Source organism: Ciconia boyciana, chromosome 15, assembly GCF_034638445.1.
Source record: "Ciconia boyciana chromosome 15, ASM3463844v1, whole genome shotgun sequence".
NCBI classification, from domain to species: domain Eukaryota; kingdom Metazoa; phylum Chordata; class Aves; order Ciconiiformes; family Ciconiidae; genus Ciconia; species Ciconia boyciana.
Window position 1 is genome coordinate 13,283,855 of NC_132948.1, and position 225,427 is coordinate 13,509,281.

General features: G+C 48.8%; 2 protein-coding genes across 7 annotated transcripts; both read left to right on the forward strand.

Moving 5' to 3' along the window:
* Positions 1-43,038: 43,038 nt before the first annotated feature.
* MMP17 (matrix metallopeptidase 17) lies at positions 43,039-112,885 on the forward strand. 2 transcript variants are annotated; one of them, XM_072879926.1, is made up of 10 exons: positions 43,039-43,647; positions 87,472-87,604; positions 89,827-89,953; positions 97,301-97,584; positions 100,530-100,706; positions 100,868-100,940; positions 103,211-103,293; positions 107,263-107,415; positions 110,210-110,467; positions 111,741-112,885. In XM_072879926.1, the coding sequence occupies exons 1-10, from the start codon at positions 43,519-43,521 to the stop codon at positions 112,067-112,069; spliced, it is 1,746 nt and encodes a 581-aa protein (XP_072736027.1). In that variant the 5' UTR covers positions 43,039-43,518; the 3' UTR covers positions 112,070-112,885. The 2 variants fall into 2 exon arrangements, with proteins under 2 accessions (XP_072736027.1, XP_072736026.1); XM_072879925.1 differs by having other exon boundaries at positions 100,841-100,940; positions 111,741-112,884.
* Positions 112,886-135,632: 22,747 nt separating this feature from the next.
* Positions 135,633-218,490, forward strand: ULK1 (unc-51 like autophagy activating kinase 1). Of its 5 annotated transcripts, none has more exons than XM_072879943.1 (29): positions 135,633-136,064; positions 136,268-136,417; positions 137,264-137,356; positions 137,446-137,487; positions 152,662-152,694; positions 153,541-153,577; positions 160,557-160,730; positions 162,480-162,553; positions 165,299-165,400; positions 173,385-173,443; positions 177,379-177,461; positions 182,112-182,162; positions 189,331-189,419; positions 190,957-191,122; positions 192,396-192,456; positions 192,796-192,885; positions 197,004-197,129; positions 200,711-200,862; positions 201,678-201,761; positions 202,348-202,610; positions 203,252-203,436; positions 204,273-204,388; positions 204,978-205,121; positions 207,701-207,888; positions 210,655-210,833; positions 210,978-211,096; positions 213,344-213,501; positions 213,719-213,854; positions 215,775-218,490. In XM_072879943.1, exons 2-29 carry the CDS (start codon positions 136,328-136,330, stop codon positions 215,828-215,830), a joined length of 3,150 nt encoding a protein of 1,049 aa, XP_072736044.1. In that variant the 5' UTR covers positions 135,633-136,064; positions 136,268-136,327; the 3' UTR covers positions 215,831-218,490. The 5 variants fall into 5 exon arrangements, with proteins under 5 accessions (XP_072736044.1, XP_072736045.1, XP_072736047.1 ...); XM_072879944.1 differs by having other exon boundaries at positions 190,960-191,122; XM_072879946.1 differs by lacking the exon at positions 204,978-205,121.
* Positions 218,491-225,427: the final 6,937 nt, after the last annotated feature.

Consider the following 225,427-nt stretch of genomic DNA (forward strand, 5'->3'; position numbering starts at 1 on the left):
GCTTCTATGAAGAAAATTAACTCTATCCCAGCCAAAACCAGCACAGCTTGTTATAACAGCTTTTTTCCTTCAGAAATGCCAAAGCTTGAAAAAAACCTAACCTTAACTCTGATCAAGAAACAGGTCAGAGGGTTTGGCATCACAAGGAAGGAAACAAAAGTAATCTGTAATCTCTGTTCCTCCTTTCTGAAGCTCTAATAATCTAATTCATTTTCTAAGGAAAAATGGAAAGGAAAAACTCATTTTGTAAAGATCGAGAAAAGATTTTCCACCTTGAGTCAAGTAAGTGTGAGAAGGTATTTCCTCCTTAAGCTATTGAAACAATCAAAAGTAAACTGTCCACAGGTCTTTGAGTTGCCCTAGCTTATGCACAGTGAAGATTATAAATCGCCAAGTACAACGATTAAAAAAAAGGTGGGATGGGTGAAGCCAGTGTTACAATGGCATTATTACCGTCCATTTTCGGTAAGCTGTCTATGCTGCAAGAGAGGTTAGAAAGTTCTATGACCTTGACCTCACCTAGAAACCTTCTCCCAGTGAACACTCAACACAGAGTGAAAATGCTACTACTCCAGAGGTGTATTTCTAGCGGGAAACTTCTTATTCCCTTAGATTCTTATGGTAAAATATGTGGGATTTAAGTGCGATGGTATAATAATGACAGACAGAGGAATAAAGGTTCTTTAGATGCCCCAATCTATTGTTTTATATTCTCAGAACAAAACATTTCATGTATTTGCATAATAAGAAGCCACCAGTTTACTCAGTTGAATCATGAATTGTGAAAGCCTTTGAGTTTGTAAGTTAATAGTTTTCTCAGAATTGCCATTGGAAAGAGAGAATAGATGATCATTATTCTTTTGTGTGGGTCCCTTATCTGTTTGGGTTCACGCTGTCCCTGTGAGTTGTGCTGCAATTTATCAGTGGGAAGATATTTCCAGCTCGTTTGTGTTCTCTCTGTTCAGGGCCCTGAATGCAGTAATAGACCTTAATGGTCCTGACCAGCCTCACATGGGACCTTCACCCACAGCCTCTGACCTGGACTACCTTTCAGCTCAGCACCTTCGCTCTCTGCTAAGCTGGTTCTAGGTTTGTCCATCGCCAGGTCCATTGCAGCTATGCCTGCACCCGACTATGGACCCTGTTGACCTGGACCTTGACCCGCAGGCTGACTTCCCAGCTTGACCTCAGAGCTGCCTTGTCACCACACGCCTGTCTGGCAATCTGGACTCTTGGCTGATCCCAGCTGCTGTGCCTGGGCCTGCCCTGCTCATTTGGGTACCGTGGGGCTGTGCCCAGGCTGGTGAGGTCCCTGCCCTGCCACCTGCGTTATCGCGCTGAGCTCCGAGCTCCCATCCTTCAGGCGGCAGTTGGCCCTCGCTGCTCCCTGGCTCTCATTGCTCAGGTCTAACTCGCTGGCTGTTGTCGTTGTCCAGAGGCGTTGTGGAGTCTCCATCCCTGGAGATGGTCAAAACCTGACTGCACGTGGTCCTAGGCACCCTGCTCATCTTGCTTTGAGCTGAGGGCTCGGATAAAACCATCTCCAGAGGTCTCTGCCGACCTCAGCTATTCTGTGGTTCATGTTTGCTAACACTCCAAGACTGGCTATCTTAATCAGGATGGAAACGACCAGTTTTGCCTCCACTCTGCGTATTCTAGGTGAAGCTGTCCCCTGTGTCTCTGGAATAGCTTTGCAGAGGTATATTAAGTCCAAAGGTGGATGTCCTCTGTCTTACCACAATAGGCAATAGAAATTGTCTCAAAGGCTGAAAAAAGCCAGTATACTAAAGTAGCTTTTATTGAACTCCTTGCCCTTCGTAAAAGATACATTTTAAAATATGTTAATGTGCTATGTGATCTGGGAAACCTCATAGCTGAACATTGGCAGCTTCATGATCCGATTAAAACGCCCCCTGAACCCACACATCCCGTTGCCAAAAACTTCCTATGCTTTAAACCTTTGTACATCACGTAAGGATTTGTCTTCAGTTGCATCTTCTGTTTGTGCTTCTTGAATGGGTGTAAGCTTGTCTGATGTTTTTTAATCAGGAAATGGTAGAAATTGACAGCCTCAAGCTGTCATTGCACACAAAAGCACTATGAGACATATATCTATTCATCCTGCAGAAGGAGCACGTTAAATTCCTGCTGTTCGTAATCTCCCGTTGGAACCAATACTGGCTAATGACTTTAATGGTATCACACTTGGCAAAAATTAAACACATCTTTCATCCTTTCCTAAAGCTATTACTATTTTAAGGCATTGTAGATAAGGAGACAAAGTGGACAAAGAGTGATATTATATGTTGAATTTAAGAGAATACTGTAAAAATGAGTGAGCTGTGCTGGCAAATCTGATGGCATTTGTCCAGTGTTTCTTAACTGGCAAAGAGACGTTCACTCAGTTCGGACAACCTAATGATTTTGATGACACTGTGATCGTTTTTTGAGCATGGGTACAATAAGTGGTGTTGAAAAGCTGTTGTTCTCATACTGTGACAGTGAAAATTTCTGGATTTTAAGGCCAGTGCAACTTTGCCAATGAATGAAGTCTCAAACCTTTACAGGCAGCAGCAATTCTGTGTTTCCTTCCCGGGATAATGACTACTTTACATGGAGCTGAGGATAACAGGCAGTGTGCAATCAGACTGCTTGCTTTACAGAAATGATTGAGCTACTGGCCTTCAAAACCATTGAACTTGTGTCCTCTTTTTGACAATCCTCCAAGCCCAACGCAGAAGTTATCATTTAGGAAAGCTAGGAATATGTTTTCTATAACGTCTAAGTTAGGTAGGTCCTTTTTTGTAGAGGGCAGAGGAGTTGAATGCCATTTTATAAGTAGGGGTTTGGTTTAATTGTCTGTGTCTCTGTTTGAAGCAATAAGCAGTTTACTCTTTCCTATGGATAAGTGGGTGACATCTCAGAGAGAGACAGAAATAGAAACGGCTGTTGAGGATGTGCATGGGTGAGAGGCCTCTGCTCTGTGGGCTGGCTGCTCATGATGAGGCAGGGGAGTCCTTAGATTCCCCAGCTGCTCAGTTTAGAGAGGCACTGTCTTGCTGCATCCAGTGTGCTGAAGTTTGCACTGTCAGAGGCACTCTGAAATGTCACTGCAAGTTAGGTTTTGTATCTTGCTAACTTCTCAGTATTTTCTTGTGACAATGCAGAAGAGCGCAAATGTGATGGTCTTATTCAAGCCGCAAGCAAACACAAGGTATCAGCTATTCTGTAAAGAAAGAATATTCTTTGCCCTTATGCTTTAAGAATATGCAGATACAGTAAATATTATTATTTATCCTTAAATAACAGTTATGTTGTGGGAAATCTTCCATCAGTGGCCTGTCTGCATGGGAAGACAGAATGGAATATATTCTAAATATCAATTAAAATAGTGTACAGAGTTAAAAAAAATGGCAAGAATAGATTCAAATGCGTGCTACAGATTGCATATGGAGACTTCTTCAGGTTCGGGCAAATATAACTTAGATCCCACAGCTGGCATCATCCAGGAAGTCAGAGCATAGGTAAAATTGAACCAAGTAGGATGATGTCCAGCTTCAGCTGCCCTTCAAGATTGTTCCACTGCTGGGCTTTTTTTTGCCTTTTTTTCTTTTTCTTTTCTTTTTTTTTTTAAATATTGTAAAAGCAAGGTCAGTATCTAACAGTAGAAGATGTAGTTCTGTATTGCATTGTGGTTGGCTGAGACTTACTGATGTTCTTTCTCATTTGGGAGTGAAGAAGGGGAACAGTACTATGACTTAATGTGTTCACAGATTCGAGAACTGAGTTGTGAAAAACTGAGTCGTAAGAAATTAACAACTTGGCTGAGACGTCATCTAATGATGCGTGATTCACAATGGATTGAAATGTCAAACCAAGTCTTTATTTATGTACACTGTACATCTAAAACCAGTGGTAGGTGCACGGGTGAGAGCCCACCTGGGGAGCTGTACCTCCATTGCCAGTGGTCTGTAGCCATGGCTGAAGGTAATGCACTTGGCTGCTATTTTTCATGCTTTGAAGTTGTCTCTTCCCATCTCACCTTGCTGGAGATCTGGAGAACATCTTGTGAAGTCTGAAAATAATGACAAGTTTGGGCAGCCATCAATTGATTTGATCCTCTCGGGGAAATACTTTCTTAGTCCCTTAAAAGGCTGGTGGCCAAGTATCTCCATACAGTCTCTCTAATTTATTGTTCTGTTTGTGAGTGGATCTCTGCTGGATGAAAGTGGCTAGTCCCCAGATGCTTATAAGGACTTTTTCCCTTGTGGTACGTGCTTTCTGTTTGGCTAGTGACTCACTTATGAGTGGTGCAGCTTCATCCTGGGCCTCTTGAAAGTCCCTATCTTGTGCCAAAAGTCACAGCATTTTCTTAGGAAAGAAGTAAGCAGCTGTGTCTCTGAAGTAGTACCCCGTGCTTAATTTTTGCGGTTCCGATCATGAGTACCTCAAAGCTCAGTTCTAACTCTGAACTTGACAGCCCATTCAAAACCCATTTTTTCAAGATGTTTCATCATCTTAACACTGGAACTTTCAAGATCAAAGTTTTACAGCTTTTAGCCCTTTGCTAGTAATGAGTTTTACACCTTAATAAAAGCTCCAGCAAAGTAGGATCTATCTGCAATTTCTTTCAAGTCACTGAAGAGTCACTGATTTCATTCAGGCATTGTCAGCAGTACAAAAGCAGCTTCTCAACAGTCTTCTATAAATGAACTGTTACCTTAAGAAACAGCTTCCCATTACTTGTTCTTAAATAGTTACTTTTTCTAGCCATATCGCATAGTTTGAGTTCAACTGAAATCTTGTTCGCTCTGTTATAAAAAGCTTTCAATACCATTTCTATTGCCTAGACAGAAATTAGCAGTGGGAAGGTTTTGCAGAACCTCCCTGAAAATGCATGATCTTTGCAGAATGGACTGCTTGTAAAAAGCCTTCCAAATCCTCCTGTTGTTCATACCACAGAGGCCAGGACTGTGAATGATCTGCCAATAAATAAAAATGACATGTCAATCACAGTTGCTTTTCTCCACCTTCTTAGAGGGGTGTTTCAGCGTTCAGTGCGTAGCTGAACTCTCTGAAAAGCATTCCAGATGAGCACTCATTGTGTCAAATTATGTTGCATTATGTAGATAGGTGGCTATTTGCTGGTATGCAGCTGTAATTTGAGTTACATATGTGGGTTTGTTGTGCATAGCTTCAGACAATGGCAGGAAAAGAGGGAAGTATTCCATATTTAACAGCCAAAGCAGTATGAAAATAATGGTTAAGAAGTGCCAGTTGGGGACGGGGCCACTCGCCGCACTGCCGCAGGGCTGGGGAGGAGAGGATGCAGTGCGGTGCTGTCCCGCGGGCAAGATGCGTTGTACGAGATCTTGCCTTCTGCTAGCTACGCTACTTGAGCACGTCTGCTGGTTCACACTGGCACTAAGCTCTTACATGACTGATGGGACAAATGACTTCACAACCGTTTTGAGAAAGCAGCGCTGACAGCCAAAAGATTCAGGAGACTTTAATTCTTTTAAGAGGGGAAGGAGAGGTAAGAGTTAAATCTTAAAATGCTTAAGCCTGGCTCGAATGTGTGACTGTAACCACAGCTATCTGAAAACCTGTTTTTATGAAGAAAATGAAACACTGTCATTGCGATGTAAAAATGTTCCTTTCAAAAAAGTCAGCGGCCTGTAAATGGAGAGGAAGTCATCTCCATGAACAACAAATCAAATTGCATGGTTTTTATTCTGCCAGCTGTTGATGTCATGAAATAACAAGGAAAAATGCTGTAAACAGTACTGTATTGAAACACGGAATCACCAAATCTAACTTTTCGTTTAATTGGACTGTCTGGAGGATGAGCCTTTGCGGTGTCTAGAAGTACCCATGAAAACTCAAAAGGGAGAAGAGGAATATATTAAAGCAGCTAATTTGTAGCATGGTGCCAGTCTGCCCTTTCCACTCTCCCTATCAACAGAAATCATAACAGGCTAATTCCTCGCTGTAGAATGTTCTTTGTTATTTGTACATCTGAAGCTGATGGCATGCTGCACTGAGTAGGAAATGGGGAGCGGGGCTGGTGCTATCAGAGAAAATAATCATCTCATTCCCTTGGAGCAGCACTGAAAGTTGTCCTGCGAAAATGCTCACCCTCACCAAAGGGAGGGGAGAAGCTCTCTGCTGCCACATAAAAAGGAGAGGAATTTGCCTTTTCTATTTAATATTTTAAATTATATTGCTTAGAGTTTTAGTAACTAAATTTGGTGAGAAAGAGGAGCTCTGAATTTCAGAATCTCCTGTTACCTTTATCGACCTGTGTTCATAGCAAAAATGCAGGAGTTTTATTGGGGTGGGGGACCCCCGGGCAATGGAGTTGGTGCTCACGCCGGCAGGTTCAAGGCAGTTGCTGCTGCCCGAGGACTGGAGAGTCCTGCAAGGGCTTCCCTTTCCTCCCAGTCAGGCTGTAGGCTGCGTTGTTGACTGCAGTGAGAGGTGTTCAGCTATCTGGGTCCTTCAACCTGCATCTTGCAACCCCATTGATGAAGGAGGACCATTAAAGGTGCGTGAAGTCCGTGTGTCCTCGCAGGAGTGCTGCTCCTGGCTGGAGGGTGTTTGCGTTGAGAGGCCATAGGCAATGACAGGGATGCACTAATTACAAGTAAAGGCACGAAGAAGGGACATTTGGAGGTGTTCTGTTGCTCCTGTGTTGGCTGCTACAAAATTTAAAAGTATTTCAGGTTTTGAGTTAAAGCAAAAAAAAAAAAAAGTAACAAAGCAATCCTTCCATAACCAAAATATAACCTGAACCCTGGCAGCACAGAGCTCTGCTGTCCCCAAGTATTGCTGGTCAAAGAGATCTGCAGGCAGTGCCTTTAAGAATCTGCGTTATAGCTTCAGTTTTAATTTATATTCATTACAATTTTTATCTGTGCACAATTTAGCCTAGCATTGTGAATGTTGTTAACTGCTGGCTTTAATTGTCAGGATTTGTACAAAAATGTTGCTATTTGACTAATTAAAGTCTGGCCAAGTGCACAAGATCAGGCCTTGGGCTCTTCTGCTAATTGCACTGAGCTTTCTACCTGTTTATTTATTGGGATAAATATTATCAAAAGGCTTTGATAATTAACAACTATTCATGAATCGTGCCTATCACCTGTCACCATCCTCTCAAACTGCATGTTTCCAGACCAGGAGGTCGAAGCGTTATCCCCTCTAACAGCCTATTAACATGCCAAGCAGGGCATCTGAAAGAGGAAAAAATGAAGCTGAAAATTTTGACTCTCTAGAAGTAAGGCAGAACCATGGTGTGGTCAGAGCACCAGGCTGGCACTTGGTGGGAGCGTGTTCAGCTCTCAGCTCTCCAACTGTCTCCTTACATGATCTCGTATAGATCACTTCGGTTCTACGTGAGAAAAATCGAGGTAATTTCACTTCTTTCTTTGTTCAGTGGTGCATAACCCTGGGCTTAAGGGCACTGTGTTATTTCTGAGACCTTTGAGCATAGCTCAGAGGTGACAAGAAAGAAAACCTTAAACTGAGCCCAAGAGGGAGAACAAAGTATGGTGCTGCCATTGTAACGTATGGTTGAAGACTGCTGCTCTCGACTATGACCCCGTATATTTGTTGTACTGTGCAATGAGGCTAAAATCTTCTGGAGACCGCACCGTACTGCAGGTAGTAATCCTATAGCGACATGCCTGCACCCCTGTTCTGCGAGCACGATGTTCTGCGTACGCAGGTGTTTGGTAAGAAATGCACTTCCAGTAGTGTAGAGATGGACTGAGATTTCCTAGTGCCAGAGATGCTGTGTAAGACTTCTCTAACTTTTTAACTGCATTTTTCCCCTTTTCTAGAGCTTCGAGCTTACTCGATTTTCAGCTGCATCACGGCATTAAAATTGGCTTTGGAGTTAATTTTAAATAGATTAAATTCTTGACTATTAGAATCTTACAGTAAATGCACATAATCTAGCGTAGCGATTTTCTTTGGTTTTGCATCTTAAATACCTTCACATAGATAAGGCAATAGTTTGTACTTTTGTTGAAGAAAACAGGCTCGGTGATGACGTATGGAGAAACTTGTTGCCTGGTTCCTTCTGATGTGTGTGCTTTTTCTTCTTTCTAGCAGCAAGAGCACCGAAGACTTCCTTAACTGATGGGTTCATTCAGGACATCTTGGAGGTAGGTAGAGAAGATAAGTATTGACTTAACAGATGATGGTGGTTGATGTGAACCAAAAAGATGAATGCATAGCTAAAAATGAAATCTCCAGTCTTGAAACATGGAGTTTTCTGGGCTGTAAATAGTTTCTATTTAATACAAAAAAAGTGAAGCTGAACCTTAGTAATAATTCTTTCTTCAGGAGCAATCAGTCTGTGCTGGGATATTTTTATAATCCTAGCTATTGATCTTCTGAAGAGCTGTTGCGTTTGAAATAATTATTTCAAAGAAAGATTGAAGAAAAAGCAAGATCATCTTTGCACAAGAGGTTTTTTTCGTCACTTAAATATATTAATTGTAGAAATATCTCCCTCAAAAGAGGTGAAGATCATTCCCAGCATCCAGGGCTGCTTTTTTTTCTGCTCCATCTGCCAGAAGTTTTGCAGCTGGCACAATTCATTAATTCTGTTCAATCTGTGTTCTCTTAAGCCAGCAATGAATTTGATAATCAGCATGCTGGATTTTGAACATACGGTTTTCTTTTTACTCTGAGCTACTCATTGAGTATTACCATGCAACACAACAGCTTTTTCCAGTGCTTTCTCCAGAGAGGCAGGGTGGAAACAGCAGCATATGGATGGTGTGGTGGGATCTCCATCTCCTTGGTAGGAATCCGGTTAGTGCTGGCGGAGCTCATTAGAATCTGGCACCGTGTTTAGCCATTATTACTGACATCAGCATGGAATCTCTGCTTGTCCTCCAAGCTGGAAGTCCACCAGGTAAGTCGGCACGAGCAACGGTGCTCTGTTTTTGCAGACTCTTGGTCATGAGAAGCCCCTTAGCATCCAGAACACCAGTCTTGGGAGGTACTGGCCCTAAGCAGTGCTGCAAGGAGGTGGTGCTATGCTTGAGACACTTGTTGAGCAATGAGTTTGAGTGACCCAGCTCTGTTCCTGGCTGGTCGGTTTGGCTTTAGTTGATCAAATAGCAATAGCAAGGGACCAGTCCTATCACCTTCCTGAAAGGAAAATCCCGCACTTGACAAGGCGGCCTGCGGTGTCAGAGCAGACTGGGAAAGAGAGTGAGAGGAGAGAAGAATTTGTAACAGGACAGCTGGGGAGCCCAGGGAACACAGACGGGTGCAGGGATGAGGAAGGGATACAGGAGCAGTGGGAATGGGCAGGAATAGGGGAAACTGCGAAGTCCAAGGAGAGAAAAGTGCATGCTAGGGAGAAGCCTGTATATACTTGCATAGATGCAAGTGTGGATAGATACAAACAGGGAAATACAGGCATTTATGACCGTCTCCATAATACATTATACCATTGTTACAACCTTCAAAAGCATACTGCCTACCTCTCCTTATTCTGCTGAAAATTATTGTTTCACAACAAAGCTCCAGTCCTACAAAAGCTCCTGATACATAATTCATGTAGAGGATTCTGTCCTTTTTTTCCCTTGCAGATCTTCCTGGAGTACTCCGGGGAGATCCATTTATCAGGTACAAAGCAAAGCTTTGTTTTTCCCTCTCCTCCTTGACAAAAAGCTAGCACTAGGTGCCAGTGTTCAGAGCAGCATTACAGTCTGAACGTGTACAGGACCCCGTTGTACTGCCATATTCCTGTCAGCTTTCCCGTGAGTGACAAACTGCTGCCGCCTTCGTCTCTACACATGTGCAATATTAACAGCTGATTCGTTGACCCTCGCATTTTCTTTAAATGCGTCTCGGTAGAATTGAAGCAAGGCACACAATTTTTCTGGGAGAAATAACAGACAGGTGACTTAATGGAGAAATCCACCCACTCCTTTGACTACCCTGTCCAAATATTTCTATAGCTGCCGGTGAATTCACGTGCGCTAATGAACTGAGAGCAGCTTGCCAGGACAGGAGCCTGATCCTGAAACCTTCAGCAAACCAGGGTTTCCCACGGGGCAGCGTGTCTGGATGCGCCATGGGGACTGCAAAGACTGAGCTGTCGGTGCACAGCCGTGCTTGCTGGCTCCGTGTCGTCCTTCCACCCTCTTCTGCCCTGTCCTCGCTTACCTACAACACTGTGCACTCCCCGGGGAAGCAGTTCTGAGTGTGGTCAAAGTGAAGTGAAATCCTTGCTTCAAATCACTGCAGACATCTCGGTGATCCTTGCCTTACACGGAAAGCCAACAGGGTGCCTTATCCACGCCGCCTCGTGCAGGTCTGATCCGTCCTGCATGCTGTGTCCTCCACCACTCCGAAAGGAGCCTTATATGCACAGGAATTTTTATTGCATTTATTTTCCCTGTGTACTTTTCACATACTTGCATTATTTTGTACACAGCACGGAAAACAAAGAGGTTCCTTTAAATAATTATATTCTTTCCTGTGCTAAATGTAGATTAGCTTTTTCTCATGGTTATTATTAAAAATCATACTAATTTACACTGCTAATGACAGGTTTACTGGCATTCATGCAACTCTTACTGTCAATATAGTTTAAAAATGACTGTATGTGTGTTATTTCAAAAGCCAGCCCTACCGAGTTCAATTTGCAGCCAGTGGGTGCCATTCTGGTGCCTTCATCAGCATTTCAGCTACTCTTCAGCAGCCGGTTAAACCCACGTGCTGCTGGTGATGGTCTTCTTGCTACAGAACCGGGGCGGGGGGGAGTCAGGAAATCTGAATTCAGTTCTGAGGTTCAACCCCAACAAATTTCCTAAGAAACTTGGGGCAAAGCAATCTCTTTGCCCACTCCCTGTTTGCACATAGGAACATGGCAATAGGGCCTCATGTCCCATGGCTTCAGCTCAAAGGACTGTGGTGGGTTGACCCTGGCTAGCAGCTAAGCCCCCACCAGGCCCTTTTTTTCTTTTTTCTTTTTTTTTTTCATGCACAAAGGTACATTGAACAGTTCTTCATTATTTAAATCCTTTTGATCAAGAAGCATTACCAACAGGGCAGGACTCAGAGTGCATCCTTTTTGTTGCTGGCTGTTGAACAATGTGTCATGTTTGCACTTTAAAATCCCAGATAATTAGCTAAATGTACCCAAGGAAACCCTGATTTACACAAGGTTGCTGAATAATTGTTACATTCATTTAAAATTATCTAGATTGGAGCATTTTGTGTTCCGCCTTTGCTGATACACTCTGGAAATGGTGGGGATCTGGCTGTTTGCTGAAGACAAGGACCTCTGGAGACAGGTAAAACATGACGTTTATGCTGTTGGGGCATGTCGTCTTGCCTCAACACACTGGCAATATCTGCACAAGAGGGATGGGAGCTGGGGATGGAATATGGAAAGTTTTTGATCATATAATTGACTTCTTTCTCCTTCCCTCCCCCTGTGTGCTGAAACACCTGTAAAAGTGTCTTACCTTCTGCTAAAAATAAATAAGAGAAGCAGTCTCTAACACCCAATTATCTCAGACTGGGAGAAACAGTTGTGATTAAGGTTTTAAGGCAGCCTTCAAGCAGGCGTCTGAAAATATGTCCAAACTGCAAGCATTGGCAGATGTAGGGTAGAAGGGAGTGTGGATAGCAGTCATTGACTTGAGAGGTGCATGGATAATATAAGAGGTGTTAGCAGATGGGAGATAAAAACGAGGGATGTGGGAAGAGCAAAGCCTGTGAAGTAGCTGTTGATGGAAGAGGAAAAGTGGGAAACTGTGCTTGAATGGAGATGTTTGGAGGAGTGGTCCAAGGCCACCAGCTTTGGAGCAGGAGAACTGGCATGGCTGGCTGCGAGAGCGGGTTTGCCTCCTCTCGGGGAGGGAGAGCCGGAAACAGGGTGGCTGAAAAGCTGTTTTATGGAGAAGATTCAGAGTTTTCCAAATGTGATTTTGTTTTCCTCTAGAGCAAAACCGAAACCTTTCTTGCAGCCTCTGTGCCGTGCTGTCGTAGAGGCAGCCCTGCACTGTGCTGCCCTGGCTGCACCGGGGCTGGGCCGGGCTCTGTCCTGGGACAGAGTGCTGTGCCCTGCCTGCCAGAGCCGGGTCCCGGGGCGAAGCCCTGGGGCTTGAGCTGCTCAGTGTAATTAATATGCATTTGATCAGGGAGAGGTTGACGATGTCTTGGTGGTAAAGGTGTTCATCTGAAGGGCAATAAACCTACCCTGCGCAGAGCTGGGGGCCCTAAACCTCCACCTCCTCCCTTACTGCCATCCCTGCCCGCAGCAACCCCCCATGGACAGTCTGCCGAGGCAGAACGGTTTATTTTTATCAAAAATATCTCGGGCAGCCCTTGCTGTGCTGCAGCAGAAGCGTCTTTGGTGCGTCCACGCTGTGTGCTGAGATCTGAACCCAAACCTGGGTCTTTCCTTAGCTGCTCTGCATGTTCAACTCCAAAGCATCCCAGGAGCTGGAGCGGAGAGGCTGAGATGGCTGTCCCCAGCCTGGGTCCGGCAGGGCTCATCCCCGAGCAGTCCGTCACAGGGACAGTGGCTGCTGGTGCTGCTGTTTCCCTGCAGGGAAGTGCACTGATCTTGGCCAAAGCCATGGGCTCAGGCTTGGTGAGAAATACCCGCTGCAGATGCAGTCTCAAGAGGTAACAACATACCCTTCTGCATGCCCACTTTTGAACAGTCCTTTCCACAAAGTGCCCTGAAACCCTGAGTTCTGTCTGAATCCAAGAGCCGAGAACTAATTCATTATTCCCCCCTGAAATCCCACTGCTGTCTCAGTGCCAATTTGCACTGTTTTAAGCCTTCTCCAAATGACTCCCAGCTTCTCGGAGGCTGAGCAGGCGGAAAGACAAAATCAGTGCCCCTCTCAATGCTCGTTGTGACCTGACATACCTGATGCATTCCTGGCTGCTGGAGGCAACCAGAGCAGCTCAAGTGCCTTTTTATGACACTTGCTTTTCTTGCGAAGGAAATGACATCTGACTCTTTCTCAGTAACAAAACCCCCTCCAGAACTCAAGGGATGCACTGAAATTGCCAACACACTTTTGCTGAGTGCCGAAAGGCTCGGAGGGTGGAAGTCAGGTAGCGCTGCGGCCGCGGTCCCCGCCAGGCTCGGAGTTGTTGCTCCCTGCTAACATCCATCACGACATGTGCGCCAAGACCCAGAGACAGATGCTGAGCGAGGACAGGGAGGGAGCAAAGATCCCAGCTCATTTTCTGCAGATATTTTGCAGCCAGAACACCCAGGGTTTATTTTTGTATTATCAGATTTCAGATGTGTAGGAGAGACCTCGGCAAGGAACGGTGATGCTTGCAGAGGACTCTGCTGTTTGTGCCAGCAATCAGAGCTGAGTTAAGGGACTTGACACAGAGAGGGGACGAGGACACTGAGTCGATGTGGAATCTAACCCAATATGTCAAAGGCAGGGAGGGGGCTTTGGTGGTGCTTAATGGACTGTCCTTTAGAAATGCAGTGTTTGCCTCTGGGAATGACGCACTCACCCGGCCAAGCCAGGAGTGCTTGAAGTGAATTAGGCTGTATAATTTCAGGTTGCCTTTGAGTCAAAGAAAGTTTTTGGAGATTCATTCTTTATTTATTGACATGTTTTCTTTTGCTTCAGAGAAAGAAAAGGAAATTTCCTGCAAGATGAAAAAAAATAAACCACTTTCCATCTTGCCTGTAAAAAGTGCCTCAGGATTTTTATGAATTCCTTGTTACAAATTGCCAGCAAAGTTAATTGGAAGACCAGACAAAAACCCAGATTATTTTTTTTGCTTTACATGAATTCTTGCCTTTGCTTTGCCTAAGTGCACTCAGTGCCTGCAATATTGAATGTGTCCATGTGCAGAATAAAAATGGATTGCTTCTGGAAAGTTTAAAAAAAAAAAAAAACAACAAAAACCAACCCTGAATTGCTCAAAATAATTCTTGCATTGTATCTCGTTGGCTTAAAGCTGACAGTACCTCAGAGGTACAAAAAAGACGAGGCAGCCCTCCTTTCTCTAATAAAGCAAATCGGAGCAATAAGCAAAGACAAGCTTTTGTTGTGCCTTCGGCCCTGGCTGCCGGCTGGGACTGAAAGCGCCCAATGTTTCATGCTTCCCTTTTGCTAATGAGGGTGGCCATTCCCAGGTGCCGGGGATCTGTCCCACGCCAGCACCGGGAAGCCCTGGTGCCTTTCAGTCTCCCACGCCTGGTTGTATCTGCATCTCCTCACAGATGTGCGGTAGATTTATTAAACACCTCTGCTGGGAGACCACTGGTTTTGCTTTTGGTCTGGCTCTCGCGGCGGCAGAAGAGGCAATGATCCGTGCTGAGAACAAACAGGAGGTAACAGGTTTCAACATGCTTTACTGCACGGGAATTACAATGGCATGGCAGCTATTATCATTCATTTAGGGGCATGGAGGCTGACTCGATGGAAGTCAGCCACTAAGGTGAAATCTGCTCCATTATTTTCAGTAAGAGGTGTGCAGAGCATAAACAGGTCGGTATCTTCAACATGATCAGCAAAACAGCGCTGGATTAACTACTGCGTAATGCCCTGCTTTATTTACAGCAGCTCTGGATGTGCACTCGTATAACAAATGTCCCCACGTTTGACGAGTGTCCCCACCTGCAGCGAGGCTGGTGGCCCCGAGCCCCTCACGCCACGGCTCGAGGACTGCAGATAGGGCAGTAAATCGGCGTTATTCCTCGGGCTCCTTTCTTGGCTCAGCCCAAGGTTTGTGCAATTTATGTCATCCTTTGGCAAACAGCTTCCACACCGATAAACCAGAGTAAAAATAACTCCTGTCTCCTTCCTGCTGCCTGATTAAGGTTTTTAGGGTCAGGATTTTCTCTTAGTAGCTGTGTCCTGTACCTGCTACTGCATGGTCCAGTCTCAGTCAAACTCTTTCAGGGCTGTTTTCGTACCGATAAATGTGATCATATGCAGGTTGGCTTGGGGCTGGATGGTGCTGTTATATCCCAGTCGCATTCCTGAATGGCAGCCAAGGTTCTCTGCCCGGTAAAGAAAATATATAGTGGCAAGTTTTATGACTGACTGAGAGTATGGCAAAGGATGCAAGGTGGAAAGTCTTTCTTAGGGCGCGTTCATTTTCATGTGAGTGCACTGCATTTTAAAATAAAAAGGTTATCCATTTTCCTTATGTGCTGGCAAGCATATAGGGTGTGTTTTCTAGCACGAGGGACTCTCTCTCATCTGCGGTTGTGAACTTCACTGACTGGGCTGACAGCTCACCGACTTGGATCTGCAGTTCAGCAGCCAGATCCTGCTAATGCGCCCAGCTCGCCCCGAGGCACTCCTCACTCGCCTCCGCAGCAGCGATGCTGGGGGCAGGTCCCGGGTGGGAGCCTGGCACCCCTGTGGAAAAATGCATTTGGAGTGAGGGGAAAGAGCAGGACGTGCGGGGGAGGTGGAGGGCTGGATACCACCGTCCAGCGGGCGCGGGATTAACGCTCAGCTGCTTTTTGTCTTGCATGAAATACCCAAGAGATGAGGAGTTAAGGGAACCGAGCGGTGACTGTACAAGTGCGTACGTAGTACTGGTGTCGCAAAGTCAATTGTGTCAGTGGTTTTTGAGCACGACCGGACCCGTCAGCCAGGCACCAGTGAAGGGGAAGAAATGCGGGTCTGGTTCTGCCCTGAGCCCTGCCGCCGATGTGCACGGGGAGAGGGAGCCGAGCGGCGGCACCCGGTGGGACTGGGACAGCCCGCCGGCATGGGCGGCTTCAGAGAGCGTGGGGACACGACTGCCCGATGGCCGAAAGCCTCGTGGCAGGGAGCAAACCGACCTGGCTTCTGCATGGTCTCGGGGAGGGCAGATACCACCCACCCTTGCCCACCTCAGGGCTGCAGAGCTGCCGGGGGGCTGCCGGGCACTGTCACCCTCTCCCCCCGCTCCACCCACTAATTATTATTTGGTTAAACAAAACCTTGTAGTACAGTCTTCCATTTTTAAAAATTTGCTGGCTTCCTCTGCTCTTTGGCCTGGTGGGGAAGGAGAAATAGCAACACCCAACTTATCTCCCCTCTGCCATCCACTAGACTGGGCAGCTCTGTTGCAGCTCATGCTGCACGTGCTCTCTGGGAGGGAAACGGTCCAACTTCTCTGACGGCACACAGCACTGATGTCTCCTTTATTATGGATCTGCTCCTTTACCTCTGGGCTTGTGTTTCTAAGACAGCTTGGCCTGAACTGGACATACCACATTAGCTGAAGTGCCTTGTTTGACATTAGCGTGGTTGGGTTTCGGTATAACTTCTGCCAGGCCTTTATCATCTGCATGCTGACTACTAACATTGACCTCCCTTATGCCCAAACGAGGTGCAAGAACCCTGTAATCCTTTTCTCTCAGCACATTAGTGTAAAGCCTCATGAATCTCTATTAAATTTGAGAGAGAACATGAAGATAGTTTGCAGCTGCCTTGTTGATTTTACATTTCCTCTCATTGTAGTGCCTTGCCATGAAGCTGAGAATTAAATGGCTAATAAGGCATCTGTTCCAAGCAGGAGTCTCAAGATTGTGACAAAAACAGCTTACATGAGAGATTGGGTTAGTGGGTTTTTTTGCCATCATATAATCATGTTATTAAAATCTTTAGGGATACCTGATTAGAGGTAGTGACTGTCAAAGCCAGCTTAGCTGGCAGAGCACATGAGTAGGCAGCAGTTGGGATGTTGGAGGTATCTCCACGGCTTGGCTGGGTGCTGCAGCTCTGCCTGCGAGGTGGCTGGAGCCATGGGGCTGGGCAGCATCTGCAGGCAGAGGACCGCAGAAGTGCAGGTGCCCGGCTGGCTGCCGCTCTCTGCATCACTTGTGACGGATAAGCTGAAATCCTTGAAGAAATGGAGGCTGAAAGAAACGTGAGAGTGCTCCATTTTGGGGTGACAGCTGGAAAAAGGATTAAAACACCTAGCAGCCATCCAGAAGAGCAGCGCCCAAAGGGAAAGGAACCGTCTCTGGAAGTAGGAGGTAGGGAATGGCTGGCCCAAGGTCAGACTTATTCACCGTCAAGTGATGAGTTCGCTGTGGGCCTGGGAAGTGACAGCGGTCCTCTGGCACACCGCACGCTTGGGTAGGAGCATCCAGCAAGGACCCCGGAGCTCTGCACACGCATGAGCCCATCGGCTCGTGAGGAGGAGGATGGAGCTCAGTGAGCTGAGCTGCGGGCAGAGAGACTCGTTGGCAGTAAAGGAGATGATGGTGGTGTTCCGAGCCCCGAGCGCCTCGGCTGCACGTGGAGGCATCAGCGGGAGCAGGACGGGTCTGTCTCAGGAGGAAAGCTCAACAGGCGTCTTGGAGAACAGAAGATGGACCGTCTTATTTTGACTTGGGTGCAGATAATTGATAATATTTTTTCAATCTTTTGTTACAAAACATTAAAAAATATAGTGTCAGACCTGTCATTTTCATGTTAATTTGAACTCCAAGTTCATACTAATTCAATTAATTAAAGCTATAGCTTGATGGAATGGGTCTTATCCATAGTGACTCTGGCCTTCGTTGCTGTGATTAGCAATGCCTTGAAGATAAATTATTTTTTCAGATGCTCTGGGCATTGCTTCTGTTGTTTCCAGTTAGAAAGTGGTGCTTATTGCAGGGGTCACAGAGTCACTGTGGCTGCTACAGTGATGTGCCTAGGAAAAAGCAAATATATTTTTAAAATTAATGAGATTGCATCCATTTTCATTAAAATAGCTCTGTCCCACTTTGTTAGGACATTTTCATAATTTTTTTTTTTCCTTAATGGGAACTTGCTGTAGGCCGGTAACGCACGTTTTTAAAGAGGAGGTGTAGGTACTAATGCACTGAACTGCCATTACAGGCAAAATGAAGCTCGGCTCATCGCTTCCAGAAATGAGGCCACTTTGGCTTTCCAAGTTAAAAAAACGTTGGCAGCGGAGTAGTGATCATGCCATGTGTGAAACAGAGTCTGGTTCCGTTCTGCATTGTTGAGGGCTTTGTACAAAATCCTTGTCTGCGAGGGACTTCTGAACTGGGGTGTTCCTTGGGGTGTTCACCTACATCTTCCTGATGTGCTGGCTGTGGTACCCAGGGCAGAGATGCTGCTGCAGCTCCGTACTGCTGCAGAGGGCATGCAAGCCCAAGTACTCCATGGTTGTTCCAGTGATTAAACCTTCATTAAAGTTCACCTTTACCATCTTCAGCCCCCAAGTTTTTCGGTACAGTTCTAATTAACTTTTAAATAAAGACTAATCTCTAATAAGCAACTGTGTTTGCTATGTCTTTGGCTGCATTGAAATCAAATTGAAGCATATGTATATTTTTATTCTTTTCCTTCCCACCTCCTCAGGCTTAATGGGCAGACTTGCCCTAAGTGTAATGTCACCAATTTCAGGGATTAATTAGACCTGTATTTTGTAGTATAGTTAAATACCATCCAAAGAACTCTGCAAGAGATTTTCTGCTCTGCCCTAAACCTCTAGCACTGTGTGAATGAGAGAGACACACGTTTCTACCAGCAAAGATAATTTTGACAGTTCCTGATGGATTGGTGTGATTTGGCACTTACTTCCTTTTTTTTTTCCCCTGCAGATGAAATTCACTGTTAAAATTGGAATTTGTTGTGTTAGAAATCATTCCAATGCATAAGCTTAGCTCCTGCTTTTGAATTTCTCACATAAATACTGAGAGGAGGAGGCTGGTGGGGACTGATTTTGGGGAGGAGACATGCCTGCTTTCTGGGTCCTGCAGAAGGGATCAGTCCTTTCTGCTCTGTAGCTTCCTACTCCTCCCTCTCCCCTCCAGTAGCTACCACAGAAGCCTTCAGCCTGATTTAAGTGCTGACAGGCCTTGGGTGGATTATACAGGTACATTTTACTCCTATAAAACTCTCAGGATGGAAAGAACGGTACTCTTGTCCTCTCTCAGCTAGTCAAACATTCCTGTCTCTGCTTGCTGCATGCTAAAACTCTTCCTCTAGGCTTTTCTTTCCCCTCTCCTTGGAAAGGAAGAGCTACTGAAGCTTGTAGGATTGTTTCCAGCCCGCTTCAGAGAGTGGGCTCCAGGTGAGTTTGTTTTGCCGAGCACCGTCGACATCGGCACCAGGCTGAGGTCTTCTGAATGCAAGGCTGGTCCTCCCTTCAGCTTCACAGGAGACAGTCCTGCTATGTACTGACCCTTGAATGCTGTTTATGCAAATTATTTGCATAGCTAATTGCTGTTTATTGCTTATTAAAAATGCATTTTGTCCCCCAACCTTGAACTTACGCCAAGATCTGACTTAAAAGGATGTTAAAAAAAAAAGAGTCTGAGTATCTGTTGTCTTGGCTCGCAGTTTTCAAAGGGGCTACAAAATGCTTTCCCAGTGACCTGACAGCAGTGTGCCCTGCAAACCCTGTGCAACCTGCTTTTGCTGGTTTGTTATTCTGGATCTCCCACAGTTTTATACATGTGAGCACGTATCCACGTTTCTCATGCCGCTGTTAACTCCACAAGACCATTGGTTCTTTGTCTCTTCTCAGTGAAGAGTCTGTGCCACGGCCACATCCCCTGAGATAAGGTAGGTACCGCGAGTCCAAGGCGGATAGTCAATTCACTTCCATTTTAAACATCTAATTCTGCCTTCAACAAGGTTGGTCTTCACCCCTTCACCCCTTTGCTCCCATCACGTTAGCGTTAACCACCTTCCACGTCTTGTCCCTTTTGGTTTTAACATGCTCAGATTAACAATGACTATGTTCAGTGAGTAGGAAAGAATATATATATTCCACTTGACTTTGCTAGTGCTGTTCAGGTCAATGGGAAGAAATTTTTCCGGTGATAAAGGGAAAGACTATTTAAAAATAAAGCTGTGACAGCCCGTGCTGCTAGCACATGAACTGAAAGGATCAGTTCATTTTGGGAGCGTTAACTCCCCTCCTAAAATACTTCGTTATCTATTTCTAGTCACAGCAGGCGCATGTCTGGCCCCAGCAGCTCTCAAAGAGCAGGGTGATGTTGGTGACCAAGACGAAGAGCGATGGAGAGGCTGAGGGCTAGTTGCGCTGTAAAGCTCAGGAGAACCCAGTTTCCAGCTCTGCCACTGAACCCTGGGCTGATACCTCAGTCTGGGGGAGTCTTTCCCCATGATCTAGCCAAACCGAGGTCTGATCTTAGTGATGCCCTGTTTCAGCACCAAGAAGAAAATATCACTAAATTAAATATTTTAAATGGATCGTAAATATAAAATAATAAATGGATGAGCAAACAGTCTCACTTGTGCTAAGTGCAATGTGGACAGTCCCACCCACCTCGGTGGGAGAGTCACGGCTAATCAGCGGGGCACAGACTGTGAGACTAGAGCCCTGACTTGGGTGGGATCTTGGAGGAAGATTAGACTCTGCAGTGAGTCACAGAATTAAAAATTCAGCCTCCTTACAATATAAATGAGACCTATAGAGAAGAAACATCTGTAGGGTCCTCAGGAGGTGCACAAAATCTGGCCAAGGGTTGGTGAGATCCTAGCAGGCAGGAGTGCGGGAGAAGAGTAATACGGCTGTGTGAGAGGTCTCAGTGGAGAAGGGCAGTTCTAGAAAGAAATACGAATTTCTGGATGAGAATACAAGCAGGAACAGAGAAATCTTGCTTCGAGGAAGGCAGCCATCCTGTGTTGGGTGCAGAGCTAGAAGTCTTCCCCACCTTTCCTTGAAGCCAGAAAATAGGTGATGTGGGTGTGGGTTGTGGCCAGGCAGGGAGACTAGAGCATTTGGCGTCTGAAAGAGATGTCTCCAACTTGGGCTGGTTGCAGTTGCTCCCTTTGACCGTGGATTAGACCACCTGGATCACATCACTCCTTTGCTCTTCCACCTTCACCTGACTTCAAGTCCATTAACCCTGTCCGATCAAGACTCCAGCACTGACTTTGAAGTCATTTACGGAGCAGAAGCAGCTACCTCGTCTCCTAGAAGCCACGGGAGCTGCCCAGAAAGCACAAGCCAGAGGTACGGCAGTGTTATTCAAGGAACCCAGCTGTGGAGTTAATCTGGGAGGCTGCTGACCTTCATTCAGCTCACGCTGAGGAGATCCATCAAACCTCACCTCCCTCGGGGAGGATCTATCAGCCCTGCTTCATGGGTGGGAAGCCGAGAGGGCAGACCCCCTCGCCTCTTTGCTTTGGTGATGGCCTCTGTCTTTGTGGGGGGCTCCCTAAAGCCGAGCTTGTTTTAAAGCTCTGCCTACTTATCGCTCTTGTTCAATTTTTCAACACCAAACAGGTTGTGAATTTTTCAACACCTACAGCTTGTGAAGCACCTGATGGGGCAGGAACGTGCCCAGGCTAAGGTTTATGTCTCCTGCAAGGTCTGCAGGCAATGGCCCAGGCTTCCTTGCTGTTTGCCTTCCCATACACTTGCAGCCGTTTCTCCTGCCTCTTCCCCTCCCCACACTTATAATACAATTTTGTGGCCCAGGATGTTAAATTACGCAGTCGGAAATCATGAGCTGGCTGGACCAGGGGCAGCAACTCCAGGACAAAGCTCCCACGAAGGGCTGAAACTTGTGCAACGCTGCCCACCCGCCCGATGAGGACATCCTGACAGTGTCAGGTGAGGGGGGAAATGGAGTGGGGCATGAACTCCGTGTCAGGCATGGCCAAGAGGCAGCGATGGGGCTGGCTCGAGATGGGACAGAAAGCTCTGTCCACGGGGTGATCACGAGCCCTCTGCTCAGCACCGGGGAAAACCACCCACCCAGCCCGGCTGCATCTCCGCGATCTGCCTTCGGGTGTGCTGGGAAAGGGAGGGGAGAAAAAGGCACAATTCAACCCTCCTTCGTATTGCAGGAACAATTATAAAATGCATAGGTTAGGAGCCCGTCCCTGCGATGCCAGGCTCGGGAGAGCAGTTGGGTGCTGCAGTCTGCTGTCGTGCTCGGGTACTGACCGAGTCACTTCTCCTTGCTGAATCAGCAATTTGTTTGCTCAGGCTCTGCAAGGTGGTGACTGCTGGAGCTCTGGGGTGTTGCGGCAGCTAGTGGAAGTCAAGAGGAAACCTCTTAGCTCAGTGTCTGGTTTGCTTGTCACGACCTGGGCCGACGGGGCCGTCCCGTAGCGTGGGGGCTGCTTTGTCTCTGCCAGGGTCACGTCCCGGCTGCGCATGGGAACGGCGTTGCCTTCCAGCAGCACGGAGGCTGAGACACTTCTTTAAGAGCTACAGAACACAGCTCTTAAAAAACACACAAATCCCTACAAAGCCTGTAGAGCAAGGGATAAGAAGAACCTCCAACACAACTGACCTGTACAGTTAAACTCCACTTTGGCCTCACTGCCGGTGCTCAGATTTATCACAGCCGTCTCCCCGGCTCCAGACCTGCTGCTCACACTGGGAGCAGAGATGCCACGATACCCAGAGGGGGCTCAGGGTAGCTGAGGAGCTGAGAAGATACGTCAGGCTGTGGCCAGCTAAGAGTCCTCGGGGGGTCACACAATTAAATGAGACTTGTACCTTAAGTACCAGAAAGTCTCATCAAACAGAACCTGTTCACGCAGGATTTGCAATTCATGCTAAAGTCTCTGGATTTAGCCCTTAAATTTTTGGGTATCAGGCTGATGTGCCCACTCTGAGGATGGCTCAACGACACATTACACGCCAGCTTGTCTCTCGCTGCTTTACAATAGCATTCAACGGGATTTAAATTAGCTTCAGCACTCTAATCGTGTTGCTTTTATAACAGCAGCAAGATAACTCCCAGGCGTTGGTCATGTAGCCTCTGAGGGAAAGCGATTTCAGATGTGTTCAGCAGAAACGCACTGTGCGAGCCATGGTTGTAATTTCATTAACAGGATGCTACTCAGCTCCTACTGGGAGTCGGAGCGACGCCATGTCACTCTCTATAGGAGATTAGCGTTATAATGGGGATCAAGCGCCTTTCCTTGTGTTCACTCCAGCTCTCCGGCCTGCAGGAGGATGAGCGGTCCGAAGATGTGATGTTCGGACCTCTAGCCCAGGATCTGACCCATGCATGAGGCTTCTCGGAAAAGGCCGAGTTCTGCCCAGCCCCTGCGTGGGGGATGCAGTGCTGCCTTCAGCCGGGGGTTGGGACCTTCCCTGGCGTCCTCTGCAGTGAGACCCGCTGGGCTCCGGCACGCTGCACTCACTGTGGGGTTGGTCCCGTGCTGACGAGCCTCCGGCAGCGAGGCCAGACCCACAGCGATGGTCAGACTGAGCTCACTGGTCTTTTTTTTCAGTAGGGCATCGGTGGGACGCTGCACGGGAGGCGAGGAGCGGACTACTGACGTGATGTGCCTGCCACCCCTTGCTGCGCAGGACCCGTGAGTGTTCCTGAAACCAGCTGTCCCATGGCAGGGGTTCGCTCTGCAGTGCCCGAGGCACGGCCCTTGCAGGACAGCCCCTCACGAGGCACTCGGCTGTGCTCTGGCTGGGTTTGAGCTGCTTACGGAGCCAAGAAGCCAAGATTTACTGTTCTCCAGCATCCTGGGAGCCTTCGGCTCCCCTCCGGTCACCTCCTCCCCATCCACGGGGACTGGCTGCGGTGCCTGGCTCTTGGGACAGGCAGGTGGGGCGAAAGGAAAGCAGGGTGGGAATCCGTGCGGTGAAAGCCCTGGATGCTTGCCAAAGGAGACTCACAAGTGTTGACATTTAACTCCCTGCCTGCTCTGCAGACAGGAAAATGCTGCCCCAGCACAGCGGAGCTGTACAAGGCTGACATTTCCAAGAGCCCTGGACACCTCTTGCTCAAATTCTTCTGTTATCCCTCGCCATGAACCCCGTGCTGAGCACTCGTAGCGTGCATCCTGTGGGAAACCCCAATCTTTGCCTCAGCATCACTGGCTATGCCTATGGGAAAGACGCGCAGAGCCCGTGCTCAGCAGGCAGGAGAGCTGGGACAGCCCAGCCGGGGTGGCCCCTTCCCACGGCCACCGGACCAGCACCTTCCCACAGCCCTGCCACCAGCCTGGGAATGCTGAGGTCAGCGGTGGGAAGAACAGGCGTTGCTGTCTTTTCCAGCAGAACTGCACCAAAACTGGCACACACCCATCCAGGGCGGTTTCCACGGGTGTGTTTAACCTACACATCACACAAGCGATGGGCACCCACCACGCTACCGCAGTGCGGGTGGGAGGCAGGAGCTTTCCTGTGGCTTTGAGCAGTAACTGAGCAGTTGTAGAGGCGATCACAGCAGCCCGGTCCTGGCAGAGGCTGTGCACGCGTTCGCACACACGTAACCCCTGTGGGAGCAGCAGGACCCCGGGAGGGGACCAGGACACACGTGGGTGGCAGCAGGCCCAGGGCACAAAGTTTCTGTACCAATTTTCCCATTGCTTTTTTGAAGTATTCCAAGTTTAAACAAAGTCTCTCTGGGATTTCTCCTGGAAGTCCAGTGTTTCTCCATCGCCACAGCACCATTTCAAGTCCTTTCACGCACAGGAGGCCCCAAGGCAGTTGGTTTTACTGAGCAGATTTCTCACCTTATCATTTACTCCCATGATTCATTTTCTTCGGCTCGTTTTATGCATTTCGGCTCAAAACACAAGATTTAACTAAACCTGTCAGTGCCAGGGTCGGACCCAGCAGGTTCACCGCAGCCCGGGACTCTCACTGGGGGCCGTTTCCCCAGGAAGCAGCTGGCCCCAGCCCTACACGGGCTGCAAAACCAGGGCTGAGATGTCCCTGGGGGCAATTCCTATCTTCCAGCGGTGCCAGGCATGACGTGGTGGATGAAATGGCCTTTGCCTTTGGGATATACGTCTTCTTTTCACGACTGCCTCTGCCACCGGCTGCTCTGCACCTGGTGGATGGGAGCACACCGAGGCTGGACGCCCCAGCTGCCGAGCTCTCCAGCCTTCCCCTGCTTTGGAGGTGTTTCTTTCCTCTCCCGGTATGAAAATGTTTGGAAAGCCAAACCGTTAAAGGAGAGCTATAAAGCTTGACTCAACCCTCTTATTTCTTCAGAAAAAATAATATATTGAAATATGAACGTGCCCAACATCTCAGAGTTTGCTTGCTCTTGCCCTACCTGCGCTGGCGGAGCTGCTGCTGCTCGGAGCGTGCTGTAGCTCCCAGGCAGCAGCAGCCCCAGCTCCAGCGGGACCTTCCCCCGCGGGAGCCCACCACCGTGCTGGGATTTTGCTCTCCAGCCCCGGTCCCAGGAGGTCGCCCAACGCAGAGCTGTGGCTGAATTTCTCCATCCGTAAAACCCAGCGACCACCCCGATCCTCCCACCCACTGCAGAGTCCTGATCTCTATGCAGGGACGTGTCCCAGAAAGGATCAGGTTTTAGCCCCGTGTGTGCAAGGTTAGCTACTAAACACGAGGCCAGCAGGAGCCTTGCTCGTATTTTTAAACAATAAAGCCATACATTTTTGGTAGAAAACTCCCAATAGTTTACAACCTTTTTTTTTTTTTAAATGAACAGCTCAAAGCATGTTAAAAAGCAGAAGGAAAGAAATTGGTGCCCTTTTACATCTATATACAGTCTTCAGCAATTTTGTTTAAGTACAGCAACCGTCTCCTAACATTCTGCAGGTGGGGCCTGTGCCCTGCAGTACGATTTTTCTGCAGGCACATCTGCCGCTTCGCATCGCGGGGGGATGCAGATTTGTAAGGTCTGGCGTGTCCGATTGCTTACTGTGGAGGAGCTGGGGCTGGGAGGCAGCTGAGGGCGAGCGATGGGGCCCAGCAGCCCAGGGCGGAGGGAAAAGCCCCCGGGGGTTTGCAGTAAATGGCTCCCAGCAGGCTGGGGGCCTGATGCTCTTACACCATCTCCGCCTCGGCCGCCTGGATCCTGCCCAGCAGAAGAGGGGACCTATGGAGCAGGCACGGCTTGGAGGTGTGGGAGAGCGTGTCTGAGGGGAAACGGCACAGGTAAAGCTAAAGATGTGTATTGTATAATTTCTATAGGTTGTCGTGGTTTAGCCCCAGCCGGCAGCTAAGCACCACGCAGCCGCTCGCTCACTCCCCCCTGGTGGGATGGGGGAGAGAATCGGAAGAGCAAAAGTAAGAAAACTCGAGGGTTGAGATGAAGACAGTTTAATAGGGAAAGCAAAAGCTGCGCACACAAGCAAAGCAAAGCAAGGCATTCCTTCACTCCTTCCCGTGGGCAGGCAGGTGTTCAGCCATCTCCAGGAGAGCAGGGCTCCATCATGGGTAATGGTTACTTGGGAAGACAAACACCATCACTCCAAATGTCCCCCCCTTCCTTCTTCTTCCCCAGCTTTATATACTGAGCATGATGCCATATGGTGTGGGATAGCCCTTGGGTCAGTTTGGGTCAGCTGTGCCAGCTGTGCCTCCTCCCAGCTTCTTGTGCACCTGGCAGAGCATGGGAAGCTGAAAAGTCCTTGACCAGTGCAGCAACAACTAAAACATCTCTGTATTATCAACACTGTTTTCAGCACAAATCCAAAACATAGCCCCATACCAGCTACTATAAAGAAAATTAACTCTATCTCAGCTGAAACCAGGACAAGGTGTATTAAGTGTGAGGGTAGGGGTGAGAGTGAGATAGGCAAGGGGAAAAGTGATCTGGAGTGCAGTTAGTAAGGGACCAGAAAGTGGAGTGGTTCTGCTTTTTCAGGAAATTTTTTATTTTCCTAGAAGTGTGGAGTCTTCCTTTAAAGAAAACAATGATTGTTTTAAAATAAATATACATCTCTTTGCAAAAGAAGTTCCTCAAGCACCTAACTTTTTCAGGTAAGAGAAGAACTTTAATAACTGGTTTCTCAGCAGTTCAGGTGTTTTCCTCTGCAAGCTCCACGCTGGGCTGCAGAGATGCGTTCCTTGTGTTTGTTGCCGCTGGGTTCTTTCTGGGGTTTGGTCACGGGCTGCTGTGGCGGTGAGAGACCCGACTGCTGCCCCCTCCCTTGAGCACTCCAGGGTAGGGGAGCCTCTCCCCCTTCCTGGTGCTTCACGCGCGATGGATTTGGATTGTCACCAGGGCATAAATGTGCCCTGGGCTGGGGCGATGAGGCCGCGGCTCTGCCCAGGCAAAGGGGTGCCTGTGAGCTGGGTGCGAAGACGTTGTAGAAACCCGCGGGCTTCACCCCCTCCTCCTCGTTCGGTTCTGACAAACTAGAAAAATCCTGTCGGGGCAGCTTTTCTTCTGGTTCGCTCTGCCGCTGGGTGCCCGGGGTCCTGCTGCCGCAGGGTGACCCTGGGCTGCGTAACATCTTCCCTCCCTTAAACCGCTCCGGAGCAGCGAGTGCCCTGTCCCATTTACCAGCCTGGAGTAACTGCCATTTCTTAGGGTGGCAAAGGTGCATGTGTTTCTTAGGGTGCCGTTTCTTAGGGAGCCTTAGGGCAGCAAAGCTCTCGCAGGCTGCTGGGAGACGCCGGGGCTGGGCTGAGGGCTGTGGGCTCCGGGGGAGCCAGGCTGGAAGCCGCGGAGCAGAGCGGGGAAGGCTCTTTGGGCTATTCCCTGTGCGGAGCCGAACAAGGGCTGAGTGAGGCTTCTGCTGTGTTTGGGTGCAATTTATGTACGCAAATCTTCTGTAAAGTGGTGGGCCTGTTTCCCTCCTCTCTGTTACTGGTGTCAATAAAAGGGGATTTCTCTCTGCTGCTTTTGAAAGAATTTCCAGCTCTTGTAAGATGGCAAAATTTTTCTGCCCCCTTGATTGCGGCTGTAAAGATGATGGGGGCTGTGAGGAAAAGGAAGAGCCTGAGGGGGGTGAAAACAGAGGGAAAAACAACAACAGGAGCAGTGAAGCAGCACTGCAGCTAGCAGTGCAAAGCAGGACCTTGGCAGGGCTGAGCCCCCGGCAATGGGGGACGCTCCCGTGCCCCGGGCCGGGCAGCTCCGGACGTGGCGGGGACGAGGAAGCTGGTGGGGAATGGTGCTCTGATACAGCCCGAAGCGGCTTTCTGGGTGAGACGGTGGAAGGTGCTGTAAATCTGTGGGGTTGTAAATCTGCGAGCAAGGAGCTGCTGTTCGGCTCCTGGCACTCATAAAGTGCACGCGGCTGACTTGGAGCATCACTTACTAAGTTTAAACGCTGCCAGGCTCGCAACAGGCACTGCGGCAAGCTACTTTGGAGAGTCTCTCCTTTTTATGGCTTGCGTGAGCGCTGGAGGTGTCTCCTCCTCCATCCGGTCGCCGCCTGGGAAGAGGCTCCAGTTTTCCCCTGGCTCCATCTTCCCCTCATGAACAGCCACTGGGCATGAGGGCATGGGCATGCCCACAGCCACAAGCAAAAGCCTTCGGTGCTCAGCCTCGCCTGCCGCTGCTCCGGCTTCTCCAGCCGCGCCTGCCCGTGCTGTCGCTTGTCCTTCTGCGACACCACCGCCTCCAAACCCTGCCTCCATCCTTCCTTCCCACCCACGCGGATGTCTTAGGGCCCAGGTTTCCAGTGATGGAGATGACCTGGATTTGAGAGAGTTCAGGGGAGAGATCGGAGTTCCAGAAACTGCTGAGCATCCGACTAAGCCTGGCACAACCGAAATGTGCTTTTGGCTTGGGCTAAGCTTGGGGAGAACTGGTGCAGGGGCATCTGCCTGACTCCTAAACGATTTATTAATGCTGCAGATATGCTCAGCTGGTCTCTCTATTTGGATTTCTTTTTTGTGGCATAAATCTGTTACCTGAAGCCCTAGAGCTGCTCTCGCCGCCTCGTGCTTTGGTCCACGCAATGCATCTTCCTGCCTGGAAGCGGCTGGGAAGCGCAGCAGCCCCTCTCCAGCCGGGCGGTGGGCACCCGTGGGGTCGTGTTTTCTGCCTTACGCTGCCAAAGGAGCCCACCCAGCTGGGTCTGTTGTGTGTGCCTCTGTCCCCTTGGTGCGATGGTTTGAGAAGAGACGATTTATTGTGCTCGATGGGGATTTGGTGTTGGGACTTCACACCAAATAACCGGGTTGCCTCCGAGCAGACTGGAGGTGTGCAGGGAGCCGTTCCCTGTCCCCAAGGCACAGGAGCTGTGGGGTGGTCTCAGGGGCATCATCCGATGAACTTCAACCCTGTGGCATTTGGGAAGGCACAAAGCCTCTGCTCAAAGTGCCTGTAAGTGCCCGGCTACAACGCAGCCCACTCCCATTGTTGGGACAGGCTGTCCCTTCCCCTTCCTCTGTAACGCTGCCCATCCTGCCTTCTGGTCGCCCCTTTGGCCTGTGTTGGCTAATGGCACGATACTGACGTCAGGGTGCAACAAGGCCTCTGCCCGTCGTTACTCGGTGTAGGCTCTTTCCAAGTGTTTCACCCACCGTCCAGCTGGGAACAAGTCTGCCGAGACCCAGCCAAGCCCCTGGGAGCTCATGGGCTCAGGTGGGCACCGGTAACCTGCAAATCAGTGCGTCCAGACACCCCGCACTTGCTCGGAGTGCTTTCAGAGGGACAAGGGGAAAACGTCAATAGCTAATACATGGGCAAACGGTGGGGGTTTTGGTGCGAGAGATCTCAATTTACCAACACAGCACTACCGAAGGAGGCCAGCGCTCACGCTGGCGTTCAGCTCCCGGGATGGGGCTAATCACTTTGACTGTGGTGTGTGATAGCTGCATTGCTCCCTGTATAAAACAGCACTTCATGTTAGATGCTCCTCTAAAGCATCCTCAGGGCTCCAGGCAGCCCCCCTGCTTGTTATTTTGATACACAATGGAAATATTCTTGCTTTTTAGTTGGCTGCAGTCAGTCATTTGAGTTTATGGCCCATTTGGGAAGGTGAATGCCTTCTCCCAGCTCTCCTCTTTAACCTCTCTTCGATCTCTCTGCTGATGGCACATTCAGCAGCTCTCTTTCCACTGCCCACAGGCAATTGCTGCTAAAATTATATATCTTTTACTATAACCTTTTGAAATAAATGGTTCTATTTTAACTGTTAAATCTTTGTGGCTGTCCTTTAAGCATCAGAATGAAGGAAAAGTGTTTTGTTTCGGCAAGGTTATTTAAAAGGGAGCGGGACACAAGAAATTGTCCTAATTCCTCTGGTTATTGTGGACAGTGGGTTGTTTTGAGGTTTTTTGCTGGTTTCTACAAATAAAATGATTTATCTGTCAAATTCCCTGTTGATACAACGCTGTGCCTTTCTCCCTCTAAGGGACTGCTTTGCCTCTCTTGGCACCAAAGGGGTCTCTTCTACCTTTAAAGTCTTTGCAGCAGCCCCTGTGATGCTCTTCTCTTGAAGCAAATATCAGAGCAAAACAGACAGGCAGGACATGGCTAAGTTTGAAAATAGTTTTATACGTTCTGAAGTATCTGTCCTTAGGCATGTTTTTGGAGCAGGAGGTGTGATGGTGTGATGAATTTCAAATCAGACCTCTGCAGGTCTCTTATTTTCCAAATAGGTTTTTTTTTTTTTTTGAAGGCTAAGGAAATACTTTTTTTAATAGGAAAAACTTGTCAGAGGGATACAATAGCTTCCCATATCTAGTATCTGTGTGCAGAGCAAAGGATGTGAAAGATAGATGTCAGGAAACCTGCTTATTTAGTCAAGAACTCTTATCCTCCCACTGTACCTAAGATGTTCCTGATCCCACAAGAAAGATATGAAGTGCAGCATCACAAGTGCTAGCAAATACTGATTTGCATTAATCTTATTCTGATTTCTACTCCTCGGGTCTTTTCCCTCCTCCTTTCCCTAAGTTAAGCGCAGCATCGTCTAGACTTTTGGCTGGTGGTCTTGGTGAAGCATGTGCCCTCTTGGAGATACCAGAGTCCCATGGGCCAGCAAACCTCATGGGAAGGGGCCTCTTGGGGAGGCCCTGGCTGATTGCTGCAGTGTCACATATGTCAGGCTTCCTTCAGTGGCTTTTTTTTTGTTGTTCTTTCTTCCTTCTACTTTCCTCTTGTTTCTGTTGCCACCCACCTCTAGCTGTCCCTTAACTCTAGCAGCCCTTGGTGCAAGAGAGACAAGAGGGCTTCCGGCTGGTGAGCTCTGCTGCCATGCGGGGTCACGGCAGGGCTAGCTCATCCCAAATGTCCTGCCCTGCCCTGTTACCCTGAGTGGGTTCCCCGCCCCAGGACAAAGCTGGGCGCGTCCCTGCCCCAGTCCCACCAGCCCTGCGCCTGCGCCCTCTGAGCATCCTTCCAGGAGGGACAGGACAAAGCCCTACCGCAGCCGTTGTCTGAGCGACTACGCAGTGCCTCTAATTGAAGGAGCCACAAATGCATGCAAACTCCTGTGCTGAACTAGCATTCTCACACAAATTAAATTACAAGTAGGAATAAGCCTAATTGTACCAGACAGCAATTAGTATGGCTTTACTGTCAGGAGACAGCCGGCTCGTGCTGGGCAAGGGAAAGTTGCTTCTGTCCCCTGGGAGGGGACTTGTGAGCACTGAGAGCTCCTGGGGGATGGCTCTGGTGGGATGGGGGGTGTTTGGGACTGTGTGCGTGGCTCCGAGGCAGGATGTGGGTGTTTAAGATGCTCTGATGCAGCGCACCCATCACAGAGCCCCACACCTGCGTCCATGCACGCTTCTGACTGCTCCATGCACGGGGTGCAGCTGAGCGGAGGGTGATCAGCCACTGGTGTTGATCAGGACCAGGGTATTTCTTGGAGGCCAGTGGATGTAGGACTCCAGGCCTTTGTTGTAGCAGCCTAATTTCTTTCCATGGGCACATTACCACAGTAACTGAACATCACAGAATCACAGAATCACAGAATCATATAGGTTGGAAAAGACCTTTAAGATCATCGAGTCCAACGGTAAGCCTAACACTGCCAAGCCCACCACTACACCATGTCCCTAAGCACCTCATCCAAACGGCTTTTAAATACCCCCAGGGATGGCGACTCAACCCCTTCCCTGGGTAGCCTGTTCCAATGCTTGACCACCCTTTTGGTGAAGACATTTCACCTAATATCCAGTCTAAACCTCCCCTGGCGCAACTTGAGGCCATTTCCTCTCGTCCTATCACTTGTTACCTGGGAGAAGAGACCGACCCCCACCTCTCTCCAGCCTCCTTTCAGGCAGTTGTAGAGAGCGATGAGGTCTCCCCTCAGCCTCCTTTTCTCCAGGCTGAACAACCCCAGGTCCCTCAGCCGCTCCCCATCAGCCTCGTGCTCCAGACCCTTCCCCAGCTCCGTTGCCCTTCTCTGGACACGCTCCAGCCCCTCAAGGTCTCTCTTGGAGTGAGGGGCCCAACACTGAACACAGCATTCGAGGTGCGGCCTCACCAGTGCCGAGTACAGGGGCACGGTCACTGCCCTAACATCTCGTGCTCTGTCCTGTATCTTCCTCGGGAAGCCTCTGAGAAACGTGATGCTGCTGTCAGATCTGGGTGACCAGGGGCTGCTGGTTGTGCCCAGTCCTGCATGGCATTTCCACACCAAAGCATCACCTGCTTGCACACCTTCTCCGTCGTGCTCCCAAGCAATGTAGCTGCCTGCTCTCAGGACAAAATGAGGACAATAATGAGCGGAGCTGGACAGTATTGAGCCTCCTGTCCACTGACAGCTGTCTTCTGACGGCTCAGATGCAATGAGTTCGGGTCTGAATCGCTCAGCACTGAGGCTTTAGAAACCCCAAACTCAATTGACTGAGGATTTGCAAGAGCTAGACCCTAGTCTCCTCGTTCGAGCTTTAATAACGTAAGGAATTAGTGGTAAAGTATTGGACGATTTAAAAATAATAAAACATTTCTCTAGTGAAGCTTAAAAAACAAAGGCATTTGATTGTACTTTGATTAAGCACAGAGAGAGGCTGTATATAAAACATACCTCTGGACATCTCGCTGCTATAACCACCATAATAAAAGTTTGGTTTATGTAACAGGTTGCAATCTATGTAATGCACTTTAGTCTGCAGTGTGGACATAGAGCTGAGCTGTGCTGTGATTGCCAGGAGCTGTGGTAATCTGTTATTCTGAGGACACAAGGGGTAAATAAGAGCTTTTCTGTAAAGCAGGGAGACTTTTCAGTAAGACCTTTAATAGAGCAGTGAGATTTTTTGCCATATATACCTGGGCATCATTGCAAACAGGAAGATTTACTGGTAGCTTCAAGCCAGAAGGTTCATGAGCAATTTATTTCCAAAGCACTGTGCTACTGCATATGTTTGTTCTTGGTAAAGGAAAACCATTCAGGGTTTTTTCCTTTTTGTTTTTCCTTTTTTTTCTCCCCCCCTCCCCTTTTTTTTTTCCAGGTCTGATGCTGTTCTGTCTGCTGCAGCTTCAGCTTCTAATGCAACATGACATTAGGATCCAGGGAGTAGAAAGGAGTCATTAAAGTTGAACCGTGAAAAATAATTAAGTTCCCAAAGTTGCTCCACAAATTACACTACTGTTTATTTAACATGCTTCTGACATACAGAGGCATAATCCTTCCAGTCTGAATGAGGCTTTTGTCCTTCACCCTTCATCAGTCCAGGGCAGAGTAGAATAAGAAAAGGATGTTCCTCCTGGGTTGGTGCCTTGCATTTCCAATAGCGAAAGGCTTCCTCTTCCAAGAGAAGCCACTTAATTTGACCTTGGTGGAAACTTCTCCACAGGCAAGAATAGCCTAAAAATGCAAAAAATGAGTTTTGCCACCAAGAACAGGTTTTACAGTAAGCATTTGCCTTATTTAACTGACCCTCTCCCTGCAGGCTTCAAGCAGGGAGGACTGATCAAGCGGGTTAAACTTTCCTTTGGTTGTAGTTTTGCTGAGAAGGTCTAGAGGAGACTGTGGAGAAAGAAGCCTTGTAAGTATTGATTTGTCTGGATTTGATGCACTGGAATAGCTTTGCTTGAGAGATGCCGGGTTTCCCCATTAGGGCATTAAGAGGGAAGCTGAGCAGCGCTGGCAGCTGTCCTTAGGTTGTGCTTAGCTCTGCGAAGGGCCACGTTAGCTTTGTGGGCAATGTATTTCCAAGATGTATTGTTTATAGCAAGAAAAAGCCCTGCATTTGCAATACTGGCTCCAAAAGATCCTTGGGGTTTGCTGACGTTCCAAAACAGGTTCTGTGGTTGCCAGCTGGGCTTTGTAACCAACCGGGCCAGGGAAAACTTCTGGACATGCAATCTGGTAAGTGTTCAGCTCTGAATCCAAACGTGTTGCTCAAACACATCTTAAAGGTTCTTTGCTTGATGAAGAAAAAGTTGAATTTGAATATTCAGGCTCCTAAATCCTATTATAAAGGGTAAGCAGCTGGGACTGCATCTCTATGAATGCAACAGTGGCCTTAGAGGCTAATGGCTGATTTTCCTCAGCTCTTGAACCTCATGAAGTTCTTAAAGGCAAGAAGATCCAGGTCAGATGGGGAGCAGAAGAAATAAAGTATAAAACAAGATTAGGAAGACTATCAGGAGACTGTTCTCCACCCTTCTGCACCAAGGTGGCCAGCCATGCCTGAGCTGATCCTGAGGGCCTCTTGGTCTGATGGTGGGGATCCCACAGCCTTCCCAGGGAATGGGGTTAAATACTTCACTATTCTTACAGCTTTTCATAATGTCTATCTTGCATCTTCTGTTTTAATCTCCTTTCTGCTTGTCCCATCTTCATGAACAGTTTCTTTCCTGCCTCTTCTTTTCTGGTAACATTTTCCTTTGAAAAGATGGGTATGGTCAGTCTTAAGTCCTTTCCCATAAACCATCTGAATGCTTTTTGTTGCTCTCTGCTGAACACCAAGTAATGCCCATCTCTCTAGAAGTGAGGTTCCCAGCACTAGAAGGTGAAGGACACCAGGATTTATCCAGAGTTCAAACCCAGGACTCTCAGCACCTTAAATAACTGCTGCCCTCCAAGAGAAGCAGCCAGGCAGGGAAGAGTGAGCTCAATGGGGAGCAGGGAACAGCACTTGTCCCGGTTTCAGCTGAGATAGAGTTAATTTTCCTTATAGTGGCTGGTATGGGGCTATGTTTTGGATTTGTGCTGAAAACAGTGTTGATAACCCAGGGATGTTTTCGTTGTTGCTGCACTGGTCAAGGACTTTTCAGCTCCCCATGCTCTGCCAGGCACACAAGAAGCTGGGAGGGGACACAGCCAGGATAGTTGATCCAAACTGACCCAAGGGCTATCCCACACCATATGGCGTCACGCTCAGTATATAAAGCTGGGGGAGAAGAGGGAAGGGGGGGACGTTCGGAGTGATGGCGTTTGTCTTCCCAAGTCACCGTTAGGTGTGATGGAGCCCTGCTCTCCTGGAGATGGCTGAACACCTGCCTGCCCATGGGAAGGAGTGAAGGAATGCCTTGCTTTGCTTTGCTTGCGTGCGCGGCTTTTGCTTTCCCTATTAAACTGTCTTTATCTCAACCCACGAGTGTTCTCACTTTTGCCCTTCTGATTCTCTCCCCCATTCCTCCCATTGGGGGGGAGTGAGCGAGCGGCTGGGTGGGCTGAGTTGCCGGCTGGGGCTAAACCACGACAGCACTGCAGTCAAACCCCATTTATTAGGGACTTCAGAGGAGGGAAGGGGAAGGGACTGGCAGGATGTATAAGAAGAGTTGGGCAGAGGAAGAATTTGGGGGTAAACCAGGAAGAGGAACAGCGTGGAGAGCCGAGCAAGGACCTGAGATTGAGAACAAGCATCCCGCATGCAGCACGTGCTGTTTGCAGGCGGGGGTTCCGCAGCACGGCATGCAGACGAGGTCTGTTACCTCGTCACTCGTGACCCCGCGATGGAAAGCATTGCTCCAGAAGCTTTACTGACCTTGCCAGCAAAATCCCCCAGATGTCAGAGCCAGGTCTCTAGAAAGGTTGCCAATCAACATGTCATATGTTGAAAGAAGATATATGGCTAGATTTAATTGGCGAGATGTTCTGCTGTTAGTGAAGCGCCTATCTGCCTCTGTAGGGTACAGCGTACGTGTGCGTATAACAGATTGCTGGCTTTTGATGTATGCCACATAATTTGCTGTCTTCCTGACTGACAGAAAGCACAAACACTTATTAAAGCATTATAAAAGCAGGTCAAAAGTTTCATGATTTTCCTAAGCCAAAGGACAGTCTGTTGTGTTTAAATAGAGCTAAAATTAGCACTTTTTTCCACTGGAAAACTCCATCAAATGCTAGTTTGTAGCCTTTAATGTTTTTTTTCTTTTTGTTTTTTGTTGTCGGGGTTTTTTTGAGTAAAGTGGCTATGTTCTACTTCTCGTTAATTAACCTCTAGACTTCTCTTCATTGCTTAAACAAGACAGTGCATGAAAGGATGTTGATGTTATTAAAAAGCAATGGGAACAAGGATGGGAATGCTGCTAGTGAAGAGACAGTTACACTTTAGTTTGCTTTCACATGGCAATCTGGCCCATCCTTCTGCCTGGCTCATTATTACAAGATCTTGATTGAGGCTTTGCTGTATTGGGGGAGTTTGCAGAGAAGCTAAGCCTGGAAAACATGTGCCTCTCTTGTACTGTTTTATAATTAATGAGTGTTAATGCCTTAAACACTGTTCTGTGAGAAGTATACAATGCAGCGGGGAGGCAGAAGTGGCCGGTGTTGCGTGATACGGCGTGCGCTTACGTCTGCTTGGTGGCAGCGTGGCTGTGAGCTGAGTAATTGGATGTTGTAGCCATCACTGATGTTACTGGAGTGCCAAGGGACTCCAGCAGTAGATTAAGATGACCTTGTGGTAGGTGCCTCACAAACCTGGGAGAAAGAGCTCTCTTACCCAGGAGAAGACAAAAAACAAGGCATGACTGCAAGCAAGGGAGATGAAGGAAACTACCAAATCATATTTCTCAACTTCTTGGAGAATAGTTGTATTGGAAAAAATACACTGAGGGGGGTCCTGATCCTATAGGGTATATTCATAGGCAAAGGGAGGATAGCATGGCTGACTTGGGTTTGCTTAGAAGGAAAAAATCCCCATGCAGAAGGGGCAGCATGGAAGAAAATGTGAGTGTGATTGTTTGAGAGCCTAGCAAAGGAAGAGAGAAGCTGGTTTCACAGCCAGCTGGAGGAGGGAGCTGATTTCTTGGTGCTAAATGAGTAATAAAAGACAAAGCAGGGCCGTCTGTGAAAGCCTTTGAAATAAAGACAAGCAGTTTATGTTTGATCTGATATACAGAATTCAGCAGAGGAACACGGAGAGATGGTCAAAGCAATAGGCTTGGAGAAAGACCTCTGAAATAGTATTTGATACAGGTACCTGTAAGAGCATGATTGGCAGGGGGAGATAAAAGGGCTCTACAGCAGAGGAGAAGCAAGCTGGGGAGAGCTGCAGCTGTGTGGGAAGCCAGGGAAGGCTGCATTTTTCAGGTGTTACGTGGGAGAAAACGGCAAGATTTAGACCTTAGAGTGAGTTAGAGAGGTCTAAGCAGCGTTGTTAGCGGACTCAAGTAGGATGAGCTCCAAGGGGAGATGGTTAGTGCTGTCTTGGCCTCTTGAGCTGGAGCTGGCAGACGGACATCCGTGAGATGCTGGAGATCCTTTGTGCCAGCGTGTGATTACGCAGAGAATAAGACTCCTGTACCCAAGAGCAGTGCAAGCATCTCTGCAGCATCCCTCCGCTCCAGAGCCCTGGCCTGCAGGAAAATACTGGTTTCTCCACTCCTTCTAACTTCCCTCCTTTCATATAAGGTATTGAAGAAATGTCAGTAAATTGGTCCTTCAATCAGAGAACAAGGAAGAAAAAAAAGCCGTATGCTCTCAAGCCATGTGTAAATGCCCCATTCTGCTTCATTTTTACGCATGGAAAATAAAGATTTCAATACTTCCCATGAGTAGTACTTAACATATATGCAACTATATGTCTACTAGTGGTCTCAGAAAAATAACTGGGGTTTTTTGTTATCACTGGTCACCCATCAGTCCTAAAGGTACGCAAGCAAATAAGTAGCTTCTGGGTGACATTAATTACAAGCAATCAAATTAGATTCCAGTAACTGATTTTCCCATGGCTACCAAAGCTTCTAGGAGAACAGCAGGATAATATCACAAATGTCCTCATTCTCGTACTTCGCAGTATAAACTGATTCACCGCTTGGGCTCAGCAAGAAGCCCGTGCTGCACGGCTGCCCCTTGGGAACGCCGCATGCGCTGTCGGAGCGGCTGCTCCTGGAGACGGGGCACCGTGTCAGCCCGGGCCCCCGCTCCGCGGCCGTGCTGCAATTTCTGTCTCCCTGGTTGATAGGGCAGAAAATTATCATTTCTCAATTTGCCAAAACATGAGCATCTGCAGTGATATAACAGGGCAGAAGAAGTTGTAGAGTATCTACTGATAAGAATTGCTGCATATTTAATGCAAAGGATATTTTCGGTATAGCTGTGTAATTGGGAAATTAAATCGTCTGAATGTTGTCATACATGCTAATTATACTAAAGACACCGAGAGGAAAAAACCTTCATTTTGCACGTAGCATATATAGTTAGAAGATAATGACATTTTAAATTCATACTCACCATCCTGGTGCACAAAGGTGAAAATATTTTAAGTACGTGCGCTTTGGTTGGAATGCATGTAGAAAGAAAACAAACCTAGTGTACTTGTTCACAGGGGTTTTTTTCCAAACGCTGGCAATACCAGGCAGATCAGGGAAATGCGAACTTGTAAATCAGCTTCACTAGCATTTCTTGTTTTGCATAAAAGTTTCGTGCGAAAAAGGACCATAGGTATCAGAATAAACAGCTATCTGCTGTGTCTGTCAATGTGCTTGTTCTTACTTACAGATGATTGCAGTTATCTGTATTTTGTTGTTGTGCAAGGCAAATATTTTGGCTAAAATGTGTTGAAATGCTGTTTTAACAGAGTCATTCATTTGCAACAAATGAAGCATAAAGAATGCATTCTGGAAGCTACACTTAACAGAATTAGAATCATCATGCTGTTCCTTCCTTAAATAACTTCCATTCAGTAACTCACCTGTGTAATGAATGGCACAAAAGCTCTATCTGCCCCGTATTGTTCTTACGACACGAGTGTGGAGTTAAACCTGTGCCATCGAGGTGGGGGGTTTTTTATTATTGACTGAAAAGGAAAGAGAGAAAAAATATTCACAGTTCAGTTTGTTCTAACTAGGTTCTTCATATTGCCTACCTCTGCTCTCTGTAGCTGCAAGGAGCTGATGGCATCCGGACGATATGCCTCGTTATACTGTGCACAGCTTCCACCTTCCCTGGAAGAGACGTACTTTTATTACATTCATTTGGTTAGAGTGATGTCAGCATGATTACTCATACGCTTAAAGTTAAGTATATATCCTACAACACTCTGAGGGTTTAGATCTTCTCTGAGAATCCTTTGGGCCTTGATGATCAAGCAGTGTTTTGTTGGAGGAAGAAGTCTCATGCAATAAAATTAAACTATTAAAGAATCTCTCCCTGCTGTTTGTACCTGACAGGGTTGTCAACTTTTTTGGGATCGTAATTTGTGACGTAGCTTTTGATTAACACATAGAAATCTGCCATCTTGTCTTTATAAGTGCTTGCTAAAAATCTTTATAAATATGTTGGGAATTACTTTGAGTAGCTTTAGGGTATGGATAAAGCATCTGCTCGTCCAGCGTATATAATTAGTCACATTGCAGGTTCTCGTGGTGCAAGACTGGCTCTGAGGTGCTGTCACACCACAGATGCTAATAACTAATACCTGGGCAGATGAGGAAAAAGAGCAGGTATCGGCACCTGCAGAAGTCAGGAGCTGGAAAATTCAGTGCGATTTGGCCACCTAAGAGCTCTGAGGTTTTTGTGGGGCTGTTCGTTTGTTTTCTTTGGAAATCTCAGCCAGATCTGCAAAACTGTTCAACTCCGCATGTGGCTCTGCTCCAATCCCAGTCGGAGGAAAGTGCATGGATCACAGCCCTGGACCCACGCCCACACCGAAGCGGTTGGGATGCGAGTGGGGATCCTGGGCCATGAGCTGGAGTGCTTCATGGAGCAGGACCAAGGATGCTGCTCATCCCACCTAGCTGCCACTACCTGAAACCCCCTGAAGCTGATTGCTCAGGGCTGTTTTACCAGGGGAGAGCGATGGGTGCTCTCCTTCTGCTGCATGTAGAAGGGGCCAAGGCAGCACTTGGGCATTCAGAGTTGCAGACAAAACTGTCCTGACCACCCAGGAATTCAAAATTCCCCTGTGTAGGTGAGCAACCCTGCATCCAAGACAGCAGGGAGGCCATCAAGCCCTCACTAACTGAGCTCAGTGTTAAAAACCCATCTCCTGGAGTCCTGTTCCCATCTGCCACGGAGCAACTGGTGCTAAAGGAGATTTAAAATCTCAATTTGGGCAGTGCTGCTTGTGAGTCCTGGCTCTCATTATAATATCTGCAGCTACCCTGATGTTACAGTCCTCCCTAACAAGGGTTGTTACCAGGAATAGATACAAGACACTAATTTTTTTTTTTTTTTTGGATGTTCCTTGGGGCCATCTGACCATCTGCTCCACCAAAAAGCGATCCACCTCAGTCAGATGAAACTCTTCCCTGGTGCGCTGGAGGCAGGAGGCTGTGCAAAGGAGAGCTGGTGAGAAGCTGGGAGCTGGGTGAGGAGCACAGTGCTCCTCAGTGGGAGGATGGAGCTGGCAGCTTGGGTTAAGTCTGCTGCAGCAAAGCGTTCTGCAAACAGCCCAAACTCTGCAGTTACAGCCTGTGCCTCTATGTAATACATGTAGGTGAGAAACAGCTGTGGGAAAAGTATTCTCTTGCAATAGGCAAGTTTTAATATGTTCTAGATTTGGTAGAAACAGGTATGCTCTTTCATTTAGTGCCACAGGAAAGAATCTAAAAGGATTAAACTATATTTGACATGGAGCAGCATCTTCCATTCACCCTGCTGTCAATCTGCTTAAAACACCCAGTCTGATGGAAACCGGGAAGATTTTGTCCCTGATGTGCTGCTGTGAGAAAGGATGACCTGGGAGGTGAGGACAAAATGGTAGCATCTGCCCTAAAATCTTGACCCCTTGAAGTTAAGAGCAAAACTCTTCCAGCTGGAGTGGGTTCAGCCTTTATGTTTGGTCCAACAGCTCACAGGCTGCCCGTGATGAACCTTTAGCCTTTGTCCTCGTCTGCAAAATGGGATTAAATGTTGGGGTGGAGCGTGCAGCATCTTCCAGAAACATGAGGAAGGTGGCTGAGGTAGCCTTGCTGCTACGGGATGATGCCGCCGGGGCAGGAGAGGTGGCACCATGGATGTGGCATAGGATCGAGCCCTAGAGCTGCAGGCTGCCCAGCAAGGGGACCAGGCGAGCCTGCAAACCACGCCGTGTAGAGGGACAGAGTTTGTTTGTGCTGAGCAGTTGTAAGAGAGCCCCAGCCCCTACAAAGTACTCCCAAGCGCTGGAGTGTTTGTCAGTCAGAACCCCAAAGCCAGTTCGTGGCCTTTAGTGAGGTCAGTGAACTTGTGCTGGCAGTTTCTGCCCTGGGGGGTCCTCCACCGCAGAAGTCGCTCACCCCGAGGGCTGCGGGCTTGTCCTAAACCCCAGGATTTTGAGTCACTGCTGCGCGCTCCTCCCAGCCCTGCGCGGCTGTGCTGCCTCTGCCTTCCTCCCGAGGACCGCTTTGATCTGCCCACAGTCATGTCAACTGCCAAGAGAAATGACCCCTAATAAGAAGGGATTCTGGAGCTGCTAAGCAGGAAATTACTACGTGTGATGTTGCTAAGCAATGTCAGGCTGGCCTGACTGCCCGGGATAACGCTTCTCCGCTGGAAAACCCGGGAAAGGTTGAGGGGTGTTGGGTGGCTGCTGCTTTCTGTTCAGAGCGGTGGATTCTGGAATCGAGCAAATAATAATCCTCGTCTCATCGGGGCTGGTGTGACAGTTATCGGAAGTGAGAAGGAGATCTCCCCCGAGAGCAGCAGCAGCTGCGGGATGGACAGGACGAGACGGGGGCAGTGGGAGATGCACAAAGGCGTAGTGAATCCTGCAAAGGGGGGAGGGATGTACGGAGAGGGGGAACCCCCCCGGGAGACGGGGGCTCTCTGTTGAGGTGGCTGTGGGCATCTTTCCAAAATGAAATTAAATGGTGAGCGGGAGCTGCCAGCCCCCTCGCTCAGCACCTGGGTGCAGGGGAGCTCCTGCCCTTCGGAAAGCCCCCTCCTTGCACCTGTGGAACCAGAGGATGGGCTTTGCTGGTCTTCTTAAGAAGCCGAACTTTGCTTTAGTGAGGAGCAAAGCTCTTGAGATAACAGCTCTTGAGCTACAACAGGCCCTGTAATCTGGGGTTTTTCCCTCCGATTCCTCTGCTGCTGGAGCAGTAATTTCAGCCCAGCTCACGGGGACACAGGGTAGCGCGAACTCGCCCATGGGAAGCGAGGTCTCCTTGTCAATTCTCTTTAACCAGCTTCTTCTGGACAAAGGTTTCCTCTTTCCTCCCCCACTGCTTTGCTCTAGTCCTGTCTGATATTAAATAACTCCAGAAGCAGCTACAGTTCATTGCTGAATTAATCTATTTGTGCAGAAGGTGTCATATCAATGCCCATTACAATTTTGTCCCAGCAGCATCTAGAAGCAATTTTTCATCTCTGCCAATTCTTCATTATTTCCATTTCTTACATTTTTTAAAAAAATGTACTTTTTTTTTTTAACTGTACATTTACAGTTTCCGTTTTAAAACAACTTTAAAGATAATTTCCAAAGCTGTTGAGTCTATTAACGTGCTAATAGGAAGTGGGGAATGCAGATGCGAAGTACGAAGTACATTTTCATCCCGAACTGGCAGGAGCTGGAGATGTCAGGGTGTCCCCTGCCATCTGGCCCGTCAGAGCGTGTGGCAGATTCACCGCTCTCACGGGAGGGCACACTGCAGAGGCCACAGGATCCCATTATGCTCTTTATGGGGACGAGCCAGACATTTGTCTCGCCGAGGCTGGATGTCAGTCGGAGATGCACCAACCACCCACTCTTTTCCGCGGCACCTCAGAAAGCTCGGAGGGTGAGGCTGGCACTTAAAGAAATTTTGATGCTTAGGAAGAAGCCTGTCGGAAACCTGACGCGTTGCAGCCAGACGCAGCTACGAAGCTGAGAGGGGACGCAACCTGCCGTCAGGGCCCCAGCCCTCTCCCGCCCGCTGCGGCGCGGCCTTACGCGCGGGGAGCGCTGCCGGTGCTCGGCGCTGCGCAGCGCCGCGGCCACACCGCGCTGTGCCCCCCCGCCGGGGCCCTGACACCGCCTCCCTCATTAGCATCCCTTCCTCCTCCCCCTCCTCCCCCCCCTCCTCCTCCCCCTCCTCTCCTCCCCTCCCCTCCCCTCCCCCGCCGCTGGCCGGGGCGCTCCGCCGGCCGGGCGCAGAGGGGTGCATGGCAGGAGCGGCGGAGCCGCGGCGGCCCCGGGCAGCGGCAGCAGCGGCAGCAGCAGCCGCCGAGCCGCGCTCTGCTCCGCGGCAGCGCCCGCAGCAACTTTCTCGCTCCGCGGGGTGCGGAAGCGGGGCGATGTGACCGCGCACCCGCCCCGGCGGCGGAGCCTCCCCGGCAGCGCGGAGCGGAGCCTCCCCGGCGGCGCGGACGCGGAGCGGAGCGGAGCGGAGCAGCGCGGAGCGGAGCGGCACCTCCTCGGCGGAGCGGCGCGGAGCGGAGCCGAGCTCCCCCCCCGCGCCCCCCCCCCGCCGGCGCCCGCAGCCCGGGGCGGGAGGGCGGATGCGGCGCGGAGCCCGGCGGCCCGGCGGAGCCCAGCGCGGGGCCGGGGCCGGGGCCGGGGCCGGGGCCGGGCCCTGCCGGGGCGGGCGGCGGGAGGCGCGGGGGGATGCCGAGCCCCGCCGCCCGGCACCGCGCCCGCCGCCGGGAGATGCTCCTCGTGGTCGCGCTGTGGCTGGCGTGGCAAGAAGCGCCCGCGGCGCCGACCCCCGCGGCGGACGACATCACCCGGGGAGTTGTGAGTTACCCGCGACCCCCCGCTCCGGGCCGCTCCCCCCCCCCCACCCCGGCACCCACCCCTGGGCCCCCACCCCGGGCATCGCCGGCCCCCGCGGCGCCGGGCGAGCTCCGGCGGCCGGGAATGCTCCCCGGAGCGGCTCGGTGCCCTCCCGGTGCCCCTTTACAGCCGGTGCCCCCTCCCCGGCGCTCCCATTGCGCCGGTGCCCCCCCCCGCACCCGCCGGAGGGTCCGTCTCTCCCCTGCACCCAGTGCCCCCGCCCCATACCCACCGCACGGAGCCTTTGAAGCCAGCGTCCCCCTCCCTTGCAGCCGGTGTACGGGGCACCCCTTGCAACCGTCGCACACCCCCTGCACCCAGCCCATGGTGCCTGCCCCCCCCGCACCCACCACGCTGTGTCCCCCTGCACCCCGGCACGGTGGCCCAACTTTCCTCCCGCCCAGCATCCGCGGGGTGATGGCCCCGCCAGCGTTCGCACACGGAGGGCGATTTCGCAGGCGCTGAGGAAGGGCTGGCCTCTCTCGAGGGCTCTCTGCCTGCGGCGGAGCCACACAAACTCCTGCCAGCCAGCAGGGTGAAATGGCACGTTTGGAGTGGGAGCGATCCCTGGGGACTGGGGCGCGCTCGGGGATGCGTTAGCGGCTGCTCTGTGCCGGCAGCAGGCAGAGGGTTGACTTCGTTGCGGTGGTCTGCGTGGCATGGTGGTCCTCTGGTCCTGCTTCTCCGCTCACAGGTGCCTGCTGGGTTTGCAGGGAGATGACAGGTTTTAGCAGGCAGCGAGGGCTTAGGTCACGTCCCTGCCAGGTCACGGTGCCAGCAGGTCCGTACAGCTCCACGCCGCCGCCTCTGAGAGGGGAGAGATGGAGGCTTTTCTCCTGGAGGAGGAAAAGTTTCTCGTAGCTGATGCCAGCCGTAGCTCAGAGAGGAGAAGCCCCCCAACTACATCAGACCTGGGTGTTGGAAAGCCGGCCGTGGGTGGGCATGGAAGAGCAGTCCTGGGACCGGACCCGCCAGTTTGGAGAAATTCCCTGAAATTCAGCGAATTTCAAAACGCCGCCTGTGCGCTGCTGTGAAGGAAGGAGGGAGGATTTGCAGCGCGGCAGGGTTATCTAACGAGCGGGGCTCGCGCAGAGCAGTGCGCCAGGACGCTGCCGCCGAGGCTCGGCCGCCAAGCGCGTGCTCCGGCTCGCGGGCTCCTGCTCAGACACCTGCCGGGAAGGACAAAGCGTATCGTTCCCCATCGGCTCCTAGCAGAATAGAAAATGTGGGGAAAATAAGGCACATCTGCATTATTACGGTGCATTTGCTTTCCTCTATAACCAAATGTTAAAGCTGGAATGAATATTTCATGCAAACAGCACACAAATTGGTGTATTCTGCCCCAATCAATTTGACTCAAAGTTTGTCTTTGACCTGCTTTTGCCCTTGCTACCGTACATGCTGCACTCAGCTTTTACAGGTTAAATGTTAATGCTCAAGGGGGCTTATTAGTTATCGCGGACAGCTTTCAGGCATTAAGGTACCTTTTTTTTTATCCTGGACTGGATTTGAGCAGTAGCTCAAAACCATGCTGAAGAGCTGTGATCGTCTCGCAAAGCAAAAGGTGCCGGGGATGGCGATAACTGTGCAGAAGTGAACTGTGGGAGAAGGGGATTACAGAGCCCTACGTTAAGAGGCTGTTTAGGCTGGGGAGGACAGAGGAGATGATGTTGGATGGGTGTGTCGGTGATTTCTGGCTGGGGCAAATACATCTCTCTGGCTGGAGACGGTGCTGGTGGGATTAGGAAGGGGTTGGTTGTAAGCAGGTTTGTGCTTATGCCCTCTAATGAGCAGCAGGGAGCAGAAAATGCCAGGTATTTTCAGAGGTGTTTGTCAGGAAAATACCACCGTGTGGGAAGTGAGAGCTTTAAGAAGAATTATTTGACATCCACTTTATGAAGCAACTAAGAAATTAAAGATATGTGATGCATTTCAACCAAATATTTGAGAACTAGGAGGCATGAAACCATGGCAATAGAAAGCTCCGCTAACCTTTGAAAATTATATCCAGCAATTCTCTGCAGTAAATAGAGCACAATGTCAATGGAGCTTTTACATCCCAAATATCCCTCCCTTGCAGCCGAGAAGCTTTCAGCGCCGAGCAGGACTGCGCCTCCGAGCTGCGTCCTCCGCTCCAGCCCTGCCATAGGTTTGTTTTAAATGAAACAGTGATGCTGGGCCAAATTAAAGTTCAGCAAAATGAGAGAGAGCTATAATTCAAAGGCAGTTCTTGTTAGAGTGCTGCCCAAAGCAATATAATATTGAGTGATCCTCCAGATTTCATTACTAGTGGAATATCCTGCCCAGTTTATAAATCTAGCTTGATTATTAATGTTTTTATTGTTCTCCATTAGCTGCTCTAACAAAGAGAGCATAAAATAGCAGATGGAACGGAGCTTGACGTGAGTGTTTTCCTTGAATTTTAGCACGTTGCTTTTGAGATTTACTACTTTGCATTTCGCACTGCTGCCTTTACAGTAAAGCCCCCAACCCCTCCTCACCACAGTGCCCAGCGTTCGCAAATCGCATCTTTTTATGGCTGTTTGGGCTTCAGAGTCTCAGGGGTGCCAGCAGCAAAAACTTTATATCCATTAGTAGTAACCGAGTAATAAGAGCTCTCGCTTCGCCTGGGCTCTGAACCAGGTCTGAGGGGAGGTCTACCTTCAAGTTTTATTTTTCAGAAGAGCCGGTGCAGTGGAGTCTGTACAGTGAAGGTGTTGACCTGGAGACCTGCTGGTTTGTAAAGGAGCTGGCTGGTAAAGGGGCAGCTCCTGCCTGCTGGGCTGCGTTCCTGCCCGCTGCGGGTCTGGCAGCTGTGCGGTGGGACGCTGGGCGCCGGGCAAAAGCTGTGGCCTGAGGAGGGACCGATGCCCAAAGCTGAGCAAGCTTGACCCCGAGGGAGATGCTTCGCCCTGGCAGTGGGGTTGCAGGATGGGAGGTGGGGTGGTGGTGGTGGCACCGCCAAGATCATCCCTCGTGGACGTGGGCTCTGGCATCAGTGGCCAAGGGACGCAGGAGTGCCAGGAAAGTTTTAGTTTGGTTGCAAGAGCGTGGGTGCAAAGAAAAAAAAAAAGACTGTGAGCTGCTTTTTCTTGACTGTGTGGTCAGGGGTGACGGGGAAGTTCTGTGTGTGCCCCCCAGGCCTTTCTCCAGCTGGGGCTTGCTGGGCATTCCTGGGGGCTTGCGTATGAGCGATGCCTCTCTCGGCCTCCGGCTCACAAAGCCCGTCTGTGTTGTTCCCAGAGAAGTTGCTCCCAGGGGATGGAGGCATTTGCATTCATCGGTGAAGACCAGGGGACCCGCATCCCCCTCTGCCACCGTCCCAAGCGGCTCTTTGTTCAGGGCAGGGCCCTCGCCTTTGTGGCAGCTTCTCATTTGAATGACAAGGATGCGCTTGTGGGGAGAGCTGGGGTGGCACCGAGCCTTGTGAGGCTGGGCCCCCCCGGCTGGCTGCGGTGGGCCGGGGGGCAGACAGAGGTTCCTCTGTATCCCCGCATCAGGGAGCCGAGGGGCAGGAGGAGCAGCAGTTTCCTACGAGGCTGTGCCCCGCATCTCCCAGGTGCCGAGTGTCAAAGCAGAAGCCGGCCCACGCCTGGGGAACAGGCTCCTTCTTGCTGTTTCTGGGGTGCTTTTTTTCCTGCCTGCGGGAGGGTAGGAGCATCCTGCTGCTGCGGCTGCCAGATGCCCACGCGCAGCTGCGCGTCCCGGCCCAGCCGCCCTCCCGTTCCCACCTGCGCCGGGATCAGCCAGGAACTCCCCTAAATTGCTGCATTCGAGTACCTGGGGATGGGCATGGTGTCCCCGAGACATGGCTTACCTCCTGGTGCCAGCCTTGGCATAATTAGCCCTCTTAAAGTAAAATCCTTGTATGGAAATAGGCTGTTCCCTCTATCAGGAGAAACTACCAGACTCGTAACCTTCTGTTTCTGCTAATGGGGAAATTAAAAATTGATAATCCCAGTTGGAGCTTCATTCAGCCTTCTAAAATGGCAAGTCTTTCACGACAAAATGCTCAATAGATTCCCTAAACAATAATGCATTCAGGCCAACGGTGTTGGAGAGAGGAGCTTTGCTTGGCCCCTCTGCTGCTATTAAAGCACTTCATCCCCTTCCCGCATGGAGCAGTGGCCATCCCAGGTCCATGAATTCCCTCCAAGAAAGTTAAGCTACCATGTAAAAAAAAAAAAAAAAGCGCTGCTGGTTACATTTTAAGGTACCTCTTGAAGCCAAAGTGCAATGCAAACTAAATTGGCTTGACAAAAGGCTGGCTGGAAGCTTTCAAAGACAGGCTCCTGTGAAAGCATTTAATCTGCTATTAAAGCCCTGGCTGGTTTGAACCGCTACTTCCCTTTCAGATTTGAGCACCCCAGACCTCCAGATACAGTAATGCAATTTCCTTCTGGCTTGGCTGCTATTGTGGGCCCAGCCGTGTGAATTACCCAGGGTAGTTAAGCTAAATTACCCGCTTTAATGAGGTTCTGCCTTCAGGAAGGGTTCAGAGCAGGTGGGTGAAGCCCTGCTGCCACTGGGGACTTCCCCATGGTTGTGCTGGGGATGGAGCGGGTGAGCTCCCACCTTGGCCTCGCTCCTCATCCTTGGGCGCTGCAGCGAAGCGTTGCGGGGTAGAAGCAGCTCCTGGCTGGCAGGACCCCCCCAGCCAGACCCTGCCATCCCCGGTGGCAGCGTGCGGTGGGGCTGTACCTCCGTGCCCTCCTTTTGCCCCCCAAATCTCCTGGGGCTCTCACAAGGGAGGTCGCTGCCTGCGTGCGCCTACCTGACTCGACCCGCGATATTTCGTTGTGCTCCCTCATTAAATTAAACTTGTGAAGAGGCGATGCAAAACGCAGCACCTTCCCGTCCCCTGCCCGGCATCGGACGGGGCTCTCCCGGTTTGGTGTCCGGGTGTGACTCGCTGTTGGGACCACACACATCGGCCCCGCCGAGGACACGGGGGTGACATGGGTGTGACACGGGTGATGTTGTCATGAAATGGGGGGGGGCTTGGATGTCTCCGACACCCTGTTTTGTCCCTGCAGGTTCATTAATGCCATCGGCGGCTCGCTCTGACTCATCGCCGAGGCCGCGCACTAATTTCTCATTATTTACTCATTGGCAAAAGTGCTGCAGGGATGGGCTGTGCGGCTCCGGGAAAGGTCACGCTGTGGCTGAGGGAACCTTTATCTCTGGATGCTGTGGGAGCAGGCGTGTACCCAGCGTGGGGCTCGGGTCCTAGCTGGCTCGTGGAGGTGACAACGTGGGAGGGAAAAGCCCTCGCATCTCGGGTGCGAATTGCCGGCTGATGGTAAACCTGGGCCACCGCGTCATCGCTCTTTAAAGTGTCTCGTTCAGAGTAGAGCTGCACTTGAAAGCCAAGGATTTGCTTTCAAAATAACCCGAGATCTGACAGCAACAGTTCTCAAAATGCTTTCTTTAATCAAAATCACTTTAAATGGGTAGATTTGGGAGTTTCGGAAGCTCTTGCTGCTGCGCGCGTGCAGCTGCGTGTGTCTTCTTTGTCCCAGATTTTTATGAGGATTGTCTCTGATTTCTGGGTCAGAGAATTAAGAGATTTGATGTTACATTAAAAAAACCCACAGCAAACCACATATGCAAAGTTAAATCCAGTGCAAAACAAAGCAGACATGCGGGGGCAATGGGAAGAAGCTGCTGAAGGACCGGAGAGTTTTAGATGAGTGTAATGAGAAACTGCCTTTGACAACAGGTTTGTTCAGAGGGAAGTCCTGCCGTGACTGACGTCGAGTAAATGCCGACGTTCACCGAGGAGTGTGGTCTTCAGATGGGACTCTGGCAGTTTGATTAGCCACGATGATTTAATAGAAAAGAACCCGATTAAATCCGAGGAATTTCCTGCATCAGAATAAACCATGTGCACAGAAAATCATTCTTCCAAGAAATCTGGAGATGATCTACAGCTCCTGGCAAGAATGGTCCGAATACGGTGATTCGGAAAGTGGCAGTATATTCAGGATTTTTTTTTATATTATTTTTTCAAGAGGGAGTTTCTGCCTGTTGACTGTCAGTGGTCAGGCGGAGTTCTTCACACTGGCTGACATATTATTTCATCCTGACAATATTGATCTTTTGGGTGAACAAAAGCAATTTTACCTGTGTCACAGGGTCCTTGCTTGAAGGTGATGGACATGTTTGGATTATATCGTCTTGTCATTTAACAAACCCCAACTGGCATCTCCTGCGGTTCAGCTCCCGGCTGCTGAAGATCACCCGACAGCCCAGGCGCTGCCGGTATGTCCTGGGTTTGCTCTGCAATTCCGGTGTGTCCTACACGGCCCGCTACCCGTCCTTCTTTAAGGATGCAGGACAAAAGGTTCTCTCATCCACAACACAAGTAGGAGATAAGAGGTCTGGACTGCTTCATCCACAGGTCTCTCTTGATTTGCGGAGGTTGCCTGTCCTGCACCATGGCAGAAGCATTTAACCCTCATACAGCTTCCCCAGGGCCTCCATCCCAAACCACCCAGCTCTGGATTTTTCCACTTCCCACCAAATGCCCCTTGCTGGAGATGGCAGATTACCAAGAGGTCAAAAGGAAACTTCACAGGCTATTGCCAGACTTCGGGGATCTCGCTGTCCAAGGCTTTTTTGAGGTTGAGGAAGCAGATCTGAGAGCGGTGTTGGGACCAAGTGAGCAGCTGAACCTTGGAGAGGTCCTGAATGGGACGAAAAGATAGAAAAGACTGGTGTGCGAGGAAGGGGTTCCCGTGAGATCCCTTTTGAGAGGAAAGCCCACTCATCTGAGGAAGCGTGCACTTGATTGGCAGCTGTAGACTTTCAAAAATACTGCGAGTTATAGGCTGTAGTGCTTGTTCTCAGGCTTTGACTCTTTACGTATCAGTCAACCCTTCATGAAGATTTGCTTTTCTCAGTGAGATGTTGTCACAGGTAGAAGTACTACTGCTAATATTGTGGCTGAAGTGCATCGGGGGAGATGGATTCTCATGTTTCCCTTGAAGTCGAAGCTGTGACTCCTGGTGCCCTGAGCTGCTGGGCGGCTCTGCGGGGCTCCTCCGCAGCCACCCCGGGCACAGTGCCTTCTCAAAGGCCTATAATTACAAAAAAACGTGGAGGTCTGCTTGGGTAAAGGGTGTAACACAACCAAATGCTCCTTTTGCCCTGTTGTAGCTCCTGGGAAGTTTGGCTATAGGATCCCAAGGAAAGCATGAGGACCAAAAAGGTACCATAGCTGCTAAAGCCAATCCCATCATCAGTCCAGATCTAATTACCTGTAAGATCTGAAGCTGATGAATTCAGCCTTTAGGAAAGGGTGTCAGGTCTCATTTATCACTGAGCAAGAGAGAAACAAAGCAGTATCTCCTGTTTTTCTTGAGCCGACCATGTGGATCTCCTCCAGAGATATTACAGAATCACAGAATCGTATAGGTTGGAAAAGACCTTTAAGATCATCGAGTCCAACGGTAAGCCTAACACTGCCAAGCTCACCACTACACCATGTCCCTAAGCACCTCATCCAAACGGCTTTTAAATACCCCCAGGGATGGCGACTCAACCCCTTCCCTGGGCAGCCTGGTCCAGTGCTGGACAACCCTTTCGGTGAAGTAAAATTTCCTCATATCCAGTCTAAACCTCCCCTGGCACAACTTGAGGCCATTTCCTCTCGTCCTATCACTTGTTACCTGGGAGAAGAGACCGACCCCACCTCTCTCCAGCCTCCTGTCAGGCAGTTGTAGAGAGCGATGAGGTCTCCCCTCAGCCTCCTTTTCTCCAGGCTGAACACCCCCAGGTCCCTCAGCCGCTCCCCATCAGCCTCGTGCTCCAGACCCTTCCCCAGCTCCGTTGCCCTTCTCTGGACACGCTCCAGCCCCTCAAGGTCTCTCTTGGAGTGAGGGGCCCAACACTGAACACAGCATTCGAGGTGCGGCCTCACCAGTGCCGAGTACAGGGGCACGATCACTGCCCTAGTCCTGCTGGCCACGCTATTTTTGATACAAGCCAGGATGCCATTGGCCTTCTTGGCCACCTGGGCACACTGCTGGCTCATATTCAGGCGGCTGTTGACCAACACCCCCAGGTCCTTTTCCACCGGGCAGCTTTCCAGCCTCTCTTCCCCAAGCCTGTAGCGTTGCATGGGGTTGCTGTGACCCAAGTGCAGGACCTTGCACTGAGCCTTGTTGAACCCCATACAATTGGCCCCTCATACAATTACGTCCACTCAACATTAGTTATGTCCTAGCTGGTGCTTGGCCGAGGCTGTGCCTTTGAGAAGGCACATGCTGGGGAGCATGGGGAGCTCCCACCAGCCCGTAGGCTTGGTCCCACCTTGTTACTTGTGTTTACCTTGTCGTTGCTGTTCCTTCTTCGTGCTCATAGTGTCCCTCCGGCACGTCCGCCAACAGAAGGGCAGTCAGTGGTGCTGCTCGAGAAGCATCTTCGCTCCTTTGATAAATTCTCTGCATTAAATTGGCTTTTATTTTTGTTGTTTGTTCTCCATTTTGCTGCTGCTTGGCAAATTCCCCATTGCTCTGTACCAAGCCATGCTGTCTCTACCTTTGCATCCTTCATGTCAGAGATGCATTTTTGTTCAAAAGCAAGAGGAAATTGGGTTCACAAAAGGGAAATCCCTCACAGATGTGCATGTGAAATGGCAACGTGTTTTATATAAAGGCGCAGCTAAAGAGAGGCAGGTGGTTTGGGACTTTTGCCACATTTTGTTTATGCTGCAGAAATGTATCCTCCAGGTCTGATCAATGAGACTCCGAAATGAGGAATAATCTTGCATGGCCTCAGCCGGCACTAAAGTGTAGAGCAATCCAGTTCTTCCTCCCGGGCTGGATGCATGTCATATTTCATGACAGAATGACAGCCCCGTCAGACAATCTGTTGCTGTTTTGGCATTTCTAATACACCTCGTGCTTTGGTACGCACTCACTCAGTGTCCAGCAAGATCAAGATAATCTAGAGGAAATCGGCTGTCATGCTCCAAGGTCCCACATGGGCGGTGAACGGGGCAACAGTGATTTGAGTAGTCTTCTACAAGCTCACCTGGGTTAAAAAACTTCCCCAAGAAGATACTAAAATTCTCTTTCTCTGCCTAAAACCCAGAGCACCAAGTGCCTGATCTGCCAGGCTCTGAGGCACGAGACGTAGTTGTTGACCGAGCAACCGCATCGCTTTCTGAAAGGTAACCTGAGCTCTGAGCACGGGGTCTCTAATAGTCAAAGGCTTCCCTTCGTGAAGGGTATCCAGTCCGGTCTGGTGTTGGGTGGCTTTCATAGGGTCTCCTCCTTTGACCATCGCTGCAGCTCCCTGGGGTACAGCTCAAGGGGCTCCACACGACAGGCGGTTGCTGGGTCAGTGCTTGGCAGCATTATATATTTCGACTCTTAAGAGCTGTTTTGTTCCCCATCAAACCGCGGCAGTGCAGAGGGTCGCGTAGTGGAGGAAGAAGCACTTGATGTATTTGCTCAGAGCTGCGGTATGAATACGAATGCTGCTGTGTAGGTGCCGGTGACAGTTTGCGCGTGGTTAGGCTGCACCTCGGCAGGGTCTTGGCAGCGCTGAGTCCTGTCGCCGCTCGTGACGCCGCTGGGAGCCAGAGGCATGGAAGAAGAGGAGCACCTGTGGAAGCTGGGCCTGCCCTGGCTGCAGCTCCGGGATGCCCTGGAGTGACTTCTGCCTTCTGGACGCGTACAGGGCTGCTGGCCGACCCCGGGCTGGGGTAGGTGTGTGCCCGTGGATCTGCTCTGCAAAGCCCATCTGCTGAGCTGGGCCAGCTCTTTTCATCCACGCTTCGGTTCCTGGGGGGGTTTACTTTCACTGGTCTGTCTCTTTCCAGCTAGGTCTTTCCCTGCATCGGGGTTTGCCAGGAGCCCAACAGCACCCTGTGGACGAAGCCGTTTCCCCGGAGGAGCAGCTCCTGAGGGCCCATGCTCCCTGCCTGGGCTGTGCTCGGGGATGCGGAGGTTGGAGGAGACGGGTGATGGTGGGTGCCCCTCCACACCTCCCAGGGAAGGCCCGTTCCCCTCCCCGCAGCCCCTCGGCGTTAGCAGAGCTATTCCAGAAAATCACCTTTTTGCGCAAAAGGGGTTTCTTTCTGCAACAGCAAACGTCTCGGTGAGCCGGGGCTCCAGAGCTGCCATCTCCCCGCTCCCAGCCTTCGCAGGGAGCTCTCCTGGGAGATGTACATCAACCGCTTTCCTTCTGCAGGCAAAAAACCCCAGGGCGAGATCCCGTCCCGAGCCTCCGGCGTGCCCCGGCTCCGGCGGCCGTAGGGCCGGGCAGGGCCCCGGCTCGGCCCCGCGGCCGGGCGGGCGCTGCTCGGGGACCCCGGTGCGTCCCTGTCGGTGTCGTGCCGGTGCCCTCTTGTGGAAACTGGGGAAATATCCGAGAAAATGCGTTGGTGCTGGGCTGGGTGCGCAGGTTGGAACCCCCCGTGGGAGCAGGGCGGGGTGCTGGGCTCTCCCCCCGGCTCTGCGCCGGGCCCTGCCCTCCAGCCTGCTGCCCTCCAGCCTTCTTCATTGCTGTTGTGGATAGAGGGTGAGGGAAATGGTATTGACTGAGCCTGGGAGGAAGGGGCTCCCAGCGCCCGAATGCTGCCCCTTGGTGCAGACCTTTGGTCACTTAAATCCCTGCGTGGTGACAGCAGTCCGTGCTTTAAGTGGATAAAGTTTGCAAAGTGCCTTCTGCGCCTCCTTGCTCTTATTCTGCAGTAATTGCCCTCTACCTCGTAGCAAATACCTTTATCAGCAGCTGCACACACTTTGACTTTCTTCATGAAATAGCGTACCGTGGCGCTGAGCCCGCCGGGTAGTCCCGTAGCCGCAGAGCAGGCACAGCCCCACCGTCGCCCGTCTGCGGCGGCTCGGCCGCTCTCCTCGGGAAGGCGTTACGCTGCTTCGGCCACCTCCTGAAAATGTCAGCGGGTGAACGCACCCACGGGACCGCAGCGCCGATGTGCTGACGCTCGCCCTCGCAGCCCGGCACCACCCCTCCGTCGCACTCGGGCAGCTCCGGCCGCAAAGGGTGATGATTCAGAGCTGCCCTGGAGCAAACCTGCTGGTGCCAAGCACCTTCTGACCCTGCCAACCGCCTCGCTTCCAGGCCCCTTTGTAATAGCTGGCAGAAATCGTGCTGTGCTGTGTAGGAAATGCCAGCCCGGCACCGTCTGTCTGTTTTCCATCCTCTGTTCTGGTTTCCCAGCCCTGCGGGACCCCGGTGAGCCACGTGCCCGTCTCGCACCTCCGCCGTGGGAACAGCTCGGGCAGTGGATCTAGCCCTGCTGCTTGGGAAGCCCCAGTCCCACCGCTTCCCTGAATTAAAGTTCTCCTTATCATCTCCATGTTTCCCTCCTATCTCATTTATTAATAGCCTCTTCCTAAAAAACCAGCTTCTGTTTTAAATTTCTAAAGAATTTTAACTATTAAAACCAACCTGTCTCCTCCCGCGTTTCCCAGGCACTTGGCAGCCGCTCTTTCTTCCACGCTTTCCTGGAAAGCAGTGTCTACAAAAGCCCAGCCGTGTTGGCGGAGGTCATCGGTGCCAGCCCGAGGCCGGGGCCATGTGTTGTTGGAGGCGAAAGGGAGCTGGAGTTGCGGGAGCTTTGTGTCGAATTCATCTGGAGTCCTCGGGGTTACTCGCTGTCCCTCCTGCATCGTGCCCGCCTGTGCGATCATAGATACTCATTTTTTGCTCATCCGTTTAGAGGAATCGGTTCTCCGGGCAAGGACATCTGCTTTTTTGTAGCTCTGGGATAATCTCTCAGCCTCTAGGTTATCTAGACCCATACCGTGTCTGAACCCTGACAGTCGTGAATTCATTTCCTTTTGGTGAGGAACAATATTGTATTTTTGATGCTGCGCACAGGGAATTCAGTCTTGGGAGCCAGACTTGTTCAGAGCCAGGTTTGAATGGAGATGAGGAGCTGAGCCCTTCCTCACGTGCTCCAAGAGGCTTGGATCATATTCAGAGCCAAGAGATACAACTGCAGAAATTTAATTAACATTGCAAAACCCTTTAAAGCAGAGTTTCTGGCAAAATTGCCATCTCCGCTGTGCAAGCGGGTAGGATGCCTGAGCAGCCTCCACAGGGGACTGTCACGAAATAACAAATGTTTCTTTGCCCAGGCGGTTGCGAGGACAACGGTGGAAATCGATATGGCACACTCTCCTCTGCCGGTGTAGCCTTGAACCCTAAAGAGAAAACGAACTGGCAGCCAGCTCCCCAGCACATCATCTCGGGGTGCTCCAAAGAGCTGGAAGTTGTGGGTAGCGGCTGGGCGCAGGGCGATGTGCCGGCGTGGACCACCTGGGCAAGCGGGCAGGGTCTGGCCATCGTCCGTGGGTGATGAACCGGGGCTGGTGTGGAGCCCTGGGCAGGGGCTGGTGCAGAGGAGGTCACCTCCATTTGCAAATTAGACTTTTATTGTTTATAGCAAAAAAAAAAAAAAAAAAAAAGTGACCACCTGCAGCCATGACTGAGCCTGGAGAAATAATAATAAAGGCAGTGGCAGGCGGAGTAAAATATACACCCAGTGGTTCCTCCACGAGGATGAGAGGGGCAGAGGGAATTGCTCTGTTGAGATAATCCCGATACTTCCGTTTTTCAAGGGTTTACAGGTCTCCATCCACATTGTCCTGGAGGAGGAGCTTGTTCCTGGGGGGGCCCACACACCAGCATTGCTTTCTGCTGTGATCGGATGATCAAAGTCCAGACGGGACGTGCTCAAGCCATCCGAAAAGGAGGTGACCAGAACCGGCCCTTCTTTGGGGACTGCGCAGAAACAGGGGTGTCAGACTGAGGGATCGCTGCCAGTTCCCAGCTGCCCTTACCTTCAAGGGGCATAAGGGCCTACTAGCCAGAAAAAGGGGAGAACCTGCTCCTCGTTAAGAAGCATAAAGCAAATTAGCTGTTTCCACGGCATCAAAACAGCTGAAGGAAGCTGGTGGACTCCAGTCTCCCCGGGCCTGACTTGCTGGCACGTGGCGGGGTGGGAGGTAACCTCGGCAAGAGCAGCGACTGAAGCAGCTGCAAACAAATCCTTTAAGGACTCTCCTGACATAAATAAACATGGAAAATAAATGATGTCCCCGGCACTCTGCCCTCAACTGATGGGAAACAAGCTGCATTAACATAGTAGTTCAATAACCTGAAAGAGCTTCAAAAGAGACCTGCTCGCCAGCCCCAGGAGAGGGGGAGCGCTGCCTGCGAGCGTGCGAAACAAGGTTGTGAAATGTGGCAGAGCACAGAACGATGGGGTGAGAAAGTACTCGAAAATTGAATTATGAGTGATGGTGGTTTTCCTACGAGGAAGAGCAGGGAGGAGGGGAGGTGTCTGTAGCCGATGGCGGACGTGCAAGGTGAGGGCAAGGGTGCCAGGTTTGTACCCTGAACTTTGGAGCTGTGACCAGGGAAAGTTGCCTGGGTTTTCTGTCCGTCACATGAGTAGTAATCTTACTTTCTGCAGGGGAATGTGCTGAGAGTTAACATGAGGGTGCATAAAGTCTCCTAGGGGACTTAGTGATGGAAATCCCATCCCCAAAGGTGCAGCAGTAGGTGCCTAGGCAGAGGGGGCTGCCGGGGTGGCTGCTCCCGCCGTCAGGGGCAGCTGCCCCGGCTCTTTGTGGCACAGAAAACCTTGAACTTCACCCTCAGCCCACCCCGCTCCTTCCTGCTTCCCACCGCTTCAGCCCATCTCCTGCTTCATCTTTAATTAGAGAGGACGGGGCGTTACCCCGGTATTCAGCGCTCCCTGAAAGCGTCTCTCTTCCAGCAGCCTCTGGATGGATCGGAGGGGTTACCGCTTCTTTTATTCAGACTGTTGCATTTCTCCAGCTTCTCTAGAAAATTCCCTTTGTTCATTAAACGACCTGTCTGTTCGGGCCCAGATGGCTGCTTTTCTCTCGGCTTTAGAAATCGCCTGCTTAATTTCCCTGGTGCCCTGCCAGCCCTGCGCCAGGGAGGCTGCCGGGGAGGGGGAAGGAGAGCGTGCGGCAGCCGGCACGGCATGCACCGACGACGTGCTGCGGCCGAGAGCCTCTTGCAGGGCTTCCCCGGCACCGTCCCTGCCTGTGGGGACAGCTCTGGGCAGGACGGGGAAGACCAAAAACTGCCCCGGTCTGGTGGAGTGATGGCTGGAGGACCCTTCCCCCCCGCTCAGGGTCTCCTGGTGGTCCTGTTTCTACCCTCTGCCCTACCAAAACAGCACCGGGGGGGCTCAGTCCCGGCACTCACGTCTCAGACAGCCTTTTCTTATTTCCAGCCTTCTGCTAGTGCTGTTTCCTTGTGTTTTGAATTTAACTCTTAACGTTAACTCTTGATTTCAGTGCGCTGTGCTTGTGATGCCAGTGACCCATGCCTGCGGCAGGCATCGGGTGCCCAAGGTATCCCTGGGCATCACCGCCTATGTGTGCCAGCGAAGGGCTGGGCACCCCAAAAACCCCACACCATCGGAGTCCAGGACAAGAAAACTAAACAGGGCTGAAAGGGCTGCAAGCGTTTTAGGTGGAGGGGAGTGCTACAACCCTGGCTGGGTTTGGGGGGACGGGGAAGGCTTTGCAGGAACCTGCCCTGCTCTGCTGTGGATTCAAGAGCAAGAAAGCCAGGCTGAGAATTTCCTCGGCGCTCGAGGGAAAGTGTGTTACGATCGGGCAAGGCCTATATATATTTTATATAGTGACTTTTAACATGCAGCTCCATTCTAGGGAAAATGTTGTTTGGGAGGAGGGCCACCGTGCGAAAGCAGCCCTCCGTCACGGCAGCTGACAGCAGTGCCCTGCCGGGGGGGCTGCGGAGGCAACGCCGTGGGCTTTGCTCACTTGTGTGTCTTGGAGCCCTTTCTACTCTCCTCCTAAAGCCGCTTTCACAGGAGAGGTTCCTCCAGAAAGGCACGCCGGCAAAAGTTGGTTTGGTGACTCAACTGACGGGTGCCTGTGTTGATGTCTTAACTGCAGAAGGAGGCTCAGGACCCACTAAAAGAAATTGCATCTTCCTCACAATTCTTCATTCCTTTGCTGCAGGTAGCGTGGCAGATAAGTGGCCTCTTTGCTGAGGGGGTGGTGGTGGCCTTTGTGGAATCGACCTCTTGCTCGTTTTCACTGCCTCATTTCACAGGCTCCCCGCTCTGTGGTTTTCGAGCTTCCAGGTGCACGTTGGTGTTTTACGTAGGAAGATGGGTTTGGGCCTGAGATGGGCGAGGGATGCGCGTACTGCAAATGCATCTGGGGGTCCGATGTGCCGCGGAGGTGCCGGACACCGTTTCCCACCGGAGGAGGAGATTCAGCGTGGGCCTGATGCTGCTGAACGCCTCTGGGTCCCTGCCGCCGTGGCCCTTCTTGGGGTACCACCTCCCCTTCGTGTTTCAGATGTAATGCAAGAAAATGCATCCTATTTTGAAGGCGTCTTAGTGCAGTCATGCTGAATTTAAAGCTCACCTTGGCAGGGCGGCCCAACGTGTAAGTTCACTCGTTCATTTTGTGCCTTGGCATCCCTTGGTCACACCTGGGTTTGGATTAACCTCCTTCATCTCTCGCTCTGCCCTTTTTGGCTGGTCCAGATATCTGTGCCATTTTTCCTAAGAGAGGAGAGGAGGCCTCGCTGACTTCCCCAAAAGCACCCTTGTCAGTAACAGTTCATTGCCAGGTGATGGGTGCACGTAGCTGAATTCCTTTCCCCTTATTCTAAGGCAACTGCAGAGCAAAAGCCTCTCGTGAGAGCGCTTGGCCGCAGCGTGGGCCAGGCTCCGGCATGCCACGGGACCATCTCCCTGCTGCCGGAGCTGCTAATTCGGGAGCCTGGGGGCTGCCGGTCTCATGGCAGCACTGGAAAAAATTGCTGCCGTGATTGAGTTAAGGTGGGATGTTATTTGCATTGTATTAAATTATGTTAAGTGCCTGAGTATATGCTTTTATTTAAGTATTCATATAAATCCGTCTACGTGCCCTGGTGTTAGCTCTCATCTGTCCCCATCCCACCTCCGCGCTGATGAAGGGAGAAGCATGGTTTTCACCTGACGGCTTCTCGGTTTTCGTTTTTGCTGAGCACACTTTCACCCTCTTAAAGCCAAACGCCGTGGGCTGGCCCAGCAGCGCCCGCGCAGCGAGGCAGCCGGCAGCTCCGCACTGCCGGATCTCGGCAGCTGGGCGGGTTTGCTGGGAGGCAAAATGCAACCACTGCACAAACGAAGTCTGCTTTCCTTCCTTCAAACATAAGGCTGGTGATGGTGGCTTGCTCCTGCCCTGCTGTGTGTAGGAGGCAAGCGGCTTTCCCTGGAGAATGCTTACGCTCGATACAGTTCAGCAGAACGCTCCCTAAAGCCGTCCAAAAGGACGGGTCGTAGGGTTCGATGGGGTTTGCGTCAACTTTTCGTGGCTTTGAAGAAGGTCCTTTACCTGCTCAGGTCTTTGGCTTCCCGCCCATTGTGATAGGCTTGCAGTAGTCTTCCACCTTTAGCAAAAGGCTTTGAAATCTTCTGATTTTATAGAAAAATGAGCACTGGGGGTTACTTCCAAAGGGATGCCAGAAGCCAGGCGGGTTTTCCTGGCACAGCTCGGTTGGCTGTGCCCATCAGCAAGGCAGGGCCAGAGCCTGGGGTGCCCGGACCAGTGGCCAAGCCTGTGCTGGACAAACCTGGCTGTGGCCATCCGAAGCAGGGAGCTGCCCTCGGCTCCGGCAGCAAAAGCCCTGTCAGGTCTGCATTAACCAGCCGTCGCCAGCGATGTGACATTCCCGATAGGTGAGCGGCAAAACAGCTAATGACTTCTGCCATTTGACAAATGTTTCCTGACACTGCCGGGGAGGTCATCGTATTTCCCCTGGAGCCATTTGTCTTCTCGTCCCTGGTGTGTTTGCATTCAAACCACCTTCTGCCTTCCCTGGCTTTGCACAGCAGCCGGCGCCTGGGAGATGCTGCGTGTCCCGGGGTGCCGGGGGCGAGGGAGGACTGAATTCAGTTCTGTGCATGCCGTGTTTGGCACTGTTGAAAATCCCCTCTGAGTGCAGGCAGCTGAGAGAAGGTGTCTGCGGCGGTGCTGCTGCTGCCTGCACCCTCAAAAACAACCCACTGTGTTGGAGAAGAGCCCAGGGAACGGTGGGGCACAAGAGGAAACCCCCCTTGGTGCGTGCCCAGCTCCCCTTGCTGCCGTCCTGCCGTCGCTGGAAACCTCCACCCTTTTTTCCCGAGTTGCTCCATGGGTCCAGCATCCTGGGCGATGCATCTGGCAGCTCCCATAGGTGACGCAGCCGTTGTTCAAGCCCTCTCTGTGCTCTCCAGGGGCTGTGCTCCTGCGCCTGCCTGTGCTTCCTCCACTCCCGGCAGCCGCTGCCGCACTGAATAATTTACAAAATAGCTGTCTGGCTTCGGGGAGCTCCTGCCGCCCGCTGCACCCGGGCCGGGCTGGCTGGTACGGGTCCTGCGGGACAGGGCACGTGCTGGGAAGCTTTCGCCCGCTGCCCACGGTAGGGCAGGAGGACTGCAGCAAGCCGGCAGCCCGGGCAGGTCTCTCCGGGAAATCAAAGTCACCCTGTGCCTGGGGAAGAGCCAGGGCTGGGACCTGCTGCTGCTGCTGGGAGCAGCTGAACTGCCCAGGTGGGAGCCGGCACCGCTGGGGTTTTGCTGGTGCGAGCTGGGGTTTGGCTGCCTGGCGCGGGTCCCCTGTCCCAAGCGAAACCTCAGCTTTGAGTGAAGCATCCAGAGCTGCTGCACAGGGGCACACAGAAGGAGAATTAGCTTTCTGAGCAGCCCTGGTGACCGTCACCGGCTGCCCATCTGCCCATAGACAGAGCCTGATGGAAGGTGGCAGCTGGAGAAATTTGCACAGATGTAAAAATCCAGATCCAGCAAGCAGCTCCCTCACTAATGCCAGCACACCGCGACTTTGCTCTGCTGATGCCCCCGGCCGAGCCAGAGACCCGCGCTGGAAGAGGCGTTCGGTGTGCGATGGCGCGTTCGCCAGTCCCCGCACAGGGTGCCGTGCTTCGCGTCGGACGTGTCTTTAGCAAAAGATGGAAACCGCAGCCAGCTCCAGGCAGTTTTGCCTGGGAATCGATATTTTTGGCCTCGTTCTCTGTTAAAACACTAACTTCAACCATTTAAAACAAAAGAAAACAAGGCAATAAACAAAAGTCTCCAAGCGACTGAATAGCAAGACCTCACAAATGAGATCAAGTGAGACAGAGGAGTCTGGAATTTTAATGTTGGAGGAAATACCTTTTCCCGGATTTATTCCCCTTGAAAGGGTGAAGCTGCTTCCAGCAGCGCGCGGGCTCCTTTCCTGGGGAGGGGACCCGGTGGTGCCAGCACCCGTGCGGAGGCAGCAGGGAAAGGCAGGAGGTAGTCCAAGCACCCGGGGAGAGAGGAGGAAGGGCTGGATCCGGCCCCGCTGCAGAAGAGGCAGCGCTGGGCGGGTGCAGAGCCCGAAGGCATCACTGCCGGTGTCCCTGGGCGTCGCTGCCGAAGGAGCAGAGCGTGGCGATGCCAAAAAGGCGAGTCGAGGTGGAAGTCTCGCAAGACAGAGACGCTCTGCCAGGGAGAGCATCACCGCTCAGGAAGCCGGTGTGTGTTGGAAACCATTCCCTTTATTATTTTTTTTTTTCTTTCCTCGCCGTGCCGTGAGATGGTTGGGCTTTTTCCAAATCGCTCCCATGAGGGTGGAGAGCTGGGGGGGCCTGCGTTTCACATTTCATAATCCGTGTGACTTGATTAATTCAGCCGTATGTTAAAACCTCATGAAATTGGCCAATTTTGCTGAGGTTTAAAATAGATTATATCCATCTCCTAACGTCAGTTTTGCAAATAACCACTTGGCGGCTTCTTAAAACGTTAAAGATAGGGGATAGGCTGCACACTGCCAAGGAGAAGGCATATTTAAAAGAGATAATATGTCTTCTGTGTGTGCTCAAATGAGGAAATAGATGTTTGTGAAGCTCTTTAAAGCATGGTTATGTCAAGACCAAGAAGATCGCATTTGTTTTTCATTTGTATGCAAGGTGAGGAAAGGACAAGCAATTTTTTTTCTCCTCCTCTGAACTCTTACAATCTTCCACTGTAGAAATTGGTGATAATTGCTGCAAACTGACCCAACTGGGTCAAGGTGTAATTTTGAACCTTGAGTATCTTTCACTTGGCGAGAAATTAAAATGATTTGACTTTGACACCTTGGCAACCCATCACTGGAACAAATAGAAATACGGAGAGCGGATGCCAGCCGCAAAGCAGCATTGATCTGGGCTGTGCGAGGCTCTGGGAAAGGCCAGCCGCTGCCTTTCCCAACACCCAAGAGCTTTTTCCATCGATTCACCTCTGTTTTGGGTAATTGGCTTTTGCACATCAGACTGAGAAGTGCTTTAGAAGCTGCTTTTTTTTTTTTCCCCTCTTACTTCTGGAAGGTTTTCTTAGTTTTGAACAAAGAAAGGATAAGTTTTGAGTTGTGGGATGAGGGTGAACTTGGAACAGCAGGGTGAGGGTCCTCGGGATGCACTTGTGTGCGGGAGCGGGATGTGGCTCAGCAGCCTGGTGGCCCTGCCGCCGGATCCGGCTGCAGCCATGGGTTGGTGCCACACGCCGTGGAGCGGGATGAGTTTTCACCTTCTGCGTGTCCCTCATGTAGGACATAACCTCACGTCCCCGCTCACAAATACTGCTCTGCCGACCGCCTCCCTGGGACAGAGGAAACTCCTGTTTAATTACTGCCGCTTTGATTTTGACAGCCCAAATTTCCCTTGCTGCCTTCTGAACCTTCAAGGTTTCCTGCAAGCAAAGATAAAGCCCCTTTGCAAAGGCTGTTTGCTCCTGGGAGGGTCCCGGCGCTCCCACGCCAGATGAAAGCATGGGGAGGAGCGGAGGGTGACGCGTGCCGCGGCTGTGGGACCTTCATCTGACGATCTCCGAGGGCTTCAAAAATGGGAGTTAATCCAGCCTGCAGCGACACCTCGTAGCTGTGCGTGACGGGGCTGGAGGGATGGAGGCCATGGTTTGGGACATGCTTGGTGAGTGTCCAACCCTTTGGCTTTTGGGGATGGGGGTGGGAAGGAGCCGCCAGGTCGGGGCAGAGCCTGCCCAGCCCTGCACCCAGCAGTTCGAAACACAAGGCACCGGCGGGCGCCTGCCCGCACAAGGCTGGGCTGGCACAGGCAGCGCCGAGGGCGATCCAGAGCATCCCCCTCGCCGACATTAGCAAACGCGCTGGGTTTGTCTGGGGGAGGGATCTGGAGGAAGCTCATCATCCAGGTGATCCTTCGGATGAAGCGCTGCCTGCACTTCCTTTGACACCATCAGCTGCAAATGTTTTGCCGCTGTGTCACTGCACCGATTTAGACTGCTGTCAGCACCCAAAATCATTATCAGTTTAATGCCGGCTGTGGTTTCGTTAGCATTACTGGCAAAATCTGATGGTACCTTGGAACATGTCTTAATTTCCCATCTTACTGTAGAGCAGGAGGCTTGCTCAGTGCCCACGCTGCCTTCCACGTAGCACACGCAGAATTGGAACAGCCAGAGCGTAACCCCGCGCCACGCGGATGCGCTCGCCTCCCCTTTGCGGTGCAACGGAGTTGTCTCCTTAGCAGCTACTCTTACACCTCCTGCTTACTCGAGCTGCAGAAGTAACGCAGGTGCCCCGTGGGAAGGGCTGGTGGAGCTCGAGGGAGCTCCCTGCATCTCTCCCACCGAGTAATGCAAAAATAATCCATTTAAGGAAGTCTTGCCTCAGTCGTGGGGGAGCAAAAGGGTGCTCCGTGATGGCAATCAGGCTGATCCAATTTGATAGCTTAAAAGCACTGATTCAGCAATCAGTAAAATATGCACACGTGTACTCTCTTCAGGAACGATTAATTTATTCACATGCCTAAAACTTACACGCCTGCTTATTTGCCATTGACCTCACTGGGTCTTAAACACAAATGCTCACTGGAGCAGGGGGGGAGAGAGAAAGAAAGAAAGAAAAAAAGAAAGAAAGAAAAAGAAAGAAAGAAAGGAAAGAAACGTGCTTCCATCTCCAGGTATCTATTGTTTTAACCTGTACATTTTTAATACAGCTTCAGTGGGGGAATAAATGCAATGAAGAAATGTAAGGTAAAAGCCTGGCTGCACAGATCCTGTGGTGAAAGTCTTCTTAGTCCCATTGGGGTGGAGATTGCATGGGTGGATTAATCTTTAATTTCATTTTATTGGACGGAAAAAGGGAGGCAGGTACATGAAAAAATAAGGTGGTGTGCTGCATATCTTGTATCATTAGAAAAGCTGACAAACATAATTAGAAAAATCTATTTATTAAGCAAACGCTGATTGTGGACCAGCATAACTAGCAGTGTGTCCTCCTGGTACCGCTGGGAGGTGAGGGTCTCGCTTTGGCTCTCCTGGGTTTATTTTGCAGGGATGCTGGTGCTCAGCAGCTGCTATCGGTGCTCAAGATCTTCTTCATTGCTCCGTGTGGTTTCACATGCTGTAATAACTCTTCTCCATCCTAAACGTGGTGTCCTGGTGCCAAAAGACATTGGTAGGGGAATGTTCTTGCCCAGCCCAATCTGTGTAGCCGGCTATGGGTCTCCAGGGCAGAGAGGACCATGCAGCTGAAGGTTTCTTTTCTTTCTCTCGGTGCAGCTCTTATGTTGCAAACTCTCTGGTGTTGCAAACCTGCTGGCAGGCTGTCCTGCCTTGGTGCATGCCAAAGACCTCTCTTGTATATTGATGATCGCCGAGAGATGCTCTTCTCACACAAGCTCCTCAGCTACAGCTTCTCAATGAGCATGTGGAGCTTGCAGGAGCCGTATGTTGCTACCTTCCAGGTGCTCCCGTATGACATTAAAGTGTCAGATGCTGAGAGAGTTTCCAGTACTCGTTGCAGGATTGCTGCTTTGGGAAGAATTGGTGCCTCGTTGTATATTAAATTATTTATAAGTAGTTTTGTTGGTGGCTGGATTTGAGAATTTAAATGTATATGTGAAATAAAGGTTTTCAATAATGAAATAAGGTAACAAAAAGATAAAGCCATTATATGCATAATTAAAATGATGCATAACTATATGTTCTTTATGTAGCTGCTTCAGCATCTCAGCTAGCTTATTAGGCTGAGTAATCAGCCTCTGAAGCCTCTCCCAGGCCGGGTTTGCCCCCTGCTCTTGCTAAAGATGCTGCAGAGCCGCCTGGCGCGGGGCCCTGGCCAGTCCCTCGGGGACGGTGGTCCTGCCTCCCCCCTTCTCCCCTAATTTCTGGGCTTGGAGAGTGGGACAACATATATCAAGGCAGAAAGGCAAAGTCTTAAAACAGCTTAATGGTATTTTTTTATTGTATCACTTCATTCACCGTATTCCTGGTTTCAAGGTGCTCGCAGCCTTCTGAGGGATGAGAGTTTCATCCATCCCCTTATGAGAAGCAGTAAATATTTCCTCCTTGTCTATTAACTAATCTGTTTCTTGGCGTGGTGTAGAGATCGGACACAGTACTGCAGCGTGCCAGGCGGGGAATGCTTCCCTTAGGATAAGCACCTCTCCCCGCAGGCACGTAGCGTAGGGCGTGCTGATGGCCAGGGATGGAGGTGGCCGTTGAGCAAAAGCTGAACCAGAACCTCCTCCAACGCTATCCCGCAGCATCCTGTGACAGCAATGGAAAATACAGCATCCTGCTGCCGTGGGGCGGATGGCCTGCGAGGGGTGCTGGCCATGGGCTCACGGCCCCACAGGCGCCTTGCTTGGGTAGAGAGCCCCGGGGAGCGTTTGGCCGTGCCGGACCTGCTCGGTCCCTCTAACCAAGGGGACGGGGACGGGCAGCATCTGAGGACGCTGCTTTGGTTTTCCCAGGGTTGTCCTAGAGAATCCCGGTCGAAAAAGCCACAAAATGAGCTTGAATAATGGCATACTCAGCCAGCTCTTTAATTAAAAAAAAAAAAAGGCGTTTTTCACCACTTCTCTAGCTGGTCCCAGCTGGAGCCCGTGCTGTGGTAAGTGCGCAAATGAAAAGAAATATAATCTCCTACGAACTTTTTGTTTTCCCTTGAAGCCCGAAGCCGCTGCGCAGAGCTGTGCTTCCAGTTTCCTGTACCTTAAGCAACATGAAAGATGTCACTTCTGAGCCTCTGAGTTCAGAGAGAATAATTTAAGCTTCTTTAACCTTTCCTTACAAGATCCGCTTCAAAAGGAGCCTTGCTGTAAAGTCCACCCTTATGTAACATTAAAATGCACTTACGCGTTTGAGCTTCAGGGGAAGCTCCCGGCCCCGACTGCTCCCTGTTTACCCACCGCCTCGTATTCTCCCGGCTTCGTCTGCCCAAGCGGCAGGGGATTTTGGCTTTGCCTCTGCTCTCCTGATGTCCCCAGTGCTGGGATGGCTAGAAGCTGCCAGGGCTGCGTGTGGGGAGCCAGCAGAGCCCCCAGCAGCAAAGAGAGGTGGGAGCAGCACGCCGAGATGAGTTTTCTTGCTGTCCAGGTCAAGTACCTCTTGAATTTACTCTGCTTATAGCTGTTCATCTGAAGTTTTTTTCCCCAAAGAGCTTGCTTGCTTTCTGCTAATAGTTTTGCTTTGCTGCGTGTTGGTGGATTTATTGTTGGAAATGCTTTGGTCTCGGGTTGCTCAAGATGGCAGGGTTCGTCTCGGATGCTTTGGGTGCAGGCAGGAGGATAGGTGCGGTGGGTGCAAAGGCAGCGGGGCAGGGAGCCGTGTGCCTGTTCGTTAGTACCCGAGCCCCAAGGGGGGAATCGCGATGGGTTTGCGGGCAGCATCGCCCTGGACTGCTTGGCAAGACAGGTGGGGATGCTGCAAGTGGTGGGGAATAACGGCACGAACGTGCCGTGGGGAAGGCACCCGCCTCTTGCAATGGACCCGCTGCCTGCCGAAGGCTTTGGGGGTCTGGGGGCAGCAGGAGGTGGTGGGCTGTGCGTACACAGCCTTGGCAGCCTCCATGGAGGGTCAGACTTCTCCCAGCATCGGTTCCTTCTTGAACCTGCCTTTGCTTTCGAAATCCCCGTAATGCAGCTCACTGCTGCAACTTTCTATTTAGCCAGGTCTTCATCAGGGTCTCTCTTATTTCTGCTCTTGGCTGACACTTGCCTGCTCTTACCAAGCAGTCCGTGATGTTCTTTATCAGGCTGTGCAATGCTTTCTTCTTGCCTTCTCCTCGCATTTCCTAACCCGCCTTGCATGCTGCTTTTTCATACGCCAGGCTTTGGGGAGCCTGCCCACCCCAGCGCCCCGCTGAGTGGGTCCCCAAGCCGTCTCATCTGTCGCTTGTGCCCAAGAGCCGGGAAGCTGCTTTAATGCTCTTTGTAGTACAACATAACGGCTTACAATATACTCACTTAAACACGGAGCGAAAAACAAGTCTGTTAAAATGGGCCCTGCTGCGCTGGTGGGCTGGGGTTACTACGGGCATCCGCCTGCCGCTGCCTTTGCGGTTGTGGCTTTTAGTCAGATTAAATTGTGTCAGAGCAATCTAAATATATTTTCTTCTGTTCCTCCCTCTCTGTCCATCCATCAGAGGATGCCTTTCGCTGACATGTTTATACTCCCACCCGCTGCAAACTGTGGCCGTGGTTGAGGCTGGGTCTCGCTGGGGCGATGGGTAACGGAGGAGGAAAGCGACTTCTCAGACCTCCTTGCCTGGGTGATCAGATGTGGGGGAGAAACCCTGTCTCCTTTTGAGCTGTGGGAGTCTCACCCTGCTTTCAGAGGAGCTGAGATTTCACCCTTCCTTTGCCTGCCACGTTCCTCCCCAAACCTGCCAGCCCATGAAGTGGCAAACTGGGAGCAAAATGAGATAAGATTTTGCAGTAGTGGAAGTGCCGGATTGCACTCGGTGCTAGCCCTCCAGAGAAAGGCACTTTATAGCCATGGAACTGAGAGAAAAATACAATCTTTTAACTTTCGCTGTCCTCGCCGTGACAAGGACTTGGTTTTCAGCTGCCCCTCTGCAGGGTCGGGCAGGGAGGAGCGCCCGGTGCAGGGCCTGGCTGCTGCCCGCCGGATGCGGTGCTCCTTCCCGCCCGTCCAGCAATTAGCAATTTATATAGAGAGATTTTTTTATTTTTTTTTCCCCGAGTCGGTCACAGAGAAACTGTCTCCCGCGTGTTTTCATGTCATGTTTTCTCCCTGCTGTCCTCTGGAGCAAGCTCCATGCTGGTGGCTTTCCCTCTTTATTTGGGTGGTTTGGGGAGAGAAACGCATCTTTCCACCCAGCATACAGCTGGGCTCGTGCATCCGATGTATCAGCCCAGCGGTCAGGGGCGGGTTGGCTTGATGGCAGAGGGTGCTGGGGCAGGGTCCCGGTGCACTGGTGGGAGCAGGGGTCTCGCTGCTCCATCTCCAAGCCCATCCCGTGAAGGGCAAATGTGCCCTCGGCTCCCGCCAGCCCTGTCTCTAACAGCGCATGAAGTGCTGCTTCTGAAAGGAAGAATTCCTTCCTGGCTGTTGTCAGTCAGTAATTAAGGCCTGATATATATGAAGTGATTTGATTTCTTTCTTTTTCCCCACCCATGCCATTATCTGGCTTTGTATAGCTTGAAATATTCCTGATGGTCATAAAATTATCTTGGCCTTTTTAAAAGTCAATACTTGCTACTTAGTAAAACCATGAGCCTACGGGCTGGAAAAGATTCAAGTCTTGCTAGCTTAGCTAAAAGGCATTAATTTACACAATATATATATATAACAATGCTGTCCTGACTTGTGGCGAGCCCTGCCTGCAAGATTTCTTCCTTTGTCTACAAGATGGACTTTGGACATCTTCTTTTATTGCTTTGAAAGCTCAGCCTGATGGATAGGTTGTCCAAAGCCAAGCAAGGTCTTTGTATTAAAGCAAGAAAAGAGACAGATCAAAATTCAGTGTGGGGATGACTGAGACGGGAGGGGCTGGGCGAAGCCGCCCCTCGCCAGGTTGTCTGTCGAAGAGCAGCGGCAGAGGAAGGGGCTCTGGTACCTGGTTTTGGCTGCCGCGGAGTAACTTTGCTCTTGCAGCAGGTCAGTTGTTTCTTCTCCTGCATTTGTTTTGCTCCTGCTGCACTTCATTAGTGGAGGAACCTCGCACTGCCTGTGGCGGGGCTAGTTTGCGGGAGGAAGGAGAAGCCGAAGATAGAGCAATGCCCTTTTTATTTTTAATTGTACGTGCAGGGGAACGGGAGACACGCACCGCCTGAATTTCTTTGCGACAGCAATTAATACTTGTCCTGCCAAGCACCTACCACTTCTAAGCACCTTGCTACCCCTCTGTGTTAATTGCAGCATGGCTGATGATGGTAAATTCATTTGCACTGCACGGCACAGTCGCGTGGACCTTCCCTTGGGTCGAGCGCTTCCCCCGTCGGACCAGGAACGGTTCTGAGGGGCTCCCAGCTCCAGCGCGGGGCTCGCCCGGGGTACGCTGGCTGCTCGCCCAGGCTGATCCCAGCCTAGCAGCCGGGCTTCCCCCTCGCTGGAGGGTGACGGAGCCTGGAGTATTGAGGAACTAAGAGACAGCAGCTGGGAGTAAGCAGGCAGCCGTGCCGCGGGCCAAGCACTGCGTCGTGCTCGGGCACCTCCAAGAGATGTGCAGCGGACGTCTCCGCTGGTTTTGTTCCCCTCCTCGTCAGGCCGGGCTGGCTTTTGTCCCCCTGTGCCGGCTGTGACGTCCCCGCGTCTGTGGGGAATCGGGCAACGCAGCCCTCGACGGCAAAATCCGATCGATTTTCCCCACCCTGGAGTCTCACTGCATCGGGAGCACAAACGCTTTTATTTGGGGATCCGCAGGGAGCCCCACGTGCCTGAGTTTCTCTGCCACCTACCCGGCCAGGCCAAGGTCACCAAGCCACGCTAACATCTTGTTTGCAAAGCAGAAAGGAGAGGGGAAAGATGACAAAAGGCATTCATTTAAGGAAAAGAGGAGAGAAAGAAAAAGGAAAGGCTCTTGCAAATTCCTCGCTCTTCCCACACAGCCAGCTCTGACATAACCTCATTAAACGCAGGCACTTGGCTGCATCCCTGTTCACAGAAAGCTGGTTTCTTGCTGAAAATTCTCAGGACGCTCACATGCAATCCCATCGCATTTCCCAAGGGCCTTATAAATGGTGGCATTAAATACAGAAAAGGGAGCAAAACAAAGGCTACGAGGGGTTCGTTAACCATTATGGCCTGATGCACGCTGGCGGGGAGCCAGCCGACCGCATCGCTGCCACGCCGCCTCCCCAGCAATGCTCCATCAGTTGCAAGCACTCCCCGAAAGATTAAAAAAACCAAAAAAAAAAAAGAAAAAATTTTTAAAAAGCCAGATTTTCAACAAAAACATCGTTTTATTTGTAACCTGAGGCTTTAACCAGGAAAAAAGGCTAGACAATAATGCATAATGTAAAGCGCTGCTATGAATAATTGCCGAGAGGCATTGAGGCTCGGTGGCCGGGGCATCTGCCCGGGCCCCAGGGGACACGCTGTGCTCCCCGCGGTGTGACCTGCAGCCCACGCCTCCTCTTCCCTGTTTCCCTTTCGCCGTATCTCTTGCCAACACGGAGTGATCTCTCTGGGGGAAGGATGGCTCTGCCTGTCTGCCTGTAGCCTCTGTGCACCCCTGCAGGACAGCAGCCTCCCAGGCAGAGATGCTATCGCTCACTGAAAGGCACCGGGGATTATTATTTGTACCGTTGCTAGAAGAATGTTAATTTTGGTGCTGCTAGATTAAGCAACGAAATAAATACGTGATGGGGCAATCAATGTGAAAGCTTAAATTTGCATTAACGTAGGGGTTTACATTTTGATTTCTTTGGTTATTTTACCAAGAACAAGATTAACTCACTTTAATAGCTTGATTGCTGACATTGGCCTAATTATGCTTTGAAAGTCTCATCCCTTTGAGGAAGGGGCTGTGTCCTACCTCCGCGGCTGCTGCTGTGGTTTTGCTCGGGGACAGCTGCCTGCTAAAGTGGGTTAATTGCACAGCAGCAGCGGATCTGCTTGCGCTGAGATGTCTGCGTCCTTGCTATGGAAGAAAATAAAGGATAATGTCTACACTTGTGGCTGTGGCATGTAGAAAAAAGAGGAGGGAAAAAAAAAAACCTGAACAAAACAAAGCTAGTTTATTATTGCAGCTAGGCAGGTCTCGGCATTGAACCTGCTTAAAGCTGTTTGAAAACTCTCTGTGCTACCTCCGTGTTCTGCACGCTAGATGTACCCCAAAACATCTTCTGAAGGCAGGGCTGGAGCTGTAGAAAGCTGCGAGTGTCTGGAAAGGTCAAATTGTCTCGTTCCCTGTGTTAAAGAGGGAATAAGACTTATTTACTGATATTTTTATAGCTCTCCTGTGCTCGCTGCAGTTTGAGCACAGCAGCGTTCTTCCTTTCCCAAGAAAAGCAGGCAGAATTGACATGTTGATAAGGAGGAACAAGGATTTGCCCTGCTCTTTATGAAAAAGAAACTCATCACCTGCGTTTCTGAGCAAGCTCGTTGCGTGGTCAAGGCAAAAGCCTAAGCAACGCAGTCAGCAGAACCTGGTGCTTTGCCTTAGTCCCTCCAAGGACATACATGTCCTGTCTTCTTCGACCTCTCTGGTAGGTTTTGTTGGCCTTTGGCCATCACCGCTCCACGTCCTTGAGCACCAGGGTGCTGCAGATGTGGCTGCGCACGGCTCCTTCTCCCCCTGAGAAGGCGTTTGGCTCCTTCTGGGGTATTGCCCAGCTTTGCGAGCTTCGGAAATAGACGTCCTGGCAAACTGTGGGCAGCTTGCCTAGTCCAACTGGCAGTACCTGTATATACTCTGCAGTTGCAGGATGGTGCCGGTTACCTTTTTACAGAAGGTTCAGCAGGAGATGAGATCGTTCTCGTATTTAGGGCAGGAGACAGCAGGCCTGGACGGTTGGCTTCCATGTAGTTAACAAATGGTACTTGATATATATGGCCGAAGAGACCGGCAGCCCGCTCAGCATGCCAGGGCATGTCTCTGCTCCTGATGAAGAGCCGTCCTGGTGTTGCAAGGAGAGCGACTCTGCTCGTGACGTGATACAGATGGTCACTCTGACATTTTCAATCAAATGCATTGACAGAGCTTGTGTCGTGAAGCTGAAGGAGTCAAAATATATGGGCCTTTAAAAAAAAAAAAAAAAAAGGGCAAAACAAACCTGGGGTGATTAAATGTATCCAATTTACCAGATGGATTTTCTGCTCTGCTGTGCTGGATGGTCTGTTCCAGGAGTTTCTCTGCATTTCATATTCTGCTTATGTAGGAATGCGAGACCTCTCCATTTAATGAGTTTGATTGGTATCAAAAGTTAGTCTGCGCCATTCCTGCCATAATAGGTCTCGGGAAGGGGCCAGGGAATGAATTTCTGCATAAATCTCATGAGCACAGAGCAGCGGCTGCCCGTAGCAGGAGCCATCTGCCTCATCCTGCCGTCACCACCAACACCCACAGCCCTCACAGAGGGGAAACATACTTTTAGCAAAGATTCAACAAGATAAAAACGTCGATTTTCCTTTATTGCTTATGCTCTAGGCGTTATGATGCGAGAGGCAAACCAAGCCTCGAGGGCAGGGAAGTGTGGCTGAGGGTTAAGGGGAGCAGCGGTAGCTGGGGCGGTTAGATGGGATCCTTGTACCTGGGTCTCGGCATGGGGTACGTGGCTGGGAAGCCGAAACCCCTTAATCTCAGTATCTGTCTGCACTGCAAATAGATCTAATAGGTATATAAAGTCTGGCTGTTTACGCGTAGAAAGGTGAAGGATGCCTCCAGCTGTGTCAGGCTGTATCAACACCATAGAGAGGCCACAGAAGATTGGGAATATTTTCCCATTAGAGCTTTTTCAAATATGTAAGTTTTATAATCTTTTTATTTCATCATTTGCCGCCCAGTGGGGGAGAGATGATCTTTGTGCATAAATGTGCTTGTTGCCAGCCGTGCTGGGAAGGGGATGTGCAGAGATGCAGGCTGGAGGGCGGTGGGGAGAGCGGGCTCCTTTATTGCGAGCCCCGAGTGGCTTTTGATGTGTAAAATCACAGGCACTGGCTTTAATTTGCACATCCCACGTTGGTGCGATCGGGACCACAGTGAGCGACGAGATGCTGTTGTAATTAAGATCAGGCTTGGATCCGAGGCGCCGCGTGCAGCTGCGGTCACGCAGAGAGCCATGGCGTTGGGAAAAGGCTTCTCCCTGCCCAACGGCTTCGGGGCACCACTGCCCCCCACCCGTCCGAGCCCACGTGAAAAATAATACAGGTTTTTTGAGGTCTGCAGGTTGGTGAGGAGGAGACAGCAGCAGCGGGGTGACCCTGTGGCCATGGGCATGTGGCACTGAGCCACCTGGGAGAAGCCTGGGGTTGGGATGCCTGGCAGGTGACCCAGGGATGCCGGTGGCCCGGGGGACCGGCCTCCTGAAGGGGTTATTTGAAGCTGCGTGGGGGTACGTCAGGACAGCCCGTCCTTCGGTGCATGGCTACCCAGTCCCCTGTCCCTTCAAATAGACATGAGTCACAACAACAACGCTTTGTACCCGTGTTCTTCAAGGGAACGTTAAAAGCCACCCAAACATTATTTATTATCTGCAGCCTGCGCATAAAGCGTCACCTCTGACCGAGTGACGGCCGCGCTGCCGCGGCCGGTGCCATCAGTCACTGCGGGCGCTTCCGAGGGTTCTCGCTCTTCCCGGGCAGGGCCGGGAATGAGGACTTCTAATTAGGGACGTGGTTCTTCACAGGCGATGCTCAGCCGTGGCTGGTCCCGCCCTACCAAGCCTCGGTTTTGGGGGACGCTGTGCAGAATGAGGAGCCCCTTTCCCTGCTGCTTCCCTGAAGCCCCCTGGCTTCAACCCCCCTTGCAGGAGCCTGGAGAGGATCCTGAGCAGCCGAAACGCCTGTGCCTAATGAAGGGCCCTCGCTGCAGCCTGCCAGGTCGCTGTGCAGCCCACGGCTGGCACACGGCTTCCTTCTCCCGCTGGTACGTGGTCCTGAGCTGCCCTAAGCACAGCGGGGTCTGGAAAACTGGAAGATTTGGGCAAAATGGAAGACTTTCCAAATGGGCAAATTGTTGGTAATATTTCAGCCAGGGACACTTCCAGGCTTGGTTTGGTTTGGATCCAACTGGTCAGCCCCTTGTTGTGAAATACTCCAAAGCTGGTGGGACCTTCTGGGGATGTTTCCAAAGCCACCCCGTGATAAGTGCTGGGGAGACAGAAGTTCTCATTACTGCAAGTGGGATGTGGGGTTTGGATCTTGTTTTCCTCTGAACTACCTGGGTAGGACCTAGACGACAGTCCTGTCATCCTTCCGTCCACAGGGTGCCCACATCCCCGGGACAGATAGTGTGGGAACGGCAGCCAAAGGCCCCTCGCGCCACTGTCTGCAACGCACGGCTACGTGCTGCCGCCAGTGACCCAGCACTCACCTCCCTTTGCTGCCCCTGCCTCAGTTTCCCCATTGGTAAAACAGGACCCGTGTGAGGTTCCTGTGCTATGAAAATGCTCCCTATAGCAGCCACGGAGTAAAAGGGACGTGTCTCCTGGATGCGCGAGTTTCCCCTGTGTCACGCCACGTGAGCGAGAGCAGCTGTGTGCCGACCGCCGGCTCCTGATGTCTTGCGTGGCCCCGGCAGCGCGCGGGCTCGGGAGGGAGCGCTGAGTATCTCCCCTGTGGAGCCGCAGTCCTGGCGGGGCAGGAAAGGCAATTCGCCCTGCCCGCAGCAGGGAAGAGCTGCGTTACAAACAGCAACCTGTCTCCTAGCAAAGAGGAAAAAAATCCCCTACTTTTCCAATGTCCCGTCAGCTTGCACTTGACTGGGGCGAAGCTGTGCACGACCGGCCCAGGGCAGAGCCTGGAAGCAGCTGGGAGGGGGTGAGCAAGGGCGAACACAACCGGTAGTACGTACACAAACCGTAGCCTGTACCCACAGTTCGGTTGGAGAAAACATTGCAAAAACGCTGCTCTCGGCCTGTCCTTCGGTGCGGCAGAGCCGCAGGTCCGGCAGCGGCCGGGGGACCCAGCGTGGCAGGGAGGAGAGGCGGGGAGCGGCGGGGGTGGTTTGCAGGAGGGGGTGTCCGCTGGGCAGGGCTGGAGGGGTGCACGGGTCCTTGGGGAGAGGAGGGGTCGGCACCCGCGTCCTTGGCTCTCGCTCTTGTGCGGGAGGTGGTTGCTGCCTTTGCCCAGCCACGGGGGTCTGGTACACGCACAAGCGGTGCTGCGTAATTTGGTACGGCTTACGATGCCTGGAGAGCTGGCAGCGTGCACAGACGTGCAGATTGATTATTATTCAAATTAGCATTTGGGGCAGGGGGAGTGCTGGTAAAAGCAAGTTCTGCGTTGCATGGTTCAGCTCGTTTGCCAAAGTCAGGGACTGTCTAATTTGAATCCCTCTGGGGAGGAGTATAGTCTGTGGTTTGGTTTGGTTTCTGGTTGTTTTCTGCAAAACTGCTTTGGTCCCGGGTCATGATTAACACCGGTTCTCACTGAAAGCAGAGTCATCCTGGTAGCCACAGGAAAATGCCCTGGACTAGTCAGAGCAGGTTAAATTATCCATTTTGGTTAGTTTGTTTTAATAATTAAAGAATTTTTGTCACATTTTGCAAATTGTCCAACACGTTGTGGTGATGCAGGGCTTTTTTTTTTTTTAATCTGCCGCTGTTCAGTGGGTAATTTCTTCCAGCTCGTACAGCCTGTGGGGTGCTCCTGAAGTACTTCTGCAGAGTTCCCGGTGTTTGCACCTGAGGGCTGGTCACCTGAGAACTGCGGTATTATTGCTTCCTTTGATTTAATAGCCTTGCTCGTGAACGGAAGGCTCCTCTTTTTTTTCTGTTTGCCAGTTCCCCACAGCATCAATAATTGTTCAAGACACTTGTACGGCTAATAGAAAGAGCCTGTCAACAAGAAAAGCTCATTGTAATACCGCTGTTTTAAAGAGATTGGGGGAAGCAGGAAAATCAACCAGGTAGCAAATGTGGTGTTCCGTAGTCACATAGATCCAGGGACAGGAGACATAAGTGGGGCTTAATTCTCTCCCAAATAGATGCTCTATTTCACACCCCAGCACAGTTGCCGATTTATGGATTTCTTAACGTCACAATATTTTCATTGCTAAAAACTAAATGGGAAGATGCAGCTAAGACCCGATCTAAAAGCTGCTGAGGTACATATGGGGACTGCAGCTGTTGTTAGCAGCCCTTGGACCAGCCCTAGCACGGAGCACAGTGATAACAGCATTTGAATTCCCAGTTTGCAGAGGACTGGAGAATTTCTGCAATCTCTTGAAAGGGATGTCGAGCCATGCTGTGAGCATATTTAAACAGGCAGTCTGTGTCCTGAGGTTATCTTGAAAACCAAGCCTACCTAGCTGGAGGGAAGCGTGATGCTACGAGGGGGAGGAAGGAAGCCACTGATCTCCGAGTTAATGACTGGAGGAGAGATGTGCAGCTGAGCTGATTTATCAAGCTAAAATGTTGTTGGCTGCTGTAAATGGGGAAACAGTTAAGCCGTGCTGGAGGTTCAACTCTTGAGCCTGGGATGGAGGCTGAGAGCTGTGAGTGAGGATGTGGGTGGGCCGAGGCAAACTGGTGTTACTGGTCATGCTGCAGAGAGGAAGTCCGGTCTGGAGTCCATCCTGGAGAAGACACTGTCCTAATAAAATACCCAATAAATGGCATGAGCGAGAGATTTGTTTTGATGTATAGCAGTCTGTTCAGTTAGCTACCAGACGTGGTTTGTTTAATGACTGAAACCGAAAGAGTAGGAGCTCATCTCTGTGAGACCGGGAGAGAATATAGATTAACACCATTGTGTTCTCAGTGCGTCATTGACTTTCCCTACGTACCGTGAGCAAACGTGCCGTTCAGGTCCGATGAGATGGACAGGCTCATTAAGCAAAACCAGGACCTCTAAAGTCACCCCCTAGGAGAGCCTTGCTGGGTATTCTCACTTTGGTAAAGTGCAATTTGTACTTCTCTTAAAAGAATTCATCATTTTCTTGCTCGTCTTGGTCCCAGTCCAGCTGGAAGACAGGAGCGTTTGGAAGTTCTCTGCACAGTCTGCTTGGGTGATGTCAACAGCCCCGTGTCGGATACTCAGGAGGCTCGGAGATCTTAGTTAGATGTCCGAACATCTGCGTGCTGAGGTGAACCAAACCCCCAGAGAGCCCATCTTGCAGAGCCTCCCCTCGGCGTGCGGGGCAGGCATCCCAGTCCCCGCGGTGGAGAGGGCTCGGGGAGCCTCCTGGCGCGGGATTCCCCTTGGGCAAGGGACGCAGCAGCTGCCCTCCCTGCCCACCCTCCTGCTGTATGGATGAGACAAGGTGGAGGAGTGTGGGGAGAGGAGGGTCAAGGCACGCTCTGTTCCCTCCGTCCGTCTCCAGCAGATGTTTCCTGAGGAGCACCGTCCAGCTGGCTCTGCGCACAGCAGCCCCCCGGCTGCTTTGAACCTCGATGAGCCTTGTGCAAAATCATCCAAGAAACCACAGACATTCCCATGTCCTGTGCCCAGAAAACCCTGAATTCGCAAAGTCTTGGCTTTGATTTTTCTTCATACAGAGAGGATGTGATTTCAGGGATGAGGCAACCTCTCACCATGATTTATTGCGCTGTGTTGAGCAGGGAAACCTCTTCCCTGGCTACGTGTGGACGGCGGCCGGGAACACGGGGAGGGGAGTGCTCCTGGCCTTACAAATGCTGTAAGAACTGTATCTGGTGACATTTCATTTAACCCTGTCACACCAGATCTGAGATTAGATTTGATCCAGTCGTACCTGCGGGCGTGCTGAGAGCACACCAGCGGGTGATGCTGCTGGGGAAGGGGGTGCCGGGGGACGTGCTCCCTGGCTCTGGGCACCCGCCGGCTGCTGGGCTGCGGCACAGAGGGGAGCCGGCGTCCAGGAGAAATGCCCGTCCTGGAGTTTTGTGTGAGCTGTGACCACTGCAGGTCGTCATCTGCAGCCCCTTCAAGAGCGGTGGGTGGCAGGACTCGTGGATTCCAGTTGCTCCATCTCTCACGCTGGAGTTGGGCTTTTTCCTCTACCCTGCTTAGCCACTCTCCGTCCTACCTGGACTCATCGGGCGAGGCCATACTCTGGTTCATCCTGCGTAAATGGAGCCGGAGTGAGCCCGTGAGTGAACCCAACAGCCCGTGAGTTAACCCAACCCACGCTCCATGATGCAGACGAAGCCAGGCACAGCCCGGGTACCAGCAGCACAGATGCTCTAAAGTGGATTTTAAAGCACATCCAAACTCTGCTGCCGGTATTTATGTGCCATATGTTGCAATGGTAATTACTTATTGTGCTTCTCAAAGGAATAGAGTATTGGGGTTGTTTAGATCCCCCTGGTGATGTTACTGGCCTCTGGGCCCACCAGAGGTCTAGAACTCATCGCATTTTTATTTTTAATGCAAGGGCTGGCACTCTCCTTTGTAGGGAGCAGGGCTGGGGTATTCAGGGAGAGCCGAAGTCCCAGGTTTGCTGTGCAGCACAGGATCCGGCCGGTGGCATCTGTCACTGGGACACAGCGCTGCAAGTGAGAGCCTCCTGCGCCCGCCGCAAACAGCCTCTGACTACACCTGCACCAAAGGAGCAGGGTTATTTTCATAAACCCCGCTAAGCGATGAGTTACATAGTTTAGAGCTATTTTTGTAGCAAGATAAAAGAATGCTAATTCAGTCATTTACCTAACTTCCCACCACAGTCCATATTATATGCCAGGACTCTCTTCTTTTCCTTCCTAAATAACCCATTGATGACATTGATGCTTCGCTGCGACAGGCGGCATTATGCAAAACTGGGGCTGATGTAAAAACAAAAAACTATTCCTGTTGAAACTCCTTTTTGATGGTCATGTGGGGTTTCAATTACACACAAATTTTTTGCATCGTTCATTGCCTTCGAGAGGAAATTTTCAGGATGTGCTGGAAAACCTCCAGTGACTGAAGGCCTCCCTCAAGCCCTGGTGTATTAAATCTCCACCAAGAAAAATACACATTTATGTTGAAAATACAGAATAAACTGTACCTCGTTTATATGTTTTGTCACCTTTGCTTACTCTGAAAAGAAACCTAAGCCAGCTGTAGTAAACATTGTTCTGCACGGCACTGTTCTGCCTGCCTTCTATGGGTGGGAATTGGTTCTTTGATCTTCAGTTCAAAGAGGTTGAAAAGGCTGTTTCTGCAATCTGCAGAGAATTTCCTTCTGCTTCTATGACATCCCTTGATTAACTCTGTGTTTCTGGGAAAGCTCTCGGTATCCATCCAACCAAAGAGATGCTTACACCTTGTGTAACATCTGCCACGGAGTGGATGATGTTTGCTTCCAAATCACGACAGCCTTTTTCCGTGCCCACCTTGCCCGGTGGAGGATGTCATCCCCCAACGCCCCGGAGAGCGGCAACGTGAGCAGAGCCCTGCAGACGAGCGTTTGAGGCTACAGGCGAGACCTGATCGCTTCTGACGAGACCCGCAGGCGGCCAAGTTGGCATCCAGTTGCCGGCTGGGAAGCGAGCCGCGCCAGAGCGGAGGTCCTCTCTCCGCTGGATCTTTAATGACCTGGATGTCCCAGGTCCAGTGTCATCGAGTGGTGTGATCTGTCCCTTGCCAAGGGACCCGCTGTCTTCAGGACTTGTAGGTTGTGGCCTTTTGCAAATCCCGCTGTTGTTAACCTAATCGAACATTTAAAGCAAGGGGGAGGGAGAGGAAATCATTAGCAGCTGCATTAACTTCTACCCTGGATTCTGTGCACAGCGTTCGCTCGAATTAAATAGCTGTTTGGATTCAAGCGACTCCTCTGGCGTGAGCTAATGAAACCGGTCCTGCGGTTCAGCGGTGGCAGCAACCAAAATCCTGGTTCTAATCCAAACTGCAGTTTTTTCTCCTAATGAATTAATCAGCTGATTACGTGCGTGCGATAGCTCATTAGAGAGGTGCGTGGCAACCTTTGGAAGGAAATTATTGGCTTTGCGTGGCCCGGAGGCCGTTACATTGCAGGAGCGCGCTCCTCGGAGTATTGCGGCACCATATGTGTTGCTCTAATTAATGGGCGTTGTTCCTGGGGTCGTTTGATCTCAGGAAAATGACTGTAAAAATTTGAATACTGTAAACCTTCGAAAACTTGGAAGAAAAACTCAAACAGCCCAAAGCAATTTCCCTTTAATCTAGCTTGTGGTGGCGGTGATTTTTTTTTTATTTTTTTTTTTAATTTTAAAAGCTTCCACCCTATTTAATGGTAGCTGCAGAGATAAAGTGAAGTGTAATTTGGAAATTAGTTCCGGATGTTTGAGTTGTAGCTTTATTTTAGTAATCTGGGTCATTAATTTTGTTGAATAGTGTGTTTGAATTTTCTTCCCCTGCATGTGCGAAGCACGACTGCACCCAGGGTAGAAAGGGACTTCCAGCAGGAAAGGGAGCTTCAAATTCCTTACCCCCTGGGTGACCCTACAAAAACAAAGCCCGTTTCTCTGTGCTTATCTGGCATGGACGGCAGGAGACGAGCGGTGGAGATGAGCGCTGGGGTGTTTTGTGCTCCTGCAGCAGCCGGACCTCACTGGGGCTGCCCCCGCCGGAAAGCCAAGGGCCAGATTCAGGTCAGGGTCAGGGTTTCGCCTCTCGGCCGTGACAGGAGCCTTTTTAAATGAATAAAAGCAACTTGTAGCTTGATTAATGAGAAAAGGTGCAGTTCGGTAAAGCTTTTCAAGGAATATGAATGAAAGGGATCTTTTGAGTGAAAATACATGCTTCTGCTGAAGCCTTGGACTGCCCTGAAAATTTGGAAATTGGGATGTACCGGCATCCTCTCCGTGCACGTTGCACGTCCAAAGAGTCGCTGGAGGCGAGTCGCAAGTCCCTGCGAGCACGGATCCTCACCGCGGCATGGACCAGGGCGAGGTGCCCGCGGGTGTCCCAGCCGACAGCCCTTGGGCAGAGCATTGGGGGTGCTGCTTGCACCCCTGTCCACAGGGGCGTGAGTTTAAAGCCAGTTTCCTCCCCCAGCATTGATGAGACAGGGATGGAGCCGGTCTGGGAGTCTGCAGAGGAGCCAGGTAGTTCTCTGCTCTTCTCTCCGCTTGGCGATGTGTCGGGTAAAATGACATCCTTGAGCAAAGGGAGCGTTACAGGCTCTGGAGGATTAAGGCTGTTTTTTTCCCTGTATGTTTACACAACATCAAGCAAAAAAAAAAAAAAAGACCCTGATTTTTTGGGGCTAAGCTTTAGAAACATGATCATTATAATAATACAAGAGCAGGCAAAAGCATGAACTGGCTTGGGTAGAGGTTTTTCTGCTTACCCTGATTTCTGTTTTGCTGTTTATCCTGTTTATCCTCTCCTTGTTATCCTGAATGAGTTTGTCTTCTTGTAAACAGCTACCTACGACCCTTAAAAAGAAATCATCAGGAAGAAAACTTGCTGACTGAGTCTTTTTTTTGCCTGTGGCAGTTGAATAAGCCCATCAGCTTATATAATATTAATATTTGTAAAAGCTAACCTACAGAGCTCATAAATCTTCCATAAAAGAGGGACAATATCTACATCTATTTTAAAATGAAGCAGGTAAGTAGGTTCTAGGACAAAAGGGTGTTGATACAAAGGAAGTGGATAGATGAAAGAATTGAAATTGCCATTTTAATCTGAAAATTGGCTCTGCATAAGTGATACCAGAAGCTTCACTGCTGCTGGAGCCAGCGTTTTGCTCAGGGTTATCGCTTGGCCCTGGAGAGCCACAGTCCCTGGCTGCTGCCACAGCAGCTTCGCTCCCTGCTATTCCACTCAGATGGGTTAAGGAGCCCATTTTAGTACAAAATTGTCCAAAATTGAAGCAGGGCTTGTTTGCAGGGGAGAAGAGGACTTAATTAGCATTTTTCCTAACTTTGTGCCTTCTCCAAAAGAAAAAAAGATTACATGAAAAAAAATTCTGCAGATTTAGATCCTGTTTACCATTTTTTAAGGCAAGAAGCAGGCTTTTCCCCATTATGCTGTGCCACAGCAGTACAGGAACCCAGATGAGAAAAAATAATAGAGCTTATATTTAGCCAACCGCGTGAGCAACGTGTCTCCGAACACGCGCACGGAGCAGCTCGGTGGAGGAACCTTTGCAAAGGCGAACGGTGCCTTTGAGCAGTTCCTTCAAGACCTCTTTTATTGGGTGCCACCTGCGGTGGGATGGGAGGGGTAAAATCCAACTGTTTAAAGATTGTAGGGATATAAGGGAGGGGAAAAACTTCTTTCTTTTTTTTAATTTTTCCTTCATTCTTCTTCATTTATTGAGTTGTCTTGTCTGTGGATGGCTGGTCCCATGAGACCACAGGGGATGGGGCGTGGGCAGCACTGAGGGAGCCTCCGTTCCTGGTACCTGGGTCCCAAGAGGTGAACGTGTTGCGACGGCTTTTCCCCGCTGCCTGGGACGTGGCGTGAGTCCCGTGACCCCACGTGGGGCAGGGTGGGATCTCCAGCCCCACGCAGGGATGGTGTTTTGTCAATAAACATCCCGGCTGTGGTTTTTACGGGGTACGTATGTGCTTCTGCTCAGCGCTGAGCAGCGTGAGGGCTCTTGCTGGCAGCTGTGTTTATCTAGCGCAGTGGAGGGGAGGTGCAGATGGATGGATGTCGTTGGACATTTTTGCCAAGCATGCAGTTCTTCCTTTTTTCTTTTTTCTTTCTTTTTTTTCCTGGCCCTGAGCACAATGGGAAGCCTTTCATTCTGTATTGCTCAGTGGTAGAGCTGGATCAGAAGATGCGTCGTGGACTTGGCTCGATCCCTCCGGCTTTCCCCAGCCCCATCTTTGCTACCTCCTGGCACCGGAGGAGAAGTCCATTGTGTGCATCCACTTTTGGCGATGGCAGTGAAATGGGTCCGGCCTGGCAGCCCCCCATGGTCAGGGTAAAGCAGAGCAGGGGATGGGCTGCCCCAAGGAGTTCCCAGTGTGAGCAGACAGGACCAGTAGATGGGAGACCAGGAAATACCATTACAAGTGTTTTATAGATTAGGAATTGGGGGCCAGAGACACAATGAGGTGATTCCCACAAAAACTGAGCTGGGATCCCGTGAGCCCCAGACCGAGGTACGTACCCCGGGCCACGGCGTGAGCTATGTAGTGAAGCCGTGCTCATTCCCAGCTCGACTCAGAGCTGGAAGATGGCCAGACATTGGCTCAATCTGCATTTTTTGGTGAAGCAATTTTTTTCCTCTTAAAATAGGGAGTTGCTGAAGCTGAATCTTCTCGTGGGATTAGGTCAATTCACTTAATGCAGCACATTTTTAAGGAAAAGTTTTTATCATGCCAACTCAGGCAAGAAATATGTTCAAAGAATGTTAGCATTCAGCTCAAATCACTATTTCATTTACACATTTTAGCTAATGAGAGTTGGGAAAAGAAAGCTTTTTTATTTTAAAAAAAAGTGGAAATAAGAACAGAACGTGTTGAAGTTATCTCAGTGGAAAATGTTTTCATATTTCTCTTTTATGGAAGTTTATAAGTTTAGCTTTTGTCCTAATTAAGGACAAGAAAATATCTGAAAAGCTTTCACAGGGCACACAGATAATTAGCCAGACAATTCCTGCCGGTCTTTCTCATCTCCAAGTCCAGCTGCATTTTCCCTAATGAAATTTTCTGCCACAGCAAAGATGGAATGTGAAAGTTCAATATTATGGATCAGCTTTGCTTACAAGGAGAGAGGAAACCGGCCAGAACATACACTGGAAAAGAGATGAATGAGAGCGATATCACAGAGGTCTATAAAGTTATGGAGAACCTGAGCAAGGCATGGTGAACATGATGGTCTAGATGAAAGATCACATGCAGGAAAATCAGTGCTGGCAAGGTAGATCGGGCAAAGGACTTGTGCTATCTGCCCGTTCTTTCCATCTTTTCTTTAGGGAGCCCCCCATTTGCTCTGGGGTGTCTACTTGTGTTTGTGCTTCTTCTGTCCCTTTGGGTTAAGAAAGGGAGAAGATCAGCAGGACCTTTGCTGGACCTCACCGTGCCTTTGCTTTCCCCAGCCTTTTGCTGCTACCTCCTTCTCCAGGAGGGTCTGAGCAAAGCAGAGTTGTGTACGTCTCCAGTGTAGCAGCGGCTCCGCTGTCGTTAGAGGATAAATGACACTGTCTCCGTGGCCGGGGAAGAAACGAAATTAAACCCCACCATCCTCGGCAATTGATGGGCTGGCTGCCGAGCTCCGTGTCACAGCCGATTTCTCATGAACAATCAGGGGCAAATTGTATCTCTAATTTCTGTCACAAATGTTTTTGCTATGCAAAGGGACAAACGGGAGCAGGGAGAAGAGGAGAGAGCGCTTGGCCTGGCCTTCAGCCTGATGGTGAGGGAAGGCTGCGACCACGCCAACGCGCTCCTAGCAAGGTGGTGGCTAATGGAGTTGCATTAAGCAACAAGAAATGGCCAGATAAGCTGCTTTCTCTGGCTGTAATAACACACCATCCCGCTAAAATAAGGCCACTGTGAAGGAGGGTGAGGAGAGAAGCGAATTGCCGGTGAGAAACCCGGCACAGGAGACCATGCTCCCCAGTGGAGAGCCACGCCAAGCGTGGGGAGATCTGTCGTAAAGCTCTGTAAGCGTGAAGTTGTTTAATTGGGCTTGCAGAGAGGGGCTGGGGATGCTGTGGCGTTTGGGGTGGCCGCTGCAGGTGACACTGAGCTGAGACATTCCGATTGTAGCGATAAGCAGGCACCGACTTCTGGCACTAATCTGACCACAATAAATTTGTGGCGTATTGACCGCAGTGGAAGTCTAGATCGATATCAGTCTTCAAGAGGCTCAATAGCTTAATGTTTCTTTGATACAGATAAAGAAAATAGAGGGTAGGTGTTTATGGCATTCCCTGCATGCAGTATTATTATTCTTCACCGATCCTTCTGCCGAGGTAGGGGAGGGGAGCGAGAAGGAAGGTAAGAAAGGATTTAGAAAGATAATTCATGAGACATTTAAAAAGCCGTTGTAAGAATGAGATTTATGGAATTTTTTTCATCCGTTTTAGGCTGAAAAGAGGAAGAGAAAGATCTTCATAAAAACGTATTGTCCTTTGAAAGACAAATTCCTATCAAATAGTGGTCTTGGGTTTAATGAGGCTCCCGTGGCAGGGGGATCGCTGGCACGTGGCCATGCTTGCTTAGGCTTTGGCAAAGAGGGACGCGTGGGTTTTTCTCAGGTCCCCGCTGCTTTCTGGTGGTAGAGATACCCACGCCTGGCTCTGAATGCTTTCAGGCAACTGGTGGGGAGATGGTTAAACCAGGGCACAGAGAGGAAAGCCATTTATTTCTTTCCTTAAATAAATCAGTCAGTCCTGTGGGGGGCTGTGGATGACTGAGGTTTCAGCTTCACCATCAAGCCAGTCCTGGCATCTCTGGTGCTGCTGGGGTGAGCACGGCTCTGACGATTTATCCCCTCGAACAAATAATCCAAAGTTAAGAAACCCAACGTTCTTCAGTGTTTTTTAAAAAAATCTATTTATGTATATTTTTTTAAAATGACAAGGGCCATCAGTCACCAGGAGTGACTTTTCAACGTTGGCCAAATTTTAGGGGAAGGCTGTTGCAGGGTTTTCCTCTGCTCCCTGTCCCCGGTAGGACAGGGAGGGTGATGGCACCGCTGGGAAACCGCCGGGTCTCACTGGGGCAGCGTTTGCATTCCTGGAAGCCGAGAGTTTGCAGCTGCAGTGCCTGGGAACTGGTGAGAAGGGCCCAAGCTGAGGTCCCGTGGTGGTCTCCGAGGAAGCGGCTTGGCGTGTTACATCTCCATGGTGGTTTTCTCCAGAGGGCTCGGGCTTTTGTCAATGCTGAGGTCATCCACCATGGGTCTCGGATGACTGCGCGGCTCATGGGGAGGGGGTCAGAGCCTTCATGGTTGGGTTTGTTTCCAATCAAAATCCTGAAGTTGTGAAGGTCAAGGTAAAACAAGCCACCCTCAAGCCATCAGGGTGCCTGGAGGGGACTTGGACTGCAAGGTTGTCCTCATCGCCGTGTCCCAGCTCGTCTCCTCCAGGTGAAGGGAGTCTCTGCCAAGCTGTTTGCATCCTTAATGCATTGTTGTCCCAAAGCTCAGCCACCCTGGCCATGCCTGGACTGGACAGCAGCAGGAGGTTGCAGCAGGTTGATTAACATCACAGCAGTTTGATGGCGTTGCAGCAGGATGGCTGAAGGGACCACTAGAGCGGGTACAGCCCGCTCGTGCCGGCATGGGGACATAGGGGGACTTGCAAAGGGCGCTCGGCCACAGAGGTGTTCCCTGTGCCAGCAGAGAGGAGGAAAGGTCCCCTCCTCTCACCCCTCGTGGGAAGCTGTGACCTTACTGCGGTGCCCACGGGGGACAGCAGAAAGTTTAAAGCACAGCACATATGGTCAGAGAGGTCCGACCGAGACAAAGGTGGGCAAAACCCAGCTGCTCTGCAGCCTTGGCCAGAGGTCAGTGAGGCTCCTCCATCGGGACCCTCCCCAAGACCCCCGTGGACTCCCACTGGAAGTGAGGTCCCGATGGAGGTGGCGTTGCCTAGCCCTCATGATGGGCCATTTTGTTCCCCTCTCCTTGCACTCAGCTCTGCAACAAGTTTCCCCTAAGAGCTGCCAGCGTCCGAGGGGAGAACCGTGTGACCCTCGGGCTGGGGCTGCTGCCACTATCAAAGATGGTCTGCAGCCAGGTGGGAAAATTAGATGCCACCCTTGGAATGCGTGAAGGTTGCCGGATCCCGTTACTGAAGTGATGTGTACAGATCCATCCTGACACATCCATTTGTTAGCAGGGACCACGCAGTTCGATGGGGAAGCCGGGTATAAACACGTAAATGGGAAAAGTATTTTCAAGCGGAACGGATGGGACCCTCGGAGCATCTTTTCCTGTGTCTATATTTCTTTCACTTCCTTTTCTCATCCCCCCTTCTCCTTGTTTCACAGGACTGGCTGACAAAATTTGGGTACCTGCCTCCTCCGGATCCCGTCACAGGCCAACTGCAGACGCAGGAGGAGCTCACCAAGGCCATCACCGCCATGCAGCGGTTCGGGGGGCTTGAGGCAACGGGGGTCCTAGGTCAGTGGCCCGTGAGCCCTCCTCTCTCCAGTGCAGAGGGATGCAGGGACGGCTCCTTGCAGATCTGGGGAGGAGAGGGACTTGGCACTGAGTTTGGAGTAGCGTCATCTCCAGGAAAAGCTCATGCGGGTCTAACATACAGCCCAGTTTGCAGCTGTAGGAGTAATTACATGGCTCAGGTGCTTTGTTGCCTTGTGCTTTCAAGAACCTGAGGCAAGCAATTATTTCACCAGACCTACACACCCTTGGGGTTCCTGTCGTGCTTAAAATAGCTCTTGGTGTGCTCAAAAAAAAAAAAAAAAAAAGAAGAAAAAAGACAAGAAAAAAAAAAAGACAGAGAAACTAAGGCTGATAGGTTGTCCTGTTCAAAGCCTTAATTGCAGCATCCCATTGAGTTGAACAAAAATCCTGATTAAGCCTCCCAATTTGTATGTGTAGATACTCTGGTTTCTTCACCGCTGGGGCACAGCGCAGGGGAGGGAGGAAGATGGTGTCGCATCACCCCAGCGCTGCTCGCTCCTGCCCGCAGCGCATAGAGCCACCGGGTGCCCGCAGAGCTGGCCAGGGTCTCCTCACGTAGAGCCACCGGGTGCCCGCAGAGCTGGCCAGGGTCTCCTCGCGTAGAGCCACCGGGTGCCCGCAGAGCTGGCCAGGGTCTCCTCGCGTAGAGCCACCGGGTGCCCGCAGAGCTGGCCAGGGTCTCCTCGCGTAGAGCCACCGGGTGCCCGCAGAGCTGGCCAGGGTCTCCTCGCGTAGAGCCACCGGGTGCCCGCAGAGCTGGCCACGGTCTCCTCGCGTAGAGCCACCGGGTGCCCGCAGAGCTGGCCAGGGTCTCCTCGGCTCCCGCCAAGCCGTGGCGGCTCTGGGCACCCCCCGGTTGCCCCCGGCCAGCTGAGAGCCCATCACCCTCCCTGGCAGCTCCGGTGGCCAGTGGGACAGGGCGATGGGTGGCTTCTGCCTGATGTGGTGGCCACATCTGGCTGGGAGAGAGCAGTCCAAGGCCAGGCTGAAGTGAGACAAGTTCCCTGGCATGGCCGGGGTCACTCCTCTCAATGTCCTCATTGAGGGAAGGAGAAAGCCAGCATTATCCCGGCCCTTGGAAGCGCGCCCGTCTGCTCTCCTCCCCTCCCTCCCTGACGCGCGGCAGTGACCTCCCGTCGCGTGGCCAGCTTGCTTCCGCTGCTCGGGACAGAATTAACAAGAAGCTGCTAATTAGCAGGTCGGTCTGTCCATCCCGGCACCCCGGCCGCCCTCCGCCTGTCCCCCAGAGCAGCTGCTGCCTGAGCAGCCACTGCCTGCATCCCATCGCTGGGACTTTCCCTCTCTGCTCGTAATTGAACGCCTGCAATGATTTCTGTTCCACCTTATCACAAGCTGCAGGAGGCCCGGGAGCAAGGACAGCCTTTCGAAGGCATTTGCATTTTCATTTTTGGAGGGGGTGTTTGAAACGGGCCTGGGGGCTGCCCGGGGCAGGTCACGGATGCGGGTTTGTGCCTGAAAACAAAGTGTTTAAGTAAAGAAGTAAAGCCAGCACGAAAAACAGGTGAACGAACAACTTGTCTGCCTTTCAGCAGATGAGAATAGGGGCTTTAAGCTTTCATTCCGTTTTAAAAATAAATAAGAAGGAATATGAACATTTTCCAAATGAGCTCCTAGCTGAACAGAGATATAGTTTACTTACATGTGAACATCTCTCTGCTTTGCCAGGGGAATAATGGGAAATTCAGCAAGAGAGAATAAAACAGAATAAATAAAAAATTATTTTTTTAAAATATAATCAAAGCTAGCCACAGGTGGTTTTCCACACAAGTTTTCGAGGTCTGTAAAGTGTCATGCAAGAGGTAACCTGCTGCATTTTCTCCTGAAATCAGTAAAACTGTCCGTTGATGCCAACAGCAGAGCTAGTGCCGAAGCCCCCGGCCGTGGGGTGTCCTCTCCCCTTACCTCCTGGCAGCCCCAGCTGGTGGCCGCTTTGGAGAAAGAGGCTTTCAGCATGAATTGCCGCTGTTGGGGGGTGCAGCGCGGCACGAAGTGGGCTCAGCGCCCCATGGGTGTCACCACAGGTGATGCTGGGGCCAGTGCCGTGCTCCAGCGGGCTCTCAGGCATCGCCTTTTGCTCTGCTGTTGCATCCTCGGCACTTCCCTTCCCGTCTCCCTGTCCCCCCCGGGATTTCCTAGCCCACCGTTCCCATGATTTCTATTATTTTTTTTCCTAACCCTAGATGAAGCCACGCTGGAGCTGATGAAGACCCCTCGCTGCTCTCTGCCCGACCTCGCCAACACGGAGACCAGGAGGAAGCGATTTGCGCAGGCTGTCACCAAGTGGAGCAAAAGGAACTTGTCTTGGAGGTAGGAATCCATCCTCCCCTATTGCAACATGGCAGCGAAGGGCTGATCCCACGCGGACCTGGGCTAAATATGGCTTAGTGATGAGTTTCAGGGTGATGTGCTAAAACGTGTCCCTCCGTGCTCCCAGGACCCCACAGACTATTTATTTAAACTCTTCTCCTGCCAGTCCCAGCCTTGACCTTCTGGCCATCAGCTGGGGACGGTGTGGATTTGGCCAGCGGATTAGCTGGGAGCTTTTTCCTGCAGTGCAGCGGTTAGACCATCATATCTCTTGAGTTCACTGGGACTTTGTGCTCTCTGAAGCAACTGCCACAGACTTGGCTCAGCACAGATCGGGCTTCTTCTCTTGCCCCACCTGAGCCCAAGGGTTGGGAGCATTTTCTGGGTGAGTCACTTTTTTTCTCCTAGCCCTTGCCACAGGGGAGTATTTTTCCCTTGATGCCAGGAAGCGACACGTGAGGGTCCGTCTGAACCTGCGACAGGCAGGAGTTCAGGTCCAACCTCCAGAGCCCCCTGCAGTCACGCTGCAAGTGAGGGTGGGCAAACAAGCTGATCCCTGTCCCACCAAGACTTGTGCTTTTTGGGACCCATTCTTCCTCCGTTGAACACCGTGTGCTGTAGCAATTGTTCCTGCAAGAACTGCTGAAGAAAGGTGAGCACCACGAGATGCTCGTACTATCCTGAAAAGGCATGTGGATGGTATGGAGAGATCTCCTTCTCAATAATAAGCTTCTCTTTGATCCTGACATGGTCCCTAGAGCGAGTCCACCTCCCACTGCAGTAAGAAATCTCGACTTGGCTGCCCCTGTTGACACGTGTTGAAACTGTGGCCTTACCAGGGATTTGGTCTGTGTTCCAGCACATTCCGCTGAGACCTTATTTTCGGAAAAGAGAAACGTAATTCTCAGTAAGAATTCTCAGCTTCAGTAAGAAACAATTTTGGCTAATGGACGGCTTCTCGTAGCGAAGTGACTCATGCTATAAAAGCTCAGCCTGTCCCCCTGTCGACCAGCCCCATCTTGATGGGTAAGAGGAATAAAATTCATCTTTCAGAGAGGAAAAAATCCCTTTGGGTGAAACAATAAAACCTGCCCTGGTGTCCTGCGAGCTGCCGGAGCCAGTGCAGGGGGGATGGCTTGTGCAGGGCCCTGACCTCGTCAGCTCCTCTGAGGAATGCTGGGCTGGACAAACCCGAGCTACGTCCCGTGGCGGGGCAGGCGCGGTGGCCGGGCGGTGCGGTCAGGAGCCCGGTGCTGCAGGTACCTCCGGGACTCCGGCTGGGCTGGCCCAGCGTCCGCAGCCCCGGGCTGGAGCCGCATGTGGAGGGGGAATGGGGTCGGGCTGCTCTGGAGGACACAGCCCCGGGACACCCCCTGCCTCCCACCCCCTTGGAAACTGTGATGCTGCAGCAAAGATTGCCATAAAAAGGGGCTTAGGTCTGAGACGATTTTATATGTATGGCATAAAAAAATCCATCTCCTGACAAACTCATTTCTGCTTTTTATTCTTTGATCCTTTCCAAGATCTTGGCTTTTGTTCAAGAAAGGGCTGTATTTTATAACTGGGGGTTGTATAAGCCAACAGAAGGCTACAGCAATATAGAAACTCCGACATAGTACTTAAATCCAGCACTTGAGATTAAAATAGCTTTTTTGAAACTGCCGTGAAAATCTGCCAATAGAGACGTAAAGTTTTACATGCTTACCTTTTATACATTGATTGAAGATGTTAAAAAAAGAAAACAAAACCAAATTCTAGTATGCCATGCATTTAAAAATCAAAGAAAGACCTGAACAATTGTAAAGCTGGAATAAATGGGTACGCTGTACCCATTTATTATTATTATTATTAATAAGCTGTACAAAAGGATGATGTCGGGATAGGCACCTGCACTGATGGAGACGGCAGCGTTTGGCAAACAAAATTTTATAGGCTTGCAGGTTGCTCAGGTTTCTTCTTTTTACCCTTGAGTACAGCCAGCCTGTGGGACTGGAGGGCTCAGGGAGCAAACCAGTACGGGCTGCATCCTGCACAGCCTGTGGTACAGCCTCAGAGCATCCCAGTACGGCCTCAGAGCATCCCAGTACGACCTCAGAGCATCCCGGTACAGCATCAGACACACACAGTCTTCTGTGCCTCATCTCCGTGGGAAGTTTCCAGGATATTACAGCATATAAATCTTCTTTTCACGGGATTTTTTAATATTTTTTTTTTCTGCATTGTAGCTAGGTACCAGGGCACTCGGTAAGCTGATGGGGGGCAGTGGGATAGATCTGGGGTGCGGCTGGAGTGGGGCGCGGGGAGCGGCGTGCTGCAGATGCCCTCTGCTGGCCTCGGCGCTGGGAGCTGCCTGCAGCGAGTTCCCCCTCGCCTTTGCAGCCTGGTTTGTCTTTTGCTAATTTTGCTTTATTGCTTCTGGTTATGCCCCGCAGAAGGGGGGTTCACAGCCGGCATCTCCGTCTCTTCCCGGGTGCTCGCTGTCTCCTTGCGGTCATGGGAAATGCAGTGTTAGGGCCGTGCCCCCTCTCTGCGTGCTTTGAACTCTCTGGCGCAGGGGGAAGCCGCCGAAGCTCAGCTTTCTAAATTTTCCAGGTTTTTTCTTGCTGAAATCTCAGCCTGGTGCTGAACTGAGCTGACTTTCATCCATCTTTAGTTAAGGACGAGTCCCTGGTGCCACTTCATCAAAGCTGCAGCCTTCGAAACTGCGATGCTCAGGACGTGGGGTGCTGGAGCAAACGCAGCGGCAGGGGAGCAGTGACATCTGCCAGTCGCTGCCCGCCATTGCTGTGAGCATCCTGAGCCCACCCGTGGCACAGGTATGCCACCGCCTGAGCCGAGATGTGGATTTACCGAGGCACGGAGGGGCGGCTGCCGGGCAGGTACCGCTGGGTAAAGGTGTGCACCCGGGGTAACCCCCAGTACCACGCTCCCATCGCCACGACGGACCTGATCCTCCCGCTTTCCTCCTCTAATCGGTGGCGTCCACCATGGGGACCTCCCAGCCCAAGCCCAGCTGGTCCAGGCAGCTGTGCCCCCCGTTGCCTGGGGGTGACGGATGCCCGAGGCGGGCAGGAACGCCTCCCCCCGGTGCGGAGCTGCTTTAGAGCTGTCGTAACGCACCCATCGCAGGCATGTGGGACCCTCACAGGAAAAGCCCCGAGCAGCTGGAGCGGAGCGCGGGCAGCTGCCACGATGGCTGGGGTGGGCGGCGAAGCGCGGTGGCCCTGCTCCGGCAGCCCCCTCCGGAGCGGCTGCTCCTCGTGCAGCCCGAGGTCCGATTTCACCCACCTCTTCTCCCCGGGATGGATTATTCCCGTGCCAGCGCCCATTGCCGGGCTGCAGGGAGCCGCCTGGCGTCGTGTGCGTATTAAAGGGCAGGAGAAGGATTATCACCCAAAAATGTGACCCAGAAATTCAGTAATTTTTGCAGAGTGCTGGGAGAGGTGCGATGGAGGGTGCAAACAGCCTCACTGCTTTCCTCTTGTGGCGTTGGGGTGTTGCGGCAGCGTCGGGATGGCACCGGATCGGGGCTGCCGTGCCATGGCTCGTGCCGTGGCTTGTGCTGCGGGTGGCTGGGAAAGCACCTTTGCCACGGCAGCAAGCATCCACCCTTTCAACTGTCCCCTCTCCCCCCGCCAGAAAAATCAATTTGGGTTTATCAGGCAATCCTTAGCCTGCTGTGTTTGGAGGTTATCAGCGTTTATTTTATTTCTCTGTGGATATTTCTTCAGGGCTGCAGAAGGTGAAGGAGTGCTTTCATTAACCAGCAATTGATTTCTCATACATCACTAATACTCTTCCACTTTTGTCTTTGGAAGGACAAAAACCAAAAAGGAACCCAGAAATCAAAATAACCATTGGTGTGGGTGCCCCTCAATAGCCACCAGAGGCAGATCAGCTTTCTCTGGCCTCTACTTATTAACCAGCTTGGACCCAAAATCTCTTTGGGATGGGACAAGCGCAGGAGGGGACTCAGGGGACACGTGAAGGACCGGCAGCAGCGGGGTGGAAGTCAGCTTTCATTTGTCTGCGTGGCGGTGCTGCCGCCTGGGCGAGCCCTAAAAGCAGAGCAGAGACGTTCTCCTCAGCATCCAGTTGTGCCGCTTACAGCCACGTACGCTGGGCAGCCGCCGGTCCAAGCGGTGCGGCTGGCGTTGCCTTGTGCAGGCTCATCGGCCGCAGGGACGGACGCTCCTCGGGGTGGCCCAGCGTTTGGCTTTGCGGGGGGCTTGGGGCCGCGTTGGTGGGGTGGCCGGAGGGGACTGAGCAGCCCGGTCCTCGTCACCCTCCCGGTGGCTTGGCAGGGGCTGTCTGGAGGAGAGAGATTTCTCTCCAATTACTCGCATCAGGCTTTTGCCCGTGACTGGAGCTCTGTAAAGGGAGTCTCAGGAGGGATTAACATCCACGAAGAAGGAGCGCTGCTCTCTGCTGAGTACCTAAGCACCATTTACTACAAATAATAATAATAATCAAGGTGGGAGGAAGCTTATTGAGTCCTGTGTGCATCTGCATGATGTTAGGAATGTGCCTTCTTTTCAGTGGAACTGGGTAACCCAACATCGACGAACATCCTATCAGCATAATAGGCTTCTCCTAATCTCATTGAAAACAATTAGCAGAGCTCCGGCAATCAAATCAGCTGCCGAATTGAAAAGCCCTGGTGGGATTCTCTTGAAAAATAACGATGGTAATGAATAAAGGATGGGGGATTTTTCACTTACACCTGCAGCATGCTAATAAAATGTGGGTCAGCTCAGAGGTGCAGGACCTTTTATAAGAAGCAAAATAAGTATTGATACTGTTTCTGCCTTAATCTAATGTTTCTGGAGTCAGGGGTTGGGATGAATGTTAATAATGTTTGTCTCTTTAGGCAGGGCTTTTCATCCACTGTCCTTTTACAAGGGAGATCAGATTTATTATCCTCATTCTACAGCTGGAAAGGCAGGGAAAGAAAAGGAAAGCAGCTCATGCTTGAGCGGGACTTGAGGGAAGAGCAGGTGATGTCCCCAAATCTGAGTCCATGCCCTAGGCACCAAGATCTTGGAGACAGGTCCTAATTCCTGGACTAAACATGGTGTGTTTTACACATAAGATGACTTGTCCAGTAGGGATCGGAGCAGCGAAGGGTTTACCTAAGTCCAGAGCAGTGTTGTGGAAGATGAAGACACCTAGTTAAGGAATATCTGGAAACCAGGTGACCTTTTCTTTGTACCGTAGAGGTTTACATCCAGCCACAGTCTCTTCTATAAATTAAAAATTGCCTGAAAATTGTCTTTTCTAAGCCTATGCTTATACTGTTTGTACCCTCCACGCTGTCTTCTTTACAAGTGTTTTGTTTGAAGTCCTACAATTATCTGGTGCTACACGTATGCTAACTCATTTGGTTTAGTAGTTAAGGTCTGTCTGCCCAGAATAGTTTAGGGATAGCAAAGGCGTAGATATGAGCGATATTTGCTCATCAGGCTGTGATGTGTTTTGCCTGATCGACCCCTCCCATTCCCACCATCTCGAGGATGGGGTTCCCAAGCTCTTCAGAGAAACTGTTAGTGAGATTTCTGCTTGTACTCATGAGTCCCTTTTTGTTCTGTCCTGGATTTAACCCTCACTAGTTGTGCCCAGGTCAGGAGGTGGTACCCACCTTGGGCTGCGTGTCTCCGAGGGCATGGGATACATGCAAATATTTGGGAAAGCAAGAGCATCCAACCTCAGTCAGTGAGTCGCTCCTGCTCCCCTTCACTGATCCATGGTGTCTCCCAGTACCCAAATCACTACTCGTAGGAAGAGCTTGAGTGACGCGACGTCCCTTTCTGACGGCTCTAATTATCTCTAGAGGTTTAGTCAGGCCGTTACTTCGCATTGGTGCTGGGGGGTGGTGTAATACTGAGCGATGCTCTCCCAGCTATATTATGCAGGAGGGCAAGTGAGGTGATCATAATTGTTGCTTCAGCTTTTAAAAATCTGTCAAGCCATGAATATTTCATGAACACTTTGGTTGGTGTGCTGGTACACAAGAAATAAAGTATCCATTATTACCAGGGTAGAGCGGGCCAGAAATTTTCCAGCAGAATTGGTTTTTGTCAATAATTACTCAGTCAACAGTACATTTTCCTGGAGTGTGTTTATTTTTGTCAAAATTGTCAATGAAAGATTATCTAAACATACTCTTTTAGAAGCCAAGGTGCCTTGTTGTATCTTTGTCTTTTCCCCTCCTCTATTAAATCAACAATATTAGGAATTCTTTTTCAAGGTTTGGTTTTACAGGAAACATTGAGGTTTTTCATTCCAGCTCAGACCAAAAGGGAGGTTTGAATCCCGCAGCTGCAGGGCAAACGCCGGCACACGGCTCGTCCCACCTGGCTTCTCTTCCAGGGCGAGGCAGAGCTGGGGACCGAGGGATGCCGTGCTGATCCAGAGGAACCGCCATAGCCCTGTGGGGTGTGGAGCGGTGGCGTAAGCTCGCGCTCATCGATGCTTTTTCTACCAAGAAGCAAGGCAAGAGCTTCTCAACTACAGTGCTCCATCAGATAGCCCTCTCCTGCAAGCAATAGGCTGGAGGCATTTTGAATGTGATTTACCTAAAATGCATCTTTTCCTCTTCCTCCTTGTTATGGATTGCAGTCTCAGAGATTGCTGGCAGTGTACTGTTTCAGAGTATATTTTATACCTCCAGCAGACATGCTGGGAAATATATGGAGGCAGCAAATCCGTACTGGATTTCCGTGTGCATGTAATAAGAATGAGGAATGACCTGCTGTTTGTTGCAGGAGAACTTATGGGGCTGCGTGTGGTGCAAAGGCTTCAGAAGTCAATAATCTTTGCATATTTGTGTTGCACTTGGAACGAATAAGGGGTGAGAAAATAATTGTTGATAGATCTGAAAGGGACCTTGAAAAAAGAAATGGGCAAGAGCTGGAAAGAGACTCATGGCGTTGGCATTTCCAAGGCTGGGCAAGGGTAGTAGTCCTGGGCGTTGACAGCAGGTTGTGCGTGAAGCGTGGCTCTGAGGCTGACTGCCACCTGGTACGGCAGGATTGGGAGGTACCAGGGCTCAAATCCTGGTTTTGTTTCACCCCCGCGGGGTGTTTCACACTCTGGTGGGCAAGACCAGCTCAGTATTTCCAGAGGACCCAAACTCAGTCGCTGAAATCCTCATAGCTCTGGAACCGATGTAATTCAGAGACTTAAACACACATCTAAAAAGCATGTGGGCACGCTTTGGAGGTGCGCTGAGAGCTCTGGAGGCCTCACCGAGGCTCTGTGATACACCAGGCACCTGCAGAGCCCTTCCTGGTGGTCCTCGAAGGTTCCATGCTATTGTCCTATCCTCTTTTTTGCTCTTTTTTTCAGAGTTCGCACCTTCCCAAAAGAGTCCCACCTGGGCCACGACACAGTCCGAGCCCTGATGTACTACGCTCTGAAGGTCTGGAGCGACATTACCCCACTGAATTTCCACGAAGTGGCAGGTAACAACGCCGACATCCAGATAGACTTCTCCAAGGCAGATCACAACGATGGCTATCCCTTTGATGGACCTGGTGGGACGGTGGCACATGCTTTCTTCCCTGGAGACCATCACACGGCAGGAGACACCCATTTTGACGACGATGAGTATTGGACCTTCCGATCATCAGGTATGCCGGGGCGGAGAGCTGCAGCCAAATGCATGTCCTCCCAGCTTCCCTCTTCTGCGCTGGTGGCTAGAGTGGTTTAGTCTCTGCTACGCCTTCACCCCGGGCTTGCAGGTCCCAACACCTTCTTCTGGTTCCCCATTCAGCCTTGCTAGTGAAACGACAGCAGCCAGCATCGAGGACCTTCTATGTTCCTGGAAGCCCCAGTGATATCTCCTTGTTTCTCCCCATCGTATGGGCAGTTGCAGAGCTCCTCATTGCCCACCCCCAGTCCCCGTCTCTTCTGGGACCTGGAAGGTCACGGGTTGGGTGTGCGGCTGTTGGAGCTTTCGGATGGGGACCGTGTTCTCTGACTTCACTGTCTTTTGGGTGGCTTCATTGCCACATGCCCCGGTTTCTTATTCTCAAAGCATATTTATTAGCTGACCTGCCTGGAAAGGGCTCTGTGGTCTGCAGGGAAAAAGCTCCCCGTGAACGCTAGATTTTTCCTGCCATCTGGTGTCCATTACCTGACATCAGGATGGTTACAAGTTACAGTTTTGTTCTTTTATTTCATCTCATCTGCTTAGAGCAGAGTTTTAATAAGCAGAGGGACTTTCAGAAGCAAGCGTGCTGTCTGTGGGGATCAGGTCCCCAACCTTCGTGTCGGGCGCTTTTCGACAGCGTCTCCTCTGCAGTCGCCAGCTGCTAATTTACTTGTCACGCCACCTCCTCCGCAGGCTCCCAGCGGGCTCCTGCTGCCTCAGCTTAATGATTTTGTTTAGACCTAATCATCCTCTCTGAAACCAGCTAATACCTTCTTTCTCCCCACCCCTCTCCTCCCTTCCCACCGGTTGACCCCGTCCATCCCCACTGAGTGTTCATGGGCAGGAGTGTTCACCAGATGTGCTGGAGAAGGTCTGGGGTTAAGGCTAAAGGTCTGGACAGGCTGATTCTTCAGGATTCAACCTGTTCCTTGGTTCATGACGCTGTGCAAACCCAACCGATGTCTTATGGGGAAGGAAAAAAAAAGCAGCAGCTCTGCCTTGCAGACGTGCAGGGCAGAGGCAAGCGCTGAAGCCTGGTAGCTTGCCGTAGCAGATGTGTTATGTGATGAAGTAAGGAGTGGTGCCCATTTTATAGCTGGCGGTTGGGAACGCTCGTTGTGAAACGGGCTCGTGTGGAGGAGCGGGCTCAGGGCTGGCGGCCCCGTGGGGAGGATCTCTCCGAGCATCACCGGGGGACAAGGGGATGAGCCTGACAGCGAGAAAGCTGCCCTCTATTTTGAAGGTCTTGGAGCTATCTGAGCTTCATCTTTTATTTATTTTGTTCTCCCTAGTGATTCAAAAATAACAACTTGGTAGGTGATATAAAAATATCCCCAAGGTTGTCAGTTTGGCATTAAAATGTCAGAAAGCATATGTCTTGTTCTCTCCTAGAGCTGGGGAAAACAGCACAGGTTATAAAAATCCCGGCTGTTTACAGACACTGTAAAGAATAGTCATCAAGGAAAAAGCAGAATTCAGCAACAATATCCCCCCCAACACCTCCAGCCTGGTGGGGAGCACAAAGGACTGCGCAGCATCAGCCATGGCCGCTTCTGCATGACGTCTCCTTTGTCCCCGCGCACGGCTCGGGGAACGCGGGGCTCCCCTGAGCTCCGCGCAGACCTCGGCTTTCCAACCTCACTGCCTTTTCATTACAAGGCTTGCAATCGTGATCTTTGTAAGAACTGTACTTAAAATCATTGCCGTCCTCTGGTACTGCTCTGCAGGCAGCAATTGCACGGGTGCTTCGCCCAGCCAGTCCAGAGCTGGGCGGTGGGAATGGACTGAGCAGGATCAGTCCCGTACAGCTCCTGAGCGGAGCTCTCCCTTTGCTTTGGCAGCAGTGGTGGAGGCTTGGAAGCAGAGATTAACCCCTGTTGGGATCTGACCTGAGTCTGAAGCTCTGGAGAGCACCCTTCGTTAGAAGGATGGGTCTGCGTGTGGGTGCGGTGTGAGGCACTAGGGGTTGGACTGCAAATAAGAAAATTTTGGAAAAGAGGATAGAGTAGAGAGAGCCCAGCTGAGGAAACAAATCATCAGAGGAGGTATCAATGTTCAGTAAAGTCTCCCTGATGCCCAGCGTGGCGTGTGAGGATCAAAGTTTCTAAAGGAGCAGACCCCGGAGCTGCAGCCCCACCAGCAGAAGCTGTGGAAGGGAAGAAGACGGGCAAGTCCTCTGGAAACAAGCTGGACGTGGTCACCTGCCCCTTCTGCCGTTCCCTGTCAGGGCAGCAGTTAGATGAGCAGGGTTGGTGGCTGACGAGCTGGTGAACAGCTCTGTGTTTGTGTGCGTGCAGGAAGGTGTTCGCGGTGGATTTGGCCGGGGCAGCAGCATCTGATGCCAGCATTGTGCAGGCAAGGAAAGCCCAGCAGAGCACCACGGGCAGGCGGGCGCTGCCGGCCGCTCACCGGTTCCTCGGCACGTGGCTTTGCTCGTTATCGCAGGTGTTGATGAGCTTCCGGCTAGTGGCTGCAGAAATTTGGTATTCTGCTATCTCTATCTCTGCAGCTGCTGCGGGGGAGATGTGAGATAGAGAGGACGACGGCTCTGGCCCAGCTCCTGCACCGCCAGGTAGTGGGGACGATGGATGGTCGTGCGAGGTCACTGTCTCAGCTGTTTGTCCGGCTCTTTCTCAGGTGCCATCAGTGGACTGGGAATACGCGGGGTGATCCCCAAGCCTCTGTGGGGCTGAGGACTCACACTGCGGGTTGATGTCTGGCTTTCTTTCCATTTTCGTGTGACACGCTGCGGTCTCCTTTTTCCAACTGGAGAAAAAGTTCATTTTCAAACTTCACCCACTCCAAAGCTTTTTTTCCCTGTGTATCCAACATATACTTATACCTTCTCTTACAGCCCACCCAACCCCCCAAAACACAATCAGCATGTCGTGACTTTTATTTCAATTTTGTCTTTATTTCCAGACACCCATGGGATGGACCTGTTTGCTGTAGCTGTCCATGAGTTTGGCCATGCCATTGGCCTGACCCACATCTCTGCCATAGAGTCTATCATGAGACCCTACTACCAAGGTCCAGTGGGGGATCCTCTGAAGTATGACCTACCTTATGAGGACAAAGTCCGAATCTGGCAACTCTATGGTAAGTTTGTGTCCCTCACCCGGCTACGGCCCCTTTCTGCCTTGGCCCACACCGGAATAGCTGTTTTCTGGGGTGAGTGGAGCTGGTGGGGAGGATGGTGTACCCCTCTACTGCTTCTTTGTCTTTACGCATAGGAGTCAGGGAATCTGTGTCCCCCACAGCCAAACCTGAAGTAAGCAAAACTGATGACCATCCTATCCTGCCAGAGCTGCCAGAGAACCGCTCCACTGTCCCGTAAGTCAAGTTCATTTCTTTTCAGCTGTCACTGATGTTCCTGCAAGGGACGTGTAGTAGTGAAGCTCCACCTAAGCATCGGTATCTTGCCTGCTCACTCTGGCTTTGGTATTTCCTTCTGGACCTCTTGTCTTCTGGAAAACACACACACACAGAGTGCCCCTTCTTCCTCACATCTCCTGATCATCTCCTGCATACGCTGTTGCTTTTTCCAAGCAGTATGTGTGGAGACTGGCCAGCCAGCCCACAGCTGAAGTGGTTAAGAGCAGGAACAAGTGATAGTTGCTATCCATCCCTTAGCTAATTTTTATCATTCAAGGCACGTCCAGAAATTCTGTATCATCTTGGAATGCTTTGCATTTCCCTAAGACTCAAAATTTTACTCATGCTAATGGAAATTTGTCCCCATCACCCTTAGGTGAACTCATCCTTGCTGAAATTTTAATCAAACTTCCTCTGCAGTATCCTGAATTGTGCAACCATAACTTACCTAAACCTTTCCACGGTGAGCAACTCCCTAATGTACCTGTGGGGGTGAATATTGGAACAAGTGGACCGATAGCCTGACTCCAACGCAGGTTTGCGTTGGCAAAGGGCTGCTTACGCTGTGTCATCAAGCAACCAGCGTGCCCTCATTAAGGGAAGTTCTGGATCTAGCTCATTAATAAGCGTTGGAGTTACCAGACTGTTTTACTACCAGGGCGGCAGGACAGTTAAGAAGGTGTTCAGTTACACTGAACAAAAAGGCAGGAGTTCATGGTCACACACGTTTTTGCCAGATACCAGGAGCACCCCAAGTGAGTGCAGCAGAGATGGAGCAGGTCACCTTCACCTCCTGGTCTGCCCCATCTGGAGCGTGACCTTGAGGAAGTCACTTCCTCAAGGAAGTCTTGAGGAAGTCTCAAGGAAGTCTTGAGGAAGGACTTCCTCACCTGAGGAAGTCTCTGTGCCTCGGTGCCCCATCTGCGAAGATGGGATAACAGGATTGAAGCATGAACAGTGGGATTATTCCTACAGTCATGGGACTAAGAAGAATGTAATCTTGAAAAAATATCCCTGCGCTGCAGTTACTTTTCCCGCCTCATCACCTTCTTCACCCCGCTTTGCCCTGCTTGGTGTGGTGCCCACAGTACAAGGGTGCTGAGCACCTGCTCTTGGTGGAGGTGTCCCAGCTGCCAGGGGTTGCGGAAAGGCCATGAGGGTCCTAAGGGACCCTTTTCCTTGAACGTGCTGAATGCCATTAGTTATCTTTCTTCCCACGTAGCTTTTAACCGAGTTTGTCCACAAGGCTGTGGCCGTGTTTTGACCTAGAAACGTGAGAGCGTTTCTCCCTGCTGCTGTAGGAGACCATCGTCTCGCTCTGGCAGCAGGAGGAGCAGGACGCTTGTTGGTGCCAACCCCTTCTTCCTGCGCCGTGCGTGACTGGGAGGGCGGACGGGGTTCACCTCCACATCGGTTGTTTTGTGCCCGAAGCGGGCTGTGAAGCTGGCGCTGGCAGCCCAGCACAACTCTTCTATCAGTAAATTAGATTTATGCTTCCCTGTCACCCACAGCAGCTTTTCTGTGCATGTTCCCAGCACCCTCTCCTTGTCCTCCATCAATCATCATTTCTCACATGGGCTTCGTAGCGCTTTCAGTCCTTCATACTCTGTGCCTTTCCCACCCCCCTTGTTAAAAGCAGCTCAGTATCTCAGCTGTGACTTGCCAGGTGGCTTTCACCACGTATCCCATGGCATCGTCTCCCATGCGGCATCGTGTCCCTGTGTTTGGTCTCGCCTGCTTTCTGCTTGGCAGCTCTGTCACCTCTCACTGGCATTTTGGAGCTCAGCCTCGGAGCTGCAACATCCCCAGCCGCTGAAGGAAGATGCTGCTTGGCTTTTATCCACCACATGTCCTGCTGCCCGGGGACAGCCGGCCGAGCTGCGCTGTGCCACCAGGGAGCGGGAAGCCAGCTCTGCCCTCACCAGTTACGCTAGCGGGAAGATGTAGAGCGTGTCCTCGCTTGACTCCTAGCGATGGTCTCCAGTGGCCCAGGGAGCATGTCTGCCACAAAGCTGTCTTCAGGCTGAGGGTTGCCCAAGCTCACCTTGGAAATCCCTGTGCACGTGGCTAGGTTTGAGGATGAGGAACGACAGATGGATGCAGCCTGTGGTCTTCTGCTGGGGGCTCTGGGGGCAGGGGAGCCGCGGTCCGTGGGATGGGGGACACCGCGGAGGACGCGGCCCCTCGCTGCCCACCTGGGCCGTGCTCACCTGGGCATCTCTCCGCAGGCTCCGGCGGGACGTGCCCAACAGATGCAACACTCACTTTGACGCTGTGGCCCAGATCCGGGGAGAGGCTTTCTTCTTCAAAGGTAAGCGCCCGCTGCCGGCGGTCTTTGCGTGTGTCACCCTGTGGTGACGTTGGCGTGACAGCGCAACACCGCAGCAGCAGTGCCAGACAGGCCGGGACGGGCGGTGAGGATAAGCTGGCTCGGGGTTTGCAGGCTGCGGGGGCTGCAGAGCCAGGCAGGCGTCTCGCATGCCGCTGACTCCTTTTGACTCCAATGAAAGGGCTTAGACCTTCAATCAGCCCACTGAGGCTGAGGACGGATGATAAGGGAACGTTAACGTCAATGCGAATCCTGCCTCTGGTGCAGAAGGAAACCGCCTGGCTCGCGCCCGGACCCTCTCAGCGCAGCGAAGGAGGTGCCCACGGCAGGTTGGGGGTCTGGCGCGTGGGTAGGAAGGAGAGAGCAGCGCAGGCAAACCCACCTGCCCACATCCCTGCGGTGCATGGCCGGCGTGGTGCCCACGAGGGACGCGTGTCCTAACACCGGGGCAGGTGCGCGTCCACGTGGCTGCCCGGGAGCCGGGGTTTAACGCTTCCCTCTGAAGCGGCCGGGCTGGTGACAGTCCAGCGCCGTGCTTCGTACCACGCTCTGATCCATTGCACCACACTGCCCAAGTGAAGAACTAAAATCTGATATTTGCGCTATCAAAGTCAAAATCGGGGTTAAACCAAGGATGAGCACGGCAACAACAGCTCTCCACTGCTTTTTTTCCTGGATGCCTCCAACTTTCCTTTCCTCCCACGCTTCACCTTCCCTAATGCTGCTTGCTGAGCATCGCTCAAAGACAACGTGCGCGCGATTGCAGAGCCATCTGGATCCATGTCAGCAAACGCTTGCTGGCAGCGTGTCCCCAGGGTGCCCGGCTGTTGATGAGGATCCCATCGGTGCCTTCTCAGCTGTACACAGCCCGCCAGGCTGGACTCCAGGGGCTTTCTTCTCCATCTTTCCAAGATGGAAAAATGCCCGCTGGGCACTCCTTTCCATCCCTGGCCACCACTTGGCCACCCCAAAGCCATCCAGCAGGGAAGCAGAAGCATGTCCCCCAGGGATCAGGAGCAGCGTCCGGGCGCGTGTAACCCATCTGGGTATCACAGTGCAAGTCTCCAGTTGTAGGCAAGAATGGCAAAAGGGCTCCAGAGAATTCGATCTTGTCTGTGCCCTCGGGGGAGCACAATACGGAGGCTGTTCCCCAACGGTATTTGTTCAGATGCTGGCTCCAAAAAGCCACAGTGAAGAAGGGAAAATAAGAGACAAGAACTGGTGTCCAGGATAAATGGCTGCCTGTCTTTCAGGGGCGGGGCGGGAAGATGAAAACTAAAGAGAAATCCATCTTGGTGTCTATTTTGGGATATATTTATTGTGGGCCAAAACGCAAATGTAACGAGCGCAGTGTCAGTGGGTGCCAGCTGCACGGCTGCCTCCGGAGCCTGGCACCTCCCTCGGAGCCCCCACCACTGCCACCAAACCGTCCTGGGCACCAAGGAGCAGGGACATCGCCTCTCGGGCAGGATTTTGATGACCTCCAGTGATGAGCTGCCTCCATTGATGGACCTTTAGTTCTGAGCTGGTCCGGCTGGTTCCCTAGCCGGAGAGCAGCCTCTCCCACCGTGAAGACTGAAGCTCCGCAGGGCTCCCAGGCTTGTTGTATTGAAGGCAGCAGTGGGTTCTCCGCACTTTGGAAACGCCGCTTGCTTTGATTTAGGTGCCTCGCTACAGACTCCTGAAGTTTTAAAACAACTTTGGCCTGTGTGTGTGTTTGCTTGGTGCATGCAGCAATCTTGCCAGAGGCAGCCAAAGTACGGAGAGCGCGGTACACAGCTGGGATCAAAATCACCTCGTATTAAAGAAAGCAATTGCCTCAACCCATCATCCATATAAAACGAGACGCTCGGGACAGCAGGACTTTACACTTGGCTTTCACCCTGCTCAGTTTGCCAGCTCAGAGAGTGGTTTTAAATCAAGCTTTTTAAACAAACATGGGGGTTGGGATTTTTTTTTTTTTAATTATTATATTTCTGCATGCTAATGGAAGCAATTCCCCCACGGACCTGGCTTTGGCTGATGATCGTCCAAGCAGCCGCAGCACTTTGGTGAGCAGGCTTGGCCCTGACCAAACATGAGCACGGGTGGACTGGGGCCATTGCGTTAAGAATTCCTTGCTACTTAATTGCAATATTTTTTTGCTTTTTCCTGATAGCTTATCAAAAACCCAACCAAACTAACCAACAGCCCAGGCTATGCCTGACTTGGAGGGTAGATTTAAAGCTTGCTTGCTGCAGTTGCATACCCGCTGAGCCCATCACTGGCAAAGGGCTGAAATGTCAAAAGCAGTGGGGCTTCCCTCCTTGTCTCAAATGAGCCCAGGATACTCCAAAGTTCAGATGCTTATCTGCTAAAGAAGGAATTATGTCGAGCTGTATTTCTTGTTAAAAAAAGTGAAAATTTGTCTTTGTCTAGTGCCTCGCTAATTAGAGATGCAGAGATCATCTTTATTTAATTACATGTGTTTCCATCGATGTACAATGGCCACCAAATTTGAATCCTATTTTTTTCCTAACGTTCTTAAAAAAAATCTGTAATTACAGCAATTCCTACCACATTTGAATGTATTATTCATTCGTGGGTTTCAGTCAGATAGAGCAAATATGCAAACTGGAGCAGAAGAACAAGAATATGATATAAATCCTTATAATTAGAATAAGACCCCCTCTCTGCAGATGTTTAAGTGTTAGAGTTTCGCCTCCTGCATTATTAGGCTAAGATCCAATTTCCATAAAATTTTAAAAGACGGTGTCACAATCTGCCGGCTCTGGAGAAGGGGCTGAGTGTCTTGAATACAAATCTGAAGACGCATCTTTGGTTTCTGTTGCTTATCCCCCCTTGGGAATCCATGCAAAAGCAGATATAAATAACATGCAATAATTTCTAACAGGCAATAACAAATATGAGACAAAGTTGAGAGTTGGCTCTTAGACATCTTGCTCCGGCTCAGATCTCACTGTGTGGAGCTCTCTGGGGAAAATGCAGCACGAAACACTGCAAAAACTTGGGCTGAGAATCCCTGATGCAGTGCAGGGAGTCGGGTTTTGAGATGCCCCTAGAATCATTAAGACTCCTCGGGAAATCCCACGTAAGGCTCCTTCAGCAGGAGAAAGTTTGGCATCCTTCCCACAGAGAACAAACATGTTTCCTTTTCCATTACCCCAAATATTCCAGAAATACCCCCAAGCCAAACTCTTTTCTAGCTGGGGCAGCGTCGCTGCAGGTGCTGGAAGTGCGTCTGCTTACACCACCGGTACGCTCGGCCCCTGGGAGCACCGCAGGACCGAGGTCCCCTGCTTATCCTGTGCCTCGAGATGGTACCAAACTCCTTAATTGTGCCTCCTTCCGCCCCTCAACCCCTTCCCGTTTATTAATATAGTTTCCTCCTCTTCTCTTTTCTTACCGCCTTTCTTCATTAAAAAACCCCTCTGATATTGCCGTGTTTCATCGTAACATCATACCCATTTCTAAACACGAAAGCAGCTGGGCACCCTGTGTGCAGGAAGCCGGGGGAGGTCCAGGAGCGGAGGAACAGGCATGTTTCTCTGGAGGCTCTCGCGAGAGGCTGCTGGTACCTGGTGTAGCTTCCGCCGCTGCCCAGTCCCGCTGGCTCCCAGGAGGTCCGTGCAGAGCAGAGCAGAGCGGGAGGAGATGGAAGGCTCCTCTCACCCGCTCCGGCTCAGCGGTGCAGCTTCGCACCGCGGCCAGGAGTATACCGACTCCGGTGCGATGTCCGGAGGATTATTTTGATCCTGAAAAGGGGATTTCTTCTAACGGCTGCCGGGAATAGAAAGCGCTAGCAGCTGCTGCTGGAAAGCGGGACACCTGTAACTCACAGCTCCCATCTCACGCGCTTTGCTTTCTGCTGCTGCCACGTGCCCGGCGCTCGTCTCCCCCAGCGAAGGTGGGTTGCAGTGTGGTTCAGTAATGTCCAGTCTGTTCCTCCAGGCAAGTACTTCTGGAGACTGACTCGCAATAAGCACTTGGTCTCCCTCCAGCCGGCTCAGATCCACCGTTTCTGGCGGGGCTTGCCACTCAACCTGGACAGCCTGGACGCGGTCTACGAGAGAACCAGCGACCACAAGATCGTCTTCTTCAAAGGTGAGAGCAAACGCGGTGCTGGAAGCAGCACGTGTGTCTGTCCGGTGTAGATCCCGGTGCCAAGGCACCCTGGCAGAGTTTTGACCTCTCCTGCAGGCAGGAGACACCAGCGTCAGCCGTTGAGCATCTCCCAGGGCAGGTCCGAGATCTGTTGTCCATGAGCGAGGCCAGGAGGAACCAGCTGGTAGGGAGGGCAGGCAAAAAGTAGAAGTTGTGTGCCCCAGAAAATGAGGGAAATGTCACTGAAGAAAAACTTCAGCCAAACCTAACTGACATCTTTGCTTTTCAAGAACGAAATAAAAGCAGGAACCACCCACGCACACACTTCACAGGTTTTGTGTTCCTTCTTCGGCCTCTTCTCTTTTTAATATCTGCTGCTGAGAAGTGAAGAACCTGCAGAGGGGACAAAAATGAAAACCTGAAGAGCCTGCTTTTGCTAATTATATTTCTGTTACTATTTTTTTCCCTTAAAATAAGTGTTATAATCCTCTCTTTTTTAAAAAACATCTCACAAGTTTCTTTCAGAAGAACTGGAGGAAAGAGATGAGCTCGTGGTTCCTACACAAATGTCCACGTCCCCTGCCAACCGTTCGTCCGTGCTGGTTAGACATTACCCATGTGCTGAATGTCACCCACGCCACCAGCAGGCACCAGCTCTCTTGGAAAGGTCATGTGCTTGAAGAGCTAAATACATCCCAGCCCTCCACGCTCCCTGGCTGGAAATTGCTTTTTGTCTCCTGACCGTTCTGCTTTGAGCATGGTGCAATTATCAGTTTCAGAAGTGCTGAACCAAGCACTTCTGAAAGCAATAATTTGGTTTCAGTCCCTCCAGCGAGGCTGGAGGAATGCCTTACGTCCCGCGCTAGCCTCTGCGCTCGCAGAAGCGTTTCCAAGCGCAGCCAAAGCTCTTCCAGGCTGCCCGAGCACCGCCGAGCCGTGCCGAGCCCTGCGTCTCCCCGGGGAGCAATGTGCCAAAGGCTGCCTCGGGCCGCTCGCCCTGCTCTGCCTTCCCGCTGATCCAGGGGGAACGGGGCCAGCTGGAGCGTGGCAGCCCTTACGCCTGGCACCGGACCCTCCCCGGCGGGTCTGCAGACCGCAGCGGCGCTCGCTCGCTTCCTTCCCTTTTTCCCCTCTCTCCCTGCTGGGGACAGACCAATTCCTGGCAGCTCAGGTCCAGGGGCTCCTCCTGGCTGCTGGCTAAATTTGGCTTGTGAGGCCGAAATTACGGCTCTGCCACAGCTGGGGTCTTGCCCCTGCCAGGCACACCGCTCTGTGGCCGTGCGTGATGTGTGTGTTAGTCCTGCCTAGCTCCTAAGATTAAACTCGAGATTTTCTTTCCAGCTATAAAATACTGTCTCGTTCTCTCCCTCCAGCGCTGTTTCACAGAACCACAGAATCGTATAGGTTGGAAAAGACCTTTAAGATCATCGAGTCCAACCGTAAACCTAACACTGCCAAGCCCACCACTACACCATGTCCCTAAGCACCTCATCCAAATGGCTTTTAAATACCCCCAGGGATGGGGACTCAACCACTTCCCTGGGCAGCCTGTTCCAATGCTGGACAACCCTTTCGGTGAAGTAAAATTTCCTCATATCCAGTCTAAACCTCCCCTGGCGCAACTTGAGGCCATCTCCTCTCGTCCTATCACTTGTTACCTGGGAGAAGAGACCGTCCCCACCTCTCTCCAGCCTCCTGTCAGGCAGTTGTAGAGAGCGATGAGGTCTCCCCTCAGCCTCCTTTTCTCCAGGCTGAACAACCCCCGGTCCCTCAGCCGCTCCCCATCAGCCTTGTGCTCCAGACCCTTCCCCAGCTCCGTTGCCCTTCTCTGGACACGCTCCAGCCCCTCAAGGTCTCTCTTGGAGTGAGGGGCCCAACACTGAACACAGCATTCGAGGTGCGGCCTCACCAGTGCCAAGTACAGGGCCGAGTTTCATTGATCCCTGGACAGAAACCAAAGCACACAAATTACCCTGGCCTCTGAGGTCCTGCTGCCGATACATGGGCATGTGTTTAAGTGCCTCTTCAGATTTTCTAGAAAACCAAGGGAGGAAAAAGCCTGATCTTTAAAATAGGTTGTGTGATGCCCAAAAGGACGCTGCGGGTTCACAAAGAGACATTGTACGAACAGAAGGACTGCCCAGGTGGTTAGAGTCACATAGGCATTGAGAGATCTGGGTTGGTTTCTTGTTCTGATTCCTCGTATGACTGTGAGCCAGTCGTGTTGTGCTGCTCAGACGGGATTTGTCCAGCCCCTGTGCATCCTCCTTACACCCCTTAAAATTCACAGGTCCTTCAGCCCAGCTGGGTCTAAAAAAAGCGTGGTGATTTCTCTTCCAAAGTGGGACTACGCTCTGGTTCTCAGGAGTCGAACAGCAGGCAGGTAGCGCTCAGTTTGCCCACAACAGCTCCATGTAACTTTCTGTTTCTTGCAGTTGGATATCAGGCAGAAATCAAAGGGACAGAAAAGCAAATACACCACCAAAATACATAAAAACGGCGACTGTACTAACGCTGTCGGCGTGTTCGTGTCCCGGGACTGTCACGCCTGCAGCGGCTCGGGGGAAGCAGGGCTATGCTCCATGGAGAGCCTGGCACAAAAAAAGCAACTATTCAAAGACCGAGGTTCCCCACCAGGCTGCTGCCTCCCCGTCCCCATCCTTCAATGCCAAGAGCTCAGTCCTGAGGATTGTCACGGCCACAGATAATGAAACATCAGCTCGTCTGCAGGGGAATGCTGCTTTCGGTTGTGAAACAAATGTGATTTTGCTCTGTGCTTCTTTCCTTTCCGCAGGAGACAGGTACTGGGTCTTCAAAGACAATAACGTGGAGGAAGGATACCCACGGCCGATCTCGGACTTCGGTCTGCCACTGGGAGGAATCGACGCTGCTTTCTCCTGGGCCCACAATGACAAGACTTATTTCTTTAAGGACAATCTCTACTGGCGCTACGATGACCACGAGCGGAGGATGGATCCCGGGTACCCTTCAGAGACCATCCTATGGAAGGGAATACCAAGTCCTTTAGATGATGCCATGAGGTGGTCAGACGGTGAGTCCATATGCCCGTTCAAAAAACACAAGAAAAAAAATCAATGCTTCATTTGCACTTGAGCTATAGCCCCTCTACCGCGCCTGCTGACATAAACCGCTCAGCTCCAGATGGGATGATGCTTTCTGGTGTCTGAAAGCCGAAGGGGGAGGTAAGCTTCCAGCCAGAGCTCCCCGTGCCGTGCGCTGCTCGCTAAAAGGCATTGTCATTTCAAGCAGGCAACAAAAATATCCTGGGGCCCTAATAATTGGATTTTATTAAAAGAACACAGTTGATGTTGTTTTGCAGTGATTTTTATCCTAATATGTGCTGGTTTGCTCTTCGCTGAATTTGTTGTCATTGGATTTTTAGCTAGGTATATGAGGATGTGGACAGAAAATATTTTTAAAGGAGATGTTTTCCCCAGAGTTACGACTATTTTCCGGGGATGAGATTTCTCAGTGGTTTCTTCTCCCTGAAAAGACCACACAAATTTTGTCACAGGAGATGTTTAAAACCAGCCATTCGCTCACAGCAAAGTGGCAGGTTTTATTTTATTTATTTATTCCAGGTTTTATTTACCAGCAACCTAACAGTGTAATAGCAACCAATAAACCAGGCAGAGGGGAGGGACATTTCCAGGGGCTTTTCAAACTGAATTCCTGAAGCTGTTGAGAGCGACCGGCCATCCATGTGGGTAGGAGTCCTCCGTGAGCATGGAACCTGCTTAGAGAATTCACAACCTCCCAGTTCAGGGTGGAAAAAATGCCCCCGAGAGCAGAAGCTTCCCAGGGCTCTGCCAGGCTCAGGTTATTTGTCTGAGGCACGCACCCCAGGTCATGGTAGGTGAGGTCTTCTTCAGCCTTATCGTGCCCTGTTACAAGACTGTCCACTGACGGCCACCGAGAGATGTGCGTGGTGTGTCCAGCTGTGCATTTCCTAGGGCTTTTACCCTGCACACCCCTGGTGCCAGGGGATGCATCTGCTCTAGGACCCACCGTAGCAGAGGTGACATCTCGCCACCCGCCTGCCATCTGTCTGGTGGCTCCTGCCTGGTGCGGGAGATCCCGGCCGAGCATAGCGTCATCTTTTAGAGCATCCCGCCAGCAGCCGCTGTGCTCCTGCAGTGAGAGAGGGTACTGGCAACAAGCAGTGGCATCGCATCTGCCTCCGCTCCCCGGGGCTCGGCTGGGGTGGGAGTGCTCCTCTGCTGCTCCAAGGGCTCCTGTGCCCTTTCCACTGGGAGAGCGCCCATCACCGCTCATCTTGCCTTTGGGTTTTGGTCTCTTTGCAGGTGCAAGCTACTTCTTCAGGGGCAAGGAGTACTGGAAAGTGCTGGACAGTGACCTGGAGGCCCAGCCTGGTTATCCCCAGTCCATCGCTAGAGACTGGCTGGTGTGCAGCGACATGCAGTCCGACTCCCCAGAAGCAGCCGGGAGCAGCAGGACTGGGGCTCGCTCCAAACCGGGGCAGCATGACGAGAGCCGCTCAGAAAACGGCTACGAGGTCTGCTCCTGCACCTCGGCCTCCCCATCCCTGCGGGCTTGCCCTGTGCTCAGACTGTCAGCCAGCCTTGTGCTGACGAGCGTGTGGACAGCAGCACTGATGTGTGCAGCCCTATGACATCTCATCCCACGGACGAGACAACGCTATGGTGCTCCAGGGAGGGGAGGTGGATACGATCCCGTGATGCTAACTGTTGCAAGCAGAAAAACATTCCTAGGAACATGCCAGTGAAGGGTTTGAATTCTCCATGAGAAATGAACAGTGGTTTTGGGTTTTTTTTTTTTCTTTTTAATTTTAGTTTAAAGGTCTAATAACAGATTTTGAGTTCTGCACCTCCTTATTCCCCCATCCGCTTAAAGATGAGAGCAGCCTAATGTTGAATTTAGAAATGTTCCATAGAGATGTGTTGCTTTGGATGTTTAAACACGGCAAACGAGGGAGGGGAGAGCTACTGTGGTTGAACGGGAACAGAAGAGATGCTGCTGAGACAGATGGCAACGTCCTGGAGGAAAGGCAGCAAGGCTGTAGGCGAGAGGTGGTCGTTATATGCTGACACAATGTACACATCCCATTGGATGTACTAGGTAGAAAGAAACTTCGGCTCCACTAAGATTAACTGCAAGGTGATCATTTTACTGTCAAACCTGCTGTGGTCACTGATGTCTCGGTAACCTGTATCAGTGTCTACGGGTCAGAAACGCCTTTGCCTTTCAGAAGGCAGTGCAGCTTATCTTTGTATCCGAGTCATTTGAATTTAACAATTTCTCTAATAAACCTTGGCTGCCTACCCAGAGATCTCCCGGTCCTCTGCCAGACCAAGCCTGCCACCTTCAGTAAGGTGCTGACTCCTGAGGCTCGGGAGCAGCCTCAGCTCTGTGTGAGGAGCGACCTTGCTGAGTGCAGCCCGATGAGACGCAATTACACGCACCGCCCCAGCCTAATCCGTGCACGTGAACTCCTGCTCGTGGAGTTCCTGTTTCAGGTTGTTTTTACGTTTTGGGAGGGATGAAGATGTATCGCATTCATTTGTGACTCTCTCGTACCCGGCTGCGCTGCGGAGGATGGGCTGGAGGGAGGAGGGATGCTGCACAGTCAGCCTCACATTTTTCTTGATGCCTCTGCCAGGAGTTTGGAGCAACAAAAGCAAGGTCAAGCGCTGCATTAGGATGTTCCTGGGGGTTTTTTTCCCCACTGCTAATCCATTTTCTGCAGTATAATTTGGGCATCTGAGAGTCCTTGAAAGTGGTGAGTGAGAACCTGTGCTAAGAACTGCGATAGAGATGTCAGGAAGGCCAGGGTCCTCCAGTCTGATGTTGTCAAGGGGTGTTAAAGGAGGGAAGTGGGCAGCAGCTGCGAGGACACGCTGTTCCTCTCCGCCCTGCTTCTGTAAAGCTCCTGCAAAATGGCTCTTGCTGCCTCTGCCAGGGCCAGCTCCCGGGGAGAGCCGGCAGCAGGCAGAAGCCGCAGGCAGCATCACCGTAGAACCCCCGGCTGCTCCCCTGGCCCCGGTGCCAGCCAGGGCGTTTGCCTTGGGGCCGGGGGTAACGCAAAGCCCTCCGTGGCGAAGCAGGAAAAGCAGGAGAAGCACACAGTTGCCTCCTGATAGAAAAAAGGGGTCACCTTGAGTTTCCCTCTTTGCTGTTTGTGTTTTTAAATAGTCCAAATCATTCACCGGGTGCGGCTATTTTCAGGACGATGTGCTACAGTGTGATTTTACGCGGCATGATTCAGTGGAATCCTCCCATTAAACCATTAAATATCCTTTAAAAAAAAGTACAAACCAAAAAACCTCACGCGTAGCAGCTCTCTCAGCCGAGTAAAGCTGCCTCTGTGTTCTCTCTGCATCGGTCTCGCTCTGCTCAAAGCACCTCCCCACCCATCCCACCGCTGCCTGCCAGGCCGAGCAGGGGCCGCAGGGGCTGCAGGAGCAGGGCATTGCGAGTTGCCATCACGGGCGACGGGATTTTCCTTCGGTTCACATTGCTGTTCTTCCTCTCCCCTCTCAAGTCAAGAAGACATGGCTTTGAGTGCTTGCTGGGGTGACACTGCACGAATGTCAACATGTTATAGATTCCTCTTGGAGATGAGAGCGGGTAGGAGCACAGCATCTCGGGGAAGACACCCTCTCTCTTTCTTTATTCCTCCCTTTTTTTTGTTTTTTTTGGTCTTCCTCCACAAAAGAAACATCCAGAAGATGCAGCTGAAGGCTCAGAGGAGACAGGGACGTGACTAGCACTGCTTCCACGGCTTCTCCAGCCCAACCAGGGAGCCTGGTTTCTTTAACGTGGGGGGACTGTGATTTATAAATAAAGCCTGTGGAAAGGCTTTCAATACATCCTTCTCTACTTCAGATTATGCATTTTGATGATCATAAATGGAGCAGGAATCAGGGCTCCACTGCTGCCAGATAACCCTTGGGGAGGATGGAGAAACGCTGCTGTCTGCTCCTGGTGTGTGGCTTGCTGGGCCGATCCCCCAGCCACTGGCAAAGCCACCCTGCCGTTGCTGTCAGCTCCGGATGTGGCTGCAGGAGGCTCGAGCTCCCCGGGGATGAAAATGGGAGCCAGAGTGTTTCCCGTCGAGGTCGCCGGTTCAGCACGGGGCTGGCTGGGCTGGGGCATCGGGAGCACATGTCCGCGGCACAAAGACACCGTGACGGCGAGCGTGCTGGTGCTCAGGGTGCCCCATCGCTCTCCCGCGGGGACACAGCAGTTCCACGTGGGTGAAGCAGCGTGGAGCCATCGGTGAAAGGGTTTCGTGCTTTACGGACCCAAAGCAGAGAGCCCTGTGCCCAGCACGGTGGGGGGCTCTGCAGCACCCGGGGGGGCTGCGAAGTCTGCGAGGACCCCGGGGCTCCCACACGGTGCCTCTGCAGCCGCCCCTCTGAGCACGGTGCGTTCGGAAATCCCCGGCCAGTTCCAACTGCGTTTGCAGATCGCTCTTAGGGCAATCGGTGCAAATCACAGCACGAACCTGGTACTTGGGGAACTTACTCTCTCGGGTTTTCCTCTAAAGCCAGGCTCACCGTGTGTTTTTCTGGCCTGGGGAGGATGGGCGCTGTCTCTGAGAGGGGCTGAGCGGGCGCGCAGCCAACGAACAGCAGGCGTGTGCCTGGGCTGGGGGCTGGACCGCTGCCGGGGGCTGCAGACCCCTCTCCCGGGGAACCAGGGGAGGTCGGAGGCAGCAGGCCAGGTCTGGGCCAGCGGCAGCGCGGGCGGCCCCGGCGTGGCCGCAGGAGGACAGCAGGGACAGCTGCCGGCACCCACTCCTGGCCCCAGAGAGCTCTGCCTGCAGGGACATAGTCATGCTTCCTAGCGGCTTAAAAATAAGAATGTAACATAAATGCGGTCTCTGTAGTCCAAAACGTTGCTGATGCTCTGCTGCCAGGCTCCCTGGCATCGTCCCTGTGCCTGGATTCCTCCGGTCCTACCCAGAGTCCCTGGGCTGGCTCTCCTCCACAACAACATCCTTAGTCTTGGCTGGAAAAGCCCCCTCCACCCTCCGAAAAAATAACCTGAGCATCATATTGCTATTACATATTGCCCAGTCTGGATATTTTCCGACTCTTTAAATTCTCAGAGGATTTTGTGAGGTCGTTTCAGAGTTGAAATATTTCTCCTATGTAATAGGAGGGATGGGAATTTAAAGGGGGGCACTGGCCAGCTGAACCCACAAGTATTTAAAGCTGAAAACCTGAGTTTATGGCAGCTATGCTTGCTGGGGCTGGCTCCAGGGCCCCAGTCGAGGTTTTTCCTGGCTCTCACTCTCACCCATCCCCAGGCTCTGCCAGCCTTCAAGGCCTTTTCTGTTTTACTAGCATAGGAAAAGCAGGAAAAAAAAAAAAAAGAGTAAGGTGAGCAGGAGCTGTTTTCAAATGACAAAGCCATGGCAATGCCTGGATTTAAAAAAATTAATAACAAGTCATCTCAGAGAAGATCTGGGATTTAACCGCTTGAGAAATGCAATAAAGTTATTGAGAAGAGACTCATCTTTATTCACTGATTCAAATGATAAGGCAGGCACGTGTGTTACAAAAGGTTCCTGCCTCCTATAGCCCCCTTACAGCTGAGGGGAAGACTCTCAGCCCTGATACCAAAAGGCTTTCCTAAAATGGGGCTTTCTGATTTATTAAGAATGCCATTTCTCTCCTCAACCCCCAATTTAATCAGGAAATGCCCTTGCACGGCTGTGGGCCGGGAGAGCGGGTGGTGGGGATCAGCCCCACAGCTCAGGTGGGGCTGCTCTGGATGCTGCCCTGTATCAGCTCCTGGAACCTTCCTGCCTTCTGCAGCTCCTGGAGATGGAGCTGTTGTTTGCTTCTCAGGTGGCAGTCTGGGAGAGGACAAATGTTAGAGCTGCCTCCAGCCCTGCCACCTCGCTTTTTCCATCCCCTCTGCCAGGTGAGCGTGGTGTACAAGCTGGGGCTGCGTCCGATGCCGCGGTAAGCAGCAGAAGCGAGCCCAAGGGATGTTTTGTCCAGAGGAAGGGAGCTTGTCCTGGCTCTCGATGTCCCAGCAGTTCCTGGTAAGCCCAGTGCTGTGGATCACTTACTTGCTTTTCCCTGAAATTTCTAGACAGGGGGAGTTGGCTGGCCTTGTGGGGCTGGAACAGGCTGGGGGAGGGATATAGGACAGCCAAAACCAGGGAGTACATAACTGAGTAATAGTCTATAAGAAGACCAGCTTGGGCTAAGAATAGGAGAGGGTTTGAAAGCTGGATGGTATGTGGAGGATTTCTGTAGGCATGTGCTAGGGCTGCAAATGGGGAGGCAGAGGGGCTGTCTCCGGATCTTCTGCAGTACAAATGATCACTGACCTCGTGGCACCGACAAAATTACTACAAGAGCTGCCAGAGCAGTTCCCTGTCCTCCACCCAGACTTGTAGTCCCTGGTTTAAAAAAACAAATCCCAAACCTCTGGGATTTATGATCCTGTCAGTAGTGAAACCCTAACTCAGTACTAGGTTGCCAGCTCTGGTGGGCTTATTTCTGAATGGTATGGAAGGATCTGGGTTTCCCTTTTTTTTTTTTTTTTAAAGGGCTTTGAGCTTGACTGCACACCCAAACCAGTCAAATAAAATGAGTCCCAGGCCTGGCTTTTGCTGGGACAGTGATCAGTCTGCTCTGATCAGCTTTCAGCAAGCGTGGCTTGGCAGGGGGCAAGCTGCGCTGACAACAGGGCCACTTCGCTGCAGTGAGGACAAGACTTCACAAGCTTCCCAAGGAACTACATCAAGATTTATGGGCTGTGCTGCTTGGGTTGTGGCAACTCATCTTTGGGCTTCATGAGAGGAAACGCACATCCTGGGGAGAGGCCTTGCCACCCCACATCTGACAGTCAAACCGAGCCAATGTGTTGTGCAGCTGGAAACACTGGGAGCAAGAGGGTTTCTTGCTCTGGATCAGGCGTTTGGTCTGTTCTCCTCTCTTGAAACAAGAGGAGGGTTTTGGGGGCAGCACAGGTGATGATTGCAGAAGCCTGTTTGTGTGCAGGGCCCCTCCACTAAATTTTAAAGGGTGGAAATGCCCTATTTTGCTTCCCAGCCCAGCTGTATTGCAGAAATAGCCTAGCCAGGATGGCCCTTGGCGTGTTCTCCCTGTGGAGTAGAGCAGGGAGCTTGGTGGTTACAGGGTAACTCAGTGACAATGTCTCCTTCCTCTTCCCAGCCTGAGAAATTGATGCTCATTCTGGATCTGAAGCTGGTTTTATCCAGGGCATAAAAAATTACCGCGTTGGGTGGTCTTCATGTGGAGATTGTCCGTTGTCAGCTGTCTTAAAGCACCACAGCCATCTCATATCCTGCAACTCCTCCACTCCTGGACATTGACCCTGCTGCTCCCTGTTTACCTGGATGACGGCTATGCACCGCGCGCATCAGCTCCTGCACGGCAGGAAGGAGCCAGCGCCGTGGGATGGGTTTGCTCATTTCTGAAGTCGCCAGGGAATGGAGTAACTGTGGCCAGGGAGGGCTTCTTGTGACAGAGCCGTGTGAGCAGAGCTCACGGGGAGGGGTTTTCACCCAAGCAGTGGTAACTCTTTGCCCCACTTACTTGCATCACTGTGCTTGAACTTATCTGAAATGTTATCATTAATGCTCAACCCAGGCTCCTAACTGCTCTAATTTTCTGAGCATGCAGAAGCAAAGGGCTCAGTGTCTTACAGCAATTATCTGCTTTAACCCTCCCTTTTTCCACTGCTGTGTTCATCTTCCCTTTTTCCTCCTCTGCTGCCATGAAGTTCTGCCTCCCCATCACAAAAATGCACAGGTCAGGCTGGAGATCGTGGTCTCTTAGGAAAGAAGATCCCAGAGCTCTGCAGGTACCCGTGGTTAGAGAGCTCCTTGTACCTCTGTATAATGGATGACCACCACCCACTAGAGGATAGCAGGTCATGAGGATCATAAATCCCACGTCATATTTGGTGAATCTCTGATAGTCTGACCTGGGAATATGAGGTTGGGAGAGAGCAGGACTGGAGTGACCTGGGAACACTTATGGAAGGGAGATTTGCGTGATGGGATTTGACAGATGTCTGTGGTGCTGCTTTAAAATGTCTGTCCAGATGTGCCTGCTGGGCAGCAGCAGAGTTCCCAGGCTGCAATAAAAATGTCTGTAAGGAAACCATGAAGAAGAGTGGAGCAATTTGGCTCTAGTTCTTGATACTCAACTGGCTTTCTCCTGAGGTACCCCTGCACACGAGTGAATTCCTGCTTTTCCCAGCCCTGTGCATCAGAGGAGCGCAGATATTTGACTTCCCAGGGATGAAAGCGCATTTCTAGTGCTCAGCAAGAGGTTGCACAGCACTCCTATGCCCAATCTCCCTCATATCCTCCCTTCTGTCATGAGGGATACGAGAGGGGGACTCTGAGGTGTCCTGGTCACATGAGTGCAGCTTGCGGTAGGTCTTGTCCAGAAACAGGACATGGATACTATTCTAGTCTCACAAGAAACACAATGCCTTGTATAGGCTGCTGAGTCTTCTCCTGAAAGAGAGGGGTCTGACTTGGGAGGGAGCAGCTCATCAGGAACGTACTTCATCTCTGTTGGCTCTGGAAGGCTTTCGTGGCCATGTGCAACCAGGATGAACAAGCGAGACCAGAAACTCCCTAAGCAAAAGCCATGCTCAGGCGAGTAGAGCTTTGCAGGGCCCATGCTAATCCTATTCTGCAAAGCACGTGCCAAACACTTGGCACCTCCTGCGCTTACAGGAACGAAGTCATGTCCCTACTGGCCTTCACCTCCTTCGGGGGTACTGATGGGCCCTACCTCTCAAAGCTCTTCTCCCTACAACCCTGCCAGGGGAGCAAGCTCGTGGCTGCCCTAGGAAGCCTGTCTCTAAATGGTTTCATTCTGGCAGCATGAGGCAGTGGAGCCTGATTGTTATTCTTAACCTTGGGTCAAGCAAGGTAGCGGTGACGTAATGGAAGAACTTCGCTCTGCACGCTCTGTCACGGCAGCTCTGAAGCATGGCTCATCCATCAACGGCTCTGTTGTGATCAGCATTGAAACTCGTGTCGTTCTGTTTGCTGCTGCAGAGGGGGATGACCCCAGTGCTTCTCTTCCACTGGCATAAGCCGTTTCTCATTAGCAAAGTGAAACACTCTTCTCCACGCTGCCAAAGGCGATCTGTTTATTTAGTTATCCACCCTGCTGGGAGCCAGCACAGCCTTCCTTGCCTCCCACATTACCGTAAGTGCAGCGCTTTGTGCTTTGCCCTGTTCTGCCCGTCCCTTTGGCGTGGGCAGGTGAGGTGACTGTAGCTCTGTAAGCCGGCACCTCTACAGATCCCGGGCAAAGCCATGCAGGGATAATGTCTCCTTCCATGAGTACCTGAAGACTGCTACGGGCTGACTCAGCAAGTGCTTGCCAGGAGATGTTGATCCCTTCGTAATTCCTGTCTCCTTGGTAGTAATTCCTGTCTCCTTGGGTCCCAACAGGAGGCTGCCAAGAGAAGTGGGCTTGACAAATATCCGAAGGGGCCGCTTTACCAGCTCCTAAGAAGTATCCCTCCCTGCTGTGCTCCCAAAGCATAGGAGTACTCGAATGCTTTCCTGAGCCTTGCAAACACAATTAAGGGGTTGAGCTTGAATTCAACTCTGCTTCCTACATGCTTGACCATGTCACTAAGGGTGAGCAAACAAATACTTACCAACAGACTCCACCAAAAGGCATAGCTGTGTGACTGCCTGCCTGTCCTTGTCATGTGCGTGTGTTTGTGTACACGTTATCTCCGGCTTTGTTTGGACTGGGCTGGACTGGGCAGGTGAGCCCGGGAGCTCCTGGGGGTGTAATCGTGTTGCAGATAGCAGGGAGAAAGTGCAGTATTGTTCTCTGCCTGGTGGCAGGGCTTTTGCCTCATTTGAACCCGGCTTCTGAAGCACGTTGGCATAGATGGATGTGAACAGCTCTGATAAATGTTAAGAAATAATTCAAACGCATATCAGTGAATATCCATCATGTCACCAAACTTCTGAAGGCTGATATTTTGGGTCGCTGTTCCGAGCGCTGCAGAAGAAGCTGAGCTGCAGTAGAAGACCGGTTTGTGCAGCTGCTCTGTCTGGTTGAACCCATCTTTATGGGCAGAGCAGCAAAGACAATGTTGCTGTTGGACTTCCACCTTCACTTCGTTCCTCTTGAAGTCTCAAGGGCAGAGCAGATTTTTTTTTTTAATGTCAGAACAAAAGCCTAAATGCAGTAGTTAACAAACCATTCTCAATTAGGGCAGGGTGAGCAGTAGAAAAAAATATTAGAAGTTAAGACTAATCTTGCCTTTTATACTGATTGCAAGCTATGTCACTAAGGGCTCATATTCTCCTCTCCAGCTTAGCAGCCCCTTGTGATCGCCGGTGAAATCCGGCACCAGGAGGGAGAGCGGAGCGGCAGCCGGCTGCGGAGACGGTGCCTTCGCTGGTGCTCCCCGGCTCAGTGCTCGTCCCCCGTGCGAGTGCAGGTCACTGGTCACTAACTTCTGCGGCGGGTGTTTGACTTGAGGGCTTTCTTCTGAACCCTTTGCTCAGCACTCTTGAGCTTCCCTCCTTGAGCCGCGAGCCAGGGAATCAGGCCTATCGACCGATGGGCTGTTTGTTTTTCCACAGGCTGTTTAAATTGCGCCAGTGCTATTGGTGAAACCAAGTCTGGTCCTGGCCTCTTGGTTTGCAGGTGGTGGAGGCCTCTGCTCTCCTGCTCCTGTGCTTTTTGAGGATGGGGGAACATCTTGCATGAGTTTCCACAGCACTGAACACAAGGCGACCACACCAGAACTACTTGTAAGGACAAACTAGCTCTGCAACAGCAGTGCTGTGTATTTGGACTTGTCGCAGATGTAAAACTGGGGGGCGGGGGGAACATCTGCGTGGTCATGCAGCTGGGGTCCCCGAGCTTTCCAGTGGTCCTGCCCTCGCTCTGAAATAAGGACAGGAAAATGCCATTATTTTGAAGGGTGCTGTTTGCCTGGTTAATGCCCCTGGTCAAGCGGGATGTGACCAGGCTGGAGCAGTTTTGAGGAAGGTCCAGGCTTGGACCACCTGGATTTTTGCTCAGATCTGGAGTCTTTTGGTGGTTGGTTCAGTTCTGCTCATAACCTCACAGGCAGAGGATTTATCCGCTGGAGCCTCTGCCCTGTGCTGCTCTTCATGATCAGCATCCATCCTTGATCTATACCCTGATAAGGCTCCAGGAACCGACTCACCCTGCCTTGACAAAACTACCCGTGCTGGTGCTCCAGCCCCGCGCACGTGTGCACAGCCTTGGGAACAGCATCTGCCTCGCCTGCATGCTGGATTCGGCTCGTACCCAGCTCTGTCTCTATTCCTTCTCACACCCTAGCAAAAACAAATGCAATCTGCTCGTGTGTATGCTGCAGGAGACCTGCCAGGAACAAAGAGAAGTTCAAATATTTGCATTGGGTTGTTACTCTTTCCATTCAGGCAATAAATGACAGGCTTCAGCAGAGTCTGTTGGTGCTGAGTACGGGATTTCCACCATACTGGCTCCAGCTTCACAACCTCACCAAGATGAAACACCTACAATTAACAGTTGAGTCCTAAGTTGGGGGAAAATGACTGAGGGCGATTTGAAATATGGCCTTTAAAAAAAAAAATTAAAAAAATCATCAGACTTTCTCTGTGTCAAATGGGAAGTGTCTGGTCTTTGTGTGCAGTTTCACACAGAACAGCATTTTCACCACGAGCTCTGGAGCTCCGTTACTGATTTCTGTCCTAGTGTCTGGGATGCAAACTGTCAGTCTGCACGCAAATATTTCAGAGCTGACTTTCTTTGGAAAGTCCCAAGCTCAAAGCCACGTGGAGGCCTGAGTTTCTCTGGGACTGGAGCTCTTACTTCCATTTGGCTTAAGCTGATCAAGGAGCCAAAGATGTTTGTTAACAAATTAATTCATGAACTTCAGATCTCTGCTTCTTGGTATCGGAGAAGCTGCTGTGCTTCAGCACTTGGTAAACCCTGGAACAGAACGGTGAAACAGCCCTAGGTATGAACTAGCTCAGAAAAGGAGCTGGTTTGGTGTCACTGGGCCTGTTCAAAACTCAGGGGATAAGGAAAGGAAAGGCATAATACAGCCTTATGGGATTTCACATGCCAACGCGCCAGATCAGTAGCAAAGTGTCGTAGGGAGCGCAACCATCCCACGCCCTGGCAACATCAATACAGAAATGTTATGTAGGTTAAGTTCTGTCTTAACACAGAAGGACAAGGTAAGCAGCCGTCAGGGCAATGACTGAGATTTAGTATGACAGAGGGGGAAAAAAAAAAAAGATGCTGCACAAGGTACTCGGGAGTTGAACATCTGCAGTTAAAAAGCAAATCCCAAGGAAGCCCACGCTGCTCTGTCTTGCGGGGTCTGCTTGGCTCTGTGCAGCTCGTGGTGTTAGTTCAAGAGCAGGGATCCATGATGGAGGAAGCAGTAGCAGATGTTTCTGCCCTCAGGCAGAGTTCATGCTCCACCTGACTTCAGAGGGATAGGCGTGATGTGCCGATGGCACTTTGGCTCTAAAATGACCTGGGAATGTCTTTGAGGGTTTTTTTGGTAGGATATGCGAGCAGTTTTTGCCAATTCTTGCAAAAAAATGATGTAATCTGTGGCAAGGCTTGATCTCTAACCAGATGGCATGTCTCAGTAGCCCAGGCCTTGAGATCTCCACGTTCTTCTTTGTGAATTCTACCTTTTTTCTTCCCCCCCACGCCCCTGCCTTTGGTCCCTTTCTCTGTATTACTTTGGATCTTCCATCATGCCCAGAAAGTCACAGTGCTGCCAGCCTTTCCTAGCATCAGTCTGGACTGGATAACTACCTGTGCTTGACAGATTCTGATTGCCTTCTCAAGTTAATTTGGTATTTTACATCAGTCCCACCATGAGTTTTCTGGCTCAGAAATTTCTTATCAGGAATTCATTAGCCCTGAAACTTAAAGGACTGACTCTTCAGGCTTAAATACCATCTGTAATTGCCTTCTCTTTGTGCTGTACTTTGCAAGATATCTCTGGTGTTTCATTTTACACAGCAGGCAGTACTCCCCTAATATTATAACATGAAGTTAAATCATCTCTACTTCAGGTAACTGTAAAACTATCAAGAAACTCAAGAGCTTCAGAAAAAAACTAGCGTCAGAAATGAAGCTTTTTCTGGCTTCCTTTTTTCTCCTCTTTATTGTATGCAATGAGACAAGAAGCACTGTTTGAGTCTGCTTCAGCTGCTGTCTGTGTTTCCAAAAAGGATCCATTTTGGCAGGCTCTTTAAGCTCCCTCCTTCTTACCTAGGTCACTTCTGAGATCATGTAAGAGCTGAGGAATCTCCCAGTAGCCTGCTTCTCTAAGTGCTCTGTCCTGTTTTGCTTCTAGGCTCAACCTGACACTTGACAGTCATGCCTGGGGTTGTACTAAAAGTATGTATTAAAATGTAGATAGTCCAGGCAGAGAGTAGAAGGTAGGTAGACACTATATTGTCCACCTTAGAAATGCTTAAATTCAGTTTATTAGCATAGCCTGACCCTAACATTTGCTGACTGACACCTTTGAGAAGTGGGTAGCAGAGGAATAAATCCTTTATTGCCCTTGGGTCTGTAGCACTGGCAGTGGGTAAAGGTCAAAGCCACAAGGGTACTAGGAGATAACTTTGCTAAACATATTTCCTTTTTCAAGATGAAATACAGGTTTAAAACAAATCCTTTGCAGAGGCTATGTATGCATCGTCTGTTTAAAACCAGTTGATTGATAACAGGTCTTGCAATCAGTAGAAGGAGTACTGTTGGAAACTTCCTGGAAAACACATGTACATGCCAAACCTGTTAGTGAGCTGCATGATAAGAGGTATTACACTTTAATGAAGTTAGTGGGTAAAGAGCAAAGAGGCCTTGGTTTCCTGGATAGCAGAAGAAAAAAAAAAAAAGCAGATGTTACGTAAGTCAGCAACGTATAAGCCAGTCATTCTGTGTAGTTACAGAATAGGTTTAATGCTGGCTTTAATCATCACACATTGAGAACCTGGAACATCTTCACTGCTTATGTTGTCCTGAAGTTTTTTACCTCTTCTCACCTGCTAGAAGTCATCAGGCAGGTATTCGGGCAGCCCCGTGGTTCTTCATTCCCCCTTGCAACCTCTGGCGCTCCGGTGAGGAGGCATTTGTACGGAAACACTGACAAGTCTGTTCTTAAAAGCTAAAGAGCTGGCAAGAGCTTTGCTGAAGAAAAGCAACGAATGGCTAGCCTAAATCCAGAATATGGTGTGCTGTTCAGGACCTATCAGCAGGGATGCTAAATAACTCGCTGCTGCTGCAATGCATAGTGATGCCTTTACATGGCTGGTGCTGTGCTGATAACCAGGGGCAGGCAGGACGTGTCCCGTGTGACGCAGACGGCGTGTGCCTCCTCTGTATCATGAGGGAACTGGCTAAATGATTATAAGGAGGACACTGGATTCACTGGGTAATGACAGATCCTCTATGATTCAGATAAGAGTATACTTACATTGTTAAAATGGTATTCTTTGCTCCAGGGCCTATTTGTGCATGGTCTTTCTAACTGAATGCAACCACAAAGAATTTCTCTGATCAAATTAGGCAGGTTGGTTTGGTGTGGGTGGGTCTGTTGGCGGTAACTCTCATCCTCAGTGATAGTGCTGACTTGCAGTGCCTGATGATGTTTGCATTTTGTTTCTGGTATTTTTAAAAATTTCTTTAAATGCTGTTGGGGTGTCCTACCTGGTTACAGGGGACCCTTCCTCTGAAGCTCACTGTAAGAAAAACTAAACCTTCCATCTACAAAGACATAATCCTGCCAGCTCTCACTCGTATGCAATGATCAGAATGAATATGCACGCATGAGTGAAAATGAGCCTGCATCTTGCTATGGCTATTCTTCCTACTCACGTACAATGAGTACAGGCTTTTGCTGTGTCAGAGTCACAGGGACAGCTCTCCTGTGCCTTACACAACAGCCTGTACCCGTACAGGTGTCAGCAGATTTTTTTTTTTTTTTATCGTGGCCTTAATTTGGTGTCCTGTGACACATTAAACTGGTGCCACAGTGGTTGCACGTCTTTCAAGTTGATTCTCTTCCTAAGCATGTTGGCTGGCATTAGCCAGATCCTCTGCTAGCACAAGTCAATATAATGAGAATTGTTTCATCTGGCTGAGGCTCTAGGCTTCTATAGGAGTGCGACATTAAATTGAGAAAGGTTGAGTATAGTCTTAAGACCTGAGGACTATGAAGCGCTTGGAGTTTTTCATGAAAGATACTATATTAGCTAAAAGATTAAGACTGTTGACAGAAAAATCTGATTCTCAATATAAACCCCGAGATCTGAAGGAAGTTATGCCAAGCAAATCCTAGTTTCATAAACTACAGGATAATGTAATAAAAAAATAAACAAGTTATCTTAAAACATATAGTTCCAGTGTTCCTCTCTTTCCCCTAGAAACCATTTAAACTATTCTTCTCCCTATTTTTTCCCCTTTATTCATCATATATAGCTTCTGAAGGAGAAAATCTCTTAACTTGTAATCAGTATTGTTGGAATGATACAATATATGTTATTTAAACCAAACTGACTGGGATGTTTTAAATGTAAAATGTATTGTATTGCTCCCTAGACTTAGGTCTGTATTATTATTGTCTGTACAAGAGAATTCAAACAAGCCATTAGGATCCCAGATATGTTAAGGGTCAGGCAGAGACTGAATGCCAAATTAAAAATAATGGAGCGCTTTCTATCCCCTGTAAGTCCCAGAGTGGACAAGTTTTCCACTGCCATTCCCTTTGTGCTCCTCTGGAATTTATACCGGTTCAGCCAGCAGCATCCCAGGCCTTTCTATTGCCTCTGTTACTGCGATCGATCACTGGCGCCCGCAATACTTGATGTATTTCATCCTCTCTACTCTGCAATTCCGCTTGCCCTATTTTACAGGGAGAACAGAGGCATAGAGGGATTAGAGAGGTTTGTCTACGCTATTTAATTTACCGGCATGATTATCTTGTTGTAGTTGCAGAGGTGCCCAGAGCTTCCCAGGAAATTCATTGCAAAGCAGGGAGCATGAATGCACCCAGGACTCTGGAATTATGTGTTCAGACTCCCGGTCCATGCCCTGTCCATGCCATCAGGCTATTTGTGTTACAGGGTTAAGCAACTAGATAACATTTTGGCAGAAGCGGAGATGGTTAACCTTGTTTACTGTATTTTATGATGTGGTTCATTTAAGGCTACATTGGGGTTTCTATGTATTTGATAAATTTTGTTTATTTGCAGTAGAATGGAAGGGAACTGCGTTTAAATATAAGCTAGTATTAATAGCTTGTTGCATGTGGTCACGCTTTCTGTAGCTGGATTATATTAACATTGCTATTCAAGCCTCGAAGCTGCAAAAAGTGTCCCATCCTAATTACACAACCTCAGCTGAGGTCCCTTGGTAATAAGTGAGTGGATAAAGCTCTTCCTTACAAGTTCTCAAGAGTCAGACAGAGGATGTTGGTATCCCATTATGCCAGGTTAATTTTAAAAGGCTCCTGTCAACCAACAACCCAATAGCTTTTCTTCCCTCTGGGTTTTGTTAGGTTAACCCATGAGTCATGGAATATTTGACTACAATTTCCTGAGTCACGGGAAAGCTCCATAGCCCTCATAGTTCTGGATGATCTTGCTGTGTGATACTGCCAGGTCAGGTGTCTTCCCAATGCCTGGATATACATGGCAAATGCATCCTGCAACATTTTATAGTGTCAATAAAAGCAAAATCCTCTGCTGGGAAACATCAGGCTTCACTTGGTGTATTAGCAGAACAACTCTCACAGCTTGTACCTAGCCTTGGGGAGAGCATTAGCTATGGACAGAGAATTCCTAAATCAGGGTTAGCCTTTTTCCTCTTGCTTTCGTTCAGATGTTTGGTTTTATTAGTGATGGTACCTCCTTGCATTTGACAAAGGGCAAATGACAAATGCTGAGATGTGTACACTTCTGATCTTTAATTGGACGTAACCATTACTGCATTACGGTCGCTACCAAAATCAAGGTAGTACAGAAATAATTATGAGACATTAGGTCTGCAAAGACCTTGCCATTACACAGATGAGGGAAAGGAAAAGACAGCAATCTAGGGGAGTTCAGTACCTAAATACCCCTCAGAAATACATCTCTGATTTGTCAGGCAGGAAGTCAGCAGCTAGATATCTTCAGTCCAGTCAAATGCTTCAGCTAGACTGCATTTCTGGGCAATTGCTATGTGAATTCATGGAGCAGAGAGCTCAGATGTGCAAAAAAGAGGGAAAGAATTTTTAAAAATCAGGTTAAAAATAACGCTTATTTCATTATCTCCTTGCCCTTCCTCTTCACTGTGGGGCAATAAGTGCTGCGGTACAGATATGGGTGGGTCTGACATCTTAGCAGATCAGTGATATTTTTTTTTTTTTTTTTAATAAAATGAGTTTGCCCTAAACACTAAAGAAACCTTTCTGATGCTCCACTGAAAACTTTTCTTCCCCGTCACTCATTGCTTCAGGCTTCCATGCTAGAGAATTGTCCCTCTGGTTTCCTAGAAATGTGCAAGGACGAGGGATCATTGCTTTGGGGTGTTGCAATGCGGGTACAGATCCCAGCTGCTTGCTGCTGCAAACAGCAGTGTCCAGACTCTCTGCAGGGTGCATCTGTGCAGAATTCTACATTTCTGCGAGGCAGCTTGTCCTTGTCAGTTGAAAAAGCTGGCTGATAACAGGTCCAGAGGAAGAAGATTTTTTTCCCCCCAAGTGCTCTTTCTTTGTATCCGTAGGAGTGGGACTGGGATGTAACTTCAAAGGCCTGAGTTAGGAGTAACTGCTCATCTTGGGCTTTTAGGGAAAGAAACTCCCAGCCTCTGCCCAAAACCAGAACACTGAAGGCAAATGACAGAAAGGGGGGGGAGAGCTGGGCATGATGTAGCTTGCTTGTCCAAGGCCACGGTTTGACCTTGCCTGTGTTGTTCCTGCCAGATGTTTGCCCCCCTCTGTCCCAGAAAGGCTCCCGCAGTGACAGTGCTCTGCTGCCCAGGCAGCCCGCTCCCCTCCTGAGCCCACCAGTGGGGGAGAGATCTCCTTCACTGCTGCTGGAGTTCATCACGTCTTGTCCTATCTCCTGTGGACATTCCTTACTGTTACAGCTGTTATTTACATATGTCTGTAAATAAAGGAAACTATCATTTCTGCCCCGGCTTTACATGGGATGAGTAAGGCCTTGGCTGGACCAATGCCTACTTGAAATTGTATATGCTACTGGTCTACTTGAAAACATAGACGCCTCCAAGCCAGTTTGTTATAAAGAGGGAAGTTTCGTTAATAGTCTCTTCCCAAGGCGAAGCTGAAAGCTTGCTGGAAGCAGTCGGCCATCCCAAGTGAGCTGGTCCCCGGCGTGGGGTGCTCCTGGCCATGCCTCCCCAGCGGCAGCGGTGCTGATGCACCAAACCCCAGAAAGAGCCCACCCGCAAAAAAAAAATGCCCAAGAATCCCATTTTTAAGCTGTTGCAGGTCTTGGACTTCCCAGGTTCACGATGGAAAGGAAGAGGTGACTGTTTCTATAAGCCTGCACACTTCTGTGGCTCTTTGCCGTTAGCCAGCAGGGAAAGGGTGTTAAACCTGCTCTCAGATGGGCAGGTTTTGGAGCAAGAAAAACAAGGAGGCCTCTGATTCATAACAGGACAGATACAGGCTTCTCTGGGAAGTCACTGCTGGCTTCTAATATTTTAGCTGTCATAGGTGATTTTTGTCTTAAGGCTGCTTTATGAAGGTCAAAGACACCTGAGGTGATAAATGTGACTTCACTGTCCACTTGGACTGCTTTGGAAAGACTTTCTTGGGCTGAGAGGTTCTTTCTGGCCATGATTTTCAGCTCTCTCCTGGAGAAGGAGGTGGTCCTTAAACCTGGAGGTTTCCCCTGTATGAGTCATGCCCCCTCCTCACCCCATGTTAGTCCTGCCCTATCTGGAGAGAAGCCCAGTCTGAAGGCTGAGCCATCTTCTTCTGGCCTCCTAAACGTAAGACTCCGTAGGTGCGAAAGATAAGGGATGTGACACTCCTACTCCCCCCCCATGAGATGAGAGGTTATTTTTAACATAGAGGTCACCAAAGCAAGGGCTCGTGCTGAAGCCTGTTGGAGCTGCTGCAGAGGATCCTGTTGACTTGAGTGAGCATTGGAGGGGGTCCCAAGAGGAGCAGGGAGCTGGCTGAAGAGCAGCCTGTGTCCCCTCCCAACAAACCTGGGCTTCCCCAGGACTGATGTGAGAGGTCCCACGCATGGCACGGACCGAACCGTGTGGGCAGATGCAGAGAGAGGCTGAGGGTGAATCTGTTCTCATCCAGGACAGAGACAAGGTCTTGTAAGGAACTGCGTGATGATACCTGCTGATTTACGGACAAGCAGTGTTCTGGCAAGAAATAGGTTCCAATTAGCCTGAAAACAGACTGCTCTGGGTGGAGGATTTGCAGACTCTCTCTTATTTATTGGCAAACCTTATTTTAATATAATCAGCTGCTTGACAGGCAGGTTAGGTAACGGTCCTTGATGTGAGCACTAACAGATTTGAACACTGAGTACAGCCTTTAGTGCCCAGAGCCCTCTGCCAGTAGCTGAAACGCATCTGATATTAAAATACAAGAGGAACCTAGGAAGCCCCTTGCCAGAGCACCTTGCTGAGTGCATTAAAACACTGCCTTCAATAATTCATAAAATCTGTTCAGTGAGCTGGGGTATATGCGTGGGGAGGGGGGTAATAAAACATCTCAGACCTGGCTTGCCAGGATAATTGAGTGGCTAGTTAAATCTCTCAACAGTATTAATCAATAAAGGGGCCCACAGCGTAAATAAATCCAGAATGTAGTATGACAGGGCTATGGAAGTGCATGGAAAGCAATTCTTCCTCTCCTGTGCATGAGGCTAGGTGCCATACTGCTCCAGCAACTAGTATTTGAATAACCTCAATGCTCTGATAGTTCAAACATCCAGTCTTTCCAGCTCTGTTATCCCACGTTTACATGTCACCTAAATGTCTTTGATTCAGCTGTGCGTGTGACGGAGGGAGCAGTTGGCTGTGAAAGGCAGGGAGCAGTTTGTAAACTCTGTCACTTAACTGAGTGTCTCCAGTTTCACTGATCAAGAGCTGATGTCGTGAGCAGGGGATCGCTCCCTTTCTAAGATAAAAGCTTTTAACCAGAGTTGGAGTGCTGTTTCTGCAGATCCCCAGTGAGGTACGAACAAATACTCTTGACATAACTTACACCACTGCTGTAAATTTACAGATGTTTTCAGTGCTCCAAATTAATCTACTCGTTCAACCTCTCCAGGAATGCCACACAACACGGCTGTGTTCAAAATGCACTTATCCTGCTGTGACTTTGGTGCAATTCTACTTTAGTCTGTGTCTCACCCTTACTGTAACTGAGCCAGAACCTAACCTACTAACACACATCTGAAATGGGTACCATTAAAATATGTCATTTTAATTTTCTATTAAATTCAGCCTGCAGCTTGCCTTCTATTCCATTAAAGCTAGGCTAATACTTACTTTTACCATTTACAGATATCTGTGGACATTCCACATATTTCTTCTGCTAAAGTGATTTTCAGCCAAGCACTGCGTATTCAGTTCCTTCACTCCTTCCTGATGAATCTGGCAAAAATTCCAGCATTCAGGTTAGTGTTGGCTCTGCCCAGATACTGGCGATTATGCTCAGCTATTAGGATGTTTGTGGAAAGCGGATGTGTAACTGTCTTAACATGTCTGAATTTGAATCAGGTTTTCAAACCGCATGAATACAATGTCTGCTTTTCATCCAGATGTACTCTGAAACTAAGCCATACCCGATCATTCCTCTTGTGCTACTCTGTCCATCTTTTTTGGCTATGACGTACCTAGAATAAGTTTCAAGCACCCGTTTCTGTGAAGGAAATAAATTACCCAGCAGCAGCACTACCTACGACTGTACTACAGATCATGTTAAAGCTCATCTTCAGGCTTAAGCTTTCATTTCACACAAAGAGGAGATGTGTGGCCAATTAACAGGCTCAGTCCGTGTGCAGTAACTTGTTCAGTCACATCGTGCTCATGTGCCCAAGCCTCATAGTTCGGCATTTCCCTTCGTCCAGAAACACTGATTTGTTTTCCTGGCCCTTAGTGCCTCTGTCTATGAGGCAATTGTTGCAATAAAATGATGACACAAGAGTGCTTTGGAAATTCCCTCTGTGTCGAGCAGAACTTTGATTTCAAAACAGAGATATACGGTGAGGGAAAGGACTTGGTCTTTGCGATTGTATCCGGCCAAGGATTCCCCCATGCCTTCCAGATGCAGTGGTTCAACTCCGTGGGTGGCCACCGTGAGGCTTCTGGTCTCTCATGGGACAGTGTGGGGAACACTGGGACGGAGTCGCTGAACTAGGAAAGCAAACATATTAGGATCTTGGGAAAGATAGCTGTCTGGCCCACAGAGGATGCTTGTGGTAGCCAAAACTGCCTAGAACAGCAACAAGAAATGTCACGCATCTGGCACAGGTTCTTTGGGATGTGTGAATGCAGGTCTTTGCTATAGAGGAGCAAATGTAAAATGTCACTTGTCCTAGAAGGCATAGTCAAATGGACACACCTTGCTCTTTGGGTATATCAGGGTGGGACTGAAGTCTCATGTAAGGTTCACAGAAGCTCTGGTACCTACAGCAAAGTACACATAGCGGCAAGCAGCTGAGTATGCACCAGCCCTCTGTAGCATCCACCCAGCTTCCAGGTTAGGCTTTGCAGTCCAAAATGAAGTCTATGTTGCTCCAGGTTACTGGTAAAAGAGTTAGAACTAGTGTAGTTGTACCTACATGAGCTTCCGTCACACCTTGAGCTACTGGTTAGGTACGTACATAATTTATTCCATAGGCTAGACTATGATGAGAACAATTTAGCCCGAGATGGAAATCTTTATTCTGTCTTTATTCTAAATCTTTATTCTGAGTTTGCTTGTTCTTGCATAATTCGCCCATACTTCTGTAGCTTTAACCAATTCCACAGCACAGAGGTGGTGTCAGAGATAATTACATCGTACCTCTGCAGCCCAGAGGTAAGGACGGCACTCGGATTCCAGTAGGTAGAAACAGCCATATTTATGACTACTGATTAAAACATGGTATTGGAAAAGATTATCATCTGAGTCATCAGGATATCAGGTGTCTGTTGCTCTCCTTCACGTGTGAATTAGAAAAAAGAATGAAGTTGCATTAAATTAAAAAAAAAAATTCAAGGAAATATTCAAGGTTTTCCCACAGTTGGGTGTATGCTTATATCTTTCTCCACCCATCGTAAATCACAGCAGTAGATCTTCCTCCACCCAGGTTTTGCATTAGTAAATTGAACTATATATACTCTCTTCCCTCAAAGATTAATGCCTCCATCTGAGGAAGTAGTTGAGTACATGCTGGTGGTAGTACTTTCACCATTAGCAAATGGGAGACTGTGGGAAGAGAACAGAATTTGCATGTGTTGGATGTTGGCCTAAACATACTCTAACTGAATTCTGGACATCAGGGAAGAATTGATAGAGCATAAGTATTTAATCAGCAAACCACAGAAAAAAAACTTGAGGAATCCTACTCTTAATTAAAAAGCTTTTCAGCTGCCTTTGTTCCAAAACGAACAAGTGTTTTGCTAATACCATGTGTCTGCAGAGTGCACTCCAAATATCTCAAAACTGTATTTGCTGTCAAGTGGTATTACATTTATTAGTTGTCCTTGGGTAAGTTTTTAAATCTCTGGAGCAGTTTGAAACCTTTTCACTAGCTTATTTTTGGAAGACGCATTTGAGAGACATTTAACTGCTACAAATGGTAAACTGTCAGTTCAAAGCAAGTGTCGTGCCTCATGTGTGTGCACAGCATCCAGTACAACTTGGTCCTGATCCTTGTAGAGAGCTCCGAGTACCTTCACAATTCTTATGCTACTTTGAAGTTCCACTTATTCACTAGAAAGCTACCAGTGAGTCTGCTTAAAAACAAACCCAGTTTGCTTAGAATAAAACCAAAATGTCAACAGAGAGGAGGCTGACTTTACCGCCCTGCTCTGTATGTAGCTGCATTCAGAAAGCTACCTTAGAACCCACGTTTAATCAAAACCAATTTAAGTTAAACAATTTTTTCACAACCATCAGCACGTGAAGGAACAAATAAGCACAGGCAGTACAGAACAAAGAACATTCATCACTGTGATATTTTGGCCGCTGGTTGAACAGCATTCGTACCAACTTCCTCCTTCGCCCTGCACTGGGACTGCGTGTCTGCTGTGCTGGGGAAGTAAAGGCAGAAACACCTGCGGTCACTAGAGATTTTACCGCAGTTCTTGCAAGAGTACACTGGCCAGTCACGGTGCCCTAGCTATTTTCCCGTGAAGGGGGATACAAGGTTTTGCCTGCCTAGAAATCATTTAAGAAGTTTCAAAACATTTTCTTCACTTCCTGCCTTAAACTTCTGCAACTGTTACGTTCTGCATTAGAGACAGCGGCTTTTAACAACTGGTAAAATAAATTCCCGTGTCTGTCATTTGCCAAGTAGCTTGATTTTTTTTGGAAGTTTGGTGATGTTTGCCATTTTTACCGGTTTCTGTGTTAATTTCTGAATTAACGTCTTGTGATCATTGACAAAAGCCTGAAATTGTAAATCTTCTGGACAGCACAGGCCTAGAAGTGAGAAAGAAAACAAGTAGCTCAGTATATTTGTATTTTTTTAAAAAGTAATTTTTTAGTTAATTTGTGCTGAAATCACAAATGTACTCTAGTCTTGTTTTGGTTTAGAGGCTACTTCAACAAACCTTGGTATCAAATTCCCATTGAAGAATACCCTTATCACTTTTACAGTTCTCACTAAGCACTAAATAACTGCTGGAATTTGAGATGCAAATTACCACCGGTCAGGCACTGAGACTTTTATATCGGCGTTTGGTATGCGCTGTCATTTTTCTACCAAAATTTTAAGCACAGGATGGTACCTGAACACGAGTTATCTAGCGACCAAGGGCAACAGACCACAGGTCAGACGTTGTATCCGTCAGCCACTGCTTTGGTGTAGAAAACAAGGCCTGATGCTGTGAGGTGCTGCCTGTTCCTAATTTCCACTGAAACCAGCGATAAGTGCAGACGCTCAGCGTCACGATACTGAGCACCCTTTGCATCGCGTATCTCCAGAGCCGCCGGCATCGTAAGGGCAGCGCGTGTTTGGAATTGCAGTGCGGATACAGGTCGACATGGGGGTCGATACTGCGCAATTGTGTAAAAAGCAAACTTCAGGCTGGAACGTGTGAGCAGGGGTGCTGCCCGTGAGGCGTGTTATTTTCTCTGCAGCTGGAATACGATGTTCCGCTTTGGACATTTTGATAAGGATGCAGACGAAATGGAGTGAGTGCGCAAGTGGGCTAGATACCACCACGGCTGGCGGGAGCGGGTTTGGGCAGCCTGGAGCCAGGGGATGGGTCAAACGTGTGAGAGGTTCCTGCAATGGAGGGAAGGACCTGTGGGCCTGCACCCACAGGCCGAAGCTTGTGGGTTACTGCACAGCAAGAGACCGAGGATGGCCACACTGAGTACCAGCCTCAGGCTGGGCAACGTTTCTCATCGCAACAATGATTTCATGTTGAGCTCCGCAGTAGGGTGTCTAGAAAGGTTTCTCAGAGGAGAGCTCGATGGAGGCACCCTCCATCACCCCTCAGCGCGTGCTGGAGGCCTGCTTCGCTCCCCTCAGATGAAGGGGATGGAGCAGGGGATGGAGCAGCAGTGGGCTGCCAGCACACAGGCGTGTGGAGATGGGCCATCCTGTGGGAGAAGGGGTGTTGCAGGTGGTGTGACCGGGGCCCACCTGTGCCCCTCAGGTCCCACCTGGGCCCTGTCACGGATCCTGTGGTGAATTTTTAGAAATTCACCCAAACAGACCCATTTATTTAGTTGTCAGAAACATTCCTCAAAGGGTCGGAGCGGGGGGGGGGTAGCAGGAACCGGCAGGAGCCCTCCCGTTCCCAGCGGCCGGCGGTGCGGGGAGGCAGCAGGGACCGTGCCGCGCCGCTGACTCAGGCCGGGCGCGGGCGGCGCCTTTAAATGTGTCGGGCTCGGCCCCCTCCGCCTCAGGTGCCCGCCGCTGCCTCCCTGCCTGCCTCCTCCACTGCCGCGCACTGCGCTTGCGCCGCGGCCGGCACTCTCCTCGCCTCTTGTGTCGTCTCCTCTCGTCCGCGCCGCGCTCCGCAGAGCTTTGTCTGGGCCTGACCGGGCGGCGAAGCGCGGGCGGGCGGCGGGACCCTCGGGGTGACCCCGGCCCAGCCCCGGCCCGCTGTGTACAAACAGTCGGGGGGCGCAGGCGGCCCTTAAGGTGGACCGCTCCCGTAAGGTGGACTGGGCGTTTAAGGTGGATCGCGCTTAAGGTGGACTCTCCGCGAAGCCGCGCCTGCGAGGCGGGGACGGCTGGGGCTCGGCATGGGGAGCCCCGCCTGAAGCGGCTGCCGGAGGAGCCGCGCCGGTCTGTCGTGAGGAAGAGATGGGGAAGGCCCGCTGCTGAGGAGCCAACTTCTCCCCGGCCTCTAACAATGACCAGCTCCCGGCCGTTCTGCAGGAAGAGGCAGCCCATGGACGAGGGCGAGGTGGGGGAGAGCAGCCCGGCGCTGAGCTGCCGGGGGGCTGACAGGAGAGAGGCTTCCCCTCGCCAGCGGGTCTCCGGCTGCTGACTGCTTTTCGGGGGGAGGTGGGGGGGGTGCCCCGTTGTGTTTGGACTGGGAGAGGTTTAATTTTCTTTAAAGGGAGCTCCTTCGTCACCGCCATCCTCCTCCTCCTCGTCCCTTTGCAGCTCTGAAGCCGTCCCGGCCGCAGTCTCCCCGCCGGCTCCGGGACCCCCCGGCGCAGCGCCATGGAGACGGTGGGAAAGTTTGAGTTCAGCAGGAAGGACCTGATCGGGCACGGAGCCTTCGCCGTCGTCTTCAAAGGCAGGCACAAAGAGGTGAATAATCTCTTATTTTTCTTTTTTTTCCCTGCTTTTTTTTATTATTTATTTTTTTGGTCTGGGCCGAGCTGGGCACCGCGTCCCGGTCGCCCCGTCCCTGCTGGGCTGCGGCGGCTATTCTTAGCCTGGGCATCAGCCCCGGGCTCTGGGGCAGCTCTGGTGGTGGTAGACATATTTATTATTATTTATTATCGTTATTCTGGAGTTTATTTGGGAGGCAGGCGTGCCCCCCAGCAGGACCCGGGCAGGTGGCTTCACCTTGCGGCTGGCCAGAGCAGGGCTGGAGGCCGGCAGCCCGTTGCAGAGGTGTCCGCAGAGATGTCCTGCTCGCCAAAACTGGCCCTTACCTTGAGATCAAGCAAACAAAAATCCCTACACACCGTCTACGAAGTGTGTGGAGGGCTCTTGCTTGGGGTTTTTTTGTGTGTCTGTGAAGTTTTGTCTTTCTCCACTTAATTTTTCCAAGAGGAGGGGAAATCGCTCAGTGGTAAATAAAAGGAAACCAATCCGGCAGTGGATTTTCCATCATTAGGGCTTGGGATAAGCCATGGCTCCCACAGTGCCTTTATTTCTAGTGATTAAATAAGAGGATAATCATTGTATAAAGTAGTAACAAAACCCCAAACCTTGGGCTTTTCTCCTTGGGCTGAGGAGCATAATTTGGGAAAGGGCAAGTCTGAACAAGTGAGGGATAGGCATTAGGATATAAAGTGAGAGGCCTTTACCAGTGCTGCAAGACACTTCTTTCAGTAGTATTTGTAATCTGTTAAGAGGCTGCTTATTCTAATGTAAATTAATGGTAAAATTTACATTTATTACTGAATTACATATGCACTCTTTCAGAAACCTGAGCTGGAAGTAGCTGTGAAATGCATTAACAAGAAGAACCTTGCAAAATCTCAAACTCTGCTGGGCAAGGAAATAAAAATACTTAAGGTAAAAGTAGACTGACCTGTTTTCTTCAGTCTTTGTTCTGTGTGTCCTTTGTTGCTCCTAGCTTATGGTCTTTGTTTTACTTTTTCTAGGAATTGAAACATGAAAACATCGTTGCCTTGTATGACTTCCAGGTAAATACATTCAATTATGGCCAAGCATTCTGGATTTGGGAGATGTTGAATGGAGTTTGTGGAATTTAAGTTTTTAACAGATGTTTGTAATCAAACATGTATTCTCGGGGGGGGGGAGGGGGGGAAGTCTTCTGATAAGTTAGGAAAAGATAAACAAACACAGCTGAGCAGATCATGTATTGATTGTTGTCTGGACCACAGAACTCTTGTGCAGGTGGGAGTTGAGGTGGGAGTTCCTGCTCCCAGGATGTTATGCAGTGTGGGGTGAATATGTCTGTGTTGGAAGCTCATAAGTTCTCAAAATGTTAGAAATAAAATTACAGTAGTTGTTCTTGGCATGCCTACCTTTTATTTTCTTTCTCTGGTCTGGATATGCTCCCTAAGAAAATTTCTTTTTCTGAAGCAATGTAAAAATAGTGTGAGCATGACTTTGTAGCATATGATTGTCTTCGGTTCCAGAGGATTTTCATTTGCATTTTTCTGTTGTCCTTGTGGCAATCACTAAGTGTTAAAAATTGCAGCAGTCATTTTTAGATTATTGTGGTTTCCCGCAGTTGCTTTTTCCTTCAAAGTCAGCTCTGAAGATCTAATCTAAGGGGCTAAAACAGATCTGCTCTGAAACCCAAGTTATCCAATGACTTTTTTTTTTCCCCTTGAATTTTTAGTTAAAAAAAATCTTGCTGGGTCATGGGGCAAGTTTTCTCTGACATTTGTGATGCTTTTAAAAAAAAAAAATGCTGCAGGATCTGAAAGCCTAAAATGGAACCCTTCTGTTTCTGGATGGAGGGGCTGGCGTGCGATGTGTCGGTACAGCCTCTGCCACCCTAAGGTCTGATGTTTGCGAGTGACGGCTGCCTGACCGCTGGCTCCGCCGGACCCCCTGGGTGGCCCTGGGGTGGCTTATCTGGAGCTGCCTGCCCTGTCCCTGATATCACGTGTCCTGCAGGCCACCGTGTTTGTTGACATTCCTCCTTCTCCCGTGGATTGGTTCCGGTGGCCTTCACGTCACCCCAAACACGAGTCCCAGCCGGTTGGTACAGCCTATTTGCAATGCCTTCTGGGTGCTGTAGTCTGCCCGCGTCACCGTGGCCCCCCCAGGGCTGTGTCACCCGCCGTGTCCCCCTCTGTTGGGGTAGGGGCTTATGGCGAGGTGCCACAGGGGGCCAGGTCCTTGGAAAGTGTTTAATGCCTGGTGTTGGTTTGGCGAGAGGTGGATGTGGGGGATTTCAGGCTGCTCTGGGGGGGAGGCAAGGCTGCTGGGAACGGGATTCCTTCTTGGAAATATCCTTTGGGTAAGAGGCCAGCTGTGTGTTGCTCCTGAACTACCCTTTAGAGCTGGTGTTGCAGAGCAGTGACCACCTTTGGTCTGATACGTGCTGCAGAGTAGCTCAGAGAGCTGGGAAAGTTTCCTCTGGGCACAGGCCGCTTGGGGCATTAGATCTCGTGGTTTTTTTGCTCTCCTCTGTACCTTCTAAGTTTACTTAATAACTTTTCAGTTGAGGGAGTGAGTGGCTGCTCCTGCATTTCCTCTATAGTTTGCATTTGTATGCTGCTGGATTTGTTTATTGCAGATCTTTCAAAACCTTTGTTCATGTTCTGTTCCTCGCCCTGCTTCAAATAACCGCTGGGTAGGAAGCAGCTCAAAGACATTTGCTGCAAAAGGAGTGATGTCAGCACTGTTACAACTGCAGCAATGCATTTTTCTCCATGTGTGATGGCAAGTGAGCTTTAATTCAATTTTGTGTATAGCAGTGTAGCCTGGTGAGATACTAGCAAGAAGCTGTGTAAGATACCACAAAACAGGACTTTGAGGGTGGTTCTGGGCTCAAGGCATGCCCAGGTATATGTTTAGTTACCAGCTTTGTTGGAGGCTCCTTGTATGACCTGGGTAATTCGATTTCTTGGACAAAATGAGATGACTTAGGTGGCATTGGATGTTATACAGTGCTACCAGGGTGTGGAGTCTCTTCTGGTGTAAGGTGATCGGTCATCAGACACAGTCTGATGTGGTCCACCCACCTAGGTTGTGTGTGTAATGTGTCTGAGTGTTTGGCCTTGCTCTGTGTCTGCTTAGGAGTTGTATGAGAGTAAATTGTCTGCAGAGGTAAAAGTGCAGTTCTGTGGAACGCTGACTTCTGCCCACCTTTCCTTTACTTTGTGGAAAAGACTGCTTGTTTACTTACCTTGTTCCTCTGATACAAGATTGGTTGCTTCTTTCATAGCTGCATATATATTTACCCTCGAATACGTCATAGTTGCAGTTAATTGAGCCCTTACTTTTAGGCTTTCTAAAACTGAAGAGGGTTAATCTTGTATTACAACATCATAGAGCAAAAAGAAAAAAAATATTTCCCTTGGCTCTTAATGTTGCCCTGTAGCTTTGTCTATCGTTGCATTTTGTGTCGTCCCTTCCTCTGCACCTCCTGTCAACAGTGACTTTAACTTTTACTCGTGTGTTCCTTACACACAAGGAAATGGTTGCCAAAACCACAGTGGGTGTAAGCAAATGATTATACCCAATGATGCTTGTATTTGCATTTTCCTGGTTAAAAGCTAATGCTAACCAGGCCTCACACAAACCAAGATTTTTTGATGCCAGATTTGCCCTAGACAGACACTTTCAGTGCTGATATTTAATACTGACAGCAGCTCTCACCCTGGCACACTTATTTTGTCCTTAAAATCCAGGAAAATTGCTGTGTTCCTTCTAGTTTCATAGATCTTTGTGATACTGGTTCATAAATAATGACAAAATAAGAAGCTTCCTAGGAATAAATGATACTGGTGAATGTTTAATGCATAAAAGTGCAGTGTCTGGACTTTTATAGATCCCCTCACTGGAGTCCTAAGAACAGCATCATTACATGAGAATGGCTCACAAAATGAAATATGCATATTCCCATTATTATGTGCTCATGTATTAGTGAGAGGTGCTGTGAATAGTCTAGGAGCCTAATGTGAGAACCCCGCCTCAAAAAGAGCATAAATCACATTGTATTGCATTTCTAAAAGTGCTGTCTGTTTAGTGTCTGCATGGAGTAGTGGTGCGGATCTTTCCTAGGCACAGGAGATGTTTGGCATAAAATAAGAACCGCATTCCTCCGTATGCAGCGTGCGTTAGTTGCTACTGAACGATCCCTGCCTGGCTCCTCAGCTGGATTGCAGAGGGGCTGGAGCTGGGGTCTCCAGACTGCAGCAGTTGAGGGGAGTACAGCAGTCTAGAGACACATCTGGAGACCAGAAATCTTTTTACTCTTTTTAAAGACCGCCAAATGAGCTCTTGTTCCTTAAGGTGGAAATTAGTGACAACAAGGATACAAATAATGGTTTCTACCACATGAGGACTTGATCTGGAAATGAGGTTTCTTAGAAAACGGATTTCCAAAACTCTGAGGATCAACTCAGCTCTTCACGTATGTTGACACTGAAAGCTTAGCAGCATGTGGTCTGGTGAATGGGACTTGCTTTGGTTTCTTTTGTGACTTAGGACATTGAACCTAAATCTGTGATCAGAGACCACTTGATTAGCTAAGGGGATTCAATGGTAGGAAGGTAACTCTTGAACTTGGCAGATCCTGGGAGCACAGTGCACTAGACAGCTTCTTCCAGCACTAATAAGAAGTAGGTTCTTAAATGTAATGAAGATCTTTAGGCCAATGGGAGGTCCTGGGTATGTTTTCTTCCATGTGCTGTGCAGCTGCCCCAGAAAGGCCAATTGAATACGTGTCAACTGAAGATCTCGCATGTGGCTGTGTTGGTGCTAGGGCAGAAAATCTGCTATTCCTGGACATAAATCATGCTTTGGATATTAGAAAGCATTTTCCTGCATGAAATAAGAAGATGGATTATTTTACTGGCACGTTTTCCCTAGTTGTGTACTGTGATCTGAGCTTGCTTCTTAAAGCAGCCTAGCTACGACTGTGCTTGTGTGGGTATTGGATGGTTTGGTTTTCTTTTTTTCCCCTCTAATTTTTGCATGGGTGGGATGGACTGGTTGTAGAAACATAGCTGTTCAGCAGCACAGTGCCCTGCATGACCTTAGTTTCTGGTTTAGCCTAGGTTACCTGAGGGTCTGCTTTCCATAATTTTGTTTCAGGTTGGCTTATTGTACTCACCAGCTCGGGATGAGCTGAGGGTAATGCTTAACTCACTCATGCAGTACAGACTCACCAAAAATATTTCTGCTGCGGTGACTGTATCACCTGGAGCTCCTGGAGACAAAGAACACGGAGTCCTTGCAGTGCAGTTTTTCTTGTGCACATGGATTAAGGCATGGGTGGCAGAACAAACACTTCTCAGCTTAATGATCAGTCACCCTGGGCTGGTCTTGAGAGCCAAGTAATAACATGCTTGTTCTGTTGTTGCTGTATAGAAGGTCCTTGTGATCAATAGGATTAGGGCTGTTGGGCTGTGATGTTCTGTTGTGCTGTCGGCACCGTCGCCCTCTTCCAATACGGAGCCTTTAGCTGCTAGTCCACATCTTGTGTACGTGACTCCTGCTGTTCCCTGGGACCTCTGGAGCTCTGTGTATGGCAGTGTCCTTTGGTGTGCCCTCCAGCACCGCGCGCTTCTGCTGCAGCGCTTTGCTGATGAGTGTGATGTCGGATGAATCAGTGTTGCTGCAGTGTCACCTCCTTGCCTCGCCACCTCTTGTGCCACCTAATGCAGGATCTTCTGTTCCTCAGGCACTGCTGTTCAGGTGCCCTGTCTCGGGAGATGGGGCTCCACTGTGACACTTGGAATGACTAAGGAGGCACTCTCTGTCTGGGAGATCACACTCCTGAGGTCAGGCTGCCTGCCTGATGAAATCCTGTTTTAATTCCATCCCTGAGTGAAGCTGGCAAATTTCCTGGTGAGCGGGTGTAAAGTGCAGGCTTCTCTGAACTGCCAAGCAATCCCCTTTCTGTTTGTGCTGCAGACAAGACTGGGGTGGCTGCTATCCTGCTCCATCAGCATCCTCACATCTGTTGAAGGGAATCACTCTGTTACTGAAGATTGGATCTGGCTTAATTTAGAGCTAGAAGGGGAAAAGGATGGAAAATCCAACCACCCTCTGCCAGTAGCTTTGTAGCATGAGGCTGGAGAGTTTAGTGGATCAAAATGGCTATGTTTATGGAGAGTAGAGATTTTTATAGTCTTGAACTTCTGTTTTATGTTGGCTTCACTAGCTGGGTACCTCACTGTGCAGGTCACAGAAACATCTGGCAAATGTTGACCACTAAATATAGAGCTGAGAGGAGTCATGGGCTTTTTTTAGAGGGAGTGGTCTTGTTGCATTTCTGAAATCATGATCACTGTTTTATTCATCCTGTGTGTAAAGCACATACCTGTGTTCTTCTCACATGATTAAGATGTCATGGAAGAGCTGGCGACGTGGAAGTTAATAGCCTCTAAAGCTCCTGTGGAAGGTAGCATTACTCAAACTATAATGACAGATTCAGGAATGTTTCCCAGGAGTAATCGGAAACTGGTAGGCTGTTGTGTTCACAGTTTGACAGCAAAGCTCTGGTAACGGCTGAGGTGCAGTTCGTGCTGCTCTTCATGAAGCTCCATCAGTGTTTCCATTATGAAAATTTCCACTGTTTAAATCCTTGTGATGATTGAATGTGTTTGGTTGGAGTGGGCAAAGCAAGGCAGTGGAGATTTGGAAGATGGATGGCAAGAAGTGCCTCCTAATCAGTGGCTGGGTGGGATTGAATTCAGATGGAGAACCACTGTTTGAATTTCTTTCAAATATTTATAGGTCCAAACCAAAGCCCAATTAAAAAATTTAATTTTGTGGCCAGACTGGACTTGACCCTGAACTGTGAAACTGCAATAAAACTGTATGTTTCAAAAGCTCATCTTAGTGCTCAAGGCTGTGTAGAGAATTGAGCATACAGTTTGCTTTCATGTGTCTTCCTTTTTCCTCTCCCTTTCCTTCACCCCGTTCCTTCCCACCTGTTGATACTGGCTGAAAAGCTTTTGCACAACAGGCAGACCAGCAAACAGTTGGTGTTGGTGGTAGGAATCTGAGCTGGATGGCTGTGGCTTGCTTTGGGGAAGCTCCGGTCCTCTGAAGTGGACATCTCTTCCATGAGGCAGACTGCCTTCATCACATGGCATGCAGTGAGATACACTGGGAAATGAGAAGTTAAGCACAGGGGTGGTCAGTATAGGTGGTGTTCTTTGATCTGCAATGTCAAGGAGAGGAAGGTTTTGGTTTTGTTTTGTTTTCAAACTAAGTATGTACTTTTTTGCTTGTTTTTTGTTGTTTGGGGGGGCAGTTGGTTTTTGTTTTTGTTTTTTTTTTTCCTGTTACTCATGTTCTTGTAGCAATAGTAAATGGCAAACTTGATGGAAAATGAATACAGGTGATGTGGTCTTCCAAGGCAGTGTTTCTCAGGTACAGGCCTAAACACACTTTGCTTAAGAGAAGCCATCTTGATTGTCTCCAGATGTTATGGTTCCTCTCTGAGAAATTTAATAAGTGTCCACAGCAGAATCAAGGGAAGAGCCCTGCCAACAGATAGCTTCAGAGCCTCTTTTGTGCTTAGTGTATAGCAAGAGGTGCTTTAACTGTGTGATATCTCCTGCTTTATGATGTGCAGGCCTTAAATACCACCATGAACACAGAGATGCTCTCAGTCTGCAAAGTGGGGATCTCAAAGCTGCATTTGTTTAATAAGCAAGGTTGTTTCAAGGGGGGCTGATAAAAATGAATCAAATTCTGCATCACTGGTTGCTTAGGGCAATAATGTTCTGTCTGGCTGCAGAAGCACCTGGCTTGTCTCCTAGCATCAGAGTAACAGGAGGAATTAGGTCAGCTGAGCTGGCATACTAGAGATCAACGAGACAGTGTGGTTCCAGTGGGGGGAATGAAAGATGCAGAATTTTAAGTCATTAGAGATCCTATTTAGCAAAGTGTCTTACATCTCCAGGAAGGGAAAGCCTCCCAGCTGGCTCGGTATGTGCTGATGGCCTGGAGCACAAGAGCTGCTGGCGTGATGGGAAACCCCATGAATCGCAGCGGAGGGTGAGGTGGTGTCAGGCAGGGCTGAGATGCAGCTCCGCCGGGCTGCTGGATGGGTTTGGAGCACATAGGTTGCATGTTTCCTATGTGTGTGTGCTGCTTCATTGCACTGTGCATACAACTGAGCAGTTGGGCAACTTTCTCTTTGCGGGATTTTTCATTTGTGTTTGACTGATGCTTTTTTCTTCTACTTGGCAATTGTAGTCAGCCTGTTAAATGTGTTAAAACATATTCAGTTCTATTTGTTTCTTAAATACTGTGGATTCAAGCCCATGTTACTCTGGCTTCTGGTAATTGGGTATTTCTCCCCCTCCCCCCTTAATTTAAGACCATTTTTATTTGAAAACCCATGCTTTTTTCTTTAAACTCCTTGTTATAATACCTTTGTGCTGTGACAATGTGTGTTTGTTTTCTTAAATCTGGTAAATGAAGTATGAAATAAGTGGATGTAAAAGAGAGGACTTGCAAAGGCCAGCCAGTCATGCAGCTGCCATAGAAAACCCCATGGGGGTTGGGCCTCTAATTTCCAGAGTTGCATAAAAAAAATCTCCTGCAGGATATCAGATGGTGTTTGGGATATGCCATTAAAAAACCAAGCCGTTCCCAACTTTCTTAGTAGAGCTACATTAATTGGTTCTAAAATCAAACTTCCACATTGAGTGGCTTTGCTTGTACTTGAACATATCTCAGTAAGTGAATATGTCTCTGATTGTGTGATTAAAACTGAAATGTTCAGTCTTGTAGCCTGCCTTACTGTCTGCCTCGACCCACAGCACTCCCCCCACTACTCCAGTGCTTTGGGTAGGCTCATAAAATGCAACCTTATGGTGTGCAAGGCTTTCATTCCAGTACATGTGACTGAGCTTAAGGTAATGGGGAATTCAACCTTAAATGTTCATTTTATAATATGGTTGTGATACAGAAAGGAGACAAGGAATAAATACAGAAAAGTAAATTGGATCTTCAAGATTTTTATCATTGTTTTTAGAATTCTGAAGTCTCCTCTCATGACAGCATTAACATAATGCATTACCATTTGCAAAAAGGAACTTGCTTTTGTTTAAAGGAGGTTCTAGGTCTCATTCTGCCTGTTGGCAAAGGGGTAACTACTTCTTTCCACTCCACGTCAGAAAGTCCAAACTTTTCAGGATTCTGCTGCTTTTTTCCTCTGCAGTCTCTTCTCCTTGCTGGGCTGCTGCAGCTGCTGCATACAGATGTGACCTGCGCTGTATGCTCTCAGGCAGTAATGCCTCCCTAAGAGCTGGCCAGCTGGGGACACAAACTGGTGTAGGTGGTGCAGCATTACCCCCAGACAAACATGATTGCTCTAAGAACTGATTGCTTTTCAGTGTCCCAGCAGCATGAGTCTTCAGTTTGCTCTGATGCATGGTTTTGGTCTTGCCTTGAAGCTCTGTGACCTGTGAAACCGGCCACTTTGTCTCTATACTCTTATTATGACATTAATCCTATATTTTGGTTTCTGTGGTTAGACTTAGATGCAGCTCTCAGCTTTGACTTGCTGTAGCGTGTTGCTCTGCAGAGGCCCAGTCTGCCTCCGAAGGAGAGTCATGTTTTCCTGTTTGAGCTCTCTGGGAGCGCTGTAGCAATCAGTCATCCAGCAAGTGCGTTGAATCTCAGGGCTTTGATCAAGACCTGCAGTGAACTTGTGTGAAGCCAACAGCAGCCTGCCCAGTCAGTGGGGCTGTGATGGGCACTGCAGCCTCCCACCGCCTGGAGGTAGAGGTAGAGAGGAGAAGAGAGCTGGGGCTGGTTTGAAGGAAGCTGCAGAAAGCTCGTGTCCAGTGGAAGGGACGGTGAAGTTTCTTCAGGTCACTTGAAGACTGAGCTGTCTTACCAGCTGTCCTACGATTTGTCTGTAGTGGTATTAGCTGTCTGGCAAACAGTAGCTCCACGGACATAATGCTGTCTTGTTTATTTTTTTAACGCTGTGCAGTCAGACTTCAGGACTGTTGCCAGGGGGATGGGAAGTACTTTCCCTCCCTTCCTGAAGCCTGTGTAGGACCAGAGGATAGCTTTCCTGCTGTTTTTCATCTACCCTGAAGTACAACCGGTCCTGAAACAACTCATCTGTTTCATAAGCAGAGAGTACCATAGTGCCTGGAATGAGATAACGCTGGCCCTTTGCATCGTTGTTCTCCTGGTCCTACAGAAATCTGCCTGCTGCAAGGCTGGCCATCAACCACTTCTATGCTGCAGGGCCTCCCTTCTGCTTGCCCTCTGCCTCTGCTGGTGCTCCCCATCCTGGAGCAAGCTGACAGATCTGTAGGAAGCAGAGTGCAGTCAAGAGCCAATGCAGAAGTCTGTGGGCCTCTCTGGGGCTTGCTGCTTATGCTTATTCCCTGAGATCTACATGAAGAAACTAGAAGCCCTCGTTCTTTTGGGAAGTTAAAGATCTGCTGACTGTGGTAAAAACGCTTTCCAGTCAGTAGCACTAAGTTTTGTTGCTGGACCTGGATGTGCCAAGAAGGGGCAAAGATATTGAGTAGACTTGATTGATGGTATTTGTTGCTTGCATACCATCTCCTGGACTGTGCTTACATGTGACTGCCACCACAGCCCAAGATTTATCACTTCCAGTGTAGCCCATACACAAGAGGAAACTGCCTGCTGGTTCCTTATAATGTGCTAACTCTCTTGGTGCAGGACCTCACTGGCTGCACGACTTGAATCCCAAAAGTCTGTCCTAAAATGTGCTTTTGTTTGGCTGTGAAGCTGTGTCTGGGTTTGAGAAACATTTTGTGGTATTGTGTGTCTGTGCAGAGAGGAGATTATACTGCAGTGAATGAGTGCTTTCCTCTTCTTTCCTCCTTTTCTTCCTTCATTTGAGTTAATTATTGTCTCTTGAATTGGAAACCTGCTTGAAATGTTCCCGAGTTCCTTAATGGTAAGGTTCAGAAGGAGTGAAGAGAAGGAGCAGGGCCAGAGAACAGAGAAACACAGTAGACTCTGAGATTTTTTTTTTTTCCTTTCCACATGAAGTCAAAAGGCATGTGAATATCTTCTAGGTATTTGCTTTAGATCTGTGTTCCAAAGGGTGAGTATTGCTGGGTGCTCCCACAATTCAGATTAATGTTACTATTGTCTTTTAACTTGCTTCTGTGTAAATAGTTGCGTCAAGAGAATCCTTGCATAGCATGACGGTTTTCCTTTACCTCTTCAGAGGTTAGCCTGCTCAAGCCAAGCCATGAGCCAGAGTGAAATAATACCAAGAGATTTTACTCTTTGGAAAGTTTCTTCCCTCTCTTGAGAATGGTGGGTTCTGTTTCCCAAGCCCAGCCGGCTTGGGAGCCCCTGCCTTAGCTAGAGGCTTTCCAGGTGCTGTTGGCCTAGGAGTTGGTTTCTGTAAAGCAAAACTGTGTTTGTTACAGCCCATGTTCATGACTCCAGTGCCGCTGTCAGAACAGCAATGACTAGAGACCATAGGCCAAAAGGGCACTGGCTCCATGAGATCCTACTGGCAGAACAGGAGGATGCAGTGTGCTGTGGTTCTGCTGCAGCCAGTGGGGGAAGTAGCATTAAAAAAACCCAACAGAGTGGAAAAGCTTAGCTTTCAGTTGGTGTTGAGTTTATCTTCCACTGTCAGACCCTCAGCTTTATTTTATGCTTCTGTTGTGTTGGTACAATTGATGAGTCCTAGCCCCGTTTACAGAGATCTGTGTGCGGCAATTATCTTCGCTTGGCAGCTGTGCTCCGGATGCTGTTTGAGAGGCAGTGTTCAGCAGCACATGGTAGATATCTTCTGAGAGGTATGAAGCAGGAACCTTTGCCATCGGAGGGAGGCCAATGAACAGGCAGTGGTATGCTGTTCTTCAGGAGAGTAACAAAACCAGTTTTGAGGACTTGAGTCTGTATGGCTCCTCTCCTATAAGCAGTAGAAGCCTTGTCAGCCACGTGGTGCTCAGCACATGGGCCTAACAGTGGAGCTATGTTTGTCTCCCAAGTGTTCCTCCTGCATCCCCCAGTCATCCTAGAAAAGAGCGTTTGTGTGAGGTGGAAGTCATTCTTTGCTGGTTTTACTCCAGTGTCTGCTACAACACTGGTCCTGCACAGATTGGTGAGAACACTGCATTGCTGAGAGAGTTGTGGAGTGTTGTGTAATTAACCTGCAACTCTTTTTCCTTCCTAAATGTCTTTCTAAACTTGGTGGCAGGCTAGGTGCTGGGGTAGAGTGCAGAGGAGGACTTCTCTAAGGAAGCTTCCTCTCGCAGACTTTTTAAGCTGTGGTGGGAGGATGACTAACTGTGGGTACACCCAGACGTTTCCCTTTGGACACAACTAAACATACACTTTCCAAGAAGAGGATCATGCCACCTTCCACTATGGGTGGAGAGTAAATTTTAAGGCAGACAGGACTGCTGGGTCTTGATGTCCATAACACCATCCCTCCTAGTGTCCCAGTGCGGAATTTTAACACGGCACTGTCCTGGGATGATTTATGTTGTACTGCTAAATGAAATTCTTTATTTCTTTGTCCTCCATCAGCAGATGTGCGTTATTTGTAGACAGTAGAGGCTGTTGCCTATTTTTACACTCAATTAAATTGTAACTTCATCGCTGGGGCCTCTGCTGCAAGAACTACAAGTCAGGCAATGATCCAGACTGATTAATTATCAGCTTAATGTCTTTGGCAGAGGCCTTTTGGTGCTGTTGTGGAGCACGGTCAGGATACTGCTGCACTTTGTGATGAGAGGAAAAGTTAGGGAGTTGCCTCTATGCTGTTCCCTTCGTTGAGCTCGTTTAGTGACAGGATTAGCTTTGGCTGCACAGACTGGCACATGTGAGTAAGAGGTCCAGAGCAAATTATCTGTAGTGCTTCTTGGGCATAAGCATCTGCAGAAGTACAACAAACTGTAATGCTATTCTTGTTACTGATGTGGAAATGAGTGGGTTGGGCATTTTGTTTCTTTTCAGAGAGACTGGTAGCCTGCAAAATTTGGCTTGCAGTATTTTTTCCTTGTTTTGTTAATGAGCAAATCATAAATACTATGGAAGGATAAGAATGGAAAAGAAATAGTTTCTGCTCCTCAATCAGCTGTAGAGAAGTCCATCAGCCTGTTTGAGAAACCAGAAGTTTCTTTAGACAGTTGTATCCATTGTAACCACAGTAAGCTACTGGCTGAAGGCTTTTTCCAAACAAGAGCTCGTTTCCGGGGCCCTTCCTGAAATAGATGTTTAGTATTGGTGGCAAAATTCCTACAAATCTTTCTGGTGAGTGGGTCTTGAAATGCTGAAGTTGCAAATGTGGAAGTTGTGTCATCCCTGCTACAGGCGTCTGCGATCTGAAAATACACTTGCTAAATGTTCTGCTGTGGCGGGTGTGCGTGCAGCAGGGTGGAGAGTGCTTCCTGGTAAGGCTGGAATGTTCAGAGGGTGCTGTTGCCAGTGGATGGTTGGGCGAGCCACCTACTTCTCTCCTAGAAGCCTTTCAGGCATTGCCCTCTTATCTCTTCACCCTGTGTTGGTGGGGTAAAACCACCAACCATCAAGGTCACTGTTGCTGGGAAGTCGAGCAGAGCATCTTCCTTGCCTGTGTAGGTCCTTATTTAACCCTAGTCACTGTACACGTTGGCTGCCAGAATCAATGACTTGATGATGTTTGTTTGCAGAGCCTTTAAATAACATACAGTGGAAAAACAACCAAACTGTACAGTGTACATTAGCTATTGGCTAATGACTTATTACAAAATATCTTTTGGACTTAATTTGTGTAAGCTCAACCTCCTCTTCATTTTCTATATAAGTAATAATATATTAAGCTTCCCCAAACCCTGCTGGCACTATACATATTAATGTGTAGAGTTACTGAGCTGCAATGATCACAGAATGTTTAAACAACAAGTGTCTATGAAAAATGTTGCTGTGGCAGTGATGAACTCGATGTGGGCAGTGATGAACTCGATGTGGGCTGCAAAAACCACTTCAGACACTTCCTCCACGCCCAGCAGTTGCCCTGTAGTGAGCTCCTGGGCCTGCCAGCCCTGCAGTCGTTCCCTGAGTAGCTGCACCGCACTGCTGATGTGTCCTCGTGTCTTCTGGTACATCCATGGCTGGAGTTCCCGGAGAAGTGAAAGGCCTGGCTGTCTTGCATGAACCTTGGCCTTCCACTGTTCCCGCTAAGGACAGCAGAAGCTGGTGGGCTTTGAACGCTTCTGAAAATTTTCCCCTGGCGCTTTGTCACGTGCAAAGCTTGTGACGATGCCTGGGGTTTTCTTCTTGCACTGCTTCCCTGGGCTAGTGCTTCTAACCACAGGCTGGTTTCCCACTTCATCTGAAGTGTGTGTGAAAGTGGATGACTTAACGTGTGCTGCTTTTAAATGCAGAGATTGGAAAACAAGGCCTGTTTAAAGCAGTATTTGTCATGCAAGGAAATGCAACAAACGCCTTCTTCAAGTATCACAGAAAATTGCTTTTTGGACAAACAAGGGGACCTTCAAAAAGCTCAGCTGGGCTTGGCAGTGAGAACAGTTGTAAGAGCTGGGGACAGCCAGCCCTGGGGTCTGGTGAACGCTCGAACCTGGGGAGCCACGTGGGCTGAGGCTGCTGGAGTGCCCAGTGCCTCGTGCCCCTCCGGGGGAAGGTGGCCCAAGCTGCATGCAGCTGTAGCTTGAGTCTCTCAAATTGCAGGTAGTTCAGCTTCCTCCCCTCTCCCCCCCCTTCCTCCAACCAGTCTGGAAAGAGGATGCTTTCAGCAAGCATCTGGAAACTCAGATTTCACATTGTGAGGTTAAAAGAGGACTGCAAGAGAAATGATGGGAGGCGCTGAGGACTTGAGGCGTTGACAAAGGCAGTCATTTTGGTACAGGCTTGATGGCAGGCAGAGTCCTGTGGGCAGACCAAGATGAAAGGGGCTGAGAACAGAGAGTGGAGGCTGCTTGGAAACTAAAAGGCTGGTAGGGTGGATGCTGGGGCTTTTTGAAATTGTAGTCGGGCTCGGAAGAGGAATCAGGCAGGCAGGTGTCTAAACAGCCTGTAAGTAAAGGCATGCTGCCCTGGAGCTAAGGAAATAAAGTGAAGTCTCTTGCTCTGCCTGCTTACAGAGCTTCTCCACTCACCCAGGTAATTGCTGCCTGCGCTTGTGCAGGAATGGGCCTTCAGTTTAGGAGTGGCTTCTAGCATACAGGCTTTTATGTAGTAGGTCTGCTTCTGTCTGACTTCTGTTTCAACAAGAGGATTTAGAGTTGTTCACCCATCTGGGTCTACCCAGGGTTGAAACATCTGGCTGTTTTCATGTTTGTTCTGTTAGTGGTTTGGCAACTCTGCTAAACAAGTGCCAGGCAGCCGCTGGTGTCAGCGTGTGTTGCACAGCCGCCAAAGCTCCTAATGCAGCTCTGTGGTGCTGTATGTTTGTGGGGCACTTCTCTGCAGTATCCTCTGCTTGTACCATGGATATACTGCCTTGTACGTGCTTCCTAAGGCCAGGGAGCTAGTGGAGATCATCAGCTAAGGCTGGAGGTAAACTCTCAAGATTGTAAGATGCATCACAGTGCAGCACCTGTAGCAAACTTGGGAGGACGAGCATTTGGCCTGGGCTTTGCTGTTGTTGACCCCCATGATAATCCAGAAAGCTTTAGCCACCCGATAATAGCACTCTATTAATGCATGTGTAGAAATTGGTTGGCCAATGTCGCGTTTTTGACCTGAGATTTCCTTTTTGCCCTCAAATCAAAGGTGAATCTCTTAGGCACTTTTCAGCCATGGGGTTGAATTGCAGGTCCCAAAGTTGTGTTGCTCTTATCTCTTTGTTCAGACTAGCGCTGTTCATGTGGGCATAGCTGCTATAAAGGGCCAAGTTAAATGTGGAAATGATTAAGTCTCTAAGATAGTAGTGTGCCAGCATCTGTGTTGCATGCCACTGTTAATCCCAAGAGCTGGAAAGGAACATGAAGACCCAAGCCACAATACAGGAGATCTGCTTTGTTAAATAGATGTGCACTCAGAAAGGGATAAGGTGCTGAAATGCCTGGCACTTGCAAAGTAAGCACTCTTTGAGGAATTAACGTATAATGAAGTTTTTACCCTCTCTTCAGTCTGAATCATAACAGAGCACAGTTTACCTGTTTAAAAGGAAATGCAGCAGTTGTAAAGTGTGTGAAATATTTCAATGCATAAATCTTTTATTTTTCCATTTTCTATTTCCCCAGGAACTGGCAAACTCTGTCTACTTGGTTATGGAGGTGAGTGTGTGTCTCTTTGTTTGTGTGTCTCTTTTGTTTTCTTTTTTCTTCTTTCCCTCCGTCTTTCTCTCTTTTTCCCCTTTTAAAAATTTTTTTTTAACTTGTTTTAAGCAGACTTGCTTGTTACACAAGTAGTGCTTTCTGCTCGCAGTCTCACCTGTGATGCTTTTGCTAATCTAATCTGTAGCTGCATGACTGAGAACTGGGGCAGTGTGGGTGAAGATAGCAGCCAGGGAGATTTTTTTTCCATATTGCTGCTCTCAGAAGGTTGTGCTGGCACAGGTTTAATCAGTCAGACATCTTACCTCAAGGGTCAAATGGGTGTAACTGGGTAGTATCTGCTTCAAAGATACATGGAAAGAGAATTTTCTCAACGCGGCCTATCTGCAAAGCTTTTGAACGTTTTCTTTCCTCTGCAGTCTTCACTCTGAGGTCTTGTTGACTCCTTAATGATGTGGAACATGATGTGGGGAATTTCAGTTTTCAGCTGTGGCTGCTCCCAGGCTTTCCTCAACCAGCTTTCTGGTGGTGTCTCCAGTGGTGACCCTTCTACTTTGTTCTGGTTTTATCTTTCTCTCTGATGTGCATATACACAGACATGCACATGCACAAAAGCTAGTTAATGCTGGTGTATCATCATGCAACATAACATTTAGGGGAAATGGGACAGGAGAGGAACCTACAGGAATGGTGTTTTCCCTGCCAAATGCTGAATACATATTTTGACACATGTAATTATTTATGTTTAAATACTATGACAAGCCTGCCATCCTAGTGAAGTTTACTGTTTTTCTTTTTAATCTTTGATTTGCCTTGCATTAACTGAGCTTTCTGTTCTGTTTGCAGTACTGTAATGGTGGTGACCTGGCAGACTATCTTCACAGTAAGTAGAACAATATGGAGAATATCCTCTGTGTTCAGAAGAAAACACTGACTGTTTTTAGCTCATTAAAGTTGCTGGGGTTTGTGGAAGATCTAATCAGATTGTCTATCTTTTTTTTTAATTCCTGTAAAATAAGCAGAGTATCTCTGCTCCTCTTCTAAGAGGTTCACCCTTGATAATAATTTGAAAACTGAGAATCCATGACGATAAAAGGTGGTCTTGTAGTCTTTTCTATGTAGGTCAGTGGTGACTGTTGTCAGTAGTTATGTATTTTAGTTACAATGGCCTTACAGATTAAACATATTTTAACTCTGCTAGGGACATGGTTTGTCTCTCTTGGGGTCACTGGAAAACAGCTATTTATAGTGAAGCCTTGCAGTTCTGTAGGGTTGGATTAAAATAAGATCCCAAGAGTATATTTCACTTTGTTTAAGTTTACCCCTAAGGGTGTCCCCACATCTAGGACAGAGCACATTTCTTATTTTGGTGTATTGAGGGTGACTGTAGTATAGCCAGCAGTGTTGTGAGGGTGATGAAAACTACGAACTTCAGGGTCTTTTGGAGAATATAGCACAGGTATCTGTGACTATGGTGCCTTGAAGAACCTTTTGGTAAGACTGAAGTGTGTCTTTGCCATCAAACCAAATGAAATCCAGCTGTTGAAATGTTATCCAGCTGTATTGCTGGGACTTGACCTTCAATCTCCCAAGCTATTTTTCACTGCAGCCCACTGCACAGGTACAGGATCCTGGCCTATATGAAAATCACACTGCACCTGAGTACCTAGGTGGTAGGAGGGTAACATGTTGAACAAGTTGCTTAGCTGCAGTCAGACACAGCCCTTCTTTTCTGTTGGCCTGACTGTATTTTTTTTTTCTTTAAAGTAGCTTTCTTGTTGTTTTGCATGTTAACTAGAAGATTACTAAATGTGAAGAGACAACTTTAATCTCATTTCTGGTGTGGCTCTGGGTCATGGTTAAACAAAGTTTGTTCACATTGTTCAAATTAAAAGCTAGTCAGCTGGATAATACTTCAGGCTCCTTATTTGAGGTACATGATGCCTGGAAATGGCAAAAATTGAAGGATTAAAAGCTTAATTTACATTTTCCCTACAGCTGGTGTTGGTGTCCCTAGAATGATTATTTGGGGCTTGATGCTAGTATGTTGCACTCCATTCATACAGGGTAATGAATTACATTTGTGGACTTTAATTTTCAGAAAGGGTTTAGTACTTGAAGGAAAATGAAGGAATATTGTGTCTTTCCTGTATTTTGTTTGTTTAAAATGTGGGTGAGATAGAAGTGACAGGCATTCGTTTTTTAAAATCAGGTTTAGTGTGCTTTGTCTTAAGTGATGGTGTTTTGCATCCGTTGGGTATTGCTGTGCTTTAAAAGGAGCATCTTTGGTGGTGGTGAAATGCTGTTATGAATACCAAGTGAAAATGGTTTTGTACTTGATACCTTCTTTTTCTCCTTGAATACAAGTGCAAATTTTAATAATGAAATGCTTTTAAAAAATAGTCAAACTTCAGCTTTCAAAGCCCACGCATTGGTAAAACTGAATTTTTTGGCTTTCATGCACATGAAATGAACCTTGATGTTAAAGCACTGGGCTGTGCACTCTTGTTGACAAAGCTGCATACGTAAACAAGAACACAGCTTCTGGCCGAATGATTTATAGAAACATGGGTTTATAGAAAAATCTTCCTGTTTATACTACTGCTTCTACGTGTCCATTGTCATCTTCTCCCTTCCAGCACCCCACCAAAAAAAGTGAAGCATACTGTGCAATTAGCTAGGCTATTAATACAGCTCACTTCCTTGTTTATCAGTTGAGACTACTTGGGAAACTGGTGGCTAGTTTGAGAAAGGAACGATGAATTTTATTTTCCAAATAAAATTCAGTTTTACCCCAGTTGGGTTTGTTTGAGTGTTGCCTGGGGTAGGGTTTGATCCTTCTTTGCCTGAGTTAATTTGAAAAAGTTACCTTTAGCTCTGTTTTTACCAATAAAATATTTTACCTTGACAACTGTAAAGAGCAGCTGTTGTGACTGGGAAATTGGTGTGTACTTTTATTGTAACTCTTAACGTCTGTGTGCCGGTTGCCAGTAAAGAAAACCCAGCAGGCACAGATGTCCAGAGGGAGCAGTCAGTAAGGGACTGCAGCAAGAAAGTGAGTTACTCCCATCACTGCAGCAGAGATCTGGGTCTTCCAGGTCCCAGAGTCTAGATACAAGTGTCAGCTTTTGCATCACGTGGCTTTTTCCATTCCACCACATGCTGCTTTGGGGTATTTCCTCTCCCAGCTTCTGCAGGTGCTTAGGGTGCTGTTGATGATAATGATTTTTTTCCTGAAAGCTCATCTTGGAAAGTTTAGATTTCTTGCAGGGTATTTCACTGGTATGCAGGAGGCTTGTCTCTATTGAGCGGCTATTGTGCTGCTTCAGTTATTTTAATAATTATGTATGGTGTTTAATTGCAACGTCTGCTTTCCCACTGACTCCTCAGACGTTTTTGCTGGTAGTTCCTGTAACACTTATGCAAGCTGCGCATGCAAATCCCTTGTTTCTCATTGAACGAGATGCTTGTAAGCTTCCCAATCCATTCTGCCCTCTAATTACAAGCATTAGGCAATATGGTAATTCTGTGTTGAGTCCAAAAGCACTCTAATTCTCCTTGTCTTCATAACTGGAAGACGTGCGTATGTGCATGTTTCAATGCAATATGCATTTCGGCTGTGTTACGCTGTAGGTCAGCCCCATCTCTTTGATACAACCCAAGGTTGTGTGTATTCTGCTGAGCATAACTTCTGTGGTGGTGTTCTTTAATGGTACAATGTGATTTCCCTTCTGATAGCTCTCTGTGGACGTTGCTTTCATTTAAAGCCCATCACAGGGTATGTTTTGAGCTGAGAGTGGCAGATTGCTGCTGTGCATGGTAGAGCTGTGGTTACAGAAGTGACTGTCCTCTGTACGGGAATCACTGGAATTGTGTGGCCTTGGGTACTCAGGAGGTCAGAGCAGGCTGATCTAAAATTTCTTCTTAAATTCTGTGAATTGGCATTGACCCAGGCTGTTATGAACAGCTCGTAAGTGCATATTCATGACCTTCCTTCAAGCTGCTTCTTGGAGAGCCCATCTCTGAAGAAAACTTCATGTCAAAGCAGGGCATTTCTTGGTTTGACCATGACACATGCAAGGAGCTGCGATCTTCTAATTCTTCAAGTGGTGTAGGGACCCCTTTGTAAACAAGAGGTGTGAGGCACTGCTGTGTAACTTGTCACCCTCTTCAGCTAGGTAATTAAGACTATGATAAGACTAGACCTATCTGGAATAAGTCTTCTAACTTTGTACAGAAGACTTCACAGGAGTCTTACTGGCCATGCTCTGCATGTGTGGAGCTGGGGGAGTTATAAGATGGGCCCCAAATAAATCAGCTTGGTCTCTCAGACTTCAGCATGATTTGGATTTGGCCCATGTTAAAGAGATACTCGTGGCACCTGTGGGTAAGAGGAGAAGTTCTTTTTCCTAAATAACTTTTCCAAAATGGTGGTGTCATGCAACATCAGTGGGTGTACTCCAATACATCTACCCTTGGATCAGCTGACAAGGGCTGTTTACTAGAATTTACCTGGCAGCCTCTTGGCAGGTTAAACATCTCAACGCAGGCTGACCAGGGTACTTTTTAGGTGGTTTCATCCTTTTCCTACGCCTGAAGAGGTACAAGGCACGCGGGCCCCGCACTGACCTGCAGTAAATATTTGCTCTGATCTACTGACCTGTGTAGCCGCCGTTCCCAAGGCAGTAAGCCGAGTGCCTCGTCACTGAAGTGGAGCCCATGAAAATAAACACAGGGATATTATTACTTCTCAGTAATGGCAAAGTAAGGCTTGTGAAACAGCGTTCTCTGCAAGAACATGTTGCTCACCACAGACATCCACAGGGATGCCCAGACTTCAGTGCAGGCTTAGTGTTTTGCCAGCAGTTTTCTGGTGAAGACAAGAATGTCCTCTTTTTACAGGGCCAGAAGTAAAAGTTCCCTATTTGGGACATAGCAAAGAAAGTGAGTTGTTTCGTTCTCCACACTTTTTTTTTTTTGTGGCACATAAATTGAATGAGTCTTCTGTATCTTCTCTGTCCCCTGTTGATGGTCGCTGGTCTAGAAGATCTTTTGTGGACCAATATCCTGAAGTTGCTGAAAGTGTCAGTTGTATTTAGGTCTCTGTCCTTCAGTTAGAGATTGCTACTGCCACTTGGTAGACTGATGGGCTGAGTATGAGAGATAAGGACTCTTGTTTTTCTGTGTTATGGCATGTCTGTTAATGGAGGTAAAAGGGTATGCTCCAACACTCCCCAAGTAACTGACTGTCCCTTCTCTGTTACTGATGGCAGCACCTCAATTTCACAGTCCTACCTTGCTACACTACCTGGATTTGTGATATTTAATGCTGCCAGAGGATCCAACAGACCTCTGTCTAGTTTTGCTACACTGCAATGTGGTAGCTCCATTATGCCGCAGCAGATGCACTGGGGGAGTCTGTCTGGAGGCTCAAGACACCAGCTTAGGTTCTGCACATTTGGAAGAGAGTACCTTTGCGGGGCTGAGAGCTTCGTACAGACTTCTGTGAAGTGGAAAAGCTTAAATTCTGCAGAAATTAGTAGCTTAGAGGCCTTGTTTTATTTGGGTGAATAGATTTTTCTGATCTTGGTAGCAGTGGTTTTTTTCAATATAAAGAGTTAGGATTCACATTAGGGAGGCTTAACTGGTTTGCTGAGGGATGGTGGCTAGCACTGTTAGCCTTATAGCCACCAAATTATATAAAGGAGAGGGTAATGCCTTAAAGATGTGGCATGCTGTTGGAACTGCAGGTCAGAACAAGGCTCTCAACAACGCAGTTTCTCTGCTAGAGGCAGAGTGTATTGAGCCAGGAGTTTGTAATTGTCTGCTAGCTTAATAATGTTAAGAACTGCCAAGTTTCAAGTCTTGCTTGATGTTTGGGGCAAGATGAGACAGCCTGTCCTTTCCTGGGCCTGAGCTGAACTGGGCAAAAAACTTCGGAATTCTTGCTGTTTTGTTTAAATATGGTGTTTCGACCATTCCTAAATAGATTTCCTTGAATAGGAATCACAGAAGTATTGCAGAGACATTTTGTTGGAGAGAAGATTGAGCACAGCTAAGATGTTGGACCTTTAATAGACAGAAAATGATACAGGATTGAGTACGCTGATAGACTTCAGCAGGAGGTCAGGGAAAGTCTTGTTAAAGATGTGGCAGTACTTTTTTCAGAAGGTGCAAGTGGATTTGGTAGACTTGCATCTGAGCTGCCTCTTAATATCCTTAAAACCCCTTCACAGAATCTCTCCTTGCAGAGGAGTCTCTTGAATTCCAGCTGAGTGCCAGTTCATGAGCAAAAAGGCCCAGTGAGGGCAGAGAAACTCTATATACATGTGCACTGCTCTCACGTGTATGAGTCCAGGACCAGCTAATAGCCGCGGTGACATTTTAGCTCTGCTTGTGCCACCTTCTAGAACAGTGAGGTTTGGGAGTGGTGGGAGTTTATTTTCTATTCTAAGTGCTGTTTAACTTATCTGTGTCCCTTGCTGTTCCCCATGCATGTATTTTAAAAGTTAGATTTTTAATTTCCTGTGTTGTGTTAAAGCTGTGTGCAACCTCATCTGTGTTTTCATAAGGATTCCTCCCTTCCAGCTGACTAGGTAGAGTAGCATTTTGAAGCTTGTGCCAGCTTGTTTTAATGTCTTACTAAAGAACAGCTGGAAAAACACTGATGAGGTCCCAAGTAATTTACAGGGACCTTTTGCAAAAGAAATTATTTTTTTCGAGTGGAATGGTGCTTGCTTTAAGCCTGACTTGCTCAGTGACTGACAAGGAGGCAGGCTGGTAGCACTGTTGATCCTGGGGTTTGTTCAGCAGGCTTTGGCAAGAGTTTCATACGTATAGTTCTTAAAATAACGAGAGCTAATGTCGCATCTCTCTGATTGGAAGAGCCAGTTGAACATTATTTTAATCCCTTCAATGTTTATTTTCACACCACAGTTCTTGGGAAGCCCATGCCTCAGGAGAGTGCAGTTCAGAGCTTCCATATTTGCAGATTTTGATTACTAATATATTTAAAAAAAAAAAAATTGCTTATGAAAGCATTCTGAGACATTCTTGCTGCATCTATGGATGCAAGATGGAGGGTGTCAGATGACAGTTTGCAGGGGCCATTTGGCAGGGGTGTGTTGTTAGGTATTGGACCGTGGTTCACCCTGACATTGGGTTTGGGATTAGAATTATGGCTTGGTCTAGCGGTTGATGATACACAAGGGTTATGCCTAGACTTGGACTCATACCCCGAAGTTACAGATCCCTGCTGGCCGTGTACCCTAACTGACTGTCTGAACTTAACCTACTAATCCTTTCCAGGCCCAGCCATGAGCCTTAATGATTCTTGCAGGTATAAATCTTAATCCTAACTGCCTTTCCTCTTAGCTCCACCTTTAGACATAGTCTTTGTGATAAAGCTCTGACCTCAGGTATCCAACCACTATTGACCTATTGAGCTATTGACCATAGCTCAAAGGTAGCAACCCTCCCTCTCTTTGGGCCACGGGCCCTGCCTAGTGTTTGCCTAGATCTGGCTGGCAGCTCTTGCTGAGGGAAGCCCTAAACCTCACCAAATGTAACTTTTTGGATCCAGTTGATAACCCAGATTTAGCTCCTGCCACTGGCCTGAGTTCACCATGAGAGACTTGGGGCTGGAAACAGCCCTGACCACAGAATAAGCTGGGAATGCAAATGCTCTCCCTTGTTGCCTGTAGGAATCATTCAGAAATAGTGTGTGGACAAAAAACGCCATACGTGGAAGTAAAAATGCCAAATTATGGCTAATTGCTGTGGAGAATCTGCCCTCTGGGTTCTTCAGAGAACTGGCATTGTAATTTTTTAATCTGTGGTTATATTTTTTTCCTCCTCCCTAGCTATGCGGACGCTTAGTGAAGACACCATCAGGCTCTTTCTCCAGCAGATAGCAGGTGCCATGAAAATGCTGCACAGCAAAGGCATCATCCATCGGGACCTGAAACCACAGAATATCCTCCTTTCCTACACAGGAGGCAGGAAATCAAATCCCAACAACATTCGCATAAAGATTGGTAAGACCCCATTACAAATGTCACCCTAAGCGCTCTCAGGAGGGTTTCATGATGGATAAGTGGCAAGCCTCAATCTTTCTTTGGGGAACTGTCTAAGGGGAAGAAAGAATTGCTGCACTTTCTAAAATGCCCTGATGTTTTTCATCTTTCTCACTTAGTTCCTCTGCTAGACATAACCTTTAGTTGGCTCCAAGCAGCAGGAGCAAGAGCTTTGTGCTCTACCAGGACAGAGACTAATGCAACAGAAATTGGGCAGGCCTTGTTCCACTTCCAAGCTGAATGGTGCCTCCCTTGGTAAAAACAAATACCAGCCTGCCCTAATTGGCTTGTAATCTCCAGGATTACTAAGAAATGAGCAGCTGTTGTGACTTTTGTTTTCAGCTTTTAATAGAATTGAGGTAAATGTTGGTGTCTTAAGGCCTGAAACTAGCTGCTCTCCTGGCTGGCCTCAAAGAGCACAGTGGGAATTGGGCACACCTGAAAGCAGGTGTTTCCACAGTCCGAATTAGAGGCAGGCTTCTCAGCTGCATCTTGAAGAAATCCACTTTTTGCACATTAGGCAAGTGGCACAGGTGGACCAGTAGTTGGGACAAATGCTCCAGAAATCCAGTTACAGAGCACATGTATCCCCTGTGGTCCCTCAGAAATGAGTGCTGGATGATACCACCCTCAACACGTGGACTTTTGATTATGTTACAGTTCATGAGCTGAAGCTGACACCAATTAGAGAAAACTGTTTCTTGCCTGAACCCTGTGCTAATGCTTTTATTCAGCTGAGAAATAAGGTCCAGTGGAAAAGTTTGAAACATTGCTGCCCGTTTGGCCAAAGTGTTTTTTGTGGAGTGCAGAGTTATCTGGAAGGTGGAGGTGACTGGGAGATGCAGGCAGGAGGGCTGCGGGCACGGCTGCTCTTCAGCATGATGTACCCTGCAACCCCCTCCCTCCTGCTTCCCTGAGAGGTACATGGTCCAGGGAATGGCTAATTGTACCAATTCATTAGTGACAGATGACAGTGTAAACAGCTGTGTCAATCTCCCAGCTTGAAATATCTGGTAACCTTGAGAGACCCTCTGAGTATCATATGATCAGATGCTGAGTAACCTGCGGAGGTAATTCATCTTGGTATTCCTTGTCCCTGGCTTTTCTAGCCACCAGGTGAACTATGGGTTCAGCTTTCTGTCCTCGTGCTGGGGTTAGCCCTGTTGAAACTCTTCTAAAGGAACAGAGCAAGACTGGTTTTGGTAGGGCTGGTCTAGAAATGTGGGTGGTGGCGAGTAGTGGTTTCTCATGGATGTCTGTTACATTGCAGCCTTTTCAATGGAGGGGAACTTTCAGTTCCCCAAATTAAAAGTTGAGATAGCAGCAGATGAACTAGCTAGTATGAACTGGCATGCTCTCACTGAAGCCAAGCTTTACCAGCTTCCAGCAGCTGACATTTCGGAGTGCAGGCAAATGGGTACAGGAAGAAGTGACTGTTGATCGCTGCAAAATGGGTGGGAGTTTGTTCTTCTGAATACTTTTTTTGTGGCTTGGTCTATCCTTTTCTAGCGTCTGTAGTGTGCATTAATAACTAGCACAAGAATGTTGCTGCTTGAGAAGAGAACTATCAAAGTCTTTTTAAGATGGGGTACTTCACTTGCTGCAAAGGTTCGTGGGAAGTGAAAGGAAAGTAGGGGGAATCAACTGGAGAAGGTGCAGGCTCTCTAGAACTGCTGTCTGATCCTGATCTACCTCTGTTTCTCTTTGTAGCTGACTTTGGGTTTGCCCGCTATCTGCAGAATAATATGATGGCAGCAACATTGTGTGGTTCACCAATGTACATGGTAAGTGTGTTTTGCCTACAGTTTTTTCTGTATTGTTCTTGCTTTGCCCCCCAGAAGCAAGGCTTTGTTTTTTGCTAGCCATTCCCCCAAAGGTGAAATTCTAGTTACTTGTCAGAAACCAGCTATTACACAGGGAGACTTCATAAAGTTCTGGCTGCTGGTAATGTTGGACAACAGGTGCCTGTGTTGTCATGTAACTTTCAGGTGAGCTGTGGATAAATAAAACTGAACAAAATGAAGTATTGATTGCTGTCTGCTCCCAGAAACTGCATCTTCCAGAGGGGACCAGGGCCTCTCCACTGAAGGCATTGGGAAATGAAATCTATTTCCTCTGCTCTGAGCAAAGCAACAACAATAGAGAGTGAGGGCTGGGGTGGTATTTCACACACCTGGCTATATTTGAGGTGTTGCTTCCTTGGAGAGGAACCTCAGTCAGTCACTGCTTGAGCAGGCCCATCCGAGACAGAGTGGTTCCACAAGCCTGCTGTTGCCTCGGGCTTTGCAGTCATTTTTGCTGAGGCCATAGCATCAGGAGCAAGGTCCCTGTTTAACAGCAGTTTTCTAAAATCTCCAACTGTTTTTAGCTCTTTGGTCTTGCAAAATCCTTCAGATCTATGGACCTATGCAGGCAGAGATTTGGCCATTCTGGCTAACTTACTCCAAAGTATGCTTTGCTGTACAGCTCAGCAGATGGGTGTAAAGAGAGCTCACCTCTTTCTGTTTGGAATTTCTTTTGTGCATTCCCACTCCCTAACCCTCTCCCACCCCCCCCAATTCTTTCACCAAACCAGCTGCTTCCAGGATGACTTCTTAGCTTGTGAAACAGATGTGTTTAAAAAACCAAACTGATCCCTTTTGGCCCCCTTCGTACTTTCCACTCTGGGACCAGGATGTGAGGAGGTGATCTCTTGTTTGTGCTCATGGCAGCAGTCGAGATCTCGGTGTCGCATCAAGTCAGTGAAATTAAAAATGACAAAACCAGGCCAGAAGTAAAAATGTGAAAGCGGCCATGTAATAGTTCCTGGGGACATGGGTGTCTGAGCTCAAAGTAAAAAGATGATGTGGATCAAATTAGGTTGAAATTTTTACAAGTGCCCTGGGGCAGTAGGCACTGATTTTGAACATGGTCTGATCCACTCTTAAGTTTTTTTGTCTGTACTGTTTGGGCAGAGTTAGGCTGGGCTGGGCTGCACTGCACAGGAGTAGCATGTTTGGTAGTCTGTTCCACAGTACTAACTCAAGCAAAACGGACTTCCTCTCTCTCCCTGTTTTTGAAGCCTGATGTTTATTTGAACTATGCTATATGTGAAGATGATGTAATTTTTTTCTCCTGTGAGAGTTTCCTGAATTGTCTATTTTTAGTGATACTTTTTCTTTCAGAGTATCTTGTGAAAGTAAATGAAAACCACCCAGCTTATTTTTTGAAAGGGCTGGAGGAAGCTAGTGAAGACCTTCTTTTATTTTTTTTAATTTATTTTAAACAGCTCTGGACATGACAAGGAATCCCAGAATGTTTCATATTGTTCTCTGTTTACAGATGGATTTGAAGGAAGATGGGGAGGGAGGGTTCAACTGGGATTTAGGGTGTGTTTGAAGTCCGTCCCTACTGCCGTTGTGGATCTTGTGCAGTAGCCCTGGGAACATCTGCTGGCAAGGCAGGCCCTTATTCCCTGCTTTAGCTTGTAGCCCATTGCTGCTCTTTTCATTTTGCTCTTTTTTTAAAGGAAAGGTACTTTACCCACACCACAGTAACTTTTCTGTCTGAACCCTGATATGATCCTTGTCACATGAGGCTTGAAACCTCCTTGTGCAGTTCTTGTCCTGCTTCCTTGGCTTTGTTTGGTGTTGTGCCTGCTTCCCTTAGGGACAGACCGAGCTCCTGTCCACAACTTGTTTGCTGCCATTATTTTTTTTCCGTTACATGTGGCCTGTACCTCTAACAGAGCTAGAAAATTGATCCTGTTCCGTGCTGGCGGCACTGCAATGAAACCTGTTGTTATAAACGCGTGGGATTAGCAAGTCTACCCTTCCGTCCCTCTTCTTCTGCTGCCGCTCCTGAGGCATGCTGCCTCCTGGGCCATGGGGCCTTGTGGACTTGCACAGTCTCCAGCTTCTGGAACAAGCCTGGGAGGGAGCAACTGAGGGCATGGTGTGAGATTAGAAACCAGAGTCTGAGGCACAGCAGGGCTCAAGCTGTTGGACTGAAATGCACAGATCTGCCTTTGAACCCAAACTGTGACCTTGGCAGCAGGCTCTGGAGAATAATTAATATGCTGCCATCTGAGGGTAAATGAGGAAAGCGCATAAGTGATGCGGATCAGGATGGAGGCTGAAGCTTACCTGTGCAGTGTGAGCCTTTGCTTTTCCTGATCATTTACCTGTTACTTGCTTTGGTTTAGAAGATCTGTCTGAAATTTCAGTGAGGCTTCTTCTGAGCACAGGTGGATTCAGCAGAAAATAGTATGCTGAGAAGGGAAAGTAATGAGTTTGCCCAAAGAAGCCAAACAGTATAGGGTATTTTTTTGTCTGCCGGAATGAAAGTCTCTGCTTCCCCCACTTAAATAGGAATTGGCCCTTTCAAGGTAGTGTTACAGTCTTCTTGGGAGCAAATCTTTCACGGTTATTGGGGAATGTAGCTCAAGGGTTTTTAAAGCATAATAGTGACTTCTGTTTCTTTCTTGTAGCTGCTAAAAAAAAAAAAGCTACACCTTTTATAAAACAGATTTCTGTTCTCTCCCCAAAAAGGCACCAGAAGTCATTATGTCTCAACACTACGATGCCAAAGCTGACCTCTGGAGTATAGGAACCATCATTTATCAGTGTCTGACAGGAAAGGCTCCTTTTCAGGTAAGTTGCTTAGATCTAATGTTTCTGACTCTCTCGCGCTTTTTTCTTTTTTTCCTTTTAATCCGCTTACTCTAAGGCTTCTGTCATCTATAATATTAACTCCCATAGATCCAGTCTCATGGGGGTCTGGCTGTCCAACACCTTGACAATGTGGTGCTTTATATGTTGTAACGCTGGATGTGTTACAGCCCAGAGGAGTCATATTGTAGTATCTCAGTGAAATGTATTTCCTGGTTATAAATCCTTAGGAAGGGTCATCTCTTCAGAAAATTATCACAGATCAGTTAGAGCAGTGTTTTTTTCCCAGGCCCACACTTAAAAAATCAGTTTCTATTTACAATTGTACTCAGTGTATAACTTATAATTCTGTTGGGTATGGAAGGACAATAAGGAAGATTGTAATTGCAAGCTAATGTTCAGGATGATTTGGGGGTAACTGGTGTATTGCAGCTAAACTGACTTTGTTTTTAGAGCAGTTATGTAGGATCTTATCAAAAGAATCTTATCTGTCATCTCACAGCAATCCCTTCCAGTCTGAAATGTTTATGTTCATCAAGTCCAACTCCTCCAAGTATAACACAGTCCAATAAAACTCCACCCTGTAATTTATGCTATATAACTTCTGGATGAGCTAGAGCATATCTTCTGTGAAAGGTATTATCTGATTTTAAATTTTTTGCATGATGGAGAATTCATCACAGCCTTATGCAAGTTGCTTCAGGATTACTTCATGTATTTTTAAGCTTATATATAGCTGGAGTTCATCTAGACTCAGTGCATTTTTGTTGTTCCCAATCATTAGTGTGCCACACTGCATAGTACTCTTCTTCCGTGCTGTATGAGATCTACAGGCTCTCCCTTGCAACCACTATTTAAAAGTACTGTACTTGCCAGCTTTTTCCTTGCTGTCTTACAGCATAGCAGAGAGATGCTCGAGTTGCTGATACTTCTTTGCTTCTCTGATGTGTGAGCTCTGTAGAGCTTGTCTCTAATCCATGGAAAAAGACCAAACCTCAAATTTGCATGCTGATGGGTCAGCTGATGTGAACTCTTCAGCTTCTTAGATCAGTTGGGACAAATGTGAACTGTGGCCCTCTTTTCTCATGTCCTGACATCTCTTTATCCTGACTCCTAACAAAAAAACCAAAACAACAAACAAACAACCCAAACAAAAAAAAAGTCAGGTTGCAGGGGAGGGGGGAATCTATGCTCATGTAACAAGGCAAATTTTATGAACTGCAGGACTGTCTGAGCTTTAGTTCCATAGCTCTTTAGAATGTCACGCAAGACCTTGAATGTTCATGCAGTTACATCATCAGGAAGGATAAAGTGAATTCTGAATCTGTTGCAGGAAAGAGTGGGCAAATACAGAAGTAAACTAATGGTATGTTTTGGTTTTGTCTAGAGCCAAGAACACTTTTCTCCTTCAGGGTAATTTTTTCCCTGCTGCTGTAAGAATCTTCCATTCCATTGCTTTATATTCTGTCCACCAGCTTGCTCTGTATTTAGAGCAAGACTTCATTTCCTTTGCCTGTTTCTTTTTTATAAACACCCCTACAAGGTACACTGAAACTCCTGAATGGCTCCTGTTTACTGGCTGCATCCGCTTGTTGCCAGTGTTGTTATCTTTGAGAGGAGAAAATGACTGTTAGGATAAAAGAAAATAAATATTTGTGCATTAAGAAAAAAATGTGGGGGTGGAGAAAGCAAGCTTTGACTCTGCATGCATAGGAGAGCCTTGCACTCGTTCTGTCTTGTAACTTAGTGCCTTTTAGTCTCTAAAGGCACCTTGATACTGTACTTGTTCAAATAATTTAGTTATTTAATGTGATGACTTTATCATAGGTGTTCTTCACTTAGTAGCTCACACACAAGCTTGGGGGATCTGATTTCTTTGAAAAGAATTAGGTGGCTTTGGCCGTTGAAGCATGTTACAGAAATGTTCTTCTGAAAGCATTTGTTCTTATAGAGAAGACTTTTCACAGGAAATAGAATTGAATACTAGTCAGCTTTGTTCAGCTCTTCAGACAAGGTTTTGAAAGGGCAGGTGGCCAGAAAACCATCAGCGCTCTGCCTGTACATGTGTCCACAGGCTCACATGGGTGAGAGCAGTCCTGCATGCCTGTGTCCCTCTGGCTGAGGCATGGCAATACCCTGCTTTGTGGCGGGCAATGAAGGGACGTTTTGGTCCCTGCCCAGCCAGTCCTGATCCTTGCTTTGTGTTTGCCTGACTTGATAACTTCTCTCTTTCCCATATACATCCAACATCTGTTGGGCTGGGGGCGGGGGTCACTCGTTTCTCTATTTTAGTTTTTTCCCCATGCCCTTTCCTCTTTTGGGGTTTGTATTTTGTAGCAAAATGCCAGGCCCCCTTTGTTACTGCAGTAGCAGCTGTGGATTTGTTTGATCAGGGAGAGAGAAAAGCTCAGCCCAGATGGTTCTCTGTGTGCCATCTATTTGTTTTGACCACGTGTGTCACAAATTGCCTTCTCCTAGCTGTGACTTTCAGGTGAAAGAAGCCTGTCTAGGGCAGATGTTGGAAAGCTAGTTAAAGGTTAACTGGCTTTATTTCTTTGTTGGCATGACTGTGTTGTAAGAATTTGCTGATGGTCACTGAGCAGTCGAGGAGCTATTGTTCACAGGGCTTTTAGGAGGAGAGAGGGGTAGTGGACAGAGGTGATGGGGAGACCATGAATAGGAATGAGTGCTTTTGGGAGGGACATCTAGAAATGGGTGGGGAGATAACAGGCTGATTTCGGGTAGTGTCACCAGCAGACCCAGTTGTACAGGGCAGCCAGGAACTGGATTTCTGATGTTAACCTCTTCAGGCTAAATCCTTACTGTGCCTTCCCTCCCGGACGGGTAAGGGCAGCTGCTCACCTCTGTCTAGCTGAGATTCCCATGGGAATCTGGAGCACGGTGGTGTGAAACATGCTGCATTTGGGTGCTCTAGCTGTTCACTGCCTGAGCCGATTAGGCACCTTCACGGGGATGCAAACCAAAAGGACTCCAGTGTTATCTGTAGTGAGGAGGAAGGAGCTGTCTAAAAATAAAATAGGGCTTCGGGGAACTGGGTTAGATGGAGAAAAGATCAAATGTGTGGAAAGGCTGAGGCAGCTGTCAGTCCAGAAAGTGCTTGTAAACCAAGACAGAGATGTGTGTATGTGCCTGAATGTGATTTCTAGCTGTCTCAAAGTTAAAATTAACTATAGCTGGGTCACCCAAGGCAACTTCCCAGAGCCATTCCTGTCCCTTCCCTGCCTCTCTGCACACAGACAAGAAAGAAGCTGCTGATGCTCAGATGTGAACAGTTGGTAGGATGGCTGGTGAAGCTGTCTTAAGGAGCTTTTTGTATTAAACATGCCCATAAACAAAACAATGAGACTGCTATAGGGATGAGATTAATGGGATTCATAATCCCTATAAACAGATTTGCTGAGCACTCTATTAATGTGGAATTGTTAATTTGCCTTGCCTAAAAGTGGTCTGCACTTGCATCTCTTCATTTCTGTTGCTGAGCACAGGACTTGAACAGTGCGTTTCCTGGTCTTGCCGACCAGTACTGAGAAGTGCCTTGAGAGTATAGTGGTTTTCTCTTGTCCCTACCTGAGCTGAAAAGATTGGGACCCAGTGCCCACCATGAGGTGATGTAGGCTGTGTAGACAAGTGACAACCAGAAGCAAAACTGGAGGCAGAGAAGAAAAAGATTTACATAAGGTCTAAAATATGTTCCAAAACCAATCTAGTCCTTGTCAGATGATGTTTTAAATATGATTAGAGTTAAATGACCTCAATCTCTCTCTCTTTTCTTTTTTTTTTTTTTTGGTTGGGGGGAGGAATCTCACTGCTGTTCCTGGTGGTTTCTGTTGTGTGACCCCTTTAAAAACTGGGCAACTCTTGGTAAGCAGACACACAGCCAAGCACATGCACTTTGTGTCAGAGCTATCTCTGGCAGTGGGACGGGTCCACTTGGATATCAGATCCTGCTAAGGACCGTGAAACCTGGTTGTCTGCTGTTTGAGCCTTTGTGTGAAACTTCTCTTAGCTCCTTTACGGACATGGTGCGCTGTGTCTGTGGGAGAGTGAGCCGGGGAGCAGGGAAGTGACAAGAGAGGTAATGCAAGTTTTGCTGCCTGGTCTAGTAGCTCTGAAAGAGTTAACCTGACTGTGTATGTTCTCATCCCAGCTAGCTGCTAGGTGAAAAATTAATTTCTAAGCCTGATGTGCCAAGTCCACTGCTTTATTTCTGGGTTAATTCTGCCTGCATAAGTACTAGGATTATGTATCACTTACAACAAAACAGCTATGTTGTGAAATGGGCCTTGAGGAAGACTAGGGAAGGGAGGATTTTATACCCAGAATTTGAACTCCTGGTTTATTTGTTAGGCAGGCTGCTCTTCTGTTCCCAAAGCTGTTCCTCTGGACTGTCCTGTGTCAATGGGGACAGGTATTCCTAGTGGTGGTAGGTTACTCTGCCGAAATTGGGCACAGCGATTGACTTGTTGCTGTAGACAGTGAGCCGTTGGCTTTTGGCCCAGTGTTTGTGGGTTTGATCCTGCTCTGTTGGGAGTAGAGAGAAAAACATCCATGGATAGCTAAAGAAAAAGGTTGGGGGGGTTGTTTGTTGTTTTTCTGGTCCTCGTGCTTTCGGGATCCCCTGAATGCCAGCCACTTAGTTGTGGGAGTCTTAAAATATCAACTGTTCAGACTGCACAAGCAGAAGGTATTTGCAGCAGGTTTTCAAGCTTTTCCCTAGAACTACTGAGCTAGAAACATCATGACTTATTTCTTTTTTCGTTCTAACGTATCTGAATCCCTTCTCTGCACCTCCAAATCCCCAGGAATCCCAAAGGAAAGGATTCAAACAAAAGAGCAGATACCATACACCTGCTATGAAGTGTTGACTAGACAGTGCTGTTCACTGAGGCTGTGAATGTCTCTGGCCCTCTTTTGACTGAGCATTGGGCTCTTGCATCCAGCATTTCCCTAAGCGCAACAAATCCAGTGCTGAGTGCTTTTGGAAACACCACCCTGCGTGCTTTTTGCGTGCAATTCACTTGCAGGCAGCCAGCACTGAGTGGGATTTGGCAGGGTTATGCTGAATGCCTTTGTTGGCTCAACATATTTCCACTGCTGCTCAGGACAAAGTATAACAGAGTGGCAGGATTGAATTTGTCCAATTGTCTTTATATATAGAAAGGACAGACGAAAACAGAGCCAGTTACACTAATGCAGCTGCTCCATAGTAACATGAGAGGGGGAACAAGGGCATGAATTGGCCTGCTGGCATGTCTCTGTTCTTGGGGAAAACTGAGCTGTCCATTCTGCATCCCTGTTTGACAGATGGATGCTGTCCTACAGGTAGCAGCTGGCTCTGTGTACCTTGAATGGTCTAGTTGTTAAGTGCCTAAAATGTGCTTTTTGTAGTGTTTTTCTTGGGTAGGGTAGATATGCCTGGAAGGTGGATTTGAAATTAAGTCCTTAGCTTCCTGGAAGAAGGAATTAAAATGGCATTTTTAGGGTCTTACAAACACTTTTGCATTTTTTCCATGATTCTCAGAGAAGCACTATTTATTGAAAGAAGAGGTGAGCAAAGTGGCTGAAGGTACCAGTGCTTTATGAAATGGATGCTAACAGCAGGAGAGCAGTGGGCATGTTACTGTGAGCCTGGCAGCCTGCTGCTAGGAGCAGAACTGTGTGACTCAGTTGATTAATAATGAAGTTACATGAAGATGCAATTGGTTTTACCAAATTAACGGTGATCCACAGTTGTCTGTGCTGGGCACTCACTATGACTCTCTTCCTCAGCAGGCAGCTACCTGTATCGGAGACCAGCCTTGAATTGTGGGCTCTTGAGGACAGCCCTAGTGAAGAAGCATGGTCTGGGTGGGTAGGGGCCTGGCACCCTGGCTATGGTCCTTGCAGAACAAGTGGGAATTGTAGAGACAGCAGAATGTGGAGAAACAACATCCCTACAGGGGTATCTCTTTAATTTGTACAAAGAGGAGGGGAACTTTACTGAGGATTTTGTTTCTATCCAAGCTAGTGCTTAGAAACGCTCTCTAATGAACTGGGCTTTGCATGTGTGCTGCTTTTAATATACTCTGTCTTTATTGCCAGGAAAATTTCTGACAAAACAGTGTTTGAAATAGATCAGAGCTTCATTGTATTTGTGAAACAATTGAGTTGTTGCAACAGGAAATGAACAGAGCAAACAGCCAAGGCTTGTATCTCTCTGATGTGAGCAAGCACTTCGCTTCCCTGCAGTGGAGTTCTGCTCCTCCTTGTACGTTATGTCTGTCGGCATACTTTTCATCACGCAGAGCATTGTGGCCAAGCCATTTGGTGCGGTGTGTACGCTTGCCTTGTTAAAGTTTGCCAAATATTAAGAATCTGATTACAGGGCAAGATCTGCAGGGGTAAAGGTGTAAAATGGAGTTTCACTGAACCAAATCAAATTGAGTGGCAATGATTGGAAATTTTGATGCAGTTTGGCATCTATGTAACAAGGTGCTTTGCTGAATAATGTTCATTTTAATGGTTTGGGAAGAAAGTATTTCTGCACCTCCTGTTTGGGTCCCTGCTGTGTCTGTGAACAGCAAAGCATATGTTATTGCATAAAGGAGAACCAGGAAATCTTTATTTCCTTCTTTTAGGAATCTGGTAGCTCTCACTGGTGCAAATTGATAGGAGAGCTGTGAAACTTGGGTTGCTAAGACGATGCAAGAAATACTGTCCTGATTGGTACTACGTGAGTCTGATATTAGCAGCTTTTGAGACTCTCCCTTTGGTTTCTCTCGAGGATTTGTACTGAGCTCTCACAGTTATCCCTAATTTTCATCTTCAGCCAGAGGGAGTAGGTGATGTTGAAACAGCATCTTATGTGGCTGCTTTTCCAGTCATGCTGTGTTAGCGGTATTTTGATGGCCATCTGCAGATTGGTTTGTCCGATTTGCCATTTTAAGCATCTTAATTGACCTTAAATGCTTCTAATTTAGAAATGGAAGTAGGTGGAAGGCTCGAGGGTTTTTTTTTTTGAGCCTGGCCTGAACATCAGGAGGAGCTGCCTGTTGCCTCCTTGTTCACACTTTCCTACACACTCTGCTGCACCAATAATTGATTGCAGATGAATCTCTCTGATCTTCCTTCCCTGTTTATGTCTGCCTTCATGTCTATGTCATGCCAGTCAGCCTGCTCTGCCTTTTAATACAGAGATTTTGCCTAAGCAGAAAAGCTTGAGAATTTACTGGCCTGTATTATTCATTGCATAAAAACAAATGGAGAAATGACGTTAGGAGATTTTTATGTGTCTGTGCTTCTATACTGGCGACTTTATTTTTAACCTCAGCTGTAAATCTCTTGTGTCTAGTCTTTTTTTCTTTTTTTTAATCCCATCTCTCAGAATTTGGGATCTTCCAGTCAACGTCCCCAGCAGTTGTATACATTACTGCACACATAGGAGCTGTGGCTTGAGACCTTCTGGCTTCCTGGAATTAAAGTAGAAAATCCTAATTCAGTTGCTGTTCCCCATGTTCCTGGTCTCTTCACAGATCCCTTGCCCATCAAAAGGCTCCCTGCCCCTTTTCTAAATGCCCTGCAGCACTAATCCATGTTCTCAGCGGGAGCTGCCATTCATCATTTGGGACTCCTCACGTCTGCAATTATTTAGCCTTCTGGGTGAGGCTATTAGGCCAGCTCAGACCTGAGCATCAGAGCCCACTGCAATGAAGTTCAGCCCTTGGAAGGGGAGAGCAGGACAGAACCAGGTCAGGGACAAAAAGACAGTGGGCTGAAATCCTGTATTTTCACTCTGGCACAGTGCTGGCCTTTCAGTCCAAAGCAAGCTGCAGGTTCTCATTGTCTGTGCTGGTTCAGCAGCTGAAGAGTGCCTCTCTGCTCTTCAGAGTAACTGTGAAATAGGAATGCTAATCCCCTGACTTCATTGTCAACTGCTTCATGCACTGGTTTTCTTTCTCCTCTACAGGCCAGCAGCCCACAGGATCTTCGTCTCTTCTATGAGAAAAACAAGATGCTGATGCCGAAGTAAGCATTTTTCCAGTGTCACCGTTTGTATGCACTTGTTTACTCTGTATTTACACCTGTCCTCGCCTGCTCCTGGCTTGTCACTCGGGGAGGTGACTGTAAAATATTTGGCCACCTGCCTTCCCCTGTTTCTTAAACCAGCAGTGATGTGGCCCAGAGAAAGTCAGACAGCAGCGGATTGCCAGAGTTGGTGTTCTCTCTTTTCGCAGATGCTACTTCTCTCCTACATTGCAAAAATTCAGGATCGTTAGTGATTTCAAGAGCCAGCTAGTGGTCCTGTCCCACGTATGGCTTCCCTGAGGCTGGGAGCCTTGGGAAGAAACCATGGCAATTCTTGAATCACACGAGCAGCCAAACTGCAGTCTCTCCTGTAACCTGCCATACCTGACTGCAGATCACATTCCCATTTCTCATGTGTCAGGACAGCAACTGCTTGTGTCCATCCTGCTAATAGGAGGAAATATTATAACCTCGATAGAAATGGACACTACTGCAGTTTCCAAGGGGAAGATAACTGCGTTCGTCCCACCGGGGTGTATGTTACCTAGTGAAGCATCTAGCTGCCACTCAGCACTGATTTGTCAGTGTATTTTGGTTTTGTTGCTGTGGTCTTTCCTTTTGACCTCTGAGCTCTTAAAGCAGAACCTCATGCCTGCTCTTAAAACCTCAGCTTGGTATAGAGACAGGACTGAAGTTCCAAGTTTATACATCAAAAAATTGGAAAGTGTTTTTTAACCAGAAAGTTAATTTCCATTTGGCAGAGCTGCTAATGCAGCCACATACACAGGAAGTGCATTGAGTTGCTGTATGTAGATTCCCTCCCCCCCTTATCAGTTTAGACAGCTCCAGGAGATAGTGGAAGGAACTGTCCAGAAGCTAGAGCTCTTATCAGTGACCTGCGCTATGCATTTAATTTCCCTTCAAATACTTCTTTTTTTGATTTGGGGAGAAGGGGCAAATTCTATCAGGATTAAATTTGGGGTATCTGCATGCTCCTCTGGATTGAACCAGAGGGTGTGATGGAGTGAAACACCCAAGCAAAACAATTCAAAGCAAAAACACTGCCGCATAGTTGGAGCCAAATAGTCTGTGTGAGCAGAACGTAGAGCTTGTTTCCCCTGCACAGCCTAAAACATGGCTGCTCACCTTTGAGGTAGTCCCTCTTACTAAGAGAAACTAATTCCTACAATTAATAAGCTTTCTTGTGTTGATCACGCTGCCCTGCTGCTGCTTTTGCTCATGGTGCATGCAGTAGGAGGCAGGCGAGGGGAGAAATGAAACTCAGCTGTAAGAGGAGAGCATGTCTGTTCTTGTAGGGATTAGTCCTTCTCCTTTGCGAGTCCTTGGTACGCACTCTGCCTCTACCATTTTCACTTGTCTCTGCTTTTTAACTACCAAATGCCTCCAAAATTTAGATCCAAGCCCATTGTTTTCTTTCACTGTGGAAGTCTGATCCGAAGCAGCCTTTGTGTAAATGCCAGTTCCCTGCTTTCCCAAGTCAGTTTGTCTCTTTAACATGAGCTGCAATCTGTGCTATTTCCTGAGTAAACATGAATAAACTGCCTCTGCCAGCCCTGCCAACACAGGATGAAACACGAAACTGCTCCAGAGACCTCCTTCTCAGACTGCAGCAGTGCCAGGATTTGGTTTCATTCTCCTTGGGGCTAGGCAGGCTGGCACCCACCTCCCTGGCATCACCATGGAAAGTGGTGTGTTTTGGCTTGGGAATGGGGTGGGGCAGAAAAGCTCATTAAATGCTCACCAGCAGTCTCTGCCTGCCGGGCTGGTGCCGTTGCTGGCAGGTGAAATGCCATTCTGAGGTGGGGAGCCCATGTCAGTAGGAGCAAGCCCAAAGGCCTCACAATTTTAATAGCACCGATCTAAAGAACTAACATTCATTGTGCTGATTTGTGTGGCAAAGTGTATTCTAGATCATGGTGGGAAGGAGGCAGTTTTGTTGCTTATGTTTAAAATGATGGCGTTGGAAAATAATACTGTAGCGTAGCAAAGCTTGACGTTTTAGATGTGAGAGATAAGAGGAGGCAAACAGGCTGCTGATCTGCACTGTTTTCAGTGTGTTGTGACGTCTGAGGTCTACTACTTGACCTTCCTGTTTCTTGGCTTTAAAACCATACAAAAGCTAAAGTCATTGCTGGGAAATGGACTCATTTTGGATGAGAGCTTTATGTGTCACGGATAAATAAATTATGACTATAACACTGGAGGACTGCAGGTCTCCAGCACTAATGTATTTTTCAGGAGACTCTGCTAGCTGTGGTATCTTGGGTTATTCCATTACACAGTGTGCTTTTAAGGCACACCTTTTTTTGACAAGAGTGTTTTCTCTTGGCTCAAACTGATTCTCAGTTTAACTGCATCCCTTCTGGAGTCCTGGTGGCCTCTTCCTTTGTCACCCTGGAAAGGTGCACGAAACCATTTTAGTGTCAGGGATGGAAAAGCAACTCCTCCAGTACAAACAAGGATGAGGGATGCTTGCCATCATTTTCTGTTCTAGGAATCGCTGGGCTCAAATTCCTGCACCAGCAAGGCCTAGGGCTTCACTGAAAAATAACCGGGTAGTACTGAAACCTATAAATACATGCCTTGCCTCACATCTCTGGCTTCACTGAACAAGAGTCTGTTAGTGCTAGCTACCACCTCTCCCCCCCCCGCCCCCGTATTTTTGTCCCAGCTTCTTTTTTTATCCTGTCTGTGTCAGGGGTAGAGATGGTGGAAATGGTGCACGAAGGATTGTTTCTCCCAGCGTCAGTCGGGCTTGGCTTCAGGGCCCTGAGTGATGCCAGCCCAGCAAAGTGGAGCCCTGCCCGAGCGAGCCACGTGCTGTGCTACTGAGCAGGCTTGGGCTCTGCGCGGTTAAAATTACTGTGCTGACTACACATGCCGTTACCTCAGCTGACCCATGCATGGGGAGAGGGGACAGCCTGGCAGACCGTGGGGGCCATACTGGCCACAGCCATGATAGAGTCAATACTGAAAGGAGTTGGAGCCACCTACGCCTAATTTGGAGGGCTCTGCTCTGGCTGCAGGCAGGCCCTGGCTGCTACAGCCCCTAGCAGTGCTTCTGGTTACAGAGGAAGGTCAGCAGAGCTGAATCCACTTATGCAAGAGCTGAACTCTGCTTTCCCTGCCTTAATCCGTTCATTTATTCCCTGCTTCTCGCAATCTACTGGGGTTGTGAAGAGCTGCCCTGGCCTCTCCCCCATCTGCTTGTGGGGTGAGGGAGAGTGCAGTGATTTACTAGCTCTTTTGTGCTGCAATGGCCGTTGAAAAGAGTATTTTCATCCTAGCTATACTGGGAAGTGGGGTAATAGCTGCACTAATTGTAGCTTGCTCAGGTGGCAGTGGCTCACATCTTAGTGGCCTTCGATTAATAAATGCTGTATATCAAGGAAGCAAATAGACAAAGGTCACTTGCTAGTCTTACATAAGCTGCATTGAAAAAGAAATGCTGTAATAAAGTGGTAGTAATTGGTGATACATTTCACCACCAATGTCTTAATTGGAAGCTTCCCCTTGGTAACTGCTTCATTTTAATGATCTCCTTATTCCCAGTACAGCAACTAGAAGAGATTTTATTTATCGTGTGCAAAATATTGCATGTTGAATGGACTTAGCTGAGAACCAGAGGGATGATATTGGCACCACTGTGGAAGGGAAGGATCTGCAGGTGCTCATGGGAGAGGCCACTAAAGCTAGGTTAGCTGTAGCCTTAACAATGATAATGGGGAGTAAAAGCCAAACAGGGATGCAAATAGAGATGTTCTTGTTCAGCCTCTCTCCAGTGAGCTCGTCTTATGTTCCTAGCCCAGCAGGCACAAACTGAGTTTGCATTTGCGGGTTGCCTTCCTGAATATGCAAAAGCAGTTTAAGTAGACTGCAAGTCTCTCTTATTTTGCTTTTGTTTTCAATCCTAGCATCCCCAGGGAGACATCAAGCCACCTGAGGCAGCTGCTGCTGGGCCTTTTGCAGCGTAATCATAAGGACCGCATGGACTTCGGTAAGACCTCCTTCCAGTTTTAGTTCTGCTGCCTGTCTGTGTCATCTTTTGTGCCATGGCATTGCACAAACCTCCATACTTTTGGCTGGTGCTAGGAGAAGCATCCAGACACCTGGGTTTCACCTGTGCTGGAAGATTGCATAATCTTGGGGGGTTTTAGTATATGTGCTGGAGAGGTCAGTGCTGATTCCAGTACAGTTTTTGAACCCAGAGATTTGGCACACCTTCAGCAAATGTTTCTTACTTACATTCCCTCTCCATAATCTCTCTGAACTTCTATTGTGTTAAGTATGCTACCAGGTGAAACGTGTATCTTGTGCATCCATGTTCTTTCTCTGTCATAGTTCCTTCCCAAAGCTGCAAGCTGCCCCCATTTAATGAACAATTCAGTCAGTACGCTCCCTTTCTCAGGGCCTGCAGTGATCTGAGCCGGGAGACCATAGCTGCTTGCAAGACCCTTCACTCCTTCTCCAGGTTTCTGTGGAAGGATGCCTTGGTTCTCATCAGGGCTCGAGCTGGCAGTCTCTTGGCTCTCCCTGTAGACCTGGATCTCAGTCTCCTAACCTGGCTGGCATGAAGATTTCCTTTTTTCTTTTATTTTTGATGTCTTAATTCTTTCTAAACTGAGAACAATCATTATGTGCCAGGCAGTTCTGGGTTTGGCAGCCTCTTCCAGATGTATCTAGCTGAGCCAAAAGGTCTGAAGAACCTCTAGTGAAGCCATGCCCTAGAAGAAAGCAGGCAGAGGTGGAATCTTTCCTAGAGCCTCTGAAAGGACCAGGTCATCTAAAGGCAACTCTGTGCTCTTTTATTCTTACCCCCACCTCTCCCTTCCCCTTGGGCAAAGATAGTCTAGACCTGTCTCAAGTAAAAATCAGGATGTGAATACTCTCTCTCACCAAGGAAGTTGGTCCTGGTGGTGCGTGTCCTCTGAGTGCAGAGGAGAACAGCAGGGAGCAGCTTTGCTTCCGTGGGCCAGTGCTGCTGGTGGAAAGGGTAAGTTTGCTCCTCAGCCTCTGCGTTTGAATAAGGTTTGGTGCTGGGCAAGCCTGTTCAAGTGGTTTTCCTGAAACAAGGCTGTGGGCCCAAAGCCTACGGATTTGTGTTAAGTATCAGGTGGGCAGTATCACAGCAAGTCATAGAGCTTTCTGCTTTTTGCACAGACGTTACCTTTTTTTACCTGAAAATAAAGTGTCCTGCTGTGTGTTTTCAGGATATTACCTTTTAGTCAGGCTTGGGGTAAAAGGGTTTGATATTTGTCTTTTGGGGGTTGTTTTTCTGCTAGATTTTTGTTGCTTATCTGTTCAGGTGGATTGTTTATCCACCTGGGCAGCATATGCTAGTTGATGAGAAATTGTTTTGCGGCCTCTGTTATTCTTTTGGATTAGAGATAGTGGGAAAGCCTTTCTGGGGGACAGTGTCACCTGGGTGAAGCAAGCATGTGGATTAACTGAGGCTGATCATAAATCCAGTGCCGAATGTAAAGGACTACTGGTTACTAGAGTGCGGAAGTGAGGGGAAAAAAAGCCTTTTCAAAAGGGAGCTGTTGAAGCTACTGACAGACTGACTTGGATTTAAGCACCTCTCAGTATTATTCCCTGCAAATCTTCTATCTGGGCTGTGGATCTCTACCTCTTCTGTCATGCTGCTGTGCATTTCAAAAGAAAATATCTTCGAGGTTCCTGTTTCCCTGCTGTCAGAAATTGAGTCTGGTAAACCTTTTTAGTCCCCTGTAACCTGTTTCTGTACCTCTTGGGAGTAGACTGCATGAGTGAGTGTCTAACACTTGGAAACTTGAGATAATATACTTTGATTTCACTTAGGACAACAGTTACAGCACATCTTGCTGCATTGAGATTGTTGCCTGCCCTTAATCACGTGCAGGATCCTTTTCTCTACAAATTGGCACATCCTTGTAAGATATAGTTGTTTCTCAAGGAGGGTTGGTGAATATGTTCTGTACAGAAGCCTATATTTGAGATATTCCTTGTGCTTTATAGAAGGCACATCTCCATGGCTGTGTGGCATCCCATGCCATATTCAAATATCTGCTGTCAGTCGAGAGGAAAGCAAGTATCAGAGCCATGATTTATTTAGACCAATACACTTCCTCAGCATCCAGTTGTATTCTTGGTCTCATCTACCTCTGCCTCCTCTCCTATGACTCTCTGCTGAAGCATCTGAGCTTCCTCCCGGCTTGTGACACAACTGTTTTCCTTTCCATGCTGTCTGCTGGTGCTCCATCTTCAGCTCCTCTGTGTTCCTGAGGGCTCGGAGACTCTGACCTACACCTACTGAATGGACCCTTCTTCCTTTCCTTAGAGTGTCAGCTCAGGAGACCTCCAGATGATGCCCCTTGCCAAAATAGTAGCAATACTGAAATGAGAGCATTTCCCTGTGCCCAGCTATTGTCATGTTTTCAGCTGCTGTCTGTGGCCAGCTGTGCACAACCCGTGAATGTCCCATAGCTCCTGATCCTGTCTGAGGCAGATCTCCCCCTTACCTTAGATGGCTCCCAGTAGACAGGTGCTTTGTCCTCCTACTGGGAAACTAACTGTAGGCTGCTCTCTTCACCTACGCTATTTATAAAAGATCTACAGGGTCGGTGCCTTTGTTCACTGTTCCTTTACCCTCCTGCGCTCTGTAAGGTGAAGATCTGTGTGTGCTGCTGGGTCAGGGATGATGATTCCTGAGCCACCCTCCCTAGAGGAGCGGGGTGTCCTGCTGCTCCTTGTTCCCTGAGGCCCCCTGGTCCACCTGGAGATGCGTGCAGAGCCCTCCATGGAGCTCCCCCAGAGTTTAGTTGATTCATGCAACAGCAACACATAAGCTTGAAACTTCATTTACTTCTTGTGTGTCTCAGCTGCTCTTCTACCAGGAACTGATGGTCTTCACAATCTCAAGATTATCTAGAGGAAAGCCAGGAGGGTTTCAAATAGCAAGTTTCCTGCTGATGATTACAAACAGGGTGGTTAAGCTTTGCTTTGCAAGTATGACTAATAAGCAGTTTGGAGGGGGAGAGGGAAAAGTGAAAGAAAGTGTCATTTCCACCCCCTCAGCTGTATCAGCTCAGCTGAGGGATGGTACCCTCTGGAGTCGCAGGCTGAAGAAGAAGCAGGAAGCTCCAGCAGGTCAGCAGCTCCTGGCAGGATAGGGATGTTCTCCATCCACTGCAGATCGAATCTATGAGATTCTACCTTTCCCTGCCAGAGATTTCCATCACTTCTGTTGTGCTGAGCTCCAGACCAGTGCACTCGGGCTGCAGGACCCTGGCATGGCAGTGGCAAGGAGGGGCTGGGGAGAGAGGGATTGTTTAAGTTTAAAAAGCAGGCAAACAAAAAACCCAGTTGCTACTTTCTGGAAAGCTCATTGGCCAGAGGAGCTGTTTACAGAAAGCAGAAGTTTGTAAACCTTGGGTGTTGCAACAGGAAATCCATGCTGGGAAAACAAGTTGAACTGCCTGCAGTTAGCTAAATAATCAGTGTTGATCCATGACTAAGGCTCCCAAAAGGCTGAGTTGCTGATTGTGATAGGAGAGGACTCAGCGTAGAGCTGCAGTGGATCAGAGATGGAGGAGTCAGGAGGGGTGGCTACTTGTGAGGACAGGCAAACATGTAGAAGGTCTCCAGCAAGCCAGGACAGAAGCTTTTCTTGGCCTGGATCTGTAGAATATCCTCCTGTAATAAGTGAAGAAAGCAGTTGTGTCTGGTGTGAAAGGAAGGGAATTCTGAGCTGTAGTTCTGTGGTAGCCTTTTAGAAAATGCATTTCTGTCTCCAGCGCCCGATGGGTTCGGGTCTGTGTGTGATGGAAGATCATTCAGTGGAAGTCCCTTTGTCCGTCATTCCTCTTCTGTGGAATGAGTGGCAGTGCAGTGTGATAAATATAGCTCCCCTGGATCCCTACAGTTAGGGTGACTTGCCATCCTGATCAGCCAGGGACTCTGTCTTCTAGTGCTACTTTGCGCCTTAGGATTTCTCCCTTCTTGCTGATAGAAGCTTTTGATGCACATGCACAGACATGGCCATGCCAGGTCTCAACATAGTCACACTGTCTGGCCCTCGATAACTGATTCCCATTCCTGTAAGCGTAAGAGCTGTTGCAAGATAGAGGAGCATTAACAATTAATTTAGCATATTCTTCCTGGCAGCCCAGGGTTGTAGCTTACAGCAAAACCTTACTGAGTTCTTTAATGCCCTGTAGGGAAGGAAAATCCATTAATACTGGTGGTGAGTCCCACAGTACAAATCCTCATGTCCTTTGGCCATGCTTTTGGCAAAGATTTTTTTTTTCCTCCCTTTCTTCATTCACATAATTGCCCCAGCTGATTTCCCTTCTCTGCCCCCACCCCCCAGCTGATTTTGCAGAGGTGGCTGGTAGCAGAGGAGCCACTTTTTTTTCCCCATACTTAACATAACAATCCCTGAATCCAAATAACTTCCCATCCTTTTTTTGTGTGTAGTTCCTGCATCCAGTCCCCACTCTGCATTCTTGACCACTGCTATATGCAACCGCAGTCAGTCAACTTCCATGGTTGACTAGATTGCATGGAAAAATCACTGTAAAATACTGTAATTTACTGTGCTTTAACTGCTTTGTAAACTTCTTAAGTCATTTCCTTTCACTGAGTCATTGTTCTTTATTTTTTTCAGATGAATTTTTCCATCACCCGTTCTTGGATGCAAGTGCCTCTATGAAAAAATGTAAGTGTTGCATTTTTGACTATAACTCTTTTTGAACCATGACATGACTTCCTTTGCTGCTAGTTCAAAAGGAAAGAAAAAGAATGCTTTATGTTTTCTTGGTTATTTAGGCAGGGATTCAGCATTTGTTACTGTGTCACGTCCAGATTTTGCCATCAAAATGTATTTAATTTTGCTGAGTGATCTTCAAAGGGATGATTAGGGGGCTATTTAGAAACCTAAAGTAGAAGTAAATGTAGCTTTGAAATATTCAGCTGCTTTGTATGAAGTGCTTGGCCGGTGGGGATGCTTGTAGGTAAACAGGATTATGCAGCGTGATCTTGCTTTTCATCCACATCTGTAGGACAATTCAGGATAGTGAATGGTGGAAACTGGCACTCTTGTCCCTGTTTGCCAGGTGGTACCTTAGGTTGGCTGTGCCAAATGGCAGGTTCTGGCTACCGAATCTTGTTTCAGCATTTACCTCCAAATTCTTGATAAATCTTGTTTTAGAAGGGTTAAATTTGGGTGCTCTGTGAGAACTGGCCAAAACGAAGACAGATTTCCATTGAAAGTTCTTTCTTTCCTCTTTTGATTCAAAACTTTTGAAAATTTCCAACCACATGTCAGAGGTTTGTTTTCAGTGGAAAACAATTCAGAATTGCTTATAGTGTCCGGGGTATAATAGTCCTCTGGCCAAGAGACTTGGTTTAGTGGAATTGTGTATGGTTGTCTCCTTCTGGAAGGATCCTCCTGAGCCTTTAATCTCCTGACTAAATGATAGAGCCAAGGATTTTCATCGGTGACTGATTTGGGGTGCCCAGTGCAAGGGCTGGAAGTTTCGGAGGAAGCATGTCCAATGCTTTCTGAACATCGAGCCCCTCTTGCATGTGTGCCGTGGGTGGATTCCTCTTGTGTGATGTCCACGTCGCTCCTGACAGTCTCTTGCTTTCTTGGGTCCAGAGCAGGGCTTCTCAGTTGTTCCTGATACAGATTTTAACTGTGTACTTAGGTGACCGTCCTGTGGGCAAGAAAAGACGCTTCTGGTTTAGGGGAGCTTGCAAGCCAGCCAGGCCCCTATCTCCATCTGCGCCCGCAAGATGTGGGGCGAGTCCTGTAAAACAGGACTGCTCTGCAGGCAGGAAAGGACTCTGCCTGTGTAGGACTGCTCCTAAGCCAGCTCAGCTCTCAGCACCTGCTGTACCACTGCTCGCTGTGGGCAGAGGAGGACTCCCAGGGGAAGTTCTTGCATGCCCACCAGCTCATCTCTTGCCTCCGGCAGTTCTGTTGCTTCATTGGCCAGGGGAACAGAAAACCCCCTGCAAACAGGAGAGGGTTTTCCTGACTTGGCCTCAGTTTCCAACTGATGGGCGTTTGCTGTGTGGAAACCAGAGGCACCATTATGAGCAAGGGACTGGAGCTCAGCCTTTGCCCCCAGCTGCACCAAAGCTAATGGTGTTGGATCAAGGCCCAGTAAAAAGAGCACCTTTACAGGCAGGTAAGGACAGTACGAACTCCAGACCTTTCTGCTGCCCTGCTGGTCCTCACCTCTGGACATATGTCCACAGCCTGGAGTCCTCTCCAGGCAGGAGAGACCACTACTGGGTTTGAAAAGATGAGGGGAGAAGTATCTCCCCATTGCTGGACGTCTTCAAGTTTTTGTGCACAGAAATCTTCTAGTGGAGAAGATGGTTCTTGTAGACTGCTGTGGAGGTCTCTGCTACTGCCAGATGACAGTGATGGATGAAGACCTCTGGGAAGTGCAATGAAGAGCCTGGATGAGAAAGGCTGCATGTGGGAATGGTGGTCCTTTTGATTTTTGAATAGGTGAGAGGAGAGCCAGTGTGTCAGCAAAGGTCTTGGTTATGGTTATCTCAATAAGAAAAACTCACCTGAGATGTATGGAATGCTGCTTAACGTGGTAGCGTGCTTAACATTTGCACAGTTTTAGCTGAAGTAGATGACTTAGCAAGGTTGCAGTTGCTCAGGGGCTAGCTCCCCTGGCTTTACCTGCAGAACTAAGATGAGTCCAAAAGTTTATTGTGCTACTTCATCTCAACATGTGGCTCAGCATCATGAGTGTAGGAAGTATCAAAGAGGAGAAGAGATATGGCTGCATCTGAATCATGATGGTTGTGCTCAGACTGAATTAGAGTCCTCAGGCCTGCAGTGGAGAACTGGGGGGAGGAACAGTGTGCCCTCGTGTTTTTGTTCTCCTTGGGAGCTGATAATTGGGCTACCACTGACTTCAGTGCAAGCGGGACAAAGTCATTCACATTTGAGTGTGCAAGTTTCTCTTAGGAGAGTTTGTCGGATGATCTGTACCAGCATCTGAGTAGTAGCTGTTGCGTGATGAACACACAGAGACCTCCACTAAGCTCAGGGACCCACTGTGCAGCCTTTGCCTAAAGGGCCTTCCAGTTCAGATGCACCTGCACTGCAGATGCAGGCAGCCATGCATACATTTAGGTCCCAAACCAATTTTAAGGTGAGACACTTCCTTTCCATATGAGACTATCTTGCAGTCTGAGCAAAGCGTGGTGGTCTCTGTACCCCTGCAGGCAAATCTGCCCTCAGGTGGCAAGGGCAGAACAGGAGAGCTGCCACCAGCCTGCAGAGCTGAGCCCATCACCCGGGCTCCTGAACCCTTTCAGGGCTGGTCCAGATCTGGCTACACAATGATTAAAAACGAAGTGAGAGCCATCAGCTGTTCATTCTGTGTGGATATGTCTTAGTATACCATCTCATGGAATTACAAATAAATTTTTTTAATATAACATAGTTTTGGAATTCTGGAAAATTGAGGAATCCTCAAATGTGGATAATTCTCTAAGTGGATAATTTTGAAGTTGCTAAGGTGGAGGGTTCCCCTTGTTTAAATACATCTGCATGTTTTTCAAGAGACTTCAGCAAAATCAACATTTCTGTCAAAAAAAAATCTTTAAGTACGACATTTCTGACAAGCTTATCCTCTCCACTGCAGTTTTGAGGGATGGTTGTTCTCATGTCCCTCTGCTCATCTCAGTCCTTTAGTGAAGCAAGGACCTAAGTCTGCTGCCACCCAGGGTGTACCACAAAGCTCTGTTTGCCGCAGGCTTTAGCCTGGAGAGTGGGTTCAGGGCCTTGGGCTTTAACTAAAACGTGTACTTTATTTTTTGTTTGTTTATTTATATTTTATTTTATATTGTGGGTTTTGTACCTTTGACTAAGCATGTATATTAGATGTGTAAAAATTTATTAATAAAGTCTTTAAAATTACTGTGTCTAGTCAGAATGTCGTCTGTCTGTAGCCAGGTCTGATCAGCATATGGTATGGGGCAGTGTGTTACAGTAATAATGCATGAGAAGGCTTAATTAGACGCTTGTGCAAGTCTTGCCTCAGTAAACATGTTGTAATTGGTACCCGTACAGAATATATTGGAGGTTTTTTTGCTCCTGCCTTTAATGAATGGTAAGCTGGTACCTCCTTTACTCTGAGTTAAGAGACCATGTAACGTGAGCAGTTCTGGTTCAGAAGTGTATGGGTGGTTCAGTGTCTGGAATATCTGTCAGGCTTAACTTGACTTTTAGCATCTTTATAATCTTATTGTACATAAAATACTCAGGTAAAAACTAGCAAAAAAAATCACCATGACTTCTGCATGTAAAAGATTTTAGTGGTGCAAATTTTTTAACTCTAAAAAGCAGTTTATTCTATGGGCAAGTCCTTTTCAGTTTTTGCACTCAAACTATTGCCTTGTCAGAGACTGTAATTAAATGATTTTTTGATTACTGGTTTTAATTGAATCCAGATAATCACAGAAATGCATCTCTCCAGTGTGTATAAAACTTGGATTCCAAATAAAGCTTTTATATAAGGCTCAAGGCTCGGATATTTTTAGGACAACCAAGCCCCTGGTAGGATGATTTGTCAGCAGTAATTTTTGGAGGTGTAGGATCCAGTATCAAGATCCACACAGCTGGAGCAGAGGCTTGCCTTTATGGCTCCCAGCTCTCCCATTTTGAAACCAGTTGGTGTTGGTTACACAACATACAGGATGACTGTTTTGTTGCTGGAACAAGTTGGAGAGGACAATTATGAAAACAGACTTATTTACATTACAATTACAATCCAGCGATGTTTGGATTTGGGTGGGGGCCTACAATTGATGTTAACATTCCCTGCACTCAGACTTGAGCTGAAAACGTGATGAGCCAAGTGTTTGCACCCTTTTTAATTTTAAACTGGGAGTGCCTGGGTGTGTGGAGGAGATGGAAGCAAGCGTCTTGCTTTCAAGCTGTCCTACGTGGCTGACGCTGAAAAACGCACCACCAGGGATATGGTGGTGAGAGGGTTTGTCAGAGCCAAACCTTGTGGTTCTACATGCATGAAAGTCCGTTTTTGGTGTCAGGACCTTTTGAGTTGGACCTCACAGCATTACAGTGTGAATCTGGGGAGTTTACAGGGTTTAAAACAAGAACAATGATTAATAGAGGCTGTATCTGAAGGAGTGCTTCATGCATATGGAGTTTTAACTTGAATTTCAGATGATAGTGGCAAAGTCTGCCTGCTTGTCTTCCTTCCTAGAGTATTGGGAAGCTGTCCAAAGCAAATAGACAAAAATAGAAAAGTCTCAATTCCAGCCAGGTTTAAATCAATAATAAATACAGAACCAAAATAGAGTGGAGGGGACCTTGAGAGATAACTGAAATGACTCTAGCAGAAAAACTAATTCCAGGAAAAATGAGTGGTGATGCAAGGCTTGCAGCAGGCACGTGTGGATACAGTTCAGAAATCACTTACCTTTTCTTAAAAGTGCCTCTCCATAATAGGAAGGTCTGGCTGTACAAGGGTGAATTGTTCTGTAACAGTTGGCAGGATAAAAATGGGGAGACTTCTTTCCCCCTCTCCGATTTCTGGTATTAAATACATAGCGAAGGTAGTAGGAATTGCTCTGCAGGCTCTGTGGGAAGACTGCAGAGATCAAAAGCGGTGTGGCATAGGCAGGACAGAGCTCTCCATTTTACAGACAAGTTCTCAGACCTCTGTGTGTGTTCCCTGAGCGTGGGGAGTGGGAACCAGCTGTGCTGGAAGAGAGCGTGGGGTGCGGGCGGTGTAGCTCTCCATGCCAAGCCCCTGACCGACCTCGCAGAATACCCATCGTCCCTGTTCCTTTCCCGGAGTCAGGGCAGTGCATTTTAACAGCACAGCCCATCCATGTTACAAAATCAAGTGTAGAACAGATGCAGAGGCTAAAAAGTAGCCTCTCACAAAGCTTTGGAAAGATTTATTTAATTATGGACCTAGCCTTCAAAACTCTGACAGAGTGTTTGCTGCCAGTATGGTCCGACACAAGAGGGAAGGGCATCACTGCACACAGGCCCTACGCAGCCACACTGCTACGGCTTCCTATTGCACAAGCCCCGGGACTCTGCTGAATTAATCTCTATTTGCAGTATAACTTAAGCTCTTTAGAAAAACATTCGGTTTTTGTTGATGTTAGTAAAGGGTGGAGGGATCACCATGACCCTGGTTAAACTGTTACAGTGGTTGATTACTTATGCTAAAACGTATGTTTTAAGTCTACACTACTTTGGCTTCATTTTCCTGTTGCTGGATCTTGTTACATCTCTGTCAGACTGAGGAAATCGGCATCTAAGTGATTGCTCTCTTTGTGCTAGGAGACACTGGTCCAGTCATCCTTTAACCTTCTTTGATAGGCTACATGGAAAGACTTCTTAAAGCCTTTTATCAAAAGGCATATTTTCCCATTCTTTTATCATTAGAACACTGTTTCAACAGTTAATTGCAGAGAGATGTACTTTTATTTTTCTAGCTGGTTGGATAGAGTAAGTACTTTGTAGTATCTAATGTAATTAGTGACAGAGGTAGTTTTACTTCAAACAGAAGCATTCTTCTTTTAGGTGTTATTAACCTTTCTTGTACTAAGTATGGAGTCATTAGTGCAGATTCTGTAAAGGTAGAAATCTGATACAAGGTGTTAATTCTCTGCCAGCACAATGGAAGAGAAGCAAAGTGTTCTCCTCACTTAAGCATTGCTTCTGATCTCTATCTTAAGTCATTCAAATACCAAAATGGTTGCAGAGTAAAATCTGACTTCAGGCTGCCTTGAAGTGGAAATGTTGGGACTCTTCTGCAACTTCTGCACTGTTCAGTCTTGTGCAAGTAGACTGGGGAATTTGAACCACTAAATACTTCCAAGTCTGTTAAAGAGGCAGTGTTACCTTTGACTCGTCTCCCTCCTCGGCTGAGCTGAGCTCTTCTAAGTTATTTACTGAACCTCACTTGCATAAGTCATTGGAGTTAAATATTCTTTTCTCCTGTGATGCCTCAATCATCTTTTCTGCCTGAAGGTCAATGCTAACTAGCCCTTTCAGTGTGAGCTTTATGCCTCTGTGAGAGTTACAAAAGCCAGTTCAACAATGAAGTGAATAAAATGGGCAGTTCTGATATTGAACAATAAAACATAAAAGGAAGGGATGCAAGAATAGCCTGTGCTGTGGAACAATTTCTGTACAAAGAGATTAAATAAGCTAAACCTCTTTAGCTTGCAGAAGTGACCGAGGGAGAACGTGTTGAGGTATAGGAAGCAATGAACTATTTCCTTGTAGAATGATTAATTCTGTGGGAGGTTTTTTTTATAGCATGTGGCCTGGGATGCCCAAATGACTGTTTGGGCAGCAAGCACATAGAGCCTGAGTTAGGTATGTGTTTAACGTAGCACAGACCTCCCAACATTTGTTGTATGTGTGCTAAGCCACAAGGTCTGATGAAGAAGAAACTGTAAGGGTATGGTCTGGCTTCTAACCTCTGCCCCTGACATGAGTGACTCAGTCCACTTTTCAGTTTATCTTTCCCTTCATTTGCAAAGATGCTTTGGAGGCTTTTTAGGGCAGCAACCATCTTGCTACCTGTGTAGGTCAGCTCTTGAGTGGACATCTGACCTGAGACCTTCCACCCCAAGAGTTGTAACTGTGAAATAGTGTGCGGAGGAGTGGATGGATGTGAATCATATAACTGAACAGAATGCTAATTTTTCTTTTGTTCTCCTTTAATTGGCCTCATCTGATACATGAGATACATGATGGTACATGAGATAAACCTGATGGGAAAAGATGAAAAAGACCTTTTATTATTGATTGATTTTTGTTTGACAACTTTTAATTTTTGTCTTTTTTCTGTTTTCAGCTGCTTCTGTGCCAATGCCTTCTTATCCCAGTTCAGGCTCTGGTAGTTCCTCCAGCAGCTCTTCTACTTCCCATCTGGCATCACCTCCTGTAAGTACAGCTCAGAGGATGCACTGCTTGTGTTAATGGTTGCTTGCTTCTTTGAAACAAGGTCTCTGCTTTTGCTGTCTTCTGGTGCAAGTCACTGAACACTGTAGTTCTGCCTGGGTTTAGTTCAGTGTCTTCTCCAGTCTGTAGAGTTCAGATCCTGAAGGTTGTCTTTTCTCTCCAGAAGAAATATTTCAAATTGCCATTGCCTATTATATAAAAAGCCTTTGTGAAAGTAGTTGGTATTAAGATACCAGCTTGTCTTGGCAGAGGTGGAAAGCTCCTTGGAACCAAAAAACAGTCACTAATTCAGGGTATAGCACTGCTTACTTGGCTGCAAGTTCTCTGTTCTCACGTGAAGTCTCTGCAGCTTGACAGCGTATCCACCCTTCTTTGTAAGGTGACCCTCCTCCTTTGTGACCAGCATTCCCAGGCACCACAGAGGGACATTCAGCAACGCTGTTTGCTCAGACCAGACCTGCCACAGTTCGGTGGTCTTGCGAGAGATGATCTGAACTGCCAGTTTTTCTCTCTGGTTACCTGAAATGATGAAAACTCTTCTGGAGGGCAGAATATTAACTGGCCAGTGAACTGACATTCCTCCAGCTTACTGAACTGAAAGCTTGTTTTCAGAGGCTCTTGGTGAAAGCTGCCTTTTGACTTTGAACTCAGGAATGCTGGTGGTGTGATGGGTAGGGGAAAGGAGAAGGATTGAATTTTTTCCTCCCTGGCTGCTTTTTTGCTTTGTTCTCTGAGTTTCCCTGGGCCAAAGCATCTCAGCCTGGTGTGGGAAAGGCTGAGAGGCACTATCTGAAGTTGATGTAGGTGCTCATGATGTGGGCTGGACAGAAAGTAGAGGTCTGCTCTCCTCTGAATGTTGCATAACTGCATCCCTGAGAGCTTCTTCTCCCCCCTGCAGCCCTAAGTAGAGGGTTGTTGGCTGAGGCCCTCCTGACCATAAGACTCCAGGAATGGGCAGATGGTGTGAAAAACACTCTCTCCCCTGAGCTTTCCTGGTTTGGGAAGCTCAGGGATGGTACAGACAAACAGGGTTGTCCTGAAAGTGCAGGGACACTTATGTACATGTTCCTGAGTGCTGCTTACTGCAAAAGCATGAGTAGAGACCAGATGTTTAATGTTTAAGAACAAAACAAAAAAACGTAACCCAAAAGAACAACAACAAAACTATCTCTGAAAGCTCTTCTCTGATTCACAGCCGTGCTGAATTGAGGTGGTAGAAAAGGCATGGTTGATCCAGAAAGCCTTAGCAGAGGGATGCAATACCTCAAGTGAATTTTTCTTATCTTGGGAGCATCAGACATGCTGGTAGTATCTTTTGTGTAACAAAAGATGCACTGTTCTGACATGGACATAAAAGGCTGTTCCTTTTCAGTAAACTAAACAGCTGCTTCTGGCAAACTATCAGCCCTGGTTTATCAGCAAAATGTTGTTTGTAGCCTTGTACAGCTCGGTTTAAAGGATTGAGCAGAATGATGAAGTAGCTGTGCTGAAGCCAGTGTTTGTTTTCTTCTTGAATTAGCAGTCCCTTGGAGAGATGCAGCAGCAGCTGCAGGAGAAGGCACTGGCATCTCCTACCCAGGATTCCCCCGGCTTTCTGCATGGATCGAAGGACTCTGCTGGAAGCAGCAGTAAGAATTCATCCTGTGACACAGATGACTTTGTTATGGTCCCAGCACAGTTCTCAAGTAAGGTGGTTTCTGGAAATGCAGACGTTCTAAGCAGAGGGGGATGTGGATGTTAAGGATAGTTACTAGAAAGTTGAAAGAGCGATTAAACCTGTCTGTTTTGACTGAGTAACAGGAATGGTTTTGTTCTCAAGCTGGAAGGGACATCTGTCTCACTGGCTAGTTTCATAGGATATTTTGTAATTACCTTCAAAGATAGGATTTGAGAGTAAAGATTACTCGGGGACCTCAATAAGAGATTGAACCTGGAAATCCAACTGGAAAAGAAGATAAGCAGGCTCACAGGGAAATGTCTTTCTCTCACAGAAGCTGTTCCTGTCATTCTGTCTTCAGTTTCACTCAGCATCACAGTCCAAGACAGGAGTTCAGCTAGCGAGCTGGATTTTACACTTGAAAAAATCCCTGAGAAAAACTAAAAGACAGTGGCTTTTTCTTCAAACATTTTGAATTTCATTCTAACACCTCTATGTGTTTATACTTTGATAGGAATTGCTTGGAAATGTATATGTACATAGAGGCCAGGGCCCCAGTTCAGCCACATGCCTGAGGATGTCCATGCATGAGTCCTTACTTAACCACCAGAAGGATATTGTTCAACCTTGACCACGTGTATGATGCTTTGCTGAGTTGGGACTTGGTGATAAGTGCTGTGATTCCTCCTTTCACAGTTGCACTACTTGTATTAAAACAGGAATTTGGAGGGGTAGAACTGGAATCTGGGAAAGGTCTCTGCAGCGCAATCCTTGTGATAAGGAAGAGCTCGGTGTTGCTTGTATTTTTCCTGGGAACAGCGTGGGGACCAGTATCCCCAGTCTTATGCTAGTCATGTTTCCAGTGTTCAGATGTTTTGGCAAAGGCACAAACTCCCCTATGTTGTGTATCCAGCTGCCAGCTTATTTGGCTGCCCTGGATTTTTGCCACTTAGGACACGGATGTTTCAAAGCCCTACGTGCAACATATACCACTGTCTTTTTACACAGCAGCTAATTGCTTGCACCAGGTGGGCATATACCTATTGCCCCAAGTGATTCTGTCAGGTTTTGGCCCCCTTCCAAAAGGACTCCCTTTCAGCCTAAAGTTTCCAAAATTTCAGGGTATAAGGATCAGCCGCATCCACATCAGCTTCAGTCCATGTGTATTTTGCAAAACACTGACTCAGCAGGTCTTGGAGGAGCGGGAAATTCTATCCAAAATCTCAGTTGCTCTGAATATATAAAGATTTTTAAGAAAACTATCTTGAATTAATCTGTTTCTGCACTTCCTTGTTCCTCAGGTGATTTAACTGCTGAGGCTGCAGGAGGGAAACCAATCCAAGACAGCCTGATGTACAGCGGGTAAGACCACCAAGGCAACTGAAATTGTTTAGCCACTGGAGCGTACTGTGCGTTAGGGACTTCTGGGTTCTGGTGGATGGGAGGGAAGATGTTGCTAGGTTAACTTTTGTTTCAGGGATAACTGTCACCTGCCTGGTTCGACCATTTTCAGTCTGATCATCAGCGTGTGGCACCTGAATACCAGACTGTATGTGGGGCAGCGTGACAGTCCCCAGGGGTCCTACAGCTAGACTCAGCAGAGGGTGCTGGGCAGACACAGCTCTGTTGCTATGCTTTGTAGGGGGGGAGCAGGGTTGGTTCCCGGGCTCTAACAGCTGGGTTCTTTCTGTCATTCTTCAGGAGTTCTCTGGTGACTTCAGCAGGCTTGGAAAGTCAGGGAAGGACACCATCTCCTTCACCCCCATACAGCAGTTCTCCTAGCCCGTCCAGGTAAGAAAGACTGTTCAGTGGTGACTATGCAACATTGATTAATTGAACACCCATTGACTTCCAGGAGGGGATTTTACAGATGTCAGTGTGCAGGGCAAGATCCACATCTCTCCTTTAGTTAAAGGGTAACAAGAAACACCCAGGAGAAACTCCCCAGCCTTGGGCACTGATCAGTCCCAACTACAGAGCCTGTCTCTCCCTCTTCTGGCCCTCGGGAGGGGCTAGGAGAGAATGCAGTAGAGCTAGAATTAACTCTGTTCCCTGGAGGGCCGGGGATTATTCTCAAGCAGAAGGTAAATGTACTCCACTGACATATATGTGCTACTCCTTCCCTCTGTGCTCAGTCTGCAGAGGCGGTGAGTATTCCAGCTAAAGAACCTTGTCTCTAAATTCATGCAGTGAATTAGAGCCAAATTTTAGTCAAGGCTGAAATTACGATGGACTTGAATTACTGGGCAAATGTGGAGGAATGTTGCTCATCTCCCCTTGCTATTGTAGGACGGTTCTGGGCCTACTTAGTTGTTTGTTGTTTGCTTGAAGATCTGAAAAGCTCCTTGTACTATGTATAAAGTAATGCTGCTACATGGGCCTTGTTTATTAAGAGAGGATGCAGGAGTAGGAGTAACAAGTGCAAACAGGCGGGGTCATAGGTTTAGTTCCAACTAAACCAGTTGCTATAAACCCAGCTTTGGCCTTTAGAAATGTTGTAGGTGACAGCTGCCTGCACACAACAGCACCAGCCGCCCAGTGCCACCAGCGGGTCCAGACGCATTTGTGTTCAGAAGACGTTAATGGTCTGTGGAAGGTGATCCCGTTGACTCTAGAGCTTGAAGCTTTAGGGTACGTGCTTAGCTTACAGGGAACTGGTGGTGTTGCTTCCCATCTCATTCTTGCCTACTGGGGAGGCAGGACAACTTTCATCTTCTATTCTGTCAACATGGCACCTGTTGGGGGAGGACAGTTGAAGGGGATTTGACACTGGGAAGTGGATGACACTAAAATCTCTCTTAAGAAGAAAATATAGTTCCAGGCTATGTGTTGAACACACTCATCTCATAAACGGAGCCCAGAAAATGACAAAACGTAGCCTCAAAGCATACAAATTTAAAGGAGAAGAATATAGCTCAAAGCCTTGCTGACGTGATCAGATTAATTGGCAAGCACGTACCACAGTGTGGAGTTTAATTGCATGAGGCTTCTTATGCCATCGCCTGCTAAGCTTTTTAACAGCTTATTCCTTAACTGATTCCTCTGCATTCTGGGGATCAGGCTTTATTAAAGGATTTGGCCTTGTTTCTGGACAGCAGCGAGTGGCAATTCATGGAATTTGACTACAAATGCTGCCTACTTTCCACTGTTCACCGCTGTCTTCACCAAACTGGCCTCATCATATTCTACTGGATCACAAGGTGGCAAGTCAATGCCAGCAGCTATGATCTAAACATGTTTCTGCTCTCACTGTCTTTCCTACTCATTCCCAGCAGCTTCTGTGGAGCAGATGCCAAACCGTCTAGTGCTACTTCCCACTTTTCTATCTGCTTTAAAGAAACACTGAAAAGTTACTTCCTACCCTGTCCAGGATGGGGAGTAAGGCATAAATAATGAAAGACTGGAGAAGTCACTCCAAATCCAGAGCATGATCTTTGGTTTGTCCCCTGAAAGTGCTTTGAATGGCTGCCACCCAGGTGTGCCCTTACTATTAACGTGGGTTTCAGGGTCCTTCACCGTAGATGTCGAGGCCCGTTGGTTCAGCACTTGGCTTCACTGGCACAGAGGACTCTGGATTTTCTCTCCACCTTTGCTCACTTGCAAGCAGCAGTTCTCCCTTTCATGTGTGGCTCTAGGCTAGCAAGCAATGCTGGATGCAGTCCAACTAGGACAGAAAGCAAAGGCTATTTTAGAGTGGCCAGCAGTGGATTTTCCTCAGGATATCACAGTACACTCTAGAGCAGTTCTCCTTGATGTTAACTAAGAGCATAAGGACTAGGCAGAACTAAAATACGCTGACAGTTGATTTTTTCTTTTTTTTTTTTAAATACTACTTTGTTGAAAATGCTTAATTAATGAAAGGTAATTCCTTGGATGTATCCCACAGCAATGGATTTAATACCATTTTCAAAGGGCTTTTAATTACTGCCAAGTAATTGAACTCCGTGTCCCTGCTTTAGCTCTTGGTCTTTGCAAATTTATGGTCAATTGTATTCTTTAAGGCTTGAGGCCAATTAGCAGGTTTAGTGTATGTCAGCTCACTTGGATGCTTTCTTTTGCAACTTGCACCTTGTGGAGAAACCTGGCTCCTGTAAGGATGTGATATAACTCTTGGGGAGAGGGAGGGTCCTTTCACCCGAGAACTTATTTTCCTCCGGAGGATTTTGACCAGATGGAAAAGATAGTGTTTGAAATGTATGTTGAAAGTCAGGATATGTACAAAGTTTGACATGAACACTCAGATTTCTTGGCTAAAGCTCCGTTCACTTTGTCTGTCTGACACCACGTCTTACGCTGATGGAAGGCAGAGACACCAAAGCCTCACCTTTCCACTGAGTAATCAGAAACCTTCAATGCCTTTGTTTTATTGTATGTCAATGGAGAATCAAGGCTTTCATGCTGCCTTTGAGACAAACATCAGATTAAGAGTCTGTTCTCTTGGTGGAAGAAATAAGAGCACACAAGGAAGAATATATAGAACTTATTAGTTCTTACTTATCTTACTAAATTACTAAGTTCTTATTTACCTTACTTACTAAATTAGTAGACATATGGAGAGAGGAGCAAAGAGATCTGAATCACTTTTTGATCTTTCAGCCTTGATGAAAGGTCTCTTCCAGTTATTATCTTGTTGTGGAGGAGTGTCTTCATGTGCACAGCGTGGAGATCTGCAGACACGTTCCTGCAGGTCAGCTTTGTTCAACACTGTCACCGTAAACCACAGAGTACCACTGACCTTCCCCCAAAAATAAATTCTGGTAATGGGATGCTTTGAACTGTCAAATAAGTCACAAACTCTTCTCTCTTCCCCGTGCACGTGTGTATGTTCTTGCTGAATTAAATATCTCCTTTCATCTTCTGTAAAACACTTCTGCTCCGAGTGTTAGACCCGAAGAAGTGATGCTTCCTGCCTCTCAGGGGCAGACCCAGGCCTGTGTCCTCGATTGACAACAAGGAAGACTGCAGAAGCCTTCATTACAAATGAGATCTTTCTGTAATTGTGCAACATCCCTGCAATTGGTGTTGGCAGTTGTAAATAGCATTGCCATGGCAATTAATCCCAGAATTCTGGAGCCTTTGGGAAAAGACTTTAGGCGGCTACTTAGTTAAATGTGGTGTTTGCATCGTTTTTGTATAGCATGGTTTGTGTATAGGGTGGTGTACAGCCTAAGAGTAACAGGGGAAACTGTCACCTGGGGGAATAGGTGTCAGACGTGAGCTGATTAACCTGCTTGGATGGAACTAGAAAGAAGTCTGAAGTTTGCAGAATGGGCCTGTCCCATTTTGTGTGTGACACTCTAGCTGACCTTGATGGGTATATAGATACCAGCTCCTGTCCCCCAAATTTATTCTCTCCTCAGTTGCTTTCTCCATCCTGTAGTTAACTTGCAAATACTCTGATAGACACCGTAAATTTGTATTCTCTTTGTGGCATGCTGAGACTTTCATGGAGGAGATGCCGTTGCTGCAGCAGTGCCTCTGCATGAATTGCAAGTAGCTCTTGGCAGCAAAATCTTTGCTGGTGTCCTTTGTGAGCCACGAATGTTTAGCCCCTGTTCAATGATGTGCTCTTCAGCTGTGGATCTGAGCTGCTGGAAACTAGGCCAGTTGTGGCCTGAAATAGCAGGGCTCCGATTTTCCTGGAGGGAGTGGTGCGCTTGGGTGTATGTTTTAACTTCAGTCTGTGGGTGGGAATCGTGCTGGAAGAAAGGTGCCTCTTGTCGGGAGATGTGTGGTGCCACTTCCCTTTGAAATGACTTTGAACTACCTTCCAGTATAAACCCACAACCTGAGAGCAGCCAAGGGACACTCCCTGTGTACGATTGCTTTACCATAGATAAAACCTCCAATTACCTGACGGAAGGCCCACCCCTTACAAGGAGCTTTCTTTGTGTGTCTCCTTTCAACAGCCGGCCAGGTCAGTTTTCTAGCAGCAAGTACGGACACTCCGTGCCCATTCCGGTCCCAACGCAAATTCATAACTACCGGCGGATTGAGCAGAACCTGCAGTCTCCCAATCAATACGCCTCTCCGCGGTAAGTGCTGGGGCTGGGAGGAGGGGGTAATGTCAGTGCAGGGGCTCTTGGGTTACAGCTTGGGGGTTGTAAAACAAACTGTTTCACAGTTTGTTCTCTGTACCTCTAAAAGTTTCCCTGTGTGATGGGCTCTCCCCCTTGCCGTAGGGAGCCAATGTGGTGTGTGTTATGTGGTAACATAGTTTTGGGATATTTTTGTAGCGGTGTTGAGATTTAGTTGTTACCACGTACTGTAAATTTTGTCTGTGTGCATGTATGTGAGACAGCTTCCGTCAACTTTCAGTGCAGGCTGAGCCCCTTTGAGTCTGACAGCTTTTCCCATGACAGCTATGGGTTGGGTGTCCAAGCAGAGAACCATCCATCTGGCAGATGCCTTTATAAAAGGAAAAAGTTGAGATAAACAACTAAAATGATGGGGCTGCAGAACTTACCTGACTTTACCATAATTGGTTCCTGTAGCTAGTCACACCATAGATGATGTGTCTTACACGAGTTGCATGCTAATGTGGTTATGCAGCCAGGACTGATTAAGTCATGACCAATTTATGCCTGTGAGGCAGAGCATGTTTTCTGAAAGCCGTCAGGAAGACCCGGATGCCAGCCTTCAGCTGTACAGCTGACCACCTGAGTTCAGTGGTAATGCCTTGTACATCCAAGACATGCAGGGCTTCTATCTCTTCTCATGTGTAACTTCTGGTTCTTACAGGTTTGAAATCTGGCTTGACAGTGGCAGCCCAGGTCATAGACTGGTTAGAAGGAGACTCATACAGGATCTTAAAGAGTTTGTACAGCAGGGGCATTCAAACAGAAGTGTCTATGAGGTGTCATGTCTTTTTTTGGATGAGTTGCTTTGGTAGCTGCGTTAGTTAAAGTTTAGATTTCAGAAGTAGGGTAATACCTATGTCAGCCTAAGTTTGGGCTTCAGACAGCCTAATTCAGGATAAGACTTATTCAAAGTGAACCCAGAAGTAGAGACATGATATCTTGATGTTAATCAGGGATCAGCAGAGAGATTGTTTTGTGACAGTGTTACTTTAATACTATTTTATGTTCACTTCTTCAAGTGTGTGGCAGGTTTTGTGATACGCTCCTTCCTGTTTCCTATGGGCCTTGTATTTTTTACAGCAAAATTTGTGGACCCTGTTAGTGTTGGAACTCACAAAAGAGTCCTGGTTATCCATGTGACGTATAAAGCGAGAGCTCTGGAGAAGATGCACCCAGGCACACCATGCCTACCCCAGACCTGGTGATGGGCTGCTGAGTTCAGGTTCACAGCCTGCAGCTACCAGTCGGGGATTAAATTGTTATGTTTTGCTCCTTTTAGTCAGCACTGTGTAATGATGAGATTAGCATCGTCCCTGCAGAGGAACTCGAGGAATGGACGCAATCAGATGATTCACGCTCTGCTTTTAGGATCTGCTCAATCTCTGGTGTCATGGTTTTTTTCCTCCCCCAGGAAGCCATATTTATCTCTCGCCATCACTTCCTCTAATCAGCAAATTCAGTAGACACCCTTCAGGAGTGGAAGGAGAAATCTTCATCAAGCATTTAGTATGTGATTCCACTTTTCCATCAGGTGTATCAAATAGGCCATTACAGCCAAGTGCTTTGTCACGTTTGCCAAGTCATTTGACTACAAACCTTGACGTACACTCTTGTTTCTGAAAAATTGACCCCTGTCATCTGACATAGCTTGTTTGTGGACAGATATATTGCTTGTTGAGGTGGTAATTATGTATGCGTACTTTTGGCCACATCACCTGTCCTGCTCATCTGCTTGCTTGCTTATCCCATGTCTCGTAGGGTGGCATTTGACGTTGCGCATCTTTCAGCAGTGGCAGTCAGCTGGTGGGTTTTTCTGCAAGTTCCTGATAGATAATATTCAGCCTTCTGGATGGCTCATATTCTGGAGAGTTAAAAACACGGGGGACTAATACTCTCTGAATGTCTAGGTATCTTTTCACCTTGCCAGGTATCCAGTTCCTTGTTGTGTATTCATTTTGCTTCAGGGACAGGCACTTGATGAGTGCTAGGCCTCTGAATCTGGAGCAACCTGAAGAGAAGTGATCTTTAGGTTAAAATTTTAAAGGATTTCCTTTTTTTTCCAAGCATGTGAATATAGCGTGGATTCATTTGGCTGAGAAATGTAGTAACACATTGAAAATGGGGGTGGTGGCAGATCAAACTCTTGTATCTCAACTACTGAAATAGATATTTATTTTTTATTTTTTATTTAATGTTTTTTTTTTCTGAAACATGGCATAAAATAAAGCATATACCTAGTAGTGATGAGTAGATGTACTGACACTTCATCAGGATGACTTTGCCATTGCTGGGTAATGTAGCTAGCCCTGCTTGCACTGCTGAAAGCCACATGCCTTTGCTCCTTCTGTTCAGATATGGACAGCTTAACGCAGCGTCACTGAGAGAGCAGGCAGGATACCTTGGTGATAGCACCTTTCAGTGGCTTGAGCACAGAGGGGTTTTTTTCAGCGTATTCATTGATTCCTGTCCAGAAAACCATCTACTGTCTGAGACTAATGTTCTTTTAACAAGGGAAAAAATGTTTCCAAATTAAGAGTAGAATGAAGGATTTGATGAAAAGGCTGTTTTCTCATATAGAGGAGTGTAATGGAAATCTTGAAGGAGCCTGCAGAGGCAGAATGGCATTTCAGTAAATAGAGTTTAGGTTGTGTGTTCTTAACGAGTGGTGAAAACATTAAAATACTGAGAAATAAGTAATTAATGTATAATACTCCCATCTCTGCCCAGAGTGGTGGTGTGGCTGTACTCACTTTCCTGCTAGTCTAGTTTCCTCTCATTTCATTTTAGCAGCTGGGTAATACTTGAGGTTCCTGCATGCGCAGGCTGTACAAATGAATTTTAACTTCCTAAGGTGAGGCTTCACAAGGAGTTAAAGGAGTTTGGAGCACAGGCAATTCTGACTGTCCAGCCCAAAAAGAAATTCCTCTGGGTAGTACTGAACTGTTTCAGATCTGGCAGCCACCCACTGCTCTGTTTTGCTCTGTAGCTTCTGACCTGAGTCAAAGCTCTGTTGCAGAGCAGCGCCTTTGGCACAGCTTACCTGTGCGTCGTACGACCTGCACTCAAGGAGCTTTCTACCTAAATGGCTGCTCTGACAGAAGAGCAAGCGGTTCAACACAGGGGGGACACTTGAATAAAGCCCTCTCAGGGCATTCATGCTTAAAATAAACACCTTGGATGTGGCAAGATACGATACTCTGTTTTGTTCAGGATTGATGTAGATACCTGAAATCACCTAAAAGTGACTTCTGAAAAATGACAGGCTTTCCTGCTTACAGCTAAGCTAACCTTGTTCTTCCTTTTCATTTGTTTTGCAAAATTTTGTTTAGATTGAAAGTCTTGAGAACAAGGATTGTCATCTTAATCTGTATTGGTGTAGTCCTAGTACAGGGGGATTTTGATCCAGAATAAACAGCCATGAAGCTCCGCTTCTGTGGAATTAGCTGGGGGGGTGTGTGTGTCTGGTGATACTGTTCTCCTTACTCTTCTTTACTGGCACCTGGAGTAACCTGTGTGCTGCTGTTGTTTCCTACAAGGTCTGGAACGGTCCGGAGGTCTAGCAGTACAAGTCCTCTTGGTTTTCCTAAAACTGGTGCTTCCCCTCCTTATCCTGGAGAGCATGGATCTGTGCCCAGCTCTAGAAAGCTCTCCTTTGGCGGTGCCAAGCCCTTTATGCCATCACCGCAAGGTAAGATGTCAACCAGCATGTTGCTGCCCTAATAAAATCATATGCCTCTTTCCTGTAAAGAGGAAGGTTATGACCAGCTGTAGCTGCCAGGTAATAGAGAATTCAGATTGTTGTGTTCTCCTGTGGCTCTTCTCAGTAGATGATTTGACAAGTGTTTTGGCCTCAGTAAAATGGAGAGGAAAATACCTATTAGCCCCAGGAGAGGCAAGCTTTGTTTTGGTGTCTGCATCAAACATTTTGCTGCCCTCTGAAGAGCACTTCTGTAAGTGCAAAGTATCTTTTTACTGGCTTTGTCTGGGGTGAGGAAAAAAATGTAAGCCAGTAGTTGTCAGAGCAAAATTCTGATGAGCTTTGGAAGGGCTTGAACTTCACTGTTCAAACTGAAAAGAAGCTGTCTGAATTCAGATGCTAACAAGCGATTCAGGTGGAAAGGGTTAAGAAAAACCCCAGTGTGCAACTGATGCAATTTGCTGTTTTCTATAAAGGAGCAGACTCTGATGTAACTAGCTATTCTATATCCCTAGTGTCTCCAATCCTATATTTATTAGTCTCTGCTGGTGGGGAAATGCAGAACATTCATATTCTGTTCCTCTGAATTAATATGACTGCAAAGTCAGACTAAAACTTGCTAAACTAATACCAGACAGAGGTTTCTTTCCTCCTTTTACACTTGTTGATCTTTGCACAACACAGCTAGGGCTGAGAAGATGGAAGAGATAACTAGCATCTTTCTATAAAACAGGTGGTGCATAGTGTTCTTATTGCCTATGGACACTTCATACTGAATAAACTTTTTTTATTGTGTTCCCTCAAAGTTGGAACAATCCCAGAGCAACCCAGCCAGACTGTTATCCCGTCTTCTCTTGGAGCAGAAGTGAGAAGCCGGATTCCTGTCGCCGGTGCGTTGGTCCTTACCTTCCTTCATTATTCCTATGGATAAGGCCAGAACCATAGTCTCAGGGCATTCAAGGTTGGGTATGTTCCTTCAGCAGCTTCTCTTGATGCTTGGCCAGCCAGGATTTCTGTGTGCTGGTAGGAGTTTGGGTTGATCCATTCACATCCCAACAGCCAGCATCTTCCAGTGCTGACAGACCCTGTGTCACAAAAACTTGAATTTGGGACTTCGAAGTCAATGGATTGAATGAAGGAAAAGCATCTCAAAACCCCTAACCCCCCCTCTGCCAAGTGGCCTGCTTGATGTGTAATTTCCTTGCTGCTGAACTCTGACAGTCAGGGTCCCTTTCTCTGTAAGGGCTGCAGTGAAGGAAAGGACACTTCTGTGTCCCTGTTGTGCTTGTGTCTTCCTCCTGTAGAGTCAAAACCCGATCAGACCTAGCAGACTGTGGCACTGATCAGTGTGCCATCCTCAGCCATCCACTGAAGGTTCTGATCTCTAGATGTTTTAGCAGTGGATCCTGGGATCAGGCTGGCTTTTTGTGTTAGAACCAGGAAATTATATGGTTTGTCTCTGTTTGGACCCTCCAGGTTCCTCGGCGCTTGAACACTCTCCTCGAGGGATGGGCTCCCGGCTCCACAGCGCTCCCAACCTGTCAGATTTGCATTCCTGCAGGCAGAAGATAACCAAGCAGCACTCTGATCCTCTCGTTGCTCACTTCGGTCATAGCCCTGTCAGCCAGCCTCTACAGATTCATGGCTTGCAGCACTGCCGGCAGCTCAGATCCTCGCCGAAGCTGTCTGAGTTCATGCAGAGAAGCCCTTTGCCAACTATAATGGGCTCCCCTACAAAGGTATGTCAAGGAGTCTGCTTTTTGGTTTCTCACAGCTTGATCTGTTGAGTTATTTGGGGTGAACTGCTGCATGATCAGGTAACTCTGACCTGGATTTATCACCACTTGTTTGCTTTTCTTCAAGGGCTGTGTGAAATGGGGTAGTGACCTAGTTCTTAGTGGGCAGATCTCACTTAGCAGCAGTGTTCACCATCTGAGCAGAGTCCAGGGTTTTAAACAGGCAATGAGAAGGAGCTGCCCAGATTAGGCAGAAGCACATTAGTGAACTGCGGTGCCTGGGCTGGTTTGCACACAGCGACTTGGCTTGTGACGCAAGTGTGTGTCCAGGAGGAATCCCCAGCAGAGACGGCAGACAGTTAAGCAGGTGACAGCCCTGGTGTCTTATGCGAAGCTGGCACTGTGACAGCATTTTCTCTGTGCTTGTGTTAGGCTGATACAAATTTTCATCAGAGTTTGCTGTCCTTCCATGTTGGTCTTTCTGGGATTGGGGACAAGTAACTGCATGAGGTGGGATTTCTACCTCTTTATTTCGGGCAGGTTGTTAAGCATACAATTTAATTTAGATAAACAAATGAGGAGGGTGAAGGGAACCTTCCTCCTTCATTTTAAAGACAGATCTCTGTTTTTTCTGTCCTTCTTAGGCCGTGTCCCCATTTGAGTTTCCCAAAACCCCAAGTTGCCAGAATCTCCTCACCCTCTTGGCCCATCAGGGGGTCATGATGACTCCGACACGGAACAAGACCTTGCCAGATCTGAAGGAGATGGGTCATTTCCACTGCCAGCAGACCGGCTTGGGATTGAGGCCTGTGGAAGAGATCAAGGGCAGGTGAGCTATAGTCTGCTTTATACAGTGCTGCTTCGTTCCCTAATATAGGACAGACGGGGCAAACTTCAAACCCCAGCTAACATTGAAGTTGTAATGTGGCATCTGTAAACATTCTGTAGTTATCTGCTGGCACCCTTGGGTTGCAAGCAGATATGATGCAGATTTTTACAGTCTTCCTCTACAGGGGGAGGCCATGGCCTAGATTTTATAAAAGGAAAGATTGTCTGCAGCTTCACACTGTTTTGTGTCCAGGGTTTCATCAAGCGGGGGTGCAGGATTTTGTTATTAGACCAGACTCCCTGCAATTATGCAGATGCACGCCTTGCTCTTTGTGGAGCCTGTGCCTGTCGTGGATGAGAGGATGTTACGGGTGTTCCTTTGTCCATTGAACAGTGGGCACAGGTCTTCAGACCAGAGATCTGTTTGAAAGCCTTGCACTGACTGTCACGAGCATTGCAGGATGCAAAGTCACTCAGGTGTTAGTGTTAAGTTTTTCTTACATGCCTCTCTGCGGTCTGCAGCTTTCTCCAGTGATCTGGAGGAGTCCTCTGATACTGATTTCCATATCTTCCATCAAAGAAAAATTGTGTTGTAATAATGCTGTAGTCAGTACTTGCATTACTGCAGTTAGTCACGGTAGTTGTATGCTTTCTACAAGTAGCAGGAGGTGCTTCAGATGGCCTGTTGAAAGAGGAAGAGTGGTTATTTCAGCTCCAGACTGTCTGCTGTGCAGTGTTAAGTTGTTGTGGACCAGGAATGGCACAAACCGGAGTGGAAGTTAGCTGAAACCTTGCACCCGTTGACTTTCTGCATCATGTTGTATGTCCTCTTTTTAGATCTCTGAGCACAGGCAGGCTCACTGACCTGCTTCTGAAGGCAGCCTTTGGGGCACAGATCTCAGAAGCTGGCAGCAACGACAGCCTGAACAATGAGAAGCCAATGGAAATTGCAGGTAGGTGGGGAGGCCAGGCAGATCTGGCAGGATGTCCTGGGTTGGGGCGAACAGTTGGCCTGCATGCCTCCTACAAATGGGAGGCCGCTTTTCTGATGGCTTTTGGCAAAGGAAGTGACTGCTGTGTGTGAGGAGTGTAATGATGTTTGCTTTCTTTTGTGGAGCGCTCAGAGGTCTGTGGGCTATGCGTGCTGTGTAACTGCTGGCTAGCGGTGTGATTTTTGTAGGCAGGGCTTCCTCTTTTGGCCCCTTCTGAATGTGATAACGTGGAAGTGGGGACTTTCTGCCAGGCGGTTCGAATGTGAATGGCTCTGCAAGGGTGGGTCTTCCTGGGCTTGCAGGTTGCGAAGCGAGGAGTGGAGAACAGCTGCAGCAATGCGTAACGCTGCCCAGGCTCGTGTCCTGTAGTCCATGCCAGCCTGGCCCGGTCGTGTTCTTGGGGGATGCCTCCAAAAGGAGCGCTGGCCTGTGCTGGTAACCACTGTCTCCCAAGAGAGTCTTCAGGAACATAAAACTGCTGGGTGAGGCACACCGTGCTCTGAGTAACTTTCCTGTAATGCCAGTCTGCACCTTTCAACTGTCTCCCCAGCTCCCTCAGGTGCTTACGGAGGGACCCTGCACTCTGGTGCCCGGGCTGGGGGCTCTGCCAGCCCATCCCCAGTGATTTTTACTGTCGGATCCCCTCCCAGTGGAACAACCCCCCCACAGACCACGAGGACCAGGATGTTTTCAGGTAAAGGGCTGATACCTACCTGCCTGTTCCAGTGGGAATGCCTGGGGGCAGAGCGATGTGTTGAATTCCTTGCTGCTGAACACTGGTGGTGGCAGAGGGCTGCTCAGAGCACAGTCCATAGAGCTCAGCTGGTCTAAATGCCTTTGAGGTTCTCGTGCTGGCTCCTGCCAACCCCAGTTATTGCTGGTAACTGTTTGCACTGGCACAAGGACTAATACCAGATAGTGGTTTTCCAGTACTGGAAGAGACAGGCAAACTATTGGTTTACTTCATTGCTCTCTGCTTCAGGAATAACGCTGCAGCTGTTCATAGACCCACTGGTGCTGATAGGTTGACAAACGTAAAGATTGTGTTGCATTCTGATCGTTTTCCCTGTGGGTTTTGGATGAGCTATAAAAGATGAGCATGACCATCCGTGCCCAGCAATTTCAGTGCACAAGTACCGTTAGGAAAGGGCCAGGATGGCTCTGTATGCAAAATTATTAGTGGTGTTACTTGTGCTCTGAGCTGCTTAAGTAGGAAATGGGGAAATGTACTCCTGCTTGACAGATACTTTTAAGATGCTGGTGCTCTGGCCTCGTCAGCCAATAGTTGAGGCTGTGGTAATTGGCCCTTTTGGGATAGTGTGTCTGGGAGCTGGACTCTCTTCAGTTTAAGAGAATATTTGGACACTTTTATTTGCATTTTTGGCTTGTTTGGGTTCTCATCTTGGCTGTTCCTCATCTGAATGTAGTCGACTCTGTTGTTCTTAATTACTGCAGGGAAGGTTTGGATGTAACCATGAATAAGCTGCTTGACTGGGATGGGGGGGACACACGGGCTCAGTTCCCTGGGTGTGGATTGCATTTCCATCGTAACTAAAACCGCTCACATCCTTGATTGTCTGGAAAGTTGGGACCATAATCCTTTCTTTGTGTCGTCTATTTAGAGGGTAAGCTCTGCAGGGCAGAGACTCATACAAAGTGTCTGATGGGCCTGTAGCACAATGGGGTTACTATCCTGGCTAGCCTCTAGCTGCTACTGAAATGTTATGAATCGAGAATTCAGGCTTCCTGTGTTGCTTTTGTGGGGATAATAGAAATTTGGAAGCAGATCCAAGCACCAGTTTTTAGCGGGTTGATATTTGGATGCTTAAGGGTCTGTCGAACAGTCAAGGTCTCAGATGGGATGCCTGGAAGAGAAGGCTGTTGAATAGTGAACCTACAACATATACGCAGCATTAGGTCAAGGCAGTCAAAGCAATGCAGCTTGACAAGCTTTGTTTATTAGGTCTGTGCAGTAACTCCTTATGTTATAGCTAATGCACAAAGTTAATGGTGAAAAGGGGAGCTTTGCAAGTGAAACTCTGCACCCCAAGTGCTTGGACAAGTCATAAGTAAGACCACTTGACAGATAAAAAGGCAGAGCCTTTTCATGAGTCATCATAATTTCTGCAAACAGCCTCTTGGAATTACAGGGTATCCAGAATGTGATATTGTTGGTCTCTTCCTCTCTGTGAAGGATCTGGAAGTACTCTGCCAGTCTTCGATGATCCACTTAGCCTTGAAGCATAGCTGCCAACAAGGAGAGAGCTTTGGGAGGAGAGGAGACTGTGCCTCTCTGCAGATCAGTTGTGCATTATTATATTGCTGAACCTTTTGAAGACAGGGTAGGGCAGCAAATTAAATTTGGGGATAGAAGAGAAACATCTCCCTCCAAAGGATCAGTGACAGTGGAGAATATTGCCTTGGTAGAATTAGCAGAGTATTGTAGCTGGTCTTGGCATCTCCCCATCAGACAGACTATATCCCTCTGTGGCAGTGTGTCAGGGGATATGAAGCCCTGTGGAAGTGGTGAATGTATTATGAATATCCTGAGACAGAAACGCCTTTTGAAGTGTCCATCTTTCATATGCAATGTGTTCTTAGGGTGGATTCAGTGGGCAAAAAGGGGAAAAGATGATGGTGAGGAAATTGGCTGATGGACACTGTACTTACAGCTTCTCCTGAATCCTGAGGTTAGGGTCTTGACTCAGCTGAAGTCACTTACTCCTGCCCAGCCTCCTATTTGTGAAGCGGGGGAAGCAGAAGTGCAGGGCATGTAATGGAAAGCTCTCCTGGTTTGCATGTAAGTGGTTGATGGTTTAAAACCGTGATAAAAACCTCACTTACCAGAGTTGCTCATTCAGTGATAGTGTAAAAGCTAGGGAACCAGGGTTCAAACCATGCTGATCCATGATGGGGAAGTTGGCTATCGTGGTGTATGATAAAAATCAGTCCAAGATGCTGTGGCAGGATTCAGAAAGGGTTTGGACAAAAAAGAAAAAAAGAGCACTTCTGAATTGTCTCCATAAATGACAGACATTCTGGAAGGTGCATTAAATCTGCTTGAGCTTGTAAGCTGGTCTACCTGAGTCATTAAGGAGCTTATGGTGGGGAGTGGTTATTCTGCATCAAGAGTCCTTGCATCTTCCTCCAAAGTACCTGTTGCTGGCTCCTGTCAGATCCAGGATCTTACAGGATTGTCCCCTCTGCTGGGCAAGGAATACCTGGCCTTCTGTTAATAACTTCAGTAATTCCTTTGCCTATTTTTCTTCTCAGTGGGGTCTTCCAGCTCTCTCAGTTCTGGAGGCTCATTCACCGGCAGGCACTTGGCAGTGGGAACTGGTGGGGATGCCGTGGAAGGCCCCTCAAGTCTCCGGTACGCTTTTGCCGATCCAATCACCGCCAACCTGGAAGGTGCTGTTACATTTGAGGCACCAGAGTTACCCGAAGAGACGCTCATGGAGGTGGGTATATCCCAGGGACTTGTTAGGGGCAAAGGACGAGGGAATAAAAGTAAAGCAAATCCAGAGGTCAGGTGACTCCATGTTTGCAGGCACGGGGGTTGCTTCCAAAAATGGAGCAAACTGGTTTCAAGAGAGCCAGGCCAGTACAGTGCTCAGAAAGCCCAGGGCATATTTAGCACAGTGACTTTTGAGCCTGCTACCAAGCTGTTTAGTCCATGAGACAGCCCATGACCAGGGTTAAAATTCACCATTTCCAAAGCTGAAATTGCAGGTTGGAAACAACAGTTATCTGATGCATTCTATATTAACAGTTTCTGAAGAAAACTTGGGTACTTTGGGCCTTTTCCCTTTTGAAAGGCTCAACATTAGTAATAGCTGACTTGAGAGTGTCAATAGCTTAGTGTGCCAAATGACTGCCTGCTACATGCGCTTGGGGAGTGAGGCAGTGATATGGCCTCTGCTGAAGGGATCCAGAAAAAAGTAAACCTAACGCTTCTGTTACTGAGGGGAGTGGGGGGACACCACGTTCTGTACCAGAACGGCTGAACCAGATTGTCGAGCTGAAAGGCTGACAGGCTCCCCTTCTCTGCAAGCTGAAAACAGGCTGAAGCAGAGCAAATGCTTTTGTAGCTGAGATATATTTGAAATGTAGGTCAGGCTGCCCATTTGCAGTAGGGGTGGGAAGCAGATTCAGTCACAGTTTCAGCTCTGCTCGTGATACCTCCTTGGGCTGTCTGGGACTGGGGAAGGCTCTTTGTATCTGAATTTTGCTGGTGTTGCTAAAAACCCCTAGATACCCACAGGGGTATGCATACATTGTTTTAAGCATGTGGGTTTGCTCTTCTGCTTCAGATTTTATTTAGCTCTTTTTTTTTTTTGGTCAATTATGCATTGAATTACATTCATTTGCTTAATTACCTGCAGAGCCACAGGGCTAGGACTTTCAGCATTGATGTGATTGCAATAGTAGTGAGTTTAACTGAGCATCCTACCTGTGTGAGGTCCCAGAAGTATGGGGCCCTGCCAGCTGCCACCACTTCGGACACTGGTCTGAAGAGAAGTGTCCTAAGGAAGTATCGACTTAATCTTGTTAATAGCACTCAGCTCAGCTTCTGTGTCTATAATGAGTCATTTGGGTTCGGTCATCATTTCTGCTGAGCGCAGTAATCCATTTGCATGTCACAAAACCTTTACAGCATATTTCGAGACCCCTTTGTGCTCTGTGGAGTTGCCCAAAGTGCAAACCAGGCAGATCTTCTGATTTCTGCTGATATTTCCAGGGCATTGAAATCTTACTGTTTAAGCACCCTTGTTTATCTTGAGCAAAGCCGTTGCATTCAGATGGGTGGTTCTTCCATCTGTTGTTAAAGTTTCTTTAGGTGCAGACAAGGCAAATTGAAGGCTAGGTTTTAGTTTCTTTTGCAGTGCTTTAAAAACACAATACAGAGATGGCTATGGAAGGAAAGACTCTTGTGATGCCAAATGAGGCCACAAATGCCAGCATAATTAATAGAAGCCGACGGTATAACCAGAGAGGAAGGACTGTGCATTGGTTAGAGATACCAGGCTGAGACCTGCAAGATCTCAGCAGTTTCCTGCTCTGCCACAAACTTCTCGTATGAGTTGGCAATTACTTAATCTCCAAGTTCCTCCTCTGCTTTTAAAGAAAATAAGAGGAAGATGGAGGTAACACTTCCTTACCGTACTGGACTGTCCAGGTAGCAAGATAGTGGGAGGAGAAATTCATACTTCAGATAGTTAAAGCTGCCTTAGCAGCCAAGTGACTGAGCTAGTGAATGAAGAACAAAAGCTTGTAGAACTTGAGCATGGGGGTCTTTTGATAAATTCATGTAGGAAACATCCTTACCAGCCCCCTTGAGCGAACTGAGCCGCTGAATATTTGACGATCAAGCAGGTTAGCCACTTCTCTACAGAGAGAGTACAAACAATGGAGTTGCATCTGGTCCAGGCAGCAATTAATTTTGTAGACCCACAAGCATTCAGTTTTTCCACAAATACTAATTTCCCAAAAATGCTTGCAGTGACTTAAGCAATGCAGCTTCCCAGAAATGGGATAATCCCCTTTGATCTGTAGTAGCAGAGGAAAAACTACTTTGAAATGAAGGTAGCATGTAGTGTGAGAAGCTCTCTTCCCTCACTAGCTGAACAGGAGTTGCACATAAAAGGTTGTCCTTGCTGTCTCTTCAGAGGACCTCACCCAGGGCTCACTGCACTGGACTGGGAGGATATAAAGACCAAGGGCTAAGTGAGGGCTGGGCTGTAGGGTGGGACACACTTTGTTTGCAGTTTTCCATGGCGTAGGAGGTTGTCACTCATGAAATCCACACCCGCTTTCGGTTTTGTACCAGCATTGCTGTGGTGGGAACCAGAGCTGGGCCCATGGAGAGATGGTCTCTCTCCCTTCCTGGCTGACTTCTGAAAGAGTCCCACAGAGCTGGGATCCTCCTTGGGAAGGGGGCATGTAATTTTGGAGCACGTCTCACCAGCTTCTCCAGGGAGCTGCCTGGAAATTTCTGACCTGGGGCTGTCGCTTGCTGCTGTTACTGTGGAGGAGGAACTGGTACGGTGTGCGGTCTCAAGGCTGAGTTTGGCCTTCCCTGCCCGAAGCGGAGTTGTAGGGGGGCTTGGGGCTCGGGTGTTATTTCTGTAAGCTGGGATGAGTTGCTGGCACAGCTCTAGGTGAGCAGCCCTCCCTGGCATGCCAGCTTTCCCTCTGTAACCCCCACCTTGGCATCCTTTCAACAGCAAGAGCACACTGACATCCTGCGCAGCCTCCGCTTCACACTGGCCTTTGTCCACTACGTGATGGAAATTGCCGCCCTTAAAGGCAGCTCCAGCGAGATGAGCAGTTCAGTGACATCTGAGTACCAGCTCCAGGAGAGCGTGGTGGCCGACCAGATCAGCCTGCTCAGCCGGGAGTGGAGGTAAGGACCGAGGAGAGAGCCGCCCAGCTCCCAAGTCTTCTGTCACTCCCTCCCACCCCACATATTGTTACGTACCAGAAGTCCTTCGGGACACTTACCACTGTCCCATCGATCTATTTGCATTGCAGTTTGCTTTCTTTGCAGCTATGCAGAGCAGCTCGTGCTGTATCTGAAAGTAGCGGAGCTTCTGTCCTCGGGGCTGCAGATGGCCATAGAGCAGATCAAAGCTGGCAAGCTGTGCCTCTCCTCCACCGTCAAGCAAGGTAAGGGGCTGCTGGGCACATGGCACAAAGGACTCGCCTGGAATGGACGTACTAAAAGTATTGCGGAGGGTATGGAGGGGGTTTGAGTGAGTGCGAACCCCCACTGGTATGCCCAGGGGCTTATTTCTTATTGTCCCCTTGCACAGCCGGATCTTTTTTATTTGTGCTGAGGGGAATGTTCCTCTCTTCACATTGACTTTAGGTCTCAAAACTCCTGCTCGTGACCCTGTGAGAATCTTCGGCACGCTAATTAATGAGAGGGGAATGTATCTTATCTGATTCCTTGTACATCTCTATCTCAGGTGCTTATTTGTACTTGATGTAAGTCCAACTTAATTACACAGTGCATGTCCTAGGAAGTGCTTACTTGGCAAACGCCAGACCGGTCTTGGCAGTGATGATTTTTCAAGTGAAACAAAAACACAGGAAGTAAAATACTGGTAATGCCAGAGTAACTTCTTTGCTAGTGTTATGGCCTTACATTTAGATCTGACTGCCTGGCTTGTGATGTGAGCTGGCTGTGACTCAGTGATTAGAAAAAATAATTTTAAAACTACCATTGTAATATTACTGAGGGAGCTTTTTGAAGCACTTGAAGTACTTGACCCATCAGCCACCTTTCCCAAGAACTTTGTCTTCGAAAGTACTCGTGCTGCCGTGGGATGGGGTGTAAAAAGAATAGAAGTTAAATACAATGAGCACACCTATGTTGTAGCAGGCACTATGGAGCAAGATACACAGGTTTAGCTACACATCTTCCGCAAGTTCAGGCTAACAGGAGAGTTGTCATAAGCCAAATAAATTATTCCTTTTCAGGGCAGATTGCAACTCCTAGAGTCATAGTGCAATTTGGCCTTCAGTGGGTGGGAATTGGGCAAGGCCGTCTTTTCTTATTTGTCTCCCCACGAAATACTGCTCCCTTGAGGTTTTCCGGGGCACGGTGAGGACAAGAGGGTTTTTAAGGTACTTGTGTCCCATGTATATGGAAAAAGCTGGGAAGCACAACAAGACAGTGTCCTTGGGCAGTGTGTGCCAGGCAGGGTCCCTACCCACAGCCATCCTCTTCTTCCTGATAATTTGGGCACAGCTCAGAGCTCTGATTGAATTCCATGGAGAAGGATATTGCTGTATTTGTGTGTTGTTTTGTTTTTGGTTTTTAAATGGTCTCTTGACTCTCTTCTCATGGAGTGTTTCATTTCACCCTCCTGATGTCACCCATGAGCTTTGGGGTTCTCACTCCCTCTCAAATTCCTTCTGAGCAAGGATGATCTGATAGTATGACCCTGACAGGGCTACGTTTTTGTGCCTCAGTCCTTTTCTCCGATGAAGAGTTACAGCAGCCTTTCTTCCTGGAGGCAGTCTCTTCTCCGGCTCTCTGCTCTCTTATCTCTGCCCGGGAAGGCTAGATTTAGTCACAAGGCCTGGCTGTCATGTGAGGTTGCCCCTCTGCATCGTAGCTGAGAGGCTGGTTCAAGGTATGGGTTAATTTGCCTCCCCCAGGAGCAAATCATGCAGCGTGGGTATTTTCAAATGTGCACATAGCAGTTAATACTCATCAGATGTTGGTGGGAGTTTGTATTCAGCACTTTGTGTAGATCATGCCATGCAGCTAGGGAGGCTCAAGTCTGTGGCATCGCTTGCTGTTTTGGATTGTTATTTAATTCCTCAGCATCATATTTGATTCCCGATTCTCTGTCCCGTAACCTTCCCATACGAGCTGCCGTGGTTCAGGAAAGGACATGGCCTTTCATAGGCACCAGTGTCTTTTCTTTCTGGGACAGCAGGGTCTCGAGAGAGATTCCCTTGCTTAGTCAGTGCTGCTCATCCACACTCAGCTCCAACAGCTACCACATGCAAGTCACGTACTTCTTCACGGCACGTCATCACCCATCAAGTAGCAGAAGCCTTGTATCTGGCACGTCTGTTGCTTCTGGTGGTGCGTGAGACATCTTGCACGGTGCAAACTGCTCTCTGCCTTGTGGGAGCTGAAGGAAACGAAAATAGACCTGGCCTCAGGTGAACTAGGCATATGTGTAGGCGTTGCCACGTGCAGGCTTATAACTGGTGAAGGTGACAGAGGAAAGGAAAAAGACCCTGTTGGTGCAGCAAGTACTTTCCTGCCTGTCTCTTGGCTTTAACACAACGCTGTTGTCCTGAAGTTACTCATTTGGGGCCCTGTGCATGGAGACTGGGAGGCACAGGGAGACCTGGAAGTAGTGCCTAAAGCATTTCTTTCCTTTACTCTAGTTGTGAAGAAGCTGAATGAGCTTTACAAATCCAGTGTATCGTCCTGCCACTGCCTCAACATGAGACTCCAGAGGTTCTTCTTGGACAAACAGAAACTCATGGATCGGATCAACAGCATCACCGCAGAGAAGCTCATCTTCAGCTATGCTGTGCAAATGGTAATAACCATACAGCGCCTGGGAGCAGGGTTAGCCCCGCGCCAGTGTCGGGCATTAACGATTCCTGCTGGTGGCCTTGGCAGATGGTTTTACTCACGATGCTGTGTGCAGCCGCTGGAGGCTGGGCGAGGGAGGTGTTCGTGCAGCTGAGGGGCCATGCTGGGAAAGCCGAGTCTGCTCTGGGAGTAACCTCTTGGCACGGGGTTGTTGCCTGCAGGTGCAGTCTGCAGCTCTGGATGAGATGTTCCACCACAGAGAGGACTGCGCGCAGAGGTACCACAAGGCTCTGCTGCTGATGGAGGGGCTCCTGAACATCATCACTGAACAGGGGGACATAGAAAACATCAATAAATGTGAGTGTTCCGTGACTTTTTTTTTTTCCTCCCACTAGAACATGTGTTTTTCTAGCTGCATGGATCAGAAATTTCAGTACCCAGCATCCTTTTTTCCTTTGGCTACATCTTGGTGGACATAGCAGAGATCTCTTGGCTTGTGATAGCTCCTTGCAGCCTGGCCTCCTGCTTTCCCAGCGGGAAAACTGTTAGAAATGCAGGTCCCTGTTCTGAGCCATATTTTGAGAGCTTCCCATGCAGAGTGATTGCCAGGGCTTTGTTGGAGCGTTTGATGTGTGAAAGAACTTGCTGAAGGAAGTGGTTTGGCAACGGCAGGGGCCTGGGTTTGGTTTCCAGCCGGAACCATCCCTTTGATTGCACAGAGCACTGGGGAACATGAAACTGCAGCGGCTGTCGGGCAGAGATGGCCGATCAGCACAGCGAGGGCTCCTTCCAACACATCTTCTGAAACAGGACTGCTTGCCTGTCTGGTTTCCCAGCCCCAGGCCTGGCTGAGAAGGCAGCAGACAAATATTTTTCTCATGAGCAAGTGCTTGTTGTAGCAGTGAAAGCTGAACTCTTGCCTACTTGCTGTCATTTGGCTTCACCTCCCAGGGACAGATGGACCCCTCTGTCTGCTGCTCTGAGCTGTCACCTCTCTCGTGCTCTCCCTTTGTTGTGAGGGCTGCTGCAGGCTCCGCAGCTAACACATGTGGAGTGGAAAGGACTGACCTTACTTGCTCTGAGCGCACTTTCCCTGCCTTTATGGCTGGGATTTAATCACCTTTGTCGTCTCTCTGTACGGGAGGCAGGCAGAGGGGATGGGGGATAGCCATCGTCTGTTAGAGCAGCCTGACTTGGCCTCAGCTCTGCTCCGTCACAGCTAAACCAGCCATCCGCAGCAGTCCCCGGCGGCTGAAGGGAAAGGGCACAGCTGGCAAACCGTGCCTCTCCCCTCTCCTGGCTACCGAATGCATTTCTTGAGCAGCCTGGCAGCACTCTGGATGCCGGCCCTAGTCGTCCGTGCAGGCAGAGCTCTCGGATAGGTAATGAGAGAAGAGATTTCTGGCTCACAGGCAATCAGTCAGTTAATTATCAGCAACTTCACAGTTGACATGAGGCTCACGGAAGGAGAGCAAAGGGAGATTGGCAGGTGGTGTGTGGTACTGGAGGGCTAAGTGAATAGGGAATACTAAGTAGTTCCCATTGTACCATTTCTTACCAAACCTAAATCACATCTTTTGTCCAGAGATACAGTTAATGCGTCTAATAGATTTCTTTTCCCAGTTGATATCCTGGTATTCCCTGTTTTACCCTATGTTCCAGCTTCCTGATTGAGCTGTTCTCTGGTAGGCTGTAGTGGGTATGCATTTCATTTTAGATCTCAGGGATATGATTACTTATTTCTGAAAAGTAAAATGATGAACCGAAAATACAGCAAGTCTTCCTGTAAGAGGAATGAATTCCACCAGACTCTCATTTGAGAGAGCCTTGGGCTCGGGCAATGGGACTCTGGCACTGACCGTGCTGGGCTGGGCTCAGCCTCTCAGTTGTGAGCCATGACAAATGGCACTGGCGACCTTGAGTGATCTTGCCTGCTGGCAAAAGCTACTCCAATAACTAAAAGTGAATAAATTCTTCCCGGTGGATGGTTGTTCTTTATAACATCTTGATAACTCTGTCAGAACTGCTGCCTCCTGGCTTTTGTTGTTGGATCTCCAGTTATTCAACACTTCGACCTGTCCCTTCCCAGCACGGTGTTTGCGGTCAGGTCCTCACCTAGCCTAAATCGGTACGTGGTAATGATTCTCAAAGGGCTGCTTAGATTTGCTGACGTTCTGCCTTTTTTTTCTTTTTTTAAATCTTCAGCATGTTTTGGTAGTCTTTATATTGCCAGGAAAATGAGAAGTTGATTTGTTTTGATGTTTTTTTCTCTCCTAGGTAAACTGTGCATCGAGCGCAGGCTGTCAGCTCTGCTGTCGGGGTTCTGCGCCTGATTTCAGCGTTGTTCTTCTTCACGCACCTCGCCCCAGCTGATCACTTTGTTTGCAACAGCCTGCTGCTGTGGTGGGAAACGATTTTGGCAGTAGGAGACCTGGAAGATGAACTGCTCAATCAATGTTTTGTATTTTGCTGTTTTGGGAGGTCGTTCCACAGACTCGGATTCCTTTGTGGGGATGTGTGACTGCAGCAAGCACAAATACTTCCCTGCCCAAAGGCCTGGGCGAGCACGTAGCCGATGTGGAAAGGTTTCCCTCGTTGGCAGAGGGGATGAAGGATAGAAGTCTGCTTCTTCCCAGCACTTTGAAGGATAAGACTGCTGCCTGCCCCTCTTGCTTAAGAACAGGGTATTCCAGTGCTGTGTCCATTGCAGGCAATGGATGTGCTGTAACTGCTGGCTTCAGTTAACGTTGGAGGGTGTCATTCAGAAATCAAGGCCAGTTTGTGTACTTTTCCCTGCCCAGCTGAGAGCCAGGCACCTTCAAGCTTCCTGGCAACCTGAGGCTCCCCTCCTTTCTCTCCTTTGTCCCTTCCTCATATGTGTTTATGCCTTGGAGTGCTTACTGAACGCAGAGAGGAGGGAGGCGGCTCCCTTTTGCCCGAGCGTTGCTCAAGTAGCTCCCACCTCTACAGACTTGCCGAGCGAGGCAGAGGACATGCTGCTGCTGGGGAGGTTTGCATCTCCCATGGCTGTTGTGTGGACTGCCTCTCTGCCTGGACGGGCAAGCGACACAGGGAAAGAGACTCTGCGCCGGAAACAGGAGGATGACAGCAAGTGTAACGCTCCTGTGTTTGTAAGAAGCCAAAATGAATCCGTTCCTCCCTTGGTCCCCAGGCTCAGCGGGATCAACACGAAAGGCTCCTGGCTGCTCGGCTCGGCCTGTCAGTACATATCTACCGGGAGGAAGCACTAGCGCTGTCCTGCTTTCAGCTGTTGGCTCCATGACCCCTTTCCTGGAGCCCTCACCCCACCCCCAACTGAAAACACTAGCTTTGTGAATCAAAGGAGCACTTTACACACTATGGGAACTTGGAGAAGTTGACTTTGCATCACACGACAACCCAGGAACATTGCGACTGTTAGGAATGCTGTTCCTTTTATTCCTTTCCTTGCTTCCTGGTTGTTTTATTGCACTACGTGTGTGCGTATATTAATATGTATTCCTAAGGGCGAATATATATTGATATATCTATATATATGGTTTGTGTGTAACTGTACGTATTTAACTGTACTGTATCTGGTGAGCGTGAGGCAAAAAGCACTGCAGAGTCTGTGCTGTTCCTCCTCCGCGCCAGGCAAAGCTGACTTGCAGTCTGGCAGTACCACGATTTGTTTTGTTTTGTTTTTTTTTATTTAAATGTTCTTTGAAGGACAGTCAATATACAGCTCCGTGCTTTTTAAGAGCTCAAGAACAGGCGTTAAGATCCTACACACTTACAATTGGAAATGCATTTTTTAAGAAGTTTTATTTGCTGCTTCATTTTTTTTATAAAGAAATCTTGTAGTGTTCAGTTTTATGTTCAGCATTTCTTTTAAGGAGACTGTAGCCAAATGAGACTGCGGGTGCGAGTGGCTCGAGTGCTGGTTGAAGGCTTCGGATGCTGTGAGCATGTGCGTGAGAGGATAGCTGGCTGCCTTTCTGTCTGCGTGCGCATGTGTGTGTCTTAATTTATCAGAGTCGTGGCAGTATTTTGTTAGCGCTGGGCAGAAAAGTATCTTTGAAAGCAACTCAAAACCTCAGGCTTTGTTTTTGGGGATCTAAAAATATTTTGCACGTGGTGGTTAAGTCCTCATCGCTTTTTTTCTCTCAATATTGGCACGTTCAGTGTGATACTTTACAAGGGTTTCAGGAGCAACTTAGTTGACTTTGGAGCTGGCATCATCTTTGGCAACGTGGGTGTTTCTGATCACAGAGCAGAAATGCCAATAAAGAAATTTAACAGTATTTCAGATTGCCCCGACCAGAGAAGTTTAAGCGTAGCTTTCACAAATGCTTCAGTATTGGGCCGCTGTTACATCATACATTCACAGCCTGCTGCTTCTGTGGCTGTTTGTGCTTGTGCCTGGGAAAAAAAGAAAAAAAAAAAAAGGCAAAACCAACAACCAACCACCCCCCAGCCTGTGGCCAGAAATGCCGAGGAGACCCAGACTGCTTCCGAAAGGATTTTACCAGTTCTGCAAAGGGCAGTGCCGCAGGCAGGAGCGGTGCGGCGGGAGGCAGCGAGAAAGCACTAAGCCAGGACTGACTCTGCAGTACTGACACCTGCGACCACCCCGAGCCCTCCCGGCGAGCCCCGCGCACACCGGCGGCCTCGGCCACGCGGAGGCACAGCCCGGGATCCGCGTCTGTGCCGCAGGTCGAATGACCCGTGTGTGTGGCAAGCTCAGCACTAACCTTCCAGCTGTACTTAATTACTTGAATGTATCAAAATTGTCCACATTCAATGTATACAAGTATATATTGCTCCAAAAAATTGTGGTTTACAGACCTACAACCAATATATATGTATGTGTTTGTGTATATACATACAAGGATGTGTGTGTGTGTATGTAGATACACACACAAACACAAACGTGTATATATATGTTTTCTCTCAATACTTGAAACTTAGCCACTGTGCTTGAATTAAAAAAAAAAAAAAAAACACAAAAAACCCACACAAAAAAACCAAACCCAAAAATGGGGGGAAAGAAAAAAAAAAGGCAAAACAGACAGGTGATTTATTTTGCCATCACTTTGGTGACTTTCTTTTTTTATCTAACTGCATGTAGTGTGAAACCAACTTTTTTGGTGAAAAATATTTATTGCTTTGTAGACAATAAGGTATGCAAAAAAAAAAGAAAACACCCCAAAAACAAATCCCCCAGCCATTGTCGAAGTTGCTAGTGTAGTCCACCTGCTCTTGTCATGGCTTTGTTACTGTTGCAGAGTTTGTGTCTAGCGTCTTTAATAGATTTCAAGAAACCTCAGCCTAATAAACATGTATCTTCAGGTTTGTGAGAGCGTATGATGATGTTCTTTATAAGGTAACGCTTGATACTTTGTCAACATTTTTTATTTGTGTTTTTGTGTGACTTTTTTTTTTTTGCTTTAAATTGTACAACATCAATTTAAGAAAATAAAATTGATTTGAAATTGTTAGCGGCCTCTTTTCAGTACTTTATAATTCCCGTTAGTGCACTATGAGTGAGGTGTTCAATGTGTTTGGTTCCACCAGCCTTGACTTTCAGGTGAAAAAGTGCCCTTGCTCCCTTTTCACAGAGGGTGAGGCTGGGGACAGAACAAGCCGCGTTGCCTAAAGCCACACGCGAAGCCTTTGAAGTTGGAAAAGTTGAAGCCAGTTCCTGGGTGGGAGCTGTAGTCACTGGTTCGTCTGTCCGTAGTACCTGGCTGTGCTCTCCTGCTACCCTTAGAAACTCTGGCAGGAGCTGACAGCAGACCCCTTCCCCTCCAGTCAGGTGCTTCAGTCTCGTCCATGTTCCCGTATTTGCAAGATCCGCCTGCCGGAGCGATTCATTGCTCAGCCCTCCAGCGTGCAGCACGCGTGTCTGAGGCTGTCCGGAAGGGTGAGGACTGAGCGTAGGTTCGTGGTGGTGCTTCTATGAGACCTAGTAGTTACATGTTATTTTAAACTCTAGCTTTTTTTTTGATAGTTAGTCAGGAAGCTTGTTGCTGTACAGGAGAGGTACTTGAAGTGTGAGTAGGGTGATAAGAGTTGGGTATTTTTAACTAAGAATAAATATTTTCCTGCCGTGTTTGTACTCCTTGCAGTTTGTTCTTTGAAGAGAATGGCAGATGGCTTAGTTTTCTCTTGCCCACTTAGCTGTGCAGAAAATCCCCAAACGTGGCAAAGAGCACGAGGAGGATGCTGTGAGCATTGGTCCTGACTTCGGGTGCAAGACAGGCAGTTGTAATCCCTGCTCTGCCGGAATCGCATATTCTACGACGAAAATCTCAGCTCTGCATCTGGGATGTGAGAAAGGTCCTGAATTAATTAGTCCAGTCCTTCCACTCCTACAGAAGCTTTCAGGAGCCAAATACCGTAATTCCACCAAACATTTCCCAAAACTCCGCTTGCTGGACTGTGCATGTTATTGTTGGCCAAGAGCATCCCTGGGGAGAATCCTGCCCGCCTGCCCCTGTGTGACTCAGCATCACCCCGTGCAGTTACTGCACTGTATTGGTTTTTTGTAAGAGAAGGCCCTATTTCAAAATCCTAATTTACCATGAGCTGGAATTGTTTTTTCTTGCTCAGCCCTATTTATAACTCCTGTTTCCTGCTCCTGCCTTTCCCACCACGGGGAACTGGACACCACGTGTTCGCTCCGTGAGAACGGCCCTGCCTGGAAACGCCGGGCTCTGGTCACTTGTTATTTACGCAGGCTCGGCGCAGGGGGAGTCGATTCCTTTTCCCTGCGGAGTTGCCCCACGCTGCGGCAGCATCAGTGTTGGGGACGCTTCAATGTGGTGAAAACATCGTGGTGGTACAACCTGGGCAGGACCCTACGGCAGCCCTTGGAAAGGTGCTCAGAGCTAAATAAATAAGAATGCTGATGTTGCTTAAAGTCTGGCAGCTCAGCACACTTGGATCTTTGGTTTTTGGGGGTTTGGTGGGGGTTTTTTTGTTTGTTTTTTTAACGTGTAAAGCCCCCTTTTGTGGAAAAAACCTTGTGTGTGTTCCCTGTGGCATGGGATTGTGGTAAAGTGTATATATGTATATATATACAAGTTTCTGATGCTGAGGGTAAGGGAGGGGGTTTCTTCTGAAGCTGCCTGTGAAGAAGTTGAAAGAGGAAAGACGGAGCAGTGTGTGTCGCATGCCCGTGTGGCCAGAGAATGCTCTGCTGAATCCATGGGACTCTCTCATAGGCAGCAGAGCAAAGGGGGACAGTGCTAGCTGGGAAGACTTAACCAACAGAAATAAACTGTCTCTTCTAAAAGTGCTAAACCATGGGGCCTGAACGGTGTAAAAGCACCAGTGAAAATTGCGTAACTTTCTAGCTGTTGACTGTGACGTTACGCTGCTGTTGATTCGAGGAGAAAACAAACCCCAGCAATTCTTCCAGGGCATTTGGCCTCGTTCCCGCATTTTATATTTAGTTGTCGGTAAGTACGTCAGCAAAAACATGTTCATTCAACTCTGAAAGATCAGAGGTGGCTTAGTGACATCAAGGAAGTAGAAATGGGTGGGTGTGTGTTGAACCAAAGCGATAACAAAGATCAAGTATTCCACTTCTAGTTACCAGCTCTTGCAAAGCTTTATTTCATGAGGAGTTAACTCCTTCACAGCGTGTTTCAGCTCTGCGGTGCTTAACTTGACATCGTCTTCTCCTCCCGCAGTGGCACGTTGTGGCTGCTCTTGCCGCACGCTCCCGTGTGCTGCCTGACGGTCCCGCGCACCTGAGCGGGGTGAGCCGTCCTGGGAGTTGTAACGGCTGGAGGGCTTTTGCTGAAGGAGGGGAAGGGCTGCGTGGCAGGGAGGCAATGCGCTACCAAAGCTCTGCAGGGCAGGAGCTAATGCTCTCCAGACAAATCTTACGAGCTGGATTTATTGAAATTTAGTACCATAAATGTAGCGCTGGTGATGGGTGCCATTCCCTGGATGAGGAATGGCACGTAGTGCAGGAATACAAACTTCCCTGGGACACTTCTGTTCTAAACCAGCATTTTTAGGGACAATAGAGTCAGAACCATCCCCCCTCCTGGGAGCTGAAACCTGGCAGGGCATTTGGATGCTTTCAGAAAACACGTTAAATAACGTATTTCTAAGAATGCGCTTAGGCAAGTAACGTCAAACGCAGGTTTCTTCCCTTACTGTGGACAGAGGGTAACTGAGTATCCAAATGTTCATGGTTGTCCTTCATGAGCCCTCACTGGGACCCGGACGCTACTATTGGAGATCCCTGGGAGTTGGACCCAGCCACCTCTCGCGTTGCTAAACGTGCCTCACCGTGTCCACAATACGGCTCTGATCCAAAGCCCTGGTGCAAGAAGAGTCAGCTCCCGAAAAAGTCATTCCCAAGTCTGCGGTGCACGAGGCAACGCGCTGCAGACCTACGGCACGTGGGGTTGGTGGCTTCAGCTTCTTCTCAGCATCTGCTGTGCGTGAGTATTTGCTTACATTGGCAGAGGGATCATTAATGCACTGTGGCAGGGAATTACGAGTCTGCTAGGGTTCCTGCTGCAGGTAATCTTGAAACACAAGTGGACTGTTGCTAAACTTCTCCCAGTTTAGATCTTGGTTCAGGCAGTCCGGTCACTCCCAGGTGAGAACACGCTGGCCTGTATTACACCAGGAGCGCCTGGTGGAGGAAGAACACTTGACTTGGTGTCAAACAGGAATATTCTCCACAGCTGAAAGAGTTCCCAGTGTTTTTCCTTGTATTCTGCTGTGTGCTCATTTCCAGCTAGCGCCCTGATACACAACTGCTGGTGAGCCGCAGGCTGAGGTACCCCTCCTCCCTTGCAGCGCAGCACGTCTCCCGTTCCCAGCATGGAGGTAAAGAGCTTTTAACTACAACGTTTGGTATCTCCTGAACTCTAGGGCCATGCAGCAAAGACTATTTGTCCAAATGAGAAAAACGTCTTTCCCCAAATTTGCTTTGGATTTGCTTTCCCAGCACGGCAGTGAAGATCTTTCCGCTGCGAGTCTCGGGATAGGCACTAACCCCCAGCCCCGGCCCCTCTGCCAGGGGACAGGAGGGCTGGGGCTTTTTGTCCTCTGCTGCAGCCTCTTGCGACAGCAGGTCGCTGGTACGCCGCACTCCCCACCCCAGCCCTTAAACTCATTGAAGATCAACTCCGCAGGTTTTTTTCTTCCCTTTAACAAAAAACAGTTTGAAGAAAACGTCTTTCAAAACACGACGTTTCTTCAGAGCTTTTTTTTTTTTTGCCATAAAGAAATTCTATTTCTCTGAAAATTTAAAGCGAATCCTCTTGAAATAAATATGTCCTTTTTCAAAGCAGGCCTTGGGGAGGAAGATGGGAAAGTTGCTGGGGTCACATTGCCATGGCAAAGAGGAATAGGCTGCTCAGGCAGGGCTGAGCGCGGTGTGTGGCCGTGGGGCTCTGCCTGCTGGAGGGGTAAAGACCGAGGAGTCCTCGGGGTGGAAGGCGCGGGTCCCCGGCCGGGGCTGTGGCTGCGTGTCGGAGGTGCCCTGGCAGGGAGACGCTGGGGAGCCGGGGCTGTGGGTAACAGCTGAGCCTCACCGTGTCCCCAGGAAAAGGCAGAGCGGAGAAGGCACACGGGCGAGGGAGTTTTGGGGGAGGTGAAGGTGGTTGGCGCTGCCAGAGCCCCCCTGAAGGCTGCCGCTGCCCGGGCACACTCTGCCCGCTGCTCCCGGGGCTGCCCGGTGCAGCCCACCGCTGGACGGCCAGGCCAGGAGCTGGGCTGGGACGGGCTCCCCAGGCCCTGCCGAGCCCCCGTTGAATGTGCCCGCTCCAGCCCCGGCGTGGTGGCGGGGTGACAGCCCTGGTGAGCCGTGTGACCCTGAGAGGGAGGCATGCAGCGAGGAATTGCCCCAGAAAAGCTTGGAAGGACCCTCCATGACGCTCTTCTAAACCAATGTTGAGTAAGTGAGGCTTGATACCCATGTCATTAGGAAAATAAAATTAGTATGCCTCAAAACACGACTATGCTCGAACCCCTGTCCTGCAGCTATCTTGCTCCCCGTGCCGCTGGCTGTTTGACAAAGGTGTAATTGTCCGCCAGTCCCCAGATGCACTTGTACCTAGAAAGCTTTTACGAGGCTGATTTCACTGCTGAGTAAGCTTGATGGCAGCGCTCTCACTTAAGGCCAAGCAGATGTACCATTCAACGTACTTCAATTTTATCAGTCCTATTAAACACATATGAAATGTTCTGCTCCTCACATAACCAGCAGGGAACCTCGTGAATTGTTTGCACTGGTTCCAATTTAATCCTGGGTATACGTGTGAGAGGAATGAAACCCCTCGTTAATTTAATTCCTGAAGATGTTGGGTGCTCGCTGTGCATTGCAAATCAAATCCAAGCAAGTGCGTTGGCTTTGCAGACCCCACACAGCGATCTGCAATTGGACCTTCTGCTCCACGCCAGAACCCCAGCCGTGTCTCTGCTGCCTTTTCACTTGCATTACACGTCCCCGAGGGTCTGCCTTCCCGGTGCCAACTCCTGCAGAACTGACCGACAGCAGCAACTCTGGCAAGCCACTTTAATTCCTCCTTGCCTTTGGTAGCTATCCGTTTAAAGATAAAATAGATAAATTAAAAAGAAAGAGGCAGCACGTGCCATGGCAGGTTGAGAGCAGAGCTTGCGCTGCCTGTTTTGAAGCTCCTTTCCTGCTCTTGGATGCCGCCTGCTTTGGGATACCAAAGCTCTTCCCTCGTGTAAGTCTTTCTCCTGTCCCACCACTGTTTTTCCATATGGGTTGGGGCCTTCTTCCCTCTCTCAAATTTAGCTGAAGTGAGCCAAATTCCGAAATCACAGCAGGGAGGGAGGAGGAAGAGATGGTGGTGGACATACAAGCAGCACGATTGCATCAGCTTCGCTTCCTAAGGAAATGAGGCAAAAAAAGATTCAGATGGCCTGGGCGAAGCGATAGAGAAGTTCGTATTCCCGTTTCCCTTGGCGGCAGTGCTGCACTGTGACAGGCGATCTTTTATCACTTCTCTAAACAAAGTGCAGCTGGGACCGTCTGATAAATCTCCCCCTTGCCCCATGCCGCTACTGAAATAACTCAGAAGTGTCGGTTCAAAAAAGGACGTGCTGCATTTCTTCCCCTTATTAGCAGAAATAACAAGCCTGCGTTTGATAATCTGGCCTGCTTGGAAACGTCAACTCTTCCATTTTCCATCTGAATGAATAAATGGAGCTCTCTTACGCTATCTCACAGCGTGCCGGGAGCCTGCGTCCTCTCTGGGTAGTTCCGTCCTGTAAAGCGCTGAAGCTCGTAGCATAACAGAACAATTTCCAGGTGCATTTGGCTTTTCGGGAGGTACATGCTGTTGCCTGATAAGGGTGCCTGTTGTGCTCAGCTTTCCCATTAAGCGCATCACTGCGGATAAAACTTGTTGCAGAAGATAGGAGCACAACGGTGGCTTCAGAAAGCCACCTGGAGGAAAACCTGACGGGAAAACGGGACCGTAGGTGCCTGTGCTTGACACTGGCACGAGCAGAAGCTGCGTGGGGAGGGGGGACAGGGACCAATGTTACATCCGCTGGGAAGGGAAGCCTTGAGCTCCTGACAGACCTGCCTGTCACGTGAAGTGTTTCCTCCCGCTTCTGGTCCTCGTCTCACGGCGACTGCAAGGCCGTCGGTAGCGCTAGTTTCCCCAGGTGGGTTTGTAAGGGAAAACCGGACTGGTTTACTTACGCAGCTAATGTTTACCACAGGAATGTATTCATTAGTTTGCCTTTTCCCCTGCTGGTGCTTCATTTAATAACGTGACAGGCTTTTTGCATGTGTTGGCTCCTCAGAGCCCGCGTGTGGCAGGTGGGACTGGGCAGCGGGGATAACACACTGCAGTGCGTTACTGCAGTGCGGGAGGCGGGCAGGGCCGCAGGGCCCAGCGCTGCTCCTCAGGCTGGAGATCCCAGAGCAGCCCTCGGGT

Bases quoted from the DNA above. Each gene is read 5' to 3' on its own strand.
- MMP17 (XM_072879925.1), top strand. From the start codon at position 43,519: ATGCCGAGCCCCGCCGCCCGGCACCGCGCCCGCCGCCGGGAGATGCTC. The intron at 100,707-100,840 runs GTAAGTTTGTGT...CTTTACGCATAG, and splicing joins CCGAATCTGGCAACTCTATG to GAGTCAGGGAATCTGTGTCC. The intron at 107,416-110,209 runs GTGAGAGCAAAC...TCCTTTCCGCAG, and splicing joins CAAGATCGTCTTCTTCAAAG to GAGACAGGTACTGGGTCTTC.
- ULK1 (XM_072879943.1), top strand. From the start codon at position 136,328: ATGGAGACGGTGGGAAAGTTTGAGTTCAGCAGGAAGGACCTGATCGGG. The intron at 182,163-189,330 runs GTAAGTGTTGCA...TTCTGTTTTCAG, and splicing joins AAGTGCCTCTATGAAAAAAT to CTGCTTCTGTGCCAATGCCT. The intron at 213,502-213,718 runs GTAATAACCATA...TGTTGCCTGCAG, and splicing joins TCAGCTATGCTGTGCAAATG to GTGCAGTCTGCAGCTCTGGA.